General features: G+C 39.2%; 1 protein-coding gene across 1 annotated transcript; it reads right to left on the reverse strand.

Annotated features, from left to right (window-relative positions):
- Positions 1–19,659: 19,659 nt before the first annotated feature.
- Positions 19,660–199,345, reverse strand: GRIN2A (glutamate ionotropic receptor NMDA type subunit 2A). Its single transcript, XM_062588080.1, has 13 exons — positions 199,328–199,345; positions 196,392–196,814; positions 94,836–95,428; positions 81,477–81,591; positions 66,639–66,844; positions 64,579–64,747; positions 64,305–64,458; positions 60,747–60,872; positions 58,312–58,541; positions 52,150–52,310; positions 33,772–33,959; positions 23,057–23,295; positions 19,660–21,457 (listed from the first exon to the last, which is right to left on the reverse strand). The coding sequence occupies exons 1-13, from the start codon at positions 199,343–199,345 to the stop codon at positions 19,667–19,669; spliced, it is 4,413 nt and encodes a 1,470-aa protein (XP_062444064.1). The 3' UTR covers positions 19,660–19,666.
- Positions 199,346–238,619: the final 39,274 nt, after the last annotated feature.

The following is a 238,619-nucleotide window of genomic DNA, read 5'->3' on the forward strand; positions in this document are numbered from 1 at the left end:
GAGCAAACTCACACCAGGTGTTATCTGCTCTGCAATTACTTACCTTTTGCAGCTGTGACCAATAAAGGTGTGTGCACACCAGGGCAGGGAGAAGGGTGAGGGTGCTTCAGGCACAGCAGAGGTGCCTGTGCTCTGAAACTGGGCCTGCTACAGCTCTGGAAGGGCTGGTTTTGGCAAGGCCTAAGAAGCAAATCTAAACCTTTAGCTCTAGGTACCTGAGGTAGGTGGCTAAGGGCTTCCAGAGAGGTTGCACGCTTGTGGCCGGTGGCACATGTAACAAAGTCACGCCTGGGCCACTGACGAGCCATCAACAGCATTCAGCTGTGCTTTGGATGTACACTAAGAGGCATTTTCCTCCTCTTGACTGAAGCAGAGGACTGCCTCTTCCTGCCAGGATTGACCCAGCGGAGCTGCCCGCTGCCAAGCCGCTGGTTTCTGCCACCCCCAGAGCAGGGGGTCCCGGGGCAGCGGTGCCTCCTCCCGGTACAGCTGCACGCCAGTGCTCACCCTCGCTACAGCTAGTCAGTTCTGTCCTCCAGACAGTCCTTCCTGGGCCACAGTGTTTCAATACCAAGGAAAGATTAATTAAAGCTTGTGAAACTAGAGCCCAGGTGGCTCCTTAGGGATTTGGTGTGCTGCTTTTTACTTAAATTTTAATCTGTTCGCATTAAGTCATGTTACAGGTTGTAGTTGCTCTGCCCTTCTTGGACTCAGCAAACCAGCTTGGATGCTTCCAGGGCTGTAAATGATGTGAGGGAGTTATCCCAAATACCTCGTCCTCTCTCCAGGAGTGACATCTCCTCCTGCCAAGGGAAACCCGGCAGCCCTGGGAGCTCCAAGAAGGAAGGCTAAGCTGCGAAATTCCCCTCGGGGTCCCGTATCCACACAGTAGGCTCTATGCAAAATGCAGCTCTTTTTGCATGAGAAATTCCACCTTTCCACTGGGACAGATAGTGCCATCACGATTTAAATGCCACCCACTGCTCCCCAGCCCCTCAGGTGCTCAGGCTTGTGCAGACGGACCTGGGTGAGCAGAACAGACTGGGCTGAGAAATAGCCCTGGAAAAAGTTAATGTAAGGAAGTACTTTTTAATCCTGAGCACTGCCTGATCTGGTTCAAACCAGAGCACACGGAGAGGTTAGACAAACAAGACCAGGATATCCTCATGGCCGGCACGCGGCAGAAAGATAACCGTTGCTGTTAGGAATAGTCGTCGACGTGGCAGATTCTAGTTGAGCTGTTCTTATGAACTCGATGGCAATTCCCCAAACGCCTCCTGCTCGTCCCACAACTTGAAGCCTCGGTGGCAGATGCTTTTCCCACCCGGTGGCCCAGCCAGCAGGCCGTGGTCCCAGACACATCCTTTGCATAAACAAGCCTCCACCTTTTAAGTGCAGCGTGAACCAGGGCAGGGGGAAGCTTCCACAAATAAATAAGCATTTTCAGTTAGTTTTGGGGTTCTTACTGAACCCAATGAGCTGCACATCCAGTTCTCCGCTTGCCTGCGCAAACATTCGTGCCAGCAGAGCAGGAGCAAAACTTCCCTAGCTCCTGGGGGACCTTTTTTCATGCTGCTGTTGCTCCTCAGGGTCACCTGAAGCAAAACAGCATTTCCCCACGGGCTGATCAGCATCATCTGTGCTAATTTCCTCACTTTGTCTGAACGCTTTCCTCCCGGACTACCCCGTAGCTCCTGTTTTGGGCACGACAGCAGCGCTTACCGCTGCACCAGCTGCACAACCGCAAAAGGTGCATCCCAAGCCGCAGCTGTGCCCGGAGGGATTTCGGCTGAACAGGCCTGTCTGCGGGGCAAGTGTTGGAGACAGAGACCAAAACGAGCACTTGGGTTAAGCAGCAGCAATTTGTACTAACTTGCAATTGGTTGGATGGGTTCATGTTGTCTAAAATAACTGAGTGGACAATTTTCAATACAAGATATTCATCAAATCTACCTTACGAAAAGCAAGGAGTGCAGATGAATGAGAGCACAAACATTATTTAGAAAAGTGGAAAAAAGATCCGTGATGCCATAGAGGAAAGGAGGAATGTGTTTTCAGGACAGAATATTAATGGAAAGCTGCTATGAGCATGATTAAAAGCTGGTAGAAAATACGAGCTATGCAAAACTGATGTTATCAGGTTCAATTTCATTTTAGCCATTCAAGGTACTGAATCAGAGTTATTACAACAACTAGTCAATGCTCTCACAATAGTTTTGCCTGTCTGCATGTTTATTATCACGTTTTTCAGATTGAGACAAGAATAGCAAGCAGCTCCTGTTAAAATACAAGGTTATGAGCACATTCTTCACAGGCTGTAAAAACTGTATTTGCCAGGCATTAAGTTGGTGCATAGTACGGGAAGAAAATTAGAGAATGTAAATTGTTTTGCAGCTGCACTTTATTCAAACCTAATTATGGCGGAAATTCAAGGATTTTAAAATATTGGCTACGTGGTGTGCTGAACGGGCAAGACAGCCACACTGCGAGAAACAGTTTTTTGAAGCTTTTCTGTCTGACGTGAAGTCAGACAAGGGACACACTCTTGCCCCACACCTGCCTGTGAGACTCATCCGCTCAGCACAGCACGCCCGAAGACAGCGTTGCCAGCACCCATTGCGCAGATAAGGCTGCTAATAACTTACAGCACTCCTGTCTCTGTTTGCTGAGATACCTCGCTGCGCATATTGCCGAGAGCAGGCAGCACATCACAGGAGAAAGGGTATGCATAAAAATGAAGAGAAGAAGAACCAAGAGAAAAAATAGCTTTTCTTTCTTCAGAAAGCTTGGTTCCTCAAAAGAAAAATATTTAATTTTGCTGAGAACTGATCAAGAAATCTGTCACATGTGTCTTTTCCTTTCCTTTCCATATATCTAAGCAGAGTAAAATGCCATGTGTCAAAAGAACGACTATATATATGGTCCTACCATATTTTACTTGAAATTATCTTTTATGGAGCTGGAAAGCTTGAGGAGAATCTCCAAAATGAGTTAGGCTGCACTAAACAAGCTGCATTAATGTAATAAAACTTCAAAGCAGAGAATTCATTCCATCACCAGTAATCAAAATGTAAATAAATACAAGAATTCAAATAATTCCTCTAAATATTTGGGAGTATTATATCACTTTTGGGAAGTGTAACACTTACACTGACACACAGGGGAGCAGAAAATTGGCTCACTTGCAGTCAGGAGATTTAACTCAGAGCACAACATTATTGAATTAGATGGCGCATACCGGGATGCATCTCGTCCTACTGCACTATACCTCACAGTAGTTAGACCCTAAATCAATATTGCTGTTACATAACATGTTGTGTAACATCTCTTATTCATAATACACTATTTTTACTCAGCAGTTTGAAAAATTTACCAGTGTAAGGAGGGCTTCCTTCTGCGACCTATATGGGCTGAACACTGACTGTTTTACTGACTGAAGTGAGAAATTTGAGTGAAGAACTGCCAGGTTAGCTGCTATCCTAGTAGCAATCACCATGTAGCTGTCCCATCTCATCCCCAACACTGCCATGCTCCCAACACTCCACTCTGTTGACCAGGAAACAAGTCGCAGAAGCAAATATAACTCCTGACCTTTCTCTTCTCCTTGCTACTTTAGTATTCTTGGAACAAAGCTTCTGTTTGGGGATTTTCTTTTTTAACTATGAAACATCCATAAAATACTTTACTTTGTGCCGAGAAATGGACAGCTCATGTCAGACTTTTCAGTTACCTAGTGACACTCTTTCCTCCTGCTCCTCCATCTCACTTGCTAGTTCAAGTATGGGCTCCATGAAAAACATGCTTTTTCTTTTTCTTTCTCTTTCTTGGCATAGCAGTGCACTGAAGGTAAATAAAAGACATCACAGTGTTGAAATAGGACAGATACCATCATGCTCCTATAGAGAGATCTTTAGTTTGCTTGGGTGACTGTTAAGATGCAGGCCCTTAATGAAGACGTAACTCAGGCACAAAGATCATTTTTGGAATATGAAGCTACTCTTTTAATTAAATCTCTGAAACCATTATTACAAGGCTTTTCTTTTTATAACCCATCTCATTAAAAAAAATATTTGGATCCTTCGTGTTGTAGTTAACTCGAATTCTCTCATTAAGTCCTCTTTTATGATCATTTTTCTTGTGCTGAAGCTCTTCAGGGGAAACAAAGCTGGTTCCTCCAAAGGGTTTTGCCTTTGTGCCTATGGTAAGGAGGACAGCGCAGTAACATTCAGTACAGCTGCTGTGTGCTATACACAATCAACCAGCCGGCAAAACCAACGAAAAACAAAGCCAAAAAAGGAAACTCTTTCATATTCATGGGGCCCCGAGGACACTTTGGCAAGTTCACCAGCTTCTAATGCATATGAAATACCGCAAGCAGGAGCCATTGAAAAACACATGCGGAAAAGTCTTTAAATAAAAATGATCTAGCAACGGAACATACATTGTTTAAAGAAAATTAAATGTCTGGCCAAGCATACAGTCCAACAAAGGATAAAATGTTTGTTGTTCTCCATGCCTTGCTATTAGTTTCAAGTCTGCAGTTTTAAAAATTATAGTTCCTCCATGTACCCCCACTGCAACCAAATCTTGTCAGTACAAGGAGTAACAGGACATTCCTCCTGTCCAGGCTTTGCAGTTGATCCTGCAGTTGTGGACCAAGACAAATTCGGAGGTATATCTCCACTGTCACATCTCCTCTCAAGTGCTGCTGGCTCCAGAGGTGGGCTCGGTTAGGTGCACCTCTCCATGCATTAGTATCCCAATAGCCTTCAGGGTAGCAGAAAAGTTAGTATTTGACTATTTGAGTATTTCCTACTATTTTATTACTGCAAAGCCAATGAGCCTGTGCGAAGACTAGGAACTCCATACTCTTCTATATGTAGGAAAGTGGCAAGAGACATTTCCTCCAGCGAAGCCCTTGCATTCAAACTCACCAGGAGCTGGAATGAAGCAGAGAGGTGGAGAGACCTTCACAAACTGCCACGACACTGGGGCCACCATTAGAAGCCAGTCTCCTAAGACTCCCACACACTGAGTTGTCTTGTTCCCACCAAGAATAAAGCAAGACTTTTGTAAAAATCCTACCCTTAGGAACACACAAAGTGTTATAACATCTACATCCAACTATCAGGCCATACTGGTACCATACGCGCTGGCTAACCATCTGTGGCATCTGATGCTGAGGTCTGTTGGACATCCAGGTGCAACATGCCTCTGGCCTTACTGGCCGCTGAATTGTCAGGTCCCTACAAACCCCTCATGAGGCTTCAGGTAAAGTCAGCAAACAGGAGTCCAGTCCCGGAGTGGTGCGCGTGGCGCAGCCCATGGGAACACTCTGCAGGCTGGAGGAGCTAAGTGCACCCGAGTGACCACAGGTTTGCATGTGTCTGCTGCAGCCCTCGCTGCCAAGGTGCCAAGCTGGAGCAATGCTACACCTCACCAGGGTAGCAAGCTGCCACTCCGTCCAGGTTAATTTGTATTTAATCCATGGTGGGTTGCCTGTGTGTAAATAACTACATTTAGCCTTGTTATCCAAAATCATGGGATTTTGTTTCTACAGTGGTGAAGCACATATGGTCCCGGATTGTAACGTGCGCCGGTGGCCCACAGGAGGAGACCCTGAGGACACCCTCCGGTCCCGCGTGCCCTTGCAGCTGCAGGTTAAATGCTTGTTTCCCAGGCAGGACCAGCCGGGGACGGCACAGATGCGAGCAGCGAGCTGCCAGCTCAGATCTGTATCCTCCCCAGGTGTCCCACGCCCTGGGCTGAGTCCTGAAAAATGAGTGAAGACGCTGTGACCGCGTAGGACCGGTTTCCCCATGGACTCAGTTTCTCCCTAAAAGCCTGAGTCTCCTCGCTGTGCGCAGCTTCCTCCAGAACTAAACCTGCACTTGTTTTCAACCACAGTGGGAAAGAAGTAAAGATAAGTGTGTCATTTCCTCAAGACATTAATATTTAATACTTTTCTTGATAACCTAAACTGTGGATTTCTCATTCTCTTACTTCAAAGCATTTAGTGGTCTGGCCTGGTATGTCATGTTACATAAGCAAGCCTCTTTTGATGCTGAACATTAACTCAGAAAGTCCTCAGTACGTGCAATGTAATACCAAAACATGTAAGCATTCAGGTCATAAACACGTATAAATCTATCCAGTCATGCCCTAGTGCAGGGAGCAACTAGCCCTTGCCTGTAGGTGACCTAACATTTCTTTGCTATTCTAAGCTAGATTAATTTGAAAGAGATCTAAAATGACCTATCAAACTCCAGTATTAAGAAACACAAATGTTAGTATTTAGAAATGCCTGAAAATAAATATATGTAAGGAAAAATAATCTGAGCTGTCAAAAAGTTTTGAGCACAAAAATAACATCTAGAAAAAAAGGTTATGAATGTCATTATGCTGTGAATGCTGAAATCATCTACTCACTGCAGAGTGGTAGTGCAGAAACAAACAAAATGTTGTTTTTTATTGTGACAGAAATAGAAAGGGCCAATTTTTACAGTTACATTTTTGTTAACTGATACATGGAAATGTGCTCACCCTGCAGGCCTGGTTTAAGGTGCAGCTTACACCCTCGACATTCAAGCAGGGACAGAAATGGAGAAAACTATTAGGAGCAGAGAGAGAAGGGGAAATAGGAAACATAGCTGTTTACTCCGGAAAAGAGATATGCAAAAGCAAATATAAGTACAAATATAGTTAGTGGCTCATCACGTGCTCCCATTTGCTAAGATTATAGAGCATCCCTGGAAAGGGAAGGCAATGGAGCTAAAGCTGAGCAAAACAGGACATGATTATCTTCCAGATATCATTCTAGCATCTCTATTTAAGGAAAAAGCCTAACAGAAGTAACAATCTGAAATTTGATTTTTCTTTAACAAATTTAATAAGTTATTTTCTAGGTTGGCTAAGAGATACTACCACGTTCGATCTGTGAGCCACTCTTGCAGGTGAGCGACATGCTCAAAGAGGGAGCAGGCTGAAATCTACTGTCTTAAGAAAAGAGAAAGAAAACAAGAAACTTTGTGTTTCTGCAACACAAATATTTTAAGGGTCCTGGATTACAGGAAGGGGAAGCTGAGGCTGCTCCTAAACCCTTGAGAGAAGCAGGGAGACAAAGTGGCTGGTGAGATCAACAGCAAAAAAATCAAGGCCATGGGTAGAGTGGTTGGTATGTAAAAAGAAAAGCGAACTTTATCAAATAACCTTAAAACAGGTGGTTTTGTGTCCCAATTACAGTAAGACACTTGTGTTCGTACCAAGTTAATTCTCAGTTTGCTACGAATGCTGCTGGCAGTACAATACATCAGACTTAAAAAGCTTCAGTTTCCTAGTCACCACTTAAAAAAATTTTTTTAAATAAGCAAAGTCTTAGAGGACTGACAGTTGCCATAGACACTTCAGCAAAAGATTCAAAAGAACGATTGGGGGGGGTGGGGTGGGGGACGCTGATATGTTTGCACCAGATCCCAAACGGAATCAAAGCTGAAGTGTAGGTGACTCATAAAGGCATAGCTAGAAATAAAACACGGTGACGGCGACAGAGGGGAGGAGGAGTCGGCATGCAAAACCCAGCCCAGGTCTTCAGCCACGACTGAAACTGGAGTCAAAACTGTTTTTGCAAATCAGAATCACATAGGCTGTCTCCTACAGGAGCCAGTTCCTGCATCAACACCCGATGTTTCTAGATGACGGAAGGGTCTTCAGTTGGGCCTCTGGTAGACAGCGCTGCAGGGGAAACAAAGCTGCTCAGATCGCTGCATGTTATTCTGCAGAACAGAGTAGCCTGTCCACGGGATAGAAAATGCTCAGATAAAGATTCAGTAGCCTGGGCACACTTCATCTTACTTCATGAAATGGGAATGTTTAGATACAGGTAGAGTGGAGTCCCTTTAAAACTGCTCCAGATCAGAGGACAGCAAGTCCAGCAGTCTTCACTCATTAAAAACCTTGTTAAGGACAGAATTCTAGTTTTACATCTTTCATATTAGCTATGCAGTCACGTTTACCTTAGGAACAAATAAATGGGACTGTCCTGTTGCATGGTATCTGTGAGCAAGCTTCACCTCCTGTCCGCTACTTCTATAAACAAGATGAAGCACATGTATCAAAATCATGCTTTGAATTTATATAGTGGCTTTCATCCCACTGCCACGAAGATCATTATTTAAATTGCCAAAGCATGGTTTCTGCCCATTTGATGGATAAAGGAAGATTTTCATTAGCTGATGAGACATTCTGAAAAACTGAGTTGTTATTTAGGAGCACCACGTGAGCCCTGCTGCTGCTCTCTACAGAGCCAGCATGTCCCCTTGGAGGAGCCGGAAGCTGTACAGGCCCCATTTGTGATTTCTACCACTTCTCACTTTATAGTTGGCCTCTGATTACTACCACCAATGTCATGTCCAACCTAACACCCTCAGTCGTTGTCACTGACTTACCAGCTGATACCTTCTCTAGGATATTTTGCAAGCACAATTTGAAGATCAAGAGGTGCAGCTGATGGCTGCAAGACTCTTCACAAGCTTTCTTCCAAACAGACTTGATATCCAACCACTTGAAGAGCCAAGCAAAAGAAAAGGGAGCAGGTTCGAGCTACACAAAGCCTCCATGTCTGAAACCTATTTCTTTTCTCAAACCATCGACAAATTCAGGTGTCTTAAAGCCCTTTGTTCAATTCCCTCTATACCTGTGGTGCATAGTCTCGTACCCAAGCCTGTTCCTCAGTCCTTAGCTTTCCTCAGATTTCCTCCCATGACAATTTTTAAATTGGTGCTCATTTGTCTTCATCTTTCCTGTCAGCCCTTGAGACTTAGGCCTATCTCCCATTTTTTGACAGTGCCTACTGAAGGAACCTCGAGAGTCTTTAATGTATTCTTGGTGTCCTTTCTCCCGTTGTTTCATTGCTCAATTGCTCCACCAAAAACCTCTATTTTGATTTAACTCTTGAATAACCAGAACATTAAAAAGTTTGCTGCATCAAATATCAAAATCATATAAGATATAGCACATCTGTTTTTCTCAGTCCCCTCATTCTCTCCCCCGTCCTCCCTCGACTGACCTCCAAGCGTGCTGGCAGGGAAGGAGAGCTCCACACCTCCCGGCCTCCAGGATCTTCTCAGGATCAGCGTCTTTCTCAGCAGGCACCACTTTCTCCCTGGTTTGGCTGCCAGCTCCACATTTCCCAAAGAGCCTCCGCATTTCTGCAGCTGAGATCACCTCTTCTGCGCAGACAGACCCACTGTATTTTGTGTGCCTGACATATTTCAGAATATGTGAAAACGGGGCCACATGCAAGGGGCCATCTTTAACATAGTTCCTGACACTTCCTCTACTGAGGAACATCATTCAAGCTAGACTTCTCACACTGAATGAATTTTTCATAAGTTAATTGTCTCTGTCCTTTTCATGCATTAAATTAAAATGGGAACATTAAGTATATACTGTCAGCATTAGCTTCAGGCTTCTTCACCTTTTGATAATTTCTAACAGCAAAGGATGACTCAAAACATGAGGCTGTTAACACGTTTCAGATCAAATCAGCTACTAACTAAAAACCAAAGGTAAGCTTTATTCATAGATGACACTTTGTCTAGTACCGTTTAACAAGGAACACAGACACAAATGATTCCATCATTCATTTTCATATCAATTGGCAGAAATTATCTTTATTAGAAAAATGAATTTTTCATATATTTACATTTTTTACATCGTTATACTTGGCACATGTGTTTTCTCCAAATAGTTATATACACTTCGTTACACACAGACATTCAAGTCTCTCATTCCCTTAATGTTTTTCTACATATTTAACAAAAATGAAGAACACAATACAATTTGTAAGACAACCATAATAATTATATCTTCTCTATCATAAAAAGTTAGAAGCAAACATTTTATTTAGATATGTCTCAAAATATTTATACAGTATTAGCACTCAGTCATGCACCGGGCTAAAATATAAGGATGAACTGCTGTGAGATGGTATGCATAACACAGGAAATTAAAGGTATATGAAACCCAACTCCTCTAAGTTGCCACATGTGCTATGGGGTAGATCCAGCTATCACCAGGATTTCACAGGCCTGGACAGATGTATATTGGTGTAGTCAGGTGTAGATGCATCTTTGCAGCATGGCAGGTAAAATGCCTAAGTGTGTGTGCACACGCTTGTGTGTTAAAATTCATTTCAGTTTGCTAAACCTATCTGATAAAAGAGGCAGTAATTGGAACGTTAAAACCAGTTTTTGATTATTCTGTTTTTCCCAAAAACTTTTCTTTTGAAAAATTTACTAGACTAATAATTTTATCATGAAATTTGGTATCTCTTATAAATGAACTATTTATGCTTTATTCTGTTTCACCAATATACTTTTATTTCTACTCTAATATCCTGATTTATTTCCCCAGGTGTTAAGGGGTCTTCAAAGGTCTACTATTCCTTGCTAGCAGTTGGAAATCTTACTCTTTGGTTCAAAATATTACTCTCTTGAGAACATTACAGTAAATTGCACTAGTAAATAGCAGAAGTGATAGGTTTTATAATTCACTGTGTGGAATTGGTTTCAAAATTTCTGGTAAAACTGTGTTTACCAAGTGCAGGTATTTTCTACTGCAATGTAGATTAGTGCTTTGTGTAATGAGTACGAACTAGTTCACCTAGTGGTTTTTCCCCTTTGCAATGAGAATACCATTCCAAGTGTACTACCAGCTAATTTTCCTTTTGAGCAAAATGCTCGGCTAATATTGTGAATTCTTATTTTCTGAAGATATAAATGAAAATAAACTGAAGTCTTAGAAGGATGATAGAAGACTCAATACTAATTCTCGGTTATATCTCCTTTTTCAGGATACAACTGTAAGTAACTTCACATCAGACTCAAAATGGCAATATGTTACTTGAAAATGTTAATAAGTGTTTCATAGAACTCCTGTCACAATACTGAAATATGCTCTTCCCCCTCCGTTCCCATAGAAAACTTCATATATATATATATATATATATATATATAAATAAAACAAACATATATATAAAGTTTTAAAATATATATGTATGTATTTAAAGAGTAATCAGGACAACACATTAAATTTACATTATTCAAGTAAACAGGTAAAAATATTTTTTAAAACTGCAATTTGAGATTTCATTTTTTTTTAGCATAGAGAAATTTTAGTGCATTAGTGAATCTAAGTCAGCAAAAATCTTTAAACAGGATGAAAGAAAGAATGAAATGCCCTTCAGGTTTAGTGTAAATTTGAATTTGATTAATTAAAATTAACATTATTAACTCACAGGTCAAGTGCTTCTGGAAGAACTTGAAATGTATGCACACAAATTTTGCATAAAAACAGGATACTTAGCTACAAATCAGGTAGAAGTCTGCCTAACACATAAATGATTTTGCTTGTACCATCTGATTCGACCAGGGAAGACACAAGATACAATGTGCATATGCACGTGGGCGGGAGGTGTGAAGACGGAGAGATCTAGGTGTTCTTCCCATGAGTGCAAAACCACGTTCTGAAATGGAAGAGACTATTTCAAAATCTTACAGTTGATTTCACCTAAGGATGCCCACAAAAGAACGGAAAAACTGATATAACGTGTAAGTTGTAAACAGTTCGTATTAAAAATTGCCCAGGTTTCCTATCTAGCTGCACACACTTTGCCACGACGCAGCTCCCGTACCTTCGCAATGCATGGCCTGGGTGTGGTGGTTTCAGTTCCAGGCATCACCCGCACTGCGGACCTGCTCTCCTGTCCACCCTCAACGCCGAGGGCGTCGGAGGGCCTCTCGCCCAAGGCTGTGCCAGGTAAAAACAAGCTAGCCAAAAATATTCCTGGAAGCAGGAATTTTCATGGAAGTAAGTAAAAAACTTGGAAGTTCTCCCCAAAGATATACATGCAATGAACTGTAGACAAAATTGGAACTTAGAGATTTTTTCTGGAGAATTTTGGGTTTTTAAATATCCTTCCTTAGCTACCTTAAGAATTGGTGTTTAATGAGCAAGTCTGGGGTTACATAAGCCAACACAGACTTTTAAAGCTGGAATATTTAGACCAATAGACTATGAGAAAACATCCTTTTCCTGTGGTTTATTATTTACATTAAATATCGTTTCCAGCTATTTCAGGCAGGAACTCCTCTTACGTGCTTTGACACGTCCTAGCTCAGCAGACTCCTGATCCTGAAACACTAAAGTAAAAGCTGCTGGAGTATCGGTGGATTTAGGAAATTTGGAATGGAGAGGACAGAACCATTTAAACTAAAGCACCGCTGAAACACGTCCTATGGCCTTGGGAGATTACTTACACATGACTAGATTGGAAAGTATGCACGCGTGCGTGTGTATACTGTATATATATTTAGGTTAACAAGTTTAAACTGTTAATAAACAGCTTCTTATTGTATTTGGTAATTAAAATATCAGGCTTGTATCATTCAAAATAGTGCAACCTACATAGCAATATACAGGAAAATTACACACATTGCTCCTATTACCATTAATATGCTTGTGCATATCAAGATGACAGGATATCCTTTTCCATAGGATTAACCTTTTGCATATTTAATCATATTCTTTGGCCCATTTTCCTGTGAAACCTTGTATGACAATATAAAGACTTTGGCTTAAAAAAAAAATCACGTATTTTCAGCAGTTTACAAACTCAGGTAGAATTCAAATCACGTCAATTAACAATTATCACTAGCTCTGGAAACCATTTGTCTCAGTGACTGTCACAGACCATCCGCCAGTATGTTTACCTGGGAACCTCCAATTTTGTTTCCTTTTTTCACTTTTGAAGATCATTTATGCTTCAAATGCTGCACAATACATCCTCCAAAAATTTTCTCAAAACTCCTCTACTCTTGTTCCAGCAGTGAGAAAGAAAAGTCTCCTTCCCAGGTAACACAAGAAGGCATGGGACCGTAATGAGGGCTGTCACCAGCATAAATACAATTCCATGTACAGGTTTTGCAATTAGTCTTAGAAACAGAAACCAAAGCATATTTCCAAACTGTTTTCCATTTTTAAGCGGGTTTGGTAAAAAATATCAGACTAAAGAATCCTGTAAGTGATGACATAACACAAATCTCTCTAAAAATGCTTTTCTTATGTACTGCAATGTACAATACTTAAATTTAAAAAAGTATTCTCGTAATGCATTCGCTGAGAAAAACATATCGTTTCTTCTAATAGTCCCAGAAGTGCAAAGCAAGACATTCTCCATTAAAATTTCATGTCACTGTAAATAATATCATTTGCCCACATTAAAGCTTAGTACCAGTTATTGGAAGTGAGGAAACCTTCAGTGATTCCCAAGGAAAGTATAATCTCACTTGGAACTTTACAGTGCACTGTATTAGTATCATAATATTTATTGGAATTTATTTTCACAGTTTTATAACGTGCACATAGAAATATAATTTTTGAAATATATTAGTGAAAACAAATACTAATACAAAAGGGAAAGGACAAAACATCTAGGAGTATTACTGCTTATCACCACTACTTTTTTAAGAGTTGGAGAGTCAAAACCATCTCTCTTTTTAGGTATGTTATACTGTATTTCGTGTGGTTATCTACTAACAAACGTACTGCATGACAACATTACAGCATGGTTATCATTCTCTATTAATTTAGCCTTGTTTTCAATACAGGTAAAGAACTAAGCAAAAGGAGTAAAAGTGTCATTCAGGTGCAAAACAACAACAAAAATCCGGTAAACAGTGAACTAACTGAGTATTACTTCTATTATTTCTGACTCTTAAATTACAGACATGACAAGACCAGCACAGCATCGGCAGCGGACGCTTGGACCGGCGGTCGCGCTGCGGACAGCATCAGCCACGGCAGACCCGTCCCGGAGCACGTAACCGAAGCCCTGCCAGCCTTATTTGCGCTCCGGGCAAGCAGGGCAGGGCGGACACTGGACGAGCCCGTGTGAGCCGGGGCAGCGGAGGATTTTATTTACAAGCAGCGCGGAGGGAAGTGAGGCCGCGTCTCCGCCGCCCTTCGCTGGGGACCGCCATGGCCGCCGCCGCCGCCCACGGGCCGCACCGCGGCCGCGCCGCCGCGCAGCTGAGTGGGCGAGCAGGGGGCCAGCGCCGCGGCGGGGGCCGCGCACCAACGGGAGCTGCACGCCGCGTGCCGAGCGCCCACGCCGCACGGGGAAACCCGCGCGACCGAGGCAACGCCAGGGACACGACGGCCCCGCGGCCTGGCCGGCGGCCCGGCCGGCGCGCCGCACGCGCGGTCCTCTCTGTTGACGGACGCGGCCGGGATCGCCTCGTGCTCCCTCCTGACAGGGAATACTAAGATTTTGCTAATTTATTCAAAGAAGACAGTATAGGGTAACTTGAATGTGGCTCAAATTACAAGATTTGTACTTTAAAGGGCTTCCGTGCACTTTCAGCGGGTCCTTCAGCACTGCTATGCTTTGAGGCTCAGCCCTCAATAGAAAGGAAGTTTAAATTAGAAAACTAGCATCCCTAAACTAGCATCAAATGAAGTATATCCCCAGGAAACTGTTTTTACACTGCCAACCAGATTGCCCTATACAGGCGGCTTCAAAAAGGCTTTTGAGCTACGAGAGGCCTGGCGCAGGGGACAGGGGGCTCAGCGGGGCACACGACACCGCTCATCCGGGAGGGGCCCACGGGACACGGCACGGCCTGCTCGAGCCGCAGGCTCCTGGTCTGTGTTACCTACCGGAGGGCTTTCCCTTCAAAACTTCTCTTTTCTGCAAGTTTTACGAATCAAATATTATAAACGTAAAACAACACAAAGATTCACCTTTTCGGTGCTTCCTACGCCTTAGCTAACCCTTAGCCCCTCGGCTTCACGTCGCAGTCCTGCTCTACGCGGAAGAACCCAGCGGAGCAGGAGAAACCCCCAAGCCCCCGACCGTGCTGTCAGAGGCGCCCGCTGCCCGGTCGCTACTCGACCGTAGGAAGTTGTTCCGCACACAACAGACGCCGACACCGGCAACGCCGCCGCACAGCCGCACGGACAGAGGGAACAACGGAAACAACGGGAAACACGGAGCTCGTCTTCTAGCATCAAAACCCAATGCTACCCAGCTCTAGCTTTTACTACCTTCAAAACTATTTTAAAAGATTCATTAAAAAATGGGGGGAAAAAAGAAAAAAAAAAAAAAGGGCATTCCTGATTTCCCTTAGCTTTGTTCTGAGCCTTGTTTCACCACAAAGGTCCTCCTGAAAGATCACAGAGAAAGCAACACGCATTTATGAGATGGTACCAAAACATGGTGAGCTGCAGGTGATTTGGTTTCAGCATGTCCAAAGCACTCTTTTTCCTTACAAACCTTCTTAATTAGGAGAATAATGAATTCTGAGCAAAAGCTGTCAAAACATTAAATGAAATTTTCCAGAAATACAAAAAAACTTATTTTCCTTAATTTTATCTTATATATTAAACTATCTTATTTCCATGCGTTTAAGTTAGTGGGCGGCTACACTGCTCTAAGAAACACAAGCAGAACACAAAATCCATTTGAAAGGAAAAAGGAAAACTTGCTGTGGCAAAAAGGGAAAGACAAAAAACCACGAAGAAATTCTACAATGTCTTTAAAAGAGGAAAAAAAAAGGAAGAGGCAGGTATGTCTACGTAGCTGTTTTTACCTCCGCGTACCTACTCCATTCCTCAGCCATTCAATATCCTGCCTCCACAAAAGGTGTCATCCGGGAGCAGTGCAACACTGCGGGACATGCTAGCAACACTGGCCCATATCATTTACAGCCTGATCCAGTTCCAGCTGGAGTCACGGGAAATCTTGGTGATAGGAATGACCAACAAACTGCTAGAGCTGCAATCAGGAAAATGTAACAAGTCCCCAGCACCATCCAGAAAGGTACAGAAAGGATGGCCACTTAGGCAGGAAGATTCTTTTCTCCTCTTCAAGAATAGCAGCAGCTAGAGTGAGAGAGAGGGAAATACAGAAAGTCTTGATCTCAGTTTCATTGAAAGTCAGTGCAAATACATCAACAGTGCTCAGGCAATACTCAGAACTCCATACGCTCTACGGCTGAGCATCACAAGCTGTGGCTTGCGGCTCTACTGTTGAAGATTTTTCTTCAACTTCTCAGCTTCTTCCTTACATGTATCAGCAACCACATCATCTACAACCCTACATTTTAGCCCTTTCTTCCCCCTCTATTCAGTTATATCATATGCCAAGATCAAAACCACAAATGCATGCAGATTCTTATGCATTCTACCTTCAGTCTCTGTTTTTTTTTCTTTTGAGGCAATGTTTTTCATTCCCATGCAAACAATCGTTGTGCAAAATTACTGAGTCTTCCCTCCGTGTCTTTTTTTTTTTTTTTGTATTGCACATTTGCAGCTAATGATGAATCTCTATAGTCACCAGAAATATGCTCAAATCAGAAAGAGCAAGCGCTGCAATATATTTCTTTATAAGCTAATTTGCTTGTCTGATCACACAAAATTAAATCCACCTGGTTTTAGAATATTTAGATCTCAGCAGTTTACTTAGAAAATGTTGTAAATTGGAATTTTTGTTTCCCACACTTTGCATGCAGTACTTGTGACATAAGTGCCAAGCTGCTGATAGCATTGATGATACAAAAGACTTGGAGTGACCAGACAATATTTTGAGAGCTTTAAAACTATGTGAAAGACAAGAGCCACAGTTGAGTTTTATGATTCACTTCACAGTAAAATTCTCAGCAAATTGCATGTCAGCTCTTGGTATGATATCAGCAGATACTGTATCTCCTGGTACATACCAGCTGGTTCAAAATACATAGATTTTACTTAATATATTTTGGTCTGCATTGGAAATGAAATCTGCCTCAAATATATTGATTGAACTCATTACAACAGTATACATGCCTTTAGTGCATTTGCCTTCCTGTAAACCTAAGACAAGTAATATAAATCTATGAGAAAGGGCTTTTGCTCATGAAAAGTAGCCTTCATCCAGCCACTTAATGCCTGACTCTGAAGTCTGCTCTGTTGCCTGCTCTGAATTTGAACTGTGCCAAGAAATTAAGGCTCAGCAATCTGCACACGTGTCTGACATGCTCTAAGTGCTCAAAGAGTGGTTTCACTGCTATATTGCTAACCAGAACGTCCATCACGAACAGCATCTGTGAAAAGAAGTGAATTAAACTTGCTGCCTTCTTGAAGAGAAAACAAAGTCAGCAAGCAACTGAGGCAGTCTAACAGATCAGAAAAGCTGGCAGTGGCTAAAAACAGAGGAGCACAAACATCCTAGTCCTGCTTAGCTCATGCAACTATCGCTGAGAGATGGGGCTCTCTGCAAGGGCAGGCAGTATCTGCTGTCCATAAGGAGGAGCTCCAGCGAGGGCACAGAAAGCATATCGCGTGAATCGGGGCCAAAAAGGGAGGCCAAAGACCGAAGAAAGAACAATAATCAAATAATAATAACAATCAAAAGATACTTGCTCTGGACAGCCTGCAGACACCCACAGATATGCTTTCTGAACATACGTGATTATAATAAAGCATAATGAGATTTTTGGAAGCTGAAAAGGGACTGGAAGGCCAAATCCCTTCACATTTCATCTCTTGGAAAACATCACCCTTCACCATTATGGTGAATGCACATATACATCTGTAAATACCGAGAACTCATTATGGACAGTTCAGTACTTAAAGTCAGCTCAAATCTGTTAATAAAAGAATTGTAAACAAGTTCAAGAAGCTGTATTTTGTCTATCCCTATCTATCACCTATATTATCTTCCATTCACAGCTCTCCTCTGAAGTATGTTATCCCAAACTATAAAAAATTTGCACACTGTACCTCTGTCATGCAGATGTTATGATTACAGCTGACATAAATATGACCTCACTGTAAAGAGTTTTAGTTTAAAGAAAGTTAGGGTAATATTCACATTTTTCAAAATACAGTAGTAGTGGTTTTCCTGTTAAAACCCTCAACTCTCAGTGAAATTTAAGGAAACAAGGCTTGAAAAATCTAAACTTCTCCTTCACAAAAAATACTAGAGCAATTCTCAGAATAGCAGGAGAACGGGAGAGCACAATCTGTTGAATGCTTTCAGTATTTAAATATATTAGCAATTACATTTACTACTTCAGTTAAAAATAAATTAAAATTAAATTAAATTACACTCTATTTATGAAAGACTTTCTCTTTTCCCTTCCATCTTAGCTTATGGTTAAAATCTAGTGGGGGTTGGGACTTTAGGGATGAGAAGGGAGGGTGCTAGGGGGAGAGGTTGTAGCATAGATTTTATTTGTGAAATCATCTGATTGATTGTTATTAGAAGTAAAGCTTGTATAAGAACGCATCCCTGTTATGTAACATCTTTGTGCACTAGTGCTTTATGAATGATGATACAGATACTGTTCATTAGTTTCTCTATACCTCACTACGTGTGCATATATTTAATATATATGACAGATTTAATTAGAGAGTTTAAAAAAAAATGGCCTGATGTTTAACAACTATGGATGATATCTGAGAAGGAAGAAGTCCCTCAATAGGTGTTAATCCTTCACTGCCTATGCAAATAAATGGTATTGCGTTCCTTACTGATTACACTGAACACATAGCTGTTGCTCTTTGATACCGTATTAACAACTTCAATATTATTAAACATACAATTAACTGGATGTCACCACTAACGCACTTTGAACGAAGGACTACAGGAGGTTGCGATTTGGTTTTGGAAGCGAAGGAATAAAAGAAATAATACTATACAGCCCTGAGTAATCACCAGTAAGGGGCAAATGCAAGCTTACATAGATATTAGGCCTCAAGGTTACTAATGATTCCACAGCTCCCTAGATTTAAGTGCCATATATTGATAGCTAAAAATATATACTCTGGATTGGGTAGCTGTGAAATTTTTGACACGATGACTGCAGACTTTTCAATGAACTGAGTAAGTGCATGTGAAAGATAATGAAAGCATTTGTACATCAACATTAACCAGTACCAGGAGGCTTCCTTTTGGTACACAAAAGTTCACATTTTGGGGCCTATAGTCTTCCCATTTACTTTCTGTCAGTCTAGAATAAGCTTTCTGTATTTGTGTTAACACACTAGTTTTTACTTACTAGGGCCCTGGGGGTTGGGGGGGTTGTAGTTGTTTTGACTGTTTGAAAATGGTTATGAAGCTAAAATATATTTTTGAAAATCTGGGTTTCTATTCTCTTTTAGAGTCTTACTTTTGTATCTGTGCAAATGCATTCTTAATTCTTTTTGTCTGTGTCATACTACATGCATACCATATTGCTTATCCAATATTAGAAAACCACTAAACATTTCTAAGGACAAAAATACATTGAATGATACTTAGCAACATATATTAGAATAACCAAAATAGCAAAATAATTAGATACAAAACAACATAGTTGCCAACATATATTGGGGCTATTTCAGAATAGCTTGCCATTTATATATAAAACATACATAAATGGCTATTTTTTTTTCCTTTTTAACAAGACATATTTTAAAAGGATGGTAAAGAGCCTACTAGTTTACCTATTCATGTACAAAAGTACACTGGGGAAGGGAGAGGTTTACTTATCATTTACCATAGCAGGATACTGTTAAAGGATAAATTCTCCCTCTAAGATGGTGGCAACTATTTTCCCCTATAGATAAAGTATTCTTGGAAAATTTAAACATCTGATTCAATGCTAGGCATTTTCTTATACACACGTCTATTGCTACAGGAATTTAGAACTCTTGGAGTTGAGTACACGCTATTCTTATTTGCAACATAAGGCAAAACATGCTCTGAAATGTACATGTCATTATGTATCCGACCATCTCTGGAACAGTATGATGCTGTAGATTTTATAGAGGACCTTAAATAATTATCGTTTCTTCCTCTTGATGGCAATGAGTGTTTATAAAGATCAACTGGACTTCGCCTAAGAGATAAGTGCTGGTCATCACGATACGAGTGCAGGAAGGGATTATCTGCGGTGTGATCAGGATACAGGGACTTGCTCCGCTTACTGTCCTCTAGAGCATGAGTTAAAAATGGGGCCTTGGTGCTCAACAGTTTGCTTGAGGGAACACTAAACGTGTTTGCATATGGGCTACTTTCTAGAAACTTCTCTTTTTCTTTCAAGCTTATACTACGAGAGGGTCTTCCCATATCAATTTCCCTGGACTTATCGAGGATATTATCGAAAGAATGTTGCCTGCTAATCCTCAGCTTGTTTTTTTTATGATATTGCAGAGCATTATTCTGTGCCCAACCATGTTCATAGACTTCTTCAGGAAGTGATAAGTTCGTTGTATCCTGCAGCATTTGATCTTCATCAATGTCATAGAGGTTCCCCGTCCGCAAGCATGCATCACATTTATAGGGAGATCTGCTTGTATAGTGTCCTGCATAAGTGGGCAAATTGGAAAGGCAGCTCCTACAATGGGTGGAATTCTGCCTGTACCTATCATTCATATCAACCAGGGAAGCATTTTTGTCTTTTAAAGTGTAGTGCTTTGAATAAAGTTTATATTGGTCATTATTTGGAAGACTGTCTTCATTCTGCAAGGGAGTCCTGTTAACATGATCTGCTTTCCTGTAGTTGTCATTGTGATCTTGGTAAACATCAGGAAACTCGATAGCTTCAGGAAGGACGATGTTTTCGATATATGGGGGGGCGTCCAGGCAAAATCCTGGCTCCTTGTCAGCATCAATTGTGTAGATTTTATCCCGTGGAGAGCTTTGCTTGGTTTTCAGATATGTCAGCTCCACTTCACTACAGTCTTTTGGGTATTTTGATGCCACTGTCCTTTTTTTAAAGTTGTCCTTGGTTTTGTGCTGCTTGTTGTTGTTTTCAGGTTCCATATGGCAAGTGGCTCGGCTTGATGTCTCTGACGCATCTGAATGGACAATCTCTTCCGGAAGGTATCTTTGGCTTTTCACCGAAAGCTGCCTGTTCTCCTCTGACCCATTTTCTCTTTGGGAACCTTGGCTCTGACGTACAGATTCTTGACGTAAAGATTCAACAGATTTCCTCCAAAGCTGCCTGGGTCTGGAGTTCCCTTTTGCTTCTGCTGTTACTGCAACTTCTACTGTATTTGGATTTGACTCATTCAGTGTGAGAGGATGCTGACCTTGGAAAACATAGTTGTTAAGATTGTCCTTGTGTCGATTGCCAGGAAGTGTCTGCAGTTCACTCATGTTGTCACCAAAGAAGTTGTCCTTTGTTTGAAAGGATCTGTTATCTGCAAATATCAAGTTCCCTTTATCCATGACCATGTCCATAATCAAGGAACCCCTGTGAATAAAATCTGCTGTTCTTTTGGGGGAGTTGATTCTTGAAGGATTAATATTGGTCATATTTTTTGCTGTTCGTAGTAGTTTTAGCATGTTGGTTTGGGAATTGGTCAAAGTAAAGTCAGGAGATTTCTTTTTTTCTTCGATGTGTACTCCATGAATGCAGCTATAAATACCCTGTAATAGGAGTAATATAAAACAAATGAAATCACTAGCTGTAAATTTTAAATCTTTACTTCACTACAATCTATTTTATTATTATCAACAAAGAAAAATTAAACATTGCTTAATTATGAGTGGAAAGATTAAAAGTATGTATCTGTCCTTTTAAAATATTCTTCCCTTTAAGTACAAGCAAAAGGCCTACCGCATCTTTTGGCACTGTAAAGAAGAATTCCCACTATTTCACAAAACTGGTCTGTGTTGGACTACCATACTTATTCCAGGAACAAGACTAGAAGGGACCTCAAATGGTCCCCTCATCCCATCACAAAAAGTAACCAACCCTCAGTAATGGGAACTCTGTTAGTCTAGACCAGTGCTTAAATTATCTTTCCTAAATAAGCCTGCAGTTAGGATATTTGCTTGGAGGTTATTGTACTCTTCACTTCCACAGAAATAAAACAAAGCTTCTCACCATGGCATGTCAGCTTTCTTGTTTCCTGTCTTAGAATATATTTTAAAAATACCAGCTCAATCTGAAATTGAGTTCATTTTGAGCAAAAGGCTGAAGTCCATCTTGTAACTCCAACCTCTTTAGTCAATCCTGTGAGCTCAATTAACATTTCAGACCCTGTGATCTTGTATTTCTCATAAATTTGCCTTTGAAATACATACTTTTTTCCCCACAGTAGTTAGGAGAATTTCACATGTGAAAAGCCAAAAGCATGAAGTTCAAATGCAAATTACGGAGGTTAGAGTACATATGCTTTTGTAGAGATTCCCCAACAGTATAGGGCAGAGTATTTTAAATGCAGTTCCAATATAGAACAATTTACTCAAGAGAGTAATTTCAGTACATTTTTAAGCAATTGGGCATTTTAGTATCATTTTCAATTCTCCTCAGCTATATAAAAAAATCCCACAAAGTCGATTAGCTAATGAAAGTGCTATACATTAAAAAAAAAGAAAAAAAATATTTGACAAAAATATAAGAGTAAGCACCTACTTCCCTGATTCTACTGCAAATATCAGTTACTTAAGTACGTAAAGGCACTTTGGAATTGGTAAAGTTCTCATTAAAAAATGCCTTAGTTTCTAACCAAACATATAAATGATACTTGTGGTTGGTGTTTTTTCGAATGGTTTATTGAAGTTTGCCATCAGGAAAAACTTATGTCAAAAATATTCCAATATACTTTTATCACTTAAAATCTACTTGCTTAAGATATACCCAAAGCTGAGAGTTAACACTTATCATCAATTCAGTGCTTATTTTTTCTTTCTTTTTTTAATGGTTGCATATATTTAATGCTTTTCCCATATCTGAGCAACTCTAACATTCCTTCATCAAAATTTTCCCCCAAACATATTAGATTTCAGTATTTGATTACTGATTATCCTGTCATATCCTAATTCATATCCTAGAATGACTTGGTGCAGTAAGGACTTCCCATGGAGGGCATGCGCATCCTAAACCCCTCAATCGCTTTGTCACAGTTAAAAATGTGCATTTTAAATGTCTACCGGAAGGATAAGAGGAAAGACAGAAGGCTTTAGGGAGGCAATGGTTATATTTTCTGTTGCTTCAAGGGGGTGGATGAAAGTAATACTAACCCTGCTGATCGAGAACAACAATCCTGGCCTGTCTGAGCAGACTCCAGTGAAGCAGAATCTAAGTTTCCAGTAAAATAAGTGCTCCCAGACAAAGGTTATTAAACTGAGGGCCATGGCTGCTGCAAGCATGTAAAACACTCCTGCCATGTTGTCTATGTCCAGCTGGCTGCTCATGACTTCATTCTTCTCATTGTGGCAAATACCAGTCAGCCACAGTGTTTCCAACTCTTCCATTTCCCCTAGGGACAGCAAGCAATCAAGAGTTTGAATTCAGAAATTAGTGCTCACAGTACAAGGTAAACTATAAAAGTCCATGGTATGGGGAAGTCATTATTGGTTTAAAAATACAGCACCATTTAATGCATCGTTTGTGATGCATTTTAGTCTTACCTACTAAGCAGTTGCAAATACAGCAGACTTTGACTCCCGGCACACTAGTTTTGGATGTCCTCAGATTTTAGGACTTACGAGTTAGGAGTAACTTTCTTCTGTTATTATTAGTATCACTTGCTACACAGAGTGGTGCCTGCTGTGCTTCCATCCCAGGGGACTCCTCCTTCTTGAGCCACCAGAACTGAATTTAATGCATTCTTGGACCCAGGGGGTTATTCCTGTCCCAGTCCAATAGATACCACTGCTGCTGTTCCCATCTGCCTGTCTGCAAGCAGCAAGCCCGAGCACATGCAGCAAATGTGCATACACACACAGATTCAGCCACAGAGACAATATTTACAGATCTCTCAAACAGCACGGGCTTTAAATCTGGTATCTATGCCTGGACCTTAGGCCCCTTAGATAGTCACTGGCTTGGACCTCAGGTCTTTCCAGATGTTCCCTAGAAAAACATGGTGAGATATATGAGGATATACGGCTTTGGTCTGGGGGAAGAATTCTCATGCTACAGCTCCCTAATCCCTACCAGTGACCTCTGTAATAAGGAATACATTTTCAGCAATTATGGTCCATATATCATTAGCAGAATGCAGATAGAAGATGCATTGATTTTCCAACTACTTAAAGCTAGACTAGAAAAATCACTAAGCTGCTGTGCAATAGCAGTTTACAGGATAAAGTGCTGGGGCAATAGGAGGGCTGCAGCGCACAGATAATCTGGATGCTTGAGCTGGAAGTGGAGCACAAGACTGGGGTGGTGAAAAAAATAATTATAAAGTCCAAAACAGAAAGCGGTATTTATGGCATGTGCATCAGTATCCGAAGTTCTGACAATTAGCCCTTGTTCTTTCCCACAGGAAAATTCTCATCTCCCAAGACTGTCAAACATCAATTTGATTTGACTGCTGTGCCCTTCTACAACTCATAACAAAATTCATGGAGGAATTTAACTCCCTTTTTTATTACTGTTCCCTATGCATTTCTTTCCCTTTGGCATGTACATCTAAAGTAACTATTGATAATCCACTAACCTTTCCAAAAAACATCACTACAGAAACAAACTATCCTTGTTTGAATCAAGACAAACGACAGTGCCCTGGCAAGCTGTGAAGAACACCGCATTTCCAGAGCCTCACAAATACTGCTGTTGTAATATCCCTTCCCTTAGAGCTGACAGTGAGAGGAATCGCTAAGTAATATTCCACAGTAACCCAACACAATTTTATAGGTTGTACAGCACTGAATCATTAAGGTACTGCATTCATGAAATGACATTATCTAGCAATGAACAGATTCGGCTAGTAACTCCGGTCTGCACATATAAATCAGTTTCTCATTTACAGCATTGTATGTATATTTATTTATATATATATATGTCTCTCTGTGTGTGTGTATACACATATGTATATATATCTATAAAAGTTACACATTTAACTCTAATAATACCTCAAAACAGTTGATCCTATAAAACTGTCAAAAATGCCAGATATTTTTATTGCCCTTCCTGTCCATTATTTTCTTACTCAAGATATTTCAAGAATGCATAATATTTCATGTTTAATCGTTTGTTATAATTTGCATTTAAAATTAAAACATACTTGGTTTATAAAGCACATTAGGATATGATTTTGATTTGCAAACCCCTCAGACATAAGGAATTTCTGAATGGGGGTGTGGGTCAATTCCTTATAAAAGTCAGCCACTTCCAAAACTGGCCTGGAGTTGGAATTCAAGTTCTGGACCCTGGAAATAGTTAAATTTTTCATTCAGAAAAAATATTTAAAAGACTCAAGTCTTTTTCGAGCAATATTGTCTCTCTCAAATTTAGGTAGTCTAACTTTTGATGTGAATACATAGGGTGATGACACCTATAGCAATATACTAGATCAGAAGTGTGGATTATTGGACACTGCAGAGCTCAGTAGACTCCATATGTGCACAGTTCTAATTACCAAGTAAAAATTTCAAATATTCTATAAGTAAGACCTTGGAAATGTAAGGCAACAACCTCAACATATGTAACTGCCAGGCCTCAGTGAACTATGTGTTAATGGAGTTCAAGTCTGCATCTCACAGGGTTTCTCAAGATACTTATAAATATTAATCAGACTTATTTTAAGGCTTTTTATGTTCATTTCAGACACTTATTAGCAGGAATGTCATATCATAATCAATTTCTATATCCATCCATGTGTGGACGAGATTAAAGATTAAATGAATAGTTCCAGATTTCAGTAACAAAGTATACTATGACACTAGCTAAGACCAAAAAATGAATGACTCTTGAGCATATTTGACAAAGGGAAGAAGTTTTTATTTTGTTTAATATGTTCACAGTACGTTTAATCTGCAAAATTCATGAATAACTGTATTGTGCCTACAGGAAGGTAAGTGTTCACTTCTACACCACTGCAGCATGAAACCTGCCTCATTCATATCAGAAGCAGTGTAAGCAACTACTTTAAAGAATCGTTTCAGCAGAGAGCTGAGCCTCTGCCCTACTCACTGAGAACACAATATGCTCTTCCCTCTAATAAACAGCAAAATTCTAGCTCTCTCGGTGGTAATTTAAGACTATTTACAATGTTTTTAGGTTACAGGGCAAAGAGTATTTAGATGTCTCTGAACTTCTCGTGGGTTTGTTCCTATGTATATGGTGCTCACTGCTTCCACTGCTGTTTGCACACAACCATGCAGTTTGAGTGTTCTGCTGTTGAATACTCCAGAAACATCTTTATTTCTCAAGCATTTTAGTGCAGCATTGCTAACATATTTGACACTTTCTCCCCTGGAAATGAGTGATAAACAAACTGTCCAATGCATCCTCGGAAAGAGTTCTTCACAATAAAAACATCATTATCCAGACATAGGAAAGCTACAGATCAAAGGGCAGCACTGTGTGTTTTTCCTTATCATAGCCCTTAACCCTTTTCTGCAAGGTTTGGTGTCATCTACCCCTGCAGCCATCCCCTCTGAGCTGAAAAGCACGCTGCCCTTTTGCAGCCTCCCTTTCCCCAGTTCCCCATCAGGGGCACCCATAGGGCCCCAGAGCCCCATCCCCTCGGCCCAGCATCTTGGGAGAGTCCCAAGGTCCCAAGCCCCTCCAGTTCTCACTAAACTAGCACCCCAGCAGAGGCAGCATCTTCCCAAATTAAGATACTGGTGGTTCAAGCTGTTTGCCTTAGAAATCTTTCCACTGTTATTATTTTTGTTTTCTGAGTGTTTCTGTCCCTACATCTACACATGCATCCAGCAAGATAAACACATACTGAAATGCACTTAAGGAAAAGCTATTTAGGGGTAAGATTTTTTTTTTTTTAAGTGAAGGGGAAAGACAGCTCCTCAATATTTGTATGATGCCTTCCTCATCATCTGTTTTTAAAAAAAAAAAAAAAAAAAAAAGGATAAATTTTTATGATCCTTCGCCTCCCTACACTCGCTAACAGGCACGAAAGGCCACCGTGTCAGCCAGTACAGCTCTGGGTAGAGCTTAATCTACTAAAAAGTATTCCCAAACCCAACAACTGCTATGGTTTACCTCCTTGGATGCTCACTCTCGGGAGGTAAGCTAACCGAGGCTGTGCCTCGGGAACACGGCCAGCTCAGCCCAGACCCACAACAGGGCCAAACAGCTCTCCGAAGTCCCAGGCACCATCCACACTGAGAAGGTGCATTGCACGCAACCATCCCAAGGAGGAAAACAAACGTCAGAAGAGCTTGGGATGGAGTGTTGTAGGGGAGGAAATTCAAGAAATAATACATGACTGAGATATGAGTTTGAAATTAGCTCTACAGATGAGAAATACCTGTAAAGAAGCCATTAAATAAAGGTTATGGAAGGGAAGAATAAACAGTAACATATAGTCAGTAGTTATAATCAAAGCATGGACTAACTGGAAAAGGAAATAAGCAATTGTAGCAGTCCTTGTGAAAAATTTATTCTTTACTTTCATTTCACTTATCTACCTCATCTAGAGGAACGGGTATCCTATCAGGTAAGTAAGATGCATTAATTTTGCAAGATTTGTAATTGGAAAATTCAAAATCAGAAATAAATTGCTGAATAATTTTTTTTTTGTATTTTTAAGCACTGAAGTTAAAGTCTATAATTCACCAAGTTCTTATTTTTCTTCTTTTAAAAAAGACAAATGTTTTTCTGCTCTATTTTAGCCATCTATGATCTTATCCATCCTCCCTGGGTTCCTGGAGATAATTACTAATGGTTCACAGACTGCCTCAACTACTTCCTTAAGTAGTCTGAGGGGAATTTTCAAAAAGCTCTCATCTTCATTTTAATCTATTTAATTATTCTCACATATTAGGAGAGAAGAAATCTGTTTTATGTCCCTTCTGAATCCAATAAAAGATTTTTAACATTTGATGTGCTGTTCACAAACGACGGCTCCCTGATTCTTCAGTGCCAGCCTTTACCCTCACTGCTATCTCAAAACAGAAATGGCATCGAGGTGCCAACAGTACAGAATAGAAAAAGCAAACCCAAAGCAAACTGAGAAAGGAATAATCTTGTGGAGGGCTCTCTGACAGGGACTATTCTGAAATGGACTAATGCTCTCATAAGCATGGATGAAAGATTGTGTTTACATGCTGAAATCCATCACACAAGGGTATCTGCAGCCCCCAGAGCTGTGCAAATGGGTGATCCCTGCAGCTAGCCCAGGCCATGCCACACGCCTCCCAGGCAACCGTAACTGCACTGCAAAGCCACATTGCTCTCCGACACCAAAAAAAATTGCCATGCACGAATCAGAGTTGCCTGGAAATACTAATTCTCCTCTCTACTATGCTACTTTGCACAGTGCAACCATCATGTAGTCTACAGCACTGGCAGGAGCCTGTGTAGGGTAAGGAAGGAAAGGACCAACTGCCGAATTCCCATCTCATCTACGTTTACCTCAGTATATTATAGTATCCTGAAGGTGCAAATGAAGATGGGATTTGGCTGTGTTTAGGCTCTGTTTTATGGCTGAAGGGGGGCAGACTTCTGGCTCCAGCACATGCCCTTAGCCCGCAGGAGGCCCAGCTGGGAGGAGGCAACGGTGCATGCAGTGGAGAAGACAGCATGAAGAGGCCCAGGCTGTTAGCAATGCTGCCATGGGGGCAACACTAACCTGAGGTTCAGCTTAAGGACACAGCATACACGAAAACCAATACATATCAGTTATGAATCTTGAGTAAAGGGATTAAATATATACTTCTCCATCAATCAAATTTGTGACAGGGGCATCATTTTCAAAAGACTGTGGCTACAGCAGCAGGCTCATCTACTTATTTATACAATACAAACTGCAGAGCTTTCAAATTTAGGAAGACTGTTTCACACGTGCTTTGGTAATAACTTTCCCTGCGTGACAGAGGAGGAAGGTAGTACCCCAGCATTTTGAAATCCTAATGTAAGAGACTTTGCCCTGAGTAGACGAGTCAGAAGCCAAATTGGTTGAAGCGTGTTTGGTTCAATAAGCTCATCAATTCCAATGTGACCTAGTTATATGAACCATACAGTATGCTGCATGTAATATATTATATAAAAGCACAATGACCTTTAGAATCCATTTTTTCCCAGAACCCCCAAAACAGTGTGAATTTTCTGAGTTAATTCTCTTGAAAAAATCATAAAAGGAACACAGATGACTAATAGCAATAAACTTATTGTGAGCTAATGACTGTGGTCTGCATGACCCCATTACTGAGGGATGAATTAAAGCAGAACTGTTAGGCACGACTTCCAATATTACAGTCCCTCCCACTCTTGTTCAGCCACACAAACACCCCCCACTTACGCACTCACACTCTCCAGTCACATTTGTTCCACCCAGTGCTTAAGGAGGACACTAAATATATAAACACAAAATCACTGGGATTGTGGGTGTATTCTGCCTAGGCAGCACACACTGAAAATATGTCCTTATAATCACATACATATTTCCTTCTTGGTCTTTAACAGCTAGTGTGAGTCACACTGCTACACTTTCTTATAATCTAGACAGCGATTTGGAAGGCTTATGCTAAAACATGAAAAAAATGCACAGAGCTTTCCTCTGCCAGATTTAAGGGGGCAAATCTTATTTCCACAGTTACCTGTTACCCCTAAGGAGTGGGAAGCAATTATCCATACAGTAAAATAATTCTGAGTCAGTGAATTAAACCATCCTGAAAGCACATAAAGATTAACCAGAATCGAAAGGTATTAGGAAGAGGGTAACAGATTCTCTGTGGAAACTCCAACCAAAACCAGTATTTTTCTTCACATCCTCGTGGCTCTAATTGCTTTAAAGACTGCAGCTTTAAGGGTTAAGTGCTTAACACAGCCACAGGAGCTGCCCCTCTTTCGCTGGAGATCTCCTCCCAGCCCTTCCTGGGACCCAGCCCTTCGCCTGCAGGGAGCACCACGGCTCTCAATACCTGACACGCAGCAGATGCTCCACCTGGCTGATACTCTCCCAACCCTTTCCATACGTCCCTTCTTCACCCAGCCTTCTCCTGTTCCTCATATCCATCTTTTTGTGCTGTCATGTGTCTTTCGTCCCCCTGTTCCTGCTGCCTCCCGCACAGGCAAGAGCCTCCTTTCCTCGCGAGCTCTACGCCTCGCTCGCTCCGAGGCCGCGTGAAGCCACGGCGCCCTTTGCAGTTCAGCAGCCTCGTTAGCTCACAAATCAAGAAGACATAAATCAGAAATACCACTCTGTTGCAAAAGGCAATGCGCACCCCAAGGCCCAAGGAGTACTGAGAACACGCAGGCCTGCAGCCCGCGGGGAGGGGGCAGTTCGCAGGGCCGCTCCCGCCCGCGGGCGGCAGGCCGGCGGCGCGGCGCGGCGAGGGCACGCGGCCTGCGCCGCGCTGAGCAGTCGGCAAGAAAACCCAGCTCGCCGGCTGCTAGGGTGACACGCTGGATTCCGGGTACGTCAGCCGGCCCAACCGCTCTTCACACAGGTTTATAGAAGGAATCAGAGCAGATATCGCGTAATTCTTGAGAGCGCACAGTGTTTCTGGGCTGACAGATCCCTGTTGTTGTGGGCGGAAGATCCAAACAAAGTGATGGTGCTGTTTCTTAGCAGCCGTATCATCTTAGCTGCTTATGAACGACTCGGTGCTTCTGTTTCTCAATACAGCACTAAGAAATATTCTTCTGTTTCTCAACAGAAATATTTTTATTTCTCAGTTAAAAAAAAGATTGCTCTTGCGACTACAGCAAGCCCCATATTAGCACAACAAACAGTGCTCTTTAGAGAATTACCTTGATGAGCAGCTATTTTAAATAAAACTGCAGATGCTAATTGTCAGCAGGAAGTCTGCACAGATAATGGGATGCGACGTGCAGACAGCGAACGTACAAACACAGAAATTCACTCAGAAATACACTTCACTCGTGCATCCTCTATACAAGAAAGAACAACTCCTGTCTCAGTGTATTAAAAAAGATTCAGTGGTCCAAAGCAATTAATGTGATTACTAACAAATGCCTATTCCTCTCAACTTTCTAGAAACTGAGCTATGTATACGAACCTGCACAGCCCAAGTGATGAAACACTTGGGGGATAATTCTGTTTGTGAGACCTAGGTAGTTATTCCTTAAATTCCTGAACAGCTCTTCCTCATCTTCCTTCACTCTGCCTCCCTTTTTCCCCTGTTAGAGGAGCAAATGCGTCACCTTGTAACCTGCCTCCTCCCACTGAGACTTCAGAGTTCAATTCCCAGTATGATCATTAAAAGTATGATTTGTCCACCCAGAGGAACTCTCCCTGGGATCAGAACGCTACCCACCACCTACATATATCTACATATAATTCACCCGGTCTAAGCCTAAAGCTGTTCCCAACACAAAATCACATCCCTCTGTATCTACTTCATTTTTTTTCCAGTGTCAACAAGACACAAATGAGTGTCCAAAACCATTCACACTAGTGCAGAAAAAAGTACCATGTTCTGGAAAGTATGAAAAGATACTCTGGCACTAACAAGTCAGTAATACTTGAGTTTGATGTTTTGTATCAGCGAGGAAGAGGAAGAAGGTTCATAGACACTGGGCAAACATTTCATTCATAGGTATTACTGAATTGGCTCAGATAGAAGAACAACATGGAAGAAACAAGGAAAAAATAGCTCTGTGCAATGCATGAAGATGCAGAAAGAGATATATGCAGAGGAAATTTAAAGCTTTAAAAGACATTTCAAGTATCAATCTCAGCATAGTGTAAATGCAGAAAAGATGAAATGAAATCATGATTTTTGTAGGCCCAATCAGATATACTTTTAAATAAAGTACTTGGTCCTATCCAAATATCTAGCAAGTATCAGCCAAAGGGTTCTCTCCTTCTCTCATTAACATAACATTCATATCAAGAAACTGTGTTTGTACAACTCACTAGGAATTTTTTCTTACATTTATGATACTCACTAGATTTATAATCATTCATTGAAATTATTCCATAATTAGATGAATTTTCTATTACACACACTGAATAATAATTCAGTAGGTTTTGCTGTTTTATAGGCTTAGTTGTAAAGAATAATTAATTCTGCAGAGGCTGCACATGCGACAGAAGTACTTACACATTCATTTGTATATGCCTATTTACTTAAACAACCTCAGAGTCCAATGTAGCTTTGCCAGGACTTGCATCTCAAGACTCTCCTTCCCCTGCAACTACATTTACTCTTAGTCTCACTTGATAACTTCAAAGAGATGTTTAGCGACACAGCAAATTGATGCTGGCCTGAACTCTGGGATTGAAGGAAATGTACCCACAACCCTTCTTACTCATTGTATACGTCTAATTGCTGTCCTCTTACATTGTGCCCACACCACTTTTTGAAGAAGTTTAGAGAGTCTTTTTAAGAGGAAATGTACATTTTGGTATTCATGGGTTGCTCAGAACACCTTCTAAATGACACTGCAAAAATGCCACAGACATATTCATAATTCCTACTGTTCAGGCATTCAGAATTTACTCTTGTCTTCTGAAGGAATATCTGAGCAATGATGAACATCAGAGCCAGCAGACATTTCAGGACAAGGCTTCATTCAGACTGGATGCCATTTGTATCCATTGTTATTTTATAAAGTACTCGTGTGGAAGTTTTAATGTCGAGTTTTGTAGACACTTACTTGTTTTATTTTCAGCTACTAAAGACAGGTTAGCAACACAAATATTCACAGCCTATATAAATCCACAGGTCAAAGTGTATGCACATGATAAGACAGTCCCTTCTTCCCTCCAAGTCTTTTTGTTTTCTCCCTGAAAATCTGGAGACACAGTGATACATATAGATACAGTCAGTACCCTTGGTATTTTGAGGAGTTTCTTCCTTGAACTGCTTCAAATATTTTGTCCTCTATTTAGTTTATTTTCTTTATCTGTGATTTCATTTCTTTTCTTGGATGAGAAAGTACCAAAAGTGACAAAAGAGAAAGCATGAAGAAGATGCAAGCTGAAAAGAATGAAAACTTCAGTGATGCCCTGGCAACATCTAAAGTGGGGAACCCACATTTGAAAAGACACCTCAGATCCTCTTTCAGGCTCTACCAGTGTTTTCTCCTGTCATTTGGGATGAATAATTCAATTTCTCTGGTTCAAGTTCCTATCTGTAAATGGGTCAGAATTTCAACATCTAAGACTTCTTAATACTATTGTTCATTAGCAAAAATAGAAAAATAAAGCAAATATTTTAGCCAATTTCATCCAAGTGTTTAAAACAAGATCACACAAACTGCTTGAAACTTATTTTCATGGGTCACATATACATCACTTCAGAGAAGTAAATGTTGTTTCTTTCATAAATAAGTCTCTAAACCCAACAGACCAATAATGATGATATTGGTATTTCTCCCTGTACCCAAGATAAAATCCATCAGTCATGATGATTATATCTCTTCCAGTCCTCTACCAGCCATAGATCAGATATTTGACCGTACTGAAAGACTACACGTCTACCAAGTAAAAAATCCTTAGCGACTGCTCAAAGGCAATAAAAAAAATCTAAAATGCTAACACTGAGGTCAACACTATTTTGTTATATTTTGTTAAGTATATATATATTTGTGTATATACACACACACATATATAGACATATGAGAGTATTAACCATTGCTGAAAACAGATGCAAGCATTCCTGGAGAGTTAGAATGGAGTGGAAGAGAATTCTTGTCTTAGCATCTAGAAATTGTTTTACTCCTCTGTTTTATTTGTTTGTTTCTAAAGACTCTCTAAGAGACCAGCAGTAAAAGGCTCAGAGCTACTACATTATCTGTGCATACACAGAGGGGGGAAATAAAAGGGGGGAGGGGGGAGAAGACTGGCCCATACCATCTCCAACAAATTGAAGGAGGGCTAGATCAATCTGTCTCTTCCAAGGTGATCCTTTCTGAAGTGCTATTCCATAGCCTGTAGTGGCAAAGATGTATCCACTTCCTATGGTGACAAGTTTGCAGCCTTCGTCTCTTCCAGCTTTGTAATTCAGCACCGCTGCATCATAGATGAAAGCATCCAGCTTCCTGAAATAAAACATTTTAAAACCAAATCACTGGGGACAGTATTTGTCAGACGTCTTTTGCCCTTGATGTTAGGACCCCGCTGAATATCATACAGATTCTTTGATATCATTAATTACATAAGCAACTCAACTGTATCTAAAATTAACAAAAGGCATCTATTTTTAGTGAGGGGAAAGTAGGGCACATCAGTTTTGCACTTCTATTTTAAAAGATGTTGCTAACAAATACACCGAAACCAAGCTACAGAATGTCTTGACCCGTTATCTATGCATCTTTGCTATAAAAATGGGTAGTATCTTGAGAGTCAAAATATCAAAAGACTACAGAAATGACAATAGAGAATTTAGAATTGAAATAAAATGAACCACTTATTTAAAATACTAAATGAGACTGAAAACATGATTTAACATTTTCTCTGCACACCTTTATCTTTTTCTCTTTTGCCAAAATTAAACAATGAAGGTGGAAGTAGTCTTTGCTAAGACAGAGGAAGGTAATAATATATCTGGTACAGCTATCTAAAGTTTTGTTTAAAAAATATAGAAAATATTTCTTTACAATTCATTGTTCTAAACATGTTATTTGTGTACCTGGAGCACAGCAAGAATATAGAAACTTGCTGGGGAAAATTTCAAACCTTTCACCCCACCTACCTAAACTGTAAGAATGGGAGAATCCCATTCTCCAAGGTATATGCTGAACATGATGAAACAGAGGAGAACAAAAATAAGGAAAGCCAAAAAGGGTAGCATCCTACAGAGATAATTTTTAAGGACTACTGTAAAGCTGAAGTTAGAAGAGGTAGATGCACGGATGTTTTACAACGAAAGCCAACGAACGTGCACACATAGGAAGAGGAGGCCATTTGGAAGAACAAATCACTTGGCACCAGCAGACCTGCATCCAAGAAATAGCACTCTTATACCTAAAGAAATTCATACGCAATCTTTAAAGGGAAAAAGATAAAAAATAACTATATTTTGCATAGATGCCTTCAACTGCAGCCAAAACCTTTAATACTGCAATATAGATTTCTATCACTTGCACAACAGGACAAGCAGAATACAGTGGCAATAGGAAAAATCTGTCATCCAGCCCATTAAAAGACCACTTACACAATGTTGTACATACTGTCTACCCCCCAAAACACAGTCTCCCTTTTCAAGGTCTTTGCCCATGCCATCCAAGTCAGGGAAGGGGGAGGACAGGCATTGACCCCACCCCGGCCCCGGGCCGCGGCTCGGTGCTGCAGCTCTGCGTCTTGGTAGAGTCGTGGCACATCACCGCTGAGCCCAGCTGAAATTTTCTGAAGGAATGCAAATGACAGGGGCTGAGAAAATGCTGTTTATAAACAGTTGGGACCTGTCTACATGGAAAGGGAGTTATAAAAATATATTAACTGTGGCACAAGCAGGTACCACGGCATCAACTTCAATTATATTGTATCACTATGCAGTATGTACCAGTTGTGAACTCAGCTGCTGTTGAAGTTTTGGAATCACACTTGCCAGAAGCATAAATCAGTGTATGTTAAGAAAGCTCTTCCTTTATATCTACAGAACAGAGCAAGATCTAGGCATATCAGACTTTACCTACTGAGATAGTTTTAAAATATTAGTTCCACGCATGCCATAATTCAATGTTTGTTCTTAAATATTTAACGAATAGATTCATACACAACCCTGAACTTTTGCAGAACTCCAGATCAGATAGCAAAAATTAGGTACTAAAGAAAAAAAAATGCTATCCTTCTCATGCTAGACTGACAGAAATAGGGGAAGAGAGTAAAGTTGTTGGATTTTACCTACCGCTATGAAAAAGTGCAGAGTAAAGATTCTTCCATTACTCACCGTAAATTATAGCTTCCCTTCAAGGATATTTACCCCAACAGTCAACTTCCAAGTCATCAAATTGGAACTCAGTGTAATTAACTATGAGAAAGAGAAGTTGGCTTGTGCAATCATTACAGGTAATAAAGGTTAGCTAGACCGTCATTTCCTTTCTTTTTCCACTTTTTCCTCAAACTCAGGTGATGCAATCCTCAATTTAAAAGTCAGCTTAGTTTCATTAATGCCATATATCTGACCTTCTCCTTCTTTTCCTTCTAATATGTATGTATTTTAACATAGAGGTGGCAAGCGTTTGATATCTTGAAGCTGAAATTTCACAAACAGAACCTGGAAATAAGATACGGCTACCTAGCACTGAGGATAATTCAACAGGGGAGCAGCCAGCAGGCTGCTGGGGAGGAGACATTGGAGTCCTGGCCATGCTTGGAGTCTTCCACACAAGTCCAACAGCTTTCTAAAGGACATGGTTTGATTCAGCACTGAGGAGACATTCTTTGGTATGTGTGGAGAGAAGGAACAAAAATCTGTGTCCTTTGGGTAGGAGCATGAGGGAAAAAATGAAGAAAGACTGTTTGCATTACTTTCAAGAGCCTTATAAGATTTCTCATGCAAAGCAGACAATTACCATAGTCAGTCTGATGCTTTTAGACTTCAGCTAGTCACCTGTGAGCTCAGGAAAGATACTTGCCCCTCTCCATGGATGGCTGTGGCTCAAGCAACAGGGTGGCAGTTAACACTCTTCTCTATAGACACTGACCACCACTGCAAACAGTCAACCTAAGTTAAGATACACTGTGAAAACTGTCATCTGTTTTGTTCTGGGATTTATTGTTTTTTTGCAATATAAGCATATAAAACATCTGTTGGTAAACACAGAGAAAAATCAGAGTCAGCTCTTGTTCTGTCAAAGCAGAGTCACTCGGAAATACAGAGGAAAAAGACATCTCTGCTAAAAGACTTCAAGCCAAAAGCCTTGTGCTACCTTTGAAATACTTGCCTCCTTAGTTATTCAGCAGATTACTAAAATCTGGGGAAAGAAAGGCAAAGCACAACAGCAGTTTCACTCACTCGCTGTGGATCTCTCCCCAATTTTCCCTGCAGCAGCTTTGGCAGCAGCTCCAGTGAGTGCACAGCAAAGAACACAAGTTCTCAGAACACCAAAGGCATTACTTTCTGGGGCTTTTGCTATACTACTTCAAGAAGGTCACAATAAATCTCATTACACAAACAGATTTAAAAACATGAGGCACTTTCTTGACAAGTGCTGAGTGCTATAAGGTTCTGCTATTAATTCCTGCCCCATATCCTACTGTAAATCATAATGCTAATTGCCCTGAAAAAGACCTGCATTTTACAAATACAGACTCATACTCAAAATACATTTCTCCATTAACAACATAAATTCTATAACCTCTCAGGGCTTAATTTTCTCTTCAATATGCTCTGATTACAGCAGTACCATTCCCCACAGACCAAAGCTTCAGAGCGCAATGTCCCCTGGTGCGTGGGCAAGGAGACACGAACCACAGAGCTTCCAGCCAGCAGGACAGTATCGCAGGAAACCCTGTAAAGGAGATGAATTTCCTGACACACTACATTTTGAAGAACTTTAAGCCTTCCTCAGGAAGAGTTTCTCAATACTAACAGCAAAATGCAGGCAAGTCTGAGATGCTGACCCCATTACAACTGTTTGCGAAGATGGCCAGGAAAGGCAGCTCCAGGAGAGGACAAGGTGGGCACTTGTGCTGGCCAGCAGACTGCCAGGGCAGTGGTTTGCTCCCTGCTTTGTCTGTGTCAGGAACACTTCATCTGTGGTGTCTCTTGACACTTGTGCTGGGCAGGCTGCAGGAGCAGCAGGAGCAGCCAGCCTCATCTCTGCTCCAGCTCACCCTTTTCTGCCTCCTCTGCTCTTTTTTCTGCAGGACTGGCAACCGCCAGGATCCTCAATCTTATGGCAGAAAAATTCAAATATACTACGCAGGTGAGAGGCTTTGACTCGGCTCGAGCACTGACCTCTCTGCTCGGAGTTACGCAGGTGACTGCAACAGCTTACGTGTACTGAGTACAGCACCCTCCATCAAGAAAGGCTCAGAGCCTTTCGCAAACCTCAGTCACATTAAAATGAATCAATTAACTTGTCATTTCAGAGCAGCCACTTCAGGAGTGAAAAACCATGTCACGTTGTGTAGATTTACAAAAACTGTAAAGGATTATTAAGAAGACGAAAGAGAACTACAGAGACCGAAATGCAGCAAGCTACAAAATTTTAACTGCCAGGGATCAGCCAAACGTGCCAGGCATCTTTGATGAACGTACGGGAACAGGACTTCAGTGTGATGACTCATCTGAGAAACCGGCAAGTTTGTAAACATCCTCTGAACCACTGCAATAATCCCAGGTAGAAGATAAAATAAACATTTTAGAATATTTATATAAAAGAATACAAAGGCAAGTGTCCTTCATGACTTAGCAGACACAAAGTGGAAAGGGCAGTGAGGACAATTTTAGCTCACACAGCCTAGGAGAATATCAGGGGTTATAAAATTATGAATTGGATTAGGTCTAAAATAGCCCCAAAGAGTATTATTGATTGTAATGATTCTAAGTGGGAGATTTGTGAAAAACAAATATGGACAGTCTTGCACCTGAACATTTATGAGTCACTAAAAGGTATGAGAGCTGAAAAATGAGAATAGCTATCACAAAAACTCATTCTCCAAAGTGTTGCACACAATCAAAAAATGACTATATAGAGAAATTGAAAGTTAGAGGAAAAGGTACGACAAAGTCATTTTTGAAAAGCTGAAAACACAATGTAACAGTCATTTTCCTCATCTTCATTACTGGTCAATACTTTTCACCAAAATCATAAAATGAAAATTGAGAGACTGAAGTTGGGAAAATATCCTTTTATTAATGACAGCTTCTTCCTCAAGAGCAGAAGTACAGTTCATCTGAAAAATGTTACTTTTCTTCCTTAAATAACTACATGATCCTTGAGAGATTTTGTCTTCCTGGGAGAAGGAAGACAAGGGAACAACCTAAAACGGCATTCTGCTCCCTGCTTCTGGGGACACAAAGCAGTAATCAATGCACTGGAAGTCAACCCCTCCCAGTTACTCGGTGTTTTAATACCAGGTATACTGCAGCATCAGAAAATGGAGGAGATGCTTTTATGCAGTCCTGTTTATACACGTTATTCTTTACTGTCAAGCAGTGAACTCTATGGAACAAACACTATTGTGGTTCCTTTGAGGATCAAAGAAACTGGAGCATGACTGAAGTCACTTTCCCATTTTCACCTAGCACAGCAAATTCAAACATACAATAGCTATCGGAGAATTAATTTCTTTGCTAAATGAGTACCATTAGGTGCAGTGTTCATCTGTCAGATCCAGGACATTAACTTCAGAGTCAATTTTTTCTCTTATTTCTTTATGTTTTCTAATACTCCAAATACATTCATTTCATGCCCACATAGGAACTGTATATTATTACTAATGCAGGTCTAACATGCACAAAAACAGAATGTATGCAATATATGAAGTGCACCATCATATCAGTTTGCATGCACTGTATTTTACTGTGAGCAGCTGCATCTCAATGAATTTGCTATGTGTCTGAGGAAGGGTATTTTTTAATCTATGTATCTTGTGAAGTTTGTTCTGCATAGTTAAAGGTCAATTATGTTTTTAAGAATTAGGTTCTTAAATTTCAGAATTTCATTACAAATGAAATAAATTTTATTCTAAGGCAAGTTAGTTAATGAAATCAAATCTTTATTTTTGAAATTTGCCTAGATAGGTTCAAAAATTAATAGATGTTATTCTTCAAAATCGGTTGTAAATGAATGCCAAAGAGACTACACAAAAAAATTTACAATGCTTATTATATGATCAGTGTGACAGCTATTTACTAGGGCTCCCGTCATGTACCTTTCAAAGGAATATACATGAAATTACTGCAAGTATCAGAACATAGGAATCCTCAACAAATATTTTTAACAACGTCTTCGACCCCCTCAGCATCAAGAACACTTTTACTAATCAAAGCTTTGTCCCCTTATTGTAATTTTAGGCATATGCAGCTCATAAAAGTTTTTTTAAAAAATCTACAGAAAGCACCTCTTCTCAGCCCTTTTGCTTTTAAAAATAAATTCTATAGTCTGCAGAATAGATCCCTTAAATGACCCTTAAAGTAGCCCTTTTAAATTTGATATTAGGTAAAATCTGGAATCTGATTAAATCTGGATTAAACAAGAGCATATACTTTACAGGTCATAAATACTACTGTAGGGAAGGAGGCAGGCACATTTTGCAGGTGCAAAAATGTTGACTGTAAAATACGATGGATTTACAGTCTTTTTTTTTTTTTTTTTTAAATCCACAGAAGGGATAAAGTAGTATGTCAGGAGTGCACAATGAGACATATAGCTCATTTGTGCATCTCTAAAACTACGTGCAGGACCTAATGCCAAAAGGTCAATATGGAATAACACTGCAATCAAAGGAAAGACACAATACTGTAAGGATGAGGCTTCAATACAGAAATGCTCTGAAGTGCTACTTTGATATTGCTGTAGCAGAAGAAATGGGTATTTAACCTTTAATCCAAAGGACTGATGATTTCTTCAATCCATTTTTTCACAAAAATGCATTTCAGGTTATTTGATTGCACTTCACCCCCAGCACTGACTCTATCTTCCAGCATGTATTTAAGCAGCTCCACACAGATCTTCAGCTCACTTACACCAGACAGATTCCTTGATATTTTGACATTACCCATTCATTAGAGGGAAATTCAGCAGCCACTTCCCTGTAAAAACCCAGGTTAACAGAGTTTAACCCACTTAACTGATAAACTCCTTAGCAGGAAATGGATCTCCTGCCCTTCAACTTTTCTCCCAGCTCAGACTGTCTTTACTTCAATCTTCACACACAAAATGCAGACGCAGAACTAGAAAGAGCAGCTCTGGCAGATGTTAAGATCATCCTGCAAACTGCAGTTGTGGAGGCCTCCCCTCGCCCATCAGGGCAGCCGGCGGCGGCCACAAAAGCTGCTGCGCCCCTCTCGGCAGCACGCGGCTGCTCTCACCTGCCGCGGCAACATCCTCGCCCCACGTCCTCTCGGCGTCCCAGCCACTCACTGTCCTGTCCCTCATACATTTCTCTTGGCACTAAATTGATGTAAAACTAAACGGGGCTTTATAATTATGTTGTGCCATGAAGAGCGTTCCACTCCAAGTCTCCAAAGCCAAGTAATGAAGTCCTTGCAAAGCATCAGTTTATCAAAACATGAAATTTGAAAAGAAAGTTGAATAGGGGGAATATATTTTTAGATTAAAGTTTTTGTCCCAGTTACAATAGCATAATGAAGGATAAATTCAGCACATTTCACCAAGCATCTGATCTCATCCCCAAATCAAATGAATACTGAAACCTGGAACAGCTGCTTATCAAAAGAAGTGAGGTTAGATGGGACCTAGCTACTTTCACCTGCTCATTTTATTTCCAGGTTCCTTTTAATTTCTAAAAATATTAGATAGATAACTGCATTACTGAAGAAAAAGATGTAATATAGACATGTAGAATAATGTTTTTTAGAAAGTTAGAAGAGTATTCAGGTACTGACTAATGCAATTAAGAATAAACCAATATAAACCAGCTTTTTCTGGCAGGCAAACTGTTTTAGACCAGCTGAACAGGACAGTCAGACTTTCTTTAAAAACAAACAAACAAATGCCATTTATTTTATGGCTGAGAAGAGAGTCCTGAAAATGTGATCCAGGTTTAAGTAACATGAGGTCTGCTTCTGTAAGATAGATAACTTGAAACTACTGAGGCATGAGCTTCCCCAGACACTTCATTGAGTGCCTTAGATCCCAATAACCCTCTAAATGTCAACATTAGTATTTTCCTGTTCCTCAAAGCAAGAACCAACCCCTCAAGTTCTCACAAATAACACATTAAGTTTTACCCAGACCACTATTTATTTAGTCTTTTCAACCCCTTCCAAGAAATACAAGGCTGTGAGAACTACTGCATGTCCTGAAAGTTGAGTAAATGATGGGAAACAGGGATCAACCATCAGATATCCAGAAAATGTTGCCCAGAAATTCAGTAGCACATTATACTCCCAAGCCATGGCTGCACTCTGCTCATTTTGGCAGTAATTCCAGCAGTAAAGGTAAAAACAGGAAAGCTATGCTGATTCAGGCACATCTCTTTTTTTATACTATCAGATTTCGGAGTTAGTATCTTAGTGAACAGACCTCTGAAAAACACACCTTAATGGAACAGCAAATTTTCTGGTAATGTCCTCACCCCTCCACACTATCTCAGCACAATGAGTGTAAACCAGCCTTCCAGTTCCCAGCTTGGATGGATTTGGCTATAACATCAATCACTCCACTCAGTGTAATATTGAAACAAATATTAGAGGGAAGTCTAAAAGAAAGCACCATAATGAAACTTGAAATTAAGCTAACACAGCCATCCGATGCCAAACTAAATGAAGCTATTGAGTGCAAAAGTTGACTAAGCTCAGCCAACCAGAAGAGAGCTGTTTAGCAGAGATTCTTCCACATAATGACAAGGGGGGAAAAATCATTATTCACATATTAGTTTCTTTAGCTCATTTTAAGGAAAATATATTTATATAGGTACAATAATTTAGTTCCTGCTATCAGAACTGATAGGGATAAATAGGCTTTCTAGAGCATGGCAAACATCTCATTACCCCAGGTAGTTTGGGATCTTTGTTCAGTACTGTTTGACTTACAAGTTCCTGGGAGGTATATGTAGTTAGGAAAACCTATGCATGGACAGTAGATCCTCACTGGCTTAGACATTAGGCCCCAATAATCCATAATGGTTAGTAAATAATGGATACTTCAGGAAGAATATAAGAAACAAGACATGTATAAATGGCATTTTCCTTGGACATTTTCCCTTCTTGGCTTTAGATGAATGGAAATTTCCTGAGCTAGAGGTTGTATTAAGCCCCCAAGATGTTTTATACACACTGTAAATGAATCACCTTCCACAGATTTGTTTAATTTCATACTGCACTTGTTTGTAATTTTGGTGTTGGCAACATCTGAGCTCCAGAATGTAATCATGCGATTTAACTCCACCAATACAGTCTTCCGTCAATCACTGCTGAACTTTAAAAGCCTGGGGCCAATCCAGAAAGAGGGAAGAGACAGAGGAGGGAGAGAGAGAGAGGAGGAGAGAGCAGAAAGCAAAGACGAGAGAGAAAGGAGAGCAAGAGAGAGACCTACTGTTGCTTTCTTTGGCCTAAAATCAAAAAAAAAAAAAAAAAAAAAAAAAAAACTTAAGTGCTCAATAGCTGTGATTATTTCAGCTTGCTAGCACTAATGAGTGCTACAGAAATACATTTTCTGAAGTATTCTACATTCCTATTTCCAGTCTAGATATGAGGCAGAAAGCATACAGGCATAAAATATGATTCTCTGCATATGATTGATGACAGAAGTTACCTGAACTTATCAGCATTTGGCTTCAGATTTCATTTGACTGAGAAAACTAAAGTTCAAATCTGTTATTTGCTTAGAAATATTTCACATATTCCTGTCTCATAACTCTACTGATTTTTTTATTTTGTCTTTCAGATCAGCTCCAGAAATGGACAGTTCAAAGTGTCAGCCTCCAAAATTGTCCAAAATTCAGAGCCATAAAAATGAGCTAGCAGGTGCTTTCACATGGAAGTAGAGTCATCCAGGAGCTAGTTAAATCATTAACTCTGACTTATTTTATACTCCTCACTATTAGTTACAAATACCATTGACAGTCCATTATCTGAAATAATAATTTCTTATTTTATACATTCACATTTGGGATTTATCATCCCTTTAAAGAAACAATCAGCCAGCACAATAAACTGACTTTTCAGCATCTGGTAGAAATCTCCTTACTAAATATCCTATCTAAATATCCATTATCTGAGGTAAACATGGACAGGAATTTTCTTAAGCATTTCTCCTTAATGAATTAACACTTCAGGGTACTGATAGAAAGTTATAATAAAGTAGCACATAGTGTGCAGCTCCCAGTATTTCTCATGGTAGTTTAAAGTTACTGTCATGGATCAGAAAACAAGCTATGCTTTATGCCAGCACTTCAACTGTGGACTGATTTCTGTACTTTCCAGGAAAAAAACAAGCGGTGAGTAATGTTGGCACAAGATTATGGACACCAGTAACTGGATTTCTGTTAACATAGTTGATAACATCATGATGATCAACCATGTTCATGACGTGGTTTTCCTCAAGAACTGGACAACTGATTGTAAAGATTAAATTAACAGTTAAATTAAAATATTTTTACTTCATCACTTAAAATTTTACCAGAAATGATCACCTCTCTGGAAAAAAAGGGGTCTATTATTTGAATGAACTTGTTTTTCTTTTATGGAAAACACTTTTAACCTCACCTCCACACTACTGAAATCCATAACTGTGCTATGGCAATGCAATGCATCACTGCAGATAGGAAGCAAGAAAATTAAACCTCAAATTAACAAAATTACAAAAGAGACAAATTCATATTGGAAGCTCTCTATCACTCAGTGCATTCCTTTAGAAGGAAAATAAAGGCTAATTCCTATTTTAGGTCATATCTTTGACTGTGATAAGAGCGGATGCTGATGCAGGAAAATATTTTTCTAAATCAGATGTGAATAAGACAGTTTCAGATTCAATAGTTTAAAACTGGTGAAAAAAAGAATATTCCCTAAGGCTTTCAGGCTTGATTATGGAAGACAGTTTGAAAGAGGAAAATATCATTCTCCTTTCATTAAGAGGACATTAATTACAGAGTGCTGTTTCAGTGACATTTAAAAAATATGACATGGGTAAAGATCATTCATTTAAAAATCGGTTATTTCTTTTGATGTTTTTTTTTTTTAATCCAATTTTGAAGCATTTGAAAAGCACAAAAAGCAAGTAGGCTCAGAATACAGAGATTTTAAGAGTAGGTCATGAGAAAGCAAGTAAATATCATGTTTTTGGAAAGATAATTGGGCATTAAAGATTTAATACATTATTTAAAAATACATTTGCGTAAACTTTTGTCTGTTGTAAAGCTACCTGCAGCAGAGTTTCTCACTTCACATATCATAACTGGCATCCAGGAGAGTTGCAGGCAGTAAATTTTAGAGACTACAGAAACCTCATCTGGTCCCAGTGACCTTTCCTTTCTCCCTCACGCAACACACTTCAAAGTCAACCATTTTTGTCAATTCCTTAAAAACTGAGAAAAGAATTTTTATATTTACTGTAACATTACCAGCTTAAGGAAAGAGTAAATCTTTAATATAAATACTGTAAGGTGGTGTCAATCAGAAACAGTCAGAAAATACTGAGCCACAAGATTAAAAGATTAAAAATTTATATCTGCTGAACATTTTCTTGTGTTCCCATCACAAGCTGTCATTACCTGCCCACAAGAATGATCCAGAACTTGTGCTTTTTATGAAAAATTAAAATAAATAATTTTTCTCTTAAATACTTTATTTCTCTCACTTCTTCTCTCCTCTTTTTAGATGAAAAGGAACGAACCACACAGACTAAAAGCTAACGTTTTTTCCTTCAATGAACATTTTGTTGACAATCTTGCCATAAAAATCTGAGCTTAAATGGAAAATATTGGAATAAATATGAAAGTTGTTTTTCAATCCAAGTACGGAGATGTCAGCTGGCTCCCTAAAAGGCAAGAGGGGTTTTTTTATATTATTTTATTTTTACTTTAGGCACAGCACCACATTAATCGACAGACCTAATTAACAGAAAGACCGGCTGGGCACAATCTGAATTATGTTCCAGCTCACAGAAACGGAGATGTTTGCCTCCTAGTTATGCCCATACTGCAGAAGCTGCCAGCACAGCCCTGACCCATCCTGTATCTATTCGGCAAAGAATAGAGTGTACAAAGCTGTGAACCGGACACAATTTACAAGCACTATAAACACAACCAAAATCCAATTCAGGGCAATAAGCTTAGAGCCTGAGGCCTAAAGGGCATCAGAGCCCTTTGGGGGTTTCCCCCACACTTTCTGTACCTAATATCACAGAGTTCTAATATATACAGCTGTTTCCACAACGATAGCGTGTGATGGGAGAGGAATCACTTCTCGTGTCACTCATACTGTTCAGTTAGCTGCTGTCAGGTGGTTTTTCTAGCATCACTATATGTTATTAAAGTTTTTTGAAGACTAGAACAGTCATATGCAGCCATCAAAGCAACCAGCAGCTCAGGACGTGTCTGCAGGGCAGCAGCATCTTCTCGGGAGGCCGTTCAAACCTGGTAATCCTCTGTATGGGAGACCTGCCCAAGGTCCCACAGCGCACCAGAGCTGTCCTCCCAGCATTATTCCCAAACCGCTGCTTATTTCTGCCAATATGCCACAGACAACTAGGGAATAAGACATTAAACTTGATGTGCATAAAATACCAAACATTGCAATCATTAGCAGGAAGGCAGATGGAGTCCCAAGCAAATTTCACCATCAGATCCTGGAATAGTCAGTCACAGCTGTGACTGTAAATAAAAATTGAAAAAGGTTCATGATAGTGAGGGCCTCTGCAGCTGTATAACAGGGCGCTGCTTGCCCGTGGAATACAAAGGACTTGTTACTTGAAACAAGTTACGTTGACAGCTTACTACAACGACACTGAGATAAAGTCCTCACGTCAATGTGCTGCCACAACACAGCATCAGTTAAAGATGCCAACTTTTTTCTTGAAACAAGATATACACCATGAGATACTCAGCTGCAGTCCTTGTATCTGAAAAAACTGAGGAAGTGAAGAAAAGATTAGACAGATTCATCAGTGACAGCGAATATGCAAATGAAAGAAGTTTCCCATTTTACTTCTATCCTAGGTGTAGATGTGCTGAGGCAAAGATGAGAACATTAAACACATTTCCAGTTTATCATCCTTGCATTTTCTCCTCTTGACAGTTTTACATGCCTATCTCAGCAGCAGAACGCTCACATCGAGAGAAACACTACATGCAGACCTCAAAAACTACAACCTGATACCCAGACAAAAGAATTTCAAATAGAAAAGGTTTCTTTTCTTGCAAAAAGATAGCATTCTTTAACTAAAAACTCTGCTGGAAAAAAATAGCAAGGGAAAAAAAGCAAACACAAATAGCCACTGTAAGCATAACACAAGAAACTAATTCCTATTCAAAGAATAATTTCCCTCTTCAAGAAGCAAAATCAATATGATCTAGTACAGAGGACTCTACAAATGTAGATTAGTAAAACACAGCAAAGACAGAAAAGCATAAAGTGCATTTTTACAACTTTATATTATCAACAAACATCTAAAGAACACAGAGGGCCCACCATGGCTCTGCTAGAACTGGACTCTTCCCACAAAGGAGAAAATATTAGCTAACATACTGGTCTCTTACGTACCTTATTCTTTCAGATAACGCTCAGGAAAATAAATGAGCCATTTTTATTTTCATTGAGGAAAAAAACAAAACTGAAGAACCCCTGAACTCCTGAGTCCTGTCAAAAAAAGTCAGATGAAGCTCTACATGGTTCAGCAGATCCTTTATATGGATAACGTTTGGAGAAAAACATCACAGACTTTTTGATGAGCTTGCAAGACTATGACTTTCAATATTAAGTTTGCTTGAACATGTGACAGTATTTTGCCATTTTGAAAGTTATTAAATAGCTTCAGTAACAAGACGCATGAATTTAGCTCCTCTTTTACCGGCATTGTTGCAAACTGACACCTTCAACTAATAAATGGAGTACAGAAAGTTCTGCTGCTCATTAAAAAGATGTCTCAGAACTTTTGAGAACTGCATCTGTGACCCACAGAAATAAGACACTCTTGACAAGAAGTAGATATTGCTGAGACTTTACAGATAATCCTTTTTTTAATATTGTCCAGAACAAGCAGTGATCAAATGAATGCAAAAAGCCAATATAGCTGATAAATTAGCCTTCACCATCAGTAGCAAGCCTTCATGACTAAGCTGCAATGAACCTCCCTGCAGGGATTACACCTGTAGTAGGAGGTATAATGTAACATCAGCCCAAATCAAAAATATTTTTTCATTTCAATTTGTGGTATTTCCCAGTTGATTCTTTTCTAGAATGATCTAAAAAGTTATCAGTGCTAATTAAAAAAGATAACTCCAAGCCTGCTAAAGACACATTGCCCATGTAGTGAAGGTCTTTGCTCTAATTCAAAAAAAGATAAATGCAGATGCTTTTTCTACATGTTTATTTTTGAAACACTATTAGTTTAATCTTTCTAGCCTTGTAAGATCCCACAAAGGTGCAAACAGAGAGAGGCTAGGTATTTTGTTTGAGGCTTCCTGAGCACAACGGTGTGCACACTCAACTCTCCATGCATTTCAATACTCCAACAAAAAAAAATCATCCAACCCCTGCACCAGACCAGTCAATTATGGCAAGGAACACTACTGATTTTTACATCTCAGTGCATAATTCCCGATCCATTCTGCTCCTGGGGCTCTTCTTGTCCATGTTAGCAACTGGACCGATTTTTCACTTCTTGTAAGAAACCAAGACAACAAACCTAGTTTGCTTTTTAATTTTTTTTTTCAAAATGAATAAAGAGACCTGATTATCCATCAAGTCAAAATACTAAAAATGTACAATTAGAGCAGATAAGTCAATTGGGATACTTAAGTTGCTTCTATTCTGCTGTCTTCCAGCTGTTAAAAAAAGCAAACTAACAAACACACACACACAAAAAAAATCTTACCAAAATCTGTGTATCTGAAGTCTCCCTCCCTCCCTCCCTCCCATTCAGTTCAATAATGTTATATATCAAACACCATGGCCTCAAACCTGAAGAACTTCCCAATGCATCGCAAGAGATTAACACTAATTAAAGCTGATGTAGAGACTGAAAAGTTTGGGAAACAACAAAACTAGACTGAAATCTGGTGAGAGGCAACTTGATAGTTTGATTCCATGTAGATCAGATGCCACATGAGTATTATTATTCAGTCATTAAGTACTGCCTGATTGCTGCACCTTTAAATCAAGTACTTTATGTAAGCAAGTAAAGCGGACTAAGCCTTACATCTTCAATTAAGCAAAAGTAGTTTCAAAAGTAATATTGAAAATACATACAGGTTAGACAAACAGTCTGCAGAAATAACACAGGTATTATTTATTTTGATTTGCAACAATAATATCAACTAGACAATCTTTGCAAGTCCTTCCCATGTCTATATTCTATTCCCACGTATATTCTATCTATACTCTGCAATTACCAGGAAGTTCATCTTCAAAAACAAAGAAGTAGCAGGCTTTAAGATATGTAAAACAAATTGCTTGTTTGATGCTACTGATGATGAAAAGGGAAAAAAGATAAAAGTATAGGAATAGCTCCAACAAGAGATAAAGATGAAAACAGAAAAAATAGCAGTAATAAGGTAATCAGAATACATACATACTGAAGAAGAAAACAGAAATATATTTGCTAGGAAACAAGAAGGAGTTTGAGGAAAGAAAGACAGGTCATCATCAAAAGAAAACATAGATTACATGGGGCAAGACATTAAAATCATGAGATCAAGGAGAAGCAGGGGAGGTGACAGCTTGCTGAAGTCCAGATAAGGATGAAAGGTGAAACAATCCTGTCAAATAATTCATGCACGAGAGGCTATAGAGAGTGAGTCACAAAGAGGAGGAAACATTTACGTATTTTGAGAAAAAGAACATAAAATTTGGTAGAAAAAGTGAAAAACAGTGGTTTTGGTAGCATACAAGTCTGGATAGACAGCAGAGAGGCAGGTAACTGTAATACACTAACAAATAACCACTCGTGCTTTTTGCTGTCCTCCCTACAGAGATTGTAAACTATCACAGTCCTGTATTACATGGTCTCATCTCTTTCATCCAAGCTGTAGAAGCACACATTCAGTTCTACAGATCCCTGGTTTGATCCCTCATATGTCCGCCATGGGAACTGCCATCACAGCATCACCAACAAGAAAAAGGTAGGTGCATTAAAAGTGGAATGGACAGAGGAGGACCACAGAGCTCAGTGGTTTGGCTACCTAGAGCAAATAATCTTTCTAAAGAGAAACTACTCTGCGAGCCAAAAAGAAGATGCAGTCATGCTGCAGGACCTGTAACTAAGTTTATGTGTCCACATTTACCACCTTATTTGGGTCTTTGTAGTTGCTGCTTTGCAGAAACCGAAAGGAGAAAATACGTAAGCCCACTTGACACTAATTTTCTGCTGGAACACCCCAAACTGTGATACAATCAAACGCAAAGCAACACTTCTGTCGCATGGAACTTCAGTTGCTGATAGTATGCCATTTAATCCTTCTTTAGGCGACATCAGATAAAATATTAAGGAACGCAACAGTATGTAACAGTTATTTACACTGAATTGGAAACCACTGCACATGGCAGCTTATTTGTACCATCTGCTACAGAAATGTCAGTCAAGGGAACCCAGGTAGATGACCAGGGCTGTCCAAACCAAGATATCACTTAGAAGAAAGAAATTCTACTGAAAAAAAATCTTTAAAATTAATGGCTTATGCTGTCAAAGGGACTAAAACTTTTGAGGAAGAGCAGCAATTGGCACAAGAGCAGCCAATCTGAGTTTCAGTAAATGTCCTGAATTCCCCTGCAGTCAGGCAGCCCCCTCTTTTCACACTCAAGTGTCTGACATGTGGCCTTACTTTAAATCTAACAGCAGTTTCCACGGGTTTTCAATAGCATAAATAGCTGGTTAAAAGGACCAGAAATATCCCTTAAATAAACTATTGATCCAACTAAATAGCTTTATCAATGGCTGAAAATAAGGACAGCTACCTCCTTAAAAATTCACAGCATTCAGTTGACTATCTATAATGCACAATTCAGCTGTCACCCAGGAAATGTAGCTTGCACAGGCTTGGCATGAGCTGCAACTCTGCCTCCGGTTTGGAAGACCTTGGATGAGGTTCATCTCACCTTATGGTATGTGTCTATCTTAGGATGGGACAAACTGTGCTTGAGAAATGCCAGTTGAGAATGCCTTGAAAAAAGACGATAGAAGGAGTCCAGGAAGCTAGACGGAGACAGTGGAGAAGAAAATAATAGAAAGGATAATGTTTTAAAGAAGGGAACCTGGACTCCAGAGAAAGGTTTTGATAGTTTAATCTTTTCACATAAGAAATACCTTACAGTCCCCTACACATTTTGGGAAGGGAGGGTATAAATTAAAAGGACAGGCAGTTCCTACAATAGGGCCCAAACGTAAAAGCCTAATTTAGTATAGAAAAAAATCTCTTGTACTTACTGTAAATAATATTGAACAAAATATGTCTTAAGACAGCCACTGAAGCAGATGCACTTAATTCACTTTGAGTAACTTAGCCTTCTCACTTAAAAAGCCTCATGCCTATCTTGATAAATTCTGATTGTTTTCATCCAATATTACTAACAAAAATACACATCCTATTATCAAGCCTGTATGTTCAGAAAAGATTACTAGAGCTAACAGTCTTCTCACACTGATATGTACTGACATAAGCAGTGATTCATATTCACCCCTTTTGAGGATTAAGACTGGAATTGAGTCTTTCAGTCCAACCGCATAGAATAGAGATGGTTCAGACAGGGAAAAAGATGGACAGTACTTAAGTCTAAATCTCAGACTGAAGGAGGAAGAACAACGACACTTTCAAAGTACCAGAAGCAGAATTAGGTAATACACTTAAGGCTACCTCTTATCAACAGGCACCAAGAAGCTCAGAGTCGGTACTTCAGACATGACAGCCAATATGCAAGGCCATGCTAATTACAGGAGGGAAGAAAATCTAAGAGTGGACCCAAAAGAATGCAAAAAGGATGGGAGGGTGAAAAGCAGTTACAAGGAGTTGCACACTGGCCAGGTTAAACACGCTTTGTCAGAAATGCGCCCTGCGACCTACCTTCCCGTGAGAGACTCCTGCAAAGGTAACAGGGAGTACACGAATCAACATGTTCCGTGCCAAATTCACAGCCATATCCAGAGCCATGTGACTCTTTGGACTTTTAATTTGAGAAATACCAACTCTGCCCCTTCAACCTACTGTACGTTGGATGGTCAATCCTCCATGAGAGTTTTAAAAAGGCACACAAACCACAGGCAATCATTTCCCTTCCTGATATCTGTGTAATTCAGTTGGAAAAAAAATAAAAAATAAAAGAGCCAGTACTAAACACTACGCATGGCATCAGTCTGTTCAGTGTCATGGTAGGTACAGATCTGCATTTCTCAGTTTCTGCGAGGTCTAGAGGATTCTTTAAGATGTACAGAATAAGCTTACCCAGTTTTCAGGCTGACCAAGGCATCTTCAACTCCTTTCTGATTATACTTCGTCATGTAAAGGTGCATATCTGGGTAGTTGTTTCTGATGTTCCTCTCTGTGCTCCCATTTGGAACAGTTCCAAATCGAAAAGGAGGTGAATAATCATGTGGCCTTTGAAACTAGAGACAAAAAGGAAAAATAAAGTGTTTCAAGTATTCAAATTGCATGGCGGTGGGGACGTCCCTTAAGCAAGGAAAATCTAACGGGGCAATTCCAGGTTGGAAAAAAAACATGAGCTGTGTAAGTTGCCTCAGATTTCTTCTAGGCAAACACTGTGGGTTAATTCTACTACACAAGAAACTGTGCCTCCACGCTGGCTTAACTATACAGAAATATCTATGTCCAAAGTAAAATCAGCTCAGCTTTGCCACTCCAACACAACTTTCTCCTGTTCTGTCATACAGCATGAGATATTGGAAGACGCTCCTCATCTGCCAACATCTGCCTAGAAAATCAAAAATACAAGCAGACATGCTGGTATTTAACAAGTAAAAACCCCAGCGTTTTAGCTGACATTCATTTCACACCTCTGCCAGTCTGACTGGAGACACTTTGGGTCCCCTCAAATAGACAAGGCCAAAGGAAATGCTTCACTGCTGCTGGACAGGGAGGGTAACGGTGGCTCCGGAGGATCCCTGGGGAAGGTGGTGCTGGGGCAGCAGGGTGAGCTTGGCAGCTGCCCGCCAGCCACCGCAGAGGGATTCAGGGGGAATTACAGTCCCTCGGCGAAGCCCCACATGGCGCGGCCGCTACATCGCTTGACACGACAAGAGCTTCTCCGGCTTTCACACCTCAACCTGCTCCCTGTTTACTTCTACAGTCTAAAGCAGCAAGCTATTTGCCGGTGCTCACATAGATTTATTCTACAATTTTACCCTCTGTATCTCTATTACATCAGCACAAACAAGCCAGGGACTATGCAAAGGATTAGCAATAGCTCGGGACACATTTAGGTTTCAGACTTGGAAATCATCCTGATAATCTCACACAAACAGATCTGAAAATTTTGTATGTCCCTTTTTTAAAATCTCTCTCTAACTATTAAGTGACACTTCAGGACTAAGTTAAAATGTTTCTTTAAGAATTAAATTAAAAGGCCACTCCAATTAGAGGAGCTACTGGCTAATGAGGAAATTCAGCTGAGCACTAATAAAAGCAGGCACCCATGACTTCCTCGGCAAAACGCGGTCTGTTGTTACTGCTGAAGTCAGAGCAGCAATCTAGACTCCCTGTGCCGCAAGAGACAGCTAATATTTGCACGGCTGCTGCTTCCTTTGGGCTACACGTGTAACGCTCCTCTTTATAAGGGCTGGGCTCGGGGCAGTAAGAATTCCCATTATCCAGTGCCAGTTTTGAAACAGAATACAAATAGGCTTACAGAAAAAGTGAGAGTATTTTCAATTCCATCAAAACTTGACCATGATGTTACTGCCACAACAATATTTTCATGTTACAGAACTACAATTAAATGCTTCATTTTAATTAAACGTATTTTGACAAAGCATAAAGGAATGGATTTTATTTTTCTCTACTCTTTTAGATAACAACTTCTTTCTTTTCTAATTTTCCCTTTCTACAGCTTTACTATTTAAATTATTATTTTGCTACTACCTTATACATTCTAATTGACCCAAACACTAAAATTACACTGCATACTAGCCAAGGTTTTCATTCTATCTTTGCTCTCTCCTTTCTGTGTTTCCTATGCAGCACTAAGGCAAACCTTGCTCTTAAATATATGTACAGAGATTCTACTGATGTAGATGTAGCTTGCTATTAACTTCATTGAAATATATAGATAAATAATTCCTTAAGTAGTGAGATGCCTTCCAGTACTCCTAATGTCTGATTCTAATTTTCTTATAGGGTGCACTGTAAAAAAAAAAAAAATCAAGACCTGTAAAAACTGCTGTTGTCTATGCGGTTGACTTTTTCTTGGAAATTCAACCAAGGTGAGCCTTCTGCAAGCTGAACTGACAACACTGGGGTGTGACAGGAGAATTGGAGGAAGAGGAAGATCATGGTGGAGTACCTTGGTGATTTATAAATCAAGTTTTTGTCTGAATATTCTCACTTTTCAAGTAGATTCATACGGGTGAAAATTGTAGGGGGGAGGAGTCCTCACATAGGAAGACTGAAGGGATCAAGGTATCAGTTCTAAACTGAATATTCATGTAACACAAAAATATTTCTACAGGAGAGCAGAGATTAATAAAATGGACTTGTTCATCCAAAGACCGAAGGGGATAACAAGCAATTTAATTAAACAAATAATTCTTACATGGATTTTAAACAGTGACAATTCAAACAGACAAATAGTTCCAAACACCACCCATTAATGGTGTTCATTAATTCACCATTCAACCAACAAATTTTAACAGTCACACTGAGATTAATTTTTGGAAATCATTATTTGTTACTACTGCCTGCTGACAGACAACTTGTAAATGTGGGGAAAAATGATAGATTCTCTCTCTATATATTTTTTTTTAGCAATAGTACACTTGTGTGTGTGTAAGTGTTCAAGGACTATGAAGTTCTCATCAGTAGTTTTAAATTTATCTTCTAGGAACTGACATGTTTTGGAGAAGCGTATACGCCCTACGAGTGCAGCAAAGATCTATGTGGCAGGCGTGAGAGACGAAGGAAAGAAGCATCAAGTCTGTACATGCACTCATTTTCCCTGAAGCCCCATGTTGGGAATTAAAATATATTGTTTCTGCTAGGAGGCAATTTTCCTCCTAGAAACTGCGAAATGTTTAAAAAAAAAATTGTTAATAAAATTGTTAAATTTAATGCAGAAGCCCCTGTTTGAATCATAATTGCAAAGAGATCTGCTATTATTCAGAAGACTAAACAGTTCATTCTTGTTCCCCCTGTTCTGCCAGCTGCTAGATCTGTGGCACACATAGTGACAAAATTCCTATCTTAAGAGATCTAGGATTCACGTAATAGATGTCTCAGCTGAGAAAACAGTTCTAATACTTTAGTTTGTTTTACCTGTATGCCTATATGCCTTAATAAAACTGATAATTTCATTAAAGTCAGTAATGTGATCTTTCACAAATATTAAATACTGAGTTAATGTGATTATTTGCATGCTTGCCTAAAAATGCTGGTATTCAGAGAAGTTGTTAGTTATTGTTCTAGGGTATTTTAAGCGATGATGGAAAAAATATTAAAACAGTAGAAAATAGCAAATATGCTCCCTCTATTAACACAAATTTTAATGAGAATTATGGCTGGATTGAGGTGACAAAGACACCCCCATTTGAACTCTTCTGCCTTCTTCTTCTACCAGATGGAAAGTGCCGACATTCTAATTTCGTGTGATTTTTGAAAAATATGACTCCTCAGTAATTCCAAGACCATTATTATAATTGTCAGGAAGTGAAAAGTAATCAGTATCTGTGCCTGACAACTCTGAAAAAGCACTACGAGGGTCTAATATTGAAATGGAGAGATGGATTGGAGTAACAGAGTCACCCTAAATAATCTATCATCCCTACTGCCTTTTGACCTCACTCTGCTCAAATTCGACACAGACATATCCGTAAGCAACTACAGAGCATGTGCCATGTATCTTATTGCAGATAAAAATAAACACAGTGCTACAAGAATACTATGAACCTGGCAAAACTAAGGAATCTGTAAAAGGCACAATTCAGGCTGCCTATTAACCTGGGCAATAATCCCTCGCACACGGGGCCATTCTCAGATGCGACTGTGTGGAGGAAGCAGCTAGACAACCGCTCTGCAAGACAACTCAGTTCACTGCTTTCTGCTCTCCTTCAGTAATCTTATCTCTATTTCTTTCTACGAAAAAGGCATCACATAGTCTCAAAAGTAACAGCTTCTATGAATATCTGCTTTGCTGGATACTTCTGGATTCATTTTCTGTACCTTTTTAATGAACACAAAGCTTTTAAAAATCTTTTACAAATACAAGGATGTCAAAATATAATTTTCTTCCTGTCTTCTGAATCATCTGAGTTTATGAACACCCACCCCTAGTAACTCCAGTACATGCTGTGCCATGTATTTCTAAGTGACACATAGATGACATGGCATTCAAAAAATTCACTGGCAACACGATGAAGGACGAGGAAATTCTCAAGAGGTCTCAAAGCCAAGAAGAAGCACAAGTATCATGTCATTTTATGTTTGGCAAAACACTGTTGATGCTAGAGTGTTACACATTTCCTGAATGGAAGTTACTGAATGCTGGGGGTCAGGGATGACTGCCCAGAGAGGGGTTTTCCTGGTTTTTCTTTTCCTCTGTAATCTACCATGTATGGAGTCTCATCGTGGATTGAGAAACCCCAATATCTCTACCTAGGAATACTTCATCGCATAGTAGCCTTGACAAACGAACTTGGCTTTTCAGTTGTGACAGTAGGAAGGAGTAGGGGGATGGAGAATAATGTCTATAATTAACAAAGATAGTAAAAAAATCTTCAAGTTTATGAACTGAAATTATGCTTGGCCATTATTTTTTTAATTAACCAGAATACCTTTATTAAGTCCCTAGTTATTTCCCTGTTTTACAAATTGTAAACTTCTCAAGAAATTCTTGAACTTGTAGATATTATTGCTTTAAAATTAATTTTATTCATACTCATTTCTGTCTTCTTACAGGCCCCTGCCCATGAGTGCTTTGTGCTTTGCCTGTAGCAAGGATAAAAGCTCTCCACAAAAAAAAAAAAAAAGAAAAGAAAAGAAAAAAGAAAAAGAAAAAAAAATGTTCTGAAAATTCCAGAACTATTCTAATACTAACAGAGTGCTGAAGTAACATGGCAAAGAGGAGAGAAAAATAATTTAACATGAATCATATTATATGCCTATCAATTGTCTCTAATTATTTGAAATGTTAAAAATCTGAGCAAGCTCAGGATTGTAAAGGAGGCAAAAATTGCATACAGCCAGAAGAATATTTTGAAAAAGGTTATTGTTTTTCAAGATGTCCTGATTTATCTCTGTATGCTTCAGGCAAAACTCTGAAGAACTTAAAATAAAAATAAAGAGAGTAGATCAAATAAGTGATCAGAAGATTGCATAAGAGCAGGGGCTATTTTCTGATTCATTTTTTTTTCTATTTTCATTCCTCTTATTGTGAAAGTCAAGCTCTCCTTAGCTTAGAGTACAGAAAAATCACAAAAACAGGGGAGTCATTAGCCAATGGCTACTGATCAAATATTGAAATTTTTCCCAGCCCCCACACTCCACAGCAAGGTACAGAGGTGGATGGGGTGCACCAGCAGAACCAAAAGTCAGGGCTGGGTGTAAGTGCAAGCCAAGTCCTGCCAAAACCAAAATCTCCCACAAAAATGTTCTGCACTTTGCTGCAAATAAGAGAAAGGCATTTCCTCCATTCCTTTCCTTTCCTTTTTCTTTTTTTTGTTTGTTTGTTTAGCAATCCTCAAGAGAAGAACACCTTTTATCCGTTCTTACTAAGTATATTATTTTAAAATATGGGTATTTTTAACAAATTTCATACTCTTCCAAAGGTTTTCTCAACAAGGTAACTTCATAAAAAACAAACTACTATAATTTTGTTTTCTTTTTATCTATCTTTCCTCTAGCCATGCTTGCAATTCATGCTGTGATAATTCAAGAGTACGCTCAAAGGCTAGTCATAAAAAACAGTTAAAACAAAAAACAGACAAAAGACTGTGAGTTCTTTCGAATAACTTCCTTTATTTTATGTCTTTCGAGATAAAGCCCTTGAGAAATTCTCCCTTGTGCTATATTCTACTTTAATATTACTTCTGAACGTCAATATTTAGTTTCATTTTAAAATAACTGGGCACAAACTTGAAAACAGAGTGCCTTTTATGTGCTTTTTGCACATCTATCAGAGCAATAATTTTGCAAATGGACTTCACCTACTTTGTGCAATACCACCATGGCAAAGCAGTCACACAAATGAAATAAAAATCAATTAATTGTATGGGTTCTGATTTATAAACCTATTGATTAAAAGTCATAAGAAAGTACAAAGATCTGGGATGCACACGTTCACCAAAAGGAATATAGAACAATATGCAAAATCAGCCTATTTATTATGATTGTGAAGAATGGGAAAATGGAGACTGACCTCTTCTGAGATGGAAAACATACCTTTTTATCGCTCAGTCCAGTGACTTGGTCAACAAATTCCTCCTGAATCATAAATGCAGCCAGGTTGGCGGTATAACTAGCCAGGAAAATGACAGCAAAGAAGGCCCAGACTGACACCATGATTTTACTAGTTGTCCCTTTGGGGTTTTGCACAGGCACAGAATTGTTGAACACCAAGCCCCAGAGTAACCACACTGCCTTTCCGATGGTAAAGGATGGCCCATGGGGATCTGTAATTGCAAAGAGCAGTTTTTTTAGTTGCAGATATCCTACAAAATAACAGCAAAGCACTCACAAAGACATAATTTAAAAATACTTCAAAACTTTTTCACTGTACTCCCAATGGTATCACAGGATTTATTATAGGCACTCTCTATTGTAATGACATTTCCATATTTGTTAAAGAATTATTTTAACAGTTTTCTATGGGGAATTATCTTCAAAAGTTTTAAAAATGAAAGCATGCACCAGATTTAGGTTTGGAAAAGATCCAAACTGTGCTCTCTCTCTTGCAGTAAGGTAAGTGCCACAGTATTGCCCCTTTCAGTCTTCTACTCCAGATGACTCGTAAAATGGAAAACTGTGAAGCTAATACTTAAGAATTCAGTTCAAATATTCTTCTCATCCAAATTATTTTTTGTAATCTCTGGTCCTCCAACATTATGCTTTTTTAACACTGTGTCCCTCAGATAAGGATATTTAAGATCATATTTAAGAGCCTTACTAGTTGTTATTGCTGTTTTCACTAGAAGTGCTTTCACTTACACTAAAAATCAGATTTAATTATACTTCCTTAACTCATTCTCTATTCCTGTGATTTACAAGAACTTATATCAATGCAATAGAGAATTTGCTATTACTAGACAAAGTAATAAACAGAAATACTCAAAATGGAAGAAATAAATGGACTTAAAGGGAATGTTCTAAAAGAATAAGCCCAAAGTGGACATACTTAGTGCATGTTCTCATTTCAGTAGAAACGTCACTAATATAGTGCAGTATTTTCACGACGCAATCAAGCACAAAGCTTAGATTACCCTCCTTCATTTTTGCAGCAGTGCTGCATAATGGAGCTGGCTGGCTCTTGCTTTATGAAACTACCTTTCAGAGCCTTTTAAGATTGAGCTTATACATGGCTAATGTGTATTCTCTAAGCAGCAATGGTAAGAAAAGTATATGCCAAGGAAACAGAGTATAAAGTTCTGCTTACGTCACTGGTAATAGTAGTAGTAGTGGTGGTGGTACCCCATGAATTTTGGCTGAGAGCAGATTCATGACTTTTCCATAACAGTATTGTGGGTTTTTCTTCCCTCTGAACATAATTACTCTACCTCAATGCAAGTAGCTGATGGATATTCAAGTTTGTTTAGGTTCTTCTAGACTTTACTAAGTGAAACTAAAATATCAAAGATATGGCAGAAAATTGAGTGAAATGAATGTAAACACTGCCCCTAAATGACTGCTTTTTCTCTACGATTATCATTCGGATCCTCTGAAGTAATATTAAATACATCTTTTCTCAAGAAAACCAGTGTATTCCTACAGACTGATTTTATTTTGGACAGTGATTACAAATTTACCAACTTACTCAAATCATAAGATCATCTGATTATTGCGATGATTTCCTTTTTCAGGCAACAAACCAAACATATGAACTGGAATAAACCATTAGCTTTTCACAGGTGAAAGCAGGACTGCTTTCACCAAGCTGGAAGATCTCTTGACATGAAATGAGGCAAATATGATTTAGAAATTAAAAACAGACATCATACGGAACTGAATGTAAAATACGGAAAAGATGAGGGCACCAGCACACATGCAACCCTCATTCTCAGGTCAAAATGCTAATAATTGTACTGTCAGTGAGAAGGCAAGTTCTCCATTAATGCTGTTGTGCTGGTGCATTTGGAAATGAAGGGAAGTTTCTATAGTCACGGGTGCTAAACAGTACGAAGTGATGCCCTTGCCACTGCCCTCATTTCAAGGCTGAATTCCTCACAAGAGGACCATACATTTTTACAGGGACTATGTAAGACTATACACAGCTTAACAAGCAGCTTTTCCCAGATTACCACTAAACCACACCAGTCTGGATCTTCATCTTTCAGCTGCCTGTGAAGCCACAAGAGTCAGGAGTCTGCTGGACTTCTCCGATGCTTTTTTAAGCTGACGCTCTACAGCTGATACAAGCTGATACTCACCAAACGTGACTCGCTGTAGTATCACCCCCTTACCTCTTCAATGCAATGAATTAGAATACAAACATGAGCACATAAACTCTCAAGAAAATACATTTTAAATCAAGTGCAACACAGTTTCACAGCTGCTCATACTGTTTCATTCCTATGTCATGTTTATTTTAAAAGATGGAGGGCAAGGCATGGAAAACATACGATTTTTTATAGCTTTAGGGATGTGCAAAATGCAGAGCTTACCTCTCCCTTGTGCTAAATTCCTGTTGTATCCTACAGGACTGAAGTACTCAAATATAAAGACAGCCATGGCGGATACGATGAGAAGCATCACGAACATCATCACCCACACAGAAGCGCTGAAGGGCTCTGCAGCAAAACAGGCGAGAGGAACAGAAACACCGTTCGTTCAGCCAGTCGCAGCACAACCACCCTTCCAACGTCTCGGGCCAGCGGCTTTCTGTAAATTAGCTTTTAACAACCAAAATGCTAGAAAATAGCCAAGTACTGATATATAAAGAGACCAGCTGTCCTGAAATACTAAAAGAAAGCAGGAACGGCTATGTCCACACAAACTTAGTACAGCTAAAATCCTAAATGTGAGGTATGACTCAAAAACAACGGCCGCACGCTTTCCTACTTTATTTGACAACATTCTAACTGACACTGAGAGGCAAATGCTGATTTGACCCACTGCTTATCCCATTTCTATACATCCTATGGTGGGCACATTTATCGACCTAACGGTCCAGCCTTTATGACCGTGTTTCAGCAAAGCAAAAGCAATTAAGCAAATGCTGAAGATTTTTGGTAAATCAGCAAGGTACAACCACATACGGGATGTGGAAGAAAGTGTTTGCACAGCAAAGCAACACCCCTTCGCTAGGCTAGCTCATCTGGGGCATTTTATACCCTAATCCTGTTAGATGCTGGAAGTGCTCTGAAGTGTGAGGAAAAACATCTTAACATACTATTTCAAATTAGAAGAGAAACAAGAAGCACTGGATGTGACATGACATGAGCTCATCCCTACGCCTGGGCTGTTTCTGAAAGGCCAAGAGGCTCCTCCACCTTAACTTCCTCTTAACTTCAGCACTGGAACAGAATAATTAAGTTGATTTTCTTGTCATAATATAGATCAATATATGCGTTCAGCATTGCTGTTTGATTTCCAAAGAAAATTTCCCCCAGGCAAACATCAGGTTTTATAAGAATTTCAGTATAGAGTTATAATACAGCAGAAAAATACTAGTAAACGAGTTGTTAGTGTACATTTCAAATGACCGCCAGTGAAGAACACTGAGGATTGACTAAGAGGTCTTACTCTGTTAACTCTGAGTTTTAGCCAAACAAAACCTTACAAAATTAATACAGGTGTAGTTTTCCTGTTCTGCTGCATGCTTCCAATAACAAAAACCAACCTTACCTATGAACTCCCTTGCTCTCAAACATATAGAAATTCAGATTTGGGTTTGCTTCATTTTGTTTGTTTGTTTGTTTCTAAATAAAGTTGAATGAAATCTCTGCAGAATCTTTAAAAACATATTTGTGGATGTGATATATAGGAATTTTGGTAAGATATGAAAATGTCTTAACACAGATAAAAACTATCATTTATAGGAGGCATCCATATTAGGAATGAAATGCAGCAAATAACGCGGAGCAGGTAGTCGGCTCGCCGGTGACTGAGACCTATTGGACACAACCACAGGATGGAAAATCTTGTTCAGACAAAATCCTGTACTTGTCTATACTCATCGAAACAAATCAAAAATACAGATACAAACTATAATCAGTGTTATTTAGAAAAATAATACTGTACTTCACATTTTTATATCTTTTAAAACAATTATGCAAGAGGGTTCTATTTTTATGCAAGCACTTAAAACAAACAAAATCTACCCTTGACTGAATTCAGTTACCTATCTGACTGTATTTTGCATAGCAAAGTATTTTACTACCATTCACACCTGATCAAAATACACAGTTAATTCCACTTCAGTGACAGTTTTGTCTATGTCTAAAAAAAACAGAACACTGTTCTGAGAGCATAGACTTGACTTATTGGTGCAGTAAATCAGACTTCTTCAAAAATAATGCTATTATATAGAGCTTTATAAGACGAGTTATTTTTTAATTTAAAATCCTATGCCCAACTAAACCAATAACATTAAATGTATTTTAGAAATCTAATAACTATGCTGTTGTGAAAAATGCAAAAGCAATGCCTGTTTTGATTGCAGCTGTAAGTAGGTTTTTAAGAGATAAGCAGAGTCCATAGCAGAGTCCAAAATCAACTACACTTAAAGTACATTTTGGAAAATGCCACAATACTTACAGTCCAAATTAAAATTTCAACATGCAGCAACTACAATTTTAAGAATGAATTAACTGTACAAGTCAATGACTTACAGAAATGAGTAACAGTTATCCAAATATTTTCCTAGAAAGAGGATGCTCTTACAATTTTCATCAATCAATCTTTTACTCAGAAAAAAAAATAACCACCAACAAAACTTGTCTGTGTATTAGCAGATTTGGGAAGCTATTTTATCTAACTTAGCTATTGAAGCTAAATGCATTGTGTTGCATTTATTAGCCATTGCTTCATCTTTGTAATCTGCCTTTTTGAAACACACATGAAAAATGAGCACTGTAGTTAATTGATGATTCTGATGCAAGAAAATCCAATTATTTGCCCAAATGTAGCTGATACTACACTAAAGATCAGCTCCTCGATGAGTATATGTGATTTCAGTGGAAATGAAGAACTTACTTACACTTGGCAATCTAAGAAGGAACCATGTGATCTGATCAGCAATACAAAAGAGCATCACTGCTGACCCAACAGACTTGCAGATACTAAACTGTTTCATGAGACATCTGGGAATTATTGATTTTTTTTTCAATTCACTTGAATTATTTTAATGCCACTAGCACTATTTTCCTATGCAAAATATCTTTAAAAATACTGGGCCCAAATAAACCAAAGGGGAGCACAACAGCATTTCCTGTGGACACTTCCGACCCATTTGAGATGGCTCATTCTGTCTTCAGCTTCAGCGAAATACAGGCTAACCACCAAATATGGAAGTGAGCAATAAGCACTAAAATAAGTCAGAGAAAAATATTGAAAGGGAAAAAGAATAATAGAAAGGAGTAGTAAACAAATGAAGGAAAGAAGACAGAAGTCCTCACTTCACATCCCATCTCCTTCCTATCCAGGCTTTCATAGCATTGCTACTTGTCCATTGCTGAATCTCATCATCACAACAGCTGAAAGGGAAGATGGAGAAAATGCTCAGCTGTTCTCCAGTGCAGCATTATGGCATTCAGCATGGAAGCCACAGGCATCTGTTGTCAATTTAGCTGTCAGATCTATTTTAATTGTAATGAAACTTTCCTTTTCTTAACTACTCTACAAGGGTTTTTTTATTATTACGATTTTACGAACTTAAGTGTTAAAAAGAGATTAAATGATTACTGGCTAAACAAGCATAAATTAAAGTATATAAAAAAGGTTTTAAGGAAGTTTTTCCAGTTGAAGTTTCTTGGGAATTGTTTCTATAATTAAAACATTATCACTTGTTTTCCAATTATTAAATCTGAAGTCAACAGTATTTTCAACCTGTGCTAGGCCCCTCCCTCCCATTAAACAGGATGTGGAAACCATACAAACTTCCAACGTGATTCAAAAATTTATAGAGACTTGTCACTACAGGATTCTGGTTAACAAGCAGTGAAACCTACTCAACTTTATAGAACACAATTAAATGATCTGAAAGGGTTGGATGCTCATACCTAGAAAAGCAGATGGTGAAACTGTGCCATTGCTCCGTGACACCATGACACTAATTCCTGTCTCGACAAACGGCACTGAAAAGTCGACCACTTCAGAGCGCTCTTCATTAATAGTGAGAGACCCCACAGCCATGACTGCACGATGGTATACCACCTAATCCACAAAAAAGACACCACCAGTATTGCTCAGTAGGGAATACCACATCTCCAAGTGAATCAAAACATACGTTGTTAAGTTTTTACTTAGGAGCCTTTTTTACCTAACAGCACTTACTTCACCAATCATTCCATTCCACACATTATTGACCTTTTTGCCATGTTTCCCATTAGTCACCAAATACAGGTCATACGTGAACTTCACAGTCTTAGACAATTTCTTCAAGATATCGATGCAGAATCCTTTGCAGCACTTCTTTACGTTAGTTCCTTCATTAGTTGAGTTGCTGCCAAGAGACAAGAGATGCATAAACATATCAACTGTGAAAAATGGAACGACAGCAGCAATTTTCAGCGTATTGTACACAACTTTCTGTAATTAGTTTTCCAAGATGAAGACAGTTACTTGCATACCAAGTTCTAGGGGTTTGGGTTTTTTGTTTTTTTTTTTTTTTTTTTAGTTTTTTTCTAAGAAATGGCATTCTCTATACTATTCTGAACTTGTGAGGGACTATGCTTTTCTTAAACAATGTAGTAATAATCCACAGGACGCTTTATATAGAGTTTATAGCTCTCACTAATCATATTCTGATTTTTTTAAATGACTCAAAATTGAATCCTAAAATATTTCTCATCTAAACAATTGCTGCATAAAATGAAGCATAAAGCTCCTTTCTATTATTAAAATAATAGTGTATATTTGCATAAAGCTTTTCAGACAGTTTTCAGAGCAAAATAATGTCGTGTCTTTAGCTCACTATTACAGATAATGTAAAAAAGAAAAAGAGAGAGAGAAAGAGTGCTAAAACATTGCAATGGCTTGGCCTGAGATGGACAGAAGACATGGTAGACCTTGTAAGACATGCTTTCTGCTGTAGCAGCTGGCCCACGGAAAAACTTTATTAACATGCCATAAAAACTCAGTCTCCAGTTACTGATACAACTATCTGTTTCAAACTCAGATTTTATGCTTTAACATTTATTACTTTCGCTCTTAATACACAAGATTACATGTCATCTAGTAATTACAGAACTTTCCAACACAACACACTGTAAAAGGCACAGCCGGCTGCATTACTGAAAATGGACATTGCACCTTTTTGTGCAGTTTGAAAAGCTGGTTTTTGGCCCGAGTACTGCACTCCCGTTGTGTATGCAGACTGCTCTGTGATCACAGAACAGCACCAATGAGAGAGACCAAGGTCCCAAACCGTGGCCAGCCATGTGGATCCAGGATGAGGACTTTCCCTTTACTTCTTTCTTAAATATCCATTTCATGACCTCTAGAAATTTTCCATATAAGTTTCTTGAGAGGCCAAAGCAATACTCTATGGGCTTTGAAGGAATTCAAAATTGAAATTAAAAAACAGTTTAGAACTTGACCAAGAAGTCCAGCTACATCAAACAAAACATTTCTCTGGACTTCAACAAGTCCGTGTAACACCATTCCGCAGTCTCTGCATATCTTTGCTTACAAGGTGTTAGGGGATCAATTAAATAATCAATTAAATAAATACAATTACTGTATCCATTTCAGAAACATGTAGATTGAAGCACAGAATGGGTGCAACAAAACTGGTAAAGGCATATTGAGAAACTTTCCACTGATTTCTAAAGATTGCTCCAAAACCACAGTGAGATCAAACCAGTGAATCTTATTTCTAGCCAGTATGTCACAGCTATATTTTATGCTGGTGTGGTTTATCCTGCACCAAACTTACTTAAGTATAAATACATTTTTCAATAAGAGGCATTCTCAAACTGCTAAACACTAATTAAAACAGGCACATGTCTACATACTTGGAAACAATTCATTAAAACAGATTCTGATTTTAGAATATGCATTCTTCTTTTATGTGACTGGAAAGGACTGGCTCTACTTGATTTGGAATTTACTATAAACTTACTATCTTGTTATTAATTCATTGTGATTTACATGTATTTAACCAGAAATGGAATTGATTCCCTTCCAACTTATCAAAAGGAAAACCATGTGCAAAAAAAAAGCATACTGTGTGGGAAAGGGAGAAAAATACCAAAGGAAAAGTAAAAAAAAAAGCAAAATGCACAAAAAAAACATACAAAGAAACAGGAATTAATGAGAAAATAAGGAAATCGGGAGATAAAGGGAATACATTTTTGCACTCTAAAAAGGAGCAATATTGTGTATTTACTTACTTAATTTTGACAAATTTACGACATGGCACAGTGTTTTTTTGGCAAGTTTCCATCAAAGGATCCACATCCTCAACAATGACGAAGGGAGCCTCCTCCAGGGTGACAATGCTCAGATGGTTATCGTCCGGGTCACTGTCTGCAAAAGAGCTATACCGTGGCCAGACAGAGTACTTCAGACTCAGTGAGTTGTTCTCCCATTTTCCCACCTGCAATGTGAAGATACACATGCTGCTGATAACTGCTTGTTTTTGACCAATGAGATCTAACATTAAATTTGCTGAGATACAGTTATGGGAAATGGTAGCGCAAAGATAGTTGTCTTAGATGTTCATTATCAAAACTACTTTAGAACTCACTAGTAATTGCATTAAGTGAGAAAATGCACTGCAGTAAAGACAAATAAGACAACGCTGTTTTAAGAGGTAACAACTTTAATAAAGACTGGATGACATCAGTTATCGCTATCTAACACGTCTATAAATGCCCTGAAATTTGGCATGTATCATTTGCACTGGAACCAGAATAGCAAGCAGATACTCCACTTGTAATTGGGATGAGTTCGCAGCAGTCAGCAAACAAGTCTCAGTTGAGGAAAGAGGGAGAAACTCCTCAAAAATCCATCAGACTGATGACCAAGCTATCAGAATATTATTTTTGTATCTCATCGAAAGACAAAGCTCTTCCATTTATTACAGTTTTAAAAGCTGTCTTTAGAGATCGTAGCATTTCACCTAGTACTGGAGTTCCATTACTCCTAGCCCAGACCAAATTACATTTTTAGTAAACACAAATTCTCATTGTGTATGATTTAGTTCTCATTAGAAATAATGTATTTTATCCTGTCTTAGTTAATGCCAAATAATCTTATAGGTACCACAAGTAATCAAGCAAATCTCAATCCTTAGAGTAAATATGTACTTTTGTCACTAAGAGGGAATACAAGAAAGCATATCTCACTTTAAATTAAATTTTTCTATGTATTTACTATTATAAATTTTCCTTCTAAATTAGCCCCCATTTTTTCAGCTGCCAGAACACAAGTAGCAAATGAATCATAAATTATTTAAATATGTTGAAAATCTTAACATTTTCTTTTTCATATTGTGCTCAACAACTTTGCATCTATAAATCTAATTGCATGTATTATCTGACTAGTGATGACAGACAATATAAATGAGCTAGCAATCCACAAAATTTATAACACAAGGCACTTTAATAATCCTTCAATTACTTAAGCTAAACAAATTATAATATAATCGTGAGACTGACAAAATATTTGCTTTGCAAGGAAAAGAGGTTGAAATTAACAGTACAAAATGAGACACTCAGCTCCAAAAAAGCATAAAAAATTGCCAGCCCTTCTGCCTTCTAAACACTTAAAAATGAATCACAAAGGCACCTGAGGAACATGATTTATACCCATTCCTATTTACAGGAACATATAAGCACATAACCTTTGCAGTTTGCTTTCCATCACGTTTATAAGGGTAGATGTTTTGCTAAGCTTTAGGGTAAGATACAAAAATGCCTAATCTCTGTACATTTAAGCTAGGAAATTCAAAGTATCTCAAGGGAATTAAGAACTCATATTTAAATGAGTGGGAGCTGGGCACAGGATTTCTGAATAGCACTTAGACAGTTTGAGTATGAAATTTAACCAAACTCAACAGATGAAGGTTTTGTGAGAACACGTTTCACGTACATGAAACAAACCTATTTAACGCTGTCCGAGAGAGCCGCACTGTAAGAATGGAGCGCGTCTCAAGCTGCAGTACGTCCTCCCATTCGCAGCAGTCTGTGCCCGCACACTCGCTTACCGAGAGCTCTTTGTGCCTGCTCCCAAGCGGTCCTTGAAGCTGGCCCACAGGAGTGGGGGAAAGTCCAGCCAGATCAGCGCGTGAGCTTAACAGAGTGCAAACGCGTCAAGTGAAGCATCAATTTCAGCAGCGGGAAAAAAGTGGAACCACGTGTCCTACCACCTGCCTATCCCAACCGGCAAAAAGAAAAGGAATGTGACAGGGATTCAACTGCATTTGCGTGTTCGGAAGCACGGCCGCGGCAGCACCTGCCTTTCCAAGTCACTGGAGGCTGGACGATGAGAGGAGGCAGGCGGCGCTGCATGAGTCAGAACCTGCAAACCACCCTCCGCGCTTCCATCGGTTCATACGAACAGCAGGACCATGAGCGACTCACGAGAATACGAGCTCATCCGATCTTGTAAAAATACAACTGCTTTGTTGCTGTTGAATGAAGAATCATGACCCTCACTCAACATTTTAATTGGAGTAACTGCCATTTTATTGTTCTGAGGAGGACATAAATGGGGATATTTTTAAACTGCTGAATTTGGGAAAATGCTAATTTCCTTTAACAGTTGCATCTCTATGGAAAAACATTCTGTGGCGAGCAAGTCTTTAGGTCCAAAATTTGTATCTGTGGCATTCAATGGATTTATGCCAACATTCACTCATTGTTATCTTATTTTAAAATAAATAAATAAAACTAAGACTTCGCTTTCCTATTTCTCCACCCAAACTGGTCTACTGCTGCAGGCCCAGGCTGTCAGACTGACTTCATCTGGGCTTTAGGCCAGGTCTTCCCTGTTTGTAAGTATAAGGCCCAGCAGAGCGTCTCCCCTCATCGGCTTCTTAGTCACCTGTGTCAGGAAGCTCTCATCAGTACAATCCAGAAGCCTCCCGGACTGCTTGTGCCCCGCTCTGTTGTCCCTCCAACCAGCTATCAGGGCGGTTAAAGTTCCCCATGAGGACCAGGGCCTTTGAACATGAGGCTTCTTCCTGCTGTCTGAAGGCCTCATCTACTACCTCTTCCTGATCCGACGGTTGGTAGCAGACACCCATCATGACGTCGCCCACACTGATCTGCCCCCTACACCCATCATGACGTCACCCACACTGGACTGCCCCTTACGCCCATCATGACGTCGCCCACACTGGTCTGCCGCCTACGCCCATCATGACGATGCCCACACTGGTCTGCCCCCTACGCCCATCATGACGTCACCCACACTGGACTGCCCCCTACGCCCATCATGACGTCGCCCACACTGGATTGCCCCCTACGCCCATCATGACGTCGCCCACACTGGACTGCCCCTTACGCCCATCATGACGTCGCCCACACTGGTCTGCCCCCTACGCCCATCATGACGTTGCCCACACTGGTCTGCCACCTAATCCTCACCGTTAGCTCTCGGCTGGCCCATCAGCCATCCCCAGGCAGAGCTGCTGGCACTCCCACTGCTCTCCCCAACACGGGGCAATTTCCTCTCTCATAACATTGTCGACGGTGCTTTTCATTAGCAGAGTTGACAAAAGTATCACTTGAAGCGAACATTTTGTCCTTCTGCATAAACATTCAGTAATATTAAATACAATTAATAAAACCAGAACCATGACACAGTAAACCAAAGTATCTAACTCTCACTGGGGTTTCAGCAAAACTTAAGCTCTTAATTCACTTAAAGGAATTAGTTTCACCTAAACTTCCAATTTTAACCACTACCTCTGAAAAAGCAGCGTGCACTTTCAACCGAAAATAATGATGGTTTTCATATTTACCACAAGGCTCTGAGCATACACTGAATTTTATTCACTGTGAAGCTGTCATTCAACAGCTTGGATACATTCTCTTAAGTGAGATAAGAAAAGGATATTTTCAGACTGATGTCAATTTTTTTAAAAAATAGAAAAGATTACTGGTTATTTGAAGAAGAATCTTCTCAGGAAATATTTTTGTATGGGCAACCAATACACTTGTTTAGATTAAAAAATATATTTTGCAGTGATTTGGAAATAACTATCTTGAAGAGGGAAATATACTTACAGACAAGATGGTATCACAGTCAATGACTGCAGCTGAGTCACTTAAAATTCCTATTTCCTATTGAAGCTTAGCACATTAAAAAACCACACTGGACTGACAATCTTGCCAGATTGTCAGCAATACTATCAACTCCTCATTGCTCTTAGAATAATTCATACTGAAAGAACTAAAGTAACTAAATCTCCCCTGCAAGCTGGATAACCAACTGAAACTCCATTTTTCGGGGACATAGATTAGGGCATATGGTGGCTATTGTAGAGACTAGTAAAAGCTGGCATGCCAAAAATACTGCACGCTGCTTAGGAAAAAATCCCAAGTTATAACAATACTTATAATCATTTTATCACAGAGTTTGTTTATGAATATAATATACAAGATTACTTACAAAGTGTAAGAACTTGTGATTGCCGTGCAAACTTAAACACTAAGTTCTCATTCAACACTGGCTGTTAAAGTGACTTACCTATGATAACACAGCCAAATATCTGAGAAGTAAGAAATAAAATGCAAGTCCTGGCTTCTCCTATAAAGGCCTCTATAAATATGAATATAGAATTCATAATACAAATAAATACAGAATATGAATAAGTTAATATACAGAACATGAAAAGTAGAATATGACAAGTTCAGTTGCTGTTCTCTGTAGAAGACAGCAGTGATATTGGAATAAACCACTTAACAGTGAACTAGTTACCAACCTGGACAATTTTGAAATTCCGTCACCTCTGGCGCTTTGCAGCACTCGCTGAGAGTATATGTGCATGCCTGACTTTCTACAGCAAAATTTCAGAGCGTGCTACTTGGTGATCATGATAGCTACTGAAGAAATGAACTAAAAAATGGCATCCTACAAGCAAGTCCAAGCATCCAGCTTTGAGAGAGAACGGCTTTGTCTTTATCATGCTTACCAGTAACGGTATCACAGATATAGATAGCCTTTATACAAAATTTTATAACGTTAATGACAATCAATTTGAATGCTAGAACACATTTGATACATATGTTTTTGCTGAAAAACTCTAAATGAGAATAACAAGTCTCAAATAATTAATGAATGAAATTTTAATTTTCTGAAGTCTAGATGTGCAAGTATACTACCTGGGAGGGTGGGCATAAGACAAAATGCTAGTCATAGTCTGAAACCCAACTGAGGACCTCAGAGAAAAAGATTAAGTAAAAAAATAGCTTCTGCTTATTTAAACACTGTTTAGCTACAAATACTTGAGCACAACGCAAAACTGAAACACTAAGCAGATTGTTCACCAAACACACAAAATACAAATTTGCAATTTAAACTACAAGCCTCAAATATGAAAAATATGCTACTTTTGCATTTGGTTTGGTTCTTCGCCTATAACTGCAAAAAAAATCTTTAAAGCCGAAATAACTCATTCAAATGCCACACGTTATCTTTTTGCAATACAAAGTTAGATATGTGTGGTATGCACCATGAAAATTTAAACTGAAAGGAAAATATGCACCCAGAATTTTCTCACACGTTACACAGCTAGGATTTAATGACTTTTTGTAGCAAGCTATATTAAAAAAGTCTTGAAATCTGAAGTCACTAGTCTGATGCAAGCTATGCTAAACTGCTAATAATACAAAGACAACACTATTAAACAGAAATCAAAGATACTACTGTTACACATCAATAAGCTGCAACTTGGCCCTCCTAGATTTCCTCTAGGAGGAGGTTCATGGTATAATATTGTGATTCAATATGGTTTATTTTTAACGAATTCAGATATCTGATGGATTTGAATCATACCACAGAACTGTGGGAGCCTACATAGCTAAAAAGAGCAAAGCAGAGGACCGTGACAATATAAAAGCCTAACATCCACCCTGTTCCTTGTTAACTACCACATAATGATACCAAAGGTGAAGGAAAACCAAAGGACTTAGAGATTTTACACTTTAAAAGCAAATGTCAGGAAATACTTATTCCTAAATCAACAGAAAGAAACAAGTTGAATGTAGTGATCACTTGCCCAAGTCAGTTCAAGCATTTGTTCAAATAACTATTATGTAAAGGAATATAATATGTAAGGCATAAAATATACTGTACAGTCACAGAAAGTCTGCACGTTTTGAAACACTGTCGGTGATATATCCTTACACTTTGCATCCAAAAAAGCACAATTTGAATTATCTGGCGAACTCACGGTATTCTGGTCAGTACTGGAAGCATACTACCCTAGAAGTCCTTTCACCAAATCAGCTAATCATCTTGTTTATAGATGAGACAAAATTGTGGCTAGGTACTCCCCTCCGGACTAGCTACATGAAAACCTCTGGAATAACTGTCCTCTTTTTTGTTCCCTCTTCCTTTTCACAAAATGGGAAACTAAAATAGCAAGCAGCCACTCTGCACATCCTTATCAAAGCCTGGTGAAATTTTCATAGTCGGTGTATCAAAGACTACCAAAGATTAACACGGTAACAGCGGTAAATTCCCACGTAGAAAAAGAAAATGCTGCCTCGACAGTGGAAACGTTACCACTGCGGAGGAGAATCACGACGTCCTGCCTCCCGCCGGAACTTCCCGCCCGCACCTGATCCAGCCCAGCGCCCCCTCCGCCACCCCCAAGCTTCCCCTCCTCTCGCCACGCACCACGCCAGCGCTGCCTGGGGGAGGGCAGCCAGAGGACAGGAGGTCAGCAGAGCAGCCACGGGCCTGCTGCACGGCCACCACATCCTGCTAGCGAACGTGTGCGAGGCGGGAAGAAGGGGACCTTCCTGGAGATAATTCCCATTGGCCTCATTTCTTGAAAGAGAGCAGCTCCTCACCAACAAACTGCACGTTCAGAAAGTGGGCTTTTCACGTCCCAAAAAGATCTCAAACCCACCATTTTTAATATCTTCTACATAGAAAAAATGTTGTTTTGATGAAGACAATGTACCTGTAGTTCTAGAACTGTTACCTAGAACTAACTTATTAGAATCACGTAGACAGAGGTCTGAGGAGAAAGAATTTCAACTAGCCCAATTACTCTTGTTGTTTGCGTTACAGATTGATGGGAATTTGAAATTATTTTTTTTCTCTGAAACAGAATGGAAACATTTTTAAAATCTCAGAACTTTTTGGAGAGGTCAGGAAAACACATTTCTCTAGTGCTACTGGAAGCAAGACTCCTGCCACGCAGCAAGGGCTTGAAGCCGAGCCCGTGCCGGTGCGCAGGCAGACACACTCCGGTCCACTTCATGGAGAATCCGATGCATCCGAGCTCATGCGGTGGGCCCAGACATCTCGAATTTAAAATAAAGCCTATATACGATGTAACATTCATCCTTGGTGTGGCCTCTCCCCAGTGACAGCAAATTTAGCTGTAGACAAATCAGGGCAGTTTTTTCAATATCTCTTGCCTCCATTTTCAGCACGTACCATATTCCTTTCCTCCTCCCTAGAAAGCTACGAATATTTATCATTCCCCATGTAGGCGTACCATGCCCTTATTCTCACCTGTGCCCATGCGGTAGTAAGAAATCTCACGTGCTAAGGCATCATTTCCTTAGCCCCTCTAGGCACGGGGAGTACACAGGAAAAATCCACCTCTTTCTCTAAAGTATGCTCTTTTGACATCTCTTCTTCACTGAAGTAACATGGCTTCTTTTTAGAGTGACATACATTTACTTGAACATTAAATAAAGTAGAAAAGGAACATTTGGACTTCTGGGTTATGCAAGCTGAAAGACAGAACTACTGAGTTGTTCAAAGACAGGTCTGAAAATTAGATTTATGCTCCAACCTTAAACCCAGTTAACTACAGTTAGTTACAGTGTGTAGCAAATAGAGCTACAGAGAATAGAATAGCATGCTTAGAGTGCAAAGAGCATAAAAGTGGGTCTGGAAAGAGAGTTTTCCTTCTACTTAAACCTCCTAAGAATCCAATTAACATTACTAGAGAAATTAAAAGGGAAAATGAGCTTATTCTCAGCAGACATTACGGTATATCTGTATCGCTAGATTAAAAAGCTGGGGGAGAATGCAAAACTTCATTAAGGTGGAACTGAAAGTAATAAATACATTAGCATGTATTTGTAAAGCAAACACCTTTCAAACAGAAATTTCCAGCTAAGATTAATGTTCAAAAAAATAAAGACATGCTCTGGTATGGAACTGTCAAAAACCCAAACCCAAATAACCTTTATTCTAGTGTGTGGAAATGCCACCGAATGTCCAGAGGTTTTTGATAAGTTTCTTTCATTCCTAATTAGATTGATAATTATGTGGCTTCAATCTCAGAGAAATGCAGAAGATGGTATTCATTTGAAGAAAGGACAACAGAATTGTCTTTGGGAAAGATCCCGCCCCAAATTATACAAATCTTCTACAAATCTTTCACGGAAGAGCTCCTTTGCTGTCAGCCTGAATGAGCAGCTGTGAGATCCTCCTCTCGTTCACACCGGACTGAACGCCCTGCAAATGGACCGTGTTACCCGGAGTGACCCCCTCATCTCCGCATGTTCTTCTGAAGACTGCAGCTGAGGAGGGTGATAATAAACCATTTGTGGTGTTTCTGTGTGACAGTAGACAAACATGGCTAGTCTAAGTAAGAAAGAAAAGAGCAAAGTTATTCCCTACGGTACCTCACAGAGCCCCCTCTCCAGCTCCAGTTGCTGGTACAATCTCTAAGACAGGGATGGTTGACATAACCCAAGTGGCCCTTGGGCACAGACACCAACATGTCAGAGAAACTGCAAACAGCAGCGAGCAGGACCTTCTCCATGTGCCAGCGCGGGCACGCAAAGGAAGTCTGGCACACCAGCACACCTTGCAGACAGCAGACAAATCCACCCTGTCATATCACCCTCTTCCCAGCAGATGGGAACGGTGCACAAGACACAGTCGTCATCCTTGTGCAAGGAAAAACGTTACATGATGACATGGACACTATACGCGCTGCCAGCACCATCCACGTCACTAAGCCTTTGCTAAGAGGCAGATTTGCAAAGATGTTCTTGCTGTGCTAAACATAGCATCTACTGCAAATATGTTTTTGAACTGCCTCACTTTTGTGAAAAAAAAATGCTGAGCAAATGCATACTCTAACCTGTCTGGCTTTGTAGAAAAGCTATTTGTTATCTTTATTCCATCACACTTTTCCACTTCCAAGGAAGCACGGGCTGACTTTATACTCTCCAGTTATTGACTTAAAACAACTTTGTTAGGTTAGCAGTAACAGGCGACTGCAGAACAGAGCACAACCAAAACCCTTTCCTCTACAAGCAGCATCTGTTGTACACCTTCTGCTGCAAGCTTTCATGCCGCTTCATGTGTTTGGGAGTCCATATTTCACATCACTCTAAGTCTAAACGAAAAAATGCTGTATAAGCACTTCCATGTCTTGCTAATAGGGAATTGCTTAGTATCCTAGGTGGTTTGAAGACATCCATTTTAAGACTTTGAAGTATTCAAAATTTGCTGTGAAATCTCATATGGGGTACACAAACGTACTGTTCTTCCCTCACAGGTGCTCCTTATGCTGACAGCAAAGCACCAACGCTGTGACCAACAGGGCTCAGAGGAAAACAAAATGCCCAGAGAGTTTATACAAAAGCAGGGAGAGAAAAAAGCTACCAGCTCCTATAACCTCATCCTCTAGTACAGAATTAACAATGAGCACTCACCAAATCCTCAGTGGTTGCTATAGTCTTGGCTTTAGGAAATATCCCAACTATCTTTATGCTGCACAAGAATTCAGACTCATACCAGAGGAACCATTTTATAATTGATTAGGCCATTAGACGAAAGAGCTAAACACACTGGCAGCCCCCTACCTCCCCCTCCCAGTGCCTTTCTGAGAGCCTTTCTGTCCCTCTCGGCACTCAGCTAAGATCTGGCTCTCCGGAGGTCTCCGGACGGCCACCTTCGCTTTGGGAGTGGAACGGCTGCACTGAAAGGCCTCCTACTCCTTTTCTCTCCTCCAGTGCTAGCTGCAAACCACCAAGCAAAGCACACTTTACTGCTCCTTTGCCTGATAGCTGCAATTCCTTTGCAGCAACATGGAGAAGAACCATCCCTTTTTAGGATTACAGCATTTAAGGAACGTTGCAGAGTAACTGCTGCAATTCAGACCGCTGTCCGCACAGGAAAGGTCAAAGGAAGCGCCCTCGAGCCAAACACAAGCTCACTGGTACAGAACCGATACACTCAACAGTGTCAGGACAGGCATATTTACAGTAAGACTAATAGACTAAGCAACAAGAATGCCACCAAAATGACAACGTAACCAACGCTGAAGAGTTTCTGCTGTATCTGCCGTGCAAGATGCCAACATCTGCTTAAAAACCTTACTGTATCATACTAGGCCGTAGAACTACAGTACGTCCCAGGCAAAATACGTACCAGTAAATGGATCATGCAGTTTCGGGTGTCCTAGTTAAAGTATATACATTTCTTCACAATTTGTAAAGAATGTCTATCATGAGGCATCATTATTTTTCAGCTGTCACGATACCAGCTCTGGATGCAACTGAGTTTTCTGAGAAATTGCCCTGAACTATCTCAGTGATTTTTTATTATCACAATATTCTGACACAAAGCACTGTAAGAAATCTGACTTAGCACTACGCTCTCCAGGTCTGGTACTGCAAAATTTCACCTACAACGCTATATCCGAGAGTCGTCCTGTCTCAGCTACGTGGAACTGGATGCTCCGAGGCAGACGGCGCTCTCCCCGGAGGACGCGGGCCGTCCCCCGGGCCGGGGCTGCGCTCCCGCTGCCCGCTCACTGCGGCTCGGGTGCAAGTGCTACCACCTGACACAGAGCTCGCAAATCTGGCATGTGCAAGTTAATCAGAGCAAAATCTAGTCCCACATTACATGCTGCATTAATATGAAGTTAAAGATAATTGGCTACAATTACAGTAAAAAAATATATAAGAAGCAATGATTCTTGCAATGACATTTAACTAGCAACTGTGCTATAAAATATCTGTTACTCTTGCTTCTCATAAAGTTTCATTGGCTATGGAAATACTGGACTTTCACATCTCACAAATTCTCTCAACACTCAGAAACACAGGAGATGGCAAGTGCTCGGTTCCTTCCCTACATCAACAGGTTCTTCCATAATCCAGACATGGCCAGTAACGTCATGCAGACTGTAACTTCTGGGCGCTCATGCTGTAAATATGATGTAAATGTGATGTAAAGAAGAAATCAAACTTTAAAACAACTTCAGCTAGTATCAGTGCAACAATTAGACTTTTCTAAAAAGAGAAGGAAATACAGGCAATAATGGTAATTTTATCTATACCTGTCTGGGAGTGCTCACGAAATTTGTTTTTATTCTGATACTCATCTTTACAGGTATAAAACACACTTCTTTAACTGCAATACAGCATTCTCAACCTTGTTTAACGTACATGATATGCACAGCTAATTAAAGGGCCTGTGTTGGCCTAACTTAGCCACTACTAATTATATTCCAATGTCCAATTTTAATATCATATGGAGGTTCCAATTAATTCTCTGAGTTAAAAAAAAAAAAAAAAAAAAAAAGACGACTGTGAAGTTTGAGTGAACGGAAGGGGGTGGGCGAGAGTCCCCCGGCGCGGAGAGGCACCCGCGGGGGCACCGCCGGCGGCACCGCCGCCCTGCGCTGCCGAGGTTCCCGCAGCACTTCGGTGGCGTTTGGGCCACGCTGTTACTTCCGGCACACTTATCGAGTTTCACTGAAACATGCACATTTAACTTGCCTTATTAAAAATCTCTTGCCTGAGAACAGCAGCCCCTTTGCCTGTCAAGATTAGCAGAAAGACTATGAATGTTGATGTCAGAAGTTGGAGCAGCTGCTTTAGGATCTAACGTGCCCAGAAGCAATTTACAGTCTCCAAAGTATTATCAGCGACCCAGCTTTCTCCAGAACCAGATACGGGACAAACCTCTCAGTCAACCCCATTTATGCAGGAAACTTCCATTTCAAAGTTTTGATGTTGAGTCATTTGTAAAGGAAAAAGGAACTTACTTTCCTAGGGGGAAGACGTATGCTTTTCAACTATGGTTTAATGGATTTGCCATAACCTCAAGCCTTGAGTCAAGTATGTCAGTTTTGAGACCAAGTAAAAATTGTATTTAAGTAAAAACAGATTATTATACTAAAGCCAAAGGAAACTGAACTGAGTTTTCATATTAAATCTTGTACTTTCAGGAGAAGATTGGGTAAATAAATAATAAAATGACTACTTGCAATTTCTACGTACATTAGTTACATTACAAGGATTAGCATACCGTTGCATTATCAATATTCCACACGAGTGAATCATTTTACTAGATGCTAGGACTTGGTGTTTTTCATATAGGATTGAGGCTATTTAATAAGACCTCAATAGAATAAATCTGTGAAATACATTGAAATAGCGTAACTGGAAGTAAAAGCATGCACCTGTCCGGAAACTCAAAGCAGGAAACGCTGGATCTCAGATGCTTTCCAAACTAGACAGTTTTAAAAGGGGCAGAACAGCTACCACAAGAAGAAAGAAGCAAAGAGAAGAAAGAAATTTGCTAAGAGAAGTGAGGTGAGAAAAGAAACCGGAAAAGCACCAACAGGTGGCATTACAGACAGGTTCGAATAAACTGCTGGGTTGGGCAAAGACCTTTTCACGTCTCTAAGTCAGAGGAACTTTTCTATTACTTCTAAAGCACTTAACGAAACTCTGCTGCTATAAATCTGGGGTGCACAGGCATGGCCAAGAGCAGCTTGCCAGGATAATTTGTCTATCTGTCTCCCCCCCCAACAGGGAAGGATCAGCTTGCGGGCACAAGGAGAACTCCGGCGATGACAGCCCGTTCCGGCACCCTTCTCTTCCCCCCGGGCGTAATCAAACCTGGCCTCCACCCCGCAGTCCGAAAACGGGGCAGCAGAGACAAAAGCTGCAGCTGGGGGGGCAGAGCGCCTCTGCCGGAACCCGGAACGGCGCCCTGGCCTGCTCCCCTGCCGCTCTCGGGGAAGGAGCCACCCGAGGCAGGCGCACAGATCGTTCCGGGCAGCAGCCGCCCCTCAGTCGCTCTTCCGCCGTCCCCAGAAACGCCTCCAAAACAGCAGCGAGGAGGAAGGGGTTTACCAGACCGAAAGGTGCCCGGGGCTGTAGGCCCGAGGCTCTGCAGAGCCTGGGGGCCCTGCGCAGGCCGCCTCCGCCGCCCGGAGCGGGCCCCGCGCCACGTCCTCCGCGCCCACCTGCACGGCATCAGAAGGGGGAAACAGGCCCAGCTACTTCCTTGAAACACTGGATGTTCACAGAGCCGAGATTTCTGTGCTGTTATTAGCTCATTTTTCAAAAACATCAAACGAATTTTCCCTTGTCCTTTGGATGTCCTTAAGAGAAGTTTCAAGATATAAAACATACGAAATTATGATTCCATAAGGATGACGACTCTTTAGCCATTTTCTCCCTTTGGAGACTCATACGAATATTCTCCACATAATGGAGTATAGTATTTTTTTTCCAGAATGTCATATATGATATGCAGAATTTTAAAATAGGATTAAAAAATTTCATAATGGTTACTGAGCAAAAGATTCCTCCAAAGATTCAGATTGACACATTTGGATAGGATTAAATTTATCCAGAGAATTAAATTTGCATCAAATGAACGTCAAGGAACGCATAGCATCATCTAGGACCACTTCTTATGTTTCTATATAACTAGCATATTTACTTAGATATCCTACAGTAATTCATATTTTATCATTATTATTCAATGTCAGTAAAAGACTGTTAGTCTTACAAAGTGAAGTTTAACACTTTATGGAATTCTGAAAAAAGAGTTTATAAAAGATAAAAATGATTAGCAATTTCAGCAGCAAATTTGATAATGCAGGATCACGTTTTACGAACTTAAAATAAATTTGGGAGAATATACGGGTGGTTTATTATTACAGAATCACAGAATCGGTAACGTTGGAAAGGGACCTCTGTAGATCATCTAGTCCAACCTCCCTGCTCAAGACAGCATGTTAGACAGGATTGCATCCAGGTGGATTTTGGATATCTCCAGACAAGGAGACTCCACAACTAAATATTTTCCAGGATTCCCTGTTCATAAAACATGAGACCTCAGATAACCTGCAAAACATCCGAGCGAAAGGAATCACAAGCTGAGGTGGCAGTATTAAAACAGAAAAATGCTCAGGACAAACTTCCTCTTTTATTCCTTGCATATATGACTAACCCTCCTATTAAGACCCAGAGGATTTTAAAGATACATCTCTTCAGACTATATATACAAAAGTATGATGCTTCCATTCTTTTCAAATACATAAAAGTCGGTAGTAGAACATTGTCGCAGTAAATTCATTTTCAATAGGGAAGATCTGGAGGCTTAGCTCCACACTATGTCTAGATTCTAGGTCACTGCACTCTGCCTCTTTATTACATATTTAAGAAAATATCATTATTTACTCTCTATAGTACATTTTCCTTTTAGTCTATATAAAGGTTTATGGAGATCACTTGTCTACCAGAAGAACACAAGTCAAGATTCTGAATTTGTAGGTACACTTTATATGGATTATCCTCCACTTCAAAAAGAACTTCATGGTTTGCAAAAATATACTTTTATTATAAAATCTATTGAAAATATAAAAACACAAGAAATATTTGAAGTGCTCCTGGACTATGTTCTTATATTCAAATCATGTAAATGTAAGCATCTAAGACCCAAGTTTCAGGAGATTTTTCAGTCATGCATTTTATTTTACTAAATTGTGAGAAGAAATGTAAAATGCGTTTCAAAAAAGTTGTCTGAAATCTATGTCGCATATCTTCACTAATACACTGCTTTCTCTGTTAGAACACTTTAGACCTACCTAGAATAGGTAAATTGAATAAGGTAAAATTATCTTTTCTGAACTGTGATGACAAATCTGCTACAGCAGAATATCATTATTGACAACAGTGACGCTAATCCGCCTATTTGTCATTAATTGAGTTGTAGCAACTTTCTCCTATCTCCTCTCATCTCTGTTACCTACAGATAATACTCACCTTTTCCCACTCACGATTGTTGTTCAGTACTATTACCACCAGCCGGGGATGTGCCTGATAGCCATCTGCTGTGAAGGACAAATCTTTACCTTCCCAAGTCACATTCATCATAAACCTAGAAGGAAAAAAAAATGTTCAGTGAAAAATTAATGAGCTATCCAGCAGTTAATGAGCAAGCTAATTCAGTCATCAGAATCACCGACAAAATACATGTAATAAATCTCATTAATGCTGTGAAAAGCCTATGTTTGCAGCATGGAGAATCTCTGGATTTTTATGCATTTCTTAGAGATGGAAAAGCAAAATATTATTTATGTATGATTTTTAGTGTGGACATTTTTAAAGACGTAGTTTCCACGTTGTGTACAACCCATACACTCCAGGCATGATCTTTTCACACCTTGCGCAACCTCATCAGTTTTACAGCACCTTTTGAAACATGTCTATATCAGACCTGTATGCAGTGTACACTACTGTCTCACCGCTGTAATACCCAGAGGTAGGTGTAATTAGTCTGGTTTCACCTACTTGCACCTCCCAGAATCCCACCAGCCCCTCTGATACTGCAGCTTTCAACAGCATCTTTGCAATGCTTGGATAAATTCCCCTAATAGCCAAAAACACACAGAAAATCTTTGAAAGACTCCGTGATAATTCACTTCAACATTTTCAGTTATAAACAACTGATGGTGGGGTTTTATAAATAATCCGCATACGAAGTCTAAGTGCCACCGTATTTATTGCTTGCTTAGTTTCCCTAACAACCTTCTCTTCCTCTATTGCTATGCTAACCTGAACGTTCTGAGGATAAAAAAATACTTAGCAGCAGAACTGTGATTATTAGTGATTATACTATGTCTACGAAACCATCGTTCTGACTTGGACCACACCATCAAGGCACACGTATGAACCCTGGCTAATGACACTGCAAGCACCTCTATGAAAACTACTCCTGGGCTGGAAGTGTTTGGAGCACGACCCTCCGACATGAAGGTGGACCGGATCTGACCTGCCTTCAGGGAGGGATCTCTGTACTCCATATGGAGAGATCCTTCAGCTCCATGGAGTCCTGGAGCTTTTCTAGCCATAGATTTGTCCTGGAAGGTTTTAAAATGCTTGACTGAGTTTATACTAATTTTACAGTATTCCAATACTACACAGTTTTTCCATTTCCTGTTTTGTATATATTAGTTACTGATTTCTACCTGTTGTTTTCCCTTCATCATTGAACCAAGTAGCCTGTTTTCCAAAACAAAGGCCTTTTGTTGATTCAGAAATGCTAGCTTTGTGGCCATCTCTTCTTTCGGTCTAGACTTTCCTTCCAATTAATTTTCTCTCATAATCTTTCACAGATATATAACATAAAACTGTATTTATATTTGTTCCAGTCCCACACAGCTTCAGTGTTTCACAGTGAGAACAGATTGTTTTCACTGCTTCAGGGTCAGAAAGTGTGATGAGAAATAGCAGCTTTTATTTAAAGCACAAATATGAGGAACTTGCTGCCAAGAGTCTGAACTACTACAGCATGCAGACCAACCTCCTCGCACTGTGATATTGCAAAAATCTATCGCTTTGCACATTATTTGGAACTCCCTCACCTAAGAAAATCAGTCACGGAAGGAAAGAGAGCAAAATGCTGGTACTTGCATTCGTGCTCTTGGGTCACGTTGAAAAAAATCAAACCACCTAGATGCCCAATATGAACCCGACAGCACTGTTTTGCAGATGGGAAGTAAGACTGCAGTCCTATCTTGGAGATCCCACAGCACTTTGAAAAGATAACAGCTCTTCATGATAGCTATACTGAACATCCAAGTGAATTCCATTCTACTTCATCCTTAAAACAGCTGCTTTTCAAAGGGTGTTAAAGAAGTTCTTACAAGTATTCTCCATAAATTGCTCTGGAACATTTTTGCCAAGACACTGATACTGTTTCACATGCTTTTTTATGTAGTGGCCTGGTCTCCTGCTGAATCTGACACACAATTCTTCAGTTCCCTGTTCAAAGGAAAAGGCTTCGTACAGACATGGCTGCCTGAAAATCCCAGCAGTAGAAGCACTTCAAATAAAAGTATATAAACTCAGAAGAAATAATGGTGCTGTGTCATGACAGTTAATAATGAAATGTGCACTGCCCTAAACAACCATATTAACACCACTCAGTACCCATCTGACAGCAATTTGTAAATTTAGCCATAATAATAACTCATATTTTGTGACAGACTTTGATGTGAAAATTTTCCTCTTGGCACAACTTTCCTTTTCAGTTGAATTAATTTCCCATATATTACGTTTCTCATAAAGCACTGAAAGAGCTTACTTAGGAATAAGAAGCTTGTTTGTCACCTTTACAGCAAGTGATAAGCCACTAAACAGACTTTGGTTGTGTATACATATAGGAAAACAGCATATAGCTCCCTCACTGCTGAAAATGAAATGCACTGGGATCCTTTGGAAAAAATCTCTAAAAAGTCACTAAATGGTAAAACGTTGAAATACTGCTAAGATGGCACTACTTGTATTCTTATTTCTCACCGTCTCTCAGGAGGTCTCTCCCTCACGAGACCTATCGTCTCTTACAAACTTTCAGATTAATACACTGAAATAACCCCCACACAACAAACATAATGTGTTACGGGATTAGATTCAAATCAATTTAACCTATAAAATTCAAAGCTGAGAACTTTTTCTCTTCTTAATGGCTGAACCAAAAATACGCACGCTGCATTACATAGGGCTTTTGTGTCCAGTCAGATTCCTAATTACATAGCCATCGGTGATTATGCTTGCGTTGATCCTTTCTTTTATTTAATTTGGCAGGATCGCTACCCCAGACTTCAAATACCACTCATCATATCTGGGAATTGACATGCAAATCCTCTAGTCCAGAAGCTGTTCAGGGACCATCACAAGATGCTGTACTGCAGTTGTAATAATGCTCAGTGCATTCCAACAAGAAAGATGAACTGCAAATCTAAAATGAAAATATGAATTCAGTATTTTTTTTTGTGTGAATTTACCAGGCATTTAGTAGTAAGATATATTTTATGAGTTAAAAAAAAATTGCCTCATCTGCCAAAATTCTCTTAAAATTGTATTGTCTGAGTCATATGCAAAGGTGGCAGTGAATGACACATTCTGAGCTACCCCAATTTCTCAATTGCAGCAATAAAAAAAGAACATAAAAAAGATTCTTGTTTTTCCAAGTACACTCTTCTACATGAAATTCATCAACAGCCTGTGTTCGTAAGAGCAGGAACACAGCAACCAATGCCTAAATCTACATTCACTTCTGAATTGTCATTTTTCCTCCAAGAAGGACTGAAATCCTGCCCTGTTTTTGCTGGCCAAGATCCTAAAATCCTTGCCTCAATTAAGAGCTTGTGTGGTTTTGCACATAGTCTACTCCTCGTTAAGAAGACTAAGGAAAGGGTATTTATATTATATGTTATTCTTAGAGAATTTTATATTTGCCTAAGACTCATTTTCTTCAAGATATCTTTGGTTTTTGAATTGGTCAAAATGTACTTCTGAGATAGCTTTGGAATTGCATATTCCTGTTCTTGAGTTAATGAAGTGCTCGAATATTTAAGTTCCTTATTTTAAGGGAGGAATTTAACACACACCTTGGATTAGCAGTTGATCTGCTTTCATACCTCATTAATGCTGCAACCTTTGCACAGGCATGATAGCAGGAGGCCTTGTGATAGCATAGCGCTGAAGGCTTAACTGACTTTTGTAAGCTGGAGTTTGTGAGCAACATGCCCCAGGGTCTTTTTGCTGAACCTCTGCTGTGTTGAATAAGCATGGTACCTACATGAAAAACAGGAACTTTGGCAGAAGTTAAGCTTTTCTCAAAATTGAAGTCAAAATAGGTTTTTATCATCCTAAGAACCAAGCTTACACTATATTTCAAAAATATTTTTGAATGTTTATGCAATTCTTCTTTGGTTGCCATTTTCCCAGCAAATCTGAAAAGAGAGGCACTGAAATGCCACAGCAGAACACTGTCCTCGTTGTATTTAGAGCATACCTTTAAACCATCAAGGTTACAAACTGCTCTCAAGATTTCCTAATTAATTTTTATAGACACAGAAGGATCAAGTAGTTCCGATAAAGTTTCAGATTAATGCCAAAACCATGCAATATTTATCTAAATCAAAATTCTGACTCTCTAGAGAGACAGAACACATTTAAACAAATAGGTTTTCTGAACCTTTAAATGTTATCCTACAACTTAATTGACATCATTTTCCACTAACAAATGAAGAAAATACTTTGCCAAAGGGTTAGAGTACTACCTCAGTCTTTAGAAGACCATTTGGTAGGGCACTACAGGGAACACAAGCACCCCTCTGGCTCCTCTCCTTATGGAAGACATGGGCCTTCTTTCCTCCTGAGAGGTTTGGTAAGGACTCGCTACATGGGCAAAAGCAGTTAAAACATCAGAAATGCTCTGATCACTCCTGAAGTAGAATCTTTGCAACTTTTTACCTCTAAGTTCAACAGAAAACATGTTTCCAAGCTATAACATTTCTTTTTATGTTTAATGCGTATTTCTGTATGCAAGTGTTTCCCTTACATACATATGCGTATATGCAAGATGCACAACAGATGCAAGGATTTGAGAGCAAAAGAAAAAAGGTTTAATGGATTGTGCTGCAAGCTGCTCTTTTTTTTTTTTTTTTTTTTTTTTTAGGAAATACAAACTATTATAAAGATCACTGTTACAAAATGAAGAATAATCCTAGCCTCAGCTTCCTGAACTTCTGTGGGGGTTTGAGCACTGCAACCAAAAACAAGCATTGACAGAATGGAAGCACAACATATTGCACAGGAGTTCAACACTCTAAAAAGCAAATTATGTCTCAATGTTGTTCTCTGGACCCTCACCTGTGACAGTGCTCCGGGAAGTCATGACACAGTAGCACTGTCCTGCACACTGTATTTTTGGGATGCCGTGACAGGGAATATCCTCACCATGGACATGCTCCCGTCCAATCGCCCTCCCATCCACCTGGGTCCCAGAAGACCCTGAGGCACTACTACACTTTCACAATTTCTTTCTCTCAGAACAAGCTGATCTTACTGCTGGTCAGCCATTAGAAGTAGTGAGCCAAGAGACTTATCCCGTTGTTTCTCCTTTACTCGGTAACTTTCTCTCCAGGCAACAGCCTGTGAACCAACTGCTCAATCAATTGGCTTTTCAAAGGGAAATTCAAGCTGTAACACTTCGCCAGAAGGCAAAGAGAATGCACATTTTGGAGATACATGGGACTGAAAAGTCAAAATTATAGGATACGTTCTGGAATCACCCCTCAAAAGTATTCCACTGCCACGAGGAAATGCTGCTGTAGACACAGGATGAAACTAGGCTAAGCACTGAAGCAGTGGCTTTCTGCACTTGCTGAGGCCAGACAGGTCTACTTACGCATAAAATAAAACCAAAAAAACATTCTAAAAAGATGCAAGGATGACAGCATTAAAAATATGTCATATGTAAGGAAATATTTTTAGAAATGCGTAAACATGCATTTGTATTGCTGTTGTGCCACCATAATTTAGGGCACCTACAAAAGACCTGGATTTCAGAAGCTAGCAAGTACGTGTGCGCGAGCATGTGCATGTGTGCGTGCGTACACATACTTAGGACGTCCTTGGAGCAATGCAAGGAATTAGAACTCTAATTCTTCGATCCTTTAAAAATAAATGCACACAATTTAGTTTTTATAATTATTTTTCACAGTGGTAATTCATATGATGAAAAATGTTTTCACAAAAATAAATTAATTCCTCTTCTTTCCTCTTCTTTTACATATGATTGCTTTGATGCTTTCTCCATTTTTAGGTATTTCGCATTTTGCTATTTTCTTTCAATTCATCCAAACCATTAATGAGGAAATGTCCGCGCTAGGGCTCGGGCTCGCACCACGCCAGGCCCTCGCCAGGCCCTCGCTCCTCTGCAGCTCCGCGGGGCAGCGACCCGCAGCAGAGACTGGCCGAAGGCACGCACGACGGAGCGGCGGGACACCCCGGGGAGGCTGCTGCTTCAGGAACTCGGCGGGTCCCTACCAGCACACCTCACACGCGTGTTTTCGGGAGCAAGCTTAGACAGGGGAAGTGGAAGCTGTCCCGCTGGGTGATCAAAGGCCCCTCCTGCTGGCTGCCCCGGGGCTGACGTTTGCTCCCTCGTTTTCTAACGCTAGCTCAGGCTTTTCAAAGGAGGAGCGCGGGACTGGCGGGCTCAGGAGACGTCCCGAGACATCGCCACGGAGGCAACAGCCCAAAGCATGCAGCCTCCCCGGCACCCAGCGCCCACAGCCACCCCCGGGTGGCAAACGCCGTAGGAAAGGGCAGGCACGCAGGAGATCGGGGCCCTCCTACGTGCCCCCAGCCAGCACCGCGGTCGCCAGAGCTGTGAAGCAAAGCACAGGAGCCGACCGCTCCAGCAAGCGAAGAGCCTCCGGCTCCGCTCCTCACCAAAGCTCAGACCCGTTCCCTGCCTCAGCCTGCAGCCCCCACGAGTCATCAGACCCGGTCAACTCACCGGGGCCGTCGCCAGGGTCCCTCGTTTCTACCTGGTGCCTCCCTCACCACGAGGAGGCGAATTCCCTCCTCACCCAGAGAAAGAACTGCCGAAACAAGAGTGAAAGCAGCCGAAGTACCTCCCAACCAAGACGTCAGCTGATGGTATTTCACGTTTCTGCAAACAGTGTGGCTCACCATCCCATCCCAACCAAAAAAATGCTTTACTTCCTCCATGCAGTCGTTTCCCAGAGCGCTGGCACCGTAACCACCGCTTACTGTGGCCACCTCCTTTCTACACTGGAAAATAGGCTGCAGTAGGTTTTTCTTCTTTGGGGTTTTTTTTTAGGAGAACTTTGAACCTCGTGAACTGAAATACAATGATTGTTTACTGTAATGCTTCCCACTGCCCATTTTTACTGGTCTCTCTCTAAACCAAGCATTTTAATAATCCAGACAGCCTGCCTGGGCTTGGCGTTTACCCAGCGTTGTACCTAAAAAAGCAGGAGTGAATCCAGGTTTTATCTTTTTCTCCCGTTGAGGCTATGAACTGCTGACCTTCTTTATTATAGTCCCATTATGGAAATCTGGAAGATACTTATCTATAATACCAGGAAAAAAAGTTTATCATTAAGAAACAGACCTCCTAAATGCATTTTTAGATTAACTCAAGAAACACTGAATGTAGAGGATATAATGTGTACATTAGTACATATAAGAAAAAAAAAATCTGTAACCTAATTCTTTAATAATTCTTTTTCTGTTATCTTGAAATAGATTAGTACTTTAGTACTAGGTAGCCATATTTCAAAGAGCAAAGCTTTGTTTAAAGACAACTTTATATTTTAGATTTTGTAGGGTTTTTTTTTAACCTCAAATCCTTCCCAGTGATGCAAAGAAAGAGTCTCTTCTTCCTCTTCACATCCCCTCCTCCTCCTCCTCCTCGTTCCCCAGCCTGTAACTCCGCCGTGTACTCTGCTCCTGGAGCTGCACAGCCCTAGGCCTCGAGCCAGCCTGCGCGAGTAAAGTTTGGGGAACAATATGCTCAGTGACTGTGAAAAAGGAATGACATGCCAACCACTTGTGCCTCCTGCCAGCTGCTCCTGAAAGCGTTAGCTGCCACCAGCTCTGGAAAAGTCATTTTGCCCCAATTCTGCCAGATCAGCAGCAAAACTCTTGAGGAACCATATTAAAAAAGAAAAAAAGAAGAGCGGGAAGGACAGGCCAAAATTAGAAAGGGCCCTGCTGCCTGAGAGGGTGCCACTGAGTAGCATAACTTAAACTAGCAGAAAGTGTAGTGAGCTGATATTATTAACACATTTCACAAAAAGATCCAATGTTTTTGAATTTTGATTCACTACCTAAGAAACAGCTGGAACTGTCTTCTGTATGAGGCCTGACTTTCTTCTGCAAAGGGAAGGCCTTCTCCAAGACCAGCGCTATCTCCAACACCAACTCCAAGAACATTCACTCAGGTTTTTTGCTTTTTGTCTTGTCTTTTCTTTCTTTCTTTCTTTTTCTTTTTTTTTTTTTTTTTTTTTACTACTATTACAAAATGGGGAAAGTGTTTTAAGAGAGACTACTGCAGTAACTGCTTTGTACCTCCTACTTCCTAAGGTCGCCTAAGCTGGGAGAAAATTGTGATACATATTTTCAATAATATATTGAATGACTTTATTAGTAAACCAGCATTTTTTCTGTATCTCCTATTTTGTAGCTGGCAAGGTTTAGTTTTACTTTCAGAGGAACATGACAACAATTTCACTAATTGAATTCTAGCTGAATAATCAACTATACAGAAAATGCCTTCATACTACAGAAAAGGGCAACTGCAGCACATGAATCAATAGAAGTGCAAATATCTAGTTTTTAGTGTTTAAATACGCTCTTCAACAGTAAGTCACTGTCTACCAATCAAATCACTAAAATACGCTACTGTGTCTCCCGACCAGAAGTTATTTCCCCCACAAACAACTTGGAGTAAGTTGGTTCCTACCACTGACAAAGATTTTTCTTGAGGATCTCACTCATTTATTCACACTGATCACATTGAAAATGCTTGTCATACAGGGTGTCTGAAATCAGCTGCTTACAGCTTGGTAGGGTTGATAGTTTGGTGCTAAATTTAAGACCCTCACCTCAATATAATGTTCACACCAGAAATTCACTGCTCTCCACACCCATATATCCTCAGTGCTCAGCTACTGGTCTACAGCTTTAGTCATGCATTTAACCATTTAGGTAAGTCATCCTTGTTTGCATTTCTATTTCCAAAAAGCCTAGTCTGGCAGCATATGCGGTAGCAAAAAATAGGGAAAAAGGAAATTTAGTAGTATTCAAAAATTGAAACTTAGTCAATATTAGAGTTACCAGAAATTAAGTCCTAAATTGAAAACAAATCAGCTGGTTACCTCCATAACATGTAAGCAGTGTATGTCGTTTCTAAAACTAGGGTTGCAGTCTCCAGCCATCACCTTGCACACAACATACTCCTACGAACACTCACTGAATCCCATAAAAGCACACGAGAATCACAAAAATGGGAAATAACAGCAGAAGAACCTGGAGAGTGTTAGGTGAATGTAAATAATATTTCTTTTTCAGCAAAGGACGCATGTAACTAGTTAAAAAGCTTTTTACTTCATATATAATTAGTTAAATAATGATGCATCTTCAATCATATAATAAAGCAGATGATACTTGCTTTTCCTAAGCCTTTGACAGGACCTAATGAAATGAACAAATATGCTGTAAATTGGCTGCTGATCTCTATGCATGAAAACATTAAATAGATTTGCTGGATTATTCATCAAGCCATTGTGTCCATGTAATACTTGATCTTACTCAAAAGAAAAAGAGGAAAATTTATCTGTCATTGCAAAAAAATGGAATCAAAAAAGCATGACTCAGGGAAGGATCAGCAAACACGAGCATATCTGGCCCTGAGCTCAAAGGATCCAGAGCCGAGAGATTCATCTTTGTGCAAGCAAAACCACTCACGGCCTCCCCGTCTCTGACTCCCCAGGTTAGTGATGAGTAAAGGAGCCCACGGCTGGGAAGAATATGAAATTAAGCCTGCCCACAGCAAGAGCACACTTTGGGGTCCTTCCTGGCCTACAGCTTCACTGCTGGAAGTAACATGAGCATCCAAATCCTGAGCAGTATTTCCTTGTAGATATAAACTGAATGCGAGTAAAGGTAACCACAGCAGGGTCAACACCGACGGACAGATGCGTCTCTCTGCTCTTCAGGAGAAGGACAGTAGGACAACAGCTTTGTCATACTCAGCCCGAGGACTGAAAACTTGGAAGTGTTTTTATTTCTCCCGGGGTTATGGCTTTTACACACATCAGAGTACTGAACTAGATAAAGTAGAAGCATTTTTATTCATGAAGGTGCAGAATTTTCCATGAGGACTGGCAGGGCTATTTTGTTTTGCTATTTGTTTGCTTAGATGTTTGGGGCTTTTTGATAGAGAGACAGAGTGTATTTGTTCACCTGACATTGCATTAACTAACTACTAATTCTATCTGCTCTGCTACATTAGTGCCAGCATTTCACACTATGATCATCTTCTGCCTTGGGATCTTGGTGTTGCGCAGACAGGAAAAGAAGGTGCTAGCAAATTAGCGGGCTCAGCAAATGCTGACCGTTGATGTACCCCTCAGCTACTTATTAGGCCAGGTAAAAATCTAGATGGGAACCTACATATGTGTATACATACACACACACACATATATATACACACTTTTTTTGTGTGTTGAAAATGAACATTGAATTTTATTTTTAATCCTTTATTCCTGAGGAAACACTCTAGTCTTCCCATGTGTACCAGAAATGAAGATTGATCAGATCATTCCAATAAACTAAAGGGAACTTGCATTTTTGATGAATCTACAAAGCCAATAAAAGCATCTTAGAATTGCAGTGGCAAGGGAAGGATAAATTGTGTGCTACAAATATATATATATATATATATATATATATACACAGAAGCCAATTCAATACTCTAAGGATTTGATATAGAAAGAGGGACAAGGAGCTTGCACTTTATAGCTTTCTTTACATAGTAGAATTTCTTCATAAATAGAGAATTCATAAAATTAGTAATTTTTTCATAAACAGAGTCACTATCTAGGTGCAGGAAGCAGTATGTAAAGAGTTACCTCCGTCCATTTATGAGCAAATTAGCTATTATGGAGTTGGCTTAGAACAGTATTCTGGATTTAAAGCTGAATTAGACTGCCAAAATAATAGATGGAGCCTAAAATCCTCTTTTCTTCTCCATTCTTGAGCTTGGTTTTGCAGCATCCTTCATGCAATCTCACTTCTTTGGCACTGATCCCCAGCTCTGACAGCAAGACACACTATAGCAGATCTTAGGTCCATCATCTATTTACAATTATTTTAGCCCTTCTCATTTAAAGTGTGCTCCAAAATCCTTTGCTCAAGTTCGCTTCTTAATACAGTCTCCGCGGCCTGAAACTGAAGATTACATTTCAGTACAAAAATTCCAGTTTAGCCTTTGATTTGTAGTGCAGATTTAGACTGCCATGTAAGAAAGAAATTTCAGTGATGAGGGAAGGGAATATTCACCTAGGCGTGGAGACACTGGTCAGCGCCCACAGATTACTTAGCTGTGCTAAATGCTTGTATGTATTTGTTTTTCTTACAGATTATACGTGACAAGAATAGTCTTGGGGAATTATGTAAGAAAGACTATTTAAAGTTTATTCATTTTAGTGCAATTTAGATATTTCTAAATTGAAAACAGTTTGTTTCTTGTTCCTGTGGCGTTAGAGAAGCTTAAAGAATCTCCTGCACAGGAACAGCATGCCCACTTCACAGCTCAGCGGGTCTTGCGTGGCAAAGTGATTTTATTAACACCATGCGCTAGATTACAACTTCTCCTGTTAGTAAGAACGTCCACGTGCCTCATCCTCTGCAGGCTGCAGAAGCTCCTGCTGAAATCTAATCTCACTGCCCTGACACTCACAAGCCCTATTCTTGTAGCCATGCAAATGCAAGGAGAAAAAAAATGACTGCTCAAAGAAAGATAGCTAATGCTGAATATTGAACACTTAATTCAACTCCATAGTAGTGCATTACCAACAATATGGGGCAGAGGCCTCTTTCAAAAGAGCTTTGAGCATTTACTGGCCATCCAACTGAACCACAGCATTTTTAATGCAAACATTTCTAACTGACAGCAGAATAAAATTCAGCATTCACAGAAACTGGAGTTCCAGCATTAATACTAGACTTCTCCCTCTGAGCAGACTCCACTCTGAAGGCACAGCATTTCAGTTACTGGGATGTTGTTTGCTTTTACTTGTGTTTACCTGTCATTTTCACTTACATTGAGGGAAAAAAAAAAGGAACTGTTTAAGGATCACAAACTCACTGCAGATCCTGGCACTGCCTCTCAAGTGCTCTGCCCCGAGACAAATGAGCCTGCAACCACCTTGCCCGGAGCTGTGGGGGAACGGAGCCCCCCCAGAGCTGCAGCCCGTCACCGTCACCGCCCGGGGCAAGCGGCCAGCAAGGAAGCAGCGCCGATTTTCTGCTGCTCCACTGGTGATTTTCTACAGCTCTAGAAACAAAGGCTTAGAAATAGGAAAGGGGAAACAAAAACAACCAAACAAACAACAAATAGAGTGAAAACATCATAGTTAAGGCAAGTCCTCTCCAAAAAGGACTCCCTGAAGTTTAGTCCCATTGTTTACGAAATACGTGTATGAAATACTAAAATCCATTCGCTTAGCAGGACTTCACATTGAAGAGAGCATAGAAGAATGCCATGCATAAAGATGCCATTTTCATGGGGAAAAATTACTCTTTTAGGACATCATATAGCAGTCAACTCCTAATCTAAGTACGCATGTGCTCCTACATGAAATCAGCACTGTTTCCTCTTGTGCCAGTTCCATCCTGCTTTTGTCCAGGAAAAGCTTCATCTGCAATATTCAGTTCAAGCAGACTGCATCAATACTGCTTAGTATCTTCCATACAAGATATTGTAAAGAGCTATACAACAAACATGCAAAATTCTATTTACGGCTTCTCACAAACCAGATAAATAAATATCTTACTGCACAGCATGTATTATGCAACATTTTAAATACAAGTAATGAGGAGTACGACATCAAAGGGATAATTTTAAAAGCCAGAAAAAAAAAGCAGAGAATCCTGATTTAAACCTTGTTTGTTCCATATGAAGCATTTTGAGAAAACATCCATATCAACTTGGATTAGTGCAGATTTATTTTTACAGTTATTCTAGTAGAGGTGACAAAAATGAAATCCTGACAAGCACAAGTGAGGGATTTCAGTTATTAGGTGATAAAAGCTGCCTAACTAATCTCATACTTCCGTAATTTCCAGGGAGACTTTTAAAAAATATTGCACATCTCTTTTCTTCTAAAATATTACCAGGTTCCTCCAGATGCAAGTGGGAGTTGCAGAGAGACAGAGAAGCCCTTCATAGCGTTTGGCAATGACGTAAACAAAGGCATGATTTTACTAACTTAGTTTCGTACTTCCTTGGGACTAAGTTTTCCCATCTTCTCCATCAGACTGAGTAGTATTTATTCTCCACAGAACAGAAACACACTTCTGTTTGCACAGTAAGCAATGCAACAAGCCTTATCACACATTCCTTTGGAGCATCTGAAAACCATTGCTTAAAAAGGGCATGATGGGATTAACAAAAAACACTGTTCTCCTTCAAGGAAAAATATAGAAGCACTAAAATGAAAAACTACCAAGGTTATGGAGGGGAGGAGAGGAAAAAAAAAAAAAAAAAAAAAAAAACACCAATATAAGCCTTACTTGTGCAATGTGTGAGATGGCCGGTCATTTTTCTCCAGTTGTCCATAGCAGCTAGTCTTTGCCTCAGGAATGAAGGAGTATTTTTCCAACATGGCTGATGCAGCCGTGGCAATAATCCCAAGGCCATCCCGCACGCGAGCTTCTAAACTGTAGTCCCATTCATCATAAGATGCTGAAATGAGTCCCGAAGGAAATTCCTTGGGGATAATTTCTGTGTTACCACTAACCAGGCTGGGAACTATCCAAAAAAAATCATAGCCAGTAAGGCCCAGAGAACGAGCCTCATCCAGTATGTAGACAGCCTCATCCTTGGAACAGTATAGCAGGATGACGGACGAATGAATTTTCTTCAGCTGGATTTGAGTCTTGGCATCTCCAAAGGCAGTATCGAGTACGATGATGTTTTGCATGTCCCAGCCCACAAAACTATTTTCCACAGTGGTCTTAATGAAATTGATGAAGTCTCGATAGCCAGGGAAGGTGGTCGTCACCAGAGAAAACACGTGCCAGTCATAATCCTGCATGATCTTCAGCATGACGATAGCTTCCTGCTGGATGGAAGCCCCAAACTGGAAGAACGTGGACATCACATCCTAGAATATCAAAAGCAGTGAAAGATTACTATTTTTGGACTAGTCTGAAAAGGATACCTCTAGTTCTTCTGCTCTCTTAGGTCCACTGTGGTTACCAAACTTTAACTGCATACAAAGAACTTTCTTAGCCTCATGTTATTCATATCATGAATTAACAACACTGACTGTCAGTAAGTAAAATAGTTGCCAAAAAATTGATACATATATTTATGTAGGGAATTTCTGACTGTTTGGCCACTTGAATAAGACAACAATAAGTCAAATGACTACTTACTGATGAAGCACAAGCTCCCTAGATACAGCTGCTCACTGTTAAGCAACTCATCTCCAGCATGTAATTTTAGATTCATCAAAACTTTAGCATGAACCAGTAAATTCATAGCAATTTTTAAAGTTATAGTGAAAATAAATTATAATGCACATGCTGTGTATATAAATAAATAACTAGGAAGTGCTATATTCCCAGACCTTATTTCTGAGAGATATCTAGCTTCCACATGTTCACCTGACTTTGATGGAAGCTGTCAAACTCTGGAAGACCAGATTTATTTTCCCATACACTGAGTTCACTACCACTCATACAACATTCAATCACAGTCCATTAATGCCCAATGTAGAATTAAGGGAAAAATACTCCAGGGACCACTAGCAAGCTGCCTGTATCCTCTTGAAGGAGTTAAATGGAAGTAAATTTGAACCATGGCCTTAAATTCCTACATTGCCTTCCTAAGGGATACCGACTTATTTCTAGTATTGGTCTTAGGCTTTTACCATATTCATAACATTTTATAGAACACAATTGCAGTTGCCTATTATTTTAATAATAACTATCAAAAACAGGCAATACAGTAATATATTTTGTTGGCACAACAGAAAGTCTCTGTAGGTTTATTTTTGCCATGTTGAGGTAAGAGCTAAATTTATTTTTGAATGTTATGTTCTAGATTCGTTTGCATCACAATTATTTGAGTATCAAAGTATGCACAGTCAGCTATATAATTATTTTCATTTGACTTCACAACTGAAGTCAAAATGACACTAGGGTGTCAGGGGGACAGGGACAAACTCTTTTCAGTTGTCCCGTGTGACAGGTCAAGAGGCAATGGGCAGAAACTGAAGCACAGGAAGTTCTGCCTGACCGTGAGGGGGAATTTCTTCCCTGTGAGAGTGACGGAGCACTGGAACGGGTTGCCCAGAGAGGTGGTGGAGTCTCCTTCTCTGGAGATCTTCAAGGCCCGCCTGGATGCAACCCTGTCTAACATGCTCTAGGTGACCCTGCTGAGCGGGGAGGTTGGGCTAGATGATCTCCAGAGGTCCCTTCCAACCTTACTGATTCTGTGATTCTGTAATTTATTCCCAATGAGTAGTGACAACAGAACTTATGTACATCAGACATAGAATGCATAAATTACTGCTGACAGAAAAGCTTATGATTTAAAAAGTAAGATATTGATCACGCGAGATTTTCTACATATTCTTTACAGGAATGATGAATATTTTCCTAAGTACTCTATTACTAACACATATGGTGCTTTTAATACAAAGAGTTTTATGAATGTGGTTATGAGCTACTGTCCTATTTTAGAGTTGAGGGAACAGAAACAGATTAATTGACTTAGGTTTCACGGCAGGGTGGTGTTAAGCATCCAGTTATTACTGAGGATGGTAACTCAGCTCTCCAAGTTCGGTATTTTATCTACTGAAATCTATTCACAGAAAACTCTGAGCATCTCTATGTTCTTCATAAAGAAGATGAGGAGTGTTATCACTTTGAGAGTCTTAAGAATCTGACACCAAGATTTTCTACAGCTTAACAGCGATACCAGTCTTATAACTGGTGTCAAATCATGAAGACTGACATCTAAGGTAACAAAGTGCACAGCCCTGGTGCTAATGAAATCATCTGCTTTGGCATATTTGTCACATCAAAGAAAGCACTCTGAATGTCAGTGCCAGGTTTCCAGTGTATTTGGGTTAAACCCAGAGAAGTGAGCTATGGGTATTATAAAAAAATGTTTGGGAAGAGAATTGAAATAGCAGAATTTTATTGCTGAATGTTTCTAGGAGCAATTTCCTGCATTCTGTACTTCAAAGAAAAAAAAATTTTTCTTTGGGGACACTTACAGTTAAAGAAACCCATCACACAGAAAATCTGCTCAGAGTCAGCATTTAATGGTTTATTTATGAAATTACTATTACAAAGTAAATTAGCCAGCGAGAGACAATACCATTAATCCAACTTTGCTGTAGCTTCCCAATTGGCCATAGAGAAGTACTATTAAGCAAAGCTAAATTTAAATACTTGAGTTTTCCTCTCCAGCTCTTATCTTATTCTTTTTTACCTATGATATACATACACAGATTACACTAAAAATACTAAAATAAGCAAAATCCTTTAGAATAAAGTAAATAATTTATTTCCATCATATCTTTTCAGTCTAAACCACTTATATGTATGGTTTATGGCTACTAATGCAGTAGAACAATTCCTTATTATAAAAAAAAAAAAAAAGAAAGAAAAAAAAAAAAAAGCCTTTGGATATACCAATCCTGTGGGCATCACAGAGAACTTCATCAACAAGGCAGCTGAAAAGGCAGAACCTTTCAAGGCAAAACACATCGCACATGGGCAGTACCAAGCGTGACCTTTCTAAACAGCAAGTACAGACACAAGATTTATTTATAGCCCTGATTTTGACCTGCAGCAATCCTACAGCAAAGTCATACGTCTTTCTTTGGCAGCGAGCAAAGGTCTCACATACAATGGACTCGGTCACAATTAAAGGAATCTGACAAGATGAGTAATATATTAAAAATAAAGCCTTTTTTTGTAATCGTATTGCTGGAGAAGTATGTTAAAAATGGAGTTTTGACTAAACGTTTTTGTAAAGTTCACATCCATATTGCATGCATCCTTTTTTACATAATTGTGAACATGAACTTCAGCCAAAATTAGGCAATTAATAGCAACGTGCGAGTAGAATGATGAAAAACAGCAATCACATAGTGAAAACACAATCTAGGGTTCAGGAAAAGTTCAGACACCAACATCACAAGTCAGATTCTCATCTGAATAAAGTCCATACAGCTCTGCTGATTTCATGTGATACTTTTATAACAGCTCACGATCTGATTTTATGTGTTTACAATGATTTTGAAACAGATGGAAGATTACAAGCAAACTGTAGCTTCAGGAACTTTAGCAGATATTTAAATGTCTATCAGGAAAATATTCAAGGACATAGTACAGTATCCACTTAATTTAGCCAACAAAAGTAATTTTAGTGAAGAAACAACAAATAAGTAAAACTTTAAAGAATCCAAGTATTATCTCCTTAAACATCTAAAAAACTCATTTGGGGATTTTTAAATCTTCTCGTTCTTCCCAAAGAGCACTACTATTGTTTTCGTTTATACAGGCATAGTATTTTATTACACTTAAATTCTGTAATTTTTTACTTTTCTACATTCAAAATCAAACTGAAGTAATTAAAAAAAGATTTATGTAGTTATTTTCATTTAGATGTTTTCTTGTTATCTACCCAAGTCATTACTGAATTAGGAATACAGATCTAATACAGGAGGTGGTTTAATGCACATCAAGAACCTATTCTTTTTCTTTTCTGATGGCCCCTACCTTTTGACATTATCATCTGAGGACAGAAGGAAGCTATGACACTTACCCAATGCAAAAACATTTATACAAAGGAAATCTTGTTCTACAGATAAGTCTCAAAGCATGAAAATCCCAAGACACTACATCAATCTGAGTAAAAAAAATAGTTAGAAGTAGTTCTGGAAAAGATGAAGTAATTTTCTGCTTATATTCAAACTGATTTGATTTTTCTGTGGTAGTTTCTTAGACGGATTCTTACACAGCCATCTAAACAAAAAAAAATAATGAAAAAAAAAGGAAAGAACAAATTAAAATTTTTGTTTCCTTCTGTCTTGCACCTGAGCCTACAGTTTACAGCAAAACAAACATCTCCCAGGATGTTTCATGCCATAAATAAATAATCCTTCATTTGCTTCTTATTTAAACTTATTCTTGACTTTGGTATATTTGTAGAATTTTGTATACTGTATATATAGAATTCTGCCATTATAGGAGAACCAAACTCCAGCATTCCCATGCTCTTGTTCAAAAGATTCTCTCTAGTGCTCTCATTTGATCAGTTAATGCCTTTTCATTAGTGTGCTGAGTCTATAATTTGGTCACTATCTTCAGAACTGCACATTTCCCATCCAGTTCCAACAAATTATAGAAATATGCATTGTTAAACCTTATCCTCAGCTATTTTCATGACATCTTAGTCTCCTGTCTCCAGCTTTTCCATTAGATCACTGGGGCATAATCACAGCTGCTGCACCACCTGAGGTAAAACCTGGCAGCAGTTTTTGCCTACTAGGGGAAAAAAAATACAGTAATTAGTTATGGAAAAAAGCACTTGTGATGTAAAAAAAAGTACACTTTTTTAATTAAAATGCAAAGATAGGGATCAACAGAAGATGAAATCAATCTTCCACTTGGAGGACTTTTGGGGCATATTTGTTTAGAAGACAACATTATTGCAGAAAGCAAGAAATGATATGAAATACGTTTTAAAAGGAATCTAGGGGATCGTTTTAATTGGTTAGGAAGGTAAGTTGACGATCCTAAGTAGGACTTTAAAGTTATCTTAATTATTCCTTACTCATTATTTCTTACTCTTATTTCATCTTACATAGTGATCCTGCAAAACTAGTGATTTTCCTCCTATTTTATACCACTGTAGCTTAAATATTACATTTTCATACCAGTTTTAAAGCATGCATTGGTAGGTCTGAATTTACAATGCAGATTGTTTCCTGTTTAGTGAATTGCAGTAGTTATTTGACATGTTTATGAAAAATGAAAAACTGAAAACCAGAGAGTCATCATAAGTTTAAGCTGAATAATTTAGCATCGTGTAAAAAATACAGAAGGAAATTATTTGTATCAATATCAAATATAAACAAATAATGTATCTTGCAGTACCAAGTTTGCATGCTACCAGTTTTGCTGGATTAATTACACGTAAGCAGCACGGATCCTCAGGTAAAAGCGCGGTAAGCCACGTTTAGCTGTTGTTAGTATCTGGGTTTCAGGTGTATCGTTCCTCCGTCGGGGCACTATGCAGATCCATGGAAAGCTTTCAGTAAATGCAAACACTGAAGTGGAGGAGCTGAAAGGAAAACCTTTCCTCCCAAGACACCCTGCGCATTCCTGAACTGTTATTAAATTACCGCCTCTCTTCGTTTACATTATAGAACACGCTATTCCCAACGCAAACATCGCTCCGAGGCGCCCAGGGAGAGCACGCCCCCGTCATCACCATGGGAGCAATTTGGGGGGAAATTATACAAAGCGATGGATTTTCAGGCAAAGCAGAGCAACACGCAGGCACGGGAATAATTTACTAACCTAACTGCCAAACAGCAGATAAAACCGGCTCCCCCAGAACCTGTCCCTTCTCCAGCCTTGCAAGCGGTGCCAAGCGCGCTCGGCGCCCCGCTCTCCGGCTGCAGCGCCGGCGGCGGGACGGGGCCCGCGGCGAGCGCGCCCACCTCCCGGGCGCAGCACGGTCCCGCTGTCCTCGGGCAGGGCACAGCGTGCGGCACCTTCGCCCGGCCTGCCTGCGCACGCCTGCACGACTCTGTGCGTCATCCCTCGTTACCAAGATGGCCAAGGCCAGCTGGCATTGCTAGACAACAAGACGGGAATTTTCTTACTTCAGAGTTTAACCGGTGAAAACGTGGGGGCCACAAAATGCCTGAAGGTCCACTGAAAGGATGAAGGGAGAGCTGACTTTTTTTTAATTAAAATTTGCAAAGTCCGAGGCAAATTCAGGTTAAAAAAGGGAAGCATCATGAAAGGGAGTGTATTACAGCCTTCCAACATCTCACATGTCCCCTTTTATTATTTCAAGCAATAGAGCCAGAGAAGCGGGATTTTGAAAGGTTAGCAGCAGCTTAATCAAGCATGTTCTCTCCCATTTCTGAAGGGAGCCCGTAGGGATTGTTTTTGTAGCAGTTTCTGTATTTTCAGATCATGATTTTGCCCTAGGAATTTTGCTAGTTAACAGATTTATATATATATATAATATATATATATATATATGTATAGCAATATATATATATTTACATACATATATATATATATATATATATATATATATTGCATTTTATACTACCTTTTGGCATATCTGGGCCTGCTATGACAGTTGGTTTGACATTAGTTTTACCCTTATCAAAACTGGGTTTTGATCCTTTACATTCCTCAAATAACATAATGTCACATCTAATGAATCAAAGTATCAGAACATGTCATCACATTGAAACAACATAATTTAATTATGGAAGAAAACCAGTTTTGCAGAGTGATCATGAAATCATTCCCGGAGCTGGAACATACCACCTGGGTTTTCCATTTTCCACACTGAGTGTTCACAAATTGGTCAGACACTGGAAATTGTGGGGTCTCAATCCGAGCTCCTGTTCAACCAGGACAAGTAAGCGAAAAAAGCTTTGAAAAACTGAGATTATATCAAGAACTGAACTTGGCAAATAAGGTGCAAAGTTTCATGCAAACCCAGCAGGGAGTTTTGTGTGGTCATTCAATGAAAGGTTGATTCCCAGCACGGTCATTATCCTTTCTGGATAATTTTCAGCTTCTGCTGCCCCAGACCGAGTGTCTTTGCTTGGAACATGCTATGCACTCGCTTGGTTCATTTCCTCTCCAGGTACTAAGCACTGGGAATATCTCACCAAAGGAGAGCAAAACTGGCTCATGTGGGCCTAAGAAAAGGCCACGTGGAGCTGGCTGCACCCTAACAGCGGGCTGAGCAAAGGCTTTTGTGCAGCCTTTGGGGTGCACGTGAGAAGCAGCAGAGCACTGATGCCTGCAGGGGAGAGAGGGAAAACTAAAGTGGATTTTCAGGCAAATGATATTTGCTTTGTATGTTCACATAAATCAAATCACCCTAACTCACACAGGATCTTGACATGATGCTGAACATCAGTGTAAATCATTAGCACTATCCAAAAAAATATTTTTCCCTACAGAGAGGGGCAGTTTCCTGTAAGAGTTTCTCACTTCTTGTAAGTATTTCACCATGAAAACAAAGACTGAAAAATGCAGGTGACCTACTGCATCAACTAGTTAGCAAGAAGGATAATTTTTATTGCATAGATGATAGCTTGACATTGTTATTTTGTGCTCTTTTTGTCATGACTGCAGATAAATATTTCACGATATTTGTATGTAGGTGTCTGGTTTTCTCATGGTTTATATAACCAATGTCCTTTGGCATTTTTGTAATTAGCCAGGGTAGCAGTAATAATGATGCAAGTAAACAGTCTTCTGAAGAGGCCAGAAAGAGACAGTTTTCCATGGAAAGTGACTTTAAATTAATCATTCAGTACATCTGACACCTCCGGGAATACCTGACCGCACTTCGAGTGCTCGTGAGCATCTGTCCTTCCACTGAAAACTCTTCAACCAGTTGTTATGAATGACTGGAAAGGAACCAAGAAAGTTACTGACTTTTCAAAGACCGAGAAGGCAATTGCTATGAAGATACTACTGCAATACTGGTCAAAGTAACCGGCTTTCTGCTGCACGCAAAGAGTAATCTGCAAGCAATTCACATTTGGTACATCACAACAAAGTCGTGCTGAGAGAATGAGAAGAAAATGGGTCTTGTTCTTCTTCTCAGCATGGAAACATGAGAAAGTTCAGAGCAAACTGATAATGATCTGTCCTGTAGAGGTTACCCACCCGAATAAGAAAAATAATTCATACAAAATGATGCTATAAAATAAGTTTTGGATTCCAGTTTTGGTTTGGGGTTTCTAAGTGTTGTCACCTATCATGATTTTACCAGCTTACTTCTTGGAGGGCAGGTCCTCTCTGGAGTCAGGTTATTATTGAAAAAAAAATCATAAGTGTAGTGGTTTTTTTATTTTTATTAAAGCAACTTTCTAGTTTTGATGATTGTAGAGAAAAGAATCAAAGCGTAACTGCAGAAAACACTGGCACATGACAAAATCAGTAGCAGAAAACTTAATTCCCAAATTCCTTTACTTTTCAGGTTAAATTGATGATTTTGTTTTAAGACCGAGAATACAGGAGGTCAGAATTACACACGTTCTGTTTTCTTTTGTTGAAAAAAATAATAAAAGCCAAATCTAATTATGGTAGAACCATAGAAAGCTTTTCACTTTATAAAAGTGAAATAAAAAAACACTAAGAGAGGACCTCAGTGAGCCTGTGAATTAGCCTGGCAGAAGGCCAAGACGCATGGAAATCCAGCAGGGATGGAGGCAGGCGTCTGAGGAAAGGTACTGCAGAACTGCAAAGCACGATTTGTGCACACTGCAGATAACCTTCCTCCCCTAGTACTCTTAGCTCCTGGGAACTCCTCTAGAGGTAAAACACCCTACTGGCACAGGATGAAAGGGAGATCCCAGCCAACTGAATCACCTAGGCCTCTGAAAAGAAACAAACATTTTGGGATAAAGCCTACGCTACGCTCTCTTAGATTCATACGAGGGCTTTATTTGCCATTGCTGACCTTGTTTCTTACCAGTATTGAGAAACTGCATGTTTTACTACCAAAACAACACGGCAGGCGATGTGGATTTTCACACTTTCCTCAAGAGCTAAAAGAATTTCCTATCAGATGAATTCATTCATTTAGTCTGAATCACATCTCCTCCATAAGGCCATCAGAGATGAGCTTCTGCTGATTCATGGACAATTTGGGGGGCTATAAGGGATGTAAGATCAAAGCATGTAACTTGTATTATGTTTTGGAGCAGCTTGTTCGCTCTCGTTATAAACCTTTAAAGCAACCCCGCTGTTAACAAGCACACCTACTGGAAGCAATGTTATGCATGCAGTTTAACAGTCTGGCTTCACAAGGAAATGCTAACAGTTAAGTTCCAGTATAGACAGATACATCTTTGACACAAAGGAAGACTCTAAATCTCTAAGGAACTCCAAAAAAGACACAAATGAAAAAACAGCATTTTATCTTCCTTCAGTGAAGACTTGAACATTCTAATCTTTAACATATCCAAATTCATTCTAAGTGTTCAGCCTTATAGAATTTAATGCCTGAAAGGGTTATGCGATAAGTCTTTTAAAAGCGTAATAGCCACACTTTGTCTGATTAAGAGCTTTTCACAGCACCAGCATGATTCAATTTTTTTTTTCCAAAATCAGTCACTCAAATCTGTCTTCCTCTAATCCATCCATAACTTTAAACATATGCACAGAAAGCAGTGTGTCATGCACAGAACTCACTAGGACAGAATCCAGTTCACCTGACATCATTTTAGATACCTGCTAAATTAAAATAAGTAGATTTGGAAATATTTTCCATTTAATAGTAATATCTTAGCTAAGCAATATTAAATGCACTTTCATGACTATTGCTGTGGAATCAAAAATATAACTTATTTGAATATAGATCATGCAAATCTTCAGTGATTAATGCTTTACAGTAAGTCACCCCCAAGGAACAACTCTTCATTCTAGCCATTTGCTATCAAATGCAGTACTCGTTTCAGTGGACAACAACGTGGTATCAGATAGGATCATTTAGATATGTATTTGGTACCACTAGCCTACGGAAAGAGTGGTTCTGAACAAGTAGTTTATAGTGGTTGAGAACAAGCACAATTTGTTGCTTGAATTTGAATTACATCTCATCTAATACAAAAATTGTGCAAGGAAATCCTGTATAACAAACTGCTTACTCCCAGCTCATGAATCAGACGTATTTACAGAAAAGGTTTTCATACACTTGCTACCACTGCAGGTTTAAAACCAATACCATCCAAACTTCATTAGTTGGGTAAAGAGGACCAAAAATTTATTGACATATACTCGCATTTAAAAACACTACAGCCAAGAATCCAGTCCTATATCCAGAATAAGTAACAATTTATCACTGATTTCAGTGGCAACTGAATCAGGCCAAGCAGTCTGAATCCTTACAATGTGTACTGTAAGTGTGTGTAGAATTGCCATACTCTATATAAAAGATATGCACCATTAAATATCAGTAGAAATGCCTTAGGCATCATCTCCTTATCTGAAAACATTTGGTCTAAATTGAATGCTAAAATTCTCACTTGTGTTGGGATGAGATGCCAGCAAACCATTAATTAAGACATTTCCATAAATCTACACCTAACAAGTAAAAAGGAAGGCAACAAACAACCTCCCCCACCACCCCCTTTCACCAAATGGTGAATACAAAATATTAAGCAAACAAAAGAAACATAAATCTGCTTTAACTTTTTATTTTCTGCGTGTAACTGTGTGATTTCCTTTATGACACAGGGCCCTCGAACTGGCCACCTCTGTGCACCTCTGTGCTCTGTCTGCTCCAGAAGCATTGCACTGAAGAGAGGAGTCCAGCAGTACTAGGCCAGCAAGGGAGGACCCATGGCAAATAAATCTTTTAAGAGAAAGGATAAATGGAGTTCAGGAAGCATTCAGATCAGCTTTCCATAGCAACAGAGTTTGTAGGAGATATGCAAGTAACAGAGGAAGATGATGGTAAAACATGTGAGAATAAGTGCCTTCAAAAAGAGATGAGCATTTTGATTCCCCAAGCAGCTTGAGTGCTAATCGAGACAAGGTGAGAACCTGAGCACTCAGTGTGCTCTGCTGTTCTTATGCACAATGAGGTGACCTGAAGAAGGGAGGGCACTCAAGGGAAACACCATATATACTTGTCCTTTTTATATTCTTCTGTCTAGACATCTGCTTTGCACTCTGGACAAAGATGCAAGATGCCATATCAGACAGCTGTTATGCATGACACAGAATAGCCGCTCGTCTGCTAAGCTAACAGAAATTACGTATTTTCTGAAAGTGTGCGATCACCCTACCTGTCCAGCAATGGGTATCTTCTTCCACTTCACAGTCAGTAACAGCAGGTCAAAAGCAACTTCTGACAAAAATTCTGAGATGTATCATCTGTATCAATACTTACATATCTCCCTAGCTCAAGACAAGAGGGTAACCGTTTTTTTCAGAATGAGGCTTACTGCTGACCAGAAGCACATCAACAACAGATGATGTTTCACTCTGACATCCATTGCAAGAGTCTTTGAACAATCATGGCCCAAACCACAACTGCTAAACAAACAACCCCCCCCCCATAATTTGCATTAAATTAGCTAGAAAGTGTCCACCACTCAGAGCTACCACACCTGGGACAGTGAGGAAGGATGTGAACTCAGGTGTAGGCAGACACAACAGTTTTATATTGTAAGTGTACAGAACAGATAAGCACGTGGGCATTTTATATTGCATTCTATGGTGGATGGTAGGTAACATAACATAGAGATACACAGACAAAAAAAAATGTGTTTTACCTATTTCTGACTCTCCCATATGACCTCACAATTTGTACTTAAATCTTTGCTTTGTTTGGCTTTTAGTTTAAGGATGAATCAATTTATTTAGTTGTAAGAATATCACACATCAAGAGATTTGTCAAGCATTATTCCCATGAGTAAATAATTTTCTGTGCAGAAAAGCTTTACCTACATATAGTTAAATTAGTGAGCTTTTTATACAAGCAGTAAAACTATTTCATCTAGGAAATAGCCTAGTTCACATTACTTACTATTTCTTAGTTAAGCACAAAACAAAAGCAAAGCAAATTTAAAGTATAGTTCAGATTTACAGTAAATATCAGAGGGAAAACATAACTTCAAGAGAAATGTTCAAAATGTTCAGGCCCTTACAGAGCATCATAATTCCCTCATACTGGATATGAATAACTAGCAAAATATATTATTCACATTGATTTTTTCATGTCTAATTTTGCTTATTTGCATTTTACAACTCCCCGCATACATCTATTACCTAAAAAGCTACAACACACACAAATCAATGACTTCTACATATTCATATCAAAAAGCATAATAAACTCTAGAATTGTACTAAAATGGGTAAGAAACATGAAACCTTTTTAAACGGTTTCAGTATAGACTGCAATAGTTGACAGATTATTTCAAATACTCGTGGTGCAAATAAATGCTAAGTCCCCTCACATCCAGGGCCATGGGAGTCAGGCCCTGGAGCCCCAGGACAAGCTGGGGACAGTCATGCAGAAAAGAGCGTGCACGGATGTTGCAGTGCTCTGTACTGCCAGTTTTATTTACACCACTGTGCAAGTCCTGAAGAAGTTATTTAAGTACTCAGTTAACTGAAATAGATAGTACCGATATGAAGCGTGGGTACTTGCTCATTTTCATTAAGGGAACTGTACGTCAAAGAGATTTAGATGCGAACCTTTCAGAATCTCCCTTTGTGCTGTATCAGGGTGCTAACAAACAAGGCACCTCTTCTTACAAGTTGTTTCGTGCCTTCAGTTCCACACGTAAAAGATGAGTGCTCACTACATTTCAGGTAGCTTCTGTAACGAAGCTTATTAAGAAACCTGCACTTACAGCTTAGATTTCAGTGTAAAAGGCACAAGGGAGTGTGCTTTGCACTTTTTTGTGGGAGCAAATCTGGTTGCTCAAGACCAGGACAGAAGCATGCACTGGGAACAAAAGTGTCACTGCAAGACATGCAAAGAGTAAGTGTTCATGTTTGTACTACCAAGCACATGCTGCAGAGGATGACACAGAGTCCCATCGCATGCAGAGGTTATTCTCATCTGTCCTTCCACAGGGCAACCTGGCAAGGACTTCAAAATCTCTGAGCCACTACAAAGGACCTTAGAGAATAGCAGTGAGGGAGAGGAACAAACAGCTACTGAAAATTGAGCAGGTTCATGTCTGCTCATCAGCACAAGGCTGGTCAAGAAGGGTAGATGTTGGAAAGTATCACATAACAGGAGTGGTAAGGTGTTCAAGTACCTACTGATCTATGGGCTGAGCTTCCTGCTCCCTGTAAACCCATGCCAAGCCTTGCACACACATAATTTTTCTCCACAACACCGCCTCAGAAAGGCATTTCTGCTGACAGCTCAGCATTTTCCAACACATCTTGAATCAGTTCTGCTGTCCAGAGCTGACACAATTCAGCATGCTGGAGAAATCATTAGCAATAAATAAATAATAAAAAACAAATCATGTCTTTCATGGGTGACAACAGATATTCTGTTTCACTATTTGTGGATATAAATATGTGGATAGGCACTAACTCTTCATAAATAACAGAACTGCAAAATGGTCAAGGTGGAGAAGGACCTCTGGAGATCATCTAGTCCAACCCCCCCTGCTCAAGTAGGGTCACCTAGAACAGGCTGCCCAGGACCATGTCCAGACCACTCCTGAGTATCTCCAGGGATGGAGATTCCACAACCTCTCCGGGCAACCTGTTCCAGTGCTCTGTTACTTTTCACAGTAAAGAAGCTTTTCCTTCTGTTCAGATGGACATTCTTGCATTTCCATTAGTGCCTTCTGCCTCTCGTCCTATCACTAGGCACCACTAAGAAAAGTCTAGCCCCATCCTCTCTGCACCCTCCCTTCAGACATTTATACACATTAATAAGATCCCCCTCAGCCTTCTCTTCTCCAGACTGAACAGTCCAATCTCTCTCAGCCTTTCCTCATATGAGAGATGCTCCAATCCCTTAATCATCTTAGTAGCCCTTCACTGTACTTGCTCCAGTAGCTATATATAAAAATATTAAGTATGAAATTTTTACCAATTTTAAATCAAACACCCTTCATTGGAAGACACAAACAAAAAATCTTGTCACACTCACTTTCAAAAAATACTGGAAAAAACCCTAAAAAGTCAGCCAGTAAGTAGAAGTAATACATTGTGACAGATGACCAGACACAAATCAGAAACAGTTAAGGAAAGCCTTTTACGATAGCCCATTTTCTGAAAGTTAATCATCTTTATTATTAAACTAAGAATAACATGATTTCAAATAGCATCAGTGAGGGTCAGTAAAAGTTTAACTCACTAAATTACAGCAGTAATTAACCATTATTCTTAGTAATGTAGCTTAGCCAGCAATCATCATCTCTACTGCTTCAAATTCTATTTTCACAATGACTGTTTTATAAAAACGTGTTTTCATAAAAGGTAGTGTTCAACAGCTATCAATTTTCACATATATAATAGGTTTCCTTTGTAGTAAAGGATACAGGCTTAGAATAAGCAAGCATAACAAATTTCCTTGTAAAATATGAACTTCTTCCTTCCTGGAAGATTTATTTACTCCCAATGATATGTAGAATAATTTAACACAGCTCATGCTAGAATATCACACCTCATGGAAATGCCTTCAAACCATCCAAACAGAAATAGTTTCTAGTCTCCTCTTGCAAGTCACCAGAAGTCTGGTGCAAAGGTTGTTCTACTCTTACTTATGAATAATAATGTGTTGTTATACATGCCCATATATACATGCTGTGACTGTCCTCATTCTATGTCAGCGTACTGAAAGATAACATATGATCTGATTGTGGAACAAAAATCAGATAAACTCGAAGGCTAGTCCATTTAGAGCAACGAGATAACTACACTCACCTCTGTCCAGAAAAGGTTTTCCAGAGCTGAAAAATATATAACTTTTAGTGGAGTCTAAAAAAAAATTTCAAACAAGTAAAATATAATACATATAGAATTCTGAAATAAATCTGTTTCATTCCCATGAAGTAATAATATTCCCTCTAAGAGATTAAAAGCACACTTGCCTTTGATTTGTACTCTAACAATCTCATAAAGAAGTTAAATTTATTATTTTACTGTCACTCCATAGAAACAAAACACTCTACACTTGCATTTTCAGCTTGCTATGGAAAAAGCAAAGCACTTGTGATGATTCATTACAATATTCTATTTGCTTGTTCTATGAAGAGTAATTTTTCTTATGGTCTCATCTAAACTTTCAAGAAAACAGATCTAATGGGTTATTCATAAGCAAAATTCAACATAACGCATGGGCTGAAGCATAAATAAAAATAACATCATTAAAACAATATACAGATGCTTGGTTCTATGGTAGGAATAAGCATAAAGTGAAAAGTATTGTCCATTGACAGGAAGAACTCAAATTAGAACTTGAAAATGAGACAACTAAATCAAAATGAGAGCCCAACTGAGCAATTATGCTAGTACATATATTGAATTTGGAGATTAAATGGATGCATGAGAGATTCTCATTAACTCATTCATATAAATTAAGATACAATGAGCAGAAGAATTTGAGGAGACAGAATGCTAAAAATGATTGTAGTTTCTTCTGCAAAGAAGCAGAAGAGATATAAATGGAGCCTGACTGCTAATATTGCTACATAGGAAGAGTTGGTCATCTATTCATTTTCTTTCGGATAGTTAATTAAATTCATCCCAGTGCAATCACGAAGCCTGCAACTAGGTGCACAGAGTCCCTTATGCATATTCCTACTGACCGATGTGAGGTAGTTTCCACACTATTCTAACACACTCGCAGTTTCCTACCATCAAATTTAGCACACACCTCTTCTCCCCACACAGTCTTCTGCACCAACAGCAGATGTTATTATGAAAACAGCAGTATCTTTATTTACTGTGAAGCTGAAAGATTAGGACTAATTCCTGACCCACTCAAAAAGATGAGACTCATGCACTTAAAACTCTTCAGAATATCCAGAGAGGCTCCAGATATTCAACAACCAGCTTTAGGATTGCACTGCAGATAGCGAATATGTGCAGAGCTTTAAATTTCACAACTGCCTCGCATGTGAAGAATTAGCAGAATTGGATACAAAACATACTATACTCTGGAAATACTGACATGCATATGTATGAGAGGGGAGCAAATTAAGTAAGTAAATAAAAGAGAAGAAAGCGGGTTTGTAGAACAGAAAGCAGGCTGTCTGTATGAAGAAGCTGAGCAAGCCTAGCAGAGTGGATCCACAGAGGGAACTACAGTACAGGTACCCCCCATCCATGCCTGCGGACCACACACTCGGCAGTGCCTGGAGTTCACTAGACAAGCTCCTGGAATACAAATTCCCATGCCGTTTTCTACAAAAAAAAAAATCCACTCAGAGCACTCTACAACCACTCCGTGATGCCACCCAAAGTGTGGGTAGGTTGGGACAACTGGGAGATTTCCCACAGAAATAGTGCTGCAGCTCCAAAACTAAAAGCTCACGTAAGTTTACCCATTCTGGTATGAAAAACTTCCATGAGCAATTCTTCAGAGTACATAAGACAGGAGAAAATGAAGCAAAAGTTTGGTCAGAGAACATGATTCAGTTGACTGTATACTCATGAACCAGTTTCAGTTATTCCTTTCACTACACAAATCAGAGATCTCCACTTCTTTTATGTTCATCACCCGCTTTTCAGAAGCCTGTCTCCATATCATATCATGGTTTCACATCCACCAGGATCTTCAGCTATGTTTTTGCAAGGCTATGTTGACTAATTTCTATTTAGCCTGTACCAGTTTAAAAAAGGGGGAGGGGGCAGGGAACGGAGCCGAGGGACACAAATCTACCTTTACATGAAGCCACAACATTTAAATAACCACTGGGGGGAAGACATAGCAGTCACACTACTGATTTATAGCTAACTGCAAAACATCTCACTTGAGTGGAACTTTCTACAAATTATATTAGTCTTTGTATTACTGTGTGAACTACCTTTATTTTCTTGGCAAGGTGAGCAACGGTCTATCACTAGAACTCAGAAGTAATATTTTAGCTGCTCATCAAAGTTTGGGAGAGCACACTGCCCTAAGGCCTGCTGCTTAACTCATTTTGCCACTCTACATCTTCTCTACTCCAAAATCTACAAACTGGGAAATCTTGTAAATCATGAGACTAGATAGGTTGGCAGACTTTGCTCAGACTTCTCAGGCCAATGAACAGTAATAGTTAGTGTTAAAAACAGCTGTTTAAAATAATTTAACCAATTTTTCCCATTCTCCTCCTTTTCATTTCCCTCCAGTTCGTGACTTGTGCTGGCAGCTGCCACCCTCATGGTGCAGCAGGTGGAACGATTCGTGGGAATACTCTGACTTCAGTACAAAATCAGTCAGGTTGACTTAAACAGGCTTCTGGGCCTCATTCATCATAAAACAGCCCTGGAGTAGATGAGTTTGCTGATCATCAGCTCTGCCAGGGCTGGAGCCCCGATGAGGGGCGGCATCAAATACTGCAGGGACTGGAGCAAGGCAAGCAGGCTGGAGTGAAGCAACTGTTTCTGTAATGATTATTTGATTCCTACCACTGAAATTTATTAAACTAGTCTACAGCTTTTGCAAAGTTTAGGTTGGATTTAGAGATTGGAATGACAAAAAAAACTCACTAGTGCTTAGAATCTCGCACACATTTATAGTGATACAAATTACTAAATACAAAGCAAAGCACAAGTTTATCTCATTCCAATCCAAAAATCAAATCAGGCAGACTATCTCAAAATCACATGTCTTCCTACATAAACTGATACTAAGCATTTATATTTTCCATCTCCAAGCTATAGAATTAAAAGACTGTCTGGAAATATTGAATGTATGCTAACAATTAACAGTTCTGCAAGCTTCCCAATTTTACTGAATGTAGTTTTCGCAGGTAATATATTATACAGCATCTGTTCAGCCTCATTCTGCTTTACACTCTTAATAAGTAACACCTTGGCATCAGCAAATTATTTCATTCTGTTTTTCTTGATCAGCATATAGATATGACATCATCTTTTCATATTCTGAACAGACAGTCCAAGCAACAATGTTGCACTAGAAGACAGCATAGGTTTCCTTCACTGCCTTTTGAGACTTCCCAATTTTGGCAGCACAGATTCACATTAAAAGTGCCATTTAATTCTTAGTATCTTTGCAGAAAATAAAAAAAAAATGGACTTTTAAGAACAAAGACTAATGATTCAATGAGTCAACACAACCAACTGAACATGCTCAGTGAACTACATCCACTTAGAAGTGCATCAAGAAAACAAGCCAAAAGAATAATAAGTATCACTTCCACCAAAACAGATCACAGAATGCCTATCAGCTTCCAGACAAGCACTGGTGATGGCTGCGATGTAAAGTCCTGACAGGTCATCAGGTATGATTAACTTATTTACCTCTTACCTAATATAATGTTCACCAGTATCCAATTAATTGAATTGTAAGTATCATCAGCTGAAAGTAAAGACTGTGCAAGTGCAAGAAGCCCTTGAATAATCTGTTCCTTGGCCAAATTTTACTCCTCTAAAGTTCCCTGAACAAGTTCTTCCTTCTAAATGTTCATAAAGTTGTTCAGGTCCCAGCAGTACTCTCTCACTCTTTTCCAAATGACATCGTTATACATGTTTAGGTACAGTTGCATCCAATACCTAGAGGCCATATAACAAAAAGCTCTGTTTGACAACAAAGTTGTGGATTTTAATTTTTATAATAACAACTGAATATAAAAAATGCAAATAGTAGCATGTATAATATAAACATGGACATATATACGCACAACTACCCTTACATTTATATACATATACACATATGTCACCAAAATATTCCTCATGCCGTACTGACTCCATTATAGTAAGTAATGCCTTAATAGTTGATGAGTACTTTGAAGAAACTAAGAGACTGCAGCAGAGCTGAAGACATTTACTTTTCCAGTCATTAAAAGCTTAAATATCAGACTTTATTTTAATCAAGCAAGTTTTATAATACCAAAACTATTTCAGTTATTTTCCACTAGAGAACAGAGATAATGATTTCTGGTTCACTTACTATCATAAGAACACTATTAGTAATTTATCCATCAGCCAAATTAAGCAAGAACGATACTAATCTAAATTGATATTTTGAAGACTTCTGATGAAGGTAGCAGCAATAAAGCATTTTGCTTTGTTTTGCTCCGAACCCAGCTCATGTTCTGGGTTCAGCATCTATTCCCTCTCCAACATGGACCACAAATCCTTCTCCTATCTCAATTCTCTTACCACAGTCCTGCTGCCTTCCAAATTTCTTTTCAGATTATACCTCAGACTTGCCAAGGCCATTTAAAATTAATGAAGGTGGACTGGCTGAAATTTTCCTGAGGCTACAATTCTTCCACAGTGCTTTCATCCCTGTCTCTCATGTCACTAATGCTCTATGTACTAATAGAAGTTTAACTTTCCTTTACTACTCTTGCACATAGGCAAAATGATGAAACACTACAGAAAGAAGTAGCAAATTTCATAACAAATCATATAAATCAAGAATACAAATACACACATAAGATTCCAAGGATGTTCTTTCCCTTAGCGCTGTTTAAGAAATTGAAGATTTCAAATTTCAGAATAATGTTTCTAGCAGCTTTCTAGAAGTAAACTCTTAAAACAGTCAAGGCCTGATCCAAAATCCCAAGCAATTCCAACATGTGTCAACTTCCATGACTGAAAAACACCCAATTCTGATAACAGAAGGAAAGCAATAAAGTTGTTTTTATGTTACATAAATTACATAAGTTACTTTTTATGTTACATATGATACATAAGTTATACAAACCCCTTCCTTCCAGAAGACTTTAATCTAAATGATTTTTTAAATTCTAGATCTATGATGAATGCCATCAGGGTTATCATCACATTAGGAGCATGTTTCTCCAAAACACGGACACCTTTTTCTTATGATCAACACATCACATTCACAACCACTAAAGTTCTGGAAAAATGCTCACCTATTCAAACTCTTCTCAGAAAAAAACAACCCAAAAGATCAGATATCGTCATGAAGAAAAGGGCAGTGGGAGGAAGTGTTACTAGAGTTTAACAGATGAAGGACAATCTCAGAGCCACTGTATGTTCATAGGGACTTTCAAATCGAACCCAAATACATTCTGAAGTTTATTGACCAAGTACTGATGCATTCTGTTTTATTTATTGAATTAAACATCCCAACTTTTGTCAGCTTTTATAAATGCATATGAGAACTTGCAGATTGGTATATATGAACATATAAGTGTTCCATATAAGCGAAAAAAAATCATTTTTTTCTTTGACACATCATTTTCAAAATACGACAAATCCACATTTTAAGAATTTGAGATTCCAAATTTAAATTTAAATTTACAGCCTCACAGTAAACACTTGACTGTTTAGCACTAGAAAGCATCCACTTTTGTTAATGGAAGGAAAGCAAGTACTCTCCTCTTAATTTTGACAGAAAGGGCACAAACCTCTCTAAGACTAAGCAAAGTGATCCTTAATTTCTTGACCCAAGGGAGACCCCATTAGAATCTCCTGGCCTGATGCTTCCTTGGATGAGGAATGACCTAGTCAAACTCAATGTTACCCAGAAAAATCACCTTTATATTAGTAAAAATAGTTTCTTTCACATCATGCTGATTTGCGGGATGCTTTCTCTTCTGTCATTAAAAGGCTATGATAGAAATCACTTTAGGGCTTTTTGCAAACAATGGAGAGAAAATTAAATTTCTACTCTTTTAAATGAATTGTTTTAATTAGCAGTGGAAGGGAGACATAGCTCCCAAGCGACATGAGCATGGGTCCAGTCCTCATTTAAGGCAAACAAAAATGTCCTCTGTAGCAAGCAAAGCCCGTTGTGGATGTCTATGGGCACCACTTTCTTTTGAAGCCATAAGTGCACTGAGCCATAATGCTGATTTCTGGAGTGCTCAAAGCTTATTTACAGGCTTTCCGTAAACCCAGCATTACACTCTTTGAATGCTTCCTAGACACAGAGGAGTTCATCCCAAATAGGTCTGTCTGTAACTATCCTGTTTTGGAAAACAAAGCAGAGTAATGGAATCTTAGAGAACTGATTTGTGGATAACCGTATCAAGCTAGGACTAAATCAGCACGTGATCAACAACAAGATCAACCAACAATAACCTGTTCCTTCTCGATCTCCCTCTTTCTCCATCCAGCTCCATAGTTGTCACTACAGACCATGCTGACCTCAGTCATGTTTACCCTGATGAGGTTGCTTTACGAAGTAAGAGATTTGATGACGCTTCACACTCCATCATGGTGTGTGCAGAAAGGGTTTGCACCCCTTCTGTCAAAGATAAGAGAAGGGCACTTGTTTTCCTTCCAACTCTGCTTGCTAAACCCATTAACAGGACTGGGGACATGGACTACCAGGAAAAACAGTATTCTGTTTATTTCCATCTTTGCGTATCCTCAGTTATTTATGATGTTCCACTAAGAAATGGTTGAGCAGGATGAAAAATCTGAGAAGGGCAGGAAATTGCGTCTTCTTTTGGGAAGCAACCGAGCATCAACAAGGGAGAAAAGTTTGAGACACCAAAGCGGGCAGTAACAAGAAATTCACAGCACAGAGCTGAAAGGCAACAGCTTGGAGAAGCACAGACAAGGGTGTACACACACCCATGGCATAGAAGGGATTGAAAAAACTTTCTAAGGAGCAGAAGGGACTGGCTAGAGCTCACTGCAATTCAGAAAGCTTTTGAGCTGAGCTAACTAGCAGGAAGCATGGTAGCTTGGACTCAGAACCATACTGCAGTACAGGTGGGAAGAAATATCTAGAAATCACCTAGTCAAACTACCTGCTCAGACTAGGTCCAACTAAAGCAATTTGATCAAAGCCTTTAACAGTCCAGTTCTGAATATCCCCAGGGATGGAGAGTACCTGCCCTCTCTGAGCTACTATTCTGATTGCCTGCAAAAACCGAGCAAGCATGGGAGAACAGCGTATAAAACTTTATTATTATTATTATTATTATTTCTGTTCTCTCTTCTCTAGTCCTTTCAAGTTTCTGTTACTTAGTAAGTTAAAAAACAAAAACAAAACCCCTCTATTTATTACAATAAATTGTTGCTTTATGATTAAAACCACTTGGGTCTTCTCTGGGAAGTTCACTGCATAGCGAAAGTTCTAGCTAGGAACATCCATCTCAAAGGTTTGCTTGAATATCAGACTACGTATCACACACAGTAAATTCCATAATCACTATTCTCTGAGGAAAAAATGGCACATGCTAAATTTTCTGCCCCTTGTAGATTAAGATAAATTGTCTAACCGGAATTGCAAATTCTTTAGCAAACAAGAACATTTACTTTTCAGATTCAAAAAGCATCACTGATTAGATGACTGTGATCAGCTTAAGACACCATTTTTGTTGCAGATACGTGGAAAACTCTTGGCACAGAACTCTATTACACTGGCCTATACTGGTCAGGATGCTTCCAGGATAGCCAAATTGTGTAACAGGTCAAGACAAAGACAAAGTAGGTTCTCAATTAAAGCTGAAAGTGCCCTAAGTCTCTCCCATCTTTGTCCTGCTCTTCACTAACCAGACACTAAAATTCAGCATGCAAAGGTCTAAACAGCACCAGGCAGCGCCGCGGCTGAAGGGCAGGCACTAGCCGGAGCACAGGCCTCACCCGGGCTCCAGCAGCTGCCTCTCAGCCTGGTTCTCCTTCCTGGAGGGCTTGAGCGCACGACTGACACGACACACCATCGCCCACCTCCGGAGACGGCCAGTCCAGTCCTGCCCACCACCTCACTGCTCTGGGCAGCACCAGCCTTCTTCAGCAGGAACTGCCCTGAGAATGGATTTATTTCCTTTAAAATGTAAACCAGAGAAGCAAAGAGATTATTTAGAGCCTCTCCCTCCTTTCTGCTCACCACCAATTCTGGCTATTTTCAAGTCACAAAAATAAATGCATTTGCAAATCTAAATTACCTATGGAAAGAATTTACCTCAGCCTTTACGAGAACTAAATATTAAGAAGCCAGGTTTCTACTCAGGTCCTATGTAAATTCCAGAAGAAGTTCTCAGTAACTTCAGTGTCAGTTAGATTTACTTCTGATTTACTACCAGGGAAAATTAACATTCTTTCCAAGAGTCTGCAGTATTTAAATTTAATTTAATGTTACCCAACTTATTTATTACTATTTATCTCATATATATAACCACTATAATGTAGTATTAAGTAATATTAAATAAAATTAAAACTAATAATATTGTGGGGTTTGTAGATTTACTACTATTAATAGAGGCAATTAGTGCAATTTAATATGCTTGCAATGCATTTTACGTATAGTTTAATATATGGTTTAATTATAGTGTTACTGTATCATAACACCTTTGATTTGGCTGCCCAACAATTCAGTATAACCAAAGTTCAAGATAACACTGCAAGCCAAAAAAAATCCACACACTCAAAATTTAAGAAGTCACCAGATTTGCCACAGGAATGCTAAGAGAACCTGGCAATTCCATTCTCTTGGTAGCATCTTACTCTTGCTTCATTGCCCTTTTCAGTACTTCGTTCCCTGTTATTTTCCATTATAGTGGATAATTATAAGTACAAAATAATTAAATACAGGTTTTAGGGTTTTTTTCTCTCCCTGAAGTCTGCCATGTATTTGTACCCCATCAGGTTATCCAAATCAATAAGCAATTGTCACCACTCAGCAGCGTACGCTGAACAAGGACATCACGATTTCAAGAATGTACCCGTCCCTTCCCAGCGGTGAACAGTGAACTCCTCTCTCCATCTAACACTCCAGGTTCTCTACATTCTCCTTGAAAAATTAGGTGGAAATGTGCACACAAGAAAAATAAGGTTTCATCTAACTTTCATTATGAGAATGTCTATAGATAAATCTTTAAAATTCATTTGGAGTTATTGATTTGCCATATTTTCACGTGTGGAAAAGTGGAAAACAACCCTTCAGCAATGCTCTCTATATTCTCTCCCAGAATCCCAACCATGGTATTCAACCATAGTCCCCCAGCTGGAATTGCCAGTCTCAAAGCATACAGGCTGTATTTATGTACAAAATCCTGTACGCACACATTCTGAGTGAAAAAAAATTAATGATAAAGGATAAATTTTAAATACAAGTAGTAAGTGCTCATGACAGATAGTAATCTCCATGACAGTCTTAAAAAAGTGCCTCTGCAATCCTTTTTAATGACTGCATAAATTAATTTGTCTAGGTTTGTAAAACAGTCTAAAAAAATCAATCTGTCAGAATTTCACAAGACACCTACATATTTATCTGTGCTTTTGAAAAAACACGACATTAATGCTGAACAGTGCAAGAATTTAATATGATATTAGCTTAACTTAGCTTTGCTCCAATCAATAAATAAAATTAGAATAACTTACTCTCCCATGACTAAATGCTGAAGGTAGCAGTTTTTTCTAGATACGTAGCCAGCTGAGACTAGAGATTTAATTTCATTAGGAGTGGTTTTTGCTGTGCTCTCCTAATATTAAATCTAACTTTTCTGTGAATAATGGCTTTGAAATTTTAGAGAGCAGTGTTAGAGCCAAATTGTCCATCAGAATCAGGTTAACAGTAAATAGATCACATTCACTTTTTGTTTCACAAAATTGTTTCAAAATATTTAAATAAAATATTTATTTGTTTCAAAATAATTAACATTCAAGTAAATAATTCAAAGCATTATTTAGAGTATTTAAGACAATCTCACATTGGTCCCAGTGTCACTTGGTATTGAATGAATCCCATTATCTTTGGATCTACAGTATTTTAAACGGCCCTCAGCAGGAAGCATCACCAGGATCAGCTACAGTTTGCATCAGGCAAAATGAGAGAATATCCATGTCACCATTTCCAGGGTGGAAAGCTTTCCTCTAAAATAAGACATTGGCTGTCACTTGGCACAGCAGGGAGACAAAACTGTCAAAGAAACCACCTATCCTCATCTTTTTCCTTTGATACTTCTAACTCTATGCTTTGCACTGCTAAAGGCTTAAAATTCTTTCTCCTATAGGAAAAAAAATGCTTTACAAGAATAAAACATTTAGTTTAATTCACTCTGCAGGAGAATAATTCCTACAAAAGCTGAATGGTGTTTCCATGGCTATATGCACTGCAGGAGTAAAGTGTCCTAAAGGCACCAGACCCAAATTCACAAAAATATTTCCGTGTCCAGTTCCATTAAATTCAAAGGAAGACAAAAGCCCAAATTCATTCGAGATCCAGCCCTTTTTATATTCCTAACGTATATGGTATTTTCACAAAGCACTCTATGTTTAATAATTGTCAGTATTCCTCTGAGAAAAACACTGCACGCAGCTAACTTTACCTACGTGCATCATTTCAACAGACTGAACAAATAGAATAAATGTGAAAGCATGCATACGGAGTACATTCTGGCATGCAGGGAATTAAGCATGAACAGGCTACAGCCTGAAGATGAATCCCCTGCACAGTCGCCTTTGTCGTCGAGACAGCATTTGTGAAAGACGTCAAGCAGCAACTGCAGAGCCTCAAGTTCTTTACAAACCCTCAGAAGTGGGACCGTACAATCAAAGCCAATATCCCTAGACTTTACTTCAGAAAGTCCCCCTCATTCTTCACTCTCACCCTCTGATAACTTCAGCTTCAGAGATCGTAAAGTCCCTACGAGTTCCAATCGAATTACCCACTATTGCCGTTTATTTTATACTCAAGGTATGCTAGATGCATGACGCAATTAATTCTTGGAACAACTGCAAGGAGCTTTGAAGTTAATTGTAGATAATAACAAAATGGAGCTATGAGATAAGAAAGCATGAGCCTCAGAATTACAAAAATCAAAATGATGTAACTATTATGTGTACAGTGAGCACACAACATTCTTGGGATGTTCATGTACCTCCAAAGCACCATTAAAACTCAGATCATCTTAGTTCATCACTGCCAACTTGGCTGAAAGTCAGACCACCTGCCTGCAGAGAAGGATGGATGTAAAAGATAGCAGACAACTGATATCCCAAGACCACCTCTCTCCAGCAAGGGAATTGACAGTATGGTCTTTTGACATAAAGAGTAAATTCATATTAAATCTACTTTCATTACTAAAACAAATGAAAATCTTCAAACGATTAAAACAAATAGCATTTCTTGCTCTCATGAGAACAGAATAAACCTAAGAGCTATTCACAGGGAGAAATATTTCAGCAGAAGGTTGGATTTAAGCCAGAGGCAGGACATAGCCTCCTCCCAGCAGTCAGCAAGGCTCCTACTGAATAAAAGATTGAGTCATGGTAGTAATGGCCAAATCCGTATCTTCTTCTTATGCTGCAGGACTGCAAAGAGAGAGAGCAGGAATCCAGCATGCCCCACATTAATAAAGGAAGAATCAGCAGCTCCTCAGATTTCACTGTAACCAGAAGCCTCACTTTATTATTGTTAATACTGGAAATGTATCTTAGTATTTAGAATTATCTTCATCATTAAATGAAGGTGAATCCTTAGATAAGATTTTTTGCAACCAGCATGTAAGTCTTAAGAAATAGAAGTCAGAATTCTGTACCTTTCTAGGACATAGGGCCTATTTTTCATACATTACTATATGACCTTTAAAGGCCAGAATTATCTTATGCAAAATCATCACAAATGAGAATTAATAGTTACCAAACAACTTTCAAAAGTACACTGTAAGACTGTATAGAAAAATAATTATTAATGCATGGAAAAAAAAAAAAACCCACAGGAGTTTGTGTGGGAGAAGAGAAAAAAAATAAAATAAATTAAAATAAGGAAGAGAGGAGAGAGATCAGGAACACATAATCTTTACATCCTAAGTTTACCTTAAGTACTTGCTCTCACTAAATACATTTCTGTAGTCAAACCACAGCTCCCTAACCTTCTGAATACTTTGAAATTTTGCCAACAAACAGGATTCACAGACTCCTAAACCTTCGGCAGTTCATGCCTTGGGAAAACAGTTGCGTGGTCTCCTCAGCTACTTGTGTCAGAAATCCGCACCTTATACACATACCAAGATCTAAAACTTACAGCACATCTCAACCAGTCCTTAGCACCTATATTTATAGCCCCATCCTCCTCCCCCCAGTCTCTGTGCTGACTAAACCCTCGGGATGACCTGGAATGCACCTAAACAGAAATTCCTTACATAACTTCAGATATGGCTAAATCAGGAACTACACTACCTTCCTATGAAGATTTCTACAGCCTTCCTGGGGGTTACTCAGCTTTGAATTATACAGATATGCATAGCAAATTCTTCTCTACTTTTCTTCAGGCCAGAGTGTCCTAGTGCAATGCAATGCTCAGGGGCTGCATTTCAATCTTTAAACAGAAAGACACAGTGCAAATAGCCACAGGGGCAAACATAGAAAAGACAGCTCTGAGTTTATTTCTTTTCAAGTTCTTGTTGATTGCTGCATACTTATCCGGTAAGACACAGGCAGTTTCTGAGGTGGATTAAGACTGGTCAAGAATTGGACAAGTAAAAGCGATGAGAACTTTAAATGAAGACCTGGACAGCTGCCATGCTACAGCTTAAACTCTCCATAAAATTCCATTTCTTACCCTCAGCTGTCATATAGCCTCACCATTACTGCCACTAGAAGGACAAATTTAAATACATTACAATATGTAATCTCTTCATCACTATGTTAAAATAGTTTTGCAATAAAAGATGCTGTTGCATAGAACAAGTCAAAGGAAAATGGATTTCAAAATGTTATGAACTGAGCTGAGTTCTTACTAAGCTCAAAAGTTATTTACAACAAACGACAAGTTCTCTCTCAAGAAGAAACTCAGTTTGTTGTGGACTAGTCTCAAATATAATTTGATTTTGGGACATTAATTATCTACATTAGCAGGGTATTTTTGAATTCAAAGCTGAATCAGGTCACTAGATGCACGCATGTCGGAGAATGTTCAAAGACTCATTAGAAGATGGAGAAAATACTGTTTAAATAGGTAGGACAGCAAAGCGGCCCTTAAAAAAATATACCCTTTACAGACAGGTGGAACAATTCACATGGAAGAAATACAAACAACTCAAAGCTTTTATTAGCTACTTCCAATTAATTCCCTGGAGTCTTAAAGAAGAAAGAGATACCAAACAGTGCATCATCTGTAGGTACAATTTCCTGGATTTTCTGATTGCTTTTTTTAAGCATACTGTGAAACAAAAGACAAGAGTCCATAACACACAGAAATTTTCTCACACTGCAACAGAGGCATATTTCCTAACTCCCACTTGTCATCATTAAAATAGTATATGGTTGAGGGGGAAATGACTTTGAACCTGCCACTTAACGACTTCTGCCCTAAACAGAGATAATGTATGTCTGAAAATAGGTGCAAAAATGCTCAAAAGTCATGTAGCGAAAGAACAATATCTGAACAAACTTAGGAGTCACAGTCACCACATCTCATTTGCTTGTTAACTTTTATGAGTACTGAAATTTCACAGATTCTGAAGTTGTATGGCTACATTAATACAGATAATTGGTGTTTTCACAAGCAGGGTGTTATCTCATGATACTTACAGAAAGACCAAATGTTAAAATCTCACAATTCTAGAGTTTTGTGGCTGTGTCAGTTCCCAGGCTGCAGCATATAAAACAAAGGGAGATTCTGCACCTCAGCAAATATTTGAGAACTTAAATCAAAACAGTACAAATCAAATACAGTTTATTTCTTTTCCCCAGCAAAACTGAAGAATCAACTCATTACATTTCCAGTACCTAGGTCTAAAAGGCTGTGCTTGCTGCCAGCACTTCTCGACCTTCTTCTTCATGGCTTGCCAGAAAAGGAGAAACAGTATGATGCATCTGATTTACTCTAATGCAGGTTCCAAATGTTTGCTGACTGCAGAAGTTATAAGTTTTTCCTCTATTCTTCATATATATTTGAAGTTGTTATACTGAATTATCCTCAGAAAGATAAACTGTACAAAAATAGAACATCTGTGATTATAAATGATCTTAAAGAGGTCATTTTGGAGCAGAATAAAAAGTTGATATAGAAGTTTTACAAAAGCAATTTCATTTGCCCAAAATTCATCTTTCTAACAGCTGGATGTTCAGAGCAGAAGTGTTTATCTTGCCTTTTTCTGCTAAACTTTCAGTGAACTGTTTAATCTCTGACTTAAAAAAAAAAAAGAAAAAAAGAAAAGAAAGAAAGAAAGAAAGAAAGAAAGAAGTAAAAGTGTTATCATAATACTGACTTGTGTCTTCATTGTAGCCAGAGCTACAGACAGATTGCAGGGATCATATCTTTAAAGGAAATTACAGCCTTGCTAGCTACCTTGATGGAAAGGATGAAAGAAAACTGCTGAACCAGTAAAGCCATATAAGGCTGCGAGCAACTTGACCTGTCTCCAAAGTCAGTACTGCTCTGGGTAGTTGACCGGAGTAGATGACCTCCAGAGGTCCTTTCGAACCTCAGTTTTTCTTTGATTCTACAATATATATAACTAAGCTCTCCAACAACTAAAGAACTCTTTGTGATCAACAAATTTTTGTTAAACTTAGAGAACATCCACATTCCTGTATTTTAGAGTAGTTCCAAACCTGTTCCATACATCAAAGGAAATGAGAAGTAGTTTTCAAATCCTTTGCAGAATCTCTGCAAATGGAAGTCAAGAGACATGAGGGCTGCCACGACTGTTCCTCACTATTTGCCCTTGCAGAAGTTCCCAGTATCCTGAGCCATCCGAAGATTCTGTTTCAAAAAATTACAATACTGCCTGGTTTGATGCCTTCTGCAGTTTTACATTTACCTCCTGGAAGAAGGACTAGCTAAATGCACAGTATGCTTACACAGCACTGTTCACAGGACACAAAAATACGTATTAGTTCTTATTTAGCTCAGGAAATACTTCCTAAGCTGTCATTCAGAACTTCAATTTTTATATTGAGATATGCCCCTCCTTTGTTATAAGAAGTGATGCATCATCCATAACTCCTATTACACAAGTCTGTTTATCAACTTATATTTGTGGAATACTTCTCCAGGCATAGAAATTTAAAATATAAGCATAGAAATATGTAAGTTTAGGAAGATGAGACATCCCTAACACTGAGGTCACACATGAGTCTCTGCAACACTGACAGGGCTGGTGATCCTGTCTCATTTCCCAGTGAAGCAGACAACCATCTGAATGTCAGCACAGAATGAAGTCCCAAAGATGACTAGTCCCCACAGACTAAAGCTACATGGCTCAAAAATTCCTCGTGCAATTTTGCAAGTTTTATAGCGATGTCCCTCCTCTACTTACCAGATCATATACCTATAACATCAGGGCTTATCCCATGAGAAGCTAAGTGAGCACTCTAATGACTTAAAGAGTTGTTCAGTGAAAAGAAACTTGTAAACAGAATTTGCATTATTAGTGCTACAAGACATTTTTTAAAAGCCAGAATAGCTAAGGCATATCTTCCAATATGTTTGCTGGAATAAAAGGCATATTGCCCAGAAAGCATGCAAGACTTTTGAAAAAACAATTAAGTCATCTCCATGCTACAATGAAAATTCATTCATCCTAATATTTTTCTTTGGTTAATTCTGTACGCTCGATATGAAAAATGTGTACAGCACAGCACGGTAATATCAATTTTATCTTCTCCATCTATGAACAAGCATAAAGAAACTTTTTGCCTCTGCATCAACAGAACATTTTTAAAATAGATTACTACACTACAGCAACCAAACAACACAGGGTAGGCACACAAGAACCAAGTCCAAATGATTGCTAAAGAGAGTTTTTCCTCAGTAATATATTTGAAAAATACAGGATGGATATGTTTGGGAATGGCACTGGTTTATATCTTCTTTTTACATTAAAGTTCAACTGCTACATAAAGGATCACCAGACTAAACGGCATTCTTAGGTGATGGTCCCCTTTACCCTGAGAACGTGGTCATTGCAGATTCATGAAAAACTTAAGCACTCCCTGAGTCAAGACACCACACGATTTAATGCTCAGCAGTCAAGACTCATCTCTGGGAAGCTCGAGACTTCTTCTGGATTCTATGTCATGATTCAGCAAACATTTAATTATTTATTCAAATAGGAATAATATAAGCAAGAGAGCAAAAACCTCTACTCTGGACAAGTCTATCCTTTAAGGTATTCAGAAAAAGGGAAACGAAGTTCAAACACAGGCTGCAAGAGGGCCACACAGCTGGGACAGGACAACACCTCTAGCCCATTACCGTGCAACTAGTACAGTTCTAAGACCTCACTTTCTTCTCAGATCTCCAAACTGAAACGTTTCTCTCAGGTTAAGTGTGCCGATCAGGTAAGTAGCAGCAAAAACAAATTGGGGAGAAGAAAGCAGAAATATTTGGACTCAGTCTGAACACAGTTTGAGTCTTGAGGGATAGAGTTTTGAGTTTTTATACTGCTGTTGCCATAAACTTCTTCCAGTTCAGCAGCCAAAAGCACTTCATTCTTCCAGCCTTGGTCCCAGCTAGTTTAGAAGGGTAATCAGGAGAATTAGTTAAAAAGTCTAGTAATAATAATAAAGGGTTGCTGAACTTCACTGCAGAGCAATAAAATAGAGAATGTATTTCCTAATTATAGGAGAGGGGTACTGAGTCGACAGTATTCCACTCATCAGCAGATATAAATGGCTTGACATACAACGATATAAATGGCTTGACATACAATGAAAATTCACTCAAAGGAAAAATTCAACTCTACATGAGAGAGCTACTATAAAGGAAAATAGAAAAAAACCTCCTCTGTTGTGAATGCAAAATGGATTGAAACGCAGGTCTTGCACAGATCTGCAAGGAGACTCCGTAACAGTCAAATACACCATATCAGCATAAATCAATTCTGTTGAAAAAGAACTACATTCCCTTAAAATATTCATACACACACAGACTCACATATCAAGGAAATGAAAAGCCTGATGCACTTAGGATCCTCTCGTGCAGTATTTTACCCATATGACTTGCACATAAATGAATGTTTCAGTGACAGATCCCTGAACTCAGCCTCACTCCTTCCAACTCAAAGGACTAACCCATTTTAGCACAATGAAGATAGAAAGCAAAGAGGCTGGCCAAAGACTGATTGGTTTGACTGGTGTCAACCTAAAATAATCATTTAAAAAACAAGACTGCAACGATTGCTTTTTATGGTCATTTCAGCAAGGAGCTAGAATGGCTAGAAGGAGCGAAGGACTGAAAAGCAGACGCAGAAGCCCGATTAATTTTAGAGGTCCAAACAGCAGCATTTTGGGTGCAGAAGATGACAGTCTCTGGTAAAAAGCCACAACAAAACAGTATTTGATCTCCAGAGGTCTCTTCCAACCTCAACTATTCTGTGATATGTTCATTAGCATTGAGAAAAGTCAATAGTACAAAAAGAAGTGGTAGGAAAACAGCATTTTTAAATCAAGAACAATGTGGACTGGTTCAAACACCCAGTAAATTTGACTCGTGACAGTATCAACCTACTACGAAGAAACAGGAGTCTGGTATGCAGGCGTGAGCTCCCTCAGGATCTTCGGATTCTATCAGGCACAGTAAGGAGAAAATTACCATTAGTGAAGTAGCATTATTTTTAATTGACCCAAAAAGCCAGCTGTCAAGGTGTTTACAGCCTGCCAAATGAGATTTTAGGTTTGTAGTTGGACACCTAGGGACTTTAATATGTTTCTTATAAAGAAAATATCCATTACAGTGGAAAATGGAGTGAAAATATAATCAAGTAGATTATAACAGTAAAGGAAAGCCTCCAGCATTACAAGAGTATTACACTGGGTTTATGATCAATTCTCATATTAGCTATACATAAAAAGAGGGTTTAAAAAAAAGTACACCCATGACTGTGCCATATCCCAGACAAAGTCACACTAAGAAGCACCAACAGTTACTTGGTCTGTAATATTGTCAGCTAAGAAACTGAAATCAGCTAATCAGCTGAGAAGTTGGTTGGATTTTTTTTTTTTTTTTTTTTTTTTTTTTTTTTTGGTCAGAATTCACTGACATTCTCAGTCTAAAATTAAACTATTTCCTGCACAGACATAATTCAGGAACTGGCACTACCTTGCAACATCAGTGATTTTGGTAGCATTACAAGTTCTCTATTTTTGTGAGCATGAAACATTCCAAGAGATTTTCTCAAAATGACAGGGTCATCCTTGCTGCTTTCATCTCAAAATCATCTAGCCTTGCCTTGTAAAAGCAATGGATGAATTCACTGAGAGTTGTGTCCTCATCCACCATTAACCAATACACCCAACAGGTTAAGGCAGAGGTCTGAATTGCTTCTGAGAAGAAAACAACTCATTTCATTTTCATCACGAAGCAAGTTTATGCTCTGTCCAGGAATTACCAATATGGGAGCATTTTTCTACATTCATTGCATTTTGAAGTTCATTCACATTTTGGGAAGAAGCCAAAACATCATCTAGTCTTTATCAGGTTGTTTTAAAAGCTAGATCAGTTCCTTGATCTGGTTCACGGCAGATTGGTACAAACATTGTGCTGGCACAACAGATGTCTGGGGGAAGGCAAGGAAACAGGCATGCTTTATGTCATATTGCTACCAAAAACAATACAGCATGAAGCCATAGCCTCCCCATATAGAAACCATACAAATGAAGGCAAAATGACGTCATTTGAAAAGAAAAATTTACAACAGCTTATAGATACAAGGAAGCAAAAGCTCTCTAATATCTTCCATTTTCAGTGGAAGTGCTAATAACTTGACAACAATTAAGAAGATTCCAAATATTAGCTTAAATGAAAAGAAGTTACACTACAAAAAAACCTACCAAGCAAAACAAAACAAACAAACAAAAAAAACAGGGATCTAGATGCTCTCCTATCATTATAATCAAGAGGAAAGCCACTGCCCTAGGCATGGTACCAAAAAATCTGACAACATTGCACATCAAAAGTGATTTAACTATAAACCTATTATGTAACACTGATACTAAGCAGCATTACTTGAAACCTCTGACTGAACCAAAAAAAATTTGCTATTTTTGTTTTATAAAAGACATTACTAGCTGTAGCCCAGAAAAGGCCACTGTTACCTAGCAGGCTTTCTCTGGCAGGCATAGTCCTTCCTTGAATTAATTCCTACCGGGACTATAGTACATGTTTTGGATGAAGACCAGCCTAGCTTTTCACATTTTTAGCAAAGGAGTATCCATCTCAGTCCCTCTATCACATCAGTAAAATCATTCAATAATTAATTACTCTCAGCGTTAAAAACTGTGCCATGTCTTCTGTGACTTTCTTTCAGCTCAAATCCCTTTCCTCCAAACCACCGTTATTCAGCTGAAGAGAAAGCTCTGTTGTCCATTTAATTAATTACTCTGATCAAGTCACTAGTTCACTTTATCTTGGTAAATCAATACCCTAATACTGCTGAATCTTTCTCTGAAGCAATGTTTCCGCTTTTTGTTCGGTTTGCTCACGGTCATCCCCACCACACACACACGCTCCCCCAAGAGATATCTTCATTACAGTCACCAGAACTGGACAGCCAGTTCTCACAGCAGGTTCCTTGGCCAGGAATAACTTCCTCATGCCTGTTCAAAAATCCCCTGCTGTTAAGCACATTGTATTTGCTCTTTCACCCATAACATTGGAGTTCCTGGTGGATAATCAGCAAACATCAAACTCTCTTTAGAGTCAATGGAGTCATCATTCTGAAAGGGTGTCTGTAATTTTTGTTCTAGAAGCCCAGCTTAATATTTGGTCCTTGGAAGTACATCCACCAAACAGTGATTTCCATTAGGAATTGTATTTTGTGTTGGAGGGCTACTGGACACCAGAGGTTTTTGTCAACTGAATGTATGACTTCTGGGCACTGTGCAACTTTTCTCAAAAAAGCATCATTCATAACTAAATTAAAAGTCTTACAGAAAGATATTTAATCAATACTGTTACTTTTAATCTCATTACAAATTAGAAGCAGCTTATTTTTCACTTTAATTGACACTAATTATGTTACTCACCTAATTCTCTATTAATCAAGTCACGTATCAGCTGTTGTACTGCTTTACCTAGAACTGATGCAAGGCTGAGGCCAAAAATCCCCAGAGCACTCCATTTCCCCTCTTCGGTACGTATTTAGTGTTCCAAGACTTACTACTCAAAAACAAAACAAAAAACCCTGCACATCACCACCACCACACTCAGCTTTACCCCTCCAGAGAGCTCCTTGCCCAGCTCTTCACACTCTTGGGTGTTGGCTACATGGAGCTACTCATTTTTAAACATCTTTCTAGTAACTACGCAGCTTGTGAATTGTTTTGGGAAAGGCAAATATTTCACCATCATTATATGAATGAGTTCACCTGACTGCTTTTCAGAATTGGAGCAAAAATATTTTCTGAACATTCCTGCCATTTTTCATTAAGCCAGTATGTGCCCGGGTATAGGCAGGGGAATGCCCCTCAAGTACTACAGTTGTATGCACACTTGCATTATACTGGGATTGATTTAGGCAAGAGATGCATTTTTACCAGTCTTTTATGCAGCTACTCAAAATGTAATATAATCATCTCAGATGCAATCTCGGTGGATGAAAGCTCTGGAAAAGCATCTATCTTCTTGCTGTCAACATGCCACAGTTCACAGGGTGCAGAAGCACCTCAGGGAACATTTTAGCCGTAAAGTCTTTGCTGTGGATTTTCCCAGCATCAAAACATGTTGCTGACATAGTTCATTTCCTCACAGGTATATAAATACAATGGCAAATATAATGGTAATCAGCTGCTGCTAAAACTGCTTATTACTGGTACCCAGGCTGCTAACTAGAAGAGACGAAAAAAACTGCTAGAGAGGAACAAGGACAGCCCACTTATCCATGCTGCCTACAATTAGAAGCTAAAATAATAATTAAAAAAAAATCTACAAAGGCATCAGCTCAAGTAGTAGGTTCAGTACAAATGACTTGTTCTTTAATCTAAAGTTTGTATTTTTCTTTAGACTTCTGTGAAGTGTTTAAAGGCCTGAAGCGGAATGAAATACAAGTAAGTATCTTGGGAGCAAAGGCCACCAAGTTCTCTCTTTTCTCCAGAAGAAACTGATTGCAGTCAACGCATGCACTGGTCATAGAAAAACAGAGAAAGATTGTTTAATGTACTTTACATACAATATCAACATTCTTATTGCCATGTTCCTATTTCCTAAGTAAACTTCTTCACTGCAGAGCAATAATGCTGCGTTTAGGCAAATACAGCATAGGATTTTTGGACTATCACATGGCAAGAAGTTTTCAATGAAGCTTTGCTTCAGCTGCTAGTTATATATAATTGAACCTCTGACAGATTGATACAGCAAAAATGTTTTTCAGTTACGAAGTTTCATACCTTTAATTAAATATTTTGAACCCTCAAGCATAAAATGAATTATTTACATGTGGTACTCACTGATGATTTTCTACTGATTGACTAAAACATTGCACCAGGAAAGCTTCTGCTTTAAATTTCTCATCTGCATTCTGCAAAATAGATGTAAATTACAAGTAGCCATCAGGAGAATAAAGAGTTCTTGAAAACTGTGTGCATTTGACTCCTAATGATAAACGAGTCTACAAATATTTAGTACCTCCTTCTTAACTGCAATTACTGCAGCAATTTTAAGGTAAATCAAAATCAGCTACTGAAAGTAAGGGGGAATAAATACATTCAGAGACCCTACCTGAAAGTCTTTAATCAAGAAGGGACAGAAAAAAGCTTTTAAATTAGTTTTATTCATCTGACACCCACACTTGAGTATCTCTTCACGGTACAGCATTGAACTATGCAGATATGCCTGGGCTCAAAGAAAACAGTAGCTGGTTCTATGATGAATAAAATAGATGCTGAAAACAGATGAGTGGGAAACAGTTTTCCCATTCAAAAAAATTTTTATGTGAAGAAAAATCCCAATTTAAATTGAGATGAAAAAGTAATCTCAAAATTCTACTGCATTCCAATCTAAAAATTAGAGCATTTAAACAAAAAAATTCTATTTTCAAAATTTTAATCTTTCATTTTTACATTTTCTACAAAATAACTAATATTTATAGAAGATATTTAACTGAAAAAACTTCACACAGTGCAAAACTGGTATGTCTGAATAATTCTGAAACTTTCAAAAATAATTGTCCCAAGAAATCTGTTGAAAAAATGAATTTTCCGGTATTTCCACACCAACTTAATGAAGCAATGACTTTGCCTTCTTCTGTCTCAGTTCTTGGCAGATGGAGGGAGGGGAGAAGTTGCTATCACTTCTCCCCCTTACGTGGTTTTTTGTAGTCTCTGTCTGTATCTGCCATACTTTGTTTGCTGCTACTTTCCCATCTTTAAGAGAGATGATTTCCTCTGAAGCACTGATTACAGCAAAGCGCAGATACCTATTTTATTTCACTTGAATAGATTTTTATTTGGTTTTGAGCAGTGTTTTATTCAGAGCAGGAAGTTTCCCACCTCTTCCAAAAGTGCCTTGAATTTCAATCGTGTGTTTCTTTTCCTACTGTCCCTTATAACCCTTATACAGTACATAAAGTGTTTAATTTTTTATGATTGCAGGAGTTGCAAGTGTGGTTCATTCAGCTATGAACTGAGGATTCACCCTGCTCTCACACTGTGTGGTGCATCAAGAATATAAACCTGTAACTTGTTGTTTGGGTTTTTCCACCTTCAGCTACTGCTACTCACTTGTAGCTGAAATTCCCCAAAATTCCATTTTCAAAAATTCATTTTTACATCCTAACTAACAAAATAGGCCAAAAACCCTAACAAGTCACATCAGTGCAGAGTACTGTATAGTCCTTGTATTGTAGCCAGCCAGCCAAGCTCTGCTAATTACACGTTTCATTGTCTCCAGAAGACTGATAGCAATTTATTCACAAAAAAGTTGGCTGCATGCTGTAACAGAAGAAATCTGAAAGCTTTACCATATTAATTAAAATAAAAAATTTCTTGGGGATGCTGAAGTTTCTGTGCTGTGGCAAGTATCCAGTGTACAAGCAACTAGACACGGATTTTGAAGCTCCTTAAAATATTAAAACAAAAACCAAACAAAAACAAAAACCTGAAAATGAACGAAGAAGGAAGAAAACAATTTCTAAGGAATAAGCACTCTGCAGCCCATTATCTCTTATCCAGGGAAACTTTTTAAGAAGATAAATTAAAAAAAAAAATGCTGCAAAAAGAAATACCAAAGTGCGTAAGAAATGGCACACAGTCTTCTCCACTCTCTCTGCTGCTGTGCCTCATAGAGTCAAGCACACAAAAGAAGAATAATGGGACTGAAACAGAAGAGAAATTACACCCAAACTCATTCAAGCCTACAGTGAAAAAAATCTGTTAGTCAGTTTGTCAGCTACTAACGAGGTCTCACAGAGACACCCACGCCAACACTCAAAAACATCACAAGCTTTGGTTATAAATATAGGTGAAAAACAGATGTGATTCCATTGACAAATTATCAGAACGGGCCTTTTATGTTCCTCTTACATTTCTGTCTTTCCGACCGTGCCCATTTAGCACTCAGGCATCCCCAACCTCCCCATGCCTCTAGTCGACGCAGAGGTCGGTGACTTTACGAGGCTACGTGAGCCTGGGCTAAGCGGGCCAACGAGCTCAGTCTCCGGGCTCTGCTCCAGTGCCTGATACAACAGCAGGAAATTCATGGCAGAACGCCTGGGTGGAAGCAGCCTGTTAAAACAGGTTTTCATCCTTACCACTCAGCATCTTTAGTCAGCAAATATTGTCTACTTCATAAAAATTTGGTAAGAAGATTTCTGGGCATTCATTATCTTTATTGTTCGTCTCTCCCTACCAGCAAATGCTAGTTTATTTATACAGAGACCATGATAACATTTGTCCAGCACCTGTCACGTTGGAGGCTTCCCCAACGTTGTATGAGCAAAAGCAACCACTCTAGCTAGCGGAGTGTCCAGCCAACTGCAAAGATTGCTCGCAAAGTTGGCGCTTCCCAAGAGCTCCATCTTCGGAGCGCTCAGTGCCCCACTCTGGACGGCTCCTTACAGCCGTCCCTGCCAAACCTGCAACAGCAGAGACAAGCTGCTCCTTCCCCTGTCATACAAGCTGCCCTTTTAATAAAGCTTTGAGTTTGAAAGTTCATCCTAAACATAGGTATACTAGGCCTGCCGCACATTTACCTGTCACCGCATCAATCATTTGCAAGTTTTATTTATAATATCTATTTTATCTGCAAGCTTCTGAAATTCATGAGTTTTATGGAAATGTTAGCAACATTTCTTATACGGTTTTAATAAAGTGACTCTACAGCATTTTTCAGCAGAAAATAGAATAAAGGAAGCAAAGAAGTGAGCTTCAGAGAATACTTTTCATCATTGTACATAAAGCCAAAGGAAATAAAGATGAATCGTAACAGTCGGGCAGGAAAAGTAAGCATCAATCTGAGCCACAGAGGGTTAAAATAAATGACAAAGCTGAACTTACCAAAATTGATAGTCACAACTGTATCAGGAGCCTAGCATTTCTCATTTCTATGCACTGATCTGTCTCCTTGAGAAAACATCCACTTTGCAATATTTAAATTATTTCCAATAAATCAAGATTTCTTTTTCCTAAGCTCATGGCTTTTCGGCTCACATCCCTGCTCAGACCCCAGGAGAAATATAATTTAGAGAGAGGATTTCAAACAAATGGAGCAATATGCTAAGAAAGTGAGAGTTATGCCTAAAGGAGAAAAGTACCTTAATGACTGTTGCACTGTCCTGGGCCCCAGCAGCTCTGCTGCTTCTCACATTTCCCTACGCAACCACATTAATAAATGTGCATTAGCAGCTTTTACAGAAGATACTTCTAAGAGCCAGGCTTGCCCCAATTTTTCTGGTAGAGGACTCCACTTAGAAGCCCTTTGGGTGCAGCTGACTGGCACCAGGGGACCGTTCCAGGGGAAGTTTTGGCAGCTCCATAGCAAACTAGACTATGCCATTTTCTCAAAACCAAAAGTATTTCATACAAGTTTATTCTTCCAAAACAGAAGTGTTTCTAGTAATAATCAAACATCCTGTTAGGGCATATTCAGAATCACGGACTAAAACGTTCAGCGTGAACTGTGGCACCACAACGAGTAACAGCTACCACCAGTTTCTCCTCACTATTCCTTCAACTTAAGCTTTTTAATCAGCAGCATCGTATGTTTATGAAAATTATAAACCTAAGCTTCTGTGATAGGCTGGTCTAAAATAAGAGACATGCCATTGCAAATAAAAATATCTACAGAGGATAACAAGACCAAATTACTTTGTTAGTTCTACAAAACTATGCCTGACTGTGTATTTAATAAAGCTTTTGAAGAAAAAAGAGGCATGCTAGGACCTAGGTCTTTTCATTCAAAATTTATGCGCTCTATTAATCTATCAGATAAGTATTTTTATTGAATCTTGCAGAGCTCCCTTAAGGCAAGGGCATTTTAAAGCAAATTAAATATAAGCCACCACATTCACTATAGTCCGCGCTCAGTTGAGGATACTGCTCTCATGCTTAATAACAGAATCTTTTCTATTAATTTGCTACCAAACTTTTTCAAATTGTATATAAACATACAAGCTCACATGCAGTAACAAAGCAGCAGTTACTCCTTGATCTTTACACGTGCATATAAAAATATTATAGCACTGATTGAGCTTATGACCAGAAACAGTTTCCAATATTTAAACCACATTTCCTCAGACACACACACCCTTCTAGGAATAAGCATAAAAACTCCCTTCCAGAGCTGACGTTTACACGCAGCTTCTGCTCTGTTTATCTGAACTTCTGAGCAAAACTGCAGCATCATTTTGAGTGGTTTGGAAGATAATACTGTTCCAAGGTAGTTGAGTCAAACAGGTGAACTTTTTGTGCATCAATGTCTTGCTTCAGACCGTGGGCTTTCAAAGTATGATACACATATTATTTCCCTAGATTTATTCTAGGTGGTCATATGCAAATGGACAGGTCCTCGGCAGTAATCTTACTTTGACCAGGCCAAACAATACTACTTTAAAGTTGACAGAACAGACATATAAGCACTTAGCCTTTTAAGTCAATAAGTCTTAAAACCGTGCACCACTCAAAGATTTCAACTAGTTTAAGTTTCACTGAGGCTACTTAAGCACTGGTGATATAAATATTTATTTCCCATATTTTTCCAGTAGGGAACAACATCTTAAGTGCTAATGCCAACATCAGGATATTCAACATCTTTATAGAAGAATGAATATATGAAGCAATATGTAGAATAAATTAATGAGCTTGCATTGCTCAAAGAACGGGAAATGTGGAATCAAAACAGCAAGGCAGCAATCATTTTCTTAATTCAGCTATGTTGCATGCGGAGTTCTGTATTTTTTTCTAGATTAAATATATTAGTGTACTGAACTTTAAATAGAACAGCATAAAGTAGCAATGTAACTGCAAATGCTGAGCAGGTGTAACATGGAAATTTCTGTCCCTCTCTCCTACGCCAGGTTACGTGACAAGATCTGGTAAACACCGTGCTTGTACTTATCAATTGTCATTGATAGCAACATATCAAATTCCTTTTGATGCCATCTACAGGGAAAGGAATAGGAATTCCTGATACTTATTTTTTGGATTGCTTTACAAAATGTAGTTCAGCTGATTATTTTGCTATGCATCTAGACACTAATGTATTCATTCTGATAAACACACACACATACTTACAGCTTACTTCCAGAGGAAGATCCCATATGTCCAGGTCATTGATTCATTTGTATTGTTTTTGCTTCTTTGTGTAGTTAAGTGTGATTTATATGGAGAGACTGGTCCCTTGTCTATCTATTGTCTTGTCTGTTGGGCTTCTTTTGAGCTGCTCCAATAACAATAAGCTCTTAAACAGAAGTAGAGATAGGATCTATGACTGAATTTCTGTTAGATCCAGTCTAGCCCATCTCTGTCAAATAAGAGATTTCAAAGAAGGCAATGTGTAAAAAAAGAACATGAACTGCCTGCTCTCATTGACATTCCCTCATGACATTTCCACCAGCACTTCTGGGTGGTCATTTTGCCCATATCAGAAAAGGTCTGATGATAAACACTTCAGTTGCTAAAAGGATAGCAGAGGACTGAAATTTAAAACAGCTTTCGAAAAAAGCTTGATTCAGTAGAAAGCTTGATCCTTGTGAAAGGACTGCCTGGGGCTTGCCTCTTCTCTAATGGTCAAGGCTAAGCAAAAGTGGTGGCATTATACAGTGTGTTGATGAGCATAACAGGAGTTTATCTCAATCTATTAAAAAAAAAAAAAAATCTATAAAACTGCACCATAAAAGTATTCCTCTTTCAGCTAACCAAAATGATCTGGAGATGCATCAGAAAGCATAGCTCTCTCTGGAAGGCTTAAGGATGGCCGTGAACAGATAAGGCAATTCATTAGCTATGATCTTTACAGGACAGAAGACATATCCACGCAGACTGTCCTATGGAGTGATATATAATCTTTGATATTTCCTAAAACTTCTCACCTCATCTTCTTTCACTCACACAGATGAATGACAACGATAAAGCTAAATACGATGTTGGTGGTTTCTCCAGAGAAGGTCCTTTCTGCAGCCTTTGCCTTAAGATCACTGACAAGAAACATGCTGAAGCAACAAAAGACCTGGATACCACAATCAGAAGTATGGTATCAACACCACAAACAAGCTGCTAGGCATTTGGCATGGCATGCAACTGGCATCATTATGGTAGGCAATATCCTAACAAGGAATCTAATAAACAAGCACTGAGATGTAGAACAGGATAAAATTACAAATGCAAGACTCGGGTAACTCAGATAATCAAATATGCAGTAAGGACTCTGGATGAATGCACAGAAATTCAAACAAAGTCTGTGCTTACTGATGTTGAGGGATCTGTCCACAAAAACACCAGGGAGCAGTCCTTACAGCTGCTGAGATGGCGGAGTCCATCCAGGGTTCTGCGCTAACCAGCTTTAGTGCAAGAAGCCACATAACCAAGGATTCAATAGATTTATCTTCTCCAAAACCTGTGCATAAGAAATTGTTTCACAAATTGCATGGAAAGCATTAAGATATAAGTCACAAGCAGGTTAAAGATGGTTTAACATATTGCTAGGAGTCAATCCTGCATTGTGAGGGTAAGCAAACACCATGAGAACCGGATGGGAAATTTCTCAATTCACAGTGTCACCTTTTTCACTCAACACCTCAAAGTTTCCTCTAACCTTTCTCTCTGAAAATGATCATATGACGAAGTACCACTTGCTCATGATACAGAGATTTCCTGCCTTGTATATGGAATATTTCTGAGTAAGCTAAGGTGTAGATTTGATGCCATTCTTAGGAGGTTTTCAGTAGTGTTTCTTTAATCCAGCTCACTTAGATTAGAACCAAGGGACTCTTTTGCTATGGATCCAAGAGTTTTACACATAAAACATCCTATGAGGAGAAAATTTGCCTGTGTAAAAATCAGTCCTCACCCAATCAGACTAAATCTCCAAGCAGTCTTACAAGTTCCAGAAACTCACTGGCTCACTCAAAGAAAAAAGTCACAGCTTCCTAGCACATATTAGAGGTGAGACAAAAGTGCTAAACAGCTTACCAATCAGCATCAGGCTAATTAACTTCGTATCAGCTCTAATTGGAGGTGATTCAGCAGTCTTAGCCTTGTAGTAAGAATCTTTTCAGGACTCACTGATGTGAAAGGCTAATACTGACATCAAGAAGTGTGCAGTTACCAAGCTCTCAAATCCCACAAGAAAGCTGTGTAGTAATTGTTCACTGGAGAGTGGTCTAGAATCATTCGCAAGAGAAAAAACATTGTGTTTCTATTACCTTCACATTACTTTATTCAAACATGCTGTAGCAAGCACACAGAACTACATGTGTTGGCTAAAACATCACTTTCTTATTAGGAGGATGCAGAATGGGGAACAAGCCCTGAACCTCAACTCCCTCAACGCTCAGATGTCCATTGTTCTATCCAGGTTCTGCAGTTTAAGATATCTATCTTGCAATACAACTGTCGAGTCTTTATAGAGCAATACCCATCAAATTATTAATGGTTTTAATGAAGATGTAATTTATGCTTGCCCTCCTCAGGTCACGCAAACTTCTCTGCACTGCTATGAGTAGTGAGACTCTGATCAATGTGGCAAACTAAAGATAAGTTTTGATTAGATAGTCTTTCTCTTGAGTATTGATATAGAGGATACAGCCAGAACAGCCAAAGAAAAACAAGATACCTTTAAAACCTAATGAGCTTCAACAGTTTCTTATTGTGCATCTCCTACTGATTACTGCTGCGCAGCTAAATAGAAAACAATGTGAAAAAATGACAGTTTAAAAATATGTTCACCATTATCAGTTTATTAAATCATATTAAAGCAGCCCTTCTTTGCTATCAGATATGATTTTTAGAGGATTTGTTTGAAAAGACATATGAAAGATTAAGACCTTCATGTCAACCACCCAAAATGCTTCAGCTTATTCTAATGTGATAAAACATATCTGTTCCTGTTTTCCTAAACTAAATATTCCAACAGCAGAGAAAACGCTCAGTGTTTTCCAGTCACCAATAGGCAGTGCTCAGCACAACCATTCAGTAGGATGTAAAACAACTTCCTAAACCCAAAATACCTTCTAAACTCAAGAGTCAGTTGGCTAAGCATGTACTTTAAAAGTGAAGATACCCCACACCCCTTTCATCTCACAGAACTAATGCTTAACATACAACAAAAATCATTCCTGAAGAAAAGGTGCAGAAGCACCAATGGAAGCCTGAGCTGTGTTTACAGGTTGCTCCCTTGGTTTTAGTACTTACTTTTACAAAAGGACATCTTACATGGAAACACTGGAGCACTACAGAAAGTGAGCTCCAAGGACACATTTTATATTTAAGCATAGTCTGTTATCAAGATATAACATTTCCATGCATTGTTTTACACTGAGAGAAGCTGTGTAGTCTGGGAAATGGCAGTGTCTGGCACAAAAGTCCTTTCATCTGTGCTATGACAAAGAAAGAGTAATATGAGATAGCTGAAAATTCAGATTCTCTCTCATACTTATTTTCCTACTAGGCATAAAAGTCCATAATTTTCCAACATATTTCAGAGACAGCAACAAACAGATGGATGAAACCTTTGCATCTGTCATGGCAGTCACATGCACAAGGACAACCTAGTCTCCACTGACGCCTCAGAACACTCTCACTGTCACACTTACCAGACAGGAATGGGTCACGCCGCATGACATGCCATAACCGAGCCCCAATTTCCACTTTTCCCATCCAGAGGGCCTTGAATATCTATGCAATCGTCTTGTTTCCTATTTGAAACATCTTCTAAGCCCTATTTCAAGATGAAGCAGTGACTTAACTGACTGAGATTTGATCTGTAAGTCTGGGTCTAAATTCTAATGCTCTGTCAGTTAAAGTAATTCCTCTTTTTCATGGTCTTTACTGCAGTCTATTAAGTGCTGGTAAAATGTCTGAGGTAGAGAAAGCTTAGGGTCAAAGTAGATAGGTTAGAAAAAATACGAAAAAGAAAGAAAACAGCCTACGTCCATCTTAGGAGAAGCAAAAGCATAAAATATTTCAGGAGTGACAGAGCTCATGAAGAAAACAGGGACACAGCCAGTCCTATCAAACTGTGCAAAGCAAACTACCCAGGAAATAAGGGTGTTTCAAACCTGCTACCTGTGTTCCTTACTTCACAGTGTGCAAACATCACCCCAGGATGAAGCCTTCGGTTTTCGCCCATAATACTGGGATGGCACTGAGGGAACAAGGGCAGAAATCTATTTGTGCCTAAATGACTTAGCACTAACCGCATGGAAATTCATTTGCCTTTTTAAGAAATCCCACCAAATTGATTTAACCAATTAGCTCTGCTAATATTAGGAGGTTTTTCTTTTGCCTTAAAAATTCTGCAAGGCATGGAGTGATAGTATCACGCACTTAAGAAAGGCCAACGCCGTCTGTACAACTATTCTGTGATTGTCTCCCTCCTCCTCCAAGAGAGATGTAAACCTTGTTTGCATCCTATCACCATATCTCAAATACTGGGGCTATAAAAACTGTCTTAGAAACAGACAATCACTAGCCCAATGGAAGAAAACAAAACATTTTTGATATCCAGTTAAAACTTCCCACTGGAAAGATCTGGAGGTCTCAATGCACTTACAAGCACCAAGAACTCTTCTGAACCACTCTCACTAGGAAACACATGATCATAAGACTGAATGACCCCAGCGATACTATTTGCTCAGAAATTTTAGAACAAGCCCCTGGAGGTCAGACTTCACTACTACACATAGGGTGAACTCAGTATGAAAGAATTAGAAAGTTAACATGACAATAGACAACTAAAGTTCATTTATTTTTGGACTGTGCATTTGTGTCACTTCAGCTGTGCTTAAAAGACTCTTCCCTAATTTATGTGGCTTTTTAGTAGTTTGCATAATGCAGAAAGTAACAGCAGAAACTAAGCAGAGTCTATCCTATGACTTCATTGCAGTTGATAGAAATGGAACAGTGAATGAAGTATCCATCCAGTATCTGCTATGATCTGGAAGATACTATGACTTACCAAATTATGTTAAATCTAATTTGGCAAAAAAAAAGTCACTATATGTTAAATCTTTCCTCAAAATTACTGTCAGAAATTCCATGTAGGCATCAAAGCAGTACTAGGATGAAACTTGTAAGCCCTGTTTTATTATTAATACAACTTCATTAACGCCTTTTGTTCTAGTGATTTCTTCATAGTTTAAAAACAGGCTTTTCATTTTTAATCTCTGTACATCACTTATTCAGTCCATCCTGCAGCACTGTGACAGAAGCAACTGCCACTATATTGATTCTACCTCCATATCTGTATTTTGTCTCATTGATTGAACAGTTGTCAGAACAAGTTTATTCTTACTATAGGTTAGTATCTGCAATAAGAGTAACCAGTACTCTTATTACAGGTTAGTATCTAGGCTGCCTCACCTGTAAATGAAAGTACAAACAGACCGTTTAGTGTGTTAATATGCTAGCAAGCTAAGAATATTCCCACTTCATTCTTGGGGAGCCTCATGCTTTAAGCATTTTCACCAGTGATTAAGGCTTATACTGTAACATCAATACCTTTCAGCTTTCTGACAATCTTCAGTCTCTTCTGTCTAGGATTTTAAAGCAATTTATCAATGTGAATTAATTAATTCTCAATACCCCCACGGTAAAGACCATCTTTGTTTTCCAGACGGGGAAAGCGATGTACTGAGTAACATGCAGTCACAGGCCAAAGTGGGCTCTAGTCCAGACTACGTATCTGGAGAAGTGACGAAGCATTTGGAGGTGCTCATCACACCACTGTGCCAGCTAAGGTTTTAGGATTTGCATTTGCACTGTACACTTCTGAGTATCAAGACCTATATTTCTCAGCTCAGCCACTCAAAATCAGACATAACTGAGAAAGACAAAGGGCTGAATGAATTACAAAAGCATGTAAGATTTTACAGCTAAATTACAGACTTTTTTTAATCATAAAATTCTGATCACTTTCCTACTCTAACTCCATGAAGTGTTATTTCATTCCATTTGCATTCTCAGCTTGGATATTCTGGAGCAAGTATACTTGCCAAAGCACAATAATGGAGACTATCCCTCAAAAATAAAATTGTGTGAATATGAGCAGTCGCAAATTTTGAAGTTTGAATGCAGGACCAAAATGATTAGCTTCATCTTTTCAGTGTTTGTATTTTCTCCAGTGCACATTTAAGGATGGAACTTGTTGGAGATATAAGCACGTAGAGGAACATAGCTATAGTTTTTTTATAACCCCTCTATGTTTAGAAGCCTTGCTCAGAAATAGTAATAGAAACACTATAGTGCTCAGATGACCCAAACCAGATCAAAAACTTTATCACCATAGATCCCATCCTATAGGCAGAACCAGGTGACAGGAATTGCCTAACCTCACTCTGCTGTTCATCACAGTCATCACTAAATGGCAGGTTCCTCACCGGCATCATAGCTGAGTGGAGTCCCAGGTTTAAATTTCAAGACCAATCAGGGGCCAAAATGAGCGATATGAAGATGACATCTTGCATGTATGTAATCAGGAACTGGATATGTTTATGCAACAAAATGAGAGATACAGAGTTAAGATTTTCACCAATGGGCCAAGTAGATAAGAGTCCAGTAGGGAGTAAAATAGACAGCATAAAACTAAATTAAATAAGAGCAGTGAAAAATGTTCATTAAAACTTACAAGGTCACATGCCATTTTATTTAATTACTCAAGGTATTTGAAGCAAGTGATATCACTTCCTTTAAAAACTTAATTTCTTTATGCCCTTACAAAACACTGTGGTGCCTTCATGAAAGACCAGTGCAGGTGGAAGCTAAGGTTCAGCATAGATGGATGAGCAACAAGGAAACTAAGAGTATTTCAAGGGCCTACAATTTCTGTGCACGTTATCTGTGGCTACATGATTTCTCTTTGAGTCAGTATGACATGTTATGGCATGAGCGTTCTCTCTTCTATTAAAGCTTATTTGATCCTTAGCAAGAACAATGTTTTAATCAAGGTAGAGAAACAGCATCCTAAAAGTCTTGGCTTTTAGAATGACTTTCACTACTTCTCAGCAAAAAATAGAATGTGCAAATGCTTGCAAACTCTGCATACAAAAGAATTCAGCAGGAGTGAGCAGAACAATAATTCTGCCTGTGATCATACAGCATGTAGACCTAGCTGAGGAGTTGAGTCAGAAAAGCTTTCACAATATAGCTAACCAAGTAAGATGACCAATAACTCACCTTGCTGACTCTTTTCCAGGCTCACAAATAAAATGATTATGTACAGTTTGAAAAAAGATGGCCTCTGCTAAAAATGAAAGTTGCAAATTATCAAAAAATGCTACCTACTCAATCTACATTTTTTAAATGAACCTTAAGTCACTGGACTATGACACATCTTCAATTTATTACATAAGAAAAATGCCAAGTGCTTCTTCTATATTTGTATAAAAAGCTGCAAATAAAATGCTCTCAGTTAACCAGTCTGCTGCTGCTTTTCATCCGGCAGTGACAGCAAGTGAGGCCTCATCAATGCTGCCACCTACAGAGCACTTCTCTAGTTCAAAAGTTTTTTATTATTTTTTTTTTTAATTAAAACCTCGAGCTTTTGCTTGGCCTGAAAATAAACTGCTTGGGAACCAAATGCACACCAGTCCAATTTCCACATGTAGCAATGCCAGACAGACCTATATCCTACAAAGCTTTTCCAGGGTGGAAAAAAGGGGGGGGGGGAGCCACAGGATAACAATGATTTCCAAACTATTCCAGTGAGTCGTGTCCTCTCCCTCTAGTAGCTGGGGTTGCCTGCAGTGGTAATGCATCACCCACCTCAGCGACTTACAGGCAATATAAAAGTCAAGGAAGAGCAATGAGAGACTAGCACACAACCAGCTGAGCTAAAACCAAAAAAAGCCTTCCAAGTACCCAGAAAAATTTTCACCTTTCCTTCACTTCTCCACAGAATCAGATAAGCAAATAAATATGCAAGTAAAATATATAATTTATTCTGACAAATGCATTCTATCTAAAAATACCGTTTTTTTCTGTTTCAGTTGCCACTTCAGCTACTTCTTGTCACAATTTCCAATTTTCAAAAGCTGCACACCAACAAAAATCTCTAAATAAGAAAGAGCTAATTGAAAAGTGTAACAATAATATATAAATATATAAATACCAAAAGTAACTAAACTGATTTCTACAATCACATTTCACTTAGTTTACAACGAGAATATAGACAATTACCCACACAATTTTAAAAGGTGTTTTGAATTATATGTACTACAGACTTGGACAGTTTGCTTTAACATGGGTAAACCTCATTCTGGGAGGTCCTATCACGGTGTAAACTTCCCTTTGCCTTGTGTTCAGGCAGCTCTTCCGTAAACAGCAGGTTTCAGCGTGCAGAACTGAGCGAGGAGCCAGCAAGGTGCTTCAGTGAACCTGCATATTTTAGGAACAAATCCGTTTTAACGAAACTGTCCATGGAGTGTCAACAGCACACAATATGGGCACATCCAGGCCACAGATGCATGATCTGCACAGTGAATTTTGCAGGCACACAAACATCCTATGCACAGTGGCAAGGGTTTCCGAACATCACATTTCAAAGTAGGATTTGTCAATAAATGTGGTGGGATTAACAGATATGAACTTTCAAAGCTTGTGCTCATTAATTCACAGACTTCAGCCACTGGAAAGTAACGTGCCAGCCACTGAGGTATATCAGAGGGAGTTCAGCACAGCTCAGAGTTCTGAGGTAGACACAGTCATGAAAATTTAGTGCCACTGCCACACATGCCGAGCCACCGAACATCAGTATTTTCCCTTTCTCACTAGTGAAAACAAAAACTACCGCATCTACCAGGCGCTTTCCTCTGCTGTTTTAGCCGGTAGCACTGCATACCTGCGGCTGCAGGGAGGACGCCTCTGCGGAGCACCGTGCAGATGCAAACAAGCAGTGACCAGTTCACCTGCGGGGATGTATTTCCCACTCACTGCGATACTGAATAAGGTCAGAACAGAAATTACCGTTTTTTATAGAAAACTCAAAGAAAGAAATCAAGAAAAGTGAGAATTTAACGAAGGCCTTTTTGACCTGCTGTCCTAACTCTCAGCACTGCATGCATGCCGTGCCACGTCACGAAAGGGCTGGGGAACAGCAGTAACACAAAGGAACACAAGCAATGCTCTCCCTTGACACAGCACCCGTGCATCAGTCACCACGACTCAACCACGCTCAAATAAGCAAGCCCTCATTTTCTTTAATTTAATATATATAGCTTTGTACAAACCATATGTTGGAGAAAAGTTGCTTCTAGTTTAAATTCATATGAATTTCAGTTACCTAGTTTAATTTTTAAAAAGCTGGTTATCTAGAAGCCGAAGATTTAGGCAGCATATCTGAAGCCTGAAGATGCAAAATCTGTTGAAAGCAAAACTGGCAAGGCCAGACCTGGAATCACCAGGCACAGAGGATACACTTTAATTAGAAGGTTTTTCACCAGCAGGTTCTTGTAGACAGCAAGTACATGCCTAAAATATGTAACAGGAAAAGTTGTCAACACTTTTCAACCAACATGTAGACATCACCTGGATGAAAGTGGCAAACACTTTAAAAAGTAGTAGCAAAGAATCAAGTTTGCTGCTAATTGTGCAACCAAAAATAGTTACATGCGGTACAGTTATTTCTAGAATAAACCTCTAGGTAAAAATTCACTCCACCTTCACTTACTGGCCTTCATTCACCTTTTCCATGTGTTTTTATCTATTTCCCTCCCCACATGAGGGAAGGTAGCATGTCTAATGAAAGCCATTCCAGTACTATTTTACACACGCTGCCTGAAAAGTTGCAACTGTTCTCTTTTCTTGTACTCTCCAACCATGCTTGAACATGCAAACGATAGATCTCACTAAACAAACACCTAGTAAAAGTATGCCAGCCTTCATCATGTTCATTTGTTCACTGTAGCTACAAAGAATACCCTTTGGCTATTTGTCCCTCAGAGCAAACACCAACTCCTCTACAGAAGTACATGTGCAATCTTTCTTAACCTTTATGAGGCTTTGAACACAATAATTTAAATAGTTACTAACAGTGTTACAGCACAACATCATATTATTTTGCTCTATCCATATGCCAGACTACAATTCTGAAGCAAACTGCATAAATAGATCTTTTGGTGGAAGATCTGGAACAGAAGGAAAACCAAAACATGAGGAATACCTATGTCTGGAACGTTATTTTTGATCCACTTTATTGAACCTTAACTTTAATGCAGTTTTGGGTGCACTGCTCAATTCAGGATCCAAGAGCAACAGGTTTTATCATCTGTAATTAAAATGTACTAATAAACTTTTATTTATTTATTTATAAACCTAAAATCCCTAAACAGTAGGAAACATAGCAGCAAACAGCCCAACTCTTAGATAGAAAAAACCTGGATGTAACTCTTTACAAACATGAACTAAAAAGCTCATTTTTATAGGAAACTAAGCATCAGCAGCAAGCAAGGAGTGAATTCTCTGACACTGCTAAATTACCATCTGCCTGCGGAGATGAAGCCTAGACAGACACAGCTAATGCCTCCGTGCGCAGTGAGGTGAGCATCCAGCACGGCGCCGCGCTCCGCTCCCTCGGCACGCATGGGAGGCCAGGTGCAGGGCAGCCACGGCGCTTCCCTCCGTAACGCTGTGACTGCTCATTCAAGCAGGAGAGTTGGAGCTGGCTACTTGCTGTCAGTTGAGGCTGACTGCTGGATTCAGTGTGACATCCAGTGCAGAACTTCGAAAACTGCTCAGGCATAACCGAAGATCCGCGACAACGTCGCTGTATTGCAGCGACTGCTCTCTCTTCAGACATTCGCTGAAACCTTTTCATGGAGTTGACCATCTTTGCTCTCCGTCTGGCTGTAGGATCCCTGCCCACCACTCCGCTAAGATTGCATCCTCCTCACGCCTTTGTAAATAGTTTCAAGGTCCTGACACAAAAAGGCACACAGGCTGCCCACACGGAAAGCAGCCGACCTGGCTGTTTCACAAGTGAGCAAACCACCACTGCATCCTCAGAACCTATTAGCTAAAATTCACTTTAGAAAATTTGATCCCACTAGCAATCTCTGAACCATCATTTCCTCAAGTCATTGTCACATTCATGCCACTGGCTTCTCAAAAAAAAAAAAAAAAAAAGTATTTGTTGGTAGCAAGTCATATTTCAACAAATCATCTTACCTTAGCGAGATGGTATCAATGCACTGGCCTTTTATTTATTTAACTAGAAGTGGTAGTAATAGGATTTCTAGTCAAGAAATAAAGTTTGAGAGTTTTTATGTGAAACTTGAACATAGCTTTGACAGTTTGATCTAGTTCACAGTTCCTTAAATAGCTAAAAAAATTAGCCAAATCAAATATGTGACGTCATCTATAAGGTCACTAGTGACCAGTCTTTGTTTGCTTCCATTTGCAAGAGTTAGCAAACTCAACTATCTTCATAATTGTATATATTTCTACCCTCATGCTATAATAAAATTCATTTTATTTTATGCAGTATTTATAGGCTTTAGCAAGTCTAGAAATAAATCACAGTTTGCATCTGAAGCAACATTATGAAACTGCACCTATAGAAGAGTTGGACTTTAAAGTTTGAAACGTGTCTTTCCTTTGCCTCTCGGGTGTCTTTACTTCCACAAGGTTGCACTTCATTGCAGGGTTGACTGAGCAACGGCTTGTGAAGTTGTCCCTTGGGTGCTTCCTCATCTCTGATCATGCCTGTCTAATCATTTCTTTTTTCTGAGATAACTATGTTCTCTATCTTTCTGTCATAAGGGGAGGGAGGGGAAAGAAAAAAAAAAAAGCTTTCAAGGTTATTAGAAGTGGTTTTTAATTAATAAGCATGGGTTCTCTCCCCAGCGTTTGCTTCCTTAATAAAAACTCACCCTCATTTTTTGCTTGGATTTTTAAGAAACTTCTGACATTCTATCTTTGCGTGAATTTGCTGAAAATAAAAGATTTCATAGCATCCTTTTTTACACAACAGTAATACACATGCAGTTAATAGCATATTTCATTTGTATAATACCTCTTACGCATTTTATCTGCACAGTTGTTTTAACAGATCTTGAATGTATCTCAGAAAAATGAGAATGAATTGAAAGCAAGCAGCAAAAACAACTCTCATACAATGGTAGCTTTGAAACTAGGGACATCTTCTTCTCCAAGTTTCCCAGAAAAAAAGATAATAATATTCAGTAGACTTAATATGGTGTTTTTTCAATATAGAGCCCGTATTATTTTCTAGAAATTCCTAGATAAATATGGACACGTTATACAGGTTGTCTATCTGGAAAAGAAATCTAGCACATCAAAATATGATGAATTTACTGTATACGAACAAGTTTTCTGCACAGCTCAGTGAATATACCAAGGATTTCCAGGTGGCCTGGTCAAACATCTGAGATTATCCAATTCTAGCAAGATAAGATTTCTGGACTAAAAGAGGCATATTTATTGAAAATCTGTACGCACAGTAGCACTAATTATGGGTATTTTAAAGAGTCTCTATTAAAGTAGAGATTTGACTAATGTTAAAGGTCTAATCATGAATTCATTCCTGCTACAAATTTACAAGTTTGTTTCACAAATGTGTCTTGGATTTTTTTTTTTTTTGGGGGGGGGGGAAGTTGTTTAAATTTTTCTTACTGCTTTAAAACTACTGTTTTACTACTTTCATTACATTTTTTCAATGTATTTTGATTTTTGGCCATGGTAGTTTTGTTTCATATCAGAATCATATTTCCAATTTCAAAATTTTGAATAATGTGAAGAGGCAATTAATGACCTGCACAAAGCTGGCAAGCTACAAAATGTTATTAATCCACAAATCTGTGTTCAGCATTTGTGCTTTATAAGCTTTTTCTAAAGCAAGAAGAGTGCGTCCTGGCAGAGGATGTTCTCCTGGAGCAGCTGGAACTGGCTGGTACGTGATACGGAGGCCCAAAGTCTGCAATATTGATCTGTGAGCAGCAGGCAGTAGATGAAGCAGACTTCTTTTACTTCTTGGACTCTGAACAATTACTGAGCAACAGATCGAGCAAGTAACGATCCACTGCAAAAGCTGGGAAGAACTTAGACTCTTATAAGCACAGTTATACAAAACTACTTGCTGATGTTCACATGCAGAGAAAATCCCATCAGCAAAGTTCTGCTCTAGAGTCAGGGAACGCTCTGTCTTCTCCTTACCTTCCCAACCTCATCCTTTTCACCTTCCCCAAAATGCACAAGCTGATACATCAGTCAGTGCACCTCTCTCTCCTCTGTCAGGTAACAACACTCGGTAGACACCCTGATGTCTTCTCTGAGGACATGATGTCGCTGAAGACATTCAGGATTTTAAAAATCTGGATTCACAACACGAAACAGTAATGCATGTGACAACAACCCATTCTGTTAAGTAAGAAATTGTACAGTCGTAATCATGCCACTGTGTTTGCACTGAACCAAACACAGCATAACTTGTCTTGGTCTTCTCTTAACAGAGCTGACACCAGAAAATAACATTTAAAAAGTTACAGCAGTAGTTCCACTGAGGGTATATCACATCATCACCGTTAACAGGAAAGCTTTACTGTAACCCTACAAGGAAACCTACATTTCTGAACAGAGGAAAGTACCAATATAAATGATCAGCTACTTAAAGAATCCTTGATTAAATCAAATCTTTTAGTTGTATTTTGCCATGAGATGGTTCTGGTAAGGCTACTAATACCCAGGGAAGTAGGATAAAACTGCATTTAAAGAAAATTATTTTTTGCCATCACTGATATGTATGTATGTATGTATGCCATAGGAATTAGCACAGCAAGATATGACACTAAAAGTTAATTCATGTTATTATTAAATTCTTTTTTTAAAATGCTTTTATAAGGTCTTTGACATGAAAAAAGTATCATTAGCTCAGTACCATCCAAGTCTTTTGAGATACACACAACTTAACTCTCGATAGTAAGACATAAAATAATAACTATGATGATTTTGGGCTGCAAGTCTCTTGATAATTACCTTTTTAGTAGATTCTGTAGGTCAGACCTGTGATTAATAATGAGTATTTTATTGAAGTACTTAAGAGGTTTATCTGGAGCACCTCTTGTGAGTGCTAAGGTATTCAACACTACTCTCAACAGTTTTTCTCCATTCTTCCTCCTTCACCAGAAATTAAGCTCCCAAACAGTAGTACAACACTAAATGGTGACTACTGAAAAATTATTACTGAAATCATATGTATTCTGTACTTTGCTTTTTTAAAATAAAAATTTACTTTTACTGAAACTGAAAAACTGTAATGACCTGTAATGCCATTAAACAAGTACTGTGTGTCTGCAGTTGGTATCCACTGAAGGCAATACCAGCTAGAAAAGGTTAGTGCAGAAGGTTGGCTCATTCCCTGGTAAGGGGGACTACAGTTGAGACCCATTTAACCTAGTATCTACAAAGCTTTCAAATTAGCTAGCTTATGTTAAAAAAGAAAATAAATCTTGCTCTTCAGTTGCTTCTTGTATACTTGAATAATTTGCTGAATTTTACCTTGCATTCTCCCTTAGTAAAGTACTATTTATCCCATTACAATCCAAATCTCATACAGAAGTCAGCAATTTATTAAGTCTCTTACTTCTTTGCAAGTCACTAACGTTATTGCAATCAGTATTATTTGTCACCAATTGACAGTCACTATTCTCAATGGAACAGATGACACCAATTTAGGATCCCATTTTTACGATAAAGTTCTTATTGCCATGTTTCCAATTTTGTTCTCCCTTCTCAAGGCTGTGAATGTGGTAAGCTCTCTGGGATCTCTGCTGAAGGACCTTAAAAACTGAGGAGACACCTCAGTAACTCAGAATTTACAGCTGCCATGGACTAGTCTTTCCAAATACAAATGGCAGCAATCTTAACTTCCCCCACAAGAGTCTCTTGTTCATTTTTTTTTGAATTATTCCTACATATTAGGCTGCAGATTTTGTTTATGCCCACGCGCTCTGCTCCCACTCTGCCTCCTTCCCTCCGTAATGAACTGGGCCAGACACAGGCGCTGGACTCCTTCACTGCAGGGACAGCTGTGAAGTGCTCCCCAGGGACCTGCCCGGTGCAGCCTGCTTTCCATGCTGTGTCCCCTCGCTGGTCTCACCTCTGAAAGCTTTCTACAGACTCAAGCTCCTGGGCAAATCGTCCTTTTAATTATGCAGTTTTATCACATCGGACCAAAACAATATAGCTGATATTAGCATAAGTATATAACATCAGATACATTTTTCACTTTAGTTCTTGCATCCTCTGTATTTTACCTAAGAATAAATACGGATATCTGAAGGAGCCCACCAAGTTCATACTCATATTTATATTATTTGTGCAACATTTTATACATACAGTGCTATTTTGGCAGTTCTCATCTATTTGTATAAGACAGGTACGCTGCAGCTCTTAAATAATTTGAATTTACTATTATTTCAGTTTCAGAGAACATAAATACAGAACCAAAAAAGTGACTTTAAACAGAATTCAAAATGACAAAGACCTGTTGAAGTTACATGGTTTGCACTGAAGAAGCACCTGCCTGTGGTCAAGTACACAGATGAAAAGGTTGCACATTCCCCCTCAAAACTATTCACGGTAACAGCAGAAGCACAGTTCTTGTTCAAGGTCAAGAAACTCAGGGGAAACAATCCACAGGCAAACGAAGCTGCAAATAACACACAGGGTGAGTGGTCATGCCCAAACAAATGAAAAAAGCCATTTCTCAGCAGAACAGTCAGAAACATTAACCATATGCTTTGACTAAAGTTAGACGACCTAAAGCAAAACTGGCACAGCCTGGCCGATGTACTCCAGGGTTTTGTGCTGTACACATACATAGTAGAAAAATAAAAGCCTAACTTCTGGACTGGTATTTGTGCTATTTCTTGTCTTCTATCCGAGTGTGCAAGCCATTACTAGAGTTGCAAAGTAAACTATACCACACCTCCATCTGTATGGTGGCAAGATACTCTTTCCCCAATGATAGAAACCACAAGGCACCCCAGAGAGAGGAAAAAAGTGCAGGGGCAGGGGGGGGTTGTTCTTAGCAGGCTTCAAAATAATGACTTCGAAATCAATGGTTCCAAGTTCACTTTTGCTCTGAATCATGAAATCCCTTTCCTTTGTATCACAAGTGTTTTAAAAAATTAAATTAAAAACAACTACTAAAGAAATCGTTGCATGTGGTTCTTTGATCATTCATAGGAGGCTTAGGCAATACTTCGGAAAATTTGAAAATACATTATTTCCTATGTAAAAGAAGCAATTAAGTATTCTACACGGAAGTAGACTTGAAGATCAGTCTGTATCATATCCGATTTTACTAAAATCAAAACAAAGTACATGGAAAGTTTCCACACTAGCTCTACCTTTCCATCTGCAGTGTTCACATGTGGCCTTGCTCTAACAACTGATTTACAGAATACATGGTAGAAAACTGATCTTGCTATTGCTTCAGTGTTACTTGGCATTGTATATGCTGTAAAAGTCTGTTCAGGGTAGTTCATCATCCTCTGCCATCCATCATCATTCATGGGATGGATTTAGTTATCTACAGCTCAATCATGGTCCTTATTTTAACATTTTGAAAAGGTTTATATAAGGTGGTTTTCCCCTAGTGTTCTAATATATCAGCATTACTTGGGTGTTTTTAGTTGAGTTTTGTGTAGAACTCAGACACCTGCAAGAGTAACACTACAGGGGGCAAAAAAAAAAAAAAAAAAAAAAAAAAAAAAAAAAAAAAAGAGTTGGAAAAGTTTTCATTCATACAATCTGTACACAAAAAGTATTCAAGATACAGTCAGTTCTACAAGCCATGCTTCGCTCTAAAAGCACATGCTTAACTGTGTTGCTTATTTTATAAACATAAGGAATTGTTTTGTTTCGATTTTAAAGGAGCTATTCACTCCTTACTGACATTTAGCTTCCTTCTCTTTCTTGTTCTGGTGAAGAACTGCACAAGAAGGATGCCTGTAACTATTTCAGCCAATTTGCACCCAGATAAATATCCTCAATAGCCTATAGCACACAGATGTAATTAGACAGTGTACTTCTTCTAAGGCTGTTTACAAACATGGTTGAATAAGCATACCAAAAGATGGAGTCTCTCAACAGCTGAGCTGGAAAGGTCAGAAGAGAACTAGTAAAATCGGTGACTTTCCTGTTTGCAAACTATAGAGAAAAAAGGGGCAAAGAGGAGAAGGAGAGGGAGAAATTTACTATTGTAGAAATGGTAGTTGCATTAGCCAGAAGTAGAAAATGAGCAAGAATGTTTCCAAAATATATTATAAATTCAACCGTTTGTACTGATTTATCTTCTACATGTCAGGGCCCTGCATGCACCAACAGGCTCGGCAACCTCCCCCCCTTTTCCTAGAGGTCCGGCTGCCTGCGCAGCCTTGTGTCAGGCAACTGGGAAAAGAACATGAAAAAGCACGTGAAGAAGCCTTCTTGGGACGTCCTCCCTTCACCTCAGAGCTGCATCTAAACTCGGACTCTGGGCTCTCGTTAGGGTCTGGACGGTGGTATCTCCCTCTAGCTGAAAATCCCCCTGCTGCCAGCATATAGTCTGTCCCCAAAGCCTTGACACAAGGAAAATAGTTCATTATTTCTTGGATTCCATAAAGCCTTCAGAGATGAGACTGATTACATTTGTATACTTTATGTAATTATGCCTTGGATTAGGGGTAGATTATGGCAACCTCTAGCTGCAGTTGTAATGAAATGGCCCTGTCAGGCACCGCTGTACAGCAGAAAGATCCCACGGACATCAAATTACACAAGGGCCATGAGGAACAGAACCCCTGTGCTCATATACGCAAGATGCTCAGAAGACTAGTATCAAGCAAGCGCAAAAGGCATTAATTAAACATAAATCCGAGGTTCAGGCATGCACTTTTGAATAGACTGAAGATGTCTAGACAACTGTAGAGCAAGTGCACTGTTGCAAAAGCTTGTTCCATATTCTAATATAATCTTACTTCCGCTATTCTGCAAATTAGAAAGTCTTGATTAAAAGTTATTTACATACAATTGGTATTTACATTGACAAAGCTTGGCCAACCTTTTTCTAACTGTTAAACACAAAAGTTTTTTTGATGTGGGCATTTGCACCCATTTTCTGCTTAATATTATTTCCCAATTCTTTAAGCTACATACTCCTATAGAAGAGTCATGTACTCATATTCCGTACCATATTCCAGACTAGCTGCTGTGCGATGACGACCATCCTGTACTACCACAGAGGGGGGTAAACCTTCCCTCCACATCCCAACACGTTTGCTATGACAGCTTGAGCTCAAAAGGTTGGATTCACAAACAAATACCAGTGCAAGTGCGCAGGACGATACACTACGTGGCAGACTGCATACACACCTCTTGACATACTGAATATACTAGAGAAAAGGTGCTATGAGGTGACTGCCTTGAAAACACTTATAAGCAAATATGATTAGAAAAATAAAACCAGAAAAGACTAATGTGAATAATTAACAATTCCACTGGCACCTGAGAGGGGAATCATATGTGGGTGGTTTGTTGGTTAGGTAGTTCTCTCTAACCGGAGAGAATTAATGTATACTAACATAATGCAGCAACAGAGCTAGTATCTATATAAATATCCTTCAAATGATGATTGCCACTCCCTATCATCTCACGAGGAAATAGAAAGATAAGAGACCTGGGAAGACACGAGTTAGCAGGAGATCTGTATCAGCACAATATTCTGCCTCAGTTCTTCCAGAGGAGAAATATTTTGGGACTAGGTGGGAGGACAGAGGAACAAACACTTCTCAATCCACCTTACTTGATGGTGGCGTGGCCCAGTGAAGTGTACTAAGTCTTTCACTATTCTTCCATATCTATGTCCAGCTTCTTATAACCTCTGCAACATTTTCAAATATCTGCCTTGCCCAAGAGTATGCTGGAGAGCACCAGCTTCACAAGTCCACTTCACAACATGCACCTTAACAGATTTGTTTCGACAGAGTTAAGAGCAATATACCAGCTAAGCCAAGCCATCGTGGAAGCAATGTTGAAAATAACATGAATGCCTCAAGCTAAAGTCATTTACGCAGTTGCATTTTTGGTGTACTCTGTTTGCTCTGTAGTGTTAGACATTTTTTTCCTGGGGCACAGAATGGTCTTTTCCCTTAGAAAGAGCACTTTATCGAGGCAATTCTCAATAGTGCTGAATTCTGGTACAGCCACGCAGACTGCCAAGTAAGTGAAGAGAGAAGGGAGCCAGCACACTATGTAATCAGTCATGACTAAGAAATTTTGCTTTAAATACTTTGATTGGTTATAAAATTTAAACAAATGGTTTGTATGAAATTAAAAGCAATTTGAAATAAATAAAAAGAAAAAACCTTGAGGTTCCAGACCACAAAAGTAGTTACAAAGATAGCTACATCACTGGAATAAGGCTAACTCCTGGAAAGGTATTTCTGTGACATCTGCATTTACAAATTCCCCACTATTGAAATGGATGAGTGCACTACAAAGAGTTAACTACAAAAACTGTAAGACAAAGAAGAGATCATTTTTCCCAAGTTATGAATTCCAAGTTTTTACCATCATTGTAATATTTAAAACAATCTTGTTAAGTGTGATGCAGAGCTCTTCAGCCCAGCTAAGATACTGTTTTATTGCATAAGATAAACTGTGTCCTGCTCACATCAAGAGATTTCCTAAATGACTGCCTAGCTGCTAACCTCTGCGTGCTTTTTACCTATTTTGTCTAATAAGGGTCTTTTCTAGAGAACGCTGAAGACAGAGGGAGCTTCACTAATAGCTATAATTACATGCTTGGGGTAATATTTTTGCAAATGAGCTGCAGAGTGTTTTTATGTGGCTCTAACACTGATATGTCTCACAGGTAGGGGAGCAGCAGTAAATCACGGGGAACCTACAAATTAAATAAATTGGATCAAAGCTAAGAAAACTGTCTTCAGATTTACCTGTGACAACCTGTTTGCCCAACAACACAGGCAGTGATGAAGCAAACCTAGACAAGCAAAGCCCTAGCATACGTTGCTCAAGAGACGGCAGTAAACCACAGTGGAAAGCTAATTTTATTGCTATGTCCTGTTTCCTAAGTACCATCACAACCTTTTTATATTTCATCACTGAGAGGTGCACTGTGTATTAACACAGAATGGCACAGCACCGCAAGCTGCAATACTGGTAAGGCCCAACCACCCACCTCTGCTGCCCAGTCAGGCGAGAGGTTCAGAGTAATACGTCTGTTCCCACTTTTCAGTCTTACAGCATGGAAATATATCATCAAATTCCTGAACCACGCTGCAGATCTGCATGAGTCTCCAGTCTTAAACATCTCTTACTTCTCAGCTACTCAAATGCTAGTCCTTCAGCTGATGATTACTTAGAAATCAAATCATACTGGACACTTAAGAGTGTGAGAAACAACGGTGGGGGGAGCAGTTTCAAAACAGAAGAAAAGAGCAGAAAGCAGCAAAGGCTTTCCAAAGAAGGCTTCTTTATGGGCAGTGATGGCTGCCTGATGTCTTGCTTGACTCTAAAAAGGGAAAAAGATGCTGCTTTCCCTTCTTCGCACCATAGAAGCTTGTTTTTTTCTGAGGAACGGTGCAGCAGATCATTGCTGCAACAGCTGCAACATGAACACTTCCTGCAGAATCCAAGAAAGCCTACAGCCTCTGCCATTGCCCAGTACACGTCCTAAGGTTGTAATGTTAGCCAAAAGCAGACAGAAGCCCTCCACAGTTTACACTTCTTTCTCTCAATCAGCAGTCAAGTGTTGTGCAAATGTTATTCTGCCCTAAAAGTTTCTGCATGAATTACCACAGAGTTTATATTAATAAGCTTATGTGCAAACCCAAGTGATACAAGAACTACCAACTTGCTTGGAAGAATGCATTCTCCAACAGAAAGGGCATTCACACCCAAGCAGGACAAAACTCTGGGCATTTTCCCATCTGGATCGTGCCTATCTCACTGTATTTCCTCTAGCTGGTGATTTTCCCACCCAAATACTAAGTATAACTGATTCCATTTCATATTTTTAAGACTTTTCTTATTTATCATTAAAGTATCACTCTTTTTCCTTGCAGCTGCAAATATCTTGAACCCGAACCCTTCTTTGTCGAGAGACACGGCAGTAATAACTTCTACAGAAGAGTCAGAGATTTCTCTAAAATTTATGATGAATATTTTCTGCAACCCCTCGTTATGGGCATTCAGCATGTTTTAGGCTGTGGTAGGTGCAATAGGCACACAGCAGCTAGTGTTTGAAATGGAACATAAATTGGTGTGCTTTGCCCAGGTACTATAAAAACAGACACCACTTACAAAATTAAATATCCGTGAATACACTCTGAAAAGGAAAATATTTCCTACTAGAATTATCTTTGGGAAGGACAAATCTCTAAACAGAGAAAATGAAAACTGAGGAGCAGACAAAAAGGACCGTAAAAAAACTGCATCTCCTTCATATCTTTTCCCGCATACATTTCCACATATATATTTCCATATATTTAAAGGACATTGCTAAATATAATAACTAGTATTTGTGAACAATTGCTTCACATGAACACAGCTTTAGAGGTTGTGTGTTTTAATTCCAGGTGATGGTTTAAAGATTAATTAAAATTGCATTGTGAAGTTCTTTGGGTAATGGCATATTTATAAACAGACATTACACTCCTTCATAACCTGCTGCACGCGCATACACTTGGGTACTTGCGCATGTGTGAAGGCTGCATATTTAGATATGCATACCTCTGCATATTTAGATTTTTTTGTCAATTTTTAATATAATCATCTACAGATGTTGTTACCTTCAGTGCAGAGACGAGTCTTTGACAGGTTGCAAACTTGTAAATTAGATGAGAAGAATAAGAATAAACAAGAATAACTCAAGTAGTCTGAGCACTGAAGAAACATGGGAATACAAGCACCGGGAGGCGGACTTCCATAAATTCTCTAAAACGAATTGTAAATATTTTGAAGAATGACTAGAACTGGCGGTTTTGACAGTTGCTTGTAAGTTGCCATGTTGGACAGTGTCCTATAAGACCATTTACAGCTCTGGCTTCTGCCAACTTTGCTTTTACATACAGCCAGTATTTCTGCAGTTCATGACAAAAACAAATTCTATACTATATCTAATATGATCATTCAAATCTGTTTGCCAGTCCTAGAAAAAGCCCTTCACACTAACCTTAATTTTTTTTTAATTTGCTTTTTAAGGGTAAAGGTGATTTGTAAAGAACAATAATTGAACCAGCAACAGAAACAAAGCTACTGAACCTGGATTGTCATAATAAGAAACTGCAAGAAATTTTAATGGGTGCCCCATCAGAAGGCTATCACGGAATGCAACAAAAAATGAATCATCTGAACATCAATGACATTCAGAGAAAAGCTTTCACTTAAAAATCTTCCTGCTTTTCAACCAGCCATAAAAGAATATACCACCGCTAGGAGAAAGTTGTTATCATTTTTTGCCACATGTAAAGGCATGGCAAAAGCCAAGAGAGTCTGAGAGGTACTGCTAAGACTCCTCCTGTAAAGCTGTCTGCTGCCTCAGAACTCCATGCTAGAAGCGTCAGACAGAGGACATCTTCAAGGCCCGCCTCGATGCAACCCTGTCTAACGTGCTCCAGGTGACCCTGCTGAGCAGGAGGTTGGACCAGACGATCTCCAGAGGTCCCTTCCAACCTTACTGATTCTGTGATTCTATGAAGGACACTTAAACAGCTACTTAAATAGCTACAGAAATTGAATTATTAAGAATATATTTGAGACAGATTCTATAGTACTGTAGTTAATAAAAAGACTAAGGGGGAAGTAAAGTTTGATTAACTGCTTAGATGTCAATATGCCTCACATAGCACATTAAAGAACTGAATGCACCTGCTCTAAATGTCTGTGTTTTGACCATTACCCTTGCTGCACACACGTCTGTCAAGAAAAAAATCCCAGAAAACAGATTTCATACAATGTTCCCACTGATGAAAAGAAGAAACAAACTATTTGCTTGATAAACAGTGAAAAAAATAAAAATCCACTACTATTTAATAAAATCATATTAAAACTAGCAGATAATAAAACATTAGAACATTGAATTGGACTGTGGTAAACTAGTAGATTTTCTTTGTGTTTTAGAAATCAGATACACACATACACAATTTAGTCTCTGAATTCCTATTACAGCATACATTTCTTTCAAAATTTTAGTCTTTTGTTTGTGATCTGGATTATTGCCATACACCTCTTCAACCATTCCAACAAGGGAGCCAGAATTTCATTTAATATTCCTGTTAACAAGTACTCACATATGCAGACCATCTCTGCTTGATATGTTCTTCATAGATGGCTGGAAGGCTGAGGTGGCCTGAATGGAATTTGATCATTCACGTTGCCTTTAAAAAGCTGTTATAAAACTTCAATTTTTCACAGAGGATCTATCATCACCCAGGACTTTTCTGTTTTCACTTTTGTTTTCACTTTAAAATACACTTAAGTTACTGGTAAAATATCAGATCTTTGGGATATTTTTGTTTTTTTCAATCTTTACAGTTTCACGCTCTAGAGCAAGCAAATGCCCATGCTTATTCCAGGCATTGGGGGCCTGTTTCTTCGTTAATATTGCATTTTATTGAATGATTTTTCTATTTTCTCAAAAGATTTGCAGCATTCGCTATATTTCAGTCCTCACTTTGTTTTGATGTCTCTCACTGAAAGCATATCATCCTTGAAAACACTAACTCGGGCAAGAAAACAAGGACAACTGCAGCACTTGATCATTCCCATATTGTAATCTTAACCTAGTGAAAAGAAAAAACCTCATTCACTACTTTTGATAAAAACCTAAGGGAAGCGTTGCCATCCGTACGTATCAAATACCAAATACTGAGAGAAAACCAGACTAAGATCTCAAGTAAGCAAGGTTCTGTAACACCTGAAACGCTGAAAGCTTTCCTACGCCAGTTCTGAATCGACATCAAGGGGTACGGCAGCGTAAGCCAGCTTCCTGCCTTCTTTCACCTTTCTTTCGAACTGGTTCCCTGATCCTGCAGGTCCTCCGAACGCCCGTGCGCATCTCCGCAAATACTCCGTGGTTAATGGTGCGGCAGTACTGAAATACTGAAACTATGACCGACGAAAGCCACAAAAGAGAACAGAACGAGGAACCACCAGTCAGAACTCTGCGTAGCAATCACAGCCCACAGGCAACTTATTATTAGGGCAAATTAGGCTAACAGCCGAACTGCAGAACATACTGATTTACACGGGGCCGCTAGTCTGTCAATAATATGATAAAATACATTTGTTCTGAGGTGTATATGTCAGAGGCTATTTCCTCAAAGTATCTAATGAATAAAAGTGTAGGACAGTGCTGTCATTTCAACTTGGATCAAAACTCACATTTTATGTATCTTACAGGACTCTCTAAAAATGTAACTAAGGACAATATTTTGTTATCTAATAAACTAATATGTGCATTAATTTAACTTAATAGTGCAGAAGTCTAAGTAAAAGCTCGTGCATTCATAGATGGGATAATTTTTTCCAAAAGCATCTTACACATTCTGAAGCTCAGGCTCCTACAGTGTGTGAAGCTACGCAAACGTGCATGCTATAAACTAAATCTCTTATTTGCCATCTAAGTCAGCTCCTAATTAAACAGAAAAATCAGATTATTTTTATAATAAGTGTGACCACAGAGTAAATACAAAGTCAGTTTTTCAATGGTTGCATGTAAGCCGCAGCCAAGAGAGAAGACTGATGTAATGTGCCTGGAGTACTCCTCATTTACACACCTGAATTATAAGGAAATGTTCTACATTTCCCCTTGGGGAAGAGGTGAAATATGCTCCACTGAGCTGGAAACTCACTGTTCTTCAGTTTTCTGCCTCAGGTTGACTTGGATATTCCCTCCGTAAAGCTGTCAAAGTTGAAATAGCAAGTTCCAAAGGTAACAAATCTAAGTTTCCTGTTGTCATGTCATCAAGTCATAGTATATACAAGTGTGTGCATAAGTGTGGATATATACACACACACCCGTATGTATGTATAATGTATATATACATGCACACTTACACAGAGAACACACACACCCCCCCCCCAAGCGAGCCGCACTTGGCTCTGCCGTCGCCCCAGCGGCTTCACAGGCAGGCTCGGCACGGGGTCGTTCAGCAGCAAACGTGGAGCCGGCAGCCAGCCCGCGCGCGCGAGCCCCGGCAGAGGAAGGAGGCTCCTCGGGAGCACCAGCCCCAGCATGCTGCAGGCGCCTGACTCGCACTCCAGCCCCTCGCTGCCCCCATCTTAACCGCCGCTGTTTGGGGCTTCTCCTCAAATACAGCTTTGCCTGTGGCCTTTTACAGGCACCAGTGTTTCAGTCCCTTACTCCTGGATCTCCCTGGGCTTGGACACTGCTGTTTCAGGTGCAGACCTGCACGACAGGTCTCTCTCAGACCAAGAAGCACAATATTCCAAGCTCCAGCTTGCACCAAATAGCTCTGACTCGTTCAACACTTTGACCACTTCTCTGACACACATGCCAGACTTCCAAACACTATCACTACTCCCCATCACATGTCCATACAAACAGATGTAAAAAATGCTGTCTCCAATACTGGCTGGAAGAAAGAGACAGGATGGTGCCAAGCCCCTTCTAGTGCTTCGGGACATCCTTCAGCCTATGGACACGAGCTCATCAAAGCAGTGCACAGCTTCAATTTTCTAAAGTGGTGAATTCTTTCTCCAGGAAATCATCAAATTCTTCAGCAGATGATTTTATCCATGATTCCAGTTTTTATTATTGCTTGATCAGACTACAGTGCCTCTATTTTAGCAAAAAGATTTTGCAATACACAGGTACTGTAGTCTAAACTAAATCCATTACCTGTTATTCCTCTAATGAAGCACCATACTTTTATCCTTGTACTGAGTGGGAGGAAAAACAAATCAATCTTGTATCTGAAAGCTTAAAAGTTACAGCATAGTTCTTTATCCTAAGGTCCTGTTATTCTTTCTAAATCACGTTGTATTCTAGACAGTCTGGCTATATTGCCAACACATCAATTATACTTATCATGGTGTGATTGCTGGGTTTATTAAATTCAATAAAATCAACTGTGAACCTTTCAGTCTGAAGCCCCCATATGCCATAAGTACAGGAACAAATACAACTGAAACTTTGAAAAGTTAACCATTAGTAAAACAAATGTATAATTTTAGATCTATAAAATAGATGCACAGAGCAGGCTACACTTAACCTTATGGGAGGACAATGGGCCATGAAGTACAAAGCAAGTATCAGTCTTCCATGAATTGATAAATGAGGATAAAATGCAGACAGACATACTGACTCCTGAAAGATCCAAGTTTAGTCCATTGCAAATCATGAATAGACTAAAATAGTAACTCATTTTTCTGACAGAAATTGCTAATTACAGATTCAGAACAAAGTTCAACAAGTTGTGCAATTACCAAAATACAGATAAATTGAATGACAGGTATAATTTAAATTGTTATGTAACTGGTAGCATGCAATAAAGACCCAAACTTGTCATAGCACTTGCAAAACTATTCTAAGATAGCCCTATTTTTAGTAAAGTCACCAGTATTATTCTGATTGCCAGTGGTGAAGTTTGACTAAATGAGATACTAATATCAAGCATAATTTGTGTTAACAACTGTTTAATTTCCCAGAGCTTAATAGTGTCAGAATAAGAATTCTAGCTTACTAAAGTCACTATATCTATGCTTTATTGTTTCTTCCTTGCAGCCTTTAAATTGTTCTAGAAGTTTTTGCTATGCAGGAAATTTTGCAAAAGAAAAATGCTCCATTGAAGAAGTCTTAAAATAAGTTGTTTTGAAGAATTAATAGGAAAAGTTAGCAATGTTGTTGTGCTGTCACCACTGTGCCTTCAAAGAAATTCATGTTGGACAAGTGCAGAGAAAGGTTATGAGAATACGAGGGAAGGAGGGGAAAAAAAAAAAAAAAAAAAAGAGTGCAGCCAGTTGAGCCTAACAAACTAAAGACAAGGAGAGACACTTGTCTACTGCATGAATGGGAGGAAAGATCAGCACATTAGAAAAGCCTAAGTGCTGTTGGAATTTAACAACGATGCTTACACAACGGTAGTGCACATGAGGTAACCCTGGATAAATTTAGGTTCAAAAATAGAATTGTCTAACTATGAAAAGAAAGAGGCTATCAAATGTCAGCCTTCTTTCTTAAAGAAATATAGCATGCACCAAGCAAGCTTTAATATGAGCCATTTTTATCCAATTACAAGAGGAATTTTGTGATGCAGCTCTTGAGACAGCAGCCAAATAGAGTTGATGAGCAGGAGGTGAAATTTCCTGAGAAAAGCTAGTAAAGCCAAAGTGTAAAGACTTGACTTTGCAGAGAGGTTCCTTGACCATAAGTCACAGTCAACTTGGAAACAAGCCCATAGCTGGCCCCAAACAAACAGTCATAGTGCAAAAGCTTTTCACAAATCAAGATACTTCTGTCTCTTCTGAAGAAGAAAACTAAAAAGAAGCTGGCAGCTTCTCTGAACATTCAGAGCATGCAGCAGTGCCAGGCAGATGATAGTCTAGCACCATTCTGTGCTACCATATTTAGATCTCAAACCAGATGGACACTAATATTTTAGAATTTTCACCTTGAATTTTAAATAAAGTATCTGAGTTCTGACTCATCTCAGACAAGTGGTGGCAGTGACATTAAATTTTACGGAAAAGCACACTGAAATGAATCGTAAGTTCAGAGGAGATCAAGACACATTAACAAGGCCAAAACTGAAAAACTTGGCACAACAGCTTGAAACATAAAAAGGCAGAGAACTATCAACCAGAGACAATATTTCAAGACAATAACACAACAGTTAATTAAAGTAGGAAACATTTCTTGACAAAACCAAAACTGAATTCAAGCTGGACAGACACAGGTGTTGAAAGAAGATCCTCTTCTGTTCCATTCCATGAGACGAGGACAGTAGTTTGCAGACAGAGTTGCAGAGAAAACTCAAGACGCAAGCACCTTATACATTTCATATTTGTTTCCCTCCTTTTTCTTCAAAGTAAACTGACCTTTAGCTGAAAGCTTGCGCAGATATATTTGCAAATAAATTGACTATCCTGTAGAATTCTATCCAAGGTAAATTTCATGTTTCATAAACGGTCTTGATTTAAAGCAGCCAAGACATCTGCTTGTTTCAAAGCAGTACAAATGACTCAACTAGCACACTTTTGCAAGCATCCTTCCTCAAACAGCTTTATTGTTTTCCTTTGCATTTAACATACTGTTAAGAAAAACAAGAATTTCTATAAAACTGTTAAACACACGTGAACAAGTTTATACTTGACTAAGATAGCTTCCTAAGGCAACACTAACAGTCAGTTTCCACAGTAATTTCTGACATTTACACTAGGAAATATATGCAGCTTAAACTGTTTAAATGCTCTACTTTAACAACTATTAGTACACAAGGCCACAAGTTTGACACTCAATATATGTCCTACCAGAAATGCAAGGAGTAGGAAAGGGAAGTGGGGGGGGGGGGGGAGGAAAGAAGCAAAAATCAAAAGCAGCTTGCCAAACCTGCTTACAATAATCAAGCAAAATCATCCCTTATAACAGTGCCCTGCCTCTTAAGAATTGTAGTTTTATGGGTAGAAAAGCCTTTGTTTTTCCTATATGTCAAAGTCAATAGCTAAATTGGACTTCGAACAATCAAAAGCTGACTGCCCTCCAACAGGTAGGGGATACTGCATTAACTTTTCTTCTACTCAGGTTTCTATGGCCTATTGCCGTGTCATGGCAAAGCTGAAGACAAAACTAAAATCAACCATTGCTGAAAAATCCTTTAGCATTTATTAAAAATATAAGAATAAGCAATCAAATTAGTTCATTCTCTCCCAAAGTGATTATGCAACGCAATATAAATGTGAGTGGTACCATCTGGAAAGAAGATATACAATGCACATGCGTCCACTGCTTGTACTTTTTCACACTGTACCAAGCCTCTGGGGAATGTATTTTATCATGATATTTGAACAGGAAATCTGAATTTGAAAAGAAATTGTCTGTATTTAAATGCACTTACAGAATTAAAAGTCACATTCAAAATATGAAATGTAAATGATATGCCTATTTTCCAGTAAAAAAGAAATAATATTAAAGGTTAACATTGCCATTTTAAGCATCAGCTTTAGGTAGCTACATTTCTCACATGCATATTGCAGAAAATCCAACTTAAGCAAAACAAATCACCTACCAGCCTTCAATATCTGCTTGAGGAACATAAATTCCTAGCTAAAATACAAGCAAAATGACTTAGAGAAACTGTGAATGTAGTATATTAATTATATAGTCATTTCATAGTACTGAAAGCTTACTTTATTTCAAGATCTCTTCCTTTCTTTGTGCACAAATCTGAATGGAGAGCACAAAGTCAGTCTAGGGAATAAAAACTGGAAAAAATTATAAGCATGTCTATTTGTAACTATACTACAAGAGAGAAGCAAAAGAAAAGCGTTTGAGAAGAATGAAAGGATCATTCCTTCATACTGGATTTGTGACAAACGTGGCTGGTATTTTAAGCATCAAAGTGAAATGCTGGGCAATTCTGTTTCTCTGGATACAACCAGGTTCCCTGAAATCATATGGGATGAACATGACTTATCCATCACATTCCAAAATATATTTTTATCTGCACACATTTTGATACAGGAACCAGAGACTTTCTGTCTGAAGACAGCTTCCCTACTTCACTAACTAAACCGTGTCCTAGCGATGTAGCTGAGGAGCATTGATGAGGTTTGTAGATAGGAGCTAGATCTGTAAGTGCTCCAGCTGGTTTTATAAGATAAACTACATTTAGCAGCAGATCTAGCAGGAATATAAATGTTCTTCCATGCACTCACATACTCTCTGCCACACTTGTTTCTTTAGAACTCTGAAGCAGAAGTGGATTACTCATTGACTCAAGAGCAGAGAGCAGTAGGTGGCAACAAACAAAACTCCATTCAAAAAATCCAGCTTCTATTTCCAGGCAAGATCTAAACCAATTTCGTATGTAGACTTTCACAAGTTGTTTTGCTACAAATACCTGAGCCTTTCCTTATCAGCATTTTTTTTCTTAAGTTATTGCATGAGCACAGTAGTCCAACACTCTTTTCAAAGGATCTACACTGAAAACCATTATATAGGAAACTTGGATCCAGACTAAAATTTAATTGCTCATTTTCACATATTTTTTAGGTAGCAGTTCAGAAAAAAATAGAAACATACTATTCAAGGAACTCTGTCAAAGAAATACATACAGCCTATATTTGCAGCTGTTTTCTATCCTGCTAATTGTCTCAAGAAGCTAGTAATTAGAAGGAATTTAAAGTTTCTGGTGAGATAATACAGCTCTTCCTCCCTAAAGATTTCTACTTTGTTTAGTGTCCAGTTCATACTACAGAATCCTACAAAACAATTGTAAAGAGTTGAAGAACAAACAATTAGGAAAGCAATGGATTCAATGTTTAATATAGCAGCCTGAAGGCTAGCAGAGGCTAAACATGTTTTTTTCCCCCCATCTACATTAAGAAACAAAGTAGGCTCAGGTGGCAATTCTGACAGATGTTCAAAGAGCATTCTGCTATACTTACGCGGTTGGCAGTGTATTTCATCCACAGACAACCATTACTTTAAGTTAAAAATGTATAGATTTTACTTATTAAAATAGGCATCAGATACAAGTTCTTGTAGAGTCATGAAAATTCAAAACAAAGTAAGAATGTGTCAGGAGGACCTCTAGTGACTGGCCTATTTCTTCACAGAAGGATTCTTCACTCTTCGGCATAGAGGAAAGCAAACACTATGGGAAAGCTCAAAACTCCTCTGTTCGAGAAGGTGTAAGATACATTACAGAATTGTGAGAAGAACCAGTAGGAGAACTGTTGGGAATTTCTCACTGGGTCCATTTATTTGAATGTCAGTGGCTTTAACTAGATCATTCATTATACAAGAGGGCTCTACATGTTCAGTGATATTATCAGAAGTGGACATCTTCACCTTAGTTGTGTTGGTTCTCTGTTAGCTCTCAACAAACTTTGTGACGACAACCATCTTCATAAGTTCAGTTACCACAACTGGCAAAAATTAATGAGTTTTTAATGATTAAATATCCTGTTAGAATATCACTCAAGCTCATGGCTATGACATGGACTATTTCCCTGAAAAGTAATCTGTTATTGTGTTACTTGTTTGCATAAACATATTTAGCCTGTAATCTCACTCACAGTATGATGAACTTTATTAAATCAACTCCAGTTTAATTGCAGGCTTATTTTTTCCTCCCTTTTTCCCTATTAATCCTTTATGACAAAATCACTGCATATTAATTTTCATCACTTGTTCCCTCATGCAAAATTGGTCATCATTTCTCAATTTCAATAAGTTTTCAGAACAAACTAGTTTCTGGAAAGTTGTTTAGCAAAAACTGCTACGAAGTCCCCAGTTCAGATGGGTGCAGGTGTTTACAGTATAGCAACCAGGGCATTACTTGAGGAGGTTAACACAGATTAAGCTATTTTCAGGTATTGCTGATACATTTACAGGTTTGTCAAGCACAGATGAAGAGTCAAACAGAACAGTGTATAAAACAGGGTGTCTTCTATACCGTGACATCCCTTGAAAAATGCTAGCTACTGTCATTACAAATAACAGAGAGAAGACTGCATTTTCTCACACCTTGTCCCAAGCAGAACAGAAGAGACAAAGTGATAAAACTGCATAACCACTAAGTGATAGGGGAAATAGAGGAGAAAATAACCCAGTGAAATATTTTATCAGAAAAGATGATACACTAAAGCATTTTTCTTGTTGCTTCTTCAACCCAGGTAAAATTCCTGGAATTAGGAGGTTTCTCTGTCCTACGAGGACTCAGTTCCTACTTAATCTTAGATATGGGATATCCCCAATTCACTTTCCTGCATCCAAGCAAGTGTCACAGTCCTCTGGTTGTTGGTCATATTTAACAAAATATTGTGAGAATCTTGGCTTTTAAAGACTACAGGAAAGCTTCATAAGAAAGGGGTGTCTGAAGGGAGTCAGGGTGAGCTCTTATGCATGATAAAGGCACTTCTGATTCCTGTGCATGCTGTTTCTTCATCTTTAACATTTCATGATTATAGTGCAGAGTACTTACAATTGAAGCAAAGCATTCTTGTTCTGTGAAGCAGTAGCTCCATGACATGTGATACTGATTTGGAGTTTGTAAAGCTTGAAAATTTCATGAAAACCTGCATGGTCAGTAAGTCCTTTACAGCTGAGAACTCTCTTCACCTAGTCTAAATTACACAGAGTAATTTAGTTACTAAGATGTTCTTAAAATAATCATTCTTAAATTAAGTTTCAAAATATAACTGCTCCAGTGATCCATTTAATAAACAGCTGATTTGAATAGCTTCAGACTTGATCTATTTGCCTCCTGGTTCAAAAATACGAGGACAAAGAAGCTTTCATTGTGGTACGTAAGATGAATAATTTATAGTCAAAACAAAGTGCAATCTATTTCCGATATAGTTGTCCACAAAACTGCAGTTTTTCTTCTGCAAAAATCAGATTGAATATAGGATTAAAGTATCAACCAAGTAATTATAAAAAGTTTTGCTTTCAAGGAACTTTTCTTTAGCCATTGTAACAGGCTGAATTCAAATCAAGCAAACCTAAGAGCTTTTATCTTTCTATGCAAAATGAAAACATTCTTCCTATGGGAAACGCTCAGTCTAAATTGTTCCTTTGAGTTATTTTTTAAGGTTAATATTAACTCTTTGACAGTCTTTATTTTACCATTTAAAAGCTGCCTTAAAGCATAAGGCAACCCTTGGGATACCTACAGAGCCTATAGGTAATTGTTTGTTATGTGAACTGCAAATTAAGTTTATTTATGTACAGGAAAACTTGCTCTAAAGAGACAGATGGGAGCTTCTGTGGGAAATATGCACATAAATTTTAGGTTTCATGTGAGCTGTGCTTGGAAACAGGAGTACTGCCTCAGGTTGAACTCTCCCAACTGTATTGATTTTTAGAACAGACTGTGACTCGAAGATATTCACAACAGCGCTCTCCACTCGCAGCAGCAAGCTGCTTACCTCCTCTGATGGGAAAAGGGGCACTGACGAGAACCACCACGCTGTGGCTGGGGAAAAAAAGAACGCCAGGTGTGAGCTGCAGTGGCTCTGAATGAAGAGAGAGGAGGAAGAGAGAAGAAAAGCATTTGCGCAGGGCTGCAGCAGTTTGTAAACTTTTCCTCCAGGGCCTTTTCTGTATCAGTTTGCTTCCTCCTCTCTTCACTCATCCCACTCCCTTCATGTATGCACACATAAACCCACTCACTGGCCTGCCTCGAAGGCTTCTCCTCATACACAGCAATCCTAACCACCTCCCCTGTCTCGCCCACCCCAAACTTTCAGGAGATGTTTCCTTCTTCCCTCTTCATTGTCTCTTCACAGACAACCCTCCCTAAGGCCTGGCAGCGAGGCTTTCTCCCCGCTGTCCGCACCCCTGCTTGGCTTCCTGCAGCTTGCACAGGGCATCCCCTGCCCACGCTCAGTAGCGCGCAGGGCAGAGGAAGGACAAGGATGTAGGGCTAGTCCTCTTCAGGCTGCCAGTCCACACCAAAACAGCTCACAGAAGAAATCCAGTCCAAACCCCAACAACCCCCTTCAGGTTATCTTGTTCTCCATCTCCTTGGGCTTCAAGTAATATGCTAGGATGTACACAGCTGACTTTTGGGGTTTTTTTGGTTTGGACCCATGACCTAATCTGGCAAGCATCTCCGCAACTAAATAGTACAGGTGCATAATCAGCTACGTAACCCCTTCTAAGCAATAACTTCTACTCACTATACGCTCAGTCATCACTCACTAATGTTACTCCACTACAGCGTGTTCTGCAAGTAGGACATCCACATATCCTCTACACAAACCACATGCTGTAAGAGGCTGTATTCATGATCTTAATCGGGATAAAAGGACATTCATGGAAACAAATTCTGAGCAGAAATATTTTCTACAATTATGACGCTCTCCAAGGATTTTTTTTTTTTTTCAGTAGTGAGGAACAAGGCTGCATCTGCTAAGCTTCCATCTCCCAGAGTTTCAGAGTCTGTAACACCTTCACAAGCTCTGAGTTTACTCAAATGAAAAACTAAAACCAAACATCAATGATCTGACAGATTGGCAGTCATAGATGCTGAAATCCAATGCATGTCAACATTGACCATCAATACTACAAAGAAAAACATTTCATTTCACAACCCATAACTTGCTCTCTACAGTACTTCCTGGTCATAGCTTACACAGAAAACCAGCAATCATCACTGCTGTCACAATTACAACTCCCTTCCCTACTCCAGTCCTCATAACAGACATGACTGGGAAGTCCCTGTAATGCCTCCCAGGGTTATCCTACGAACTGGCACACAGGAGAGCTCTCAGTCCTGCAGGTATGGATCCTGTGAGTCATACGATCTTAAAAAAGACCAGGAGACACTCAAGAGTTGGTACCCACTGACCAACACCAATTTGCCTCTCAAGTCTGTTTGTCAGGGAGGGAGTTCCTCACCACAATGCACACTTTTAGGATATTATCAAAACTAGGATGGTGGGACCAGACCACACAACCCCAAAGCCTAGTGTCTATGCTCGTTAGCAGAAGGGGTCCCACACCTGGAGATGACCATCCTGATGGGACACAGCAACATAAGACCCACATACCAGACCAGCTGAGGCAAAACAACAGCACCCAGTGGCTGCTGAGACTACACAACAGCTGCTTTGGCAGTATCAACAGCTCCTTAGATAGATTCAGATGTCCCAACTGGATCATATTTTCATTTTTCCGTAAGATAAGCAATTTTGTTTAGCCCTGAAATTTTTGTAGCTGAAAGCCTCATGCAGACAACACCTAAAGCCTCAGCAGAGCAATGATTACTGCTCACTACACATCTTCAAAAGCAAGAACCATGGATATACATAACTACAACGTTGTTCAGAGGCCTATGAGCCCTTCTACTTCAGTGTACAAAAGGATGAAAATGAGGTAGAGTGCTGAGGGAACCCTTCTGCCCAAAAAATTCATTTTCTGCTATAAAAAATTGAAGACAAGTCCCAGATTTCTTTTCTTTTCTTTTTTAAAGGAAGTTTTATGACTAGATTCATACCAAGGAAGACATCCTCAAATACATCAAACAGATGTAAAATGATATAGTAATATCTTCCTGAATATTCAGAAGATCAGTTAATCAAACTGTTCACTTCAGAGGGTTCATTAAAAAGTGCAGTTCTCATTTCTAGATTTTAACTTTCCAATCACTACTGTTAATTCTAGCAAATATACCCAACTATTTTGCTTATCCCTCATCTTAAGTCATTTCCCAGATGACTGTTGCAACCTCCAGTTTCACTTTTTACTTCCTCAGTGGTGCAGTTACACATGTACACAAATAATTATAACACAATGAAAAACCAAAGTTATGAAATACACCAAATAAAGGAGATTTATTCATACCAAAATAGCTTGCATGAGCTAAGACATAAAGGTATGGAATTAAGTACAAAGTCACATCAAATTTCAGTTTTAAAGCTCCTATTTTAAAATAACCTAAAATTGCTCCCTAATATTTAGTCTTTCTTAATGTTAGCTTTCACAGCCTCAATTTCTGTTTAATTATACACCATCTAAGTTAAATCTATTAAAAGAAAGATGCTTATGAATTTAGAAATACTTCCTCTGAAGTAAAGCATTTATAAATACAAACCTGATTAGGTCCAATTAAATTTATTTTCCACAATCATACAAAATATATGATTTTATACAATTTTAAATGAATACTGAATTGGTCAAATTAAGCTCTCTTCGCAAATAGGAAGCAAAAATGATGGTGGCAATGGTCAGAACCCTCCAGTGCTTCAGAGAGCATGTGGTTTTGTTTCAGTTCGAATCCCTGATATCTGAAGAGGCTTAATCTATGTTTCCCAAGAATCTACTTATCATTTCAAAGTGGCAGTCTATGACACAAATCTTAGTTTCACATTACTCCCGTGTACAAACATTTGAGCTCACGTTTGATAAAATAGGAATGCAAAGAAGGTAGAAAGTTACCTGCGTTCAGAAATCTGTTCCACACTCTTGAATGCAATCCTTAGTAAATCTTGTTGCAGTCCCCCAAAACACAGAACCTTTTCATGAAGAAATTGGCCAACTTTGTAACAAACCTCCTTCCACAGAAACAACCTTGACTGCATGTGATTACAAGCTTATTTTCTACTATTGCTTAACTGCACATGGCAAATGGGCCAGAAAATAGTAGGGAAAATGGGCTTGTTACCTCAAGTCTGATATAGCTAGGAAAATGGATAGAGTGGACTAGCAGAAAACAAACAAACAAACCAACCCTTTACATAACTCATATTGAAAGGAAAAGTAAAACAGTGCATCTGGCTCTGAAAGGCTTTAGGTTATATCTTCAAGGTGACTGAATATAAAAGAGGAAGATTCATTTACGCATCCTAACAGAAACCAGAGATTCCAGATAAATCGTGTCCCATGTATCACAGACAAGTTGTCCCAAAATGAGACTGTGGAAAAAATTTTTTTTTAATTCCCAAGTAATATGAAGCAGAAAAAAAAAACCAAACCTAGAAGTTTTACTTTTCAAGTGCTTCTGTATCCTCCCTCCTGTAATTATGTAAGATGTTCAAGCATAATATGCATAAAGCTATCTCATTCGGTAACCTCTAGCAGTGATCTAAAGGAGACAAGTTATTTTAATAAAATGTATCTTCAGCTATCAGCTAAATATTCTACAAGTCATGGGTAACTGCCTGGAACGAAAAAGCATGTTATATTCTGGATCTGGGAGCCTGAAGCTTTAACCAATTATTTACATAGTCATGAAGATTAGCTGGAATCTGGGAGATGTTGCTGCAGAAGACCTACCTTCAAGAGAGTTGTTACATTACACACTCGGGGAGAAGGGAGCAAGAGGGTAAAAACCTGATGTTGTGAGAGTCAGTTGCAGAAAGCTAATGTGAGATAACGAACGGGAATGCCTTGCCCAGAAAACTTCCACAGCTGCAGCCTTCTGCTGCAGCTAGAAGGTAGGTCACAACCAAACCGATGGCAAACAAAAATACAGAGTGAGAGATGCAGGCAGAATCTAACTGCAAGGATGTACTATCCAAAATTTCACTGACTTTGAAGAGCCTCAGCAGAGGAATCCTTTAGAGTATAGAGCCTTGAGGCTCTCCATATTGCAGGGGAAACAAAGTTCTAAGGCTTCAGTCAGAAGTATTTAAAGGAAAGTCAGTCTAACATGAATAAGTAAAAAGAAGAGCAATCATCCCACACTGTCATGCCCTGTTCTATACATTCTATCTGAAAAGCTATCTCCCACACACAAGATAGAAGGAGGAGGGTCTCACATACTGTATTTTACAAATTGAATTAAGAATTTAATCTAACAAAAGTGAGGATTATATTTAAAATAATTAAAGCAATGGAATTTACTGGACCTCGAGTCACCCATTCAAAGTATAAAAAAGCAACTTTCGCACAGCTGTAACCTCCAAGGCAAGTCCTAAATAGGCAAATCCTGTCTATATTCTTTATTGAAATAAGCCAGCAACTCTTAAGGAAGTGTCACCATTAATGCAGCTGTAACATGGACTTTTGAAGTGTCATTAATTTGAATCACTAAAAATTAAAGAAAGCAAACTTCGCTATGTTTACACAGAGGAAATATACTGCTACAAACTCTTCAGTACAAAACACTGAAATAAATAACCACTGGCCAGTTTCTATTTAGTTCCTAGTCGTGTCTATTCAAAGCATTCAAATATCTATTCATTTGCCATTTTAATACTTGCTACATTCCCTACAGTGAGCTATGGGTGTGCAAACTGACAAATGTCAAGCACTTCTACTTTTTTCAATTTATACATAGTGTCTGAATCATCATGTCATCATGCCCATGCAAACCCAAAGCCAAATAGAGTTTATTGTTTCAGATCTCTCCCTAAAATTTATCTTTGATAAATCATTCTGGAAGTCTTTCCAAAGACGCAGCCACATCTCAGCTGCCTCCCTCTGACACAAACCTTATTACAAATGGCCAACAACAAAAGATCTGAGATTCTGCCCATCTCAAAGACTGTACAATCTGTCTAATTTTCAAGAGCACTGGGTCCTGCTTGTCAATAGGAAAGGTTTAAATCCAAGAACAGGATAAGGTTTGCAGGTCACTTGTTCTGGCTGGCAAGGACTTGAAACTTGCTAATGAGAACTTGCTAACAGAACTCGATAGTAGGTGTTCACCCTCTATTTACATTTTGACTGACAGCCATGCCAAGAGGGAATCCCTCTCACTAAACCAAACTGGTTTCCTGAAATGCTGCCAGACAGACACCCCCATTATACCCCTGGGATAATGCCAGGGGATTTATAGCTCTTATTTGAACCTTCCTGAAAAAAGCACAGTAGTGCGTGCCAAGATGGGGATCCTGACATTATTCACAGTTTGAAGGAGGAAAGTAAGCATTTATCTTTAAACAGTATTCCTCTTTCTTTTAAGAATTTAATGATTACATATTCCAAGAGAGTGGCAACTACCACTTCAGTGGCATTCTGGACAAGAATGATGTTTTCTAAAGCACTAAATTACTTGCCAAAACGTAAATGGGAAGGGCCAGTTAACTCCCATGTTTGGAACCTTTTTTGGTACACAGTTGTTTCTTTACATATATACAATCCGTTTCCACCTTCTTATAAGGTAACATAGAGAAAAATACCTGTAAAATGGCAAGTACTGCTTACGTATAGTCTCTGCATAGTCTCTGCAGCCAAGTTAAACACCACATTTCATAGCATAAACCATATAAAACACATTAATCTCTTAACAATTACAGCACTTACTATTCGTGTGGTAAGCAGAAAATGCATTTATGCACATGACAATGCCAGTTGTTCTTCTCCCTCTACAGCAACACTTTACATATCTATTCTCTCCATAATCAAGCTTTTCCCATAGTCCTGTCAGTGAAACCATTCAGAGTTGGCTTTGATAGCCTAAACTGAGGATACTATTACTAATTACTAACAAATTTAAAGGAAAAACGCAACATAGCTAATGACAGGAAAAAACAAGATATCTATTTCTGAACTAAAAACATTTCATTCTAATAGCATAGCAGCTGCATGACTCATTTTGCACTCTGCCACATTGCAAAAGCTCTCAGCTTTGTCTGTTTTCTATGTACATACTTTGGTAATATTCACAGACCATTTGCAAACTCTCTGCATGAGGGAGGTGGCCCCCAACCAAGCAGCTACGCTTGCTTTCCAGTTCTGCCCACCTTCACTCTTGCATCAGCTGACTTCGGTTTGTTATGCCTCCTCTTGAGGCACTTTCCGGTGTTTCAGAGTTCAAAGCACCATGATCGTCCTCGTTTTATGTTTGCCCAGGGAGGTCTCCTGGACAGCACCCTCAAAAAGTACACAACAGAAAGAGATACAATAATATAGTGCAGAATCTGATTATTGTGGTAGCATAAACACATTAGGGTTTTCAATGAGATTTTCTGATTAATCTGTTTAGTGTCAACATGATGTTTTGAACTTTCCCCAAACCATTCAGTAAATTATCAGACTAATGCAAGAAAAGGAATAATTTAGGTTCAGGAACAGGATTTACTTCTTTTCTTTCATAGGTCAGTGGCAGAGAGATAATTACCAATGCAAGAGGAAGAAATGCTTTGTATGGAAATCATTCACAACTACTGGTATTACTCTTCTTTCCATATATGACACATATCTGCAATTTAACTGGCAATGAATTAATTCAGTCTCTCCTCAGCATAAGAGTATTTCCACAGAAGAACATGCTAATGCTGACTTAATAACTTCGTGTCACTGCTAGTATAACATTTCAATGAGCTTCAGCATACACCTTTAACTAGGTTTATCTGTCCCAGTTAAGCGTGTCTCAGTGGAAAGAAACAGCTTTTCTAGGGTTCTTCATGACTGTACACACAACTGTGAAAATGAGGAGGAGAATTCAACAGTAGTTTGGTTAGGCTTTTTGTTCTGTCTTCTCTAGGAACCAAAAGTTGTGTTCTTCACAATAAAAGGGCATATGTTATAGAAGGGAATCATTTCATTACCCATAAATTACTTCATAAGTACTTGTTGCAATAATGGATTATTCAGACAGGAAAGGTTGTGTGATAAGACCTAGGACTATGAACAGCTAATGCATTAAACATCTACCCGTGCATACTTGGTAATGCAGAATTAATGTTCATATCCAGGATCTCCTTAGGGCACTTGTTCTCAGCTGGGATTTCCAACTTGGTTACCTAATGCTCTGTTTGGAACAACAAGCACCTTCAAGTCCATCATGAGAAATAGACCAGCAGGATCTTAATAAGCATGACAGATATTACATATGTCAGAGGACAGCACAGTTTTTCATATACCTAGTACGGTGAGCAGAGGACAATGCTTACTGGAAGAGCTTGGACAAGATGGGAAAAGTTAGAACAATAAGTGCCAGAGTGGGAAAATCCATTAGTTTAGTGATGTTTTTTCCATCACTAACTCTCTGCATGAGGGAGGTGGCCCCCAACCAAGCAGCTACGCTTGCTTTCCAGTTCTGCCCACCTTCACTCTTGCATCAGCTGACTTCGGTTTGTTATGCCTCCTCTTGAGGCACTTTCCTGTGTTTCAGAGTAAGTAAAGAGGAGTAAGAAGAGTAAGTAAAATTGGCTGAAAATACCTTTCTGACAGCATGAATAATAGGATCCTACAGCAAATTCTGCCATAATGTTTAGCTAGTCATTTCTTCCAAATCTCAGAGTCTGATAACATCCATTGCTTCAACCCAGAAATTCTCCGTTAGCAGAGCATACACAGGAGAAGGTAAGAGCGCACCATGATCCAGCAGTCCAAGTCTGAAATAGCAAGGTAGTCAAGATTTCTAGTATTCCCAAGCCATGGATCAATTTTGAGAAAGTGTATTTCCTATCCCTCAGATAAGGTGCCAAGCTCTCGGTACATATGAGAGTTCAAGAAACTGGCCCACCATGCACTTTCCTGCAGGGCATAGCTGCAACCTTTAAAATTCCTCATGCTTTATAGAAATACCTCAGCATTAGCAACACTACTTTTTGAGCAAATCTATTACTTACTAGCTAAACAGATCTTACAGACGAGAAAAAAATATATCAGTAAAAGACATCACAGAGGGCAATTAATGAATCAGTTGTTCATATGTGAGCAACTAACATTAATTATTTACATACAAGTAGCTACATTTGCATTGTACTTAAGTATTTGAGAACTGAAGATTTTTCTGACCATCTACTCAGGCTTATATTGATGCTTATCCTTGAAACACGCAAGTTTAAAAATTGGGATCTGATTCTGAGTGCATTTTTGACTAAAAATGGAAATTATCAATGTCTCTTTTTTTTCAAAAATGCCATGGAATGAAAAACAGACTAGATAGTAATTTACTAACTTGCCAAATGTTTCTTACTGCTTTGCTCCCTTGGCAGCATATTGAACTTTGCTGTAGAAAGAGTGCATGGCGAATTCTGTAAGAGTGCTACCCAAAATACAGCACAAAGAGCAGCTGCCATTCAAAGGCATTTACAACGAAACTGAGGCAGGAGGCCAACGCTTTTTTTTTAGCCTAGGGTGACCATGGGCTAAGTCAGCTGATGTCCTCAGGGCTTCTGTGTGCCAGTCAGATTCGATCAGATACGTATGTATGAGCAGGGGAATCTAAAAGATAACTGAAGCTTAAAAATATCTTTACAAAGCTCTCCATGTATCTGACACTGAAGTTAGACTAGAACGCAAAGACAGCGGCAGCACAGGGGAGAAAGAAGGGAAATGAGGGAAAAGAAAGTCCTAGTATGAAGAATGAAAAACTAAAAGCAGATGGACATTGCCCCAAAATCAAAAATCTAAGGCTAACTTGGTAAACAAATAAAAAAAATTAAAAAAAAATCAAAACGGTGCAAGTATTTCCAAAAGAATCAGAGAAACTATATTATAATACGAGGAGCGAGAATTACGACCACGCAATCAGAGTTACATTTATAAGGAAAATCATGGATGGACTCAAGTTAGCAAAACTGATGCTTTGGTGGGGAGGAGATACAAACTGCAGTGCGGAGCCAGAGATGAAGAGAAGCTGGCATGGCGTGCTCCAAGGACTAGCTTCACTGGTACACAGCAAAGTGGTTCCTCAAGTTTCGGCTATGTTGGCAACACTTCACTTTGTTTCAAGACTCTGCACTCGCTCTCCTCCTTTCGGCTTTGATATACAGTAAGAAACGATACATGATCATTAGCTATAGCAGTGAAAATAGGAATACTAAATGTCTTTGCTAATTCAGAGATTAAGTCATATTCTTCCCATCCCCTCAAAGAAAACAAAAAAGGGAAGAAAATTTGCAAAACTACACTAACATTTTCTAATTCTTCACACTGCCCTGTTTAACAATGTGAGTGCACGCACACAAAGCACAAATCAATTTGCTGCTCAAGATGAGATGTATCCTACATTTTACACGTCCCATCTATTCCTTTTACCCCACTCCCACTGCAAGAAAGCAAGGGTCATCACACAGACGGCAAAAGCATACTAAAAACAAAGAACCTGCTTTGAACTGTTTTCTTCTCTCTCTCTCAAAAGTACACCTAGGAGTGACTTAAAAGGCTTTCTGAAGCACTTTTACATCTGCATGGGCCTTTTCTTTATGCGTGGCCACGTATTTTCATTATTAAGCACTTTATCACAAAATAATTGGCTTCTGCAGGTCCCTGAAAAAGAAACAGCTGTAAGAGCCAAATAGATTATGCTAATTCTAATATTAATGAAGTCTGGAAGAAACCTGAATTACTTCAGGGAAGAAACAGGCATGGTCACTTTGAAAGACAGTTTTATCTGATTTGCTGTTCAGTCATTTCTAAAGCAAAAGATTATTTATAAACAGTTCTACCCATGTGTTGCAGAGCATATGCAGCATCCATTAGCACATCGCTTCAACCCTACTCTCCAACTACAGTAAATCATCAGTAAAGATTTAGGCTATTTTATTAAAGTCTATTTTAAAAAGAATAGGCCGTTTCTGTAAGAACACCGCTTCAGTTCTTTAAACAACCACTGCACAGAAAGGCCAACAAATAATGCAGCGTAACTAACATTTTTGTAGCCTCGTCCTGCTCAGGTTCTGCTGTGCATCGCCTGCGCGTGCAGCGGAGCCTTGCGGGTACTGACAACACGCTCTGCCCTCGCGCCCATCTGCGCAGCACGTACGGATTTCGAAAGGCATTACCGCCTGCAGCCTTTTTAAGCTCTGCTCAATAATAAAATCAAATTCTCAGCGATAGGGCCGCTTACTTCCAATCGCTCAACAAGACCTGAGGTGGAACCCTTCGCAGCTGAAGGGCGAGCGGGGTTTGCGAGCCTACAGCAGACACCACCAGCTCCGCGGAGCAGAGCGCGGCGGAAGCGGCAGCCCCGGGGAGCGGCTTTCCAAAGTCACAGGGATACCCAGGAACACCTCTCCGTCTTTCTCCCCCTCAGCCCGAGCCTTTGAAACTCCTCGTCGCGGTGGCGGCGGCAGGCGGGGGCAGGAGCGGGGCCTGGGCAGGGGCGGCCGCCAGGCGCCGGCCCGGCGCCACGCTGGCCCCGACCTGTGCTCAGCTTCCCGCAGGCTTTTGGGCAGCGCGTGGCCAGGCGAGGGACGGGGACCGGGCCCTGCAGCGAAGGAGAAGGCCCCACAGCGGGGTCCCGCGGGCCCGGCAGCCCCCGCGCGGCCGGGGTCACGCTCGGCCTCTCAGCGCAAACAGGTTTCGGCCCTCCGCCTGCCTCCGGAGCCTCGACCCTTCAGCTCCCATTAGCAGCCCTCACGGCTTCGGTCGGGGCGGCCCTGCTCCCCCCGGGCCGCGGCTCTTCCTGCCGCAGCAGGACACAGTCGGCGAATGGAGAACTTGGGGGACAGAATAACTAAAACCTAGGAGGAAACAAACAAACAAACAAGCCAAACACACGCCCACATCTCCAGACGTATCTGATTTTAAGTATACCCTTTCCTAGACCTGAAGAAGCCCAGTTCTTCTACACCACTTTTACAGAAAAACTTCTATCAGTCTTACTCCCTAAATTTAAAGAAAAAAAAATCACTGTATTTATACAGTAATTTCTACTTCTTGACTTGGGCACATACAATAATCATACTATCATACCAAAAAGGCAGAAGTACCCAAAGAATAATATAAATATAAATTTATCCAGGGAATAAATAAATTCTCCTACCTTAAAAAAAAAAAATAATTTGTGCTTTTTTAATTAGCATTTTCCCAGGAAATTAGAATTATGCCCTTTGCAAAAAAGGGAGGTTTCAGAAGTTGCTGGATCAGTCTGCTATATTCCTACAAGAATCCTACCGCCAGTCCCTCTTTCCAAAGCTGATCAGCACAGTCCTTAACTGTACGATCAACTACAGTGGATCGTATTGATTGAGATTCCACTCCACACACCTTCCTTTGATCAAATCTGGCCTTTCTATAAACCTGGCTAGATTTAGAGAGAATTCTATTATGATTTTGCATGGTTATCTCAAAGCTTTTTGAAAATCCAAATAAGAACGCAGGATTGGAAAGAACCTCATGCTTCAAGTCTTCTTCCTTCTTCATTCATTTACGAGTTCCTTTCTAGTTGGCTTTTACCATCCCAGAGCTTCTTTATTTCCCTTTTAACTACTATTTACTATTTCTAATTTCCCATCTAAATGATGTCCATCTTAGTTTCAGTCCTCCTGCCAATACATATTGGGTAACGGGCTTTTCTCCATCCTGTATAAACCTGGCTATTGTATTTCCCTAAGGCTTATTTCTCTAAATCAAGTAAAACCAACTTGCCTAGTCTCCTCCTGTGGGAGACTCTTTCCATTCCCGAGTCATTGAAGGAAACAATTTCTGAACCTATGACAAAATTAGCCAGGGCTTTTCAGGATGTGCGAGACTAATTGCAGACATCATTCTAAAAGATTCGCCATTTCCCATACAATGAAGTGAAACTATTTCCATTTCTAATGGAGGCAATAGCAGAAAAACCAGGAACACACAGCCTAGTTCTGGACCTCATCAGCACAGAAAGGTTTACTGCATGCAACCAGTTATTAGCAAGATATTCCATTTGGTACTATTAAACTTAATCCCATTCTTATTTTACTCATGTAGATTTCTCTAAAATATCCAATTCTTTTACAATGTTTTCTAGCTGGTAAATTTACTAAAACTGCAAACTGCAAAATTAATCAGGAATATGATAAATTCTACATCTTATGTTCCTGTAAACAGGCAAAACTTTTTTTTTTATTGAAATACGTCATACCCAGTGAATTTCATATGCTGCTCTTTAGCTGTGCTTATTTAAAATCAAAGTAGTGCATTTCTACAAATATTACAATCCAGAGGAGTCATTACACTGAGACCAAATTCCTAGCCGTCCTCCTCACAGGAAATTAATTTGGGACGAATCCCAGACGACAGTGATAAATGCTGGATGGGACTGCCGTGACAAACTGAAGACTAACTACAGTTAGGAAGATCACAGAAATAAACTTTCATACATTGGAACTTTATGAAGAGTATTTGCACAGACAAACTGATGGATATTTTAATACTTTTATTTCAAAAGTATGACATACATATTAGATATAAAATATCTATTTCAATTTTTCTGTACTGGTAGCGGCTTGTTTTTATTTTTAGCAAAGAGATTACAAATGACAGCACAGAAATTGTTAAAAGCGAATGAGGGAAGCTATCACTCCCCCAGGATCCATTTTACCTTAAGTTTCCTTATACATTTGATTGAAGTCAGCACAGATCAGGCTGGATTATATCTAAATTAAAACAAGCAGCCTGAATTTGCTGACACAAGCTTTCGTTGGACAACTTGTATCAAGGCAGAAGTTTATATTTGCTTTCCCCCAGGAAATACCACGGTGCTCACCTGAAAAGCCAGGACGTGCGTGCTCCCCTGGCGCTTACCAGTGGCACATCTGCTCCCCGAGTGGCACAGCACGCCGCAGACAATCCCCGCAGGAGGTAAAAGTGGCAGAAAATTTTTCAGATACAAGACTTTGAGGTTTATACTACCAGAGTAACAGAACCCAATACTCAGCTTTAACCTCCATGCCAAGATAGCCAGAGGTTTCAAACTATTGCATAAGCATGTTTCTGTAATCTTTGTTACTCCAGATCTGGAAGCTTTTACTCAGGCAAGGCTCTTTGATGTGACTTTAGGAATAGGCCATCTGCAGATGGAAAAACAAATGATCAAACCAGCTCTATAGGGAGTCAGAATTACTGTACGTACTTGATTAAAAAGCTTTTTTAATATAACATTAGAATACTTATTAAGAGGAAAATATACCACCGTCTCAGATGACACAGAAGTACTGTTTAGTAACAGAACCTTTTTGATTGGGTCAAATATGCAAATAAAACCTTACAAGCAATCTGAGGAAGACAAAAACCCAGTTACTCAAAACAAGTGTTAAATAGAATATCACATAAAGCCAGTTAGCATGTCAAGAAGGTATTTAACCAAAAGTTGGTTAAGTCATTAGAAAGAGAATTTCAAGTAGCATTAGAGCCTTTAACATACTGAATCATCCCTTTAACTAGTGTCTGTCCATCTAAACAGGACATATTGCTGGAACTGCTTGGACTTTCCACTTATATTAAGAGATGTCTGCATCTTTACACTTTTTATATAAAGAACATACATGAGTCCCTTATTAGATAGGCAAAAAAAAAAAAAAAAAAAAAAAACCACCAACCCACAATCCTGTCTTCTCTTTAGGTTGCACCATTCAAATCTTCAGGAACAGCATTCAAATTGGCATTGAAATACTAAATGTCTGAAGCATTCGCTTACTCTGTACTTGCTGCTACTTCTTTCCTCCCCAGCAAAGTCAGGCAGCCCGCAGCAAGGAGCCCCCGAGCAGGGCGTTGCTGCCCACGCGGGCACCCGGCACCCAGTGAGCGTGGCTGCTGCCCGGCAGACACGACCTCCTGGACATTTAGAAATACTTTTGCTGACCTACAGATTTGTTTCTGTAGGCTGTTTAGAAAGAGGGTTTTTGCATGCCTATGATTTGTTTATCAGCCAGAGTAAAGCAAGGAGTACCAGCTGGGAAACGAGCAAACGTCAGTCCTATTTTAGTTAAAGTTTTTCACTACTTTCAGGCACTGTCCACTAAGGTGTCCACAGCATCTCAACAAATCAATAGGACTTCCACAAGAAGAAGGATTACTGAGCTGCATTTCATTATAGGATGAAATAACTCATTATTTTAAGATCTCAACCTCTTACTGTGGACAGGATAAATCAGAAAACAGCTCCACTCAAGTCAGTCATCTTATACAAGGAAAAGCAGAACCAGCCCACACTTAAGCAAACACCCTGTAGAAAAGACTACTGAGGTTTTGGGTCAACATTAAGGGCACACATGCTGCAGATGACAGCTGGCTCCTGGATAAACAATCCACGTGCTCATTTAAATTTTAATTCAGAGACCATAGGATGTGTTTTTAATCATTATCGGGGAATGCAACAATATTTGTATATATTGAGAAGCTACAGAACAACTGCTCGGTATATTTTAAACATGAAGATTTTTTTTATCCTTTACATCTGTCCTATGTCATCTATTTAGTGTAATTTTACTTATTCACTGATCACTGGAAATATTCCAAAAATTCTTATGCTTCAAAATTGTGGTAGATTGTAAAGAACAACAATGCCAAAGCAGAAGCAATTGTAGTCAGAAGTCTGTATCCTGGGGAGGAAAATGTTAAAAATGAGAAAAAGGAAAGTGTGTGTGACATGATCTTAAAATAGTTATCACTGGGGAAAAAAAATGCCATAACATCTGGCAAATATTATGAAGAACATTTGTTGACTTTGACCAACTGGTGAAAAAAGATGTATACATATATATATTTATATGTATGTATATACACACACACACACACGCAAATTTGTATTTTTCTATTTGCAAGTGAGCTTACCCTGCAAGAAGAGCCAAAACAAAATGCTTCCCATCTGACACTTCCTTGCATTTTATTCTCTCAATATGTTGCCTGTTTTCAACCTCATAACATAACCAAAGTCAATTAAACCACACCAGTATTTATGTAACTGACAATGCATAGCTTTGTTTGGTATACATAACCACAGATCAAGTTGTAACTACCAGTAAATATGCAGCTTGAAATAATATTATGAAGAAATTGCAAAACATGCCTGCAAACGCAGTACAAGAGAGAAACTGCAGAATCAACAAGCCACCTAACCACCATGAATAGCAATTTATTTTCATACATTTTAATATCAGTCTGTCCTGTCCCCAAGCATTGTGAAGCCCCTAATGGGAAACCTGAAATTCAGATTAATTGAATGAGAATCACTTACAGAAAAAGAGAATCTTAAATATATTTTCACATGCCAGTTCCTAAAATCTAAGGTAACCGGGACTGCTCTAGAGCACCTGATCAGAGTGGACATATATAGTATTAACACAGTAATAAAGAAAAAAAAAATCAGTATTACAAATGAGAGAATTGCTCCAAAATCTTTCTGTTTTCTACAGAAGTGGAAGCTTGCCAGGACGTAGATCAGTGCTGGACACACCAGCCAGCAGGGAGCGCGGCACAACTCGGGAGGGACAGCATACACTCAGGGGCCTCCAGATCGGCTCTGTCCCAGAGCCCCAGGAACTATGAAAAATGAAGAAAGGCAGCAGGGAAATTTAAAATGTCATCAGCAGAGTAACGTGCAGACTCTGGTACCCCTGCTTCCAGGTGCTTAATGACAGCCCTGCCTCCCTCCCTACACTGCACTGGGAAAAGCACTTTCCAACAGCCCATCTACAGTAGTACGCAAAGCTGGCCCATGAACACGGAAGGGATCACCTGGAAAGGCACAGCATTCCCCAGAATCCCAAGCCAGGAATCCAGAGGAAATACTGAGAGGGAAACTTTGCTTAGAGTTACATATTGTTTTGGTTTTCTCATACTTTTCTTACACAAGTAGACCACTTCCAGTACAGATGAGTGATTTCTGTTGCTACTTTATCACCTCCTCAGTTCTCCACCAAGGTTGTCCTAGCTCACTTGGTTTAATTGCTCAACCGTTCTCTATTTATCTGCTTATTAACTATAAATAGGCTTGGCTTAACACCATAACCGTTCCTACTTTCTCCTTGTGATTCCAGAGAAATGTGATTTGCTCCAATTAGTCTTACTTTAGTACAACTATCATCTCTGCTCTACACATACAGTGAAAGCATCCCAGTACCCCTGTGTTAAGGGATACATAATTTGAAGCCAAGAGGCATAATCTCCCACAGCCAACCTGGCTTCTGCTAGAAGCATACCAACGCAGTAAATTTGGGGTGGAGGAAGTCACTCTAAGGCTAGAGTCATGGCCAAGTATAAAGTAAGAATAGCAAATAGATGGGACAAAAAGGAAGACAACAAGAGGATGAGGTTTTGAAGCAGCTGTTTGGTAGAAAGAGATTTGCATATAGAAAGGTCTGCATAAGAAAAACAGTCTAAGAGCAAGCAAACTAAGCAAATGTTTCTTTTTACAACTTCTGTACCAATTCAATTTGCTGTTACATAGTTAAGTGTTACAGCTTCGTGTTTTGCATACTAAGCGTTACAGCCATCCAACAACATCTTTTGTAAGAAACCAGATTCCACAACAGAGAATTTCAGCCATTTTGCAGATAAATTGTTAAAATACATACAGACGGAGGAGGGGATGGCAAATGGATCAAAACAAAATGGACATGGCTAGTTTAATTACTACAAAGATAATGGTGACTATCTAAAATAAAACAGACCATCCTAAACGATACTTGACTAGAACACAGGCAGTTTCCAGAGTTTTTGCATCTGTTTTCTTATGATGAATTCACAAGCCTTATCTCTTCCCAATTAGGTGCTTCACATAGCTGTGGTGCTTCTGCCAACACAATTTACCCAGAACTCTTAATTAGCCTCACACAAAAAAAATAACATGTAATTGTTTGGTAATTATATGTTTCTGCAATTCCTAAAAGCAACTCATTATAGGAATGTTGTGCACTTAGAAGAGATTATCTTAATTCTATTTTCTGTTTATCCAATTATAACTGTCGTTCCTAATTGTATTGTAAATTGTGTTGAGCTGGAAGGTGGCAATAAAATCCATGCTCCTTCCTCTTTCATAGTGGTTTATACATATGCAATGGGTTTCCACTAGGCACAAAATCAATGTAGTGAAAACAAACCATTCCTATTGTTAATTCTAGTCATATGCAAGGGGAAGTTGGTAATACAAATGGTCAAAACTTTACATCACCAAAATTACCGTCAGAGAGTCCCGAAACAGAATTTAGGGCACTAGAAGAAATAAATACCGTCCAGAAAAGGAAACAGATGAGACGATAAGCAGCTTCTCACCCAGCAAACCCTTGAGTGAAATGTTTATAGCAATACTCTGTCCTGCAAGACCCACAAAAGGCAGACTATTCGGAGGCTCCACCGGCCGTGGAGCAAGACCAGCAGTGGTCCTCTCAGCCACGTCGCAGCAGGTGACCTGTCAGTGACAAGGAAACAGCCCAGACTGTCTGCATTAAAAGCCAAAGATGAAATTACTTCCCCAAAACTACGATGGAGATAGCTTAAAACACTGACTTTAAGAGTCATCTTGTAATGAAATAGCTCTGCATGGGAGCTTACTCATAAAATCCCACATCAAAAGATACACCATTTTAAAGCTGAAAGATGTACACTCTCCGAGCCAACTTTCACTTCTTAATTTCCATGTGAAAAGGCTGCTTTATTGGGCTAATCCGAGTGTGTTTATGGCTTTTTCCCCAAATTTCAGTAAATCAACTTACTTCCTCATGCCTTTTAAACTTTTTCTCAGAACACAAATATTTTACTCTCACATTCTCTCTCCTTGATTTCAGTAAGAGAATTGAGAAGAAAGAAGAAAGAAGAACATATATCAAAAATAAATAAATAAAAATTAAAAAATTTAAAAAATAATTTTGAATTAAAAAAAAAAAAAAAACACAGAATTCACAGAATTAGCTTTCCACAACCAGATCTGCCTAAATATGAAGCAAAAGATGACTTTTAAAAGTCATAAAAGTCATTCTGGAGTTGTTTGCAGAATATTACTACCATATTTTAACCAAATCCCATCTACAGTCATCCAATATGCTTCTTAGCATACTGTAGTCAAAAACTGAAATCAGGAAAGGAAAAAAAATTAAGAGACAAATGCAGCACAGAACTTTTGCTATTGGTCAGTCTTGCTAAATGTTCTCCATTCTGTAACTATATAATGTCAGTGTTCGCCACTGCCCAAGTCTAGCAGTTTGTGACCTCAGGTATGTTGCTGGTTTTCTAGTCAGCTTTAGCTCAGCCTCTGGCTACTAAGCAGGCTAGTGGAGGAGGAATGGCTTTGATCGCATACGTTGTCTAGATATATACATTTATGATTGATTTCTTTAATCTATGTGTGACATTTAAATAGTAAATACTCAAACAAAATGTTAGTCACAAATCTGGGAAAGAAACTTGCTTTTTGAAGAAGTTGTGAAGGCTGCTCAGGTAGCCCTACGGAGCGGCTGCTCAGCCCACCCCGCCAGGGAGCGACGGGCCCAGAGTCGCAGGAGCTACACGCTTTTCCCGAGAGGAATTCAGCTCCTCCCCGAGTAAGAAATCACTTCGACATTTGGGATCTCCTTCTCTCTCTCTGGACACTCAGGTTTTTGATCACGTGTATGTAAAGCACAGAGGAAAACAGAGGTACGTCACGAGCTGCATCATGCACCCAGGTCGCAGCTGCTCCATACCAGGAACCTGACATTTGCAACTTAGATATTGTGCTTGCGTGTCAAGAAGCAGGCTAGCTTTCCTACTAGTTCAGTTTTTACATACCATTTTTTCCAGACACTTCCATTTAATTTCTCTCCAAAATATTCCCCATCCAACCAATCTTATTTCCAGCGCTGGATTTTGCCCGCAGCCTGTGGGTCTCAGCTTTTCTCTGACCCGGTGTATCAAGTCTTGCGACAGCTGATGATACATCACTATGTGCCTTCCAGTAGGGCTTCTTTGAGCACAAGCACTCAGAGGACACTTGCTGACCACTCCGTGTTGACAGAAGTGAGCAAAGCCTTTTCCCGGGGCCCAGGGGGCAGCCGGGCCGGGCCGGGCCGCACACCCGCACCACGACAGGCACCAGCCCCACCACAACACCCGCAGCCGGCAGAGGGACTCTCTTTATTATTAACAGGAATTAAATCATGTCTTTTTGTTTAAAAAAAAAAAAAAAAAAAAAATCTAACCCGTGTGCCTGAATTGCAAGCACAGAGTTTTTCTCCTAAGGACGTTAAGTTTAAATCTAATATAAGTTGCCAATGATGCTGCTCCATTTTTATTTATTTATTTCAGTGAAGTACTGAAGAAAATATCCCAAGGATTTAAACAAACAATATGGTGACAGATGGTTTGGAGACAATCCAGGCTGGGCTCCCTCAATAAAATCCACACAACTTCATAGCTCCAGGAAGAGGGGAGGCAGAGGAGGAGGGAAAAAAAAAAAAAAAAAAGAAAAAAAGAAAAAGAAAATAGCTGGCTTAGATGATCACGTAATTTTTAACAGAAAAAAAAAGTTAAAGACTGCAAGGTTTCTCTTTTCATCTATGTAAAGCTCTTTGCACTTTACCAATGTAGTCAGATAAATCCAGGACATATTCTAAGCAGCAAAAATGTATAATTAAAGAAGTAAATCCAAAAGAATTTCTTAAAATTAAATTGTTATTTCAGATATGTGGCAAATGCAAAACATTATTGAATTGTCCATTCAGATAATGCAAGCATGCTTTCAAAAACAATTAAGAGATGGACATTGCAAAATAAAAATGTTTGACATATAATGCCGATGCCTTTCTGTTCTGCACACTGCATACTTTTATTAGAATTAATATTTTCAGGTATGATACTCTCTAGATATATTCTGACTGCCAAAAATACCTTCTTTGCTTTGTTAGTCCTATTATTATTTTATAGCTTAAAGGAAATCACCTTGGATTTTATATCTGGGAATATCCTTGGGAAAAAAAATAAAAGATTAAAAAAAATCTTCCAAATATGCCACCAGGAATGTCTACAAGCAGGAAGTTATGCTGAAGGTCTGAGGTCCTGCTTTTACAGCTCAGGAGACTGCTCTGTTATACTTACCTATGAGATAGGCAATAATTTAGATAGATTGCATGGATGGTCCACAACAGGGACGTACTAGCAGTTCTGAAGTGTTAGTGCTCAAACAAACTGATGCACTTATGGATTTCTATTTTCAAGAACTGTAAGAACAGACAGTTTGAAAAGAAAGAAAATGGTATTTCTGAGATGAAAATACTTTGGTCTTACTGCAAGTAACTGGGATCCTAATGAAGCCATGTGCTCCACTCTCCTAAATGTGGTTTATAGGATCACCTCCTGCACCCTAAGCTCAGCTGCAACTGTGTCAACTCCAGCAAGCTAAAAGTAGGAATTGTGAGCTTATCCATAGCGGAGCTACTTCAAAATCCAAATAAACTTTATAACATGGTGTTACATCTACATTAACCACAGAGAAGTTTTGTTTCCCATGCTTATCAGTTACAGAAATTCCCAAGCTCTTCAAAATTATCCACCTTCCACCTAGTAAGTTAAACTGATTATGCCACCCTCCAACTCTATGAAAGTGACAGCTGAAGACTACCTTCACAGCATCCCAGAAAAACCCTCACGCTCTCCCTTGCCCAATAAAGAGGGAAACTTTTATGAGGACAATAAGAATGAGGGGAAAATGTCATTATTCAGAAATAAGCAGGAAAATCCTTCACAACAAAGAAAAAGGCAGTAGAGCGGAAGAGAGAAAGCTCAGATCATGTCAGGAATATGATGTTCCTTCAAGTTCCCTAAGACATAGCTTTGTTGAAGCAGCAAACACTGCAGCTCCCACTGACCAAGCTCACTTTCTGATAGTGCTGATGGCACAAGCGTAGTAATGTAAACCAGTAACGTAAAAAGCTGCACCATAACCATCTCAGGCTCACAGAGCACTGGCTCCAGTTAAAGAACAGCAGAAAAAATTGCGTAAGTTCATTCAACTCAGTAAGACATAGATTTCAAGCATAATTGTAACCATTCAATATCAACAATGATTATGGTACATAGGCACAGAAGATAGTACTGCAGATAATGAAAATCTTCACTGTTTTGCAAGAAAACTTTAAGTACATATAAATAGTCTTATCGATTTCTGTGGACATGGTCAAGTGAACACAGATTTGCAAGAAGAGGTCTACACAACATTTTTGTTGCAGTTCAAACTAAAACTCAATTTCTGAAAGTTATGCTTCCCATAGCAGTGGAAAGAAGGAAATAAATCATGTTTAGCTGCTCCTTTTACAAGAGGCAAAAGCTGGAAATATTACTTACATACAATGGAACCAAGCTGGGGAAAGTGCAAGACATTATTTCTACATATGAAATACCAGTTAAATGAATATAGCTATTTTTTAATCTACATTTTAATTGTTTAATCTTTTGTAGAATCAACCTAAACCAAAGTTAATATAATGCTCAGGAGTGTAGTACCATATTCATGTTAGCGGCAGTTATCAGTAAGGGCAAATTATAAAATTTATATTTAAGATTTTCTGTAAAAATATGAGATATCTTTTCTGGATCAACCACATTAGCTGGACAGTCTCTATAAGCACACTCTGTAATTCACAAATAGACAAGCACGTTCCCTGAACAAGGATCTCCAGCAGAGGCTCTGCAGTAACAAAGAAACCCAAACTCTCCTGCCATTCACCACAAAAATTTTCAAAACGTAAGAACTGAAACATGCCTTAGCACGTAAGTAAAGCTGTGTGGCAGCCTTCTTTTTTTTTTTTTAATACTGCTTCAGTGTGGACACCACAACACGGATGCATTGCAAAAAAGTTGCAAGACACGTAGAGGAACCTTCAGAGCTTAGCACAAAGTTACATGCTGATCAGGGAATGTAAATTCTCGGTACTAGAGCCAGGAGATGGGACGTGCACTGCTCACATTTACAAGGTTGGGCATACCGTGCAGTATGACTTTTTGCATCTCAGGAACAAGAGAAAACAAAGCAATCCTGGATAGATCTCTCACGAGATGAAAATGAAAGGTAATGCAAATACCTGCCAGTACTTCAGTGAAATACCTGAAAACTATCCACACAAAAAAAGATTCTAAAAAGTATACAAGAATTTCCCTCGCTACTTCTTCACTGTTAGATGTCTTAACAAATATCCCTGAAGTACGATCAGGCATGGTGGCCTGGTGAACACGCTCAACTTGAGTCAGCAGTGCACCCTTCCGGTGGCAGAGCCTAACCAGACACCGGGCTGCCCAAGCAAGAGCACAGCCGGCCGACGGAAGCGCTTAATCCCCTCTCCTTGGTACTCGTGGGGCCACACCTGGAACTGTGCGTCCAGTTTGGGTTTCCCAGTACAAGGCACTGACATACCTAAATAAGCCCAGGTTGGCAGCCTACAGCTGTACAGGAGACAGTGAGGCTCTTCTGCAGGATTCACAGCAAAAGGCCAAGAGCCAGCGGTCATTGCACAGAGGGAAATTCAAATGAGATGTAGCAAAACCCTCCTCCACAGCGAGAGGGATTACGCGCCGGAACAGTGATAATTTAACCATACATAGTACTTATTTGGGGGGGAAGCAAAGACTTTTTTTTTTACTTAACACTTCTAGAGCTGTTTCCAGAAGCATCACTTTATTTGACTCCTACAGGAAAACTACTCCCAACTTTAATGCTATTTAGCTATGCATATGCATATGTCAGTGCTTCTGCTATACTAAGATACTTCTTCAAGTTTTTGTGTCTTTCAGGAAGGTTTCTAATGAGAATTTTAAAAAGATTTAATTTTGTAACATGCAAAATTAAGCAAAAGCAGTGTGGTTCAAAGATGCTAAGTACTTCTAAATGTGCTTACAATACATATGAGCTTTCCCCATCGCTTGTGAAGGAAATTATTTTGTACAACCTTGCATTATTCTCACAGGACTAACCGTGATGTTCCATTTTAGAAAGGTATCATAAACACTATCATTATAATGATTGCATGGGGCAAAACAAACATAACTAGGTTTAAAATCAAACATTCAAGTCAGGAAAAAGTTGTAAACAGTGTTTTTGGTTTGAGATCTCTAAAATTTCAGGATGCAAAATGCACAGTCAGTCTCTTTTCAGCATCCTCCAAAGCACTGCTCGTGCACAGCAGGTTGGCACAGGTGCCCTGGACACAATCTTGTTCCAGCAGCCCGTCCCGCACCTGAGTATGTTTTGAGTCTGTGAGAATCAGGGACCAAAGCCAAGGAGCAGTCTGCTGGCAAGAGAGCTCCTGACAACAGCGAGTCATAAAATCAGCGAGAGGCAGAGTGGGATGCACTGTCCAGAGGGTACGTTGATAGCGCAATTGGCTGCAGGTAGATCCCATACGTCCTAGAAATGTCACATTGGTTTATTGGTAGGATCCTGACAACAGATGTTAGATGAAGACAGGTCAGACAGGTTCAAAAATGGCATCAGTTTCGTTGGCTTCACACGCCTGCTGTGATTTTCATAGCACAGATCTCCTTGCAGCCAAACTTCTACCGAACTGAGGCAGAGTACTAGCCAAGTGGGCTGGAGAGGAGGTGTTCAAAACCACGCACCAAGCACAGCCGCGGTGCTCAGAACAGACGTTTGTGTGGGGACTGAGCACTTCCCGAGCGCTGTGCCCTGTGATGTTTCCCATTGCATCCTTGAATTTGTGTGTACATAATGTTTAGAAACCTAGAACAACTTTTTTCTTTCTCCTTAAAAAGATGGATCTTCCAGTGAAGTTCACATCAATGCAGTCCTTTTTAACAATATAGACTACGGTTAGCTTATTCCCTTAGGGCCATTCCTACGAAGTCTTCAGAAGTATAGAACATTACAGAGGCTCACTCCAGTGACTCCAGCGAGGCTCCCATTTAGGACAGTTAAGAAGCACAACGTAACGACTGCCTGGCATAGCGTGGTGCTGCCTTTGCGTCCCCAGTGCTTGGCAGACCACAGACATGGAGGTACGACCTACACACATGCACATATTTTGAAGTCATCTGTAACAGTACCAGTGTAACTCCATACAGGAGGAAAATATCTATTAGAGCCACACAATCAGGACATAAATGAAATGGCCCTATTAAAAAGCTAGAGGTGGGGATTAAACCAGCTTCAGCTACATCCACAAGCAGCAGTGAGATCAAGCATTTTTTTAAGCATATCCAGGGATTTCAGTGTATGAGACAGAAGAGCAGACCCTAAAACTGATCAGCTTTGTAATTAGCAAGCATCCATGTCTTTCAACTGAAATCCTAACACTGACTTGGGAGACGCATTTTTACATTTTCAGTCCTGTGCTTCTCCCTCAGATTTCATCTCCTCTGCCTTTATGACAACACTGTAAATTTTAGCTTCAGCTACTAGGGATTCATTCCCAAATGAATGGTTAATTGAGAGACACATGCAAGCCTCATTACTGTGATGGTCTAAATCCAGTTGCAAAACACACTGCTCATTACAAAAGTCAAGTTAAACATTAAGGCAATTTTAGTTACATGAACAAACACTTCCTTCAGCCAGTTCAACCTATGGAAGACAGCTCTGTTAGACTGTCTTAATACACAACAGAACAATTTTGATTTCCCAAGAGGACTCTTAGAAGCCAAGTTTCGGCAAGAAAGCATTTTATCAGCAAATGGCAATAAGCCTTAAAAGCAGAGGCAGTGATATAATGACAACGTTAATGTATGACAGGAATATTAACAACATACTGAGAAAGGAAATATACAGCCTATTTCACTTTCTGGAACCCCCTACATAAACACTTAAAAAAAAAAAAAAAATCTGTATCTGTAACATCCTGCATCAGCTACAGACCATGAAGTTGAATCCATAAGGATTTTTCCCAGTATTCCATCACTCACGGTGCCTGGGATCTTCAGTTCCAAATCTTTTTATACCAGTAGGGAAAGCTGAGTAAATTAGGTATTAAATAAAATGCCTAAATATACATATAATACAATTTGGAAAAGAGAGGGGTATCTGTACAGTAATTAAAAGCATATGAATTAACTGTTGCTGTAACTTCGTCACTGCAGTTACATTTAAGTTAGCAGCATTGACTGTAATGATCTCTCACTATTAATCAAGATGTCGAGGTTATTGTTATAGACTCTCCTCAATCGTAAGTTTTAAAGGCAGGTTGTTCAAAATACTAATCCCAGTTAACAAAGGGAGAAAAAGTTTGGAAAGTGCAACACTGAGTCCTCCACTGCAACTAATCGTTGCATCTCTCCTGCAGCCTTTTCCCCCAGCTTAGGGAACAAACCTGGACTACTTTCTCAGCTGGAGTCAGAGAACTCTTTAAGTCCTATTCAAAAGCCACTTACAATGAATAAGAAACCCTAAAGGTACAAGCATCAAGAAAAGAGTTATGATTAACATGGAAAAGCCTGGTGTGCTGGAAGGCTTCCCACGTGCCACCCCCGGGTGGGTCAGCTATCCTGTTCGACGCAGCCAGCGCTCCTCGGCTCAGGCCCCTCACCTCGCGGGGCCATGCAGCAGCCCCTGCCACGGGGCTTAGTCCTAGGAGGTGCTAAGCACCTGCTGTTTCCAGAACCAGAGCCCTGATCACTTTACAGATCAAACGTGCAGTGACAGTAGAGAATTAAAAGAATTGTTACAGTGTTAGGGAAGATGAGCTGGATACATGAGTCACTAATGTCTGTCATCCCACAGCCTTACAAGAGATTATATAAAGAAGTGTTTTCCAATGAAACAAATTTGTCATTATCTCCAGAGTTCAGCAACCACACTGTAGATTTTTTTCATGTAGTAGGAAGTTAAAAGAATACAGTTAGTAAAGCTTCAACTTAATGAATACACTGAAAATAAGGGGTGGTTCAGGTTTGCCAGAGTTCTTAATTTACGGACTACAGCAGATCACAAACCACCAGTCCAACATTAACATCCTATTACTACTACTACCTTTATGAGCACGGCAGAATAGTATTCGTTTATAATTTTATATCTTCTCCATATAATCATTTTATTGGCCTATTTCATTTTTGCTTTTAAAGCAAATTGTCATATTTGCTAACAAGACTTCTAAGCTAATCAGCATTCAGTTTGGTGGAGAGTAAAATTTCATTAGAACAACTTTTACAATGGAAGAAAGTTGAGTTTCAGACATGAACCCTAAAATATCTCAGAATATTTGATGAGCAGTCAAGGAGCACACTGCTCCATTTCTTTTTTCTTTTTCAAAGTACAAAGGAGACTTTTAGAGGCATCCTTTTCTGAGCTGCATGCAGTGATTATTCACTACAGACTAACAGTGAAGTACATTAGACTACCAAAAGCTTTGAATAAGTTCTCCTACCTTATCTGCCATTATCATGGAGGCCCCGCCGTGAATTCCAAGAATTGGAATAAAAGTCTGAGATGAAATAAAATCCAAAATCTGAGCTACTGCCTCCTGGTCAGTATCATCTCCAAAAACCACTCCATGGATCTTGGTGCCTGACATCAAGTCACAAACATGTGTTATGATGCTTTTAGGGTCTGTCTGGTTCACCAGAAGGGTCACTACGTTGACATCAACAGTCAGGTCTGCTGACATTTCCCTGGTCCAGAGAGCTCTGATATCTCTTTCCGTGATATACTTGGTCCTTCCCAAAATCACTGCAATGTTAAGGATGGGATAACTTTTCTCTGCTCCATGAACAAGATCCAAAGGTGCCAGAAGAGCTTGGAGTACCAGGAGAGCACAGCCAATTTTCCTCATCTTTGCCAGCTTTGTACCCTGTAAAAGTGATCACATTGCATAAGAGGAAGAAAAAAAGAAAACGTAAAGAGAGGAAAAAATTTATATACACTGTGTATCTTCAATGAAGTTTTTAAACAGAAAACATCTGGACACAATGCAGACTTTAGCAGCTTCTCACAATGCCTTCTTCACCTCAGTTTCAATTCAAACCTCTTACCTCCCACCAAAAAGTTGCCTTGCCAATAACTGATAATATTATAACTGGTCTCCCACAAGGAAGGCAAAAAATGTAGCTCAATTTCAGAGGAGAGACCGATTAAAATGCTTCTTGGATGTCTAAAAAAATTTAAATGACTGAAACCATTAAAAAAAGACATCCTTCTCTTTAACCTTATCCTCCTACAAAAGGTAACACACAAATCTGGATTCCTTTGTCTTAAACAGCTATTCAAAATTTACAGGTGCTTTCCCTTAAAATGATAGAAGTGAGCCAGAGGTCTGCTGGAAACCCCAGTCCGCATATTCCATACATCTCACAGCATCCCAGAGACATGCTGTTTTAATTCTGAAGATCTCTCTAAGAGAGAGCTGCTGCTTGTGCAGAAATCTACTGCATTTCTGGAACAGGTTCAGAAGCATATATTCTATCTTAATTCTTCTCCCTCCTTTTACATGGCATTTGTTTGAGCATCTCAGAAGTGCTGATCTCAGACTCAAAGTTGTCACTGGTGTTGAAGGGGAGGGCATTCCATAAATGAGCAACACTGCATTGGTTTACCTCACGCCTTCACTGAATCTCTGTAGGGGGCTGAATATAGAGAGAGTAGGATGAGGAGAGAGATGAGCCATGGAAGAAGTGATCTGAACTGTCTGGAGGAAGGAGAAGGGGGAGAAAGCTCTGACTCTGCAAGATCTCCCTCGGTTTCTGTGCCCTGGGGGATTTCCACCCCCATAACTGGCACTCTATTAGCTGCAAGACAGGAGTCCCTGTACCACATAAAGTCAACCTTGTTGCGAAGCATCTTGCAGAAAACAGCAAGGCTGTCCAATCAGGGGTGGCATTTTTAAGATCTCCCCTCTGATCCTGCCAAGCGCAGCTCCATTAGTCAGACTCATCTGCCGCTGAAACACACACCAAGACAAGCGCTTGCTGTATCATCACCTCCTTTCAGAGCAGACAAGGAGATGAGCACTTAAGAGGCCATCTAATTGCAAATCAATTGCACTGTGCTTCCGAAGTCACTGCACTGCGTGCCAGATCTCACCGCTGCAGCGGCCGAGGTAGCAAAGCAAGCGGTATAAATAGTTAAACCTAAACCCCCGCAGACACGAAGCAGTTTCGGCTTCCTCCAAACCCCAGAAAAAAAAGAAGAAAAAAAATAAAAAATGTGAAGAAAGAAAGGAGGAAGGAAAGGCAAAGCCCAGCCACCCTTTCCCCCGCCTCCGGAGCGGTGCTACCTCCCCAGCGAGGCGCCCCGCGCCGGGAGCCCGCGCGGCTCGGCGGCCGCGGCGCGACGGCGCCCCCCGGCGGCCGCGCCGCGCCCCGCACGTACCCAGCGCCTCAGGAGACGGAGCGGCGGCTGCCGGGGCCGGTGCTGCTGCTGGTGCCGGGGCCAGGGCCGGTGCTGGTGCCGGGCATGCCGCGGCCTCGGGCATGTCGCGCCCCTCGGTGCCCGGGCTCAGGGGCGGCCTCCGCGCCGCTCGCCGCAGGCGCGGTGCCGGCCGCGGGCCGCGAGCCCCATGGCGTCCGGGGGGCGCAGCTAGAGGCACGGCGAGGCGGGCGGAGGGGCTCTGCACGGGGCGAGACGGGGAGAAGCCGTTAGCCAGGGCGGGGATTTAACGGGGAAACAACAAAATCCTGTCGCGTGTGGCGTGTGAAACAAAGTGGCTGCATTCAAAGCTGAGGAGGGGTACTGAAAAATAATCGTAAGCCCTTTCCCAAGAGAAGGGTGTGAAGCCAGCCTTCCTGGAAATCGTCCCCATCCTATCCAGGTCAGGGAATACTGCGCTCAACTGTCTGCCCGCTTCCAACAGAAATGTACGGGCTTGGGCTCCAAGGGGGAGAGACGTCCGAGCGGGGAGGAACAGCCAGAAGCAAACTAATTCACTTGATCAAGGACTGGAGTTTTCTTGACAGGTTCAAAACAAGCATAATCTAGAAAACAGCTAAATCAGTATGGGATAAAGCTTCTTTTGAGCTTTCAAACAGAACAGATTCGGAATGAGTTTATCATAAGCAAACCCAGGGAGATACGCACTAGCAAATCACTCTCCCAAAAGCTTAGATTGCTTCTTCAGTATTTCCAGCAAATATGTATATTTTAAAGATACCTCTTAAAGGAACCACATTTAAATTTAGACTGATAGCACGTTCAGCAAAGAAAACTAGCATTTCCTAAAGGTTCCCGAATGCTAACTAGAAACTAAGACCTAAGAATTAAATAGGGAAAGACTGCAACGTTTATATGCGTGTGTGTCATTCTGCAGCCCAGAGCCCTTTCGCAACTCCTAAGAGCGAATTAGTGCCAGCCAGAAAGGGAAATACTTACTGCATTCTCCCTCCACATAGTTCCAGCTTTAAGATCCTCAAAGTCATTTCAGTAGATTCCTTTGCAGACAACGAAGTGGAAAATAGGTCCTTTAATCCCTGGATTTCATCCTGCAACTTGTTCCCACCGCAGTTAATAAAAGCCCGGCAGCTCTCTATCGCTTGAAATACCCCTTGATCAAGTTTAGCAGAGCCGCCGCAACTGAGATGCGCTCTGTACTTTTGGCAGGAGATATTCAGGCGTCTTCATTTTTTTTCCTCTTTTCTCCTCCCTCTTTTAAAGGGCAGTTGCAAGGCTGCCGCAGGCGCTGCCCGCCCGGCGGGCTCGCAGCCCCAGAGCCGCTGCCGCGGCCGGGGGCGGAGGGCGCCGGCGGCCCCGCGGCCGGGGCGCAGCCCCGCGCCCGGCCCGGCCCGGCCCGCGGCAGACGCGGGGGGCTCCCGGCGCGCGGGCGGCCGCGGGGAAGCCCGGCTGCCCCCCGCCGCAGGGCCGCGGACCCGGAGCTCGGCTCGGCTCGGCGCGGGGGCCTGCCTGCGGGGCAGCCCCCCTGCGCCAGTGCAGTTCAAGCTCACCGCCGGCTGTGCTCGTCACGGCCGGTGCCCGGCTCCACGCACCTACCTTGCCCCGCGTGGGAGCCGCCTCAGGGGCGGCGGCTGAGGGGCGCCTCTCGGCCGGGACGCCCCGCTGCCTCCCTCCCCGCAGCGCCTCGCCTCTCCTCGCCACAGCCCGCCCCAGCTGCCCCCGCTCGTGCGGCTCTGCCCGGCTGAGCACGCCCGCGAGCCGCCACGGAGGGGAGGCCCCCTTTCCTCTCACCGCCCTCCCCCATCCCCGGGGCTGGTAGGGGGACCGGGTCCGAGTACGGCCAAGGCACACAGCCGCCCGGAGCCTCACGGCGGCTCGACCTCAGGAGAGCCTTTGGGCTCCAGCTGGGTAAAACCAAGGCGTTGCTCGTGGAGGTTTGCTTCTCACCACGTCGAGACACAACGCACAACCCGCTTCCTGAGACATCTGCTAGTGCATCAGTTTTACTGCTCTCGGCAGCCTCGTCATAAAATTCCCCAATAGCTCTATGCTTTCTGAAAGATGGTCTCCTGACTTCCTCAGGGATGACATCCTTAGACATTGCATTAGTCTTTTTAAGCACAGCAATTAAGCAAAGCTATAACTGTGCCATTTTTAAAAGTTTGATGTTTTCATGCATCTGTACACTGCACTCTTGACACGTACTTTTCTCTGGTAAATATTACAACATTGTTCGTCCTGATTACTGCAGCTCAAGTTGCATCTCCACCATTGTATAAAGATTATTTCAGTGTTATCATTCAGCAAATTTATTGAAACAACTGCGAAACTAGGGATTCCAGACCTTAAAGAACTTTGAATACAACTGAAATTCACAGTGTGTGCGTGTGTGGGGGGGGAGGGAATCTAACAGTAGCATACACTCAAAATATTAAAAAATATACAGTATATTTGGAAGATATTTAGTATATACGACACTGTGTATACTACCTTGACTGATTTTGGTGGTTTGGAACGCTGATACAATAAATAGCCAACTTCTCTTTAACTCAGCAGTATGATTTTCACAAATCTAAAGACATACTTCAGCATTTTTTCAAATATTTCTTCCTCAATTTTTCTTATAAAAACCTTTAAAACTCAATAATTGAACTACCATATTACAACTCAGTCCAAACTAATCTACAAATTAGAATCTTTTTTTTTTAAATGATCAAAAGTTTGTTCAAATATATAGGGCCCAAACTTCAGAGTACATAAACAGTCTTCCCAAGAGTAACCTCATTTAATTCCACTATATTACTGCTTACTAAGTTGAGTAAATGCTGTAAAAGTAGCTGTAAAGATATAAATATGCTGTAAAAGATATTTTAATATATACCCCAAGTCCCATTTCTAGGCATTTTTGTTGCTTAATTTGAGATTAAAGAGTTTAACTGCAAACATGGTAAGAAATCAACTGCATTCAGCAGAAACAAGAAAACACAATTTACATTTAAGTGTCTTTAACTTACCCGTGTAATTTGTGTGTAAAAAGGGAACTCTTACTTCAAAAGCACTCTAACACACACTGACATCCCTGCACTTGGGAGATTAAGTTACAAATTTAGTATTTTCTTGGAGAACATTTATTCTGAAAGGCAGATGGATTGATACATAAGTGATTGCCTTCTGCACACAGACAGCTGTGCACTTATCTAAAAGAAGCTACAACATAACTTCAGGAAGTTTGGAATGCTACGCTGTGTGAATATTTACCAGCTGGGATTTCCCTACCTCCTGCCCTGTACATAAATCTATATTTAAGGGTCAGATTTTTTTTTAACTAAATCCTTTCCAAAGCAACATTAAATTACAAAAGGGTTCCCCTTTTCTAAAGATTACCTCTTTCAAAATACATTTGCCAATAGAAACAAGCAGCCAAATTATCAGGTACAAGAAATACTTCAAAAGGAGGCGAGAGAGGCAGGACTCTAATGGTCTAGCACAACAAGGACTTCTATCTGTGTTGCTGACTCATTAGTGACACTGTGTACGACACCTTCTGACCATTTGCTTTACTTCACCACCTGTAAAATGCTCACCTCTGATATTATGCAGCTCAATTAAAAGCCAAATTTAACCCACAGTTTCAGGAAAACAACTCTGTCATCTTGCCTCTTGCTCTTGGAAACAGCAATGAAAGCAACTATAACTATCCTTCTGTAAAAGGATTTGTTCTTGTATAATGGTAACAAAGACATCCAAGAAATTTTTTTCTTCAACACATTGGATATCCAGATATTGCCATTTTATTTTCAAAAGAGAGGTAGTCATTGCTGCAGAAGTTTAAGCTGTGATTTGAGAGATCTCTGAAATTAACTGCAGATCTACTTAGTAAGTCTTGCTACTTGAAAGCATCTTAAGACCTCGCCAGCTTTGTGAAATGGAGCAGAGAAGAGACACTACAAGTAACTGGCCAGGTTAAGGAAGAGAGACTTATCTGGAACTCATTCCAGCTTTAAAAACACTTCTAGTTCCAGCATTAGCCTCCTCTTACATTTACGGAATACTTCTACAATCAGTATCAATATATTTACCTGCATCTTCTCTGCTACAAATACCTGAATTCCCTCTACCCCAAGAAAACTTTGGCAGTGAGAACTGCCATTGATGCGAAGTCACTTTCCAGTACCACGCAGGATCAAACCTCAAATGAAACCACTTGACTCAACAAAAACTTACTGCATAGCAAACAAGCATACAATAACAAACTCATCCTTTGGGAGCTGCAAAGTTACATACATGCTGAATGAACTGCAAAAATAAGAAAAAAAAGAAAAAAAAAATTGATCATTTTCAAACTTATTAAAGCATTTGGTCACAGATGGCCCTCTTATTGAAAACTGGCTTAGCTCCTCATTTGGCAGTGTCCTTTCTTGCACAATTTACCAAGTCATGCATGAAATGATGGCCTCAAGCTACTCTGTTCTGCAAAGGACATGAGCTAACTGCCACAGAAAAAGGAAGCAACACCACTGAAGGGAGCTAGGGGCTGTCGCCACACTGCTGCTACTCTGCAGATGACTCCCCTTGGCACCGCCCCAGGGAGGCTTCCAGCAGGCCCCTCCAGGACCCTTGCCTGCTCCTGCTTCCCACCTCACCTCCAGTTAGCAGGGAGCTCTTTGAGACTCACCAGGAATGTGTCCAGGGAGTTAGTTATTTGAGGTTCATCACGATTGTGCCGATGCCCTTTTTGTAACCATTTTCCCTTATCCAGTTAATCTAGCTTTATTTCCCAGCTGTGCTATACAGCTCTCAAAAGGAATCCTGTTTCTCTGGGAAAATCACTAAATTAGCCAGCTATCTCTCTGAGGGACAAGCCAGAATTTCATTGTGAACTCTGTACTTTTTAATTAAAGCTGTTCTATTTACAAAGAATTTTGTGTCACAGTAATGCAATCTTGTGAAGGCTGCACCAGTGAACATCCCATTACACATCCAACTGCTTGCACAAGGACTGGACTTAAGGGAACTGAATCAGGTATCAATACTTTAAGACAGTTTCCTTCCCTCTCCTCCCCCTGAAACTGTGAAATAGCAATGATTTTCTAATAAAACCTTCTAGGAAGTACTCGAGAAAACATCCAACTATTCCATGAGCAGTACAGCTTGTTCATTCACGTCCAGAACAGCAGAGGAGCAGGTAGACAATCGTCATTATTTATTTAGGGTCAAAACATGCTCCTCCTCCTCACTGAATTTTGTAAAAATGAGAAGACTTTCATGAATCAGAATTTTTTTAATTACTATTTTTAAATCTTCTTTTCTTTCACTCACCTGCCGAACCACATAAATCCATCTCTGTGTATCTGTCTGTGGACAGTACGATAGATCTACAAGCCAAATAGTTACTAGCTCATTTTAGTCTACCTTAAGGATGCTCAGATTCTTTGTATATAAAGACAGGAAGAATTTTCCTGCTGCCTCACATGGGACATTCTTTATGTCTCCACATTTGAGATAAAATCTGTCTGTACAAATGTACCTAAAAAGGCCCTCTGCATATATCTGATACACGTTTTCAGAAATCTTACCAAAAATATTTCGGACATTACTACCATCCTGATCTTCTGAGAAAAAAAAAATCGTACTTCTAAAGTCCAGCTCCTTGAATAAACATGTATGCATTCATAATGTAGTAATACATATGTATTTATTAGTGTTTAAATACCAATATATTTATTCAAGGAGCAGAATGGTTTGATTAGGTCTGAAAATACTAATCAGGAAAATATATTATGAATCTGGAAGACAGGTAAACTATCACAGTCCTATTAATCTTGCTTTTAAAAATATTCATGAAATATTCTGAGGTTATTTTACACAAAATTTGATTCAATACATAAAAAAAACTACCATGACTTGTAAGAAAAGTACTTATGAGTGCTACAGAGACACAAAGGACCTTGCACACATTGTTCATTAGTGGTACTTGCTTGCTAAGACTAAGCTGTTCTGAGTGGGAAGCACCAAGATGCCTACTTGAGTGCTTCACTAAGCAAGTTTTTGCTAGGGAGTTGAGATTTTTTCTAAATCCAGAAAAATTAAATATAGGAAAGGTCAATGGAAGTTCCTTATCAACACAAAGTTACCTCAGCTCTATTTTTAAGATGACATAGTATTTTGCTTCTTGCATCCAACCCATTTCTCGTTTGCTGGCACTAGCTCTATTAAAACTAAGTGCTAAAGGTTTACGAGACGTATGAGCCACTAGGAATGGATCCAAGATAGAAAAGTCCTCCTTCAACTTAAATTATATTTCCACATAATGAGTCAGAGCCTTCTGGTACCTATTTCTGCCATACGTGTTACATGGCTTTTGTTCATATACAGGAATGCTACTTAGCGCCTTGTGTGTTTATTTTCTTTAAAGGGCAGTTATCATGGTTCTTCTAGGTTCTGCATTTACTTCACTCTTGCTCCAATCCAAGCACCTCTACTCCTCATTTCTGAATTCTGCACGGCAAGCTCAAGGACTGCACAGGTTCATTTCTAAGTTTTATATACATTATTTCTAAACCTCAAAGGTCGCCTGTTGCTTTAAACACTTGACTGGAGATGGGAAGCTTCTAGTTCTACAGGTGTTACACAATACAGTTCTGTGGTGCTTTGAAAAGAAAATCAAGTTCAGACACCGAGATTTATGTGAATCCTATACTTGGCAGTTTCAGTTGCAGCGCAGAGGATACTGCTGGCACAGACTTCAGAGCAACAGTGCTACAATCTGAACTTTCCAAGCTGGTGCGGAGTTCAAGATGGAGTTCTGTTCATATTAAATGATGTAAATCACTTGCACAAAGATTTGGGGGTTTAATATTTGAACATAGATAAGTTCAAAGATATGTTCATAGATATTTGAACATGATATATATAGATGCCTATAAATTGCTTTCTATTTAAAACACATAGGTGCATTTTCCCTGATTGATTTTATTATGAACGTCAGAAATTGGCAGCAAACCATAAGTATATTTTCCAAATAAGGATCCTTCTATGATTTATGGGAATGGGTTCATGAACATGACCTCATTACAGTAACGTTAGTGAATACGGACAGAACTTTTACATACAACATATATCATTTAAATTGAGCTCAACTACTCTTTGAAATAGTATCTACTAAAAAAATAACACCAATACATCAGCACAAGTATCAAATCTCTTTTGATAGTATTAAAGAAATTTTCACTATGCCCCAGTTTTGTAGAAAAGAACATGCAAGGTCACACGTCCTGCAAGCAGAACATCTTATCTGACCTTGTCTTAGCCCTGATTTTTTTGTTCAAAAATTTAAAAACTGCAGAGAAACCAGTTCAATCCAACCAGCAGTACAGAAGTGTTCAAAGGTAACACCAAAGGAGGTATAATTATAAGATAAACCATTTACAGCTGGCACGGAACTATCCCATACTGAAACACGGCAAGGAGATTGGTAGAACTAAGCATCATGGATAGTTCCGATTGGTATGCAAAATAAAGTATTGAATATGTAACAACTTACCTTCACTTAAAAGTGGTAACAAAAAACTACCCGGGGTCGTTTTTGTGCTCCCAACCAAGAGGCATCTTATTGCTACAGTAAAACTTAGTAACTAAAAAATATGACTGCTGCTGCTCATTAACAGTGCCCATAAAAGAATAAAAGAAAATAAATAATTTTATTTATAACACAGGCTCAAATGTGTATTTTAAATTAATTATCTTCAGTTTTGTTTTTATCTACCCATCTATATATTATGTGCACATTCAATGACATAAAAACACATACAGGGCTGTGATTTTTTTTTTTTAAGTGATGATTACATATGAAGAGTCATGTAGATGGATAAACATCTTAAGGTACTTTGCCAAACTATTGAAAAATCTGGTCCCAGATCCAATTTTCAGAATTGATATATAAATTGCTTATTTTTTATGAGTCAGTTAATTAGAATCTTCTGCAGCAGAGTTGTACGCTATTTTCACACGACTATTTTTGTTCCCACCAATCCTTTCTCCTATGCAGATTTTGAAATAATCAATACATGTAGGAACAAGAATATTTTTCTAGTTTAAGCCTGCCAAGTTTTATCTTTTGTTTGCAAAAAATCAGACAGATAACCTATTTTCTTGATTCTAGCCAGAAAACCAAAATGCTGGAAGTTGGTAACCAACAAGATAAGACTCTTCATAGACCTACTTGCAAGGCAGGGAGCAGTGCAGTCTAAGGTACCGAACACAGCACAAGGGTTCCAGAGCCATGAGTCTGTATTTACTTTGTACTGGGTGAAGGGCTTCTATCTTTAAATAGTTAATTATACTCCCACAACAAAACTAACAGAAATATATTTGAGGCAATGGCAAGTTCACATGCACTACCCCAAATAAAGACATTTAATGTAAAGCAGCTATATTCTTTAAGCAATTTTAAGATGCATTTTTTTTCACATCTAGTCCTATGCAGGTATTAAAGTAATAACAACCACTTGATCTCATTGTTGTCCCAGTCTATTACAGAGATTTACTGTATGGGCCAAAATTCTCCTTGATGCAAATATGAAGAACTTTAAATTTTTACCAATTGGCTTTTTACTTCCTCTGGTTATCAACATTCATCCTTGAACATAAGTGTAACAGAGCCTGTTTATCCCAGACAGACACTTCAAGGTTCAAAAACAAAATGAAAGATAGACTCAATCTTTGCAGATTTTGCATCTTTCAATTCCATCCTAGTAGAAGAAAATGAACATTTAAGTAACACTAATTCTTAGATTGGCAGTTTAGTCCAGAAGTGAATTATAGAGTTGGTAAGGTGGAATTTTTCCTCAAAATCCTCATTCTGGGGTAAAATAGTTTAATGCTTTGAAATAGAAGTTGGCTTAGTTTTTAAATAGGAGCCAACGAGTGGTCTTTTTAAACAATACATTCCTATAGTAAACCTTTATTATTAGAAAATGTCTTACTACTCTTCACAAGTGTTTGTTTGGTATCTCTTCCATTCTTCAAACCTTTATCAGCTCCATCAGCTATCGGTGTGTATACACGCATAGGAAAGGATGCTGCTCATCTTAGTTCTACTGCCAGCATTCACCTTAAAAACATCCATTTCCCTTACTTGGGTTGCTTTGCCTGTGCTAACATTAGAGCATTTGAAACATGTTCACAGTTGACATCACTCCCCGATGATGACAATCCAGAGAGTTTTGATGTAGGGGCACCCAGTTCCCTTAGATTTAGGATCATTAAAGTGCCACCATGATCAATTAGACAAGACTCAAGATAGTGCTTAGAAGAGCAGTGTCATTGAAGAAAATAGAGCAGGATGGAGGGAATCCAAAATATGATTTTTACTATTAACATCACAAATACAAGTTTAACAAAGGTAGAAGGGAGAGGACTCTTTCAAAATGCTCCCTTGCCTTTTCTCTTCCACTCTTCCAAATGATATTTTCATCCTTCCCTCGATCATCAGATGCCTCACTCTCACGTTCAGTTTAATGAGGTTATGCCAACCAAATACACAAATACCAGAAACCTGCTCACTAACATCCTGCATTGTAAGTTCATACCACTCACACCTCCTGCCTAACACGGGGCATCAGTCCTGAATTTTCTCTCTTCTCCCTTTCCCTCTCCTATCTCTTTCTCTTTCTCTCTCTCTCTCTCCCCCCCCCTTTTTTTTTTTTTTTTTTTTTTTTTTTGAGGAAGACTATCATTTTTCAGATCCTAACTGCTCTACAAAGTTAACATTGCCTTTGGCAAATCTGTAGAAAGATAATCAAACATTATCTCAAATTTTTCAAACAACAGCCTCCTGTTCATTCCCTCACACCACTCATTAGCAAGTGTTTTAGTTAAGAGAAGTAGTAAAAACCTAAAGACCACCTGACCACACTAATCCTTCTGCAGGCAATAAGAAGTCACCTTCCCAGAGCAAGGTAAGAGATAGATTTGCCCTCTATTACACCTTCTAGGCAATAAGCTTTCATTTCAAAGCCAGCAGTAAGAACTCAATGACAACTTTGCTTTTGTGATAAGTACATAGGAAAAATCAAATGTTGGAGTTTTGCTCTTCAGAAACCAGACAGTTTAAAGTTTTATAATGTGCTGGTGGTGCACACATCTAAAAGCTATAGAAAGTACTTTGAGGTAAAAATAGTTAGGGGTTTTGTGTTACTTTTGTACAATGTCAAGTCAAATGAAAAGGACTTACAGTAAAGGAATGTTCACTATGTACACTGCAGGACCAGCTTGTTTAGGAAACAGAATTTTGTCACCAAAATTGTGAATTTTCATGGAATAGTTCCTTCAGTAATTCCTGCAACTTTTTTATTTCTCTCTGATAATTTTTTATAGTCCAGGGTCAATTTGAAAAAAAAATCACCAAATACACATTGGCATATATGGCAATACAGAACACCAATAATTAGCTCACAACTAAAAAAGGCAGTAGAAAAATAAAAATTAAAAAAACAACTATCAAGAGTGATGTACAATTTGGACCCAAAACAGATGTCCTCCAAGAATCTTAGTAGAGCATAATCTGAAGGAGAAAAAAAAATACACAGAACACACCTCCAGTTATTCTCTTAAAACAGAGATTTTTGGTTCCTCAAGAAACCACCTAAAAAAATCCATACACTGCCCAGGGAGTGCATTCCTTTGCCTTGCTTATATACAAAGCTGCTGTATCTTATTATTTTAAAATACATCTTTTTACACATTACAATGTATATATTGTAAATAGGTCATACCATGCCAGAGAAAATTGCTGAATGACTTTGACAATTTTTCTCTTCAACTGATCACAACAGTTCTTTCTTCTCATGAGCTTTGAGATAATTTGTTTCTTGTCTTGACTTAACCATATACATTTTGTCTGTGAATTGCTAACTCACTTCCATGGAGCAGTGGCAGGCCCGGTATCGGTATCGTCACAGGTATAATAGCACTTTTGTAAACAAGAAACCCAAAACAAACAAAAAAGCAGTTAGCTCCCTGAAGTTCAATTAACTGTCGAGTTAGACCTCATCTCAAGGCAATCAATTAAGGCACTTAGACTGCTGAGAGAAAAGAGCATGGGCAGGAATAAAGCTCAGTTTCTAGGGATACGTGAATAGTATTTTAACATTCAGAATACTTTTCAAATATGTTAGTTTTATAAATATAAAGAATACACATCTGAACTGACAAGTCAGCAAAGACCCAGAACCTTCGATATTATTTACGGATTCATACAAGACACTTGCATATAATAGGGGAGAACATTAAGTCCAAATTCTAACTGAACTTAGAAATACAGAAACACTGTAGTATGACGTACTGCCTCTAGAAAAAAATAAGGCTAAAAAAGTAAAAATAATTTCTTCAAAGGGCTAGTGATTAATCCTATAGTAGCTATTTTACTGACAAACTACACCCAGAAATTTGCTGCAGAATGGTATTATTTCCTTTGTATTTCCTATATTCAAGTTATTTTTCCATGTTGCTGTAAGAGGACTATGGCCAAAATTATCTGAAATGCCATTAAAATAAGGTCAAACCTGCCTATTACTCATTTATTCCAAGATCCAGGTTCTGTCTATATGGTCATATCTCAACAAACCTGTTAAAGCAAAAAAAAAAAAAAAAAAACCCCACACCCATACACACACCGATGTCACACCACACCAATGTATTCTAATGACTACAGAGAATGCTAAGAGCCAACTATATTTCATCTTAGAGAAGCACATGCAGACCAGAATAGATTGTATATTTATTGCCTTTGGAGTATGAGATTGTTAATCTGAGCACATAAAATCACGTACGTTTTTAGTATTAAGCACATCACTGTATAAAATGTTCCTTGAAGTGTCACATGCTCAGAATAATCTACTTCATTCACAAGACTTCTGAATAGTTAAAGCTCTGGCTAAATCATAAAATTCCACTATAACTACTCTAATTGAGCTGAACAGCATCTCCGAGAAAAGGAGAGGAAACAGCAGGAAACAATCCACTCTCATAAGTGGATGGGAAGATGGTGTAAAAGTCAAAGGACAGTGGAACTACTCAAGGGGATAAAAAGCAACTGCATACATTGCTATGGCTGGCAACTACCTAACAAATGCTGTACGTCACTAGAGCATAGCAGTCTCGCGTAAGGACAAAGCAACCGCATGCTTTATGTTGTTCCATACAAAAGGTAAACTTGGAATATGAAAACAGTTATTTCAGTAGTTACCATGCCTTCCAACTGCAGCAGAATGACTAAGCTTGCTAAGACTGTACTATATGGACTACATATAGAAGAGTCACTGTACTCCACCCAGTGAGAACTTGTCTGTTCCTCTGTGATGTGAATGCAATCTTCAAGCCTCTTACACCTTTGCAGGCAGCAGTGAAAACTTATTTTGTGCTCAAATTAAACGCTTAAAATTGTCTGAGACTAGGTTTAAAATCCAGGCCTGCAGCTGTACTGTACTATCTTTTCTCTTATCTGAATTTAGAAGTCTCTACTCCATAGAGCTTCCTGGCTAAACATTTCATTATATCTCCTTTTGTTTGAACTACAGAAAAATTTCTCTGTAGTTCTGTCCAATTGTCCAAAAAGTCACATGCAGAATGTTACCAAATATATGATAGTGGCATATTTGCTCCTACAGCCAAAGATTAGCCACTAACCTGAAAAATTTCCAAAGTCTGAACTAACATTTGCAGGGTATCAGATCAGCATGGAAGCAGCTGATTTTAATCAGCTGCATTGTTTTGCCAAATAAAACCTGTCCTGCATGAAGCAAATATCCCAACCTTAGTGTTCCGCATAAGTGAGTTATTTTAGTGTGTTTCTGCATGGAAACCACATTCAAAACTGGGTTGAAGATTTTTAGTTCATAGCTATATTTATATTGTTTACACCAGAACTGTTTGAGAAGCTATCCACATACTGTCCACATCAAATTACTGTCAAGGTGTGATCTGTAACTACTCTTGAGTCATTAGCATGCACCTCTGATTACTGAGTAGGCACCTAACCAGAGGAAAGGAAAACAAATCATGTAACCTCGTGCTGATTTAAAAATTGCTACTGGTGTAACATGATGTAAACTGACAATGCATTGCAGTTGCAGCACTGCACTGCATCAGAGGTGGAACAAGCAAGCAAAGAAACAGAGCTAAAAATAGTACATTTAACTCTTTAGAGACAAAACAACCAACAAAAGCATATGGAAACTAGCCAGAGTATAGCTGGCATTGAAGAAATCCCTTTATGTCGGTCTTCAGACTGTACTGCTTGGGGCAGGGAAACATTTATAGAATATAACAAGCATGCAGTCAGAGCATGTGTGCGTGTGAAGCACCCTCAAGTACTCTGGAGCATACGTACCAGCAGGCAAATTGCAGATGGTGCTTCCCTTGCTCCCAGACCCTGGCGAAAGCTGATGGTCAAACCCCTTCTGCATACAGAGCACCTTTTGATCGTTGCCTGGTGATACAGTGTTCTTTGTTTTGTGAGATTGCTTTATTCCTCCTGGTGCTCGTGGGATATACTCCAGCCTTGGTCACCTCTTTAAGAGCACACTAGGTTCATAAGTTAAATTGTAACTTCTTTTGCTCTAAAAGCTTACTATTATACCACTGCCTTAGCCTGCCTAGAAGTGACAAGGGTGGCCGACAGGGACATGCAAAGGATAAAAATCGGACAACGCTTTCTGCATTGCTCTCCCCTCCTTCTCCATTCATACAGAGTTTAGGTCAGCTTATTGGCTGTCATTGCTTGCATTTTCATTCCACTAAATAAGTTTTAATTTCAGATGTTCTGATTTAACAGGAATTTGAAGGAAGACCTGAAAGAGAGACTAGAATGTAATCAACGCAAGGCAGATCTCACAGAAGGTTTCAACTATTTCACAGCCTTTTGGGAGGCGTTAGTACCACCATTTGTGAAGAACCAACCCTCCTCTTTGCATCTCAGGGCAAATGAGAGAATGATTTTGCCACATTTACCCCAGCATTTTCCCAACTACTTTAGCACTGGCACCACAGCATCATACTAACGGATCCCAGTTTGTACCTCAGTCCCAGCTATTACTACACTTTAAGCAGGTGCAAAGGCACAAAGCAGAAGAGAAGGGCATGTTGCAGCACCCCAGCAATCTAGCTTGCCTATAGATCCAAATGCACCAATTGCAACCTCCTTCTCTTCCCACCTTATCAGCACTTCAGCTTGTCTGCAATTATTGTGAACCAAGTCTGTATTGCTTCTGAAAAAAATATAACCAAACAAACAAACAAACAAAAAAAAAAAAAAAAACGTTAAAATCATATCTGCAAGAAGCTAAGTGAAGTCTGAAGAAGCCAAGCCAGAAAAGAAGAATGCAGCATGAGGAATTTTCTAACTACATATATGCCTGCCATACACATACTTTTGTTGTATTTCAGCATCTCTTACCTTTCAAAATGCTTATCCACAAGACTGCTGGGATGGAGAAAAGGGGTAAATGTTCTGCTATTAGCTTTCGTGATGAGTCATTTATCCTCTTTCTTCCTTGGTTTCTGTATCTGTATATAATGTTATAAAGTGCTCTGTTTCTCATCAAGGAATGTCTTGCATGTTTTTTAAATACATTAAAGCAAATTTACTTTGAAGCTTTGAATTGTCTGTAGCTTCCTCCATTAAAAGCATCATAAATATTGTGCGAATGAAGGATATTTTCAGTTCACTGGTTAATCCAAGAGAGTAAAATGATTTTGTTTGCTTTAAATCAAAACTTTTTTTAAGGAAGAGCTGCTGGAATATTAACCTTTTAAATTTCTAAGCAAGATGACATTGTTTCAAAAATTTCAGGCCAAAATTATTTCTGTAACAACTGGACAAATTCAATAGGAGTATATAGCAATCTCGTACCTTTCACTGACTCAAATCTGTACCTTCTAGAGAATAAATAAGTGACCAAAAAAAACGCGGCCCAGTTCTCCAGGTAAACAGAATACATCTGAAAAATCAGCTGCCGACAGCTTTTTGCCTCTCACTTCGTTTGCCTTTTCCTGTCTGTCCTGACTCTTCTGTAGAAATGCTGTCCTACAGGATCCCAATGCATCCACTGAAGCTTATGCACTTCTCTGCCTTCTTCCTGAAAGACTTTGAGCAGACTACAGAAAGGACTGTCAACCACCAGGTATAGCATAGAATCTACCTTATAGCCTGACTCCCTGGGAAGACAGCTTTTTCAGGCGATGACTACTCTATAGGTCTTTCTTTACCAGAGCATTTTTGGAAACATTAACCAATATAATACACTAAGAACACTGGCTCAGACACCCTAAAGAGGATAAATAAATAACAGCATACAGAAACATACTAGTTCTAAGGAAACTAACACTAACCTTAAATAATATAAATATTCTCAAATAAAGTTAGTTCAAATTAATACGACAGAGCCCACGTCTTTGGGGAGGAAGGAATGCATCATTTGTACAAAATTTCAATGGAAGAGAAGCTCTCCATTTTAACATGACAGCAACAGAAGTAACATCACTGTTACAAGTTTTCACTTCAGAAGAATTTCAAACAAGTGTATAAAGTGAGAAGAAATCCCTCGATATTTTGTTTTACTCCAGAATAGCTATACTTTAAATGTAGACGTGATAATAATAGCAACTCCAAGATGCAACAATCTCAACAGAGCAGAAGGGGCACAAGACTGACTTACAGCATCGTCATGGATACTAACAACACATACAAAAATATTTAACAGTACATTAGTTACTGATCAGCAGATTTTTACTGTTTATACCATAGATCATTGTGCATTAAAGAAAGTTCAAAAGCTTCTCTTTGCTATGTTCGTTGCTGCTTTGGAAGCTACTGTAATATTTCTAGATGTCATCGTTCTGCACAAATTGAAGAGGAAAGACAAAGCAATAAGGAACAGCAGTTTCTGAAGAAAGCTGCCCAAGTGGCTCAGCACAGTTTCATTTGGTAAAGAGCAATAATTTGCTACCTCATCTCACGACCTGCTGGCTATTTTGTTTGTAATGGATTATTCCCCATTCCCATACTTGAAAAGCTGCATTTGTTTTTTGTTTTGCCCTAGTTTCATTATTATAAATTATTACGTTTGAATCAGCTTCTGACCTAGATCTTAAGGAACTGGATATTTCCAAGCTAGAATTCAGAGCTTACATATTCTCAGTGACAGCCACAATTCTGGGACACAAATGCAGATTAATGGGGGTAGGATGGGGGGGGAGAGGAAGAAAAGTGTTGGAAAGCAGGCCTTGACATTTTTTTCTGCTAGATATCTGAAACTAAAGAGGGGACACACACACACACACACACACACACACACACACACACACCCCATTAGATCCCTAATGAACAAATAGGATAAAATAGCTAGTAAACCAGTCATATTAAATAGCAACAATCTAGAATGTTGCATTCAAGCCAGATAGGAAAAAAAAAATCTCTTTGCTCATCAGGAATGAGAATAGCTCTAAAACAAGAGTCTATTTTTGTTTTCAAAACCTGAATCAAAGCATGACCAATTGCCACGGCTAACAGGACTGTAAAAAACAAAAAGCCATCTATATAACAGTTTGCTCAGAACCCCAATTTCCATTCTCTAACAGAATCTGTTTCCATATAATCTGTTGCGATACCCAGCAGATAAGACAGATGGGTAACCAGCCATTCACGGCCCATTTCCATGAGACACATTCTCCTGCTCTATAAATAGCTGAGTAGGGACACCTGCTTCTTGGTGACACTATAGAAATGCCTCTCTCTTACTTTCATCCCATTCATTATGGATGAAGATAAAATGAAATAAAACAAAAAAAAAAAAACATTTCCCTTGCCAAGACAGTGCATATTCTGCCACTGCAGCCTCACTCAGCACGACTGGCAAAGAGCAGGTGCCATCCACTCACTCAACGGAAAACTATTCTCCATCTCCCAAATTAAAGAGAAAAATATGAATTTTGTCAGAGTGTTTATTTTACAGAATCTCATTCTGGGATTTGCAATAAAAAAGATCACTGCACTGCTACTTACCATTCAAGTACACAAAAGTTTTACTAAAACGTGCTCATTTTGCTCTATAAATCTGTTCAAGTCTGAGAATTTCACACTGCAAAAAAAAAAATGGAGAGTGAGCCTGAGAGTGATTTTGACCAATTTGTTTACTCCTTCTCAACAAAAACCCATAGGAGCCATCCTCAAGGGTAGGAGGTCAGACAGTTTCCAGCGGACCTGCCAACAAAGGCTGTGGCCTTCTGTTGCGGACACAAGTGAGCTGATAACCCAGCCTGCTCTCTCAGGAGTTATTAGGATTTCATCATTTATTCAATTCCAACCAACTCACTCGTGCCTTTGTGAAATTTATGAATGTTAAATAAAAGAGTACCTGAAATCCTTTGAGCACAGGCAGAGGAGAGGAAGAGATTCCTGCTACAGAACAGAGACAGGATTAAAGAAGTGACTGCTTCAGCTATACAGGTCCCACAGCCACATTGTGCAAAAACAAAAGCCAAGAGACAGCACTGGCTGGTTTTCTGGGTTGTGAAATACCATCTCCCATGAGCCCTTTCTATGGTTTTGCATTTCTTTTATTCCAGCCACTTTCACCTCCTCTGCAGCAGATCCAGATGAAGTAACTCCTCCCTCTCAATATTTATAATCCATCAGTCCAGCTTCTTTAAATATATTACCTGCCTCCCAAATGCATTATTTTGCTATGCTGTTCTCAGAGGCATGTCTTTCAAACTCCCTAACACTACTTTCCTGCCGTTGTTTTCATTACAAGCTCATCACAAGTTCATTTCCCTTACAGTTTCTTTTCTGCTTACAGGTATTCCCAGTATCTACATTTCCCACTTCCGAACACGGAGAACATACCAGAAATTTCTCAGCAGGCTCCTCCTCTAGAAAACAAATGTTTCCACACAGAATACTAAAAAACACACAGTGCTGAATTTCTAGTCAGAAGCAGAAATTGGCCCAGAAAGGAAAACAGTTCACTGACACTGGCATATAGGAAACCCTGGCTCAAGGGCTCAGCTCACAGAGTGCTGAGGAGACTGGCTCCCAGTTCAAGATCTCCGGAAGAAGTTGACTCATTTCAATGTAGAACAGGAGAAGAGCAAAATCTGAAAAACTACACTAAAGAGAAAAGCTTTCTTTCTAGCTATACTGACAGAAAACAACCATTCAAAAAGAAGAGATAAAAGGAGAACTTTAGGACAGTAACAAAAATAATCTCAATTGCTCATGACCAATATAACTAGGAAGAATATAATCTTCATGAGTCAGTCACGTGAGTTCCCCTAGAGTTCCCCTTTTGCTTACTTTGTTCACTTACCGTTCTATGTACTTTATCTATTTGTTCTATAATATTTTTAAAAAATATCCTGGGTAGAAAATTACATTACATCTGCAAAGATTATTTATAAATAAATATGAATGCATACCATATATAAAAACAAACTGCAGACCGCAGTTTCCACATTTGCTTTCCCATGTCAGAATTTTGCACTGGTAGCTGCCCTCAGACGAATCTGTCGCACACTTGGAACCAAAGTCATTTCTGTCATCGTTTGGGCCGTCAACTCAACTCTATGCAAAATTAAATAACATGCAACCAAACACTTGAGGACAAACTAAGTTTAAAAATAGTCAGCACCCATTCACCTACCAATGCATTAGACTGATAAACTCAAGAGTCATAGCCTAATGCCCTTCAACAAACAAAAAGTTCTGGTGTAGTCTTCATCTGAGATCAATGGTAATACCATGTATTGCGAAAGATTACCTTGATTTTCTGTTACTCTTTGCTCAAACACAGATTTTATCCTCAACAACTTCATCCTGGAAATAAAAAAAAGAAAAGAAAAAGAAAAAAGAAACTCATCTCTGTTGGGGGGGGGGTGTGCAAAGAAGGCAATCATCTTGTCTCTTTACATTGATTAATTATGATACCAAAAAATTAAATGCTCAGATCCTCATAACTGCAGAGTATTAATGTCATCATTAAAAGTCAGTTTAGATAACGGTGGTTATTTTAAACGATCCTGATCAGGTACTAGTTCAGCACCATTAGAAAACTCTTACTTACTGCTAAAGCAGCTGTGAAACAAGCATACAGTGAACCATGCACATAGTCATCACTACCAGCTATATACATAGTTGAAAAATAAACATTTGAAAGTGCTTTCTGGAGTTTCTTTTTAACAGTTTCTTCAGCTTTTCCAAATTCATTTAGAAGATAATTTCCAGTCCGTGTTAAACATCCTGTTCTCATAGTCATGGCTGAAATGCTTTATAATAACAGATGGATTTTGACCTTCAGTGAACAACGGTGCTGAGCACAGCAGCGGTGCATGATTCACATTACAAACCATTCTCTAGTTAATTCACATGTTATTTCCTCCAGATGCTAGGGACCAGTGTACTAAACTGCCATTGTCTATGGGCAGTTTCTCTATTTTATTTGCAGGAAAAGTAATAAAGCAAAAGGAATGAATTTGCACTGCATAAGGATTTTGCTCCCTAGCTAACTCTCCCTCTCTCTTAGATAGGGTTACCTATATGAAGAGGTACCAGTGTAGAAGTCTCAGTGAGAGAGGATAACAAAATTTATGTCACTTTTGCAGAAGTCACTTCTATAGTGTAGCGGCTGTGGGATAACTGATAAAGCAAGAACCAAAGAACCACCCAAGTTACACATCTGACCTCTCCATAACTATACAAATAATGTATTAGGAATTGTACTTAAAAGAGCAGGTACATTTTTGCCATGTACAATTTGAGGTAGGAGAATTCAATATTTCAAATCGAAGCATCTTTTCTAACCGGTTTATGATAAATTTCACCCGAAGAAATAACAACTGAAGTATGACACCTTGACATTTCTATACCTAAAAATCTACTGACTTCTTTTCCTAAAAAATGGTATTCTGCTACCTATACCTTACTTGACTTATGAATGTATTTGTGAACAATTGTGGCGGAGAGGGCAGCAGGCAGGGGTTGCCTTGGTTTGGATTTGTGACCTTCACCTATTCCAATAAAGGCAACAGTGCAGACTCCAACCACCATATATTCAAGTTCAGTAACAAAACGTGGACTCATGATTAGTGAAGAAATTTTATAGTCAAGAGACCTTGATTATATATCCTTGTAAAGTCAAAGAATTTAAGAATTCATATTTACAATTAGGCCTTCAAATCTGAGAGCTGATCTAAATATAGTAATTTGTCTCATTCAAATGTGTGCAACTTTTGTTTCACATACTTCATTCTGTTTTTAAGTAACAGCTTAGAGATTTTCAGCATTTGAGTATAATTTTAAATTGACATTCTTTCAAGGACTGTATCTAGAGACCTTTAAAGAGCATGTCAGAAACAAGTGCCTTATCTATAGCACTCATGAGACGAGATTTACACAAGATGTAAAAGCAATGGATTTCTGTATATTGTAGCTAATCAAATGCTTTAGGTCTGATATTAGCATGAAAAAGGAAAATAATTTAGGACATATGAAATATATAATTAATTGCTCCATAATACAGTTGACCTTATTAAAGGGTCAAAACTGCGATCCTTCAACAACCTCTTCCTCTTGTCCATGAGCCCACATGGCCAAAATTTCAAGGAACTGTTTAGAGTCTTGTGCAAATGCTGCATGAGCAGCTAGCTCTCTTGCATGGGAAAATTTTGCACTGCACAGATTGAGGATTAGATTTCCTTGGCACTTTGTGGTATATAAGAAAAAAAAGCCATACGCACATGTGCACCTACACACAAGACTGTAGTGAGCTTCCAACAGCCAATGCTGCATAGTGTGGCCACGGTTAGAAAGCCTCAGTGGCATCTATGTGACAAGCTGCAGTACCATTAGGAACACGGTATACAGAACCCTGCACAATACCATTGCTAGCAATGAAACGCTAAAAGTGTCAATGCTCATTTCATCAAGAGCACTTAAATCATATATTAAAAAGCTCCATGAACACTGCCAATAACTTTTACTTCTTTACAGCAAAAGGGTAGAGCAGAGGCTAGAGCAGTAGGAAGAATGTTAAAGGAGCCTAAAGAACAACAGTTGTAGGCTTTGAACCCATCTGTCCAGAAAAGAAAATGGATGGGAGACAACTGCTGAGGAAACTTCACTGATAAAATCATGTCTATCCTTTCCATATGCTGAAGTATATTATAGCAGCCAACTCCATCCGAACCACACTGAAGTACAAGCAGTTGCTGTTTTCTTCTAGAAATACAGAAATATGAACTTGTTGTTCCTGATAGATGACTACTCTCCGTTTTTGCCACAAAACCCCAATCTAATCTCCCATCAGTCGCTTCATCCTTAGCCTCAAATCTTTGAGCAGCAAGTTAATCTATAAATGAACTGCTTTATGCTAATTCTGAGGCATTACGATGAGTCAAGGAGGTTGGCAGGCATTCAGTTTCTCCCTGGCACACAAACACAACAGGAATTCTAATACTCGCTTTGCTAATTTAGCTGACCCAATCGTCAACAGCACACTTACTAATTACAGCTTTAAATCCTATAAAGAACTTTAATTTTTAACAACTTATCACAAACAGCAAGCTGTTGTACCAAATAACTTTGGAAAATTGACATTATTTTTCAGACAGTATCTGCATTTTTTTATATTGATATCAAACTATTGATCTCTTCTCACAATATATTAAAAAAATGAGTATAATCAACATTACTACTAAAACCAAGACCTTCAAAAGTGGTTAGCATTTTCAATGCCTAGCTTCAGATACCAAAAAGAAAAAAAAGGGGGGGGAGGATTTTTCCTAGAATTGGGATCACTTAACACATCTCAGAATAGACCTCTTAAAACAAAAAATACATACCACTGAAGAGTCACAACTTGCTTTTCAAAAAGCTACCAACATGTCCAAATTAAATGAAGAGAAATGATAGATTAGAGAGGTCAATTAAATTGAAAGCAGGAGCAAGAGCTGTGAAAACCATGGACAGTCTCTTCCCTGCAGAATACAAGGGAAAAGGTACCTTGGCTGTCTTGTGCATCTCACTCTGGAAGGTGCAACTGTTTCCTGCACACTCCAAATTGAGCCTCAAATTCCCTCTCCCTACAGTTATCAACAAATACCCAAAGAAAAAAAATGGAAAAGAAAAAAACATCCTTTTTAACTCTAAAGTGCTTCTTAATTCTACAGGGCTTCTTTTTTCAAGCAACCCCAGACAGGTAATGAAAACGACCCTGGCAGTGCAGGCAGCTGGCAGACAGGAGCTGGGAGGAGGAAGCCCACATCTCCGCACGCTCAGGGGAGCACCTCTCCTACCCAGCTACAGGCTTGCCTGGAGCCACAGCAATATTCAGCAAGATTCTGGAGCCCTGTAGCAAAAGCAGCACATTATTGCCATTGCTAGTCTAGGCTCTGTATTAGATCATCCTTGCAACTGCAAAGAATGCAATCCTCAGGAACTGCCGGGCTTTGTCTGGACTTTACTTGGGCTAGCTGGAGAACAAACAGGTGACTGCTACTTACCTTGTTCTAGTTTTAGCTTAGCTCTGCAATTATGTGCTGTATAAGACCTATCGCTATAGTAATTATGAAATACTTCTGCAATTAATGGAGAGTAATAAATAGTCCATTCTACACAGAATAACTACTTGCTATGACCCTAGAATAACAATGCAGTGTAGTTCAGGCACAGGATAACAGCAAAGAGCTTGAAAGTACAAGAACAGGATGGTAACAGAGGTCCCAAGCTACATACAACTCACAAATAGTCGACTACTGGTCATTAAATAACCATGCTTTTGCAAGCTGGGTAAAACCAGGAATAATAATAATAACAAAAAACAAGCATCCAAAATATGTAAAATATACTATGTGTACATATAACTATATGTATTTTTATTTTATATATAAAAATATATCTACACACACTATATATATATATTTTCATGTAACTATAATATAAACTACTCATTATTGCCAAATTTAAACTAACTCTTATCATTTCTTTATCTCTAAGTGAAACACAAAACTCTAATAGCAGCTGGGCAATATAAACCATTATTTTTAAAAAAGTGCTAATTTACTTCCCTAGCCATTTCAGTATAGAGTACTTATTTTGGAGTTACTCACTTAAGAGTCCCCTCATTTTCTTCTCCTCACAAAAAATTCTCAGAAAATCCATGATTTATGTGGCATGCCTGAAAGCTAAATGATAGCTGCATATACTGTCCTTAAAACAACACATGGGATCTTTGTGGAAATACCTAGCAAAATCTTTCCGAGTCTTCTGTCTTTGAGTAGGTGTTTCTACTGCTTAAGAAATAATAGTTAAGAGATTAGCATACGTATGTGTTTGTGCTGACATGAGCATTAGCAAATATTAAAATGTAATACAAGAATGGTAAGCCACAATTTCGTATTTACTTTAGGATACTCAATTAGTAAAAAACACTACCTGAATAACACAAAAATTATTGAAAATAGTTTTCAGGTTTGTGGATTTGTTCATTTTTTGACACATACCAACAGAGGCATATGCGTCACGGACGCATCCATTTCTTCCTATACAATTTTTTTTTTTCAAGCAGTTCAGTTTCTGTTTATTTGGGATATTCAACTATTTAACCATTCTGTCCAGTCAAATAATGCTGCCCATGAATAGTAGCTCCAAATAGGCTGCCAGAGGTAAAGATACTTTAAGATACGCAAACGAATCAAATTGCCATGTGATTCATTAGCGCCGTGGCAATTTAAACATTACTTGAAAGCAGCATATTTACTACAGCATAGTTTTTCTGTATATACATCAATGAAGGAAACAAACAAAAATATGGCAGTCACATATGTAAGGAGATTCCTTAACCTACCTACTTTCAGATCAAGATGCAAGTGTTCCGCAGTTCAGTGACTTTTTTTCCCCCCAGAAACCTTTTCTTGCTGTCCAAGATTTGATTAAGAATAGGTAAAGGGGAGGGCAAAACACAGAGGGTAGCAGAGAAGAAATATAAAGAAAAAGGGGGGGGGTTAACTCTGGATTGCACCAATACTTAAATATCACTGTTAATGTAAGCCTTGAATAGCAGGGATTTTACTAATCAGTGTCCAAGATATTTCTTTCTCCCACAGACGAATCATAATATTTATTTCTACTTACTAAATTCTTCACTAGCCTGCCACATTCCTTGTTCCCAACTTCATTTCCTGCAGGCATGATATTGTCCATGCAAGTTCTGAGTTCAACTATACTTCAAGTGATCTTATCCTTTAATACTTGATCAAGTCTTGAGACAGATCCTGAAATAAAAGAGTAAATCTTGTAAGTACAGAAGGATTGTCTTGTTTTGATGCTACTGCAGCATAGACCATAAGCACCTGGGGCAGAGAAACCAAAGGTAAGGTAGCATCATTAATATATTTGAACAAACCCCTAAAGAGTTAACTTGTGATGCTATGAGATAATCTGACTAAAAACTGGGAAGGAAAAAAAAAAAAAAAAAAAGAAGAAGAAGAAGAAGAAGAAGAAACCTGAAACCGCAGGAATGTTACAACACATCTCCTAGCTTTGGAACTGTTCTATTCAGAAAAGTTTTTTTTTTTTTTCCCCAAAAACAATCAATATATATAACTCCAAGCATCTGAGAATAGAATGAGAAGACAATTACCTTTGACTTCTCTCGGTAGAGATTAACATTCAAATTCACCCTACTGAAAGACACAGCAAACAAATGCAAATGCAGCCCCAACACAAATGAGGAACTGCACAATTCTGTCTCATGATGCAGGAGCTGCTGCACAACCTGCGGTATTGCTAAAGGAAGGAGGGCTCCACTCTCTTCCCCCGCAGCCATTAAATCCAAATTTAGGACAGGTTGAACTATTCTGAGAGAAGTGCTATGCCAATCATATATGTTGCATATCACAGAGGCATTCACAAATCTTTGCTTGAGACAACTGAATTATTTACATAAAGAACTAGATTACGCTGTACTGCCTCTGATAGTCATGGAAAGGAGGACTTTATCAAATTCATATTAATGTGATTTTTATTAACCTCGTCTAACAGCTATCAGAGAAGGAAGCCCACCTGACTAGCAGCACCAAAAATCTACCTCAGTGTCTGCAAATATACATTCCATCTGCTAAATCACGTAAGATGCAGTTGTAAAAAAATCTATTAAACTTCATTATAATTTGCAGTTCACAGAATAACTGCTGACTGTCACTTGAATCTCTGGGAACCACTGCACATTCTCAAAAGCTACAGTCATTAAGCAGGAGTTTAAGTTTAGTTATATAACAGAAACTTGTATACAACATTCTTCTGCAGCCATAGCTTTGGGTACAGGAACAGTAAGTAAAAAGGGAAGAACAATAAAATAAAACAACTTTTAGTAGGAAAAAAGATCAAAAAGAACAGTACTGGAGAATGATTAATGAGCACAGGAACGGGAAGAATACCAAACTCATGGCTGCTAAAACTTGGCGAAAAGGACAGAACAGAGGACAGCTCCCCTGAAATGGGGCCAGAAGTTGGAAGCCACATGGTTTTGAGAGAGGCAGCTGCTTTTTGCTTCCTGCTCCCTCTGAGTTCCAGTCTTCACAATATCCAGGGACTGGCAGCCACTATCTCTTTCAGGGAAGATACTGCCCACCAGCTGATCAGCAGTGTAGCATCTTGTCACTGTGTAAAGCAAGAGCTCTTGGCTCATGCTGATTTTAGGATTCACCAGAAAAAAAAATCTCTACTTTGAAGATAAAAATACAATTTGGCTCACTGCCTTTGAAGCTGCCAGCCCCCACACTTTTCAATTTTGACTCGAAGTTACACAATACAGGTCTGATTAAAACTATTAAAAGTAATAGTCAACAAAAGCAAAACAGCCAGATAGTCTACGCAAGAGCAAATGATATGAGGACTCTGGATACTGTTGATTTAGTGTGAAGCTATCCTCATCACTACCAGAAGCATGAGGTCCCCGCTCCTCCCATGTCTTCTCCTGCAACTCTTCACTAAGATGATACAAATCCCTACCCCAGCAAAACTGTTCACATCTCTGGACCATGCAGCTCAGCAAAGGATCTGACAGCATAAAGCTGGATGAGGAAGTAACACATACCTGGAACCAATGGCAGGTGGAGGAGGCACATCCCTTTGTGCAAGGTGTTAGGCCAGCTGTTGTGATAACAGAATACTTCATCCTTTGAAATCTATAAGAAAATAACAAAATTGCTTTATTCCTTTGCTCCATGGAGCCCAGTCACAGTAGGAAGGTGATGTGATTAAATGAGGGGAGGAAAGAATATTAAAAACATTACTGTAAGATCTGTTTGGCTACCATGTGCTTTCAATAATTCATGAACAAGTTAATTCAAGTATTTGAGAGAGGCTATAATCAGCCACCTATTCAGTGTCAAGTCATTGCATCCATGCAATCACATCTGAAGTAGCATTCATTTATCAGCAGCTGATATGTAATGAAGTGACACTTCAAGTTTTTAAGTTATCCATTATCAATGTTTTGACACTTCAATAAAATTGAGACCTGGTTTTCAGTGCTTTCCCGTGCTGCATCGTGTGGAGATAGAGGTGGTGAATTTCCTAATAATGTCAATGTGGTCCTGCTTCCCTTATCACTGACCAAGGACTCAGTTTTGAGAACATAAGCCTTTATAACATGTCAATCTTCTTTAGGATCTGTTTATTCTAGAGTTTGACTGAAGTTACTGTATTTAGTGTAGTTCTTTGTGTGATTTGCCATTTTCTGCCATATGAAAAAAGGATTATATTGTAAGGAGACTATAACAGGGTAACATCCCACAAAAGACCGTGACCCAGAGCCATCTGAAGGACCAGAAAGGTAAAGGACAACTCAAAAGGCTCCCTATTCCTCAGTAGCACAAAGGAGCAAACTTGCAAATTTACTCACACTCTCCACTATTAAACTAAGGGTAACTATGCTTGACTAAAGGCAACATATAAAGAGAAGCAACACAAGAAGCCTAAGAAAGCATATTATGCATATTACTTTGCTCCCCTAAAGGGTAGATAAGGAAAGCTTACCTGAATTCTAGAGTCCTATCCTGGGACAGCAATCCCAGAAGAATAATAAGATCAGTTGGCAACAACATACGGTTTGTTAGTCCAACCCCGATTTTCTTTCTGTCCAAAAGTCAAGTCACTAGGGTATCTTCAATATTGCTTCCTGTAGGAGCCCTAAGCATGGAGCCATCTCTTCAGCATGGGGCTAACATTTCCTAGTAGTAGAACAATGTTTTTCCCCCATTTTTATTTTTTGACCTATGGTTTTGATAAAGTAATTTCCACTTATCACGCCTTTTGTCCTGATATAAGTCACTTCCAACTAAATCTAACTTGCATAGGGCATTTTCTTTCTTCTGTTATAGATGATGCCTTTGTTAATGCTCTATCATTTTTTCTACCTACTGTAATGGTAAATATGCATGTGTATAGCATATTATTTGATCAATAAACAGAGCAAAAAAATTTAGAAAAGTGTAGTATTTGTTGCATTTGCACAAGAGACAATAAACTATACCCTGAACTGAGCATGTACTGGGTAGATTGCCCACCCTTCTTTTTTAATATTTATCAATCCAGCTCATGACTGGGAGTTCTTTATAGTGTCAGTCAGTTCACTTTCTGACATTTGGAGTCAGAGAATTGAAATGCTATATAACTCCTAGAGCCACACTCCCTTATCTTACAGGGAAATACGTAGTTTCATGAGTAACCACACAGCTAAAGCCAAGAAATAAGTTCAGTAACTGCTCATCCCTGTAATGCATTTGTAACATAACTGGAACACGCACAGCACCTCTGAAAACAGAGGATGGGCAGAATGAACCGCCAAAGTTAGATTTAGGCCAAAACCACTATTAGGATGTAAACAATAGTTTGCTTTCTAGCTCAGCAGACAAGATCCAGAAGTGGTATCTGATGTACTAATACTTGCAATGTCAGAAACACTAACAGCTAGTGAAGGCAGTTTAGCTAACTGCTGTATGTAAAACAAATGCTTAAGAACAGGTATTACTAGAGATTGTATTTATCCCGCCATGCGCTCTCTTAGTCTCCTAAGAAGAGAACTGGCAAAGTAGAGCTTTCACACCCAGCAGAACACCAACATCATAGCTGATACTTTTACTATTATGCTACCACTTATTTTCACTTAATGCAGGCTGGTTGAAGACATTGCAAGAAAATATTAAGTCACTTGCATTATCATAAAAACACCTTATTTTAATAGAGTTATAGACCTTGAAGGACAGGTTATCTTAAATGAATGCCACTATTGGGAGAATAACTCTGTGTTAATAAGAATTTTTCCTTATTATTATGCAAATGATAGAGATTTTTTAAAAAAAAAAAAAAAATCTGTTAAAGCAGTTGCCTACTAGAAGAGAAAAAAATTCCCCTTTGCTAACCTAAGACTTAAAAAAAAAAAAAAAGGAGGGGAAAGAAAAAAGGAAAAAAAAAAGGGGGGGGAAAGGAAAAAAGAAAAGGAAATCAGAAATCAGCACTCTTCTTTGAGCCTACCATGGGCCAGCCAGGTGCAGGGAGAGCCAGTACTCAGCAAGGTAAGCCAGCCATCCAGCCCACCTCACTAGGCAAGGTCCTGCCCGTAAGGCATACCCAACATCAAACTAGGAAGTCAATCTGCAGGTAGAAAAAAGGAGGGTAGCCAGGGTCAGATACAGCCCTGGGACAGGCAGGTCCATGGTGCCAGCATGGAGCTGGAGAGAGACAAACTCCATCAGCATCACAGGGACAGAGACTGCTCACCCCAGCTGAGCTGAAATGGGCTCCCAGACCCAGGTGAGGCTGGTCAGGGCTATTAAGGCCTATTAGTGCCTCAAGGACCTGACAGCAGCAATTAAAGCAGTACTTCTAAAGCCTGCACTTTTCTCTTTACTGGTTTACTTGTTGTTCTTTAACAATTGCTACCTTCTAAAACAAGGCATATACAGGAAACTCATTTTGTCTTTGATGTTGCAGCTATCGCACACTCTGGTGTGTCAGCTTGTTCTGACTCATCTGCATTTTCGTTTGTCCTGAATACTGTTTGCCTATTCCATTTTGCACTTTATTTGCTTATAATTTACTCACTCTTCATTTATCAAAATCTGTCTCTCTACCTTTTCTGATCTTCCCCTTCCAATTTCCTCTATACATACATTTTTGTCTATTCCTATTGTTGCTTACTCAGTGGTTGAGCTACACTCAACCACTTTCTGCCCTAAATGCTTACTGCCATGATCTAGCTTCCTCTTCTCACCCCATGCTCTCTAAAAATTTAGCTGATAAACAGAAATATGACTTTCTTAATTCATAGGTGGAATACACTTTGTTTTTGCCCCACATCTTAAATACAGCACTTTCCAGGGACACTCTTAATAATACCCCTAAGAGCAACCTGCAGCACTTAGTTCTGAATATCAATTCAGATGCGAAATCATGAAGTAGGGGGATTTTTGCCTTTGCATTTTCTTTCTCTTCCACATAATAAAATTCCAAGCACTAAATGCAGAAAGCACTAATATGAAACTGAATTCTACTGTGGTAATTTACCTAAGGCAACCTTTTGGCTGTCCTGCCTAGGCCACAAAAACAGCTCAAGAAGGAGAACTCAAGATTTCTCTATTCCTGGACTACTGCTCAGCCATTAGCTGGTGTGCTTCCAAATCTGTCTTTATTTTGATAGCTTATAGTAAAAGAATATATTGTGCAACAAAACACTCAAAAGCATACAGTGACCTCATCTCAAAACAGTGGCTTGAAACTGAAGATAAATATACCTCGATGACACTTCTGCTCTATATGATCCCCCCGCCCCCGCCATGCACATTTTCTTGATTGTCCCACTTTATCTCCTAAGAAAGCCATGCATCAGACCCTGCATGGAAGTGGTTGCTTGGTTTAGCCCCCAGTCTCACAACAGTAATGTATGCTTTTATGACCAAGTTACTGGGAGACACTGAATCCGTTTTAAGAAGGATTCTAGCAGGAACCCTTTGACTTTTGCAGCCAAAGGAGGACACATGCTTTCAAAAGCAAGCAGCCCAGACCCCCTTGTTCCCCACATGAACAGGCAATCACGCCATTAAAATCCTCATTTGATCAGCCACTCAAAAGGTATTGGAAATTTTTTTATCCTAGGAAAAGACATATTTTTAACTAAATTAAAATGATGCTGAATATACATGCAGAACTTCACCTGCATCACTTCCTGCAGTTAGTTTGGTCTTTACAATCAACATATCACATTTGTACTGACTGAGACTGTCTTAAAATGACATAGTTTTATGCATGCTGACGGTTAAGTTTTTTGCTAATGATCTAAAACAATTCAACTTTTCTTCTGTGGGTGTTTTTTTCTGTAGAAAAGTAAGATACATTACCAGTTTCATATCTGTAAATAACAACTCTATCAAATTGTAGTATCTCACTATGCTCAGTAATTGAGAACATAAAATTTGATCACTGAACAGTACTTCCTACAATTTCTTACAAAAGCTTATGATATAAAGAATAGAGGTAGCTGTACATATCTACTATCAGAAGTAGCTAGACAGTGCAGTTTTGTTTAAGTTAAAATATAACTTTTTAGTCAAGTCCTAATTAACACAGAAGATGTCTTATGTATTTTCTTTAAATACAAAATCATCTGTTGTTTGTATGACAAATATCTGGTCAATCATATCATGTAAGTTTACAGTAGTTGTCACCTAAATAACAGTATATTAAACACAGGGAGAAAAATGTTTACTTAAAGGACTTGGAACAGGCCTGATCATTACTGAACACTGCATTTACAGTTCAAGCTTCCTACCTCCTTATTTAACATATTCCCAGATGTTTTACACTTAAACTATGCTAGGGAAACTTACTAGTTCTTACTAATAAGACTGTAGAGAGGACATAGCAGTAACTAAATGTAAAATACTCTAGAAGGTATGATTCCCCTTTGCTAATGAAGCCTATACAAGGCAAGATAACCTGGAACCTCCATACCCTGCAACCCGTGAGATGGATATCTAGTCAAGAGTAAAACATGTAGAACCCAAGGTATGAACAACTGCACACTTTAAACGTTGTAAACTTGCAGAATACTATTCTGGACCAGGCTGAACACACAATATAAAGTGCCAGGTTAATTATTCTACCCTCATGCACTGACATGAGTCAATACATCACGCAAGGCCTAGTCATCAGATGCCAGAACTTCACTAGCTACTAAACTTCACAAGTTGAAAGCAAGTAAGGAAAACAGGAAAAAGCAGGGACCTAAATCACTTTTATCCTCCAAAGGCCTGAGCAATTTTTTTGGAGCAGCAAGCAGTCCTATCTGATAAAGCTGTGTGTCACTATTGTATTGAGGTTTGACTTCACAATAATTCGTGGGTTTTGCTCATGTTGCTTGATAAATCTTTTCCCTTGCTTTGAGACTTACTCTGAACTGCCATAGGCCAAAGTGTCACTGATATAAACAATCACATTAAAGCTCAGATATGGTTTCTAACTATGCTCTCCTAATAGCTCACTCTCATTCAGAGGGATGACCCTATTATCTCCTCTTTCTTCCTTCTTTTTTGCACTGGTTCTGGAGTTCATCTGACTGTACAGTAAGTTATTTCTTCATGCAAAAAAACCAACTATTCAACATCGTAGCCGGGTTTTTCTTTTGCCTTGTTAGCAAGTTCATCAGCTCATCACACCATCAGAGTCGCATCAGCACGTACAATGAAAGCAGAGAGGGGAACATAGCCAGTTCATCTGGTTCAGAGGGAGGGAAGGAGAACTGCTCCTACTCCTTCCTTCCTTCCAGCAGCAGCATGCTGTTAGATCAGCTTAGCCATTCATGCATTTCCAAAACAGCTATAATAGTATGTCAGTATTGCCATAGCTTAACTTCTCTCTCTCTTTAATGTGAGTGCTAGCACTATACTCACTCAATATAATTGACTTTAAGAAAGCATAATCCATGTCCTGTTAGTTAGCTCCCTGGACTAGCTCCACATGGGATTAGATAGCTTCCCCTGTAAAGAGAATATGAAACTCTGTCATATGCAGGTAAGGGGAAAGGCAGGAACACAGCCGTGTTCACTTGAACTAGTTTAAGCTGTTGTGGAACCACATGTGTAAATATTTATTTAACTAGCTTAAAGCGATTAGAAAATAAAGACTTGCCTGAACTGGATTCTGTCAGATCAGATGCGTATATAAAAATTGCAAAGACTATCTCAATACTTACATAGGTTATGCTCAGGCTTGATCACGTATTATTACCTAACTCATGTATGAAGGACAAGCTATACTATGCTTTCTAGATGATACACAAGTCTTTCAGTTCCGACCTTTATTTTAAAGAAAAGTGTGTCATCCACTGCTATTTTGTCAGCCAGAAGTCCTGAGTTTTAAGCGGCTACCAGACAGGATTGCCAGAGGAAGCAAGTTAACAACTCCGAGATTTCCTGACCCACAAGGAACAGCTACAGCAGTAAATCAAATACATGAAAACTTGAGAAATTGGTGAGAGAGTCAGGAAAGAAAGTTCTTCAACCTAGAGTTTTCACAACAGTAGTACAAAGAATAGTACTATTAGGTTTCCCCATAAAAACTCAAGCTAGGAAGAGACCATGACACTCAAATTCTCACTGTGACTATTTAAAGGGCTTTACCAAAACAACTTAAAGACCTGCAAGGACTTTAGAATTTAGTATCTCTCCCCAGTTTGCCTACATGCTCAGGTAAGAGACGTCTATGTAAGACATAAGGCAGATGTTATCAGTTTCATTTGTATTCTCAGCAGTCCTTCAGTCCCTGCACAGTGCAGTTCATTGCTGCAGTTTAAGGAAGGGCACTCAGTCAACAAAAACAGAACAATGAAGTCTCAGTTATTTTTATACTGAGATCACAAGTTTGAGAACCAGACAGTGACAGAGCCTGATTTTATGACATGGCTAATTCTAGCTATGCAAAAATGCAATTCCAAAATTCACCTACCATAATGGTTTCACTCCAGGCATGAAAAACAAACAATCAAACACTTCTACTAGAATAGGTCAGAGAAGGTATTTTTGCTTGTCTCTAATAACTAGAAATGAAGGCAAGTATGTCAGCAGCATGTTATAATGCAGGAAAATCCAGAATAATGGCTGTCTTCAGGAAAACATGGCCAATTAATCTGACTGTAGATACCACAATGATGGTACTGACTTCACAAGAAAATACTAATCTTCAGGGATGACACAAATTTTCCACGTGCCATCCAATATGCATTTAAGTGTAAGCCAGGAAGAACAATTTTTAATAAATTTTACTGAACTGTTTTCTTCCTACATATACTTGACCTGTAACTTTTTTTCAAATTTGAGAATCCCTCATTGTGCAAAGGAAGTTTGGGGGTTATTTTCCCCCTGCAGATAAAGCGATTTGGCAAATACATCATATTATATTTAATCAATGAGCTAGTCTTATTTAAAAAATCTCAGTGGGATCCAGGAGCCATTTTTCTTTTAAAAATAGTATAAATTTACTATAAAAACTACTGGTTTTTATTCAGTTAGGTCTGACCACTGTCTGCAGCTAACATGTGAGAAAGGAAACATCAAGAGAGCAGTTACGCAGTGTGTATAAGTCTGCACACAAGAGCTGATAGTTCTTGAGATACATTTCATGTAAGGATTACATTTTTAGCATGGTAATAGAACACTTAACATTCATGACAGGGAAGATGAAAAACACCAAATCATCAAAGACTTTAATATTCCAAACTAGATAACATGCACCAGAGAAAATCTAAAGAACATGCTGGAGAGCTCTATGAACTATTTATACTGATTTTTAAATCAATCTTGAAAAAACGGAGGATGTTCCAGATGATTGCCAGGAGGGAAATGGAGGAAGCCTAGTGTTTACATAAGGCAGTAAATGGGACTTCCTAAGAGATCGTAAGTCATCTTGCCTTGAAGTGATGTCGAAGTGAGTCATAAAAGTATGGAATTTAATTAATAAACACAAAAATAAAGCAATTAAGCATCATTTCAAGGAAGATTAGCTACTATGACTGCTAACTTTTGATGCAATGTTTGCCAAAGTTTTGAAACAAACATCCGTACCCTACAAATGTATGTAGCACATTTAATAATTATTTTTAAAAGACTTTTAGTTTTCAGACCAGCTAATCAATGTAGTTTTTCAGTTAGTTCTTCCTTAGTTTTGTTCTTGCTCTTCCAGATCTATATTAAGAATTTAAACACAAAAAGTTAAGAGTTGGTGGATAACAAAATCTGTTAAATTATTTATCAGCATTCTGCTACCACTTCTTGACTTACATCATCTTCCCTTCTCATCTCCCAAACTTCCATGACACTTACTGCAGGTTAAAAATTCAGTAGCGCTAATTTTGAGTGAAATGCTTGATAGACAAAAGCATTTTGTAAAGAACTGTACTGGACTATTGTACAATTGGGTTCTACTTTTCTCCTTGAACATTTAAAGTTTACTTTATTCCTCCCTCCACCTCCCCCAAGAGGTAAGGAGTAAAAATCAAACTCATTTTCTTATCAAAACAACACACTGCACTGAACTGGACTTTTGCAATTAGTACAATTTGTTACAGTTAAGGAGATCAGATGGATTTTTTTCTTTTTAGTAGTATTTCAAATGCCTCCTAATTTCAGAGCAAGACTATATTCCCAAATAAATCATCATATAGTTCTCTTCTATCTGCCTGCTCCTTAAATGGAAAGTAGATTTTTAAAGTTTTTGTAGATTCATAATTATTCAAAGGCTAATTTTGCTCTGACATCTGGCAGCCATTTAGATTCTCCCTACAGAGAAAGTATAGTTACAGTGCTAAAAAATAAGAGCCATCACTGGATGTAGTGGAACAGATTCCTGCTCCCACGGCTCCCGCAGCCGGTGGTTTGCAGACTTTATGGCAGGTCACCATCCACCACCACCACCACACCACAGTCTCCCCACTATGGTAAGTACTCAATATGAGCAATCTGACTCACCAGGAAAATCCAGGACAGTTAGAAACACATTTTGTCTTGGAGATGTGGGGTTGGGGGAAAGATGGTGTAATGGGTAAACAGTGAAAGACTGGCAAGGAAACAGGAGCATGTTGAGCGATCAATTATTCCAGCTGCCAAAACACTCGGTGTGCAGAACCCATAAGGAATGGCAGATCACGACCCTTTGACGTGTGCCACATAAGCATCAATCCGGACTTGTGTACTCCTAAAGAATTACTGCTTCCCTTGTTATTTGTATACCTAAAGAATTACTCCTTCCCTTGTCATCTGCAGTGCATGCGCAGTACCCCACATTGTAACTTATTAAGTCACCTTATTCCTATGCCCTGCCCTGAACCTCGCCGTGGGCCGATGCTCTGCGGTGCCTGGGACAGCCTGGTCTCTCCCCTGCAAGCTCCTGGAGTTCCCCTTGCGGTTCGGGAAGTGACTGGAGATTTCAAGGTAATAAACGTCTCATAGCCTTACTCCGGAGTGGTGTCTTCTACGTATTCCAGGTGTTACCACCATTAGCGGATGGCTTCTCAGATTTTCTACATGACGGGCTTTTATTTTCTCCAAGTTGCTTATTGCCCTGTATTGTAAACAAGCAGCTCTTCTCTAGCTCTTAAGAATATTTTACTTAGCTCTGTGTGTTGTTTAAATTTTTTTGGACAATGACAAAAATTAGCAGAATGTGCCTTTGAAAACCTCTTAAGAACAATTTTGAAAAATGTCTCACATGATATTAGGCTACTTCAAACACCATTTTGACTGTCTTTTTAAAATGAAAGCTACACAAAATTATAACTTTTATACAAACTGTTCCATTACTGTATTCCCTCTTTCCTCCCACACAATTCCTTGGTACTTTTAATTTCAGCACAGGAATTGGGAAAAATAAGATATAAAGGTTCATCTGAGTGATTATATTACTTTAGGGATGCTAAATGCTGCCTTTAGCCCTGAGACAGGCGGTTCTTAAAAGTACTTTCCATCTTCGGACAATTCTGCCAGCTCATTTTTGAATGTTCAGATCATCTTCTGCCCTAAATATTGTTTCACAACTAGCACTCTCCTTATCAGAGATTAAATTTATGTTACTTGTTGTAGGATGGCATTTTATTTAAGCTGTCACTCAGTAAAATAAGATGAAGACTCCATTTACACCCTGCTCAACAAGGCTTTTAAAGAAAAATCTTTTATCTAGCCCATGCAGCAATTGCACCATCTGATGGAGCTATTAGTGGAATCCCAATTATCCTACAGCATTATTCCCAGAGAGCAGATCAGACCTTAAGTCCAATTATTGGCCTGGCCAATCCAGTTTTCAGAAATTTTTGCACTGAACTTAATCTAAGAAGTGTACGTCTAGAATAGCATGTCTAGTGGATTTTGCTTATATTGTTGATGTCCTGCTTGTCATTACAGTTGGTAATCAATTAACATATATTTGAAGCGCCAGAAATGTGATCTGCCACATGAAAACACACAATTGAGAAACTCTTTGCATTAAAGAATGCATAATACAACACATTACCACAACATGCATTAAAAAAACTGAAAGTCAAGAATGCTTATTTCATATCTGGACTTTTAAATAAAGTTTATGTGTTTTTAAGACCATTTTCCATCTATTCCTAAGACCTAAAAGCCCTCTAACAAATTAGAGCTGAGATTCTTGTGTAACCATTAACCCTAAAAGACAATTCAGAAAAATATAATCAATTGTGGCTTACAAACAATTGGCAATGAACAGGATTTTTTTCCAAAAAATGTCAGGACCCTATTATAGTTTCATGTAATTTTGAAGATATATTGATTTATGGTATCACAAATTCAGTATTTCTGAAAACTAAGTTTGAATTGACTAATATAACACTCAGGTAGACTACTTTTGTTAGCCACAGTTCATATTATACTAAAACTCCTCTGAACATTGTGAGTGAACACATCTTAGCATGTTACTAGTCAAGGAGGTACAACACGAACATTTCTGTTTTACTTATTAGTAACATTAACCTTAAGAAAGAAAAAATAAATGAATTCAGAGAACTATCTGTAAACCTAGGTTTAAAACTGTTTTTCCCCTTAACTGTACTTAGTTTTCAAAACAGCAAGCATCTGCAGGATTTACTAGGCTTCTTGTCTTCAGGTAAAGCTTCCTGTATAGCCTCAGAAAGTAGCTGCCCTGAGCATATCTGTTAATTGCCATCACATATATCTGCATTTTTTGAATATTTCAAACAGTTAGGCCAGACCTATATAAAACTACCAAATCTCAACACAACTCCATATATCATGCAGTGCTCATCTTCACTTTCCTGGAACAAACCAAGTCTGTTTCCGCTACATGAAATACGTATTTTATGAAAAACAAAGAATTAATAGCCACACAAGCAACTGAAGCCATGGGGCAGAATCACCACTGGCTAGATCTCATCAGAAGCATTAACACACTGAATTACTATGGACTCAAGAATATCTGGCGTATCTTGCTAATCTATTTCCACAGTAAATTTAGCAAAATTAAATGAAGTCCTCAGACTGTCATCTCACAACAACCTAAGCAAAAATCAACTACCTAGACTCAGCAGTATTGCAAACAAGATCCTGAATCTGATGCATCAAAATCCAAAACTGGAAGGGGGGGGAACAACTCTCATTTTCCAACAGGCGTAAAGAATTTAATCAAAACATGACAGTACCACAGCTAGCTTTAGTCAACACATTCATAATAGGATAGCCAAGTTTGCAAGATTCAATCAAAAGCACCTTTATTTACATTAGAAACTTTAGCTATTTGCCCGAGTGATTTAGGAGCTTTACATAACTTACTACTCTTAGTATCAGTGGCCATTCAGATTAGCCAGTTGTCAGACCCTGTGGCTGCAGAAGCCTAGGAGCCAGAGTCAGACTCTTTCCTTCTACCTAGATCTCTTTATTCTGCAGGCAACCTGCAAGTGGACTTCCGGATGAAACATAGTTGAATATGACTTTGCGACTTCATCTTTTTTAATAATGATCTTAGAAAGGTTAAAAATTACCTATGAATGGTATTGTAAAATTACTTTTTATTGCTTCAGGTTGTTTTTTCAGCATAGGGGAGTTATAGTAGCATTCATAAACTGCATTCAATTTTATTTAAAATGTTCTTTCTGGCAAAATTCATGTACTAATTGAGAAGTGGCCTTGTTACTGTTTTTATTTTTCACTGTAAAATGGAGAAAATCATTATAAATATGATATAAACCTAGCATGAGCCACTGGTGTTGTGGGCCTCTTGATGAACAGCTTAATTTAATAAAAATGACTTTAAACTCTAAATTCAGACTTGGTTTGAAATTTGGTCAGAGTTGAAACTTCTCCTACAAAAAGGGTAAAAATTCTGGGATTTGGTCCCTAAAGCTGGAGGAAGGGGTCATGCTGACTCATTAACTGGTAACCTAAGCCTACATTTTTAGTTTTGCTTATTATTCTACTTAATGCAATTCTTCCTCTTTCACATTTTGTGAAAGATTGAATTGAGTGGAAGCTGGCAAATGTCTGCTTCCTTACCAAAGCAAATTCAAAGCTCTCTGGCACTTCCTGAAATCACTGAAAAGCTTGGCCATAAAGATCATATTGAAGAAAAATATTCCATTATTTTAAAAGTCGTCTCTATACAGAAAACCCTGTATAAAACTGAATCTAGCCAAAGCAAACCAAAAACCAAAACCAAACCAAAACAAACAAACAAAAAAACATAGTAGGAAAGGAGCCTAGACAACGCAAATTACTAGTAAATAAATGTCTTGGTGGGACCCTCTAAGAGCATGTTCAACAGGATTCAGAATTTTTAGATAAACAGACAGCAGAAGTCAATGAGACACTGTAGGCCTGCTAAATGTCACCTCTTCTCCAGAAGGTGGAACATCATACTAAAATACTTCAAAACAAAAAGCATGACTGAAATTTGTAAAGTACACCATTCCTCCACAGACCTTAGCTTGTTTCACTTCTGCTAAAATGAATGTAGCCGAAGAGGCAAACCCAAAGTCTAAATGTGCTGGGAGAGCAGGAGAGGGCCTGGCTGTCACCAAGTGGCCACAGTTGCTGTCACAAGTTGTCCTTCCAGCCCAATTCCTGGTCCCGTGGAGCAGGGCCTGGGCCAAACTTCTTCCTTTTCTTACTCTTCTTGCTGCCCCACCAAATGCTGGCTTGATGCAGGGGTATAGTCAGTCTCAAGTATAATGAAGCATTTCCAGCAAGAGCTCCTACTATTCCCGTCACCTCTCCATAGCTTCTACAGGGTGTTCAGAATCTAGTGCTCCCAGCAGGCTTTGAAATGCTTTTATGGCAGAGTTTCCGGTTTACCTTCCTTTGAAAGGAATCTAATTTATGCCTGCAAACACTGCCTTAAGAATTGAACCTACATGAACTAAATGAAGATAATCAGGGGATTCCCTTCAAAACTGCACAACCACTATGAACCTAATGCACCTAAATGGACCTAATGCAGACAAAAGCCAAAGTCTGAACAGGAAGAGGAGGTATACTGAGACAGATACAATTGCTTCTACCTCCCTGCGTAAGACAGGCTGTAGGAATGACTGTAAAAGAATAAGATGAAGAGCCAACTCAACTGCTGCTGCTATGTGCTTATAAAAATTCTATTTGTTTTTTAGTAAATCTTTAAAACAGCTACTCAGATAATGTATTCAATCTATTACAGTGAATTAAACACATTTTTCATTGGGTATAAGACAATACAACATATGAGGTTGCTAGTGTAAAAGCTTGTATACTTACAAACAAGCAAGTTCTAAAAGCAGTAACTTGAACAATCTTCTCTGTTTTATTTAAAATTTGTAAATCAAAATGGCAAGTAAAAGAGTATTGTAGTTCAATCCAGGAGGAAAGAAAAAACAGGGTAGAATTTTTTTTTTTTTGCAAAACTTTGTTTTGCAAGGCTACTAATAATACGGACAACTGACAGGTGTTAAAAGCATACCTTGTTTCTTGGACACTTTGTTTGCCTGGACAGTCTATCTTGTACCAAAACTGAACAAGTCCAGATACAGGCTGTTCTGTTTAACAAGCAGAGTTATTCTGTTGCTGCTTATAAATCCTTCCTGAAGACAGTTTCTTACTAATATAGTTAAAAACATCTCTGTCTGGTCTATTCCATCCCCTCAGCTTCGCTTCCTAGTAACTCAAA

This window comes from Rhea pennata, chromosome 15 (genome assembly GCF_028389875.1).
Source record: "Rhea pennata isolate bPtePen1 chromosome 15, bPtePen1.pri, whole genome shotgun sequence".
Lineage (NCBI taxonomy): Eukaryota > Metazoa > Chordata > Aves > Rheiformes > Rheidae > Rhea > Rhea pennata.

Coding starts and splice junctions, on each gene's coding strand:
- GRIN2A (XM_062588080.1), bottom strand. Junction 60,873..64,304: donor TTCACCATCTGCTTTTCTAG/GTATGAGCATCC, acceptor GTTTTGCTGCAG/AGCCCTTCAGCGCTTCTGTG. Junction 33,960..52,149: donor TTGGTCAGCCTGAAAACTGG/GTAAGCTTATTC, acceptor GTTTTATTTCAG/GAAGCTGGATGCTTTCATCT.